Consider the following 288,358-nt stretch of genomic DNA (forward strand, 5'->3'; position numbering starts at 1 on the left):
TTCAACTGTCGGCGGTCTCTAACAGACGAGGTCGGCCTGTACGCTTTTGTGCTGTACGTGTCCCTTCACGTTTCCACTTCACTATCACATCGGAAACAGTGGACCTAGGGATGTTTAGGAGTGCGGAAATCTCGCGTACAGGAGTATGACACAAGTGACACTCAATCACCTGACCACGTTCGAAGTCCGTGAGTTCCGCGGAGCGCCCCATTCTGCTCTCTCACGAAGTACAATGACTAGTGAGGTCGCTGATATGGAGTACCTGGCAGTAGGTAGCAGCACAATGCACCTAATATGAAAAACGTATGTTTTTGGAGTTTTACACATACTTTTGATCACATAATGTATTTTTTTCATGCATCAGTTAAATTTAATATTTCGTGAGTTATCTAAGGAAGAGAAACAGGAAAGAGCTGCTACGTCTGTTCTCTCGTAGAGCAGAAACCTTGTCAGATTGTTTTATTTCCTCTTGCTAATCTCGTACACCATTGACGATATTCACATATCATTATATGACTATGTAGAGGGTGTTTCCAAAAGATTCATCCGATATCACAACACGAATGAAGATGGAAATTTGGTATCAAAAACAGAAGTTGACCTTAGCGCCAGCTGCAGGTGGACAGTTCACGTAGCTAGCAGGTTCGCTCGTTTACACGAGTCACTACCTGCACATGTTGAACCTCTAACCTTTTCCACATTGCGAGAACATGCCGAAAATTTCATTTGTAGGCAGGACAGAGCACCATCGCACTTGAATCTGCATGTGAGAACATTCGTTATAACGGGCTGTCTCAGCGATGGATAAGAAGCATTTCTCCGTTGGTCTCCAAACTCGCCTAAAAGAAAAGCTTCAAAGATAAAGACAGAAGTCAGAGCATTTACTTACAAGCAAAAAAAGGAGTGATACTTGTACTTCAGACTGTTTGAATAACCTTTATCTTCGCCTCCTTTCTTTAACTTCTAACACAAAAGCAAAAGCTTCTAGTGGTCTGCTTCGTCTGAATTGTCAGGAACCTTTCTTGAGTAAACATGGGCATCTGATTTCGCTGTTTTATTGACCGTAAGACTTCCTTCTTCTTGATTTGATCTAAGTGACCTCATGTGACTTGTCACCTAAAAATGTCCTCATCAGATTTAGCAGAAAGTTCGGTGTGTACTGAAAGTACAATAGTGTTCTTAATCATGGTATTAGAAACTTATCCTGAATTGTTAGAGCATCACAACTTCCTGAAGCAAAAAGGAAGAGACAGGATGCAACTGCTCGTCTACAGCAAGTTCATATGACAGGCCACCATCGTTGAAGAAAGAAAAATGTTTTCCAGAAACAGACCAGACAATGGTGCTCAGTGCCATGGAATTACACGGGCTGGAGCAACTGAACTTGACAATGATGCAAATGGAAAAAGGAGCTATGGTAATAAACTTCCTTAAAGCAAAGGCGAACAACGAAAATAAGACTGAAGAGTAGGAACATGAAAATACTTGCAATGTACATACTGTTCTTTGGATCTCGTTACCAATAGCTTGTTGTACACGATAAGCAATTTTGTACGTTTTCATAAGTAAAATAAATCAAAAACCTGCATCAGAGCTGCAATTTGTTTCATATCCTGTCCTAAGAATTTCCCTCTCAGTTACAGGTTCCTGTTTATTATCACCAGCATCATGGAAATCCAGCGCAGTATGTTCAAATTTTCATCCTGTAGACGTTTCGCAACATTATGCAGTACAAAGCAGCAAGCTACACTACTGGCCATTAAAATTTCTGCACCAAGAAGAAATGCAGATGATAAACGGGTATACATTGGACAAATATATTATACTATAACTGACATGTGATTACATTTTCACGCAATTTGGGTGCATAGATCCCGAGAAATCAGTACCCAGAACAACCACCTCTGACTATAATAACGCCCTTGATACCCCTGGGCATTGAGTCAAAAACAGCTTGGATGGCGTGTACAGATACAACTGCCCATGCAGCTTCAACACGATACCACAGTTCATCAAGAGTAGTGACTGGCGTATTGTGACGAGCCAGTTGCTCGGCCACCATTGACAAGACGTTTTCAATTGGTGAGAGATCTGGAGAATGTGCTGGCCAGGGCAGCAGTCGAACATTTTCTGTATCCAGAAAGGCCCGTACAGGACCTGCAACATGCGGTCGTGCATTATCCTGCTGAAATGTGGGGTTTCGCAGGGATCGAATGAAGGGTAGAGCCACGGGTCGTAACACATCTCAAATGTAACGCCCATTGTTCAAAGTCCCGTCAATTCGAACAAGAGGTGACCGAGACGTGTAACCAATGGCACCCCATACCATCACGCCGGGTGGTACGCCAGTATGGCGATGACGAATACACGCTTCCAATGTGCGTTCACCGCGATGTCGCCAAACACGGATGCGACCATCATGATGCTGTAAACAGAACCTGGATTCATCCGAAAAAATTACGTTTTGCCATTCGTGCACCTAGGTTCATCGTTGAGTACACCATCGCAGGTGCTCCTGTCTGTGATGCAGCGTCAAGGGTAACCGCAGCCATGGTCTCCGAGCTGATAGTCCATGCTGCCGCAAAACGTCGTCGAACCGTTCGTGCAGATGGTTGTTGTCTTGCAAACGTCTCATATGTTGACTCAGGGATCGAGACGTGGCTGCACTATCCGTTACAGCCATGCGGATAAGATGCCTGTCATCTCGACTGCTAGTGATACGAGGCCGTTGGGATCCAGCACGGCGTTCCGTATTACCCTCCTGAACCCACCGATTCCATATTCTGCTAACAGTCATTGGATCTCGAGCAACGCGAGCAGCAATGTCGCGATACGATAAACCGCAATCGCGGAAGGCTACAATTCGACCTTTATCAAAGTCGGAAACGTGATGGTACGCATTTCTCCAGCCCTGCAGCCAGGCGTCTAGCGCGAGTTTTGGTGTTCTCGAAAAGATAAGTCATTTTAGATTATAAAACATATAGATTAGTTCTGATTACGTGGTAAATAAGTGTATTAGTGTGCCGTTTAAGTCTACCATTAAAGGCTTCATTTTTCTTTACGTAATATAGCAGAAAACGCGAAAAGACCGTACAGTCGTATTTTCTGTTTACGTTCTGCTGAAGCAAATCTATAGAATTTTGTTTAGTTGTTCCTTGCTCTCTCCAGCAATTTAACTTAGCGTACCTCTTCATTATTTAACTAGCATTTCCGGAAAGTAGCGTAAAGTTTAAGTTGTTGTTTCGGAAACTTTGCACTTTTGTTTTTGTTTACACACAGTTGCGTATAGGCCAAATTTGTGTAACCATATTTTCGTGTTTATCTGTAATTTAACTGACTTATTCTTAATAAACTATTACGTTTATAATGAGTGAAAAGTGCTTGACTTGCCGTAGAATTGTTAGGTCGCGGCTTTGGTGCGATGGGTGCTGTAGTTTTTTCCATGTGGGTGACTGTAGTGGCGTGGGAATAGGGGAAGTAAATGAGACTCATCAGTGGTTTTGTAGGATTTGTAGTAGAGATAGGAAGATACTAGAACAGGAGGGGAAAATTGCCGCCCTTCAGGCTGAGTTAGACAAGGCCAGGGGTGATCTTGACAGGTTAAGGAGGGAGAAGGGTAAAGAGAGGTGGGAAGTGGCAACAGGCAACAGGAGGAACAGGCCTAGAACTTTGTCTGACAGCTTTATGGTAAATGTGGAAAATAGATTTGACCTGTTGCTTCAGTTAGAAGCTGGTGAACCTCAAGCAGTTGCAGGTGTAGACAGGGCACAACAAACTTTCAGCAGCAAATTGAAAAGTAAGAATGTAGGGAAATCAGTAAAGAGAAAGAAAGTGTTGTTGTTAGGTAGTTCCCATGGAAGAGGTGTTGGCCAACTTTTGCAGGATGAACTAGGATCAGAATACCAGGTCACCAATTTTTTTAAACCTAGTGCTGGTCTGGAGCAGGTGACAGAGGATTTAGGATCACTTTGCAAAGATTTCACTAAGGAAGACACCGTGGTTATAGTGGGTGGGGCAGGTAACAGTATTGACAGAGATCCTGGGTACAGTATAGAGTGTGACCTGGCGAAGATTGCGTCAGCATCGAAGCATACTAGTGTTGAGTTTGTATCTGTTCTTGGGCGCCATGACCGACCTCATTTGAACTCTTCTGTCAGGAGAGTTAATTTGGAGCTGGAATGGCTGCTCATGTGGGGTGCGGGGTTACACATTGGTGTGGTTCCTGTTGATTCTCTCAGTAGGTGGGATTATACTAGGCATGGCCTTCACCTCAACAGGAAGGGGAAGGGTAAATTGGCTGGGGAAATAGCAGGAAAGTTAAAGGGGGGAGGCACTGTCATGAGTGGTAAAATACCAGTGGTTATAGGGTTCAGAAAAGACCCATTTTTAGGGTAGGGAGGACAGAAAGAAAGCAAATTTTAAGAAAGGTTAGAACTGAGACAAACCTTCAGTTTGAGAAAGAAATCAAGAAACATAATTCCAGCTTATTACATCAGCATAAACAGCCATTGGTTAAGAATTTTCAACTGTCAGCAGATATTTTAACTCCACCCAATTTTAACTCAGTCCATGAGAAGTGTCAGCTATCTTTATTGCATCAAAATATTCGAGGACTGAGAAATAAAATTAATGAATTAACTATCTGCATAGATGAATTAGAGTCTTCAAACCCAGCTGACGTAATCTGCTTCTCTGAACATCATGTGACCACTGGTATAGAACTTTTAAGTGTTACAGGGTTTAGGTTAGCATCTCACTTTTGTAGATCAGAAATGGAGAAAGGAGGAGTTGCCACATTCATCAGGAACTGTCATAAATTTAAGAACATAGACATTCATAAATTTTGCCTAGAACAGCATATGGAAGCATGTGCAACAGAATTAGAATTTCACAAAAAATCCTGCATAATATTAAGTGTATATCGAGCACCTGCAGGTAACTTTAATCTGTTTGTAAACCACCTCGAAGCTGTACTGGCCCATTTAACAACCAAAAACAAAGAAATAGTGGTTGCTGGTGATTTCAATGTAGATTTCCTTAAAGACTCTCCCAATAAGAACTTATTTGAGTTACTAACACTATCATTCAACTTAATTCCAACTGTAAAGTTCCCCACTAGGATAGCAATTGATAATATCTTTACAGAAAAGTCCAATGAACAAAATTATTTTACAAAATCAATAGTCAATGGCCTCTCAGACCATGACATGCAGTTCCTTCTGTTAAATGTTAATACTGAACAGGATATAAAATCTGTTAAATCTGAGCTCAAGAGGGTAATCAGTAAGCCAAAAATTGATTATTTTAGGACACTCCTCAGAGACATTCACCGGACTGATGTTTACAGTGCTCATGGCATGAATTAAAAATATAACATTTTTGCTAATAAAGTGCTTACCTTATTCGAACACTGCTTTCCCCCAAAACTTACCAAGGTTAGAGCAAAGTCTACAAAGAAGCCATGGATTACTCGAGGAATAGGGGTATCTTGTAAAACAAAAAGAAAACTGTATCTGTCAATCCGAAACATTTCCAATGTTGATGCTACAGCACATTATAAGAAATACTGCAAAATATTAAAGACTGTAATACGGATGTCAAAGCAAATATATTACAAGGAAAAGATAGTCATATCAGATAACAAAATAAAGACAATATGGGATATAGTGAAGGAGGAGACCGGTAGAACCAGACATGAAGAGGAAGAAATAGCATTAAGAGTAAATGATACATTGGTGACAGATGCGTATAGTGTTGCAGAACTTTTTAACAAACATATTATAACTGTCACTGAAAAGATGGGGTTGTCAGGTTCGGTAGATGCGGCTATGGATTACCTTAGACCAGACATTTCAAATAACTTCCATAATATGAATTTGACCCTCACTACCCCAACAGTAATAATGTCCATCATAAAATCTTTAAAATCAAAAACATCTAGTGGGTATGATGAAATATCAACAAAGTTAATTAAAGAATGTGATTCTGAGCTAAGTAACATATTAAGCTATCTGTGTAACCAGTCGTTTATTAGTGGAATATTTCCTGAATGGCTGAAATATGCTGAAGTTATACCACTGTTTAAGAAGGGAGATAAAGAAATAGCATCAAATTTCCGTCCAATTTCACTGTTGCCAGCATTCTCAAAAATTTTCGAAAAAGTAATGTACAGTCGTCTTTATAACCATCTTATCTCCAATAACATACTGTCAAAGTCACAGTTTGGATTTCTAAAAAGTTCTGATATTGAGAAGGCTATCTACACTTACAGTGATAATGTGCTTAATTCATTAGACAAAAAATTGCAGGCAACTGGTATATTTTGTGATCTGTCAAAGGCATTTGACTGTGTAAATCACAATATTCTTTTAAGTAAACTAGAATATTATAGTATAACAGGAAATGCTGCAAAATGGTTCAAATCTTATATCTCTGGCAGGAAACAAAGGGTGTTATTAGGAAAGAGACATGTATCAAGCTATCAGGCATCATCCAACTGGGAACTAATTACATGTGGGGTCCCACAAGGTTCCGTTTTGGGGCCCTTACTTTTTCTTGTGTATATCAATGACCTTTCATCAGTAACATTACCAGATGCCAAGTTTGTTTTGTTTGCCGATGATACAAACATTGCAATAAATAGCAAATCAAGTGTATTCTTAGAAAGATCAGCCAATAAAATATTTGTGGACATTAATCACTGGTTCCTAGCCAATTCTTTGTCACTAAACTTTGAAAAAACACACTACATGCAGTTCAGAACTTGTAAGGGGTGTCCCACGAGTATATGTCTAACATACGATGACAAGAAGATAGAAGAAGTGGACAGTGTTAAATTCTTGGGATTACAGCTTGATAACAAATTCAACTGGGAGGAGCACACCACAGAACTGCTGAAGCGTCTTAACAAATCTCTGTTTGCAATGCGAATTTTGTCAGACAAAGGGAATATAAAAATGAAAAAGCTGGCATACTATGCTTACTTTCATTCCATAATGTCATATGGGATTATTTTTTGGGGTAATTCATCAAGCCAAGCTAAAGTTTTCCGGGCACAAAAACGTGCAGTGAGAGTTATATGTGGTGTGAACTCAAGAACATCCTGCAGAAGCCTGTTTAGGGAACTAGGGATACTAACTACTGCTTCCCAATATATTTATTCCTTAATGAAATTTGTCATTAAAAATATATCACTTTTTCAAACCAACAGCTCAATTCATGGAATCAATACTAGAAATAAGAATAATCTTCACAAGGATTTAAAGTCACTTAGTCTTGTACAAAAAGGTGTGCATTATTCAGGAACACACATTTTCAATACTTGCCAGCAGCCATAAAAAGCTTAACAACCAATGAAATTCAGTTTAAGAGAAGCCTAAAGGATTTATTGGTGGCCAACTCCTTCTACTCCATTGATGAATTTCTTAGTAAAACCAACTGATTTGTATATAGGTACAACATAACTGCTGCACAATTTCAGTGCAGTAATGTGTTCGTTGAAAATTTGTGTGTCTGTGTGTGTGTGTGTGTGTGTGTGTGTGTGTGTGTGTGTGTGTGTTAGTATAATCTAACTTCTGCACCATTTCAGTGCAGTAATGTGTTCATTGTAAATAAGTATTACAGTAGTTGTATTACCTTATAAATAAATAAAAAACTTTTTTATTTTAAATTCAGTGCATTAGTATTTGTAAAATGACTCTTAGTGTTCATTAAAAAATGACGATCATTCCACTTGGGACCTGTGGAATAGTACATTAGCTTATTTGTTTTAGTTGTAAATATTTGTCATGTATTGTTGTTTTTCTGACATGTTCCACATCCTGGAGGACCTCCTCACTACGGATCAATTGGAATGAAAGTAAATCTAATCTAATCTAATCTAATCTTACACGAGGCATCACAACAACGTTTCACCAGGCAACGCCGGTCAATTGCTGTTGGTGTATGAGAAGTCGATTGGAAACTTTCCTCATGTCAGGACGTTGTAGGTGTAGCCACCGGCGCCAACCTTGTGTGAATGCACTGAAACGCGAATTATTTGCATATCACAGCATATTCTTCCTGTCGGTTAAATTTCGCGTCTGTAGCACGTCATCTTCGTGGTGTAGCAATTTTAATGGCCAGTAGTGTATAATTACTGAAACATTTCATAAGGAAACTCTACACATAGACTGTAAAATAGGGAACTGCCTCTACCCCCTGACCAAAACTACTCTCTATCACAACCCTCTTTTTTAAAAAAAAGCCTGTTGAATGATTTGTGACCCTCCTCTGTTGGACTGCGGTAGGGTTCTAGGGCCATAGCCCTCATCATCCAAAAGTACAGTGTTCTTAAATTAAGTCAGCATATCTACACTTGAATTTCTCTGTATTCGATTGTCCAGCTAGGCGCAACAATGGTTAACTGTTGTTTACACTGCACGCTGACTACACATTTATACCAACGTTAACACTTTTCATTCATATATTCGTCGCCATACTGCATAACTTTCGGAATTCACAGTTGCGTGCGGTCAGTTACACCTATTGCACTTGTAAATTTAAATTTCTGTAGCCAAATTATTTTTATTTTTTGCCACAATCACCATTTGGCGAAACGACGACGGAAATCTGATTCGCAAGTTAGCTTTTTCCATTACCTTCCGAGAAACTCTATTCATTCTTTTCTCACTGTACTTTGAAAAATCCCATTTTCTGCTGCAATACCAGACTGGAATCTTAGGTCAGCTGCACACCGAAGGAAAACGGTCCTCAATTAGAATGATTCTGCTCCATCTCTTTTTTCCCCCATGTATGTCAGAAAATTATTCGAATTCACTTAAAATTTATTTCAGGGAAACGATATATCTGCGCTCTGCAAATGTAAGTCTACTACTGACCAGCCTTCACATTTAAGAAACTGTTGCTTCCAGAGTGAGGTCAGAGATTCTCTTTCTTCATGCAGTTTATCTAATGCCGAAGCCGGAAGTCAAGGTGAGGGTATAGCTTTTGTCTGTGTTTTGTTCCCTAAAACAGAAGCTCCAGATTCACATCTTATTCGTAAATTCAGAAGCTTAAGTTTCGAAATTCGAAGGAAAAGCGTTTTTGCTCTTTATTCATATGGCCCCATAACTGGGGGAGATAAATGAATACTTATAAACATAATTTAAATATACCCCAAGGTATGTGAAAGATATATCCTTGTATAATCGGATGGTCATTTTCGAAATGAAAACTTGATAATCCCAAGCAAAGGTTAAAATTCACCCCCAAGATTGTATCTTCACTCACGTAGAAGAAACAGTCTTGTGAAATCAGAGGAACTTTTTTAAGCATCTTGTACGTAACTGTGGAATCACTGACCTAATCAATTTGTACCGTCTGTCCTTTGTCTCAAATTTGTTTCAATTTCGCCACAAAAACTTCTGTTACATGGGCCATCAGTGGATGTGGGATTTGTACCATTCCGAGCTTTTTAAGTAGCGCTGCTCCCTGAAAGCGTAAGATGCATCCTCCTTATTGATTGTGTTGACACCTTGTGGGCCATGTATTTTTCAGTGAAGAACAATGGGACTCTGAATCTTGCAGGCTGTTATGTGCGGCAATTCCGCAGTGCGGGCGCCATGTAACCATGTCTACATTTGCATCTACACAATACTGCGCAAGCTACCGCACGGTGAGAGGCGGAGGGTACTCTGTGCCAATACCAGTAATTTCCTGTCCTGTTCCACTGGCAAATACAGCGAGGGGGAAACGACTGTCTATACGCTTCCGCATAAGCCCTAATTTCTCGTATCTTACGTTCATGGTCCGTTCTCGCAATTATGTTGGAGGCAGTGGAAGCCTTCTGCAGTCAGCTTCAAATGCCGGTCCTCTGGGTTTCGTCAGTAGTGTTCCTCGAAAAGAACGTCTCCTTCCCTATAGTTCCTGAAGCATCTCTTTAACACTTGCAACTATCCGAACCCCCTGGTAACAAATCTAGCAGCCGGCATCTGAATAGCTACTATGTCTTCCTTTAATCCGACCTGGTACGGATCCCAAACAATCGAGTTCTATTCAAGAATAGGTCGCTCTAGGTTCCTGTATGGCACGAATGGCAAAACGTCATTTTTTCGGATGAATCCAGGTTCTGTTTACAGCATCATGATGGTCGCATCCTTGTTTGGCGACATCGCGGTGAACGCACATTGGAAGCGTGTATTCGTCATCGCCATACTGGCACATCACCCAGGGTGATGGTATGCGATACCATTGGTTACACGTCTCGGTCACCTCTTGTTCGCATTGACGGCATCTTGAACAGTGGACGTTACATTTCAGATGTGTTACGACCCGTGGCTCTACCCTTCATTCGATCCCTGCGAAACCCCACATTTCAGCAGGATAATGCACGACCGCATGTTGCAGGTCCTGTACGGGCCTTTCTGGATACAGAAAATGTTCGACTGCTGCCCTGGCCACCACATTCTCCAGATCTCTCACCAATTGAAAACGTCTGGTTAATGGTGGCCGAGCACTGGCTCGTCACAATACGTCAGTCACTACTCTTGATGAACTGTGGTATCGTGTTGGAGCTGCATGGGCAGCTGTACCTGTACACGCCTTCCAAGCTCTGTTTGACTCAATGCTCAGGCGTATCAAGGCCGTTATTACGGCCAGAGGTGGTAGTTGTGGGTACTGATTTCTCAGGATCTACACACCCAAATTGCGTGAAAATGTGATCACATGTCAGTTCTAGTATAATATATTTGTCCAATGAATACCCGTTTATCATCTGCATTTCTTCTTGGTGTAGCAATTTTAATGGCCAGTAGTGTATAATCTATCTGAAACCTGTCAGTATCTCCAGGCCTCTTCCATGTATACAACCTTCTTTTATGACTCTTGAACCAAGTGTTAGCTATGATTAAGTTATGCTCTTTGCAAAATTCCAGCCGGCGGCTTCCTCTTTCATTACTTACCCCCCTTCCATATTCACCTAGTATGTTTCTTTCTCTTCCTTTTCCTACTATCGAGTTCCAGTCACCCATGACTATTAAATCTGAAGAGTTTCTTTTATCTCATCATACATTTCATCAGTTTCTTCGTCATCTGCAGAGCTAGTTGGCATATAAACTTGTACTACTGTAGTAAGCGTGGGGAAAAATTAGGGCTGTAATTTCCCCTTGCTTTCAGCCGTTCGCGGTAGCAGCACAGCAAGGCCGTTTAGGTTAGTGTTACAAGGCCACATCAGTCAATCATCCACACTGTTGCCCCTGCAACTACTGAAAAGGCTGCTGCCCCTCTTCAGGAACCACACGTTTGCCTGGCCTCTCAACAGATACCCCTCCATTGCGGTTGCACCTACGGTATGGCTATCTGTACCGCTGAGGCACGCAAGCTTTCCCTCCAACGGCAAGGTCCATGGTTCATATACTGAAGAGCCAAACAAACTGGTACACATGCCTAATATCGTGGGCCCCCGCGAGAGCACGCACAAGTGCCGTAACACGGCGTCGCGTGGACTCGACTAATGTCTGTAGTAGTGCTGGAGAGAACTGACTCCATTAATCCTGCAGGGCTGTGCATAAATCTGTAAGAGTACGAGAAGGTGGCGGTCTCTTCTGGACAGCTCGTTGCAAGGCATCCCAGATATACTTAATAATGTTCATGCCTGGGGAGTTTGGTGGCGAACGAACGTGTTTACACTGAGAAGAGTGTTCCTGGAGGCACTGTGTAGCAATTCTGGACATGTGTCGCATTGTCCTGCTGTAGTCGCCCAAGTCCGTCGGAATGCACAATGGACATGGATGGGTGCATGTGATCAGACAGGTTGCTTACGTACGTGTCACCTATGAGAGTCGTATCTAGACGTGTCAGGGGTCCCGTATCACTCCAACTGCACACGCCCTACACCATTACAGAGCCTTCACCAGCTATAAGAGTCCCCTGCTGACATGCAGGGTCCATAGATTCGTGAGGTTGTCTCCGTACCCGTACACGTCGATCCACTCGGTACAATTTGTAACGACATTCGTCAGACCGGGCAATATGTTTCCAGTCATCAACAGTCCACTGTCGGTGTTGACGAGCCCAGGCGAGGCTTAAAGCTTTGTGTCGTGCAGTCATCAAGGGCACACGAGTGGGACTTCGCCTCCGAAAGCCCATATCGATGATGCTTCGTTGAATGGTCAGCACACTGACAGTTGTTGATGGCCCAACACTGAAATCTGCAGAAATTTGCGGAAGGGTTGCACTTCTGTCACTTTGAACGATTATCTTCAGTCGGCGTTGGTTCCGTTCTTGCAGGATCTTTTTCAGGCCAAAGCTATGTCGGAGATTTGATGTTTTACCAGATTCCTGATATTCACGGTACACTCGTGAGATGGTTGTACGGGAAAATCCCCACTTGATCGCTGCCTCGGAGGTGCTGTGTCCCGCATTCATGGACTGTGCGGCTGGTCCCGGCGGAGGTTCGAGTCCTCCCTCGGGCATGGGTGTGTGTATTTGTTCCTTAGGATAATTTAGGTTAAGTAGTGTGTAAGCTTAGGGACTGATGACTTTAGCAGTTAAGTCCCATAAGATTTCACACACATTTCAACATTTTTTGCTGTGTCCCATAGCTAGTGCACCTACTATAACGTCACATTCAAACTGGCGTAAATCTTGAAAACCTGCCATTGTAGCAGCAGTAACTAATCTAACAGCAGCACCAGACACGTTTCTTACATAGACGTTGCCGTATTTGAATACGCATGCCTATACCAGGTTCTTTGGCGCTTCAGTGTGTGTGTTGAGTCTCATCTGGATTTCTGCAACTTAAAGACGGCTTCTGAGTAGATACAGTAGTAAATTCTTCCTCCCTCAGATGCTGTTGAATCTAGTTGCAGGTATGTGGGTTATGCATTTTCGGTTAAGATTTTTCGATAACCAATGTGATATGATACAACGTGATGTGTCCATTCGCCTATAAAATGAGAAATCATGAATTGGCCTACTTTTCCTTGAGAAAATTACGTCATACGGTACGCTATGAATCAGCAGGTCACATGAAAATCCCAAAATAAATAATAAAGGCAAACTAAATAATCTAATTACCATACAGGAAAATTTTCGTTTTAACACAGATGTACGAAACTGAACTTTAATATACGTTTATATATAAAGAGCAATGTGAAACTATAGATATGAAATGTTAACTGTGACTGTTATCACAACATTGAGGGAGAGATAAATGAGACTTAGATAAACAGGGTGTCTACGTGGACAAGAAAAAAAATTCCCGGATTTCCCGGTTAAAAACACAATTTCTCCCGGATGAAATTACGTATAAAGCGGGTGAAAATACATCTGTGTTAAGCAACAGTATACTTTCCCTCGGAGCTGTAGAACCTGTCAGTCCTTTGAATCGTAAAGGTCTTATACCGGCGGAGGACGTCCCAGCACTTTGGGAAACGAAATCCCGGAAAAACAATGCGTTTGGAAAGTTGTTTGATGCGAGACAATACACACAGAGTTTATTTTCGTATTGCGAAACTATATGCACAAATTCCACAAATTACAGCACGGTACCTTCCGAAACTCTAAAATAGAGATTGCGTTGAGCGGTGCTCTTATGTTAGCCAGTCACAGCTCATGTCACGTGATCTCGCTAGCGAATGACGGCAGTTATTGAGAGCACGAGGCCTACGAGAAAGACAGGCCGCGGCGCGTACGTTACGAAGGTAGGCCGAGCTCGCTCAACTCAGCAAAGTGCGTTTCTACACCGGTTAACACGTAAGTAGATGAGTATGTACGAACGAGAATTGCATCGTCTATTGGCATCCACTGTTATTAGTCCTACAATGATAGGAAGTCCGTAGGCCTACTAACAGGCTCTAATTTGGCAATTAAAATCGTGCCAAAATGATTATCAGTTACGTAGAAAAGTCGAAGTGTTCTGGCATGAAGAGATTTGTGACATTGCTCAGTAACACATTATGCACATTTTTTTGAAGGACACTTACACTTTTTGTCGTCGATTGCATAATTTTTTATCTATGAAAGAACAACATTAAATATGAAAACTAACTTGAAGCTCGGTCTTTTTTTAGCGTGTGTTACACGTTAAGTCATATCAAATACAAATGTGGCGGTAAAATTTTAAATAGTGGCATAAATGACTTATCTTCTGGGCCCGACATTTTTCAAATGGCTGATCCTCAAAGTGTTACGTTTTGAATGAGGGTTATAACGCCTTGTGATTTAAGAAATTCACTGCACATTCTCACACGTAACATAAATCATCTTGCATGGAAATTTACTTTGAAAGTAACGCATCTCAAGCCACTATTCGTAATATTTTCTGGTGATCTGTTAGAAATGTAAACAATTGTGACGTCACGCACATCGAATGCACGTTAGTTGTCACGGACGTGCTGCATAATCTTCGACCTAAAGCCTTTGACACTTTTCGGTGTCGGCAAACTGGACTGTGCATTGTGTAAATTACCCATTTTCTATGCAACTAAACTTTTATTTTGGTGTTATTCTCTGATTTATGTTTCATTGCTGCAGTATTATTCAGCAGTAGTGGACTAAAGTTCTTTGTCAGCGTATCAGATCTTACACGTCAAACCTACAAAACTTTAACTGAAATCTAAAACAATGAAAAATCCCGGAATTCTAAAAAATTCCCGGGTTTTTCTCGGATTTGTCCCGGATGAAAAAATTCCCGGGTTTTTCCCGGATCTCCCGGATGTCCCGGGCCGTATACACCCTGATAAAGTGAAGTTTGCTGAAAAGAAAAAAATGATACAATTTTACGACGAATAATAGTAAATGATTTTCAGTTAAAATGATAAAGTGAAGTGTAGGCTTCGAAGCAGAATATCGGTACGAGTGCAGTTAAGCGTGCGGTGTATGCCAACGGAACAGCAACCGGCATTGTGAGGCGGACTACATCAATGTAAACAACAGGTAAGTGCGCACACACGAAGCATAAAATGGCCCTGCTTTAGCGGAGCTGTCATTTGTGCTCGGGTGATTCACGTGAAAAGCTTTTCGGCGTGATTATGGCCGCACGACGGCAATTAATAGACGTTCCATTTCGGAAATCGTTAGAGAATTCAATATTCCGAGATTCACAGCGTCAAGAGTGTGCCAAGAATGCACATTTCAGGCATTACCTCACAACACAACGGTCGACAACCTTTGCTTAACGACCGAGAGCAGCAGCGTTTGTTTAGAGTTCTCAGTGCTAACAGACAAGCAGCACTGCGTGAAATAACCGCAGGAATCAATATGGGAGATTAGATTTAGATTAGATTAATTATTCATTCCATAGACCCATAAATGAGGGAATCCTCCTGGGTGTGGAACATGTCAGAAAAATGCATTACAAAAATGTAATTAGAAAAACTTGAGTTTCATTCACTTTAATGATCCTCAGTCAATGAACAGTAAAATTATGAACATGAATTAAATTTAAACTTCTAATATTTACATGTTTAATACTTACAGCTGCTTTCATTAAATCCATCATTCAGACATTTGCTAGTTTCTTGGCTATTACAACCGAGTACGGTCGAAAATTAAATTATTCATTTCAGTGATCCTCAGTTAAGAACAGTCACATTATGTACAAGATTTAAAATTAAACTTCCACTATTTACAGACTTGAGACTTACATCTGCTTTCCATACATCCATCATCCACACAGTAGGTAGTTACTTGGCTGTTGCAACCAAGTATTGTCAAAAATTAAAGTATAATAAATTTTCATTAAAATGATGTACTGCACTTGTTGAGAAACACATGGATGGAACAGAAGGAGTTGGCCACCAAAAATTCTTTTAGATTATGTTTAAATTGTGCCTTGTCTGAAACTAAAACTCTTAATGGTTGGTGGTAACTTATTGAAAATATGCGTTGATGAATACTGGACTCCTTTCTGGGCGAGAGTAAGTGATTTTAAATCTTTATGTATATTGTTCTTATTCTTAGTATTGATACTATGTACTAAGCAGTTAGTTGAAAAAAGAGGTGCATTATTTACAACTAACTTCATTAAGGAATAAATATACTGAGAAGCTGTGGTTAATATGCCCAGTTCTTTGAATAGGTTTCGACATGATGTTCTTGGATTTACACTACTCATTACTCTTATTATACGCTTCTGTACTCTAAAAATGTTTTCTCTGTTTGTGTAGTTACCCCCAAATATGATACCATATGACATAATGGAGTGAAAATAAGCGAAATATGCCAGTTTTTTAAATTTATATGTCCTATGTCTGACATCATTCGTATTGCAAACACAGACTTGTTTAGGCGCTTTAGCAGTTCGTTAGTATGTTGCTCCCAACTGAATGTATTATCAAGTTTTAATCGCAAGTATTTTACACTCTCAACTTCTTCTATTTCCATGTCATCATATTTTATACACACACCAGAAGGAAATCTCTTGGAAGTTCTGAACTGCATATAGTGGGTCTTTTCAAAGTTTAATGACAGTGAAATGGCTATGAACCACTTATTAATGTCAGTAAAAATTTGATTAGCTGCCCTTCCTAAATTTATATTTGATTTACTATTTATTGCAATGTTTGTATCATCTGCAAATAAGACAAACTTGGCATCTGGTAATGTAACAGATGACAGGCCATTAATATACACAAGAAACAGTAGTGGACCTAGTATGGAACGACGAATGTATCTGTTAGAACAGTGTGGCGAAATCTGGCGTTAATGGGCTGTGGCAGCAGGCGGCTTTGCTGACAGCACTATCTTGCCTGCAGCGCGTCTCCTGGGCTCGTGGCCACATCGGTTGGAACCTGGACGGCTGGAAAACTTTGGCTCGGTCATACGACAGCCAGTTTCACTGGGTGATAGCTGACGGAAGGGTTCAAGTCTCGCGCTGACCGCACGAGGCCGTGGATCCATAATGGTGCGGGCCATGTTGACATTAAACGGACTGCGTCCTCCGGATGTTCGGCTACTTGGAAACCATTTGCTGCCATTCGTGGACATCACGTTCCCAAATAACGACGGAATTTTTATGGATTACAATGCTCCATTTCACTGGGCCGCAACTGCTCGCGATTGGTTTGAAAAACATACTGGACAGTTCGAGCGAATGATCTCGCCACCCATATCGCCCTGCTTGAATCCCATCGAACATTAAAGGGACAGAGTCGAGAGGTCAGTTCGTGGACAAAATCCTACACCGCCAACACTTCCTCAATTATGGGCTCAATATTTCTGCAGGGGACATCCAACGACACGTCGAGTTGTTGCACTACGCAGGGAAAAAGGAGGTCCGACACTGTATTAGGAGGTACTCCATGAGTACTTTCACCGCAGTGTATTATGAAGGCATAAGGCAGACCAACGCCGGTGTACGGCAGCGTGCTTGAGCCGCTCACGCGAACTAAAATACCGACAACACTGTGCGTTGCAACAATCCGTCCAAATAATGCTACTCGATAAGGAAAAGATGTTAGTAACAAATTGAGGAAAAAAGGTTCTACGAACGTGTGTCCGGAAATGCATCATTGCCACGGTAGATGACGCTGGCGAATGGAAGCTACCTCCGACCATGTGCCGTACGTTTCTCGTGTGTTATAGGCTGTGTGACTGAGTAAGTGACGCAGCGTACTGTAAGCAACAGAATGGTCCTATATTCGTGTCGGGAACAAGCCGAGATGGTGTTTGAGTACGGCCAAGCAGATGGAGACGGTCGAGGGGCAGCATGATCTGTAGAGCTCGGGCCGCGCGGATTAGCCGAGCGGCCTCAGGCGCTGCAGTCATGGACTGTGCGGCTGGTCCCGGCAGAGGTTCGAGTACTCCCTCGGGCATGGGTGTGTGTGTTTGTCCTTCTGATAATTTAGGTTAAGTAGTGTGGTGTCACCGCCAGACACCACACTTGCTAGGTGGTAGCCTTTAAATCGGCCGCGGTCCGTTAGTATACGTCGGACCCGCGTGTCGCCACTGTCAGTGATTGCAGACCGAGCGCCACCACACGGCAGGTCTAGAGAGACTTCCTAGCACTCGCCCCAGTTGTACAGCAGACTTTGCTAGCGATGCTACCCTGACAACTACGCTCTCATTTGCCGAGACGATAGTTAGCATAGCCTTCAGCTACGTCATTTGCTACGACCTAGCAAGGCGCCATTACCAGTTAATATTGAAATTATAAAACATGTACCATCAAGAGCGATGTTCTCCAATTGTGGATTAAAGTTAAGTATTCCAAGAACTACGTTCTTTTCTTTATAGGATAATTACTTTACCTTGTTCCAGACCTCCGCCAATCTGCGTGAGCTTAACGCGTGCCTTTCGGCTACCTCCGAGTGGCTTGGCTGTCTTGCCACGCCACTACAAGTAGTGTGTAAGCTTTGGGACTGATGACCTTAGCAGTTAAGTCCCGTAAGATTTCACACACATTTGAACATTTGTAGAGTTCGGGCCTCTAAATCTGGTGCACGCACAGTCTGCCGCCTCCCTGCACGTTCGTCTGTCTAAAAGGACTCACAAATAGACAAACGCCCAAAAAGGGCTTCAACTGTTGTACGATGCGGTTGCTGTCTGTGAGGATACTTGTTTTGGTATAGCCGCGATGCCTTTCGACCGTTTCCGTCTGCTTGGCTCTACACGATCACCATCTCGGCTTGTTCCTGATATGAATACCAAACCATTCTGCTGCTTACAGTACGCTGCATCAATGACGAAGGGCTGCAACACTAAAGGAACACACAACACGTTGTCAGAGGAACTTTCATTCTTCAGCGCCATCTTATCGTGGCGACGTTGCAGTTCCGTCCCTTAAGTTTGTTGGTTTTATTAATGTTCACCCTGTTGTAAGAGGCCCATGAATAAGGAATTTATTGCTAGCGCGCTCGAGCAGATGTAACTTCGATGGATTGCTCACGCGCTGCCTGCGATATGTAAGCTACAATAGAATCGCAGACCAGAGAGCCGTGTCGGCAGCAGCAGTGGTAGCAGCTCGCAGTCGCGCGGTTGGGTCAGGTCGCTCTTAGAGAGCAGTTGTCTAGTTGTACAGCTCACAGAGAACACTTGTGTCCTGTATGGAATTACGAAGGCCGGTCGTAGCGAACAATGGCGGTGACAGAGCGATGTAGTATAAGGTAAAAGCGAAATTTATAATTATTTATAGCCGCGCGCATATGTAATTTGTAACAACTGATTTTGTACTATTGTTATATCAAGTCCCATGTAAATGTTTTTAAAAAATCTTTTAATAACGATCTTTCTTATAAAAATAACTTTTGACAGTCATTCATCTGAATTTAAAGATTTTACTAATTTCTCCTATCCATGGTCATCCCGGTTATCGTAAAGAAAAATGAGATGTTCTTTTTATACATAACAAATCTAATGGCCAGCATTGCACTGGACTGTGCCAGAAAAATTTCTTATAGGAGCAGATGTATACGGGTTATCCGGCGACATAATTGAGGTAAGAATTTTCAGTTTATTCAGAATAACTTTTCAGGGCCATGACGCAGCATTGCTGACGCCCAGATTTACCAGTTTAAAAAATGGCTCTGAGCACTATGGGACTCAACTGCTGTGGTCATAAGTCCCCTAGAACTTAGAACTACTTAAACCTAACTAACCTAAGGACATCACACACATCCATGCCCGAGGCAGGATTCGAACCTGCGACCGTAGCAGTCGCACGGTTCCGGACTGCGCGCCTAGAACCGCGAGACCACCGCAGCCGGCTTTACCAGTTTAGATTCACAGTCAGTTAATTAATGATAGGTTATATATGAGTCACATTTTTATTGAGAAGTTAGTCACCTATTTTTATTGGGATGTTACGGAATTTAAACTGTTGCGAGTTTACGCTTGTCGACAGCCGGCCAGGAATTTTTTTTTTTTTTTTTTTTTTTGTGAATTTCTGCGAAGTAGTCTACTATATATCTGTTCTTATTTACCTAATGTTAAATGTAGTTTTCAGTTGAAAGTTCCTCTGACCACGTGTAGTGTGTTCCTTTTGTGTTGCAGCCCATTGTCATTGATGCAGCGTGTTGTAAAAACTTCCATTCTTCAGCGCCTTCTTACCGTGGCAATCATGCAGTTCCGGACACATGTTCATAGGACGTTTTTTTCCTCCGGCCAGGAATTCAAATCCTTAAGTTTTTTGGTTTTATTAATGTTCACCCCGTATATACAAGAGGGCTAGTCAAAAAGTAAGTCACACTCCCAAGTTATGGCCATTTATTAAACCACATAGACATAGGCAACCCGACTATGACAATATATAATGTGAGTTCACTTTTCCACGTAGTGCCCAAGAGACTGTAAACATTTCTCGGAACGGGTAACCAACTTTTCGGTTGCGGATGCGTAAAAATCACCTCCAGCGCTACGTAAACACCTGAAGACAGCTGCTTTCACGTCTTCATCGTTCCGGAATCGACGTCCACCGAGATCCTCTTCGATCTTGCCGCACACACGATAATCGCACGGCGCTAGGTCAGGAGGGTATGGAGCATGTTACCGTACCTCCCCCTCGAATCCCTGCAGCAGTTCCGACGTCTGGCACGCCGAGAGCGATGTTCGGTTATCGCGCAGCAACATCACACCGGCGCTTAATTTTCCCCGGCGCTTTTTTTTTTAATTGCCTTACACAAGCTGTGCAACATTTGATAATACGGAGCAGACTTGACTGTGGCACCTTTCGGCACAAATTTCGCGTGCACCACACCCTCCATGTCGAAGAAAACCGTCGCCATCACCTTTCGTGCTGAAGGATGGACCTTGGCCTTCTTTCGTTGTGGTTATGTGGTGTGCACTTATTCCATCGATGTTCTCTTTGTTTCGGGTACAAAGTGATGTACCCACGTCTCATCACCTGTGATGATTCGCCGCAGAAACTCGTTGCCCTCCACAGAATACCGTTCCAAAAACGCCATGCACAACTGGAAACGATGTCCGTTGTAACCATCGGTGAGCAGCCGCGCGACGCATCTGGCAACGCAGTTGACGGTATCCAAAATGCTGGTGATCAGTGGAGAACACACTGCCATACGGAATGTTCAGCATGCCGGCAACTTCCTGCAGTGCTGTGCGTCGATAACCTCTAATGGTCACATCCACACGGCCAGCATTGGCAACAGTACCCGACGTTGCGGACCTGCCTCCGCGATATTGGTCAGTCGGATCTTCGGGTCCGGAGTGAATTTGCTTACACCACTTAACACCTGGACGGGAGACTGTACGCTCACCATATACAGCAGATATTTCACGATGAATGTCCCTGCAGTTCAGCCGTTTAGCCCATAGAAATCTGATCGCTGCATACACGACCAATTTGCAATGAGCATCGAGTTGCCGCGGCATTCAGCCTCGCTCGCTCTGCACACAAAACACGACGGGGTACCACACCACCCGTCCTATCGGACGTGTCGACAGTTGCTGTCACGTACTATGCATTTACCACCCTCATATACAGAGTGGTCCATTGATCGTGACCGGGCCAAAGATCTCACGAAATAAGCGTCAAACGAAAAAACTACAAAGAACGAAACTTATCTAGCTTGAAGGGGGAAACCAGATGACGCTATGGTTGGCCCGCTAGATGGCTCTGCCATAGGTCAAACGGATATCAACTGCGCTTCTTAAAATAGGAACCCACATTTTTATTACATATTCGTGTACTACGTAAAGAAATATGAATGTTTCAGTTGGACCAATTTTTTCGCTTTGTGATAGATGGCGCTGTATTAGTCACAAACATATAGCTCACAATTTTAGACGAACTGTTGGTAACAGGTAAGTTTTTTAAATTAAAATACATAACGTAGGTACGTTTGAACATTTTATTTTGGTTGTTCAAATGGCTCTGAGCACTATGGGACTTAACATCTTAGGTTGTCAGTCCCCTAGAACTTAGAACTACTTAAACCTAACTAACCTAAGGACATCACACACATCCATGCCCGAGGCAGGATTCGAACCTGCGACCGTAGCGGTCACGCGGCTCCAGACTGTAGCGCCTAGAACCGCTTGGCCACTCCGGCCGGCTATTTCGGTTGTTCCAATGTGATACATGTACCTTTATGAACTTACCATTTTTGAGAACCCAATGTAGTTTCAGCGTGATTACTTGTAAATACCACATTAATGCAATAAATGCTCAAAATGATGTCCGTCAGCCTCAATGTATTTGTCAGTAGGTGGAACGACATTCCTCTCAACAGCGAGTAGTTCGCCTTCCGTAATGTTCGCACATGCATTGACAATGCGCTGACGCATGTTGTCAGGCGTTGTCGGTGGATCACGATGGCAAATATCCTTCAACTTTCTCCGCAGAAAGAAATCCGGTGACGTCAGATCCGGTGAACGTGCGGGCCATGGTATGGTGCTTCGACTACCAATCCACCTGTCACGAAATATGCTATTCAATACCGCTTCAACCGCACGCGAGCTATGTGCCGCACATCCATCATGCTGGAAGTACATCGCCATTCTGTCATGCAGTGAAACATCTTGTAGTAACATCGGTAGAACGTTACGTAGGAAATAATATTGCACCATTTAGATTGCCATCGATAAAATGGGGGCCAATTATCCTTCCTCCCATAATGGCGCACCATACATTAACCCGCCAAGGACGCTGATGTTCCACTTGTCGCAGCTATAGTGGATTTTCCGTTGCCCAATAGTGCATATTATGCCGGTTTACGTTACCGCTGTTGGTGAATGACGCTTCGTCGCTAAATAGAAAGCGTGCAAAAAATCTGTCATCGTCCCGTAATTTCTCTTGTGCCCAGTGGCAGAACTGTACACTACGTTCAATGTCACCGGCAATTCCTAGTGCATAGAAATATGGCACGGGTGCAATCGATGTTGATGTAGCACAACACCGACGTTTTCGAGATTCCCGATTCTAGCGCAGTTTGTCTGCTACTGATTTGTGGATTAGCCGTGACAGCACCTAAAACACCTAATTGGGCATCATCATTTGTTGCAGGTCGTGGTTGAGACTTCACTCGTGGCTGAACACTTCCTGTTTCCTTAAATAACGTAACTATCCGGCGAACGGTTCGGACACTTGGGTGACGTCGTCCAGGACACCGAGCAGCATACATAGCACACGCCCGTTGGGCATTTTGATCAATAGCCATACATTAGCACAATATCGACCTTTTCCGCAATTGGTAAACGGTCCATTTTAACACGGGTAATGTATCACGAAGCAAATACCGTCCGCACTAGCGGAATGTTACGTGATACCACGTACTTATAGTTTTGTGACTATTACAGCGCCATCCATCACAAAGCGAAAAAAGTGGTCCAACTAAAACATTCATATTTCTTTAAGTAGTACACGAATATGTAATAAAAAATGTGGGTTAAAAACGCAGTTCATATCCTATGGCAGCGCCATCTAGCGGGCCAACCGTAGCACCATCTGGTTTCCCCCTTCAAGCTAGACGAGTTTCGTTCTTTGTAGTTTTTTCGTTTGATGCTGATTTCGTGAGATATTTGGTTCGGTCACTATCAATGGACCACCCTGTATATCGTGTCTCCTAGCAAGGATGGACGAAGTGAAACTGGACTTCATTGAACATCTGGTGCAGCGACACAGCCACAAAATTGTATGCTCAAAAAAATGGATAATGCTACTCTGATTACCAGTTACCAATGGCTTTAACTCGTCACACTCTGAAGTAACAGAATAACGGTGCCCTTTGATCCGACTGGCGCCGCCAAATACTGAGATGTTCGTTATCTGACGGCGGACTGCCCGCGTTACCCGCCACAAGTATCAATTCGCGACGGTCGAAGGCCGGCGTTACGTATCGGAAGGCGATAAGCGCCGCGCCGCAAGTCATGGCTCAGCGGCGGCAGTAGGGGGAGGGGGAGGGGGGGATCGCGCGCCTTCATCTGGCGGAGGTCCGCAGCCGGCAGTCCAGTGAGTGAGCCGGTGGCCGCAGGACGCAGCCCAGCCCAGCCCAGCCCAGCCGCCATGGACGCCTCCAAGCGAAAGTCGAACCCGAACCCGCGCGCCAGCGCCAACCCGCTGTCCGTGCTCACCTTCTGGTAAGCCGCCGCTTCCCTTCCGCTGCCTCTGCGCGCCGTGCAACAATCCACCTGCGACTGCTTCCTCCGTGTCTCGATCTGAACGAGGCTATCCGACTGAATCTGGCGCTGCACGGACTCTTCAGAGGGCAGGGAATTCGTCGTGGGAAAGCTGAGACAGCGGGTGACACAGTAGGGCTGGCCTTTTACTCTCCTGAGTGCGCTCTCGAAGCTGCGGCTCCCCCCACCCCTGCGCTGTTCCGAGCGTGTGTGTGAATGAGGCGGCTGTCAGCTGAAGGCTACTCCAGCGGGGAACGCAGGAAAACGTGTTTGCAACGCAGTGCGACAACTTCTGAGAAGCCAACGTTGCGGCGTGCTTCTTTAAGTAGAAATTTATCGGCAGTGTTTATTTGCAACTTTTTATTTTTCTCGCGAAGCAATGACTTTATTACTTAATTAAATAAGTACCATAAACCGGGTACACTTTGACCGATTTTCGGATTCAAATGTGACTATCAGGACTGTTTTTAACTTCTGTGGTATTTATGTCAGTGAAAATAGGCGTCTGTGCGGAATGATTACATACTAATTAACACGAAACATTTTCTAAAATACAGAGGAAGTAATGAAAAAATGTAGGTGGTTAAAGTTAACACGGATTTCGGGATACATTGTCCAGCCTATACTTCCACCACAACTGTCAGCTACCATTCCATTTGTGGTCAATATTTCAAAAACAGAGAGAAACGTTGGCCGCCCAGAAACAAATACATTGATCCAAAGTTTTCTTAAGTGCTTTATTAAGCCTCATAAAAGAAATAACCTAGTACGGTTCATAAATCAGTGTGATCCACCAACAAAATTACAAATATAATGAAAAGTACTAAGATGGGGACCACACAAATAGCTCCAAATATAGCTACAACTTAGACCTAAATCCTCGTTTCAAAACATCCACTGCAGTTAGAATTAAGGTTATCTTTTCTTCATTTATCCAGACAACATCTGCCACTCGTGTTCAAGGCGGGCCGCAGTGGCCGAGCGGTTCTAGGCGCTTCAGTCAGGAACCGCGCGACCGCTACGGTCGCAGCTTCGAATCCTGCCTCGGGCATGGATGTGTGTGATGTCCCTAGGTTACTTAGGTTTAAGTAGTTCTAAGTTCTAGGGGACTGATGACCTCAGCTGTTAAGTCTCATAGTGCTCAGAGCCATTTGAACCATTTTGAACTTGTGCTCAAAGAAATTTCATGCCTTGTTTCTGGAAATATTTGACGTTATATGTTGTACCTGAATCAATGCCTGAACCACAACAGGTTGCAGTTTGCGCACTATTTGACTGACATTTTTATTTCTTAGTTGAAAACACATTAAGTATTACAAATGAGCCTTCGTCTATATCCCTACGGATAATGCACGTTTTCGTTACTCCTATACTGTCATTGGCATTAACTCTGTTTAATAAATTGTGTGTCTCTAATCCTGGGATAACACTGATCATTAATGAAAGTAACCCCTAGCAATCACGCACATAAGCTCAGAAATCGTAATATGGTGAGAGATATACACATCTGAAAAAAAACCTCATGGGTGGTCTGTTTTGAGAAGTAATCGAGTAACATACGTGGTATACTTGACAACACCTTCGCTTTGCAGTTAAATGGTGGATTTCGCACACCCTCATTTTAACACATTTTTTGTATACAATTAGGGTTCGCCAACTGTTGCACAAAAAACTCGGCACTACTTGGCGCCATTTAGCGTATAATGATGGGACTTTTACTACCAAACAGAATATACTAAACATCGAACTGAAAACCAGCAGAGAGCTGTAAAGCTTTTGATGTATGAGGGGTCAAAGTAACCATGGCGTCCAAACTATATCGGGCTTACGGTGTAAGCTATTACGGTCAGCAGAGCTGAAAAAGCATGAAATACACACATTTAACATTAACTGGGATTGTTTACACATTTCGATTTTAAAGCAATGCAATACTAGCTGCTACCCGTAGCTGCACTGTTTTGTGTGATAGTAAGTAAGCTACTGTGCGTGCAATAGCATCTGCTGCTCACGTGTGTCTGCGTGTTCAGGTAAGCATACTGTAGCTCGTGGTGTGCGCCCCACTGTGCTCCCTGCCAAACTGCCCCAACGCACGATGCGTCGGCACGCGCAGTGTCGCCGCAGGGCAGTGCGTACACGGGGGTGCGGCCGGGAGCGACCATGTGTGTGCACTGAGCTAATGAAGCAGCCATATGTGTACATCAACAAATAGTGTGAAGTAAGGATTAAAATCATCGGAGACTGTACAGGCGTTGCATTCATTACTTTGAACCTTATCATGTAAAACATACACTCCTGGAAATGGAAAAAAGAACACATTGACACCGGTGTGTCAGACCCACCATACTTGCTCCGGACACTGCGAGAGGGCTGTACAAGCAATGATCACACGCACGGCACAGCGGACACACCAGGAACCGCGGTGTTGCCCGTCGAATGGCGCTAGCTGCGCAGCATTTGTGCATCGCCGCCGTCAGTGTCAGCCAGTTTGCCGTGGCATACGGAGCTCCATCGCAGTCTTTAACACTGGTAGCATGCCGCGACAGCGTGGACGTGAACCGTATGTGCAGTTGACGGACTTTGAGCGAGGGCGTATAGTGGGCATGCGGGAGGCCGGGTGGACGTACCGCCGAATTGCTCAACACGTGGGGCGTGAGGTCTCCACAGTACATCGATGTTGTCGCCAGTGGTCGGCGGAAGGTGCACGTGCCCGTCGACCTGGGACCGGACCGCAGCGACGCACGGATGCACGCCAAGACCGTAGGATCCTACGCAGTGCCGTAGGGGACCGCACCGCCACTTCCCAGCAAATTAGGGACACTGTTGCTCCTGGGGTATCGGCGAGGACCATTCGCAACCGTCTCCATGAAGCTGGGCTACGGTCCCGCACACCGTTAGGCCGTCTTCCGCTCACGCCCCAACATCGTGCAGCCCGCCTCCAGTGGTGTCGCGACAGGCGTGAATGGAAGGACGAATGGAGACGTGTCGTCTTCAGCGATGAGAGTCGCTTCTGCCTTGGTGCCAATGATGGTCGTATGCGTGTTTGGCGCCGTGCAGGTGAGCGCCACAATCAGGACTGCATACGACCGAGGCACACAGGGCCAACACCCGGCATCATGGTGTGGGGAGCGATCTCCTACACTGGCCGTACACCACTGGTGATCGTCGAGGGGACACTGAATAGTGCACGGTACATCCAAACCGTCATCGAACCCATCGTTCTACCATTCCTAGACCGGCAAGGGAACTTGCTGTTCCAACAGGACAATGCACGTCCGCATGTATCCCGTGCCACCCAACGTGCTCTAGAAGGTGTAAGTCAACTACCCTGGCCAGCAAGATCTCCGGATCCGTCCCCCATTGAGCATGTTTGGGACTGGATGAAGCGTCGTCTCACGCGGTCTGCACGTCTAGCACGAACGCTGGTCCAACTGAGGCGCCAGGTGGAAATGGCATGGCAAGCCGTTCCACAGGACTACATCCAGCATCTCTACGATCGTCTCCATGGGAGAATAGCAGCCTGCATTGCTGCGAAAGGTGGATATACACTGTACTAGTGCCGACATTGTGCATGCTCTGTTGCCTGTGTCTATGTGCCTGTGGTTCTGTCAGTGTGATCATGTGATGTATCTGACCCCAGGAATGTGTCAATAAAGTTTCCCCTTCCTGGGACAATGAATTCACGGTGTTCTTATTTCAATTTCCAGGAGTGTATCAACCAATAAAAGCATTTACCAAACATCATAAAGATGAAAAGTTAAAAAGCAAACAGCTTTTGCAAATAGTAGATATTTGTCCCCAATTCTCGTAATATTCTCGAAATCAGGAAACCTCTTGTGCTACACAATTTCTAAAGCAGCCTATGTTCATCCACAGGTTTCAAGCTATCTCCGCACCAACTTTCATCGAAATCGATTTTGTGGATTTGTTGTGAAAACGTAACAGAGTTACTTTCCGATTTATAATATTAATATGGACAAAATTTGGAATTAAGGTATCTTTTTTCCGTGATACTATTTTTTATGAAATAAAGCCTGTACGGTGCTCGAAGCTATTCCTAAGTTACCGTGGTAACCCCACGAATAATAATCTAGCAGCTTTGGAGATTAGCAATTTCAAACACGAAAACGCACAATACAACGGTTTTCGATAAAAGATAAAACATTGATATCTATTTTTCGTGATGCGACTTTTGTGAAATAAAGGCTGTGCGGTGTCCCGATCTGTGCTGAAGTTACCTGTGAAAACTCCAAGAAAATTCACCCAGTAGTTTGGGAGAATAGCGTGTGCGCTCGGAGTGCTACCGAAGTGCTGTTGTGTGCAGGCAGGCCTGTTGCAGCATACACACCTTGACCGATTACTGGAAACCGGAAGACGTTCTCAGAAGCAACGGGAGGTTGACACGCTGCAACGAGAAGTATTTTTTCTGTATCACAAAAGCTCTCAGTCCGATACAGAGACGCTCAGACGTTGCCTCTACACTTTCCCGCTTCGAGCGACACTACTGGCGATTTCAGGAAACACGTGTTTGTTACGGTCGACTCTCGCTGGGCGTCACGGAACGTACATGCAACGTCAAGAATTCTCGGAAACGATGGTTTGACTGACATTGACGGTGGCAGCTCTTCTAACATCCTCAAGTCAGCGTGATTTTCGTCGCATACACTCACGTTACAATAGACCATTTTGTGTCTCCTTAAGCCCTGTTTTATTCATTGCTTTTTTTCGTGGCAGATTACGGAGGTTGTGTCGCGATTTAATGCTCTGTTAGTGTTCTCCCTCAAAAGGGAGACAACATGAGAAGGTGAAAAATGATTTCGGTTTTACAGTACCTGGACAAAGGAAAAGAAACACATTAGGAATGGGAAAAACCGAACGGTCAAAAGCGGAACCGCTATTTTAGCTCTGAATAACCGGTATTTTTCGGTATTTGTTTGTTCTAGGGTTAAACTAGGTGCTTTTATTTTTTGCTAATAACTACAAAGTGCAAAAATTTTTCGTTTTTAAATGAACCTTTTTTTTTAAGAAGGAGTAATTTTTATTCGTAAAATTTGTATTGTTTTGAAATTTTGCGATATTATAGCAAATGGAAAAAGCGATCATTTCTATTTTAGTAACAATGCCGACAGGAGCGAGCAACAAAGAGGTGGCATAAGAAAGAACTGGTGCAGCATTGCTCAGACAAAAATGTACGTGCATCATGTGTCGTGGCCTAATAGATGGTACGCGTGCATGTGCAGTGTGCAAGTCCCTCCCGATGTGGTCTATATGGTAGTTTCTCTCTGTCGTCGTCAGACATCACAGTTGTATTACGGTCTGGAAGTATTTTACAAAATACGATACCAGTGAAGTACAATGTTCCATTAGCTTTAAAAGATTAAAAACGGAGGAGCCGCCTCAAACTTGCGACATAATATAAGGAAAAACTTAAAGCGTAACAGTTCATTCATAGTTTACAATAAAAACAGAGTGCATCTGACCTGGTGCCTGTGTCTACATAACGTGCATTTATCTGCTTTTAACGCTTTGAAACGGACAAATTAACACACAAATATTCTTCAGCCTCAGTTTTCACCCTTTAGCACTGACCACTCGTACTGTCCAAATAGTGGCACGATCCCCGATTACAAGGTGATTTTTCAGCAAAGTTTCAAAACATTACAATCGGTAGGAGAATATTGGTGGTTTCTGTAGTAGACAATCACTTACCACTTTCTGAGAAAAGCAGAGAACAGTGGACGGATATCTTTTTTATTTGCCTATTTAAGTCAATATTTTGACTCTATTTATCTTGAAACGAAGAGAGTCAAAAATTTTTAGCCCTTGTTCGATTTCTACGTTTATACAGCAAAGTTATAGGAATAAAAAACCGAAAATCGCTTATTTCAGAAACCGGTTATTTTCTGCTGTTTAAACAGCGCGGTTAAACTGGCGTTGGAAAAACCGCAATAACTGAAAACCGGTTGTTCAGCGGTAACCACCATCCTAACAACACAGTGCCTAAATGAAAGTGTAGATAATGAGATTTGCAATGAAAACTTTTTGAACAATGAAGCAGTCTGCTCTGTCGAGAAAGAAAGATTTTTGACTTTCTTTCTTTCTAATTTCGAAATAAAAACACAAAGGATAAAGCAACAGGTGATATGTAAACCGGCGATCGTATGTATATTTTTTTCTTTCAGTTTCCAATAACGGCGTGTGTAGAACTTACCATGACCTTTGTAAAAAAAAAACAGTAGTTACGAACTTGCCTACTGCTATTAATAAACTTTACTTACTTTACTAATGTCTTAAAACTGATAAAATGTATTCCTGATTTTTGTGCAGCGGGCGCTCCCTCACAGCTTCACGTTCACTGTACTGTGATGCGTGACAACACGTCACGTCCACGTTCAAAATGGTTCAAATGGCTCTGAGCACTATGGGACTCAACTGCTGTGGTCATAAGTCCCCTAGAACTTAGAACTACTTAAACCTAACTAACCTAAGGACAGCACACAACACCCAGCCATCACGAGGCAGAGAAAATCCCTGACCCCGCCGGCAATCGAACCCGGGAACCCAGGCGTGGGAAGCGAGAACGCTACCGCACGACCACGAGATGCGGGCGTCACGTCCACGTTCCCTATAGTCTGAATAGACTAGCACCAGCACCAGTTAACGATCCAGTGGCGTCCGGTGAGGATTTTAAGTAGGGCCTATACAGAGAACCTGTGCGCAACAAGAGTGGCGCATTGTCAGAGAGAGAACACGCTACGTGTTTCCTACAGACACGGTTTTGCTACGGTATGGGTAACTAGCGCATCCCAGAGTGCGAGGGAAATGACGCAGCACTGGATACATACTCCAAAGTTCAAGTAGGCACGACAGTACGGTTCTTGCGGGCAAAACGTCTAAATTGCACAGAGATTCGCCGTGAAATCCTGGCGGTGTATTGACCAAATGCAGTTTCGCGTGCAATTGCAGTGAGATGGTGCCAACAGTGTATTGACCAGGGCCGCACAGTCGCGGATGGTTCCGATAAGGAAGTCCAGACCTTGCAACACGCGAGTTCAAGGTCGAGGAACCCGACAACGACCGAGAGAGCGGTGACGATGACATCATTGGTAGAGGATGACACGGCGGTCGTTTGGACCCGATTGGCTCGTCAGGGCCACGACGCCAAGCTTCACCTTTTTACCTGTCGTAATAACACGTAATTTACTTTTTGATGTCCCCTTGTACTTAAGGCGTACCATGAAAGCGAAGAGAGAAACCAGCTACGTGTTCCTAGAAGTGTTCTGTTTCTACACTGCCGATGCGTCATCCTGCACACAATATTGTTCCCGTCCACCCTTGCCCTGCAATTCACTGTCCAAACGGCATCCTTATATCTATTCCGGTTGGGGAGATACAAAGGGTGTTATGACTCGGCTTCCTCACCCTGTATAGTCGCGTGGGACCGTTGAGGTCCGGCGTGGTGCTGAGTATGACTCTCCTGAATCTACCGATTCTACATGCGCGTGACAGTCGTGGAAACCTAAGACCGTAATTATAACAAAGTAAACGTCCTTTACTTGCTGTCCTTTCTGGTGTTTCGATTTTAATGACCAGTAATATAGATTTTCCACGGTTTGTCAAAAATAGTTCGGCCGAATACTGCGACGACTGGTCCGGCAAGGCCCGGCCTAATTTTTCGATGGCACTTCTAACAAGTCTTCCTTCCTATCATAGCTTCCCGTGTCTCAAAACGCCGGTAACAAAGAAATATACGCTACGCACGAGTGTTGTCTGTTGTCGGTTCCACCTTCCCAGTTCAGCGCGCATTGGCCGCAGCAGCGGGACACAACACCACGTGCAGACCCACAGCGACATGTGAATCGGCTCGTTCCCGCCGCGGCTTACAGGTGTCCTCCAAGGTCGCGCAGTGAGGTGTGCAAAGCGGCAGCAGGAAGTGACCACTGCGCGCTACCTACTCATACATACGACGCAGCGGCATTTAGGATCGTACGTGACGCGTGTTTTGTTCAAACCTCGCCCGCCGATTTGGTGTCAATCACCTAACACGATAGGTTAACGATACCGTGAAGCGCGACGAAATTACTGAAGCTTTAGAATGATACAGCTGCATAACTGCAACTAGTGAACTACGCGTTAAAAAGCCAGTCAGCGGTTGGTGACTGGTACTCACAACAGCGCCTTGTTCTTGCCCCACACGTCATCAAGGGTATACACATAATTTTATTCTACATAAGTTTATAAGGCGAATAGCTGTATCACACATGGCCCATTTTGTTACACATTTCAACTTCTGGTCTGAAGATAATCACTTAGACGGAAACCGGTCACCAGAATTAATCCATACGTATTATGAAAATGGATATATTGTATGTATTTGTGTGTATTTTCCACATCTCCTCCTAAGCCACTGGACCGATTTCAACCAAACTTGATACACATTTCCCTTGCCTTCAGGCAACAATCACTTTGAGGGTAAGAACCACATACTTACCACAGTTCAGGAGGTATACCGTCATTAACAACGAGATGCGTGAAAAACTGCCGCATCATGCATGGCGTTTACATTTATTGCTTTTGTGCCACTAACTCTGTTCGCAGTCCATTTCGCAGACAGTATCCACTTATGCCGCTAATGTACCTACAAAATTATATCCTGGTACCACTCACAGTTCAGAAGATATGCCGTCATAAACAATTAGAAGCGTCTAACACTGCCGCATTATAGAGGGAGCTTAAATTTACCACTTATTTGCTACTAATTCTATTCGTTACACATTTTGCAGACAGTATCCACATATACCTCTCAATTTACCTGCAAAATGATATAGTTATATAACACATAAATCAGGAGGTATGACGAAACAAACAGTAAAATGCATGAAAACCTGCCGCATTATGCATGACGTTTAAATTTATTATTTCTTTGCTACTAACGCTATTCGCAGCATATTTCGCATATATTATTGACATATACTGCTCACTGAGCCTACACAAATACATCATTGTACGACACATAATTCAAGAGATATGGCGTCATAAACATCTAATCGCGTGAAAAATTGTCGCATCATGCACAGAGTTTGAACACATGTATCCTTTACTTCTAAGACACTCCTACAGTCGACTCAAGGAATACCTTTGACTCCTGGCAGCGATTTTGGCAGTTTTCAACTGCGAACAGCGAACGGCTGCAGGCAAAAACGAGCTACACAGCTATGCGTAGGCGTTGCCATAGAGACGTGCAAATTCGCGTTGTAGACACGAAGCAGCTGCGACCAGCGTACACAAACTGTCCGTGATATTGTACTTTTACATTTGTGCATTATACATATTTCTTTGTACGACTGTTTCATAATTTCAAAGGTATTTTCACTAATACATGGAAAGAAATTTTTTATAATTTACACTACAAGCACAATTCATTTTTTTGTTTCTGTCTGTAATAGAAAATTGGCTCAATGAAGACGCGGGAAATGCCGGGTTTGTCAGTTAGTAAATGCGTAATTATTGCGCTTGAAACTGTCTTTTTTGTTATACTACTAAATACGATCGGTGTGCTTCTGCTATATCAGAAATTATAATATGTCATTCAAGTTCCTACACATTAATCGTTGTAAAGGTAAGTGCATTTTTAAGCACGCACATAACACGAGCGAGGGTATGAAAGTGTTAATCGCGTGCTCTAACCCGCACAAGTGAGTAAGAGTAAGCTTTCAGTCAGGCAAGAATTCGCACGCAATGCTCATAGCCATAGCGTCCTACAGTTGTTATGTCACCGTTCTTCATGTTTATCACACTTTGTCCATTCGTCATCAAAATCACATCCGCACCCTGGGCAAAACCATTTTGTCTGCGGAATAAGTTTTTACAGGACGAATTTTTTTCCTACGACGTCTCGTTTTATTTTTCTCTCTTCGCTTCGGTTTTAATTCTCATCATTATCCTTCTGTTGCCGGCCGTGGTGGCCGAGCGGTTATAGGCGCTTCAGCCCGGAACCGCGCTGCTGCTACGGTCGCAGGTTCGAATCCGGCCTCGGGCATGGGTGTGTGTGATGTCCTTAGGTTAGTTAGGTTTAAGTAGTTCTAAGTTCTAGGGGACTGATGACCTAAGATGTTAAGTCCCATAGTGCTCAGAGCCATTTGAACCATTTTATCCTTCTGTTTCTGTTCGAGAGCATTTTTCAGCGGTGATAAGATGGCGGTTTCCAATTTTTTGGGTCCTACATTTCCTTCTGTCGCCTTCCGACAGATTCGGCAGCGGTCAGAACTCACAAATAGCCGTATGCGCTTGCACGCTGACGGCACTGAATTAAGGCACTCCCGTAGTTTCCTGACTGGATTCCCTTCATTCGACCACTGTCCCCAGCCGTGTTTTATACTAGATGATCTGAACTGCAGTTCTGTGTCTTGCCGTTACCCGAGAAGGAATAAACTACTCCACCGAGTAAGCATTAGGCACGTATGGGCATATTCCTGTTTCTTCAAATGCTTTTACCATCTCCCATACTGTTGCTGTCCGGTAGTGGGCACTTCTGATGAACTGCTGCAATCGTGAGTACCCTTGCTCGAAAGTTCACTTGATGACAAGTGCATCGTTAGATCCCAACACATGGCAGTCCGTTGCTACTGCGTTGACAAGGGAGGATACTATGTAGATTTAATAGATTTAATAGCTAATGCAATAAATTAAATTGCAGTGACTGCCTGGTTGAAACCGCTTTATGTACGATTGCGTATGTCACCTTAGAGTCCAACAAAAAAGGAGCTATAGTGAATGTCTGCTCTTTATGCCACTGTGCACTGCTACAATGGCTAGCCATTGCCTGCATCCTTCCAAGTGCAGTCAACATAGGAAACTTAGCCATTACGCACATGTAGACGACGCATATTCTTGACCGAACTTCCCTTAATTTTGTGGACTCCGAACCACGTGGCAACATGATATTTTTCACCTGCAACATGATATTTTTCACTTGTATGAATAATTATCAGAGGTGACAGAAGAGATAAGTGGCGGAAGAAAAACCGTGGAGCGATTGAGAATTGATCTCGTACCTTTGCATTCATAGTTTCAAAATTACCAAATTAGTCACCGATTCACACAAAGTAGTGCAGCTGAAATAAGACATTTTTCATCAAGGTACCTGATATGCGACGAGTTGATATTCGGTTTGTTAGGAAGTTAGCTTATCGTGACTGCCAGTTTCTAGGGCGTCCTGTCAGCATAATTGGTTCAAATGGCTCTGAGCACTATGGGACTCAACATCTGAGGTCATCAGTCCTCTAGAACTTAGAACTACTTAAACCTAACTAACCTAAGGACATCACACACATCGATGCCCGAGGCAGGATTCGAACCTGCGACCGCAGCAGTCGCGCGGTTCCGGACTGACGCGCCTAGAACCGCTTGGTCACCGCGGCCGGCTGTCAGCATAATTGCCACGTGTTTCTCACTCTTCGTTTTTAATCGCCTGTACCTGGGAAGATGTGTCGTGCAGCGTCCAGACGTTTGGACGTTCCAAGCAACATACAGCTGTGTAGTGTTTAGTTTGGTGATGGCTCCTAGAACGCCCACAGTTTATCAGTAAGTAGTGTTTGATAGAAACCACTGTTCACAACAGTCGAATTTTTCGATAACGTCAAAGCTTGCTATTTGCTGGGTATGTCGCTAAAAAGTGAAGCATGGCAGCAAGCAAAGCATGGCAGAACCATGGAGTCACTTAATTCGTATGTTAATGAACAACCCACTGCGATAAGATAAGCTGAAAATGGATAAGCTGATAAGCTAAGTGGTCCTTTCAAGACATCAACTTGACAGCAACTACTTTCAACGGAGCAACACGCTAGTAAAAGAAAACCTTGCTAACCTGTCATCTGAGGGGGGGGGCTTCAGAACGCATGGATACTACACCTAAGGCCGTTCTCACACATTTGTGTTTAGCTCGCAAACCACCCAGTTTCTTTGTGACAACGGACGCGCGTAAAATAGCTGCGAGGACTTTGTTAACGGCGGTCGAAGAGGAGCGGAGAAAATCGTGAGGCGGAATCTGAAATTTTCCATGACCTGAACAGTGATTTGCTGGTAGAGAAAGACTACATAGTGCTGCACAAGTATCTGAGATACGTACTGCTAGAAGTTATTCGTTATCTCAACTGAATTTTCCTCCTATTTTCGATTTTAAAGTAATATATTTGAAGTACAGCGTGTAATGTCAGTTTTCACATGTATGCGTATTCAAATGGCTCTGAGCACTATGGGACTATGCAGACGCAAATTCGCAACTTCCCACTCACCTCACCGCGACGAGCCCCATCAGTTATCCCCCTACTCGTATCTTTCTGATTCTCGTAGGAGTTCGTGCATTGGCTTAACATCTGAATTGAAATTTTTTCATCAAACAGTCGTCGCGCCTACAGAATTATAGATACGATTGGTGTCTCTTCTGCCGAACATGCCGTGATTTGCCCGATGCGGTCTTTCCTTCTTCTAGATACGTTCGGCAGAATTCCCTGTTTCATACAGATAAATACCCCCCGAAGATTCCGATCGATAAGGGTGAAAACTTGAACTAACTGATGATTTGAAGTATGGAATGTAATTAGCGTGGTGGAAATGATTTTGAAACAATTAAATATTCACTATCTTCTTGCCGTGTCAAATGAGACTACAAACCGGAACTTCCGATTGTTATCTCCATTTTAGAAGGGAGTAACAAACAATCGTTGATGGCTGCTATAGTAGCCTTTCAGAAGCTATTGACTGAATTTGACTGGGTGTCCTACCTCGTCGTAACGTCATGCTGGCCAAGATTTCAACTAGGACGCTAGTGGAACCGCCGCTCCCATTGGGACGTAAGGAACGCGGCGAATTTCTCTGTAGTGCATCCGTATCAAAAACCGGCTTCTGTGCACCACTCAGAGGTGACGAGGGCACTGCTTGACCAAAGGCACGCCACGGAAGCGGTCACAACAATCACTCGCTCCTGACAAAGACGACGAAGGCGATCGCCAGGAGATCGAAATTGTTATTCTTATTTAATGCGTAAGAAAACCTACAATATTTCATGCAGTGATATAGCTCTAGATACTGGAAATTGGAGACCGGTTCTATTATCATGTTATTGATGACTATCTTAGTCCTTATTGAGTACTTACCAAAAAATGCCATTTTTTATTTTTGATATCTCTATATTGTAATTTAGGCTGATATTGTTTAATCTGTAGTTATTCTTCATTGTTCTGTATAATTACCTGGTCGTTTTCGAAATGCATTGTATTTAGAAATTTGCCTGTCCTAATTCTTATACCTTGAACTATTCTGTCCATCATCCATTCCCTGACCAGGCTGTCGATGTAGATGTTGAACAATGTTGGTGACATACTGCAGCCTCGCCTTACCCCCTGGTTTATCTCCATTTCGGGCATCAGAACATTGCCAGTGTCTATTCTTATGTTGGTGTTTTTTTGTAAACCTTGGAATACTTTTACCAGGTGTCTGGGGAAACTTCCTTTCTCCATTGACCATAGCTTTTCTGTATGGACCCGGTCAAATGCCTTCATAAATGCTAGGTGTGTCCCCAAACTGAATTCTCGTCTTTTCTGTATGATTTGTTTCAGAGTGAAAAAATTGTCGATACAAAATCTTCCTTACTACAGAGCCCGCTTGCCGTTCTAATAAAATTCAGTCAGATATGCTTTGAAGCCTCTCATCAATTATTTTGCTGTAGGTTTTATAAGAAGCGTTCGGAAGACTTGAAAGTTGTTACTTTTAGCTATCAAATTATAGGAGTAATTATTATTAGTCCGGTCAAAGACCTACGGAGATGTGAAAAGCTCCACATCTGACAATATCATCGTTATCTATACTTTTCGTTAAAATTGCATGGAAATCTAGTGAAACATTAATATCGTCATCATAAAATTTGATATGCAGCCGTTTTTCTGGAATCTCCTACTATCGGACATGTCGGTCTTCTGATAGGGAAGAGAAACAGAAATTGATTACTCTTGCTACAAGTCATGAAATATCAGTCCTCTAGTATCTGATTGCGAATTTTAAAATATTCTCCTAACAGTTATACTGCAATGTTCACGTACGCAACAGACAAGATGCCTAGTCTTGCCGCTGCACATGCGTGATCAGCAACATGGTAAAATAATTCAAAAGAAATACCCGCAATCCATGCAGGGTGCAGTGCATGGTTACAACTGCTGATGCAGCTACTCCTATGTTTTTATATAGAAACTGAATGATCAGGAGGGGTTTGGTTAGTAAGCCTTGAAGCGGTGTAAAATAAAAAAAATGAGAGGAACCAACAAAAAATTTTAATTTACTGTATCCTGAAAATGAAGATTCATATATATTAACAAACTTTACTCATCCATTTCTTTCTTTGAACAGTTTGAAAACTTTAATTATTCCACAATGTCTGTAATCAGTAATTAAGTATTGCTCACAACAAAAAATACGAATATTACTCTCAGCGTATACATACACAAATCTGACAGAATGGCTCCAGTGCGCAAGCAAGCAACAACTATGTGCAGAAAAAAAGGCAAATTACCAAAAAATCCTCGATTAATACCAAAATCTCCTCCATTGCTACTAGCACGGTTAGGGCAGGCTGCGATCTCTTCTAGGAATGTCCCACCGTACATTATCAGCTCTAAGTTAATTCCATCTAATTCAGGTCCTTTTATATTTTTTGTTTCCTCGAATGCCTGTTTTCATTCTGTAAGATCTATTAGATCTGTCCCTTGCTCTGCTTTCTCTTCCGTTGGGTCTTCTGTGTCACCGGCCGGAGTGGCCGAGCGGTTCTAGGCGCTTCAGTCTGGAACCGCGCGACCGCTTCGGTCTCAGGTTCGAGTCCTCCCTCAGACATGCATGTGTGTGATGTCCTTGGGTTAGTTACGTTTAAGTAGTTCTAACTTCTAGGGGACTGATGACCTCAGAAGTTAAGTCCCATAGTGCTCAGAGCCATTTGAACCATTCTTCTGTGTCTCTTATTTGCGGTATCTACGATGTGACATAACTTTTGAAGAAGAGACGTCATAAATAAAAAAAATTAACACCTCTTAACACATAGGCTGCGCGATATGAAGAACATTGAAGGGTAGAAGATAAACCCGAATGAAATTTTATGAAGTCATGGCATTACCCACAGTACTACATGGAGCAGAAACTTGGTCATTGAGATCAAAAGACCTGAGATAACCTGGAACATCAGAAATTAATTTCGTTAGATCAGTAAAAGACTGCGCAGGAGAAGACAGAATAAGAAATGAAGAATATACAAGAAGTGGGGGGACAGTAACTGAAAAAGTAACGTAACGAAAGTAGGATTGGAAAGAGCATACGTTGCGTATATCGCTTCAGAGAACAGTTTGACAAGCTACGGAATACAATCCTACTGGAAGAAAGGGTTTGGGAAGGCGCTGACGCTGGAACAGGCCATGAGGCCTAATCCTGGACTGGCAGAAGAAGAATGACATATCCGCCGTTCCCACATGGTATTTTCTTTGAATTAGGACTTGTGTTACTCCCGTGAATATTACGCAGTTATCCTGTTTGTGAGCAGCAGCATCAGAATTTGGAAAAAAGCCAGCATCCGCGCAAACCAGTGTGTAAAACAGCCTGGCAGACTCGCTCGAGTTGACTGGTGAGCTGCTAACCGGTATCCCGTGAGCCACAGAAGCAAATCGCGGCAGTATGTTTTGCTACATCTACGAGATGTGTACGTCAAATGCAGTCCTAATACAGAGCTGAGTCACTTCTGAAGAAACTTTCCAGTTCGATATATTCCGCCTATGAGTCGACAAAATGTTACTGACACGAAAATTGCGCACCAAACACCACCATTATGTAACCGTTGTCGAACGTACTGACGACGATTCTATGACACATACTGACACGTGTCCGGTGAATTTTCATTGCTGGACAAGTTGAATGTCTTGTCTGAAGAAGTGAAAAGCTGAGGATCCAAATCTCCTGATAAATCTTCGTTCAGCAAAACCACCAGTAGAACAGGACACTTGCAAGGATAAGGATACTGTTAGATGCATACCGGCTGTAGGAAAGTTACAGAGATGTTACGAGGAAGGAGTAGTAGCTGTGTATCAGAGCCCTGAAGAAACATATTCGTAGTCGCCGATTTGCTTCGGGCAAAGACGTGCACTGTTGGACATAACATGGAGCCATAAGCAACTGCAAACATTTTCCCACGATGCCACTGACCGTCTTGTCTCACAGAGGGATAAATACGTTACCCGTTATGGCGATCACTTTTGACATAATAAACAGTTTACCTTCTGTTTTCCATCTTTCTCGCTTTCATTTGACTGCCCCTTATTTTTCGTCTCCCGTTTTTTCCTTCTTCGTACCATTCCGCAACTTATTTATTAAACATACGAAGTGTGTGAGGAAAGTAATGAGACTGATTTTTTATCTATCAAGCTTTTTAATTTTTTCAAACAAAACAATCTGCCCTTCAAAGTAGTTTCCTTCGGCAGCTACTTTACCAGTGGAGTTGTTCCCAGTCTTGGTAGCAGCGCTGAAAGGCTTTAACTCTTAATGTCTCTAAAGTCCTTTTAAGACTTTTTCAGTTTTCCGGAAAAGAAAAAAAGTCACAGGTACTCAGATCAGATGAATAGGGTGCTGTGGGACAACAGGAATGCCTTTTGAGGTCAAAAATTCCGAAATGGAAGTGGTCGTGTAACGTGGAGCGTTACCATGACGCAGCGTCCTCTTGTCTGCGATGTCCGTTCTCACTCGATTCAGCATTTTCGTGAGCCTTTCAAAGACATCTTTGTAAAACACTTGGTGGACAGTTTGTGCTGGAGTAACAAGTTGCTTATGCACATATCCATCTTTTGATTTGCAGCTCCTTGTATTGGCCGTGTTTGCAGTTAAACTGTTGGCTGTGAGGTCCTTGTTAAATGATTATGAAATTATGTGCATTTTTAGTTCAAACAACACATGGTTTCTTTTTGTACATACCTTTGTGTGCATGAATTTTCTGGATCACTTTTGTGTTAATTACTACTGGTAGCTTGTCATCTGCAACCAAACGATGTTGATGAGAAAGTTTTTTGCCGGAAGTTAACCTATCTTCTAGAATGAAATTTAGTTTTTCGCGATGTTTTCGCGCCTTTTTTCGTATTTACTTACGTTTTCGTTTGGCAGGCACTTGCATTCTCCGCATCATGCTGATATGTTGTGTGCACACGTAACTATAACAAGTATTTTCCACAAATAACGTAGTAAAACACTTTTCACTACACCAGAACACAGTGTGATTGTGGTTTGTTATGTGTCCCTGCCCAGTCAGTGTTCATTTGTTCACCAGAGAGTTCGGCGCCAAATTTGAATTTTATCTTTGTGTGTGTGTGTGTGTGTGCATCTGTGTGTTTTTTTCTGTGTAAGATAAAGGAGCATCCACCGTATTCACACGATATGAGTCGGTGAGATTACCACCTGTCAGGACATGCACTACAACAGAAGAGGAGACATCATCCAAGCCACAGAGCGGTCCTTGAGAGATTTCGACGGGGATGGACGCGTTGGCGCTGTACGGCGCCTTCTATCTGCGTTGGGGAAACTGACTTGAGATGCGGGGCGATTATATTGAGGGCATATAATACATAAACCATGTATGAATTATAACAGTACTGTCACTACTTTTAATCCAATCCATACACCACGCTTGTTAATTCGTGAATACGTTCACAGATGTCGTTAATAGTTACGCCAATATAAAATCAGTCACCTTTCCTACAGTTCAAATGGCTGTGAGCACTATGGGACTTAACTTCTGAGGTCATCAGTCCTCTAGAACTTAGAACTACTTAAACCTAACTAACCTAAGGAGGTCACACACATCCATGCCTGAGGCAGGATTCGAACCTGCGACCGTAGCAGTCGCGCGGTTCCGGACTGAAGCGCCTAGAACCGCTCGGCCACCGCGACCGGCCCTTTCCTAAGATTCGCATTTATACGTTAGTACATTGATAATGCCCACATGCACCGAAGTGAAAAAAAAAGTCATGGCATAGCGATATGCATACATACAGATTGCAGCAGTATCGCGTACACAAGGCATAAAAGGGCAGTGCATTGGAAGAGGTGTCATTTGTAGTCAGGTGACTCATGTGATAGGGTCTCCGACTTGATGATGGCCACACGATGGCAGTTAACTGTCTTGGGCTAAACGCGTGGGGCATTTGATTTCGGAAAAGAAAAGGGAATTAAATATTCCGAAATCCACAGTGTTAAGAATGTGCTGAGAATACCAATCGCCTCTCAACATGGGCAAAGCAGTGGCCAACAGGCCTCAGTTAATGACCGACAGCAGCAGTGTTTGCGTAGAGTTGTCAGTGCCGACAGACGAGTAACGCTGCCTGAAATAATCGCAGAAATCGACGTGGGACATGCGATAAACGTGTACGATAGAACAGGGCGGCGAATGTTGACGTTAATGGGCTGTGGCAGCAGACGACCGACGCGAGTGCCTTTGCAAACACCGTGACATCGCCTGCAGCGCCTGCCATGGGTTTGTGACCACATCGGTTGCACCCTGGACGACAGAAAAATCGTGGCCCGGCCAGATGAGTCGCGATCTCAGTTGATAGGAGGCTTCGAGTGTGGCGTAGCCGCACACGACCGTCGACCTACGTTGTCACCGAGGCACTGCGCAAGCTGGTGGTTGCTCTGTAATGGTGTGGGCTGTGTTACATGGAATGGACTGGCTCCTCTGGTCCAACTGAAACGATCATTGACTGGAAATGGTTGTGGTCGGCCACTTAGAGACCTTATGCAGATGTTCGTGGACGGAATTTTTATGGATGACAGTGCGCCATGTCACCGGACCATAGTTGTTCGCAACTAGTCTGAAGGACATTTTGGACAATTCGAGCGAATGATAGCGCCACCAAGATCGGCCGACATGTATCCCGAAGAATATTTATGGCACATAATCGACAAGTCAGCTCATGCACAAAATCTTGCACTGGGAACACTTTAGAAGTAGTGGACGTCAATAGAGGCAGCACGGCTCAATGTTTCTGCAGGGGACTTCCAACGAATTGTTGAGTCCAGACCACGTCGAGTTGCTGCAGGAGGAGACCTAGCACGACATTAGGGGGTATCTGACGACTTTTTGTCACCTCGGTGTAAACATTCTGAAAGCTGATGTCGAGGTGCAGCAACTGCCCAGCCTGCGGCAAGATGAAAGTGTAGCCGTGACACGCAGCGACACACGTGGCCAGTTCTCTATTCCGCTAGAGCGACGGCGGCGTGGCATGCGTTCCCTGGAAAGCCGGCGTAGTGGCCAAGGACGTGCGTGCGGCTAAAAATACACGCACGCCTTCTCTGTATCCTGCCTTCTCAAATCCGCGACTGCGTGTGGTTCCAAACATACACACCCTTCCTGTTAAAACTGCGTACTTCATGTTGGCGGCTCACCCATCCACATCGCCGCGCGACATGACGGAGTTGCTACGTCACTGGACGCGCAGTCACGAGGGGATTTCATATTCCCACCCAGCCATCCAGATTTAAATTTTACGTGGTTCTTCTAAATCATAAAAGGCAACCGCCAAGATGATTCCTTTGAAAAGTTTAAACTCCGTCCGCTGTCACCTCAGCGTGAGCTAGTGATCCGTCTTTTATGAACTTTGTAAGAAGGCTGTTTAGGTTTTTTTATGTTGGTAACGCCACGTAGCGCTCTGTATGAAAATCACTGACTGTGTTGTGTGCAGTCTGTGGCTGGTTGGCATTGTTGGAATATTCGCTTGTGTAGTGTTAGGCAGTTTGATGTGAACAGGTTTTAGCGTAATTATTGACCGAGTTTAAAATTTTTAAATGCTTTCATAACCTACTGGTTAAGAAGTGCCGGCTGAGTATTACAGACAAACCATTTGCGCGTCTCACGGGATAGAGGGAGGTTCAAAGTTCTGACACAGCTGGGCTGTTACTTGTTCGTGCCAACATGGTGACTACGCCACAAGATAAAACATTTTGGTGTTGGAATTTTCGCGAAGTCATCCCGTTGTTCAAGTGCAGCGTGCATTCCGCCGTCGCTTCAGCAAGAAGCAGACACAAAATTCTTGGAAGGTGGTTGCGTGTGGTAGGTAAAGAGCACTGGTCGGCCACACAGGGCTGACGAAAATGTCTCGCGTGTCCGAGGTGCTTTCACACGGAGCCCTCGGAAGTCCAAAAGACGGGCAGGCCAGCAATTTCAACCTACTCAAACAACGGTGTGGCGTCTTCTGAAACGACGCCTGCACGAGAAGCCTTCTAAGTTGTAGTTACTGCAACAATTGCGTCCGGGCGACCATGACATAAGGTACAAATTTTGCTATATCTCAAGGACATGGCAGAGGAAGTTTTTGCCGAACGACTCGTCTTTTTGGACGAATCGACGATTCATCTATCGGGTAAAATAAACCTCCGTAATGTAAGAATTTGTGGGTCACAAAATCCTGGCGTCGTCGTCGAACATAAGGAGATGTATCGAAACAGAATGTGCTTCTTCATCACGTTTATGTACCTTTCTTTTTGGCGGAGGAAACCGGGACAGGAATTTCATACCTGGACATGCTGCAAAGTTCCTTGTTTCCTGAACTTCACGAAGAGTCCAACGGTTTCATCCCAAACCTTGGTCTCCCCTTGCAGTTTTCACCACCACCACCACCAAACCGACGATTCCTTCTTACCGTAGGATGTGTCCTGTCAGCCCATCTCTTATTTTAATCAAGTTGTGCCATGAATTTCATTTCTCCCATATTCTATTCAGCACCTCTTTATCAGTAATCTGATGTAATCATCCAGTTTTTAGAATTATCGTGTAATACTACATTTCAAATGCTTTTACTCTCTTTGTGTCTGAACTATGTATCGTTCTGGTGCCACTTCTGTATAAGGCAACTCTTCCTACAAACACCTTCAGAAAAGACGTTCTACCTTCTAAATTTATATTCGACATTAACAAATTAAGATAAATTTGTCAGAAACGCTTTTCTTGCTATTACCAGTCTTAGGTGGCTGTATTTCTTCCCATCAACTACAATTCCATTCCAGATTTTCTCCTTGGTTTTCTTTACTGCTTGCTCAGTGTAAAGATCGAATAACGTCAGCGATAACCTACAGCACTCTCTCATTCCCTTCTCAACTAATGCTTCTCCTTCATATCATTTGGCTCTAGGTACTGCATGTGCTATCTGTACAAGTCAACATTTCGCTCGCTCTGTCGTATCTCTGCTACCTTCAGATTTCAGAGAACGTATTCCAGGCAACGTTGTCAAAAGCTTCCTCTAAATCGACACATGCTGTAAACAGATTTGCCTTCTTCAGTCTGATTTCTAAGATAAGTTGCGTGCATGGAATCCAAACTGATCTTCTCCGAGGTCGGCTGCAACCATTCTTTCCATTCTTCTGTAAATAATTCAAGTCAGTATCTTGCAGCCAAGGTTTATTAAACTGATGATTCGGTAATGTATGTATCAAAAAACTTTGCACAACAATAACACTATTTTACTTGACCACAATATTTTAGTAACTTTATTACAGCTTAGTTTCCTTTGAAAAGGCGTAACCCGAAATGCGTGAAGTGTAATGCAGCCAATAAAATACCATGGTCAAGACAAATGGTGTAATTATTATGCAACTAAATAACCGCTACATCTCATAGAGCATTTATGCAAAATACATCAGAAAAATGTTGAACCCACTCAACTTTCCGTTATGCCTAACAAATTAACTCATGGGGACACCACATTCTATATCTTACGACACGAACTAATCGTCATAAACTCGTTTCAATTATTGCAACAAACTTCCGCTACCCAGAGGCAGATAACGAGAGGGCGACATCCGCGAGAATAATGACAACAATGTCATTGCTCTCTGCAGCATCGGGCGGCGGTGTTATACAGTGATGTGCTCTGAGATATGCGTGTTTCTGTGTTTAATGCACAGTGTTTACTTGCGGGCTGTGAAGACATCATATTCGCTGGATTCCATGGGAACACCTGGGGACGTTTCTCCAGGACTGGACTCAGACTTTTGGTCTACAGCAAAATGAGAGAGAAAGCTAACGAAAATCCTGTAAAGAGCAACATGCTTCCTGATCTCCGACACCAGATTGCAGTCGGGCATTTTCTGTATGATCATAACACACGAATACGTCAAGAAAGCTGGTAACAATTATTTACTGTACTTTAGGAAGAATGGAAATAAATTTCTCCTTTTATGTAGGAGAACACTGTGGAAAGTATTCCCTGGAGGTCAAACACACTGTTCATAGTGAAAGAGTATCAGCACACTATCCTTGTAACAAACTGAAATGGATTTTGAGAGAGTTTCGGCCACACTTTGTATTCCTCATTGCTGCAACCTCTCGGCAAGCATCAACATTTCCGTAAACTGACGCCCCATTACTGCACAAGTAGCCTAAACAGTCACTTATGTGATAAACACAAAACACATTAAGTTATCTACACAGTTATTCATCATAATTCCTGTCGTATAGTTACCAGGAGGCCTCATAACATCATACCAGTATGTCATAAGTCAATTCATGTCGTCACGATCTTACGAAATATTTAATTACCAATGTTTTTATGTTTAAAAGAAAAATTTATCTTGCCAGGTTTGCTGTAGAGAGTCGTGTTGGACCACTGTGATTTGTACGTGCTCGTTGCAAGTGATTGCGAAGTTAAATTGTAAAGTGTGCCTTGTTTCTGTTTGAATAAGGAAGAATATGAAATCTGGGGAATTCACGGGCCGTCATCGAAATTGCCTTTTGCGATCTATTCCTAACATACGGCGGAGATCTCCGGAATAACTGGGGCATTTATTCACAATATTTTGTGATAGTGAACGATACGCCGACAACGCTCTCCTCCTTTGTTATATACAACCAACGACAACGCGTAACACGTGACCTAGGCCACAACGGTGAGTCTGGGATAACAAAGCCGTTATTGAAGCTGACGCTGCCCGTCAGTTTATTTTGTTGGCTTACTCATATCTTATCTGTAGCGCACACATGTCATATTTGAGATTATCGCGTCCCTGTTTATTACACCTATGGGTGTAGCATCGGCGCAAACTTACTGAACATCAACCTAACGCATATGTTACTCGTATGAAACACGTATTTCAATGCGTATCTCAAATGAGACTTACTCGTAATTGTTGTTACTGGCCGCTAAAAAAGAGAAATGAAGACTACAAAAGTAACCCGTGTAAGTAGGCTGTTTAGGTTTTTATGTTGCTGACGCCACGTAGCGCTCTGTATGAAAATCGCTGACTGCGCTGTGTGCAGTCTGTGGCTGGTTGGACTCATTGTTGAAATATTCGCTAGTGTAGCGTTGGGCAGTTGGATGTGAACAGCGAGTAGCGTTACGCAGTTGGAGGTGAGCCGCCAGCAGTGGTGGATATGGGGACAGAGATGGCGGAGTTTTGAGAACGGGCGATCTGGACGAGTGTCCGCAAAAAAAAAGGAAATTTGTAAAGATGGGCCGGCCGAGATGGCCGAGCGGTTCTAGGCGCTACAGTCTGGAACCGCGCGACCGCTTCGGTCGCAGGTTCGAATCCTGCCTCGGGCATGGATGTGTGTGATGTCCTTAGGATAGTTAGGTTTAAGTAGTTCTAAGTTCTAGAGGACTGATGACCTCAGATGTTAAGTCCCATAGTGCTCAGAGTCATTTGAACCTTTTTTTTTTTTTGTGTAAAGATGGATGTCATGACTTGATAGATATACATATGATGTCTTTTGAACAGTATTAAGGTAAATACAGTGTTTGTTCTCTATCAAAATCTTTCATTTGCTAACTATGCCTATCAGTACTTAGTGCCTTCAGTAGTTAGAATCTTTTATTTAGCTGGCAGTATTGGCGCTCGCTGTATTCAGTAGCTCGAGTAACGAAGATTTTTGTGAGGTAAGTGATTCATGAAAGGTATAGGTTATTGTTAGTCAGGGCCATTCTTTCGTGGGGATTATTGAAAGTCAGATTGCGTTGCGCTAAAAATATTGTGAGTCAGTTTAGTGACGATCAGAATAAGTAAAGAGAGAAATGTCTGAGTACGTTCAGTTTTGCTCAGCTGTTTGAAATATAATGTAAGAGGTTTACCAGCACAGTAATACATAAATTTTCTAAGGAGACGTTTCGCCTGTAGTGCTAGTCCCCCGTTCTGTAGTAGGGAAAAAAACGGTTAACTTTGTTTTCCGAGCTTGTCTGATTTGAGATTGCTTTTGATATATGTTTTACACAAATTTGACTCCAGAGCTAGTGATTACTATTTTCAGTACTGTTTAGACTTCACGATGTAGAACCGCTTTTCTGTTTCCTATTTGTAACACAGTGTAGCCTTGTTGTAACCTAATTTGAACGAAAACAAGTACTCAGGATAGGTCTTACAAAGTAAACGTTGTTTAAACTCTGAAATAAAAGAGACATTGAATAGTGTTGTTGCCACAATTATAGAAGTATTGTGTCGTGGGAATTTATACTAAATATATGTGGCTTATCTGCTAATCGATATAACGTAGAGTTCCAACCGTTCGCAGCATTCGTGTAAATGTGTTTATACATTACCTTGTTACTCTGTTCGTGTTTTTAATATTATTAGCCCACTACATTTCTGCGAAAGGCGCATATTATAATTTTAAATACAAAAGCTTAAAAAATATAAACATTTGTTCGAAGCTCCGTGGTAGCATTCATCAGTCCAGTATGGAACTGAGTAAAAGATACATGCTTTTCATTTCAGGAACAACCGAAACCTCAAAATTAAAACAAAGTATTTCATGGCAGTCACAGTTATTATTTTTGGAAAATCAGTCGCTTGTCTTCTCACAGTATGGTTCTTTTGTTTTCAAGAACATCCACAGCTTTGTCATCAGGGCAGTCTGTTGCTATGCAGGATGCTAGAAACGAGTTTCTGTAAATTTTATTGATTTATTTTGTGTATGACATCGCAATGGAGTAACTCCCACGTGTCAACAAAAATAGTTTTCAGTGACGACACTATAAGATACGGTGGATTAGTAACGACACTGGCAATAGCCGGAAGTCATATTTTAGGGGGCGAATCGAATTATTTTACTGTAAATAATTGCTGAGAAAGAAATAATTCGTGTATTTACTCCAGAGTTCGCTCTATGTGAACGGGGCCCCTGTGGTCTAGTGCATAAAGCACTACGCTCCGTCACTGGAGGTCCCGGGTTCAGTCCTCGGTATATAGCGGAAATTTTTGCGGGAGACCGGCGTGCTGACCCCGCACCCCTCCATAGGGTATCCAAATGACGTCATAGGCTGAGGATGACACGGTGATCGGTCGGTGCCGACTGGCCCGTCTGACGGCAGGCAAGCGGTGCTCGTTCTATGTGCGGAAATTGCCCTTCTGGACACCGCCGAAAGATAAATCATTGCCAGATTACAACATAGCAACCTCGATGCCATTGCTTCAAACTTTTTCGACTGCGAGAGACGCTTATCTGGTTCTGCCAACTTTTCACAATTTGTCGGGACAGTCAATGGTAGTCCTCTATTCCCTATCTATGAAGAAGATTTCGGCTTGGAACTGCAGGTGTTCGGTTCAAAGATGTGGGTATCAAAAGAGGGCATCGCACTCTCCTTAGGGAAGCAGCTGGGCATAGAGAGCCAAAGTGATCGAGACAGGCCAGAATGTTCCTTGCAGAACGTTCGAGAAAGCTACAGAATGCCCTATAATGTTTTAGAATCTGCCAGAAGGTTCAAGAAAGTTTTAAAATTTTTCAGGGTGTTATAGAATCTTCCAGAAAGTTCGAGAATGTTCTAGGATTTTCCGTAATGTTCTAGAATATTTCAGGAGGCTCGAGAATGTCTCCTCTTGTAACGCCTCCTCTTTTTGTGGAGGTACGTTCCAGCTCATAGGGGTATACTGTATATAGGAGATGGTGAGATGTCAGCATATTTTTGGAAATAGATTAGAGCGGATCGAGGAAAAATGGAAGTGATAGAAAGTAAAACAAAATTAAATGAAAGTGAAATGCTTAAGGTAGTGGAGGGTGTACTAAGTGTAATTTTAACGTGTTATATAACATTAACATTTCACAGCGTGTCGAAAGTTAAGAAGAGGAGATATTGCTAACTAGTCAAGTTCGTAAAAAACAAAGATGACAAGGGCATGAACAAAAAACATTAGTGTACGAGAAATGCCAAGCAAAAAATTATACATTGCTGCTTGGGAGATGAAGCATTCTATTATGGTCCCACTAAAGAGTACAAAAAACATAAACACATACACATTGGAAAAATAGATTGAGCTTGTCAGTTCTGCAGTGCCAAGAAATTCACTAGAGACACACCAAGAATGTGTTACATTAGTGGAAAAATTCGATTAACACCAGTCTAAGTGCCTCCACTAGAAGTATTTCATTACATGACTCGAGAAACTCCAGAACCAAAACATTTTCTACAAAGTATGAGGGCGTACTTTCATGAGCAGTGAAGAACACCAATTCAATCCCGTATTTTGGATTAAAACTATCTTGGGCATTCGAGAGTATTTTTGATAGTGAAATACTAATACGCTTTACGATTTTTTTGTTTAATACAACACCACATTTCGTAACATCGTGTTGACAGCTTATTATTATCGCTCGCACACTAATCGTCACCTCGAATGTTCTCGAGTGATCTGGACTGTTCTCAGAAAATGAACTAAAATGATGACCGAGCGAAGCGAGTCTTTTTGAGCTAGTTGTAGGAATAATAGAATATGTGGAGCAGATAAAGGGAAGAGTTGTACGTTTCGTCACCGATTCGTTTAGTAAACACGAGAGCGTGAATCAGACTCCAACTGCAGACGCTACAATATCACCTCCTTCCTCATATGTCGCGCGGAAAAACCGCGATGACGAAATCAGACACGTTATTGCTCAAGCGGAAATAACAGAGAGTCGTTCTTAGCGTGCACCATTCGCGACCGTAACGGGAAACAGGCAAATAATAGTGTTACCAAACGTACCCTCTGCTACACACCGTAAGGTGGCTTTCAGAGTATAGACGTAGATGTAGAATATTGTTTTTCATTGAGTTTTGCAGAGCTGCGACTAACAATGTACTTCAAACTATAAGTCTCACTGCAAAATCCGCAGATAGATAACGGGAGAAACACTGGTATATCGACTCGTAACACTGATAACATAGGTGATGATTAGCGTGCGACTGATAACAATAAGCTTTCAACACGATCTTACGCAATGCGATGTTGTATCAGTCAGCAATCGATGTTCCTTCTAGTGACCCTATTTCGTTTTCAGCGCTTATTTTGAAGTTCTACCGTTAAAAAGCTTTCTTAGTAACAATATATTGTAGATATTATTTGTACCATATAAAAACGGACTTGTTGAGAAATTATTTAAAAACCTTTCATTTTATTACCTAACATTTACATGTTAGACAATCTTCGATCACTCTCAGATTTGTGGTGTATCCTAGTAACTGCCTTTGTAGATATAATGAGTGTAGCCTCGTGTTCCAGCAAAACCATAAAGAAGGACGTGCACTTGAAGCACATAGGGTACAGTGAAACATGGAGCACAGGGAAACGAAACACTTTTCCCGCAAAATATTTAAATTTGTCTAGTGGCACTCCTAGTGTGTAAACCTTAACTGCTGTCGATCTAGTTTTAAAAAGTCTGCCACTGAATAGAGCTACGTTAGATCGGAGTCTTTGTTTCTCCTCGTAGAAGGTAAATCCTTGACGCTCCATATTAATCTGTACTGTTTAATTTTACTAGTATTTACAGAATATTGTGTTACATATTTGAGAACAACATTGACTGAAGTACAAATACAGGTGAGTAGCATTAACCATCCCTGGCGATTCTTTCCCGTAATAGCTCCTTCTGCTGTAGTTCCAATGATGTTATAGTGTCTCAAAATTTGTCCAACGAGTTTGTCTCATCGTATTTGGATGTGTCTCTGCAGAGATCTAGTTTCCTGTACTCTTCTAAACACCTCTTTGTTTGTAACTCTGTGTTTGCAGCTGATCTTCAGCATCCTTTGGTAGCACTAAAACTTCGGGACTTCTAGCGTTTCCTCTTGTTTTTCTGTTGTCCAAGTTTCACATTCCTGTTAACTATCATCTATGGTTGATTCCTCGAACGAAAAGCCGTGTCCAGTAGCTGGAAGAAAACCCAGGTCAAATCTGTCTACAAGAGGGATAGCAGAAGTGATCCGCAAAACTACATTCCAATATGAAAAATAGCTCTGAGCACCATGGGACTCAACTGCTGTGGTCATTAGTCCCCTAGAACTTAGAACTACTTAAACCTAACTAACCTAAGGACATCACAAACATCCATGCCCGAGGCAGGATTCGAACCTGCGACCGTAGCAGACGCACGGTTCTGGACAGCGCGCCTAGAACCGCGAGACCACCGCGACCGGCTACATTCCAATATCATTGACATCCATTTGTTGTAGAGTCTTGGAACATACCCTGAGCTCAAACATAATGAGGTACGAGGTGCGACAGTAAAGAGACTGATGTGAAAAAAAATGTTGCTTACCGTTTTAGTCAAGTTTAGTGTAGTCTCCTTCAAAGTAGTTCCCTTCTGATTGCACACACTTTTTCCAACGCTTCTGCCATTCGTGGTAGCATTTCTGGAACTCATTTTCTGTAATATCCTCGAATACCCAAGTACAGCTTTTTGGACATCTTGTGTTGTTTGAAAATGGTGTCCCTTGACCACCGTTTTGACTCTTTGAAATAGAAAAAATTCGCATGGAGCGATATCTGGTGAATAAGGTGGCTGTGGTAGTGCTGAAATTTGTTTTGAGATTAAAAATTGCTGTACTGACAAAGCAGTATGGGATGGCGCATTATTGTGAGGCAGAATCCAATTACACGGACACGAAGAACTCTTTTACGAAGTCTTTCTAAAATTTCTTTGTAGTAATATTGGTTACCTGTTTGTCCAGGAGACACCCACTCTTTATGAACAATTCCCTTGGAATCAAAGATGCACACAAGCATGCATTTCACTTTTCACTTTGACATGTGAGCTTTTTTTGGTCTGGGTGATCCCTTTGAGCAGCATTGCGAACTTTGGCGTTTTGTCTCTGGATCGTACTGAAGAAACCAACTGTCATCACCAGTTATAACACGGCTCAACAATTCTAGATTGATTTCCGTTTGCTCTAACAGATCGGCTGCCACATTTTTACATGTTTCTCGCTGTTGTGGTGTGAGATTTTTGGGGACCATTTTTGCACAAATTTTTATCATACCAAGATCTTCATTTATTATTAGACGAACCGTTTCTCGATTGATGTTCAGTTCTTCTGCAATCATTTTCGCGGATAATCTTCGATCAGATCGTACGAGTTCACGCACCCTGGCCAAGTTGACATCCGTCCGTGAGGTTGATGGTCGTCCACTGAGGTCTTCATCTTCAACATTCGTTCTGCCTTCACTAAACATTTTATGCCAACGAAAAACTTGAGCTCTTAACGTAACCTCCTGTCCAAAAGCTTACTGTAAGTTGTCGTCGGGTTTTCACCCAGTTTTTTACAGTCTTTTACTTTGAAGTTCTAAGGGAAGTTTTGACAATTATCAGATTTGTATTTTCTCTGCCCACTGGAACGTAAGGTTGGCAGATATACCAGTTTTTGCTGTGAGACAGTGGTGGCAGTAACTGCGCTCCATTTTCGAAAACAAGTTCCGTGACAATCCGCCACTGGTGTCCCTCGCAACGAAATATCACTTGAGACTGTAGCCATGCCCCCATCCCCCTCCAACCATCCTAAAAATTACATGTGCAGAGGGGACGATTTGTGTTTACAAAATAAATCCAAGCAACCACAGTTTAAGAGCTCGGGAAATTTTAATAACTGTAGTCTATGCATGAAATATTTTTTGCCTTCTTTCAGTGTTTCGTTTTGTTTCAGGTGGATGAAGGACCTCTTTATTCTCGGCGCTAAAAAGGACCTCGAGGTAGATGACCTGTTTGACACACTTGAAGGAGACCTGTCAGAAGACCTCGGACTGAAACTTGAAGCGTGAGTACCAGAATTTATGATTTCATATCGACCAAACCTGTCAGAAGAAATGAAGCTTTATTTGTGGTGTATGAATACATCTAAAACTTCATCTAAATCTCTGTATGGTCGAAGTCGCTCTCGTAACACTGTTGCTTGTTTTCGAGCGCTGGCTACTTAATTTGTGGAACAATCTATCAGTAGCGTAATTTGCAACTGAATCGTCAATTGAGTAAATTTTTTACCCGTTTCAGGAGAAACAAAGATAAATACTGCCATATGTATTATTGCTACATTACTGGTATTTTTCAGAACTGAAAGTGACTTCGTTCTGCTTTTATTGGGAGAGAAATAGTAAACTTAGAGTACATCATTTCGATATTTAATGATTTCAAAGTTTTTTGACCTTTTGGTTTCAACACTTAACAAACCTTTTTTTTTTTTTTTTTTGCTTTTTTAGGATTTAATTGTGTGAACACTTCATAATACATTAACATGCTCTGACGAAATAGAACAAAATGAAGTATTTTACCAGCAATAATGAGTGTGACATTACTTCCACTTACTTCTGTCAGGCTGCTTATGTTTTCTTTCCTAGCGTCCTCCCTTGGCGGCCAACTCTTACTCTTTCGACCCCAATGGTATTAGGTTTCGAGGCCTGAGGGTGTCTTTCATTTCTCTTTTCTATTCCCCAACAACCAAAGATTGGCAAAGGACCCTGGAGTCTGCTCAGGCTGCCTATACCTGTTTGCATCAACAAAACTCTGGGAAATGTCCATGAAATTTGAGAAATCAATCAGGCCTCAAGGATTTCAATCCAGCTCTGCCAAAAAACCGCTCTCACGTTCTTGAAGGCATGAGTCGGGAGACCCCTAGACAGTGTATGACACACAGTGGATACAGTCTACAAAGGCAATGGGAGAGGATGAAAGGTGAACTTATTTCTGGCGCGTTTAAATAACCGAAACATATCGGCTAAGGGAGAAAACCCCGAAAGAAAATCCTGGTCCTCCTAGAAGGGGATTGAGCAGATGGCTGGTAACCAACTCTCAGAAAACAGACTACTCCCAGTACCCAAATGAGCCTCGGAAACAGGATGGTCTCAAAGGTAAATGACAAGGCTATGAAAAAGGACAAACGAAAATGGATAAATAGACACATCAAAGTAGCAACCTGGAATGTGAGAGGAATTTCCCAAAAGGAGGTAGAACAAGTAAATATACTAAGCGACATGAACATTGATGCTGTAGCACTCACAGAAACTAAAAAGAAATAAATATGTGGGGTATTACATTATGTTCTATACTAGTGATTTCAATTTGGACGATGCAGTTATTATCCTTGCAGGAATAAATGACATTCGTAAGAAAAACAACTTTATTCCAGACTTAGAAAAGTTGACTGCAGCACTTGATCATACAAAGCTATTGTTATGCACCGTTCCCTACTGTTATGACAAGCCAGAAGTCAACGAAACAGTGTACAGATTTAATGAATATATAATGAATTTGTCATCTAATTTTGTTAATGTGAAAGTAATTGATGTCAATTTATTCTTGCAAAGGCCTGATTACACTAATCATGGACTACACCTGAACAAAACAGGAAAGCTCAGACTGTGCAGGAACATTGCTTCATCAGTATCAAACCCATGGAAACGGTGTGATGTAGTAAAAACACTTACAACCAGCTCTGCAAGAAAGGTCAGATTTTGTACCGGTACTGTAGAAACCAATTCATGCCAAGATAGACAGGGAACCAATGTGAATACAAGAAACAGATGTATAGCTGTGTCTCACCCTGTCACTGCCAATGACATATTAATACCATATGATGAAGTTCCACCCAAAGAACCTCAAGGACTGGAAAATAATTCCGATGCAGTATCTCCAAGGATAAAAGGTAATCCCCGATTTTCTAAGAGAGAAAGAAGAATTCCAAAAAGAAACAGTGATTTTTTATGGCCAGCACCCACCCGACCTCGCCAACGACATCTAGTGAACAAATCTCCAGCTGCGACATAGGTCTTAATGTATCCAACACAGTTTTGAGTGCAACGGGGTCTAACGGTGTTAATGGACAAGCAGACCAGCAGAAGGACAGTAGAGGTAGCTATAAGAATCTTATTATTCTTCATCAAAATATCAGAAGTCTCAAAAGTAAATTAGAGTTTTATCTGTAAATTTAGGGGACATGGACACTGTTGACCGTCCTCATGTTTTATGCCTTACTGAGCATCATGTAACAGTTGGAATTGATGGGCTGCAGCTTGATGGGTATGATCTAGCTACTCATTACTGCAGAACAAGTAAGGAGAAAGGTGGTGCTGTAATTTATATAGACAGTAAAATCATTTATAAATCTTTAGATCTAAGTAAGTATTGTGTAGATCAACATTTTGAAGTTTGCGGGACTGAAATTTCTGCAAAGGACATGTTACTTACTGTGCTTGCAATTTACAGAGCTCCAGCAGGGAAGTTTTGCATCTTTATGAATAAGTTAGAATCTCTTTTGACCAAATTGTTCTCTAAAGCTAGAAATTTAATAATTGTAGGTGACTTTAATGTCAACTTCTTAACTGATAACAACCTCAAAACTGACCTGGACCACTTAATGAATTCTTACAACTTGGCTGCGATGGTTACCTGGCCCACTAGAGTTACAGAAAATTGCAAGAGCCTTCTAGATAATATTTTCATTGACAAGAATAGAGTCAACAGTGCTAGTGTGAGCAAAGTAATTTATGGCCTGTCTGACCATGATGGACAACTTCTGAAAGTAAATAACATCAGTTTGTGCAATAAAATCTCCCACACCTATAGGTCCTATAGATGTATAAACACTGAAACTGTGTCTGCCTTTAACGACTATTTGTCACAGATAGATTGGGAGCCAGTGTACAGCACATCAGATGTTAATGATAAATTTAACCTTTTTTTTAAATGAATTTATATCTGTATTTGAAATGGCTTTCCCAAAAAAAACTGTCAGAAAGAACAATGAGGTTTCTTCCAGTAAACCATGGATTACTGGAGGTATAAAAATTTCTTGCAGGACTAAGAGGGAGTTACATGCCTCACTAAGAGTATCAAATGATCCCCTTGAAAGGTCTCATTTTAAGTTATATTGTAAAATTTTAAAAAGGGTGATAAACAAATCCAAGAGCCTGTATATTAAGTCTGAAATTGATAAATCTGAGAACAAAATAAAAGCAGTTTGGAATGTTATAAAGAGAGAGTGTGGCAAGAGTAACAAGAATGTTAATACCACAGAGATAAGCTATAAGGATGAGGTTATTCATAATCCTGTAACAGTTTCCAACATATTCAACAATCACTTCATAACTGCAGCAGAACAAGTAGGTTGTAACGGTTCCTTAAATGCTGCTACGCATTTATTACACAGAGCTAACCCTAACACGTATGACCCAATTTGTATTGCCCCAGTTACTATTACTGAAGTTAAAAATACCATCAAGGCCTTAAAAAATAAAAATTCCACTGGTATTGACAACATTTCACCAAAAATACTGAAGCATTGTAGTGACCACATATGTCAAGTCCTGTGTCACATTTTTAATGAGTCTATCCAGCAAGGTGTTGTCCCAGAGAGACTAAAGCTTGCCGTTGTGAAACCACTTTTCAAGAAGGGTGACAAAACTAATTTATCTAACTACCGTCCAATATCACTACTAAGTAGTTTCTCAAAAGTATTAGAGAAACTAATGTATACAAGAATTGTAGAACATCTTAACAGCCACAACATACTCAACAGAAACCAGTTTGGTTTCCAAAAAGGTAGATCAACTGAGCAGGCTATTTTTTCTCTCACAAATGAAATTTTAGAGTCAATAAATAATAAAATGTCACCTATTGGAATTTTTTGTGACTTGTCTAAGGCCTTTGACTGTGTGGACCACAACATTCTCTTACATAAGGCTAATTTTTATGGCTTGCGAGGTAGCATTGGTAGATGGATAGAATCATATCTGCAAAACAGAAAACAGAAGGTGATAATTAATGGTGCCAATGATAGTCCCATTTCTTCTGATTGGGGCACATTAAAGTGTGGTGTGCCTCAGGGGTCCATCCTAGGACCTTTGCTTTTCCTTATCTTCATCAATGATCTCCCACTTTGCACAGACACCGAGTGTAAATTTACTCTTTTTGCCGATGACACCACTATTCTGCTTGAAAGTCGAACTAACAGTGACCTAGAAAATAAATGTAATGCTGTACTCGTTGACATCCTACACTGGTTTAAGTGCAACGGACTAACTCTAAACATTCAGAAAACTCAGTATATGCAATTTCACACATCTCAACAAGAAAATGAAGTATGCCACTTAAACTGTGGTAACCAAAATATACTACACTGTGAATCATCTAAGTTCTTGGGCATTCTAATTGATGGCAAGCTGAACTGGTCTGAGCATATCTTAGACCTACATAGAAGGCTCAGTGTGGCAACTTATGCTCTGCGTGTAATCACCCCCATTGGTGATGAGGACGCTACTAAAGCTGCCTACTTTGGTTATTTTCATTCTATCATGTCGTATGGCATAATATTTTGGGGCAACAAGCCTTTAGCCAAAAAAATATTTACTGCACAGAAGAGAGCTGTTAGAATCATGAGTGGTGTTCATCCAAGATATTCTTGCAGAAGTCTGAAGTCATGGAATCAATACTAGAAATAAGAATAATCTTCACAAGGATTTAAAGTCACTTAGTCTTGTACAAAAAGGTGTGCATTATTCAGGAACACACATTTTCAATAACTTGCCAGCAGCCATAAAAATCTTAACAACCAATGAAATTCAGTTTAAGAGAAGCCTAAAGGATTTATTGGTGGCCAACTCCTTCTACTCCATTGTTGAATTTCTTAGTAAAACCAACTGATTTGTATATAAGCACAACATAACTTCTGCACAATTTCAGTGCAGTAATGTGTTCATTGAAAATTTGTGTGTGTGTGTGTGTTAGTATAATCTAACTTCTGCACCATTTCAGTGCAGTAATGTGTTCATTGTAAATAAGTATTACAGTAGTTGTATTACCTTATAAATAAATAAAAAACTTTTTTATTTTAAATTCAGTGCATTAGTATTTGTAAAATTACTCTTAGTGTTCATTAAAAAATGACGATCATTCCACTTGGGACCTGTGGAATGGTACATTAGCTTATTTGTTTTAATTGTAAATATTTGTCATGTATTGTTGTTTTTCTGACATGTTCCACATCCTGGAGGACCTCCTCACTACGGATCAATTGGAATGAAAGTAAATCTAATCTAATCTAATCTAATAAGTTACAAATATTAACACTTACCTCTCAATTCATATTTTCTTTGATGATTTTTGTTTCTAACAACCTATCTCTTTTTAAAACTAATAGTGAATGTCATGATCATAATACTAGGTCTAAAAATGATCTACACAGGGATCTGAAACATTTAAGTCTTGTTCAGAAAGGTGTTCATTATTCAGCCACAAAAATTTTCAACTCCCTTCCATCAGGTATTAAAGATCACATTAATGTCTTACCTACTTTTAAATGTAAATTGAGAGAATACCTAATGGTAAATTCCTTCTATTCTCTTGATGAGTATCTACAGATAAAGCAATGATTTTTTATACTGATAAAAATTTGTTTGCTATAGATCACATTAACTGTTTAATTTGGAAAATGTACTATATTTCCTTTTTAGGTATTGTTTTATATTACTTGAGCTATACCTTTGATTTGATTTTAACCTACAAACTTATTCATAATCTTATGGTACATTTTTGTCATTTTATATATGTGTATTATTTGTTTAATTTGGAAAATGTACTATATTTCCTTTTTAGGTATTGTTTTATATTACTTGAGCTATACCTTTGATTTGATTTTAACCTACAAACTTATTCATAATCTTATGGTACATTTTTGTCATTTTATATATGTGTATTATATCTGTTGTATGTAATCATGACTCATTCCACATCCTTGTGATTTATCACAATACGGATTAATGGAATACGAAATAAATAAATAAAAAAAAATAAAAATAGTGGTATTGAACAACATAAAAGAGCAAGCAAAGGTGTAGCACTACTCCTGCATAAAAAATGGGAAAAAGACAGTCAAGATTGTACATACATAAGCGAAAGAATACTTACACTCAGGCTGAAACTGATAAAGGGTAACGCTACCTTTATAAGTGTATAAGCACCTGAAGAAAGGAAAGAAGATGAGTCTGAAAGCTTCTATGAAGAACTACAGAAGACTCTGAGTAAATACAGTGCTACTAATCGGATTATTATGATGGGTGATTTTAATGCCAGAATAGGAGATATCCCAGTAACAAACGTTATAGGTCCGTTTGGAGAACCAATATATAATCAAAATGGAAAATTACTAAGAGATTTTGCCACTTACAACAACTTAAAAATCACAAATTCACTTTTTAAGAAAAAGGATACACACAAGTATACTTGGGCGAGCAGAGGTCTTAAATCGATAATTGAGTACATCTTAGTAAATGATAAGCTAGCGGGCCAAGTAATGGATACAAGAGTTCATAGAGGACAAGATATACGATCAGATCATTTCTTACCAATCTCCAGAATAGATCTTTTTTACAACATGGAAGAAAATAACCAAACAAATAACAAACCAACAAGATCAAACCGTTTGTAAGATATACTTCCTTGAAGAGGACAGTATCAGACACCTGTACCCAAAGGAGATTAAATGAAGAACTAGCAAACTTACAAACTAAAGACTATATAGAAGAAGAATGACAAACTGTGAAGAATACTGCATCCAGAGTAGCTGGAGAAGCTCTCGGTAAAAAGAAAAGAATACGGGAAAGAAAAGGCCTAAAAATTTGGAATGAGGATATAATGAAAGCTGTCAAAGAAAAACAGGATGCATATATAAAATACTTAAGCAACCCCACTGTTGAGAACAAACAGTACTATAAGGAGAAAAGAAATAACGCTAAAGGTGTAGTAAGGGAAGCACATCAGGAACACTGGGATATGTTTATCTCAGATACCGAACATGATATCCACGGAAGACAACAAATGTCACAAACCTTAAACACAACAGAATGGTTCAAATGGCTCTGAGTATTATGAGACTTAACATCTATGGTCATCAGTCCCCTAGAACTTAGAACTACTTAAACCTAACTAACCTAAGGACACCACACAACACCCAGCCATCGCGAGGCAGAGAAAATCCCTGACCCCGCCGGGAATCGAAACACAACAGAAAGAGAGAAGATACCAATAAATAGCATCGAAGAAGAACAGTGGATAAATCATTACAGCAAATTGTGGTATGATCACACAGCACAAGAAACTGAAATCGAACAACTAGACGAGAAAGGATTAGATGAAATACAGTCTGACGAATTAACATCTGCACTAACATCACTTAAGAACAGAAAAGCAACAGGACAAGATGGTATTAATGCTGAATTATTAAAATATGGAGGAATGGTGCTACACCAACGACTGCTACATCTTTTCAATGAATGTTGGAAGAAGAAGAGTATTCCCAAAGACTGGAAAACAGCTAGAGTGATATCAATTTTTTTAGAAAGGAGATAAAAGCCTATGCAGTAATGAACAGAGGAATAAGTTTACTGGACTCAGCATACAAGGTGTATGCTAGGATTTTTAACACAAGACTTAAAAACATAGATGAAGCAGTACTGCATGAGGAACAATGGGTTTAGGAAAGGACGGTGGACAATAGGCGCAGTTTTTATTCTACAGCAAATAATGGAAAAATGGAGAGAGCATAATAAAGAAACACATTGTTTTATTGACTTTAAAAAAGCTTTTGACAATGTCAATAGATAGAAACTATGGGAAATAATGACGAATCGTGGATATCCAAAACATCTAGTAAATGCGATAAAAAGTTTATATCAAGACACAAATATCACTCTAGATCTCAGTGGTAAACAACTAATGAGATACCAACTAACAAAGGGGTACGACAAGGCTACTGAATCTCTCCCACTTTGCTCAACATCTACATTAATGAAATAATACATATATGGAAATCAGAATTTCAGAAAGGTACCCACCTAGACAGGAACATTCTTTTAAATAATTTACTATATGCCGATGATGCAGTGATCCTAGCAGATAAGGAAGATGACCTTCAGAAAGGAATCTACGTGCTAAAAGAAATAAGTGCGAAATTTAACATGGAAATTTCAAAAGAAAAAACTAAAACAGTGGCCTTCATAGGGAAAGAACCAATCAGAACCAAAATAGTGATAGATCAGAAGATTTTAGAGCAAGTAAACCATTTCAGTTACCTCGGATGTGAAATGACATATGGCTATGAAATTAAGATTAGTAAATTCAGTCAGGTATGCGAAACAATTAACAGAAACTTAAAAAAACAAAACAAGGAAAGACACTCAAATTAAATTTTACAAAACTGCTGCAGTTCCCACACTGCTCTATGGAAGTGAGACCTGGGTGATTACCAAGAAGCAAGAAAGCCGGAGTTAGGCACAAGAAATAAAATTCCTTAGAGGTGTTAAAGGTTGCACAAGAGAATACGGGCTAAGAAATCAAGATATTAGAGAATAACTGCAAATCTTTAGCCTCAGTGATAAAATTCGAGATTACAGAAGAAAATGGAACGAACATCTACAAAGAATGGTGAGTGACTTCCCTTAAAGGCAAGAAATTATAAGTGCCATGGGAGAAGAGACTCAGGAAGACCCCAATAGAAATGGGTACTGTAACAGGCAGTTCCTGCCTAATACCTGAAGAGAAGATGAAAATGACGAGTAACTGTGCATTAGCTATAATTTTAGTCAATCACTGGCCAAGAAAGCACTTCATAGAATGATCTCTTTGCAGCAGGCGCATATTCTTCACATCTTCCATCTTCATTCTGGAAATAGGTACTTGGTATGTTGGGTAGGCCATTGGAATGCTGCCCATTAATCCTGGAATGATGGGCTCATGTTATTTTCTTAAGTGAAAAGTATGTCTTACTCATCCATCGATATACGGAAAGCCAACCACCTCTCCTGTCTCAAGATATTGCTCACTACTGGCCATTAAAACTGCTACACCACGAAGATGACGTGCTACGGACGCGAAATTTAACCGACAGGAAGAAGGTGCTATGATATGCAAATGATTAGCTTTTCAGAGCATTAACACAAGGTTGGCACCGGTGGCGACACCAACAACGTGCTGACATGAGGAAAGTTTCCAACCGATTTCTCAAACACAAACAGCAGTTGACCGGCGTTGCCTGGTGAAACGTTGTTGTGATGCCTCGTGTTTGGAGGAGAACTGCCTACCATCACGTTTCCGACTTCGATAAAGGTCCGATTGTAGCCTATCGCGATTGCGGTTTATCGTATCGCGACGTTGCTGCTCGCGTTGGCCAAGATCCAATGACTGTTAGCAGAATATGGAATCGGTGGGTTCAGGAGGATAATACGGAACGCCGTGCTGGATCTCAATGGCCTCGTATCACTAGCAGTCGAGATGACAGGCATCTTATCCGCATGGCTGTAACGGATCGTGCAGCCACGTCTCGATCCCTGAGTCAACAAATGGGACATTTGCAAGACAACGACCATCTGCACGAACGGTTCGACGACGTTTGCGGCAGCATGGTCTATTAGATCTGCATCACAGACAGGAGCGCCTGCGATGGTGTACTTAGCGACGAACCTGGGTGCACGAATGGCAAATCGTCATTCTTTCGGATGAATCCAGGATCTGTTTACAGCATCATAATGGTCACATCCGTATTTGGCGACATCACGGTGAACGCACATTGGAAGCGTGTATTCGTCAACGCCATACTGGCGTATCACCCGGCGTGGTATGGGGTGCCAATGGTTACAAGTCTCGGTCACATCTTGTTCGCATTGACGACACTTTGAACAGTGGACGTAACATTTCAGATGTGTTACTACCCGTGGCTCTACCACTCATTCGATCCCTGCGAAACCCTACATTTCAGCAGGATAATGCACGACCACATGTTGCAGGTCCTGTACGGGCCTTTCTGGATACAGAAAATGATCAACTGGTGCCCTGGCCAGCACATTCTCCAGATCTCTCACCAACTGTAAAGTCTGGTCAATGGTGGCCGAGCAACTGGCTCGTCACAATACACCAGTCACTGGTCTTGATGAACTGTGGTATCGTTTTGAAGCTGCATGGGAAGCTGTACCTGTACACGCCATCCAAGCTCTGTTTGACTCAATGCCCAGGCGTATCAATGCCGTTATTACGGCCAGAGGTGGTTGTTCTGGGTACTGATTTCTCAGGATCTATGCACCCAAATTGCGTGAAAATGTAATCACATGTCAGTTCTAGTATAATATATTTGTCCAATGAATACCCGTTTATCATCTGCATCTCTTCTTGGTGTAGGAATTTTAATGGCCAGCAGTGTATTTCTTTTAAGCTACACGGAGCGAAGGCCATTTTTTTATTGCAGTGTTCTGTCAGTGTCTCGCAGAAAACATCGCTTTTTCTAAAATATTTTGGCCACATTTGTCGAAATCTAGTATTTCCTCTCCATTAAGTAATTTTGCTGTCACATTCCTTTACCTGCTTATTATCAGTTCCGTGTTTCATAAGGGGTGTAAATGAGGTCATGAGTTTTAATTTTCGTCATACATTGTCCAAAAAATCGCGATCACACAGGCGGAATGAGTGGCCTCCCTCTGGAAATTTGTGTATTATGCTCTTGAGTATTCCAGCTTGAACCATGCCCATACATATGAGTATAAATGTGTGGCTTTTGTTCTGGCCGGCACAGCCATCTGGAAACAAAAGAAGATCAGTCACATTTTTACTGATATCGCTTTTATGTAATCAGAAACGGAAGATGCTACTTCGTTTCCACCTTTCTTTCCTAAACCTTCATGGTACATGCCACAGTGGAGCGTTCAGTTTTCAAATCGTGTATGCTGAAACAGTACTCCGACTGTTGGCGCAGATAGAACATCTGTTGGATAGGGATATGTGGAAGCGGAAAGTTGTGCGTGTAACGAAAAACTATGGCTATAGAGTCACAACATTTCATTCTGCAGCTGAAATAAATTAATAATGTAGGCCTAAGATTGGCATTGCTGGTAATATTGATTTTATTTACATCTGTACAGTTTCCTACGGTTGCTTCAAGAAAGACATATTTACCAGCAAGATTCTCTAGCTGCTTTCCGTGGAACATAACCTCCTCTGTTTCGATAAGGCAGTCCTCTGGTACGAGCTGTCTTGACCTTGTTTCTAACACAATCTGCACTACTATTCTTCCTTTTTGGAGCCATAGTAATACAACCAACTGCCGCTCAGTGAACATCAACAGTGACTGTTAGTGCTACAACAACGGAAGTTGATAATTTTATCAACAATGTGTAGTATCTGAGGAAAACAGATTCTGTGCGGGAACGAGCAGCATCTGTTGAAGCGAAATAAGTCAGTAACTTGTTTGGCTTCAACAACAAACAGCGTAAAATGCACATCCTGTTCTACCATTTTCAGGAGCAAGACGCGTTTCATTTCAGCCCCAAACGATAAACTATACTCTTAAATGTACTAGGCAGTGAAAAAACGAAAACTGAAAATTTTGACTTATTTGGTTTCAACAATTTGCGATTCAATTAGAAAAGAGCCTATGTCCAGGTCTTAATTACGGCAGGTTCGACGTCCGGCACTTCCCAGGTAACTTATTTTGGAGTCACTGGAACGCGTTGGTACCGTAGATTTAAGACAGTAAACGTGTACTAAATCGCAACGTAACTGTGACCTGCCGCTGTGCCGGCACTAGTCAACGCGACAGTGGGGAACCAACGTGATGCGATGTGCAGGTTTATGGGGCGAGGAACTGCCATAATTCCGTGTGTGTGTGTTTCGTTTTTCCTAAGTCTTCAAGAAGTCCGAATTGTACGTGACACCGGAGGGTCAGGAGTATCTTCATCGTCATTCATTGCTAAATGTTTGATCATTTAATACTGAACACACGTTCACCAAGCAGCTATAATGCAGCTATTTGAACGTTGCCGCTAGCAGCAGTTGAAAACATGACGTCATAGTCATAGGGAGCGAAGTGACACTGCTACGGAGACAGGCGGTAGCATCTGTTGTTTATATTAAGTCTCGTGATTTTATTGTTTTGACAATAGGAAATTATGTTTTAACTACCTGAGTTTGAGAACAGTACTCGTATTTTTTTAAAATGATTTCTCATTATATTTTTTATCATCAGTTTTCGAAAATCCAAACTGATTCATAAGCAGTACAAATAAACACAAGGTCCCAAAACACCATACAACAAACCAAACTAGCGTTTTATGTGGAAAAAAATGGAGTCGTTTATCCTCCCAATACTGCACTATGGATGCAAGCAAGGGGTAAGCGGAATACGAGCAAGATATTTACAATGCAATACTAATAATGCAATACATACAAGAAGATCGTAATGAGGAACAGAACGCGAAGGAACCGGCTTCTGTGTCATGTAATGTTATATGATTTTTTGGTTCTGACAGGTGCTAAAGCCCAATTATTTCCACTTGATGCAAGCCACGCAGTCGAAAATGCAATATTGAGTTTCACAAGAAAATATTAGTTTTTGATTGAGATTTCTCGAATAGCAGTATACACTGAGGTGACAAAAGTCATGGGATACTTCCTGGTGTCATGTCGGACTTCCTTTTGCAGCATCTCGATGTGATAAGGACTCAACGAGTATTGAAAGTCTGCAGCAGCAGTATTGAGCCACGCTACCTCTATAGCTGTTCGTAACTGCGAAAGTGTTGCCGGTACGGGATATTGTGCACGAACTGAGCTCTCGATCATGTCCCGTAAATGTTTCATGGAATTCGTGTCGGGCAGTCTGGGTGGCCAAATCATTCGCTCCAACTGCCCAGAATGTTCTTCAAACCAATCGTGAACAGTTGTGTCCTGGTGGCGTGGCGCATTGTCATCCGTCAAAAAATTCCATCATTCTTTGGGAACATGAAGTCCACGAATGGCTGCAAATGGTCTCCACGTAGCCGAACATAATCATTTCCAATTTATGATCGGTTCAGTTGGCCCGGAGGACGCCGACTGTTCCACAGAAACACAGCTGACAATATTATGGAGTCACCACCAGCGTGCACAGAGCTCTGTTGACAACATGGGTGCATGCCTTCATCTGGTCTGTACCACACCCAAACCCTACCATCAGTTCTTACCAACCGAAATCGAGACTCGTCTATCCAGTCCACGGTTTTCCATTCGTCAAGGGTCCATCTGATATGGCCATGAGCCCAGGAAAAGCACTGCAGGTGATGTCACGCTATTAGGAAAGGCAATCGTATGAGTCATCTGCTGCCACAGCCCATTAACGGCAAATTTCCCCGCGCTGTCCTAACACATATGTTCATCATACATCCGACATTGATTTCTGTGGTCATTTCAAGCAGTGTTGCTTGTCAGCACTGACAACTCTACATAAACGCAATGCTCTCAGTCGTTAAGAGAAGGCCGTCGGCCACTGGGTTGGCCGTGGTGAGAAGCTGGTATTCTCGGCAAACTCTTGACATTGTGGATCTAGGAATACTGAATTCCTAATGACTTCCGAAACGGAATGTTCCGTGCGTCCGCATTCAAAGTCTGCTAATTCGTGTGGTGCGGCCGTAGTCACCCCAGATACCCCACCTGAGTACAAGTGACAGCCCCCAGTGCACTGCCGTTTTATAGCTTGTGCACACAATATTGCCGCCATCTGCGTATGGGCATATCGCTATCCCGTGACTTTTGTCACCTCAGTAAAGTACTCTGTAAGGCCACAGACACATTTACAAGTAACGCACTATGAGGCCCACCGATAAAGTATAAATGAAAAACATTACATCGAATAGTCGTATTTCTCAGGTCAAGAATATGGATTTTTGCGTCATATTTACGCCGTATTTGAAGTTCCTTACCATGCCACTATGAGCGCTACTGTCATTCTGTGTTCCTGTATCGTAACACGGGCCTTGCACTTCCTATTATTTGGTGTCCTGTGCATATTGTCACACATCGCTGTTAACCAACCAGGCAGCATGAGCTGCAGCTGTGATCCATCAGATTTCCTGGGATTTCCGTGCGATCAGCGATGAGTGACTGATTAGTGCAACTTTCTCACACAAGAACGTGTCCGATCTATGAAGCCGTCAGTAGGCCATGTGATGGATTGCTGCGATCAGTCGCTCATGTGTGGTGCCCTTAAGTGTTACTTTTGTCTTCGAATTGCTCTTTCGCATTTTCTTTGCTCTTGAATCAAAACTGCTCAGCTGTTCAGCGACTATGTCATTTCGTGGTAGACTTTTCACATTTCACCTGTTAAAATTTCACCTCCTTTAAGGAAATAACACTTGCCATTTCAGTGAAGTTGGTGCTGGATCCGTTATTTTCCTTTTATTTCGGAATTCTACTCCCATGAACAATCGAATTAAACATCCCCATGTAATAGTGTGCAGCATCTCATTTCATTTATCAATTATAAATTTTCACCAATCACCAGAAATTTTATCTCCACCAAGTTGTATCTCAGTCCTAGGTAATTGCATTGATGAATTAAAGTCACCCAACCCAGTTGACATAATCTGCCTCTCTGAACACCGTGTGACCACCGGTATAGGAACTAGGCCTAAGCACAATGAGAAACTCAGACAGGAGAGTACTGCAAATGTTAGAATAAGGAAAGGGTCTCATAAAAGTATAATTAAAAATAATGTAAGTATATTTCATCAAAATATTGGGAGTTTAAAGAATAAAGTAGATGAGCTTCTGGTTTGTTTAGAAGATTTAGAAGCTGAGAATGAAATAGATATACTATGCCTGTCTGAGCATCACATTGTTACTGATATTGATAAGGTAAATGTAAGTGGATATAAGCTCTCTGCACATGTAATGAGAGAAAATATGGAGAAAGGAGGAGTTGCCATTTATGTCAAAAGTTATCATTGTGCAAAAAGTATAGAAACAAAAAAGTTTTGTGTAGAGAAACATATAGAAGCATGTGCCTGTGAGCTTAAATTAAATAAAGGCACATTTATAATTGTAACTGTATATAGGTCCCCATCAGGAAATTTTCATCTATTTCTGAAAAATTTGGACTCCTTGTTGTGCTATCTGTCAGACAGGGGGAAGCAAATTATTATTTGTGGGGACTTCAATGTAGATTCTCTGAAAGAGGGTAATAGGAAAAATGACCTTGAAGTATTACTCGGTTCTTTCAATTTGACACCCGTTATTGATTTTCCTACTCGGGTGGTAAAGGATAGCAGCTCACTGATAGATAACTTCTTTATAGACCAAGATAAGTTTAACCAGATAAATGCTCAGCCTGTTGAGAATGGTCTTTCTGATCATGGTGCACAGCTAGTTACAATATATGACATAGCTCCATTCAGCAATACTAAACAGTCCTCCAAAGTAGTACGTTCAGTCAACGATTTAACAATTGCAAATTTCAGGGAAAGCCTACAGCAGTTAGACTGGGATGAGGTGTACCGTGAACCTGATGCCAATTTAAAATATAATTTATTTCATGACATTTTTGTAAATGCATTTGAAAACTGCTTCCCCAAGAAAATAGTTAAATATACTCGTAAGAAACCTTGTAACAAACCATGGCTTACTAAGGGTATAAAAATATCTTGTAACCGGAAAAGGGAAATGTATCTGACAGCAAGAAAGAGTAGTGACCCAGAAACTAACAAAAATTATAAAAACTACTGTGTTATATTAAGAAAAGTTATTAAAAAATCCAGGAGTATGTGTATCATGTCTGAAATCAGCAACTCTGATAATAAAATTAAAACCATTTGGAATATTATTAAAAGAGAAACAGGTCAACCAAGAGCAGAGGAAGACAGTATTACCATCAAATTGAATGAAAACTTTACGAACAAAAAGTCAGAAGTTGAAAATATTTTTAATAATCATTTTCTAAATGTTGTGGATATAGTAGGATCCAGGTGTTCATTAGAAGATGCTAGGCTGTTCATGGAAGAGGCCATACCTATGCAATTTGATACAATTGAAATCTCACCCACTTCTCCCTCTGAAATTAGGAAAATAATAAACTTGCTTAAAAGCAAAAACTCACATGGAATTGATGGCATTTCCAGCAAAATACTAAAAGCTTGTTCTCAACAGATAAGTAAGATTCTCAGCCACCTGTGTAATAGCTCTCTGGAACAGGGCATTTTCCCTGATAAACTGAAATATGCTATTGTTATACCTTTGCATAAAAAGGGGGAGAGATCTGATGTCAACAATTACCGTCCAATCTCCCTTCTAACAGCTTTATCCAAAATTTTTGAGAAAGTAATGTATTCAAGAGTAGCTTCACATATCTGTAAAAATGAAGTACTAACAAAATGTCAGTTTGGTTTCCAGAAAGGTTTTTCAACAGAAAAGGCCATATATGCTTTCACCAGTCAAATTTTGAATGATCTGAATAACCGAACACCACCCATTGGGATTTTTTGTGATCTCTCAAAGGCTTTTGATTGTGTAAATCATGAAATTCTGCTAGACAAGCTCAAGTATTGTGGCATGAGTGGGACAGTGCACAAATGGTTTCAAAAATGGTTCAAATGGCTCTGAGCGCTATGGGACTCAACTGCTGAGGTCATTAGTCCCCTAGAACTTAGAACTAGTTAAACCTAACTAACCTAAGGACATCACACACATCCATGCCCGAGGCAGGATTCGAACCTGCGACCGTAGCGGTCTCGCGGTTCCAGACTGCAGCGCTAGAACCGCGCGGCCACTTCGCCCGGCCACAAATGGTTTACTTCGTACGTAACTGGAAGAGTGCAGAAAGTAGAAATAAGTAGTTCTCGTAACATGCAAAGATCAGCACATTCCTCAAACTGGGGAACTATCAAGAATGGGGTTCCACAAGGGTCAGTCTTGGGTCCTTTGTTGTTCTTATTATATATTAATGACTTGCCATTCTATATTCATGAAGAGGCAAAGTTAGTTCTCTTTGCTGATGATACAAGTATAGTAATCACACCTGACAAACAAGAATTAACTGATGAAATTGTCAATACTGTCTTTCAGAAAATTACCAAGTGGTTCCTTGTAAACGGACTCTCACTGAATTTTGATAAGACACAGTACATACAGTTCCGTACAGTGAATGGTATGACGCCATTAATAAATATAGACCTTAATCAGAAGCATATAGCTAAGGTAGAATATTGCAAATTTTTAGGTGTGTCCATTGATGAGAGATTAAATTGGAAGAAACACATTGATGATCTGCTGAAACGTTTGAGTTCAGCTACTTATGCAATAAGGGTCATTGCAAATTTTGGTGATAAACATCTTAGTAAATTAGCTTACTACGCCTATTTTAACTCATTGCTTTCGTATGGCATCATATTTTGGGGTAATTCATCACTGAGGAATAAAGTATTTATTGCACAAAAGCGTGTAATCAGAATAATAGCTGGAGTCCACCCAAGATCATCCTGCAGACATTTATTTAAGGATCTAGGGATATTCACAGTAGCTTCTCAGTATATATACTCTCCTATGAAATTTGTTATTAACAACCAAACCCAATTCAAAAGTAATAGCAGTGTGCATAACTACAATACTAGGAGAAAGGATGATCTTCACTATTAAAGATTAAATCTAACTTTGGCACAGAAAGGGGTGAATTATACTGGCACTAAAGTCTTTGGTCACTTACCAAATAGTATCAAAAGTCTGACAGATAACCAACAAGTATTTAAGAAGAAATTAAAAGAATTTCTGAATGACAACTCCTTCTACTCCATAGAGGAATTTTTAGATATAAATTAAGAAAAAAATAACAAAAAATATTAAAAAAAATTTTAAAAATAAAAATAAAAAATAAAGAAAAACAAAAAAACACAATAAAATAAAGTTGTTATATTAACTTAAGTATGTTGTTAAATTAACCTAATTATGTCATGTATTGGAAAATTCGACTCGTTCCACATCATTACGAAATATCGTATTCATGATCCATGGAACTAGTATTAATCTAATCTAATCTAATCTAATCATCCTGCTGATAGGGGTGACATGCTATGATATCGAATTTTCAAAATTCCAAAATCGATGTTAAACCACTAGGATTTGTGATCATTGTATTTCACAAAGTTCTGTCTGTTGTGGGATCACAGCATCATATAATTTATTAAATGACTTTGTAGGGACACTAATGTCTACATAAAAAATACGTGGACTATCGGTATGTTGATTACAATTTATTACGCACAGCCACAAAACAGATATGTGTAGACGTTAAAGGACGATATAAGATAAATAAAATGTCGTGTGACTAGGGGCCCCGGTCGGGTAGACCGTTCGCCGGGTGCAAGTGTTTCGATTTGACGCCACTTCGGCGACTTGCGCGTCGATGGGGATGAAATGATGATGATTAGGACAACACAACACCCAGTCCATGAGCGGAGAAAATCTCCGACCAAACCGGGAATCGAAGCCGGACCCGAAGGATTGACCTTCTGTCGCGCTGACCACTCAGCTACCGGAGGCGGTCACGATATAAGATGAACATCAACAAAAGCAAAATGAGGATAATGCAATTTAGTCGACTTAAATCAGGTGATGCTAAGGGAATTAGATTAGGAAATGAGACACGTAAAATAGTAGATGAGTTGTGCTGTTTGGGGAGCAAAACAACAGATGATGGTCGAAGTAGAGAGGTTATAACATGTAGACTGCCAATGGCAAGGAAAGCGTTTCTGAAGAAGAGAAATTTGTTAACATTGAGTATAGATTTAAGTGTTAGAAATTCGTTTCTGAAACTATTTGTATGGAGTGTAGACATGTATGGAAGTGAAACGTGGACGATAAATAGTTTAGACAAGAAGAGAATATAAGCTTTCGAAATGTGGTGCTACAGAAGAATGCTGAAGATTAGATGGGTAGATCACATAACTAATGAGGAGGTAATGAATAGAATTGGGGAGAAGAGAAATTTGTGGCACAACTTGACCAGAAGAAGGAATCGGTTGGTAGGACATGTTCTGACGCATCAAGGGATCACCAATTTAGCATTGGAAGCAGTGTGGAGGGTAAAAATCGTAGAGGGGGACCAAGAAATGAATACACTAAGCAGATTCAGAAGGATGTAGGTTGCAGTAGTTACTTGGAGATGAAGAAGCTTGCACAGGATAGAGCAGCATGGAGAGCTGCATCAAACCAGTCTCAGGACTGAAGACCACCATAACAACAAAACAGACGTTAAAGAAGTACAGAGAACAGGAAACAACAAAGAACATGAGAAGCTGAAGAGACACTGCACTTCATTTGTCACATTGATTTGTTGATTATATCACTCCCATACAGCCCTCCCCCCCCCCCCCCCACCCACCCCATATCAAAGTGCAAAGCACCAGGGACAAAGGGGAATCTGGACTTGACTATGCAGTCAGCTCATGTGTGGGCAGCTGGGTGTGGTGGGCATATAACTGAAGTAGTTGACACAGCTGGTCCCAGGGAGTTGAGGTTGAAAGGAGCATCAGCAGCAGCAGACAACAGGGGAGCTGTGTGAAGTCTCGGTTCCTCTGGTGTATTCACGATGCCATTTGAAGTTGGTCGTTAAGTCCTTGTGGGATTAACCCTCTCAGTGGCGACGTTGGTCTGACGTAGTCATTCCAGTGTAATCCAACAGATACCTGATGAAAACGGTGGAAAGGGGGTGGTGTGAATGTGATGTAGTGTTATGTATGTGGACACACCCCACGGCTTCACGGTCTGCTGGGCTTCTGAGGATGCTGCTGTCTGAGTAAAGATGGTTGCACTGGGCAATGTCTAAGCCACGCTAATGTTTTGCAGGCTGCTCCTATTTCACATTCTGTTACCATCGGAGTATCTTCCAGTACACTATTCTCCTTAGGTACCAGTAACATGGTAGTTTCATCCTGTTGTGTCGCACAGTCATTTTAAATGCTGTGGAGTTCAGATCCAAGTTAAGTGGTAGGGCTCTCACCGGCCCCTATGTCATCCAGCGTAGAAGCACTTAAGTTTTCCAGCCTGTGAGTGGTGTGTGTAGTCAAACAGTCATTTACACGGGAATAGTGCAACCATCAGTGGAAGTGACTCGTTGGTCGAGGCTACTGACCACTAAAGTGAACTGCTCGAGGTCATTATAAATTCGTTGCTGGGCAGAAATGTTCTCCATTATTGCAAACCGTATATCTCATTGATGAGGCGTAAATGGCGGGGCCCTTATTTGCAAACACGACCTGGGAATACTGCTAGAGCTGATGGGCAGAAAGTCTGTTACTCTTTAATGAGGTACTGGCACAGTTGAAGAGTGTAGGATCATGTTCCACCAGTCTGAGCACATGCCTTTTTACTGACGTAGCACATACTGACATTTCTTCCTATTTGTCAATAATATTTCTGTGTGTACTTCATACACTGGTATGTGGCAGAAAACAAAGTTGTTTTTCTCAGTCTCTTTTTTGGTTTATTTCTCAGGAAATTATATATATATATATATATATATATATATATATATATATATAAAGAGGGAAACATTCCACATGGAAAAAATATATCTAAAAAGAAAGATAATGAGACTTACCAAACAAAAGCGCTGGCAGGTCGATAGACACACAAACAAACACAAATATACACACAAAATTCAAGCTTTCGCAACAAACTGTTGCCTCATCAGGAAAGAGGGAAGGAGAGGGAAAGACGAAAGGATGTGGGTTTTAAGGGAGAGGGTAAGGAGTCATTCCAATCCCGGGAGCGGAAAGACTTACCTTAGGGGGAAAAAAGGACAGGTATACACTCGCACACACACACATATCCATCCACACATACAGACACAAGCAGACATATTTGTCTGTCTGCTTGTGTCTGTATGTGTGGATGGATATGTGTGTGTGTGCGAGTGTATACCTGTCCTTTTTTCCCCCTAAGGTAAGTCTTTCCGCTCCCGGGATTGGAATGACTCCTTACCCTCTCCCTTAAAACCCACATCCTTTCGTCTTTCCCTCTCCTTCCCTCTTTCCTGATGAGGCAACAGTTTGTTGCGAAAGCTTGAATTTTGTGTGTATATTTGTGTTTGTTTGTGTGTCTATCGACCTGCCAGCGCTTTTGTTTGGTAAGTCTCATTATCTTTCTTATATATATATATATATATATATATATATATATATATATATATATATATATATATATATAACAGAGGGAAACATTCCACGTGGAAAAAATATATATCTAAAAAGAAAGATGATGAGACTTACCAAACAAAAGCGCTGGCAGGTCGATAGACACACAAACAAACACAAATATAAATATACACACAAAATTCAAGCTTTCGCAACAAACTGTTGCCTCATCAGGAAAGAGGGAAGGAGAGGGAAAGACGAAAGGATGTGGGTTTTAAGGGAGAGGGTAAGGAGTCATTCCAATCCCGGGAGCGGAAAGACTTACCTTAGGGGGAAAAAAGGACAGGTATACACTCGCACACACACACATATCCATCCACACATACAGACACAAGCAGACATATTTGAGTAATGAATTTCTTCTAAATTATTATTAAATTATTAATTTTGTGTGTATATTTGTGTTTGTTTGTGTGTCTATCGACCTGCCAGCGCTTTTGTTTGGTAAGTCTCATCATCTTTCTTTATATATATATATATATATATATATATATATATATATATATATATATATATTAATGAAAACTGTTTATAATGTTGATATGATCTGTTTTTCAGGAACTGGCAGAAAGAACTGGCTGCAGCAAATAGAAAGGAGAAAAGGAAACCAAGTCTTTTGAGAGCAATTTATCACACATTTGCTGGTCAATTATTATACCAAGGAATACTCTCAGGCATAGCTATATTTGTACTTAGGTGAGTGAACTTAGATGTATCATTAAATGCCAATATAAGTAATAAAGGAAATTTGAGTAATGAATTTCTTCTAAAGTCACTGGTTTGTGTTTATTTGATCTGCAATGAAATGCCAGAGTATGAAGCACTCCTGGAAAGTGGTGGAGCTCACATAATGCTAGGTACTGAAAGCTGGTTAAAATCCACCATTGATAGCAGTAAGATTTCTGGGGAAATTTAAGCATATAACAAAAGGATAGGCAAGTGGTAAATGGAGATGGTCTGTTTTTCACATTCAAATTTATCAAGATAGTAACTACAGCTGCATGTGTAATAGTTTGGGCAACACAACTTTATAGAAAACCTAAATTTACCAGTACGTAAGTTCCCCAGTCATCCTGTCATCATTTGTAATTTAAATCACCCAATTATCAACTGGGATAGTGACAGTTTTGTTGTTGGTTGGCATGACTAAAGACATTCCGCGAAATATTTTAAATTACTTCTCTGAAATCCACGTAGAACAGATACTTTGGAACCCCCTCGTGATTGAAATAAGTTAGATCTCTTGGCAGTCCCTGTTTGCTTTGAGGATGTCCGCTGTATCTGATATCAATGACAGGCCCGGATCTAGGGGGGGTAAGGGGGGGGGGGATCGGTGTATCTGCCCCTGGCGGCAATTTCAGGATTTCAGGGGGCGCCAAATTCATATTCTCGAAGAAAAAAGCCTTGTTTCACAAAGCGCCTAGCACCAGCGCACTTTGGTCTATCAATTATTTGTATGATTTTGAAACGCTTCCCTATTGGTTTTTTGCACACATTATAAGTTGATTTCTGAATGAATCATAAGGTGATATTTGAATGTGTGCATAGTGTGCATGATGTCTCCGCCAGGAGAATCCCTTTCGCGTCTAGAAATAAAAAAAAACTTTGCCACGGACAAAAGGGGATCTGGCTGTACTAGCTGAACAGAACAAACCGGAACGGGTAAGCAAATCGCTGTTTGTTTATGTGGTTGATTGGGTGTGCAAATGATCAGCTTTGTTATAATTATTACCGAAATCTGTAGGGTCAGACTGCCATATGTAAATAAAGGACTAACAGGAATAACACTTAAGAAAGATTACATATTATCTTTTCAGTGTATTCAAGAAAATGAGGTCTGACAGAAAATTTTTGCCAGATCACTACAGTACTAAGGGCTAGTAGTAAATACAGTCCCCCGTAGCAGCTGCTTAAGATCTCGGAATAATGCAGAAAACGTGTTGTACAAACATGTAATAATGACTAACCAGAGAATAAACACGGGATAACTAAAATGTTGATTCTGGCAGGCTTAGTGGAGTTAACTGGAGAATAACTTATGACAATGTTAGAAATTGTTACAGAATTAGTGATGATCAGATTGTTTGTTAAAATGAGCTAGGAGAAGAAATGGGGATGTCACACAAATTATATGGAAGATTATGACGATTCCAAATCTATATAGAAATTTCGTGCTTGAGAGAATGTCGAGGCGGTATTCCTGTTATGCCAGGAGTTTCGAAACATGTGTTCGGTCACAGTACCCACAGCAGCTTGTAGCCTAGCTTCAGTTCATTGATGTCAGCGACTGGTGTGACAAAGACTCTGTCCTTGATATAGCCCCAGAAAAAAAAAGTCAAGGGGCGTAATGTCTGGAGAGTGGATTCAAAGGAATGATCCAACACCCTGGCCACCCCACTCTCCAGCAGACAATGCGCCCCTTGACGTTTTTTACCTGGGGCTATATCAAGGACAGAGTCTTTTTCACACAAGTTGCTGATGTCAACGAACTGAAGGCTAGGCTACAAGCTGTTGTTGGTACTGTGACCAAACACATGTTTCAAAACTCCTGGCAGGAACTGTTATACTGCCTCGACATTCCCCGAGCTACCAAGGGCCCACACTTTGAGATTTACTAGACTTTGTGCTCACCCCGTACTTAGATATACAATATGATGATTCTGTGATTTATTACATAATTTCAAAGTATTCATTAGTCACCATTATAACCCATATTACTCTATTGACATATTGTCTCTAGCCCTGTGACAGCTTGCCAGCATATGTATTAACTTACACACCTCTGCTTTATGTGTTACTTAGCTTGCTAACTCTGTGGTGTTGTATGAACCAGCCAGAGTTTCAAATGATATGACATGCAGACAAAATTACTTAGAAAAACATAATAAATAAAGTATTTAAAAAAATGGACTAGGAAACTTATAAAATAATTCAGTCTTTTGTGCTGTAACACCCATTTTATATGTGTGCTTTCACTTTAGTTAGTTTGGGCTCAATAACATTTACAATTAATCTTAAATTACCAATAAAAATATTTAGTTTTGTGAATTACACTAGAAATGCAAGAACATCCTTTCGTTGCACATGTGCATGCCTTTCGCTTCACTATTCCGTCATTCTGGAATTGAGAGTTGGTTCCTACTACCTCTTGTCCTTCAGAAGATGTGCTGGATTTTATGCCTCCAACAATCACGTACTATGTCCACATGCATGCAGATTCTCAGCTCACCATCGGGATGGATAGATTTGTGTTGTCAAAATATGACTATGGTATAGTTCCCCATAATGATTCAACACAGTGAATCCCCATAATTCAGGCACTGGATGCTGTTCCCAGTAGAATCAATGCAAGCATAACATAAATAACAATACAAAAATAACTTAAACCATTGGCAATTAATTTCTTTGGATTAGATATTTGGCTAACATTTCATCCCCATTGGCAATTAATTTCTTTGGGTTAGATATTCTGCTAACATTTCATCCATACTTCTACTAGAAATCATGGCTTTCAAGGTGGCAGAATCCATACAACTCAGCAACCAATACTGATTAATCTTTATTACAGCTGCATAACACTAGCAATTCAAATTAAAATCTCTTCACAACTTAAATCGATTTGCAGCAGCTGATGAGTTATAACACACAAATATGTGCTTAAGTGTATCCCATATTTACTGTTAACTTTAACTTACACAAAAGTGTTCTCTTACAGTCTTAAAACATAATAGATTTAACCTATCAATACACAAATGATTTCCTTGTCACAATGAGTATCTACATACACAACATGTATAACCCATGCAAAATAACACATAATAAACTTATCCTCCTACTCCAATGAAGTAGTCACACAAAATATATTCTTACAGTGAAATGAATGAAACTTTTCTGTCACTAGCAACTGACCTCCTCGCACTAAAAGTGTGCCTCCTTCTCTACCTGCAGGCAACAACACTGTGTACCTTCTTACTACATCCACAAACCAGAGTTGTGCCTTCATATGTACCTTCACACAACAAATATTGTTCCTTCATATTCTTGTAGTAGATCATGGTATGGTTTGCACCCATAAATTACACAAACATCAACATAACACAAATTCCTACACACTACACATCAACTTTGTATAAATGTATATCTACACATTACAGTTCTTGTTGCAGAAAATACAACTGTGCTATCATTGCATTTTATAGCACATTATTTGCCATTGATAATATTTTTTAAACTACAGTTTTCATCTCTTGCTGAAATTCAAGTCATTTTTCTTTGCAACTCAATAGAGCCTTATGCTTATGTACCAAATTCCTAGAGCTCATTGGCATGATATTTTCTGCATTAAGAGATGTACTCACTTTCTCGGGATCAATGGCTTTGCTGTTTGACCCCTCTCCCCCAGATCAACCAACCAACTCACTTTCTCATCTCAAAAATTACTCCCAACAGTACTCTAATAAACTGAAACCATATTTCTTGACTTAAGAAACACATCCACTAGCTCATTAGAAACATCACTCTTGATAACAGGCTGCACATTATTAATTTCTTCCCTTATCTTCAAACATTTCTCCCTTCACATATCATTTACAATATCCCTCCCTTTATTTTCTACACATATATTACTTCAGAGAAACCATTAATATAACAGTCTCCCATAAATAACTCATTAAATTCTTCTTTCACCCCTGTTTTATCTTTTCTTCCTTCAAGTTCACTTGTTGCTTTAAACTTTTCCTGTGCCAACATATGAGGCACTAACATTTTCAGTATTTTGCCATACGATGTCCAATCATTAATAGAATAATCACATTCCTATGCTCTGATTTGTCTCCAGTACACTGAGGTGACAAAAGTAATGGGATAGCGATATGCACTTGTGCATATGGTGGTAGCATCGTGTATAAGGTATAAAAGGACAGTGCGTTGGTGGAGCTGTATTTGCACTTAGTGATTCATGTGAAAAGGTGTCTGACATAATAACAGCTGCACCACTACGGGAATTAGCTGACTTTGAATGGTAGAATAGTTGTAGAAGCTAGACACGTGGGACATTTCATTTCAGAAATCATTAGTGAATTCAGTATTCCAGATCCACAGCGTCAATAGCACGCCAAGAATACCAAAATTCAGTCATTACCTCGCACTGCAGACAACGCAGTTGCTAGGGCCTTCGCTTAATGACCGAGAGCAGCAGCTCTTGTGTTGAGTTGTCAGTGCTAACAGATGAGCAACACTGTGGGAAAAAATGCAGAAATCAATGTGGGATGTACGGTGAATATATCCGTTAGAACAGTGCAGTGAAATATGGCGCTAATGGGCTATGGCAGCAGATGACTGACATGAGTGTGTTTGCTAACAACCTGACATGGGCTGCAGTGCGTCTCCTGGGCTTGTGACCATATTGGTTGGACCCTAGATGATTGGAAAATCATGGCCTAGTCAGATAAGTCCTGATTTTGGGTGGTAAGAGCTGATGGTAGGATTTGAGTGTGGCGCAGACCGCTTGAAGTCGTAGACCGAGAGCACTGTGCAAGCAGGTTGTGTCTCCATAATGGTGTGGACTGTTTCAACACGGAATGGACTGGGACCTCTGGTTCAACTGAACTGATCAGTGATTGGAAATGGTTATGTTCGGCTACACAGAAACCATTTGCAGCCACCCAAGGACTTCCTGTTTCCAAACAACGATGGAATTTTTATGGATGATAATGCACCATGTCATCAGGCCACAGTTGTGCAGAATTGGTGTTAAGAACATTCTGGACAAGTGAGCAAACGATTTGGCCATCCAGATCACTCAACACAAATCTCAGTCAATATCTGAGAGGTAAGTTTATGCACAAATCCTGTGCCAGCAAGACATTCACAATTATGGACAGCTATAGAGGGAAGTTGGCTCAATATTTCTGCAGGGAACTTACAATCACTGGTCGAGTCCATGTCGTGTCAAGCAGCTGCACCACACTGTGCCAAAGCAGGTCCAACTTGATATTAGGAAGCATCCCCTGACTTTTACCCACCAGCTCCTGTCGTCCACCAAGTAGGCATGCTGATGTTGTCCACCCTGCAGTATAAGCAAGATGTCAGTTGTCCCTTGACCGAGAAAATAATGCATCCATTGGCTGTAAGAATGAGGCATATTTTATACAAGTTCACAGTCAACACATTTTTCATAACAAAGTTGGTGCCTGGAAGGGCTTGGTCACTGTTAGGAGCACAAAGTTTCACCCGTAATTGATAGAAAGTCCAGTGTCAAACCCCATTGTTTTTGGTCTGATTATATGGTAGAGTCATTGACTGCTTTCAAGGAAGCTGCATCAGTGCATTACACATTGAGAAAGGCACTAAAAGGCAGTGTGCTGACATCTGACCTGGTGTTGTCTAAAATGTCAGACCTGTAGAATGATCAGAAATGAAAAGTCTTTGAGATGTAGTGCATGTGACTGTTGTCAAGGAAGTTGACTCACATATTGTAGCATTCCCTTACTGTAGCCGCTTACAGTTGCTACAATCTTCATACTTAAACACATTGTGAGAGGCATCTGGATGGGAGCATGGTGCTTTGCACTTCATAGCTTGAAACCCGAAATGCCTATGGAACCAGCAAAATCCTGATCAGTTAGGTTCATGATGTCTGAGATTTTGCGAGTAGTTAGTTTGCTTGACTGAGCCATCTGCCACTGTGTTCTGCAGTTGTAACTTCTGTAGTTGTTTAGTTAGCTGCTTGAAGGCAGAGCAGATAAATTGGAGATCCTCGGTGATGTTTGGTGAGTGTTGGTTGGTCAGGTCAGTGGCGCCATGTTGGCTGGCTCTGGTAATGTACTGTACACTTTGTGAACAACAGTGTCGATCACTTGCAGCATAATGGTTGACTTATGTGCACAGTTAAGGTTAAATACAGCTGTGGAGGTAACTGTTGCTGCCAAATGTGTAACAACAGAGCATCTGAAAGAACACTAGAGTTGACCATAGTGCATAAGTGTCTCCATAAGTCAGAAGGCGACCTTTTGCCTCATGATAAGGAAGCCGTGTTAGGCACTGATCTGTTGCTTTCTTGCATCGAGATATCAATGCCATGTTGAGGTGCTGTAGGCTTTCTATGAAGGGAAGTGTAAAATAATGTGTGAAACTACTGAAAAAACACATTGGTCGAAGTTGCAGATCACAAACAGAAATTGTTTAAATGCATCATACATCTGCTGTTGCATGAAAATGTTCTCCATAGCAGCGAACCACATACACTCTTGGAAATTGAAATAAGAACACCGTGAATTCATTGTCCCATGAAGGGGAAACTTTATTGACACATTCCTGGGGTCAGATACATCACATGATCACACTGACAGATCCACAGGCACATAGACACAGGCAACAGAGCATGCACAATGTCGGCACTAGTACAGTGTATATCCAACTTTCGCAGCAATGCAGGCTGCTATTCTCCCATGGAGACGATCGTAGAGATGCTGGATATAGTCCTGTGGAACGGCTTGCCATGCCATTTCCACCTGGCGCCTCAGTTGGACCAGCGTTTGTGCTGGATGTGCAGACCGCATGAGACGACGCTTCATCCAGTCCCAAACATGCTCAATGGGGGACAGATCCGGAGATCTTGCTGGCCAGGGTAGTTGACTTACACCTTCTAGAGCACGTTGGGTGGCACGGGATACATGCGGACGTGCATTGTCCTGTTGGAACAGCAAGTTCCCTTGCCAGTCTAGGAATGGTAGAACGATGGGTTCGATGACGGTTTGGATGTACCGTGCACTATTCAGCGTCCCCTCGACGATCACCAGTGGTGTACGGCCAGTGTAGGAGATCGCTCCCCACACCATGATGCCGGGTGTTGGCCCTGTGTGCCTCAGTCGTATGCAGTCCTGATTGTGTGGCTCACCTGCACGGCGCCAAACACGCATACGACCATCATTGGCACCAAGGCAGAAGCGACTCTCATCGCTGAAGACGACACGTCTCCATTCGTCCCTCCATTCACGCCTGTTTCGACACCACTGGAGGCGGGCTGCACGATGTTGGGGCGTGAGCGGAAGACGGCCTAACGGTGTGCGGGACCGTAGCCCAGCTTCATGGAGACGGTTGCGAATGGTCCTCGCCGATACCCCAGGAGCAACAGTGTCCCTAATTTGCTGGGAAGTGGCGGTGCGGTCCCCTACGGCACTGCGTAGGATCCTACGGTCTTGGCGTGCATCCGTGCGTCGCTGCGGTCCGGTCCCAGGTCGACGGGCACGTGCACCTTCCGCCGACCACTGGCGACAACATCGATGTACTGTGGAGACCTCACGCCCCACGTGTTGAGCAATTTGGCGGTACGTCCACCCGGCCTCCCGCATGGCCACTATATGCCCTCGCTCAAAGTCCGTCAACTGCACATACGGTTCACGTCCACGCTGTCGCGGCATGCTACCAGTGTTAAAGACTGCGATGGAGCTCCGTATGCCACGGCAAACTGGCTGACACTGACGGCGGCGGTGCACAAATGCTGCGCAGCTAGCGCCATTCGACGGCCAACACCGCGGTTCCTGGTGTGTCCGCTGTGCCGTGCGTGTGATCATTGCTTGTACAGCCCTCTCGCAGTGTCCGGAGAAAGTATGGTGGGTCTGACACACCGGTGTCAATGTGTTCTTTTTTCCATTTCCAGGAGTGTATATAGCTATTCGAGTGTAAACAGTGGAGTCTGAGTTAGTAATTGTGATGTGTGTGGTCCACAAGAGCTGTCGTTTGGAAAGTTTGTAGCCTGTATGAGCCTCATCGTCGCAGGTGATTGAATGGGGAGTATGTTCACACTTGATTTGATATCACACTGTCATGCTGTCTGATTGTGTGAAACAATGTCCTGTGGCAGTGGCACTGAATGTGATGGCACGATCTGCATTGGTGATCCCATTATGTCTCTGTTGATACTGGCTTGAGGTGCAGAATACCATGACAGCAGTAACATAGAAAGGAGCTGTAGTACCTCGATCTAATCCTTGATGTCATGAATTGCTCCATCAGTGGCACATACAATAGTTAATGCACACACAACACACCGATACATGATGAAGTGAGTTAAAGATTAATAATATGTCCACTACCACAACACTTTAGTTCTGGGTTCACCACTTACATAGGAGCACTTGTACTAGATAAATGACATGTTATAGATATTGTACAGCAGGAACAAGTTTATGGGCACAACTTATACAAAAGTACATGTGAGACATTAGCAAATATCAGTGGAAACAAGAGTCAAAGAATGTAGTTTTATGAAGATCCACTACACTCAGTACAATGTCAATTACTGATTCTGTCACTCTCACAAAATTTTCCTGAAAAGCTAACTTACACTGAAGCAAATCCTGTAAATAGTTCATAGTAGATGAAAACGGTTTTCTTTGCTTCAGCTCAGAACATCAGTGAAGTAATCTATTTATTTGTTTAAATGAACAGCAAAATATTTGATGCTATGTTAATGAAACACATAATATGTTAATATTATTCACATTTGTTACTATTAAAATGTTTAATTAATAATTCCTGTCTTATGCAGCACAGCAAAACCAGTGCTTTTGGGTTACCTACTGAAGCACTTTAATCCTGGATCAACAGTCACAAGGGAAGAAGCCTTTTGGTATGCAGGAGGCCTCATAGTTGTTTTGTTTGTGAACATGACAATGATGCACCAAGTTAATCTGTTGGGACAGCGTATTGGAATGAGAGCAAGAATTGCTTGTTGTTCAGTTATCTACAGAAAGGTAAAGTAAATATTAGGCCTACTTTTCCTTTTAGTTTTATAAATAGTAGTTACTCAATAATGTGTAAGTTATTGAACTTTTTAGCTCATAAGACACTCCGGATTCCACAATATTTCGTAACATGTCTCTCAGAGATGCACTTTCACAGCAGTCACTGCATCTTCAGGCTTACAGAGCTTGTGTAAGCTAGCTGTCATTATAGTAAACTTCCACAATGCAAGTTGTAATATCCAGAAAAAAACCAGTAGAAATTAAATAAATGGTGGCTGATTATGTGAACAGTGTATTCCAACACAAAACTGGTTAATTCAACTAAAGGAACATCTTTATCATTGTCAGATGTATTGTGTTGTTTCATACATAAATAAAATATATCAAGTTTGTTTCCATGTGGAAACAGATGTGCCCAGCAACTGCATTTATTTCAAGTTAAAGAGTACAGCAACCTGTCACAAATAATGTTTATTGCAAATCCAGGTTTTGGTCACTATGTCGCTACCCTCAGTGCAGCAAATCTAAGTTAAAATATTACAACCACTTATACATGCACATAGTTCCAACTGGACTATACATGTCAGAGGTTGAGTCCACATTATGTGTATATATAAGTGGTTGTAAGGTTTCAACTTCCATTGTTGCACTGGAGATGACCACACAGTGAATTAAATCTAGATTTGCAGTAAGTATTATTTGTGTGTGCTTTACTCTTTACCACTTCCATGCAATACAGAATGAATTAACTGAGGAATACAAGATAGGTTTGGCAGACAACTAGTATCACAAGAAGCAGGAACTTAGCTAACTTTAGAAAGCTTGTACAACATTATTGGCTGGACCTCCCAAGGAGTAGGTTTAGCTGCTTAATCGGAAAGGTTTTCTTTCTTTGCACATTTTGGCATCCTTCCTGTGTAGTATGTTGGTGTTTTAATGTATGCAACGTGTGCACATAGTCTTGATGAAAAATGGGGAAGATTGTCACATTGCCCATTCCCTTTGAATAACACTGAGGAGGCTTTTGACTTAATGTCCAGATTTGATGGACAGATCAGCAATGTCACTTGTCACTGTCTTCACTCCAGGAGAAATGTTGAAGACACATGGTATTTAATCCAGGCTATAGGTTCAGGTGCTATATGCCACCACCTCATCTCCCCTCAATGAACAGGTACTGGGTTCTTCAAGCAGAAGGCGTGGCAGCTATCTTCGTGTCAAGCACTAAAGTACCACTGCAGTTATTGCAGCAGACAGTCACTCTAAGCAAAATCAACTAGCATTGATATGGAAGGTAAAAGCTGATGAATTGGAGGTTCTAGGGAAAAAGAGACTCATAAATTGTTCTCCCCGACTGTATGTTTTACAAGGTTATGATTCATTCGTGGGAGGCAGAATAACAAAGACATGAAATTAAGAGATTCTCAGTTTAATTTCATGAAGTGAATTAATGTTTATTGACTCAAAAATTAAAATTCCAAATTAAAACTCTATATGTATTCAGGAGTGTAAGCTGCTCATATTTGCCTGTTGCACTGTTGGTGAAATTAGGAGACCAGATTTCTGAAATGTATATGTATAAATCCTTTAAAACCTGAAATAGTTCACAGAAAAACATAATTTACTTCATTCTTCTATCTAGAATTATCTATTACTTAAAATCTATCCAATGAGGCCTGAGATTTTTAGATTTGACATCTAGTTATTCCTTGACTTTTGCTTTAATTTTAATTGTGATAATGCTCATTCTGTTGCACAGAAAATATCAAGTGATTTGGATGACATATTAAATTTCAGGTACTCTCAAAACTGTACTGTTCAAGTGATATGCGAGTTGGAGGAAGATAACGACATGCTATCTCAAATAGAAATATAGTTACTAGATCATTATGTTTTCATTCCTACCTTTGCTGCATTTCATGTCTCATTATGCAAGGTGGGGCAGGAAAGTATCCCTAACTTTGAAGGTTAATCAAATAAATAAATAAATATATTTTTTCATCAGTAAGGTTCAACTGGAAGTTAATTTCACGAGGTTTTAAAGAAGAAGTTCCGCGTAACTTTGTGAAGCATCTGTTGTGGAATGTTGCCCACTTCAACATATATTGCATTCTTCAAGGTTCATAGGGTCCTGGGCCAAGATTTATAAACCTCATTCTTTAAGTAGCCCAATAAAAAGTAGTCACACAGTGTTAAATCCTGAGAGCATAGGGCTGTGGAATGTCAGTGCACCAGGAGATCAAGGACATGTGGAAGATTTCCTTCGAAACAGTAATTAAATTTCTAGCAGGGTGGGCCATGGTACAATCTTACTGAGACCATGAGTAGCAAATTCATTTGTTGAAACTGTGGTTCAAGAAATTATTGGATCATGTTGATGTACTTCTCAGAACTGATGGTAAAAACATACTCATTCTCTTTGGAGGAAAAAAGGTCCAATTATGCCTTCACTGTTGATTGCACACAGAAGTGTCACTTTTTTACCATACTAACCACATGCACAAAAGTTCTCCACCCTTAGTAAATCTTATTTCCAAACAGACGTGAACACAGTCTCTGGCAGCCAAGGCTAGATTTGGCAGCCAGAGACTGTGTTCATGTTGTCGTGTGTGTGTGTGTGTGAGAGAGAGAGAGAGAGAGAGAGAGAGAGAGAGAGAGAGAGAGAGAGTGTGTGTGTGTGTGTGTGTGTGTGTGTGTGTGTGTTGTCGAGTCTGATGAAGGCCTGTTTGGCTGAATGCTTTGTTTGGTAGTCTTCTTGTTGTGCCCATCTGTGACTCAGCATCTCCGCTACACGATGAGCGCAGCATCTATCCTTTTCATAATGGTGTCAACAATAAGTAAAAGATAGATTGCTCCTCCAGGCAGCGCTCTGCTCACCTTCCACCCGTACCTTGGAACCCCTCCCCTTCCCCTTCTCTGCCCCCTCCAGATTACTGTTTCCATTTTATGTGGCAGTTGCGTTCTGGTCCGAGCTGCCAGAGATGGTGGTCATGGCTGACTGAGCGGTGCTTGCTTGTGTGAATGAATGTGTGTGTGTTTTTCCTTTTCTGACAAAGGCTATGGTCAAAAGCTGATGTGTAAGTGTTTTTTCATTGGGCCTGTCTGCAACTCAAGGTGTCATCTTTATGGTAAGTAACTATCTATCTTTTTGTTGAAATCAGTTTCCAGTCAGCAAGGCGAATTTGATAATGAGAGTGTAGGTGCACTGCATGCTGTATTTATGTGGTAGACCAGTTCTGGGAAAAGTATCTTTCGATGGTAAAAGTGTATTGCTCATTCATCCAAGCCATGTTTACTACTGACAGTGGCACTAGAGGAAACTTCCACTGCCACTGTGTCATTAGAGCCCATTCCCACCCTTCAATAGGTCCCCTCCCTTCACAGTATCATCTTGAAATTAAGGATACTTTCCTGCACCACCCTGTATTAGTGAAGTACTGTCATCAAGGTCACCATACGGATTGTTAAAAAAAAGTGTTCCATATTTTGAGAGGTGATAATATGGATCAAAACAAGTCCAAAAATCCAGTAAAGATAGGCCCTAAAATGGACTTTGTATGAGCTATGAGCACTTGTTCATCATCTTTGCTATTAAAAACCGCCTACGGAATGAAGGAAACAATTGAAAAAAACATTATTCTGTTACTCTGAAACAGCAGCACTTCTAATGCAATCTATCTGCTATTACATATGACCTCTTCATGTCAGCCATCACTAAAGGAGGTGCTCAATATGATGTCCATGCATAGTAAGACATGCTTCTGTCCAGTGTTTAAAAACTCTAGGCCTGCCATGGTTATTCCGACAGGCATTGATGATGCATTCCTGTAGTGTATGCACATCATTAATGGTGCTTGCATGCACCAAAGGTTTCAAGTGTCCCCACAACAAAAAATCGAGGAGATTAAGATTCAGAGAATGAGCTGGCTAATGCACTGGACCTCTCGACCTATACATTGCCCATTAAATGTCTGTGTGAGATGTTCTCAGTCATTTTGGAGGAAATGGTCTAGTGCTCCACCACGCATGGCACGCACAGTACCAATATATAAGAAGGGGGATCCATGCGAGGTGTCCAGCTTCAGACCAATCTCAGTGGTACCAGTACTAGCCAAAGTTACTGAGTCTGTGATACACTGCCAGGCGCTGAATTACTTTGAGGAAAATAACTTATTCCAAAACACACAGCACGGATTCCGCAAAGGGAGATCGACAGTGACAGCCACACTGGACTTATTAAAAACAATTCGACAGAGTTTTGAAGAGAGAGAGAGAGAGTGTGTGGCACTGACACTCTGTGACCTCAGCAAAGCCTTTGACTGCATCTCACACACAACACTAACAGCCAAGTTAAGATGCTATGGTGTAGGACGTGTTGTTCTATCAACACTCCAATCTTATTTGGAAAACCGAAAGCAGGTAGTATCAGTGCACGGAGCAACTTCTCTTGAACAAAAACTGGAACATGGAGTGCCCCAAGGATCAGTCTTAGGACCACTCCTATTCCTCATATATGTCAATGATATGAGCTGTAATAGTCAAATGTTGCAGTTTGCAGATGACACTACCCTTATTGCCAAAGGACATACAGCCACAGAAGCTCTTGGTGCATCAAATTTGATGTTTGAAGAAATAAAAGAATGGTACATCATAAACAAAATGAAGATCAATGAAGAAAAAACCCAACATTTGATATGCAGTCTAACCAACATTGAAGACCAAGAAAACATGGAGACTGTCAGACTACTGGGCTTCAAGATTGACAGCAAACTCACCATGAATGATCACACAGCATATGTATGCACCAAACGTTCACGTGTGATTTACCTCCTGAGGAAGCTGAAGAGCATAATAACTGACCAGTTTCTCACAATAGTCTACCATGCACTCTTCCACAGCCACATTAGCTATGGACTGTTGTTGTGGGGACACTCCTCAGGCTGCAAAGATGTGTTGCTGTTACAAAAAAAAGCCATCAGGATCATATCTGCTAGCAAAAGACTGGACCACTGTAGGCCTATTTTCACCAGGCTAGGCATAATGACTGTTTTTAGTCAGTTTGTGTTTTTCTGCCTCATTTATATAAAAGAAAATCAAAGGAATTTTAGCATAAGACAAGAAATACGAGGGTTGTTTTTTAAGTAAGGGCCGTTCGCGCGTATAGTCCCGTAGTTCGCACGGACGCTGCAACAAGCCACCGCGCCACTTGCCGGCATCCTTCCTGTTCACACTGATGCAAGTTGCAGCTCTTTAGCTGACGTGTACGCATCGCTGTGCTACTTTGTAATGTTTACAATTATTGAATCGCCCGCCGCCTGTGAGATACGGTCAGTGATACGTTTTTTGACCGCGAGAAGCCTATCAGCTGCAGAAATTCATCGTCAGTTAACAGAAGTTTATGGCTTGAATGCAAAGAGTGAAGGTAAAGTGCGTTAATGGGTTAGAGAGTTTAAAAATGGCCGTCAAAACGTCCATGACGAAGAACGCTCAGGCCGGCCCTCTGTGATCACTGATGATTTGGTGGCTGCAGTCGAAACAAAGATTCGTGAGGACAGAAGATTCACAATTTCCAATCTTTCTTTGGAATTTCCACAAGTTTCAAGATCAGTTTTGTACAAAATTGTGTCTGAAAACCTAAACTTTAAGAAACTGTGTTCTCGGTGGGTACCCAGACTCCTCACAGAGGACCACAAAGGGAAGAGATTTGCCACTTCATTGGACTTTTTGATTCGTTACGAGGAAGAAGGGGATGACATGTTGAGTCAAATTGTCACTGGAGATGAAACATGGGTATCCCATATCACTCCCGAAAGCAAGCGACAGTTGATGGAATGGCGACACACAACCTCACCCATCAAGGTCAAAGCCAAACAGACGCTGTCAAAGCGCAAGATTATGGCAACTGTGTTCTGGGACCAGTGCGGTGTTTTGCTAGTGGACTTTATGCCATGAGGAACAACAATCAACTCAGATGCCTACTGTGCAACTCTAAAGAAGCTCCGCAGAGCAAGTCAAAACAAAAGGCGTGGCATGCTGACAAAAGGAGTTTTGCTCCTGCACGATAATGCTAGGCCTCACACCTCTCAAAAGACTCAGGATTTGATTGATTCTTTTGGCTGGGAAGTTTTGGACCATGCACCATACAGCCCCGACCTTGCTCCTAGCGATCTTCACCTTTTCCGGTACCTGAAACACCATCTTGGCAGGCAGCGCTTCAAAGACGACGATGAAGTGAAAGCGGCCATGAACTCTTGGCTGTCGGAGCAGGTGGCCGAATTCTTTGAAGAGGGAACTAAAAACTTAGTTGTACTGTATGACAAGTGCTTAAATAAACAAGGCAACTATGTAGAAAAATAGGTAAAAGTGTGTAGAATCAGAAAATAAAAGTTTTTTTACAAAAGTATTTGTATCTTTTTTAAAAAATAAAAATGGCCCTTACTTAAAAAACAACCCTCGTACATAATCATGATGCTCGCTGTAAGAGGAACATTGAAGTGCCAAGGTGTCACGTATCAAGTACACAAGACAGCTTTCCAACAGTTGCCCTAAAAATGTACAATCAACTGCCCCCAGAAGTGAAATCCCTGCCACCTGAATTATTTCGGAAAAAAACTGTCAGGACTTGAAACAACGTCCACTATATTCCTTGGAAGAGTTTTTCAACAGTGGTTCTAGTGAATGGACAAAATAATGAATATTGTTATGTTTTATATATAATTTTGCCTAAATATAATCTTCTTTTTATGTTCTCAGTTAACTGCACATTGAATTTTGTGTTTTACTTAAAGTACATATTTTGCCAAAATGAAACTTTTTGTGTGATCTACATGGTTTTGTAAACATTTTGCTTTATGGTATTTTCATTTGCTGCTATGAAGTTTTACTTTCCTGTTTAGTTATATTTCATTTTCTCTATGTTCTATGTGTTTTTGAGCACTGCATAAATATTTTCTATTATTTTTAATATAAATTTTGTACACTCCTGGAAATGGAAAAAAGAACACATTGACACCGGTGTGTCAGACCCACCATACTTGCTCCGGACACTGCGAGAGGGCTGTACAAGCAATGATCACACGCACGGCACAGCGGACACACCAGGACCCGCGGTGTTGGCCGTCGAATGGCGCTAGCTGCGCAGCATTTGTGCACCGCCGCCGTCAGTGTCAGCCAGTTTGCCGTGGCATACGGAGCTCCATCGCAGTCTTTAACACTGGTAGCATGCCGCGACAGCGTGGACGTGAACCGTATGTGCAGTTGACGGACTTTGAGCGAGGGCGTATAGTGGGCATGCGGGAGGCCGGGTGGACGTACCGCCGAATTGCTCAACACGTGGGGCGTGAGGTCTCCACAGTACATCGATGTTGTCGCCAGTGGTCGGCGGAAGGTGCACGTGCCCGTCGACCTGGGACCGGACCGCAGCGACGCACGGATGCACGCCAAGACCGTAGGATCCTACGCAGTGCCGTAGGGGACCGCACTGCCACTTCCCAGTAAATTAGGGACACTGTTGCTCCTGGGGTATCGGCGAGGACCATTCACAACCGTCTCCATGAAGCTGGGCTACGGTCCCGCACACCGTTAGGCCGTCTTCCGCTCACGCCCCAACATCGTGCAGCCCGCCTCCAGTGGTGTCGCGACAGGCGTGAATGGAGGGACGAATGGAGACGTGTCGTCTTCAGCGATGAGAGTCGCTTCTGCCTTGGTGCCAATGATGGTCGTATGCGTGTTTGGCGCCGTGCAGGTGAGCCACACAATCAGGACTGCATACGACCGAGGCACACAGGGCCAACACCCGGCATCATGGTGTGGGGAGCGATCTCCTACACTGGCCGTACACCACTGGTGATCGTCGAGGGGACACTGAATAGTGCACGGTACATCTAAACCGTCATCGAACCCATCGTTCTACCATTCCTAGACCGGCAAGGGAACTTGCTGTTCCAACAGGACAATGCACGTCCGCATGTATCCCGTGCCACCCAACGTGCTCTAGAAGGTGTAAGTCAACTACCCTGGCCAGCAAGATCTCCGGATCTGTCCCCCATTGAGCATGTTTGGGACTGGATGAAGCGTCGTCTCACGCGGTCTGCACGTCCAGCACGAACGCTGGTCCAACTGAGGCGCCAGGTGGAAATGGCATGGCAAGCCGTTCCACAGGACTACATCCAGCATCTCTACGATCGTCTCCATGGGAGAATAGCAGCCTGCATTGCTGCGAAAGGTGGATATACACTGTACTAGTGCCGACATTGTGCATGCTCTGTTGCCTGTGTCTATGTGCCTGTGGTTGTGTCAGTGTGATCATGTGATGTATCTGACCCCAGGAATGTGTCAATAAAGTTTCCCCTTCCTGGGACAATGAATTCACGGTGTTCTTATTTCAATTTCCAGGAGTGTATATAGTATTGTATAGATGTTAGTTGATAAACATTGTATTTGTGACACTCTGTCCAGCCATGGCTGGTAAACGACGAAGATATAGTAATAAAGTAATAGGACAGGCATATCATTTGATACTGATGATACTTAGCACCAGTCAACCTATTTGGTAGTACATAAGGTCCTCTTAGTTTGTCACTAATAACTCCTATCCAGACATTAATTGAAAATCAGCATTGATGCCTTGCTTCTCTGACTACATGTGGAGTTGCATCAGCCCATATGTGTTGGTTGTGAAAATTGACAATCCCACCTCTACTGTGAAAACTCATCACACCTTTTCAGTGATAATTGGTGAAATTGGATTCTGGCAGATGTATCTTGTGACCAAAGGACTTGGACATGCTATACACATTACGGGTATAACAATTGTTCACACAGGATTGTCCAGACTATAGGATGACTAACCTGATAGATGCTGCTATTCTGCATACGCTAATTCTAGGGTCTTTTTCTAGTTGTTGCAATCCTCTACAACAGGAGTACAGATGGTGTGAGGTCTGCAACCATCCACTGCTGATGGAGCTATAGGCCCACAGTCTGTAATCTGGCTGAATAATTGAATAATTGCTGCATTCTGTATATTTTTCAGCATACAGAACACAGGTTGAGTGGTTGCTTTCATTTGATAGCCCATAATACGAGATCATATCTGCCATTTCCCATGTAGAGTAATAGGCTTCCATTATGTGAGTAAGTGCAAGGATAAAACTACAATCTAAATGTATTTTACAAACGTGTGAAAACACTACCTGTTTCCATGAGAACTAACGTATGTGCTGTACTTACCCAGAACTGTGGATATGGTTAACATTAACAACTCTAACAGATGCTTAGTGCACACTGTATTTCATAGAGAAATGTGTCCTCATTTGTTTACTGCATTCTGTAGGTCATCCAAATTTGCAAAGAGCTTGCAGTAGAAGGGATGTGTTTCACAGTAGCAAAGTTGAACAAGTGCTTGTAACTCATAAGGTTTGCATTTTAGAGCCCTTATTTACTGAACATTTTTGCCTTGTTTTGGACCATATTACCAAAATATAGAATACTTTTTTAAAACTCTGTGTATTAAATCAAAACACTGGCATCTGGATGTTTGACAAATTATTTAGTTCTTTTTCTGTTTGTTTAACATCTTCTGATTGAAATTAAGTTTCATAACCAGTTATGAGTTGTTAATACTAATTAAAGAAGTGGATTAAGTCAAAAAATAATAATTAACAGTATAAAAGTAATCTTTTTGATTTAATATTCACTCTCTGATTAAAAGTATCGAGACAGTCATAGGTGATGCGGAATTGACAGCTAGATCTCACAAGGGATGGACAAAAATAATTTTTTTAATGGAAATTGAATGTTCTTGAAGTCTTATTTATGATGGGTCTCTTTTTCAATAATGACATCATAAAAATAGTAGTATGTCATGACATTTATATCTCTTGCTCAGATAACGATTGTAAGTTGCAAATCAATTTCAAATATGAAGAAACTGTATGTTACATAAAATAAAGCACAAAATACATAGATATTTAGAAAATGGACTTTTATTACAAGATTAAGTTTACAATGATTTTCTATGAAGTAAGTCATTTTACTTCACTTGAGTGTTGACAGATAGCCCAATTGAATTTTCAAATGCATAAAAAAGTATCAGTTATTTACAATAATATTTGAATAATTGTAAAGTTCTGTATGATTCCCCATTAAATATAGGATACAAATATTGTATATAAGATAATGCATTTCAAAAATTATGAAAAATTTCTTCATCTTTCTCATCAATAATTCCCATTTTGATTCACACTGAACAACCTCCCAGTTCTTTATTATGTGCAGCTACGCATTAAAAATGGTAGTCAGTTTTAAAGATTTCCATGAGGTACTAACATTTTCGAGTCAGTCATCTCGTTATACTTGGTACTTGACATAGAACACTTAAGTAATTTTTCTAATGTCACGACTGCATCATCAGAAAGTTCTTATATAAAATTCATATACTTCCAGTGTTGTGTTACGTTTGCATCATAAGCATTATCAGTCGAGACCAACATTGTATGTTACATCAATATGTACTGTGAGATTACCTTAATCTTTTCTCAGAATCATGTGCAGTATATCATCAGAAACAAGAATACAACATTTTACGTGCTATAGAACCTTGAACGTAGCAGAATCTCTATAAACATTATTAAAATACCATCATAGTACTATATATCTCAGTAATATATCCCCAAATACAAAACTACTCTGAAAGTAATTTGTATATTCCATTCATAATAATGATACAAGTGTTCTAAAGTAAGAAATATATTTTTCATTATTTCTAAGTTTTCCAATATTTCATATTCTCCAATGAGTTTTTCTTCTCTTGCAATAACATCACAGTACAAGTTGAACAGACATAGTTTGCAAAAATTCTAACCTTTTCATTTCCTTTAAAGTTTTTCATTTACCGAGATATCAGATGTTTTGTGTATAATCAGTGGAAGGAACCACTCAAGAGTTCCAAAATGCCGCCAACAGAAAGAATAAGGTACGGTGGTCAAACCACTTCTCATAAGTCACACATTTCTGTAAACTGTGCTAAATGATGCTTGAGGTGTTGTAAAGTGCAATGCTACTGGACGTTGGATGACTGGAAACAACTGATTTGGAGTGATGGATCATGCTATACCCTCTATCAATCCAATGGAAGGGTTTGGGTGTGCCAAATGTCTGGAGAACATGACCTGCCATCATGTGTAGTGCGAAAAGTGAAGTACAGAGGAGATGGTTTTCCAGTATGGGGGTGTTTTTTTGTGGTTAGGGCGTATTTCCCTTATTACAGTTAAGAAAACATTAAATGTGGAAGGTTATGAACACATTTTACAGCATTATGTACTGAATACATTAGAGGAACAGTTTGGAGATAATGATTGTATCAGCATGAGAGTGCACTCTGTCATAAAACAGCAATTGTGAGGCAGTGGTTTGAGAACAGTAACATTCCTGAAATGGAATGACCTGCCCATAGTCCTGACCTGAACCCAATGGAATGCCATTGGATTGAGTTAAAAATTTGATTTTTCTGCAGACCCCCACTATCTTCTTTGGATTCAGCTCTTGAGGAAGAATAGATTGCCATTCCTCCAAAGACATTCAGATACCTTACTAGAAAAGCCCCCAGCAGAGTTCAAGCCATCATAAAGGTTCAAGGAGCATACACCCAACATCAGTGTCCACTAATAGGTGTCCAGATACTTTTGATGAGATAGTGAGTATACTGTGACTACATACAGTAGTGCATTGTTCTCAACTTAGTACTCTTCATAGTATGATATTCTGACTGAAATTTTGCATCACAAGAATATATTGTTTTCAGATAATACGTCTGAGTAAAACAGCTCTGGGCCAGACAGCTGCAGGTCAGATGGTAAATCTTCTTTCAAACGATGTGAACCGGTTTGATGTACTACCACAATTCTTACATTATATATGGATGACTCCAATTGAAACAGTGATTGTCACATACTTTCTGTGGCAAGCAGTGAACTGGGCATCAATTATTGGAGTTGTTGGTTTGTTTTTGCAGACTGTTCCTGTACAAAGTAAGTTTGTTTTTGCATACTAAGTCTACAAAAATATGTTACTGGTATATATGTTTTCCAAACTTCATGTTAGTCATGGTAATGCTTTGAGCAATTAATATAACTTCATATTGATGAAGATATTCTATTTCCTCCTTCGGTATATTGTGTTCTGGAGGAAGATGACTTAAATCAGGAGTTCTAAGATTATTGTAATAGTTGCACTGCCAAATTCAAATATAGGGAAATGTTTGCAAAAACTTATATGGATTTCAAAACTCTAAAACATATACATCTTATAATCCCATATAGTTTTTACCTAATGGGATGTCTTCATTTTATTGCATTTTGTATAATTGTATGTTGGTCAATTTGCATAGGCCAGCAGTAGTGACACCTAATAAACTAATAATGCAAACATATTTTTGGGGCAAGTGTACCTCAATTTGTTATGAACAGTAGCACCATTCACATGATGACCCTGCCACAACTGTAGCCTATTTCTCACTATATTTAATTATGTGCAGCAATGCTAAGCAGACTTTGTGTGTATGATGCTGCTGCTGTGGCTTTGTTATATTAGGACATATATTAAAATAAATATGCTTCATCATATCTTAAGCACTTGGGTTCTACATTAATGAAAGCAATACTTTCATTGTGGCGTGGTTTACTACTTTAATATGTAGACCACCAGTTAGTTGTTTTTGGTATTTCTCTTTTTCTACAGATCTGAAGACGGTCACCACTGACCTGATGAAAACAGGTACACTGAGGAGAAAAAACTTTGTGCTCATAGACTGAAATAAAGAAATTTATCCAAACTATTACTGAAGTTAGCACCACAAACAGATGGACAAACCATTACCATAAATCTCCCATGTTTACTCATCTCCCAGCATTGCAGAAAGATTTGTTTTTTCATTCAAAATATTTGAATAAAATCTATCAAAAATGTTGTCCCATCATTCTTCTGTGTACCCAACTCTCATTAAGCACACGGTAATAAAAAATACATAAGAGGAGCAGAGCTGAATGGGGAACCATCCTAGTTACGATGTGAGCCAAAAATGGGAAACACCACAATTTATCGACTTTAACTTAGCGCAGATTGTTATTACCTGGCTAGGAAAGACCATCTTGGAAAAGGTGAAGCTGGTCAGCTCTTCACATGCTACTATCGAGAGTGTCTATGGGAAATCATTGAAAGATGGTCAAACTACAAGTAGATGACAGGACCTGTTCCTCACAAGTGAAGAGGGAGGTCAGAGGTTTGCCTGCTCTGTAATGCAAGAGAGGGATCAGTGTGTGGCAGATTTGATGAGTTCGGGGTGGCAATTCTTCTGGAAAACCTGAAATTCTCAGAGAATTCTGTGTTTTCAACCTAGCACTGAAATTGAATTTTATTGAGTTTTACAAATGATGTATTTTAAAATATTTCATATTTCAAAATGTGTCAATTATATATTATTCCAGATAAATTATTGATGTTTAAAATGTGTGGTTAAACTACTGCTTATGGATGGTATTCCCCCCCACCCTTTAACCATTAATTTATCAGGAGCTTTCTGACACCATCTTCCTCCTCACACCTGGAATTCTCATGGATTTTCCCCCCAAGTTAGAATAGCTGCCCTAGACAGAGTATGGTGCTGATGCAAGCACAAGAGTATCAGAGCACACATTTTTGAACATGAGGATCCACAGCCATGTTTCCATGCTGATCAAGTGACATTGTCGGTTATGATTGTAGGCAACACTGGATCATCAAGATTGGGCCAGGACAGGAATCAAGACAAACATGTCACCTGGTCAGATGAATCATGTTTCTTGCTGAAGCAGATCAGTGATTGTGTCTGGATATGCCATCGTCTTGGTGAATTGCTGCTCAAAACATGCAATGTGCCACAAGTGCAGCCTGGTGGTGGCAGTACTATAGTACTATGGTATGGGGGGGAGGGGGGCATTCAACTCTGCTTCCATGGAACCTGTTGCAACCATCATAATAGCTGTGGACTAACTGAAAACTGGTGCAGACCACCTGACCACCTGATCCCTTTATGCTTGATGTCTTTCCTGATGGTGATGCCATCTTCCAGGAGGACAATGGTTCTCGTCACATGGCCAGAATTACGCTAAAATTGTTTGAGGGATATAGTAGTGACAATGTCTTATTCACAAACCGTGACCTTAACCTGATGGAACACATCTGGGATATTATTTGTGCCAGCTCCACGCCATCAAACCATCAGTGCATTATTTAAGAGAATTGTGTGACCTGTGTGTGCATAAGGGTCGTGGGCCAGATAACTACCAAGAACTTTTTAAATCCATTGGTTGTGAATGGCTGCTGTATCCTGTTACAAAGGTGGATCAACAAGCTATTAACCAGATGGTTATAATGTTTTGGCTCTGTTTTGGCTCATTAGTGTATAACTTCATTAATTTACAGCCACAGGGCTTAGTCACCCTTGTTGTGCATAAATTCATATTTATCCATTGGGTTTTAATTCATTATTACCCTAGAGTGCTTATATTTCACAATACTAAAGGACTTGGTCTGGAAATTACATGTACTTCTTGATATTTGAATACTTTTGCCATTATGTCTCAAATGTTAATGACCATAAGATGCTTTCATCCAGAGCTGATTGGCACATAGCATCACAGTATCTATATTTCATTATTCGAGTTCTTTTAGTTGTTACATCGAAGTTTGCTTAGTATAATTATCTGTCATTTAGTTATTTATAGCGGCCAAACACTTTTGAATCATAAAATTTTCTTTCAGCATACATGACCAAACTGACTACAAGGTTTCGTTTGAAAGTTGCTGTGAGGGCAGATAATAGAATAAGGCTGATGAATGAAATAATCACAGGAATTCAAGTGATAAAAATGTATGCCTGGGAAAAGCCTTTCGAAAAAATGGTCGAATTGGCTCGAAGGTAAGCATTATTGTGAAATATGATACCAGAAAAAACTAAAAAAATATAATTTTGTTGACGTCACTGTATAATTATATGGAATACTCTGTTTTCCATTTATCAAAATAGTGTTAAAAAGAAAAATAAGTCCCAGATATGCTCTGATCCACAACATTGCACTTTTCATTTTAAATGTGCAGGTTCATTCTGAAGACTATCGAGATCAGCTAGTTAGTTAGTTAGTTTTTTGTTCACTCATGATAATTTCATCTTAATTTCAGCTTAATTTCATCTTAATTGAAAAAGGCAACATTTAAAAAAAAAAAAAAATGGCTAATGCATGCATACAGTAATATTACCTTATTAAAAAATACGCCATTCGATTATCACTGATAACTCTCTACACTACACTGCACACACAGTCTGCCCCGACAGCTGAGTGGTCAGCATGAAGGATTGCCGTCCTACGAGCCCGGGTTCGATTCCCGGCTGGGTCGGAGATTTTCTCCACTCAGGGACTGGGTGTTGTGTTGTCTTCATCATCATTTCATCCCCATTCAGCTTGTAGGTCGCCCAATGTGGCATCAAATGTAATAAGACCTGCATCAATGCGGCTGGACCTGCCCCACAAGGGGCCTCCTGGCCAATGACGCCAAACGCTCATTTCTATTTCACTAAACACACACTCACACACACACACACACACACACACACACATACATCACTACATCGCACCGATACATCTGTGCATTCTCTCTCTCTGTCTCTCTCTCTCTCTCTCTCTCCGTCTCTCTCTCTCCATCTCTCTCTCTCTCTCTCTCTCTCTCTCTCTCTCTCTCTCTCTCTCTCTCTCATTTTCTTTTTCTCTCCCTACCTCTCTCCCTTCTCCTTCAATTGACCTCAGGACCCAGTATATGAGCCATTCTATCACATTCATGTTGTTCCCTTGGCCCATATGAAACAACTGAGACAGGTCACAGTGCCACAGTGAATGGGATGTTAACCTCAAGAAAACGGCAGGAGGTTAGAATTTTCCCCTCACAGAATGTGGGTATAGGATTGATTAAGATATGACAGTATAGTGCAGAATGACAGTTGTTTATTATTAAATAACGTTAATTTTTGCTGTTCTCTATTCTGTGTTATCCAAACAATCTCTGACTTTGTAGTACAAATTGTTTAACAATTATGCTAAATTTTAGTTCTCTCTTCAATCTCCTTAAGCAATTTGTAGTCCATGCGTACTCCAGCTTAAGGCAGGTGAAACAAGATGACATTCGGCTCCATGGGGACTTGGAATGTCAAGTATACAATCCAATCCATAGCTCAGGGTCTGTGTGTGGTGACATTTGAAAACCAAAATCGGCCACCAAGGAGACTATGGCATTTAATTACACATTATTTTAAAATATTATCTGTGAAACCTAACAAAAAGAGTTGATTCTGAAGAAATTGCAATTACAATACATTGTGAAATATTTTTAAAAAGTTATTATCTGTAAAATCAAACTATTTATTAAGAACATTATTGCTATATCACTTCTTATGACTACATACTTGTAAAACTCCCAGAATATCTAACTTCTTGCCTCAAGGGGCATTGTGAAGAAATTACATGTTGTGGTTGATGCTGGTAAGTGCTTTGAGTCTCGTAGATGATCACCGATTGCTGTGTTATTATGTTTTCCAGTATGTTCTCTATACCTGGCGAAAAAAGGTTGACCAGTTTGACATATATAGAATCAGTTATTCGATGGCATTATTTTTTAGGGAAACTCGGGAAACGTTACAAGAATTTTAAAGTTGCAAAAAAGAATCATTCGCAACATGTACTTTGCACGTCCGAGGGCATCGTGTTGACCATTATTTAAGACCTAAAAATATTAACTGTTCCCTCTTTATACATCCTTGAGGTGGTTCTTTTCCTATGCAGCAGAGCTGATCTGTTTAAAAAAAAAATAATTTTGAACACTCATGCGACACAAGACATAAAGAAAACTTTATGCTCACCTCCCATCGCTTAAAACTACATGCACAGACTCCTCAGTATATAGCCGTGAAAATTCACAACACAATAAAAGTGTGTGACATAATGAATATGAAGATAAATACTTTAAAAAGCAAATTGAATGATTTTCTAATTAAACGATGCTACTAGTCTGTGGAAGATTTCGTGAAGGATGAACTGATACAAAATTTTAAACAAGCAAATTGTAACCTTGATGTGTCTGCTGTACATCAGACATATGTTCTGAAATTATGTATGTTATGAGATGAATAAAACACATTACACACATCACAAATTTCACCTTTACACTGGTCAAATTCTAGCTTATATGCACTAAGCTCTTTATATTTGTCACTATTTTCTCTGATTGTGTGCCATAATTGAAATCTTAAAATTATTGACAGTTTGAAAAGTTATTGAAATATCAGATTTATAGAATTGCCATTCAATTTTTGTCAAAAACAAAAATCCTCTATGTATTTTTATTTAATTTTATTTTTGGGAGGCTTACTGCTATTGCTGTTGTTCAGTTGCTTTATCAATCTTTTATATAATTTCTCAACTAACTGGCTATCAAATCTATTGTTTAAAACAATCTTCTTCATAAAAATGATTCAGTGACCGTAAAATCTGGTTTTAGTGGTAATTTAAGGATTCTATGAAACACGAAGTTAAAAGATGCATATGAGTATCACAGAAGTCTGTCATTATAATGGAAACTGTACACATTAGTTTGAGGAAAATGCTGAACTTATGTTTGCCATTTACTTTTTTAATAGTGACATCTAGGTAATGTATTTTTTTTTCTTTTTCTGTTTGTGTGGTAACTTGAATATTCTTATGCATCCAATTTAAAGCTGTTAGGCAATCTAGCACTGTCTGTTTGTCACCCTTAAAGAGGGTAACCATGTCATCTACAAATGTTCTACACTATACTGTCCTATCATTACAACTTATGTTATGAACAAAATATTTTCTAAACTATTAAATGATAAGTTTTCTCATTGACTGTAAAATAATTATCGGATAGTGGAAGTTCCAGTAATTCACTCAATTCTGCAACATCAGTCTGGCTCAATTGTTCATGTGTTAATAAATTTTTCTTCATAATTTTTAAGCATTCCTGAAAGAGGGCTGTTACTATATAAGTTCCCAATGTCAAATAATACCAGTGTGGGTTCATTATGAATCTCAGTGTTTTGTAAAACTAATGCAAGTTTCAGGCTGTTTTTAAGATTGAATTTTCAAAAATTTTGTTGAAAGATGTCCAATCTCCACTGTTTCATGTCAGGAATAAGCATTCGAGGCACCCACAATGCACAGTTTTTTGTACTGCAGTTGTGCAATGGTGACCTGTACATGCTCTCATGGTATGCCACACTTACCTGAAAGCTGGTGAATTCATCAGCATGAGTCTCGTCAATTGCCATATGCAGTTGTCTGCTCAGAGCTCTGTTACACACAAGCAACACACTGCTGCACATTGCTGATGTTGATACAATCATCACTTTACACAGTTTTAATTGTTCTATCGATTTCAATTGGAGGCACATTTTCTGTTGTTAGAAACTTAATCACAGCATGCTGTTATTCATTATCTCACATTGTAACATTAAACACAGCCATGTTAAAAGAAACAATTTGGAGGTATGTGGCAGCAGGCAGTTACAATTTACATCAGTGAAGTGGGATAGTCGACTAAGTAATATGCATGATATGTAATGCTTCAACCAATATTGAGAACAGAATAAAAAATTTGGAGATGATACTTTTCAGCATGCCCTCATAGGTGATATGCGCACCCAGCAATATCCACGGTGGGACTCTGTGCACTACGAGGAATGGTATATCTGAACAGCTCTGAGCATGTGGTGCCAACATTCGACTAGTCCATTACTTTGTGGTTGATACAGTACTTCATTACTTTGTGGATGATTTGCTGTATGTCAAAAATTTTGGATACCACACAGTCTGCACAACTGTTCAAACAGATGGGACTTGAACTGTCAGCCCTGATCAGCAGTTATCAAAGAAGCAGTGTTTGATTTGGCTGTCTTGTCCATCAGTGGAACTGGTTCCATCCAGTGTGTCACTCTGTTAATTGCTAATCATTCATAGAGGAACCCATGTGATTCTGGTAATGGCCCCATCAGATCCAAGAGGATGTATTACTATCCCTTTTGGTAGGCCCAATTTTCCGTGTGGTTGAAACGCTCGACCTCTCTGTGCTGGCAGTCAAGGCAAGCGAGGGTTCACTTCCTGAAGTTGGCCTTAACGTTGGGCCTCAAGAAATGCTCCATCACTAACTTTGTGGTGGATGGCAGAGTGTGACAAGTTATGTAAGTTGTCGAAAATAGCTCTGCGGAACTTACCTGGAACCAGTGGACATAATTTGCCTTGTGATACAATGCACAACAGGTGCAAGTCCATGCTATGGATCACAACTTGTTCCACTGTTAATCCAGGGGTGCTGTCTTGTAAGAGCATCATTATCTGTTCACCTGTCTTTGTTCCTTTGCTGTTTCACTGAAATCTATCAAGGCACTATGTGCACTAATGTGTGATAGATCATTGGCGATTACATTGTCCACCCAGTTGACATGGCAGATGTAGGTAGTGAACTGCCCAATGTAATCCAGATGACAGAAGCAATGAGGAGTGCAATTCCTACTGGGCTTAGTAAGTGGCCATCACTCAGCATCCTCTCAGAAACACTTGATGGCTTCATAAAAGGCCAAAATTTCTTGGTTGTAAGTCAATCAGAGTTGCTGTAATTCAGTAAGTTGTCATGAGAACAAACTTAGATATTATTGTTGTCGTCTACAATTTGTTGCAAAGGTGCCCCGATTGCTAATTTAGTGGCAGCCACAATTATGGACAGTTGCACCTAAGTTACTGGGTGTGCAAAAGTGATTGCATTGTGAAGGCACTTTTTGATAGTGTCAAATGCAAACTGCATCTCACAGGTCCACAGTAGCAGCTTTTTATCCCAAATATTTTTACCCACCATCACACATCACCATGTGTCCCAAGAATGTAATCTTTTCATGCATAACTGGTATTTGACCTTGTTTACAACTATTCCAAATTAATCCAGTGAATGGGAGACCAGTTGCAAGTGTTCCTTGTGTTGCTCAGGTAGAGAAGAAAAAAATCAGTGCATCATCTAGATACAGAAAACAGAACAGGAGGTGTCTGAGAGTGCTATCAATAAAACAATGACAAGTTTGGGCAGCATTTTTAGCCCAAAAGGGATGTGCAAGAATTCAAATAATCCAAAATCTATATTGATGTTTGGTCACGAGAATGTCTTCTGTTGCCATTTGAATCTCGAGGTATGCCTTTTCACAGTCAGTAACACTGAATATGGCAGTGACAGTCATTGAGTGAGAAAAGCTCTTTGTATTAGAGATTGGATACCTGTCTAGTACCATTCTGGCATTTAATGCCCTGTATCCCCTGCAAGTCATAAACGTGCCATTGCTCGTCGGCACTAAGTGGAAGGGTGAGGCCCACGCACTATCTGGTGGTTGTACGGTAGCCTTATTTAGTAGTCCACTGGCAGCTGCTTTCATCACATTTAACTTAGCTGCAGTTAGACATTGTGCTTTCTGGGAGGCTGGAGGTCCTTCAGAAGTGTGTATTCTGTCGACAGCTCTGTCCCTAGTGCCATGCTGTTCTGGGGAGTGTAGAAACACCAGACAACATACAAGGAGGGTGAGAAGATTCGCTGATGTCACAGTCACAGACCTGAATATACTCCCTGCCTACTGTATGAACTTCTCTGGTGGGGAGAGTAGGTGTAGACACTGACAGTTCCAGCTGGGTGATACGTTTGTGAATGTTACATACTGCCTCTTTACATAACTGTTTTACATCCTCTTTATCTCCAGTGTTCACAGCATCCAACTCCAACAAAGTTTGTGAAAGGCAGAGACACGGATTTAGTGGGGAAGTGAGCAGACTGGTTGCACAGTTCAAAGTCAAACACTCCTTATTACAAAAGTTTATCAATTTCCAGTAACCCAACAACCTTCTTTATACCTTGACTGAACAGTCATCACTGTGTCCAACCATTTCATTCATTTTGCTAAAGGCAAATGTTAGTCTATTCCTTTATTTAAGATCCAACAATCAGTAGTTAATCAGTTCCATCTATCACCGCAATCCTTCTGTTTTGTTTTCTAACATTCACTTACAAGATTTTATACAAAGACAACACCCTACCCCCCAAAAATTTAAACAACATCATAAAAAAAAAATCTCCATTGAACAAAGTTGCATTTAAAAGAACTCAGACAATACCAGAAGACAGGTTTTTTACTATAATCTATAAATTAACAATTCCAGAGGACACTTGTAATTACTACACTGTGCCAGTACACACAGTCCTCATACAAGAAAAATTCCAGTTTACTATAGATCATACACAGTGAGATGTTACAATAACATAAATAACAGAAAAGACAACTTTTTATCAAAGTACTGTGTACAGACTAACCTCACTTAAAAGTATTTGACATCTACCCACCCCTTGGACCGGTCATGTCTTTGTACTACTCGTACCACATTCTCAAGCCTGACTACCAGAACAACAGGTCCCTCTTGGCCAATACAGCAGGTTGCAGTTCGTGCCATATTTACACCAAACTGAATCAACTTATTCATTACTGGTGCTGTTCATATTTCTCCCCCTCTTAGAAGATCACCTTCACAACACAGTTCTAGACAAGATCACTTCATAAGGTGAAACCCAAACCTGTCCTCTCATTCTCACTGACCAAAAGTTCCAAAAGCAACATACCATCATTCTACGCAAGATGGATACCGTGGCATACCATCTTCTTCCTCTGAATTAGTGAAAGTCTGAGCATGTGGCTTCCTTTACACACACATGCTCCTCTGCTCCCAGCAGCCTCGCCAGATCTGCCCGCTCACTGGCTGTTACACTTGCAAACACTTCTTGCGCCTGGAGAGTCTTGCCCGCACACACCCTGTCTCTCACTGGCCTCTTGGGCTCTATCCACACCACTGAAGACATTCTATGAAGACAAACCAATCAATTGATCTCAGTGGAAATCACAAACCATCTAACTTGCTTCAGTTTGAGTGAGCTTGTCTTCCAGGTATTTATATTCCTTATCTTCCTTGGAGGATCCACTAAAGTTGTTGTTGTTGTGGTCTTCAGTCCAGAGACTGGTTTGATGCAGCTCTCCATGCTACTCTATCCTGTGCATGTCTCAGAATATGTCCTACCAATCAATCCCTTCTTCTAGTCAAGTTGTGCCACAAATTTCTCTTCTTCCCAATTCTATTCAGTACCTCCTCATTTGTTATGTGATCTACCCAGCTAATCTTCAGCATTCTTCTGTAGCACCACATTTCGAAAGCTTCTATTCTCTTCTTGTCCAAACTGGTTATCGTCCATGTTTCACTTCCATACATGGCTACACTCCATACAAATACTTTCAGAAACGACTTCCTGACACTTAAATCTATACTAGATGTTAACAAATTTCTCTTCTTCAGAAACGATTTCCTTGCTATTGCCAGTCTACATTTTATATCCTCTCTACTTCGACCATCATCAGTTATTTTACTCCCTAAATAGCAAAACTCCTTTACTACTTTAAGTGTCTCATTTCCTAATCTAATCCCCTCAGCATCACCCGATTTAATTTGACTACATTCCATTATCCTCGTTTTGCTTTTGTTGATGTTCATCTTATATCCTCCTTTCAAGACACTGTCCATTCCGTTCAACTGCTCTTCCAAGTCCTTTGCTGTCTCTGACAGAATTACAATGTCATCGGCGAACCTCAAAGTTTTTACTTCTTCTCCATGAATTTTAATACCTACTCCGAATTTTTCTTTTGTTTCCTTTACTGTTTGCTCAATATACAGATTAAATAACATCAGGGAGAGGCTACAACCCTGTCTCACTCCTTTCCCAACCACTGCTTCCCTTTCATGCCCCTCGACTCTTATAACTGCCATCTGGTTTCTGTACAAATTGTAAATGGCCTTTGGCTCCCTGTATTTTACACCTGCCACCTTCAGAATTTGAAAGAGAGTATTCCAGTCAACATTGTCAAAAGCTTTCTCTAAGTCTACAAATGCTAGAAACGTAGGTTTGCCTTTCCTTAATCTAGCTTCTAAGATAAGTCGTAGGGTCAGTATTGCCTCCCATGTCCCAACATTTCTACAGAATCCAAACTGATCTTCCCCAAGGTCAGATTCTACCAGTTTTTCCATTCGTCTGTAAAGAATTCGTGTTAGTATTTTGCAGCTGTGGTTTATTAAACTGATAGTTCAGTAATTTTCACATCTATCAACCCCATTTTCTTTGGGATTGGAATTAATATATTTTTCTTGAAGTCTGAGGATATTTCACCTGTCTCGTACATCTTTCTCACCATATGGTAGAGTTTTGTCAGGGCTGGCTCTCCCAAGGCTATCAGTAGTTCTAATGGAATGTTGTCTACTCCCGGGGCCTTGTTTTGACTTAGGTCTTTCAGTGCCTTGTCAAACTCTTCACACAGTATCATATCTCCCATTTCACCTTCATATAAATCTTCTTCCATTTACATAATATTATCCTCAAGAAAATCACACTTGTATAGACCCTCTATATACTCCTTCCACCTTTCTGCTTTCCCCTCTTTGCTTAGAACTGGGTTTCCATCTGAGCTCTTCATATTCATGCAAGTGGTTCTCTTTCCTCCAAAGGTCTCTTCAAGTTTCCTTTAGCAGAATCTATCTTACCCCTAGTGATATAAGCCTCTACATCCTTACATTTGTCCTCTAGCCATCCCTGACTAGCCATTTTGCACTTCCTGTCGATCCCATTTTTGAGACATTTGTATTCCTTTTTGCCTGCTTCATTTACTGCATTTTTGTATTTTCTTCTTTCATCAATTAAATTCAGTTTCTCTTCTATTAGCCATCGTCTTTTTACTTACTTGATCCTCTGCTGCCTTCACTATGGTTCTGTCAGTTTATTCAGGTCCCATCTCCTTAAATTTCCACCTTTTTGCTGTTTCTTTAGTTTTAATCTACAGTTCATAACCAATAGATTGTGGTCAGAGTCCACAGCTGCCCCTAGAAATGTCTTACAATTCAAAACCTGGTTCCTAAATCTCTGTCTTACCATTATATAATCTATCTGAAACCTGTCAGTATTTCCAAGCTTCTTCCATGTATACAACCTTCTTTCATGATTCTTGAAACAAGTGTTAGCTATGATTAAGTTATGCTCTGTGCAAAATTCTACCAGGTGGCTTCCTCTTTCATTCCTTACCCCCATTCCATATTCATACTAAAGTAGTTTGTCATAATCTTTAATTTCTCCAAGGTTTGTTAGATAGTGTAACATTGAGGACTGAGAGACAGAGAATACTTGGTGTCAGAAATTGCATTAATCCTCAACAGTTACAGCCAATGCTTGACTTCGAGTAGTTTACTGCAATTCCCACACAAAGTTTCGTTGACATCAAATTTTCATCCCCTAATTTTGCACATTCCAGTTTCATATCCTTGTACATCAGCTCTGTTGTTACCAGATGTTTAGTTAGTGAATTGTATGAGTCTTGGTGTTCTTTAGCTGAAGATGCAGAGGTATCTGTTAAGATAGGAGTATGAATCAGCGATTTGCTGATAACACCAAGAATGGAATCACCAGTATCTCTGTTATGGAGTATTTGCCCTGTTAATTAGGCAAAATGTTGAACTGACCAACAAATCAGCACCAAACAGTGGTTTGTTAATATCTGCCACCATGTCTGTCGATACAGATTGTGTGCCAAGACCTAAGTTGACAGTGCAGATGGTGGTACCACACATCTTAATAAGTGAATCATCTATCATGCAGAGCTGTAGAAGGGATCCCAAAGTTGGAGGTCTGGCAACTGTTTTCAGGATTGTGCTTATTTCAAAGCCTGAGTTGATGAGATGTTTCTATCAAGAACATACTAACTCCTTCTATGCTTTGACCCATGAGGCAAACTGGTTTGGCTTAAGCACATAATATTTATGTGTACTTTCTTATTCATGTGACTTGTGATGCCTACAGGAGTCACAATCAGTGTATGGGTTCAAACTTGGTGTGATACATTTGTCAGTGACTGCCCTGAAACACAAATGAAATCAACACCAGCTCATACTTTGTTGGCTGTTGCTGGAACTCTTGGTCAAAGTCAGGAGTGGGCAGTTGAATTGTGCACAGCTGATCATGAGGCATCCAGGGAGTTGACTCGCATGGAACTCTGTTGAACATGTTGTGTTTCTCCAGACGTGGTTGGCTCCTACTGGCCTCCAGTCACTGTGTCGTGGTGTAATACGGCAGCTGCTGCTGTCGACCACTAGTAGCTCCTAGGTCTGTTATTAATTATTGTGTGTGTTGCTCTAGTTAGTAATCAAAGTAACTTGCATCTGAGGGGGTAACTTGCTTATCCAATCATCCATTACCCAATCACCCACAAAAAATGGCTCTGAGCACTATGGGACTCAACTGCTGAGGTCATTAGTCCCCTAGAACTTAGAACTACTTAAACCTAACTAACCTAAGGACATCACACACATCCATGCCCGAGGCAGGATTCGAACCTGCGACCGTAGCGGTCTCGCGGTTCCAGACTGCAGCGCCAGAACCGCGCGGCCACTTCGGCCGGCGCAATCACCCACAATGCATTGTCAGGCATAAGATTAATGTCCACTAATTCTATTAGTTCATGCCAGAACTAGGAAACTGTCCTGCCACTCAATTTTTCTGTATAAATCACTTGACAAATTTGATGTCCTGGTTATTTGCACAACCTCTAGTCTAATGCCACCTGTGCTATTTCTAACTTGCAAGTGGTTGGGGGTGACAGAATGAGATCACTGATGGTAGACACATAGTCCGCAATATTATGCAGCAAAGCAGTATCTTTCACTCATCTTTGATGATGCTGTTGGTAGATATTTAAGTTCCTGCAACAAAGTTTGTATCTGTTCAGGTTGAAATCATAGTATTTCAGGTAATGCACATTCTGACTCATGAACATCACTGAAATTGTGGCACCAAGTAATGTAATCTGGGGTGTCATCATATCGAAACCCATTGATTGAGCACATTGCAGTAGATAAACTATAATTCTTCATATGTGACCTGGACAGTTGTGTGTCATAAGGGGGAAGGAATGGGTTTGCAAAGACTGGCATGGAAGCATGATGGTAAGGGAATGAGAGGCGATCAGGATGGTGCACTTTCACACAAAAATCTTATTCAGGAGCAGGAACACATGTTTTTAGTGGTCTATTTTGATCTCCTTTCATAATGAAGTCAATAAGGTCTGAGGTAGATCATTGCAGGTCATCATACTCACAATTTTATATACAAGGAGGGAGAGACACACTCTTTTTCTGTGTGTGTTCAAGTGTTGTGATGATGGAACATTAACCTGATAAACAACAATAGCCTAAAAACATAGGTTATGTACAAACCTGTCATTACTTACCATGCCTGATCTACAAGGTAGCAAAGGCAATGCTGAATCTTCTCATCCATGTGACTGTTGCATGACTGCCAACTTGATCTGTGTGGAATTAACCTCAGGCAGATGTTACTACTTGAACTCAAAACAGTACATCTCCCAAGTAGCTGCACTCTCTATCACATCTTTTCAAAACTTATTGTCATTGGGTGTGCAGCAACTCAGTTAACAGAGCAAAAGGCCACAGACCAAACAAAAGCATTTTGTCTTGGTACAAATTCAGTGGGAATATATTAAGTACATGAAATTCAGTTCTTCTGGATACAAAACTAGTTTCCAGTATTGAGCAGCATGTGCAATAATGTTTATGCAGAACAAAAATCCATAATAACTCATCCAGTGATGCATTAAAAGTAATTTATAGGCACATCTTCAAATTTGTTTGTGGTGCTCTTGACAGAAGCTGTTTTACATAGAAGAGTTTGCAGACAACAGAAATTCTCCTCATTTCATTTAAAATTGATAGTTATCACCTTTACACACTTGTGAGGCATAATGACTTCTTGCCACTATCCTAAGTTCCAAATTTATTTCCTAACCATAATTTTTTATCAACCTTTTGGTAGCTCAGAAGTGTTCAGAGTAACAAAACATGTGATGACCAAAGTAAGGCATGAATAATGAAGAGTTTTCTACCATGGTTCATTGAAAGGTGCACACTGTTTTATGGCATTTATGTAGAATTTCTGATGCATCATGAGATCAATGTTCAGTTGTCCTAGACAGTTGTTGTTGTAGTCTTCAGTGTGAAAATTGGTTTGGTGCAGCTATCCATGCTACTCTATCCTATGTGAGCCTCTTGGTCTATGAATAATTACTACAACCTACCTCTTTTGAATCTGCTCACTGTATTCATCTATTGATCCACTCTATAATTTTTATCCCCCCCCCCCCCCCACACACACACACACATACTACCCTCCAATATTGAATTGGTGATACCATGATGTTTCATAATGTGTCCTTTGAACTGATCCTTTCTTTTGGTCAAAATGTGCCACAGATTTCTTGTCTCCCCAATTCCGTTCAGTACCTCCTCATTAGTTACATGATCTACCGGTCTAATCTCCAACATTCTTCTATAGCGCCACATCTGCACACATTTTTGCCTGAACTGTTTATTGTCCCTGTTTCACTTCTATACATGGCTACAATCCAGCAAATACCTGCAGCAAAGACATTGTAACACTCAAATCTAGTACTCTCTTCTTCAGAAATGCTTTTCTTGCCATTGCCAGTCTATGTTTTATGTCCTCTCTACTTTGGCTATTATAAGTTATTTTGCTGCCCAAATAGCAAAACTCATCTACAATGTTAAGTGCCTCGTTTCCTAATCTATTTCCATTAGCATCACCTGACTTAATCTGAGTGCATTCCATTATCCTTGTTTTGCTTTTGTTGATGTTATCTTATACCCTCCTTTCAAGACACTGTCCATTCCATTCTTTCCTATGCTGTCCCTGACAGTATTACAATGTAATCGGTAGACTGCAAAGTTCTTATTCCCTTGACTACCTCTCTCCATACAAACGGAGTGGCTGTTAATGCATTGGTATGTTGCTAAAGTCAGTCATCATGCTTTCATTCACAAGGTAAAACTGTTGTGTGTCACTTCAGTAGTGAACCAAATCAGATGCACTTTTAACCTGTTCTTGGACACTGAGTGATCATGCATAGGAAGGTTCATAAAACATTGCATATACAGACAGTAAACAGCATCATCATCATCATCATCATCATCATTTAAGACTGATTATTCCTTTCAGCATTCAGTCTGGAGCATAGCCCCCCTTATAAAATTCCTCCATGATCCCCTATTCAGTGCTAACATTGGTGCCTCTTCTGATGTTAAGCCTATTGCTTCAAAATCATTCTTAACCGAGTCTAGGTACCTTCTCCTTCATCTACCCTGACTCCTCCTACCCTCTACTGCTGAACCCATGAGTCTCTTGAGTAACCTTGCTTCTCCCATGCGTGTAACATGACCCCACCATCTAAGCCTGTTCGCCCTGACTGCTACATCTATAGAGTTCATTCACAGTTTTTCTTTGATTTCTTCATTGTGGACACCCTCCTGCCATTGTTCCCATCTACTAGTACCTGCAATCATCCTAGCTACTTTCATATCCGTAACCCCAACCTTATTGATAAGGTAACCTGAATCCACCCAGCTTTCGCTCCCATACAACAAAGTTGGTCGAAAGATTGAACGGTGCACAGATAACTTAGTCTTGGTACTGACTTCCTTCTTGCAGGAGAGAGTAGATCGTAGCTGAGGGCTCACTGCATTAGCTTTGCTACACCTCGCTTCCAGTTCTTTCACTATGTTGCCATCCTGTGAGAATATGCATCCTAAGTACTTGAAACCATCCACGTGTTCTAACTTTGTTACTCCTATTTGGCACTCAATCAGTTTACATCTCTTTCCCACTGACATTACTTTCGTTTTGGAGATGCCAATCTTCATACCATAGTCCTTACATTTCTGATCTAGCTCTGAAATATTACTTTGCAAATTTTCAATCGAATCTGCCATCACAACTAAGTCATCTGCATATGCGAGACTGCTTATTTTGTGTTCACATATCTTAATCTCACCCAGCCAGTCTATTGTTTTCAACATATGATTCATAAATAATATGAACAACAGTGGAGACAGGTTGCAGCCTTGTCTTACTCCTGAAACTACTCTGAACCATGAACTCAATTTACCGTCAACTCTAACTGCTGCCTGACTATCTGTGTAAAGACCTTTAATTGCTTGCAAAAGTTTGCCTCCTATTCCATAATCTCGTAGAACAGACAATAACTTCCTCCTAGGAACCCAGTCATATGCCTTTTCTAGATCTATAAAGTGTGACAAAGCAGTTCCTTTGATAGTTCTTACTTTTGTAGGTGCACCATTCAAACCAGTGAGCACATGTGTAAGAAAGTGTGAGGAAAGTGTAGCTGGTTCAACCTGTACTATAACTCTCTCCACAGCTGTCTGCATGCTGTTAGTGAGAGTTGCTTGCTTGCTCCACTCCCACCATTCTGCAGAGAAGAGTATCAGGGTGTTGCTAACAAATAGTATACCATTCTTTTGAACCAAATCAACTTGATTACAGAACTAAGTTTGTTGTTATTGTCATTCAATTCTTCCTATGAGTAACATATTTGTGATATTTCAGAAATGAAGTCAAGGCTCTGAGAGGATCTTCTTACTTAAGAGGTGTTTACATGGCTTTCATGGTGTTTACAGAAAGAACATCATTGTACATTACTGTGATTGCATACGTTCTGCTGGGGAACACCATTACAGCAGATAGGGTATGTGTCTTCTACATGTCTGAAAATAGGCAGTTCGTTATAGCAATTGTAGTAAGAAATAATGGAAAATAATGTAAATGGAAATTGTTGCAGGTATTTTCATTGGCACAATTTTTCAACTTACTGCAGTTGTGCATGGCCATATGTTATCCACAGGCAGTTCAGAGTTTAGCTGAAACCAGAGTATCCATTTCAAGAATTGAGGTATTGTTGCTTTTGCATTTAAGACTTGCACATAAAATTACATTACCAGTGAAATACAACAATAAAACAATAATTTTTAATACATAATGTGTATGTTTCAGTTAATGAATTTAAATCTGGATGAAGAGTCACTTGAAAATTAATGTAGTCATGTGTTCATAGAAAAATCTATTATTTTTGTAATTATGTTGACAAATTTAATCCTTTCAAGATGGAGCCCAAGTATCACTTAGGCACTGCCCCATAGCCAATGCCAAAATGAGACACAGGCTCCATCTCAAAAACATTAATGTCACAGTAAGAATGAAAACACAAAGTACAGAATGTTCAAACAACTAAATATTCATCAAAATTCCATTACAACTATACTTGCAAATTTTAGTTACTTTTTATCTTTAGCTTCTGAGAGAGTACTTGGTGATGACAAAATTATGTATCTTTAGTGTTTAGCATAAACTATTGTTAGCCCATCATTGTTTTGGGAGTGAGAAATACAGTGTTTTTTTTCTGTGCTAGTGCAGTTTATAGTATTAGTTTTTGTTGTTTTTGTTTTGATCCAAAAGAACTTTTTTTGTATATAACTTTTCAAATGAGTGACAGAGTGATTCATGATATTGTAATATCATCTGGTTAATTTTATTTTTCCGTTCCTTAGCTTTTCTTGTTACAAGAAGAACACATACCAAAAATGCCAGTACCAAGTAATCTCAATGGAAGTGAGAAGGAGAAAGAAAAAGAAAGTAAAATAGGTGTTGTTATGAATAAAGTATGTGCTAAATGGAGCCCTGCTTCTATAACAGAGACTTTAACAGATGTCACTCTGCATATAAAGCCAGGAACGTTATGTGCAATTGTGGGCCCAGTTGGATCAGGAAAGGTATAAAGTCAACTTTCAACATATCTGTTTGTTAGAAATTAAATGGCAGCTCTCAGATGTTTTTGTTCCTTTTCAACCCCATTCAAAATTTTTGTGATTGGCAACTTTAGTTTGGAAGCAGCATTTCAAGACAGAGTACAGTATGTTATCATTGTCATGCTCCCATTGTTGTTTGTATCTTCATAAAACATGCAACACAGCAAACCCATACACTCAAAAAAGTTGTGTCTCAATGATAATTTGTTCCTTAACGGATGAAAGTGTACAGTTTTCTGTGTTTTTAACTTATATGATCTCAGCCATGGCTCACACAGAATTGATGTGACATTTTTTCCCTTGTTGAATTTAATTTTATGTGTCATTTACTGAATTTACTGTGTCTAATAACTTGTGTGCATATTTCACTCACTGAGATGTGTGTGTTCCCTCTAGGATGCACTGTCTCTTAATTGAAAATATATTCATATATTTGTTACTCATTCATCTCATAATTTTCAGAGCTCACTGATTCATGCAATTCTCCAAGAGTTGCCTCTGAGCTCAGGTTCACTGGCACTTGACAGAACCGTCTCGTATGCTTCTCAAGAACCATGGCTTTTTGTTGGTTCTGTACGGCAGAATATTTTGTTTGGACAGCCTTATGAACACAAAAAGTATCAACAAGTTGTCAATGCCTGTGCATTGAAAAGAGACTTTGAACTCTTTCCATTTGGGGACAAGACAATTGTAGGTGAACGAGGAGTTTCTCTCAGTGGTGGACAAAGAGCAAGAATAAACTTAGCAAGGTAACAGTAATTTAATATTCAAAACATCTTATTATTAATATAAATATTTCTTTTTACAAGTCTTATAAATAAATGTATATTGGGTTTTATTACTATTACAGTTAAGTTAAATTATATTTAAGGAACTGGAACTTTCATCTTACTTTAAAATGTAGTACCAATTTCCTTTTTATCAAATACATATTCAAATGTACATATAAGCACCATGGATTTGGAAAATGTTAGTCAAGGAATATTTAACTCAACTTTTTGTATGAGACATCATGAAGTCATGGAGTAGGGCAGTCATGAAGATACAGTATTTCTTGACTTCTGAAAAGCATTTAACTTGGTATCACACCATCACTTATAAGTGGAAGTAGAATCATATCAGTATCAAACAAAATTTGTGACTGGGCTGAGAAATTATTTCCAAGAGGAAAAGGGGTCGAGGGATGGGGTCTTTCAAGATGTAGAGGAGGCTCTGCCAGTGATTGTAATGGGTGCAGTCAATTGCAAATTATGGCTCATGTTGGTACAAATGTTGGCTGTCACCTACGTATAGAGGCCATCCTCGGTTTCTGTGGGCGCTCGGCTTCCACATAGGGTGGAAGCTGACTGGTGTTTTGCAGCATTTGTCTCTGAATCAATCACAGTCCTGTAGTTTGGAGATTCATACAATTTTGTAATGAACTTGGATGTGAAGTTTGAACCTTACCCCAGATTTAAACATAACCAAATCCTTGTTGACAAATGAAAAGTGAGTGAAGACAAACTAAGCATAAGGAGAGCCATGCATGGAGTGTTCTACAAACCTGGAAGTAAAACTCTATCTACTAGTTTGGGGGAAAAAACCCTAAGAAGTTTTGGTCTTACAATAACTCAGTAAATAGAGCAAAGGCATAGATCTAGTAACTCAGTGAGAATAGTGGCACAAAAATGGAGGAGACAAGGCCAAAATATCAAATTCATTATTCCAAAATTGTTTAACTGAGAAAATTGTATTACTGCTCCTCATTTTAATCATCACACTAACACCAGAATAAATGAAGTTAGGTTACTGTGGAAAGAACAACAATGACAATGAATGTGGAGAGAACACCAGTGACATTTGCTCAGTAGATGTAAAGCAATGGGAACTCCTGAGGTAACTAGTCTGTCATAAGCTGCTGGCAGAACAAAGCTTTGCAAATGGACCAGAAAAATGTGCATTCCATTATCAATTTTGAGGATGCACACAGCTATAGGCTTGTATTGTTGACATCATCTTTCATAGAATCTTGTAGATTTTGTGCTCACACGTTACAATCATTCTTGATACCGATAATCTCCTACGAAGGAATCAAAAAGGATCCACAGACAAAATATTGTGAAACTTCACTCGTTCTGCCCATCCATGAGACCTAGAAGACAGTAGATACCAGTGCCAGGAGGAATTTGGCACAGTTCCAGACAGTAGCCCAATGAACAAATTTGAGCTTTTGTACTGTCAGTCCATCTCTTTGATTTAATTGAAGAGTTCCTACCAAACAAAACACAGAATGCCACTCTTAACTGACATAAATCTTCACATGTAAAAGCATTTCAGGTATATTCCAAGGAAGTGTTATAGGACCATTACTATTCACAATATGCATGCATTGTCTACTGGTTAATGTGAGAAGTTCCACAAGGTTGTTCAGTGGTGATGTCTCTGTATAAAGAGAAGTGGCAGTGTAAGAAAATTGTATAAAAATGCAGGAAGGCACACAGAGGATTGATACTTGGTGCAGAGAGTAGCAGTTGACTCTAAAAGTAAACAAATGTATTTCATTCTGCAAAAATAGACAGAAAAAACCATTAATGTTTGATTAAACTACCAGACAATCACTGGTAAAAGTCACATCCAATAAATATATGGACTATGACCAAAGAGTAATTTAAAGAAAACAACTACATAGAACTAATGATAGGAAAGGCAGATGCTAGATCAGGAAGTGGAGTCCACCTTCAGATGGTTATTAAATTGTAGTTTCACCAGTACTAGGGTATTCCTCTGTAGTCTAAGAACCTTACCAGCTAGGACTGAGGAAGGAAAGAGAAGATTTACAGCAGAACAGCATCTTTCATCATGAATTTGGCAAAAGAGTCCTGATCAGTCGCCTATTTGGATCTCTGGGAGGGGACTGCCAATGGGAGAGAGGATTGACTAACGAATGAAACAGTAACACTCTACAAATCAGAACACAGAATCTCAGGAGTCTGAATGTGGTAGGGAAGCTAGAAAAGCTGAAAAGGAAAATCTAAAGATTCAGTCTAGATATATTGTGTGTCAGTGAAATGAAATGGAAAGAAGATAAGTATTTCTGGCCAGATGGATATGGGGTTATATCAATGGTGCAACTAGAGTAGGATTCATCATAGCAAGGTGGAAGAGAGTGAGTTACTGTGAGCAGTTTGTTGGTAGTGTTATAGTCATCACAACCGATAACAAATGAATTTCCAGTCATGACGGTTCAGGTGTAAATTCTGATGTTACAAGCAGTAGATGGAGGATAGAAAAAAGTATATGAGGATACTGAACATGTAATTCAGTGTGTAAAAGGAAATGAAAATCTAATAATCATGGGTGACTGGAATGCTGTAGAGGTGAAGAAATAGAAGACAGAGTTGTGGGAGGAAATGCCATTGGTAGTAGGACTGAGAGAGAAGAAAGGCCAATTTTTGCTAGTAATAGAAGACACACCATTAAAAAATTGCAAGAGGAGGTGGTGTACTCAGAAAAGGCCTGGTGACATGATAAGATTCGGTCTGTATTACAACGTGGTCAGACAGAGCTTCTGAAATCAGAGGTTGGATTGTAAGTGTTACCCAGGAGCAGATATGGGTTTAGAAACAATTTAGAAATGATGTAGAGTGAATGAAGTTTAAGAGAATCATCAGAAGAATCAATGTGGAAAGAAGTTGGATGCCGAAGTACTAAGGAATGAAAAGATATGTTGATAGTTTCCTATGGCAGTAGATACTGCACTAATGAATACCACAATAGTCAGTTCAGTTGAAGACAAATGGACGTGACTAAAAAGGGCAGAAGTTCTCAAAGGCTGTAGATGCTGCAAACATGAATATCATGATAGACAGTTCAATTGGAGAGAAATGGGCATCTGTAAAAGAGACAAGAGTTGGGCAGAGGAGGTACAAAGAAGGTAAGAATGAAGGCACTGTGAGTAACAGAAGAAATACTGTAATAAATTGACAAAAAAAAAGGATGTACAAAAATGTACAGGCAAAGACAGGAACACAGCAATACAGGTCACTTAGGAATTAAATAGGAAGTGCAAGAATGTTGAAGCAAAATGGTTACAGAAAAGATTCAAGGAAATCAATAGGAAAATGGTCATCAGGACTGATTCAGCATACAGAAAAGGCAGAACAGCCTTTGGTGAAGTTAAAAGTAGAGGCATGAACATTAACTCTCCATTATTCAAGCGATAATTACTGACATGATCACTCACGTGGCTGGCAGGTGTCATCCACTACATAAACAATGTATTTGAACGATTTGAATGGTATATATGAATGATTTTGGAAGTGTTTTATTTAAATCTAAACATAATACACAAATACAGTAACAAATATTTTTGGCAACTGTTCATTAATACCGCCAGTATTTTTCTGATAGAAGCCATCTTCTCTCTTTGAACACCTCTATGAAGGATACTTCCAACCTCAAGTGAAACCTGAATTGGTTTTCACTTGTGCATATGTACCATGAATGAAGCCCATTGCTGTTTGAGTTATTCCACAACTTCAAAAAACTCACTCTACAATCTCTCAGAGATCCTAGATTACATACCAGTGAAAGCCATGATTTCTGTAACAGCTGTTTCTTTAGCATTCCTTTTTCTAGAAAAGTTGCCATAACTTCATTGATATAAATATTAGTACATATTGAAATAATGGGTATTCTATTTTCATCCAAAAATGATTTCATGATATGTTTTTCTGTCTTTGTTATACGAGGTTCATTTTGGAGCCCAGGTAAATGCATAATAATACTAGTAATATTATAAGATCTTGTTCTAACATTGGTAAAATATTTACTTTTTCTCCATTTAGCTATTGCATTTTTTCTTAAAAAGAAGTGCTTTCTCTTTAATTACTTTTTCCTGTGATTCATATACATCATTTTCTGACACCTTTTTCTGAAGCATCACCACCTGTCATGTTTGTTCTCTGAGTCAGCTACACCACTGTTAGGATCTTCATCACTCAGCTGATGGAATTATTCCAGCCATACAACAGGATCTCTGTTGAACTCTGCCCTAGGGTATTTTTTTTTTTTGACATTTATTCCACAAAGTAAAAGTATAGAAACTGTTTACTTTTTGTAGGTAATTATTCTATGTAAAAAGCAAATTAACTGTGATTAGTTTCAATGTACCCAAAATTATGCATATGAAAGTCAGATTGAACATAGGTAAGTAGCAGAATGATATACACTCACCTTTAAACTCCCTGGCAGATTAAAACTGTGTGCCAGACTGAGACTCAAACTCGGGACCTTTGCCTTTCACGGGCAAGTGCTCTACCATCTGAGCTACCCAAGCATGACTCATGACCTGGGTAGCTCAGATGGTAGAGCACTTGCCCGTGAAAGGCAAAGGTCCAGAGTTTGAGTCTTGGTCCGGCACACAGTTTTCATCTGCCAGGAAGTTTTATATCAGTGCACACTCTGCTGCAGAGTGAAAATCTCATTCTGGATACACTCACCTTGTTTCAGATTGTAGCAATAGTGCTTGTTCAGATGGCTAGTGTCCTCCAAGCTCTAAAAATGTTTCATAAACAATACACCACTGTGTAACTGGAAAACAGTTATGGCTGAAATTAATGGATGGGGAATTAATGGAAAGGTTTTGAAAATGGCATGAACTCAATTCAGCCCATTCAGACAAAACAGAGAGGGAAAATCATGTGGATAATAAGTGTCATCCGTGCAAGCAATGGAGGGTCAGTCGTACAAGAGGAGTTCCACTGCTAAACTCAGAAGAGAGGGCAGGTAGATGGAACAAGTAGTTTGAAGGCCTCTACAAGGTGGATGAACTGTCTAATGGTTTGATAGAAGAGTAAATGTGGATCAGTATGGAAGACAAAAGGTACGCATTATTAGCCAGAATTTAACAGAGCTTTGGAGGTTTGCACCAAATAAAGCAGATGGCATAGACAACATTCCTTCAGTATTTCTTAAAGAATTGGGGGAGTCCAGAATCTATTAGATTCATGACAATACCATCAGACTTTCAGAAAAACATCATCGACATGATCCCTAAGATAGCAAGGGTGGATAAGTGTGAGGACTACATACAAAAGAATGGAAAATAAAGCTGAGAATCTTTTTGTTGATTATGTTTGGCTTTAGGAAAGGAAAATGTACAAGACAGTCAGTTCTGACATTGAGACTGATAATGGAAGCAAGCATTAAGGAAAATCAAGACACATTCACAGGATTTGTTGACCTAGAAAAAGTGATTGACAATGTAGAATGGTGTAAGATATTCAAAATTTGGAGGAAAATAGGTGTAAGCAGTAGAGAAAGATTGGTAATGTACAATATGTATGAGAACGGAGAGAACGTAACAAGATTGGAAGACCATAAATGAAGTGCTCAGATTAGAAAGGCTATAAGACAGGGACTGGTCTTTAGCCTCTGCTGTTTAGTACGTACATTGATGAAGTGATGACAAAAAAAAAAAGGAAGGTTCAGGACTACAATAAAAATTTGGGGTGAAAGGATATTGACGATAAGATTCACTGATGATATTGCTGTCCTCAATAAAAGTGAGGAACAATCACAGGACCATTTGAAAGGAATGAAGAATTTAATGAGTGCACACCATGGATTGAGAATAAACTGAAGAAATATGAAAGTAAATAGAAGTAGCAGAAATGAGTTTAGCGAGAAATTTAATATAAAGATTTGAGACTACAAAGAATGTGAAGTGAAGGAATTTCGCTATCTTGGAAGCAAAATAACACATGACAAATGAACCAAGGAGGACATAAAAAGCAGATTATCACAGGCAAGAGAGAGCCATCCATTACCAAAAGATATCTCTTAGTACCAAATATCAGCTTTAGTTTAAGGAAAAACTTTTTGACTATGTACGAGGGGCGTTCAGAAAGTAAGCTCCGATCGGTCGCGAAATGGAAACGACTATGAAAATCCGATAAAGCTTTGCACAGATGTGTTGGGTAGTGTCTCTAGTATAACCCCAGTTAGCATCACGTCGCTCTTCTCATTTCTGAGCTCGCAGTGAGTGCGTAAAGATGTCTAGAAAATAGTGTCTGCCGCCAAGTACGAGGGCCTGGTGAGACATTTCGCCTGAAGCTATGCAGCTAACATTACATAACTGTCGTGCTGTTTCTTCTTCAAGACAATTCTCAGCCGCATTCTGCAGGGGCAATGAAGATGCTCCTGCATCGTTTTCAAATGGAAATGTGAGATTACCCACAATACAGTCCGCAATTGTCTCCCCCTGAGTTTCATCTCTGGTCACATGAACCGCTGTCTTTGAAGACAACATTTTGACACAGACAACGAGGTGTAGGCCAGCGTGGAGAATTGGCGGAAAGCACTGGTGGCTGCCTTCTATGATGAGGCTATTGAAAAGTTGGTACAACACTATGACAAAAGTCTAAGTCAGAACGGCGACTACGTAGAGAAGTAGCTGAAAGGTGTAGCTAATTGTTACAAGTAAAACATTTCTGATGTTCACTGTGGTTTCAATTTGGCAATCAATCGGAGCTTACTTTCTGAACAGGCCTCGTATGTTTGGCACATAACATTGCATGGACATGATTCATGGTCACTGGAAAAATGGAAAAGAAGAGAATCAAAGCATTTGAAGTGTGGTGCTGCAGAAGGATGTTCAAAATTTGATAAGATAAAATATGAGGAGGTCCTCTGCAGAATCAATGAGGAAAGGAACATGCGGAAAGCCTGACTAGAGGAAGGGACAGGGTAATAGGACCTCTGTTAAGATATCAGGGAATAACTTCCATGGTACTAGATGGAGATGAAGAGGGTAAACTAGGTGAAGACAGAAATTTTAATATATCCAACAAATAAAGGTGGATGCAAGTGCTACACTGACATGAAGATGTTGGTGCAAGAGAGGAATGTGTGGCAGGCAGCTTGATGAGTTGAAAAAAAAGGGACATTAATATGCAAGTACATATGGAAGACCTGATCAGGCATTCTTCCCACACACCCTTAGCAACTGGAACAGGGAAGAGGGGAAGTGACAGTGGAGCACAAAGTACCCTCCACCATACACCATAAGGTAGCTTATGGAGAATAAGAGTAGGTGTTCTTTATTATTTTGTGCCAGTTCTTCTCACACAGCTTTCAGCGGACTGTACCAGCAGGTTTTTGAGACACGGTTAAGCCATAGCGATTTTTCTAGTGTGGAAATGCAAAAATACTGAGGATCAGATACAAAGGAAGATGAGAGCCTTCAAGCTGGCAAAAGAATACTCATGAAAGAATTGGTGCAACACACGAAACTTCATTTTACTTTTATGTAATACTTCGACAGCCTCATTTCTTCTTCATGAAAAGCTTATAAATGGGTTAATGTAATGCAAGTGAAATCAGAAATTTGATCAAAAATGATACATTTTTATTGAAATAAGATATGCGAAGAAATTCCATAAACTGTTTTCTTTGTTTCTGTCATGCAATCTTATTAACTAGCTCATCACAATCAATAATTTCAGACACATTTCATATTTACAACAAAGTGTAAAGTCAGAGTTTATCATGCCACTCTTGAGCTAGGACTCCAAGTATGTGCCTGGTCCAACCACCATTAAATTTGTATCTATTTTTATGTCACTTTGTAATTAGCAGAGTACTGCTATGAAATTTCCTTTGTTTTTAGTTAATCCTGGTGGATGAAGTTGTTTTTGCTATACCTTAATTAAAATAACTTTGTGATTGATGTTTCAAAAATTCAAGTGATAAAATCCAGCTGCCAGTGAATCATAGTTATTTCTCGAGCTCCACATGCTCACTGTGTCACCTGTTTTGCAGGAACTTACAGAGCATTATCAAACCTAGCTAACCATCTTAAAAATAGCTGTCCCTTACAACTAGAACCAAACTTATGCTCTGAGACTCTATTTTTAAGGCCTACATCTGAAATTGAAATTGAAAAGACACTTCATAGCAAAATCTAAAAAAAATCATCTGCTGGACAAGATCAAATCCCATGCTTCCTCCTTCATAATTGCAGTAACTTTATCAGTAAACCCCTAGCTCACATAATAAACTTCTCATTCCTGAATGGTACATTTCCTGGTATGCTCAAAATTGCAAAAATTATACCTGTCCACAAAAAAGGAAGCAAAGAGGATCCCAGTAATTATCGACCCATTGCACTGCTTTCAACTTTTAGTAAAGTATTTGAATATATAATGGCCACCAGAATCATGTCCTTTCTAGACAAAGAAAATATCCTGTCACCTGCTCAGTTCAGCTTCCAAAGTAAGAAAGCTACAACAGATGCAACACAAGAATTTCTAGATCATGCACTGGAGCTTGTGGACAAAAAACTCCCAGCCATAGGTATCTTCCTAGATCTAACAAAGGCATTCGACATGGTTAATCATAGTATACTTCTGCAAAAGATGCATTGCTATGGAATAAGAGGAAATGCCTATGACTGGTTTAAAAGCTATCTGGAAGATCGACAGCAGTATGTCGAATTAAATGAAACTAAGCTCTCAGGTACAGCTAGCACTGTACATTCCTCCATACATACCATAAAGCAAGGCATTCCCCAAGGCTCCGTCCTGGGCCCTTTGCTGTTCTTACTTTACATAAATGACCTTCCTCACAGCCTACCAAACACAAAAACCATTTTATTTGCTGACGACACCTCTATACTCATATCTGCGCCCGAACAAATTCTCCAATCTAATATAGATAGAACCACAGATGAAATAAGTCGATGGCTTCAAAGTAACAGGCTGCTGATTAATGCAAAAAAGACAATTGGAATAACCTTTCACACTGCCCAAAACAGAAATCCATTACTACCAACTATATCACTGGAAAAAAATAATGTTAAACTTGAAAATGAAATAAAATTTTTGGGGGTCACTATTACTGATACGCTCACATGGAAAAGGCACATTGACGTTACCAGCACAAAACTTAGTAAAGTATGCTTCATGATTAGATCAATAAGGAACGTCACTAACATAAGTACCCTAACCACAATGTACCATGCACTCTTTCACTCTGTACTTAACTATGGAATCATCTTCTGGGGCCAAAATTCTGAATCAATTAAGATAATCAAACTGCAAAAGAAGATATTCAGAACAATTATGTTCAAAAAACAGAGAGACACTAGTAAACCATTATTTAAGAAACTAAATATTTTGCCCCTCCCATGCCAATACATACTAGAATTATTATTCTTTACCAAAAAAAGTATCAACAAAATTAGCAAAAATATGGACTACCACGATTATGACACAAGATCAAAAACCTCTCTAAGAATACTTCCCCACTCAACAAAACTGTACAGTGATGGTGTCAAGTGCATGGGAATAAAATTATATAATCATCTTCCAACTTTTATACAAGAAATCCAAGAAATAAATAAATTCAAACAGACAGTGAAATCTCTTTTAATAAAAGAATGCTTTTATACCACCCAAGAATATTTGGAATCAAAATTGTCTTAGTGCATGATAATGTATCAAAGCTGAATGTTAAGTCAGTTTTGCCACATCATGTAACAATTCTCTGTAAAGCTGTAACTTTAAGTAACATAATTTTGTAGGTAATGTAAAATAAACTTTCTTCTGTATTCTTGTTTACTATTTTAGACTCCTGTAAACTGTATATTTGTATTGACTTATCCCATATCAGTTGTACAAGCCATTGTACTGATTTGATCTACCGGACAAATAATAAATAAATAAATAAAATGTGGCTGGCTTCAAGCTGGGAACAATATCCCTGCCCATGCAGTCTGTCAATTACTAAGTTATTTTAATCAACTTATAATGGTTCTGTGTTGTACGTAGATGTATAGATTCATATTAACCATTGCTACACTCCACCTCTTTCGATGTCAGTGTTGTTTCTGTTACTTATAATACATTTGTTACAGTTACAATGCTAAATATGTGCTTTTTCATGTTTGTGTGCAGTCTGTAGCTATTCTATTCAGTCAACTACACCTACATTATTTGATTTGTGAAAAAAGTGGTTCTGGAACTGTGACCTAAGTGTGTTGTTAAAAAGTAAGGTTCTATGTCAGAGATAGTGATAAAGGGAAGTATTCTCACAAATAAAGCACAGGATGCCTGAATCACTGTTTATTTTACCAGAAATAAAAAAAATTGTTATAAATTCTTTTGAAATAGTTTTAAGTATTTTGTTAGAACACACTGCTGTAAACCAATATCTTAATATTTACAGAGCTGTGTACAGAGATGCTGACATATATTTACTGGATGATCCACTGTCAGCAGTTGACACACATGTTGGGAAGCAACTGTTTCAGGACTGTGTCAATGGTTACTTGGCTACAAAGACACGTATTCTGGCCACTCACCAGCTGCAGTATCTAAAGGATGCTGAGCAGATAGTCATACTCAGAAATGTAAGATGTTTCACCTCTAATGATTGTTAATCAATGCAACTGTTTATTGATCTTTACCTTACACCATACAGTCTGTTCATACAGGATATTGATAGAAAATTAATGTTAGAATATTTATTTGTTTGCATGCACACACACACTGCAGACAGAAATTATATAATTACAAATAGACTAATACTGTATAATTGTTGTAAAACCAAATATTATAGAACAGTGTTGTGCAGTCCACTGTCAGTGATTTGTTGGTCTTAGATGTGGATTCCCATGTCAACAGTGAATCTGTACTTTTCCTTAAAAAGTCTGTGATCCTGAGCTGTTAACAAAGCCACCATACAGGTTGGAACTGGATGAGAAAGCCTCACAAGTTGTTGTAAATGGATTGTTGTGTATTCATGTTGCCTGGGACACCCAAAGAAAAGGTGATATGCATCCACTTCTCCTCCACAAGAGTGGGAAGCCTTTGAAAATGGTTACATAAACATGCATGGTTGAATTGAGTCTGGACATTTGAGAAGCAAGATGTCTAGGCATTAAATTTGTTTGAAATTTCGTAGACTAGGGGACCGAAGGGTAGATTGTTGCACATTCCTTCCTTTTGTGTCTTGTTGTTTCCTCCCATTCCCCCTGCAAGTCTTGTATCATGCCTCTGTGTAGGACATATCAGTAATCTGTAGTTAGGATTGCAGTCCAGATGGTGTATTCCAACACTTGGCCAACCTGTATACCATGTGGTTTTCAGTAAAACAGGTGCTGAAATTTTGAAGTATTGTTAGAGCAGTTAATAGTCACTGATTAGGGAATATAGAGGTGCTGTCATCTGTGAGGAGAAATGAAGTGTTTCTCAAATCACAATAAGTTTCGTGGTCATGATACATACTTCGTTGGTAGTCAGTACAAATATATGTTGCCTCGGCTACTATCTTAAAAACTGCACCAAAGTTCCGTTGTTACCATGAGTCCCATTGTTCAAGTCAAGATCAGTTATTACATTCACCTTAGACAATTTCAGTGGGAATGGAATGATAATAATACTGTGTCTAGGTGCTCTTATGATCTTCTTGAAGTCTCCTCAGCATCTAAATATGCTTAGGCTAGGGGAGGAAGAGTTCTAGTGATCCAGAAGTGTCCAGTTAAGCAACCTATGGTTAGTTTTGAGATGATTGATTTCAGATTCATATTGTTAGTTTTATATTGATTCCTTTTAAGAATAAATTTGGTGCAGAGGTACTGCTGGCATAGATGGACAGTAGGGCATGCGGTCAACCAAGTGTGTGTTGGTATAGGCAGAGCATATTGCTCCCAAACAAGGTCTTAGCACTCTATATTGGCATTTATTAATTCTCTTGTGGTAAGTATCAGGTGCAGATCCATAACAGACACTCCCATAGTCAACGAATGGACGTACTGTCGTGCGTTAAAATGTTTGTGCTGTGCCGATGTTCAAAACCCTCCAAGGTTCTGTCATAGCTCTGAATATACTAACAGCCATCTGACATTTCATAGCCACATGTTTTGTGTCCACCTTCCTTGATTTAACAGTGGATATATCCTGTCTATTTCTTCACAGCTACTGTTGGAGCACAAAGCACAAGCAGTGTGGTTGTAATTTGTAATTTACATTCTTTGACGGATGTACTTTCCATGTAAATACAGGTGTCATCTGCATGTTGCTGAACTTTCACCTTCTCTAAGAATATTCTATGTCAGTCAATGTGTAGATATTAAACAGAAGAGGTGTCAAAACAGATCCTTGCAGCAATCACAGACTTGTAGTTTGTGGTCTTCCTATACTCCCTTTATGTACGATTAGTAGCAACAAATCATAGAGAAAAGGTATTATGTGTAGGATATGCATTGTTCCTGTAGCTTTTGATCACCAACTTTCACCTCTGAATGAGGAAATATTTTGTTGTTGCTGAACTACATAGGGAGAAACAATCCTCATAATAAAATAAGGGAAGTCGGAACTTATATGGAAAGGTATGTTGTTGTTGTTGTGGTCTTCAGTCCTGAGACTGGTTTGATGCAGCTCTCCATGCTAATCTATCATGTGCAAGCTTCTTCATCTCCCAGTACCTACTGCAACCTACATCCTTCTGAATCTGCTTAGTGTATTCATCTCTTGGTCTCCCTCTATGATTTTTACCCTCCACGCTGCCCTCCAATACTAAATTTGTGATCCCTTGATGCCTCAACACATGTCCTACCAACCGATCCCTTCTTCTAGTCAAGTTGTGCCACAAACTTCTCTTCTCCCCAATCCTATTCAATACTTCCTCATTACTTATGTGATCTACCCATCTAATCTTCAGCATTCTTCTGTAGCACCACATTTCAAAAGCTTCTATTCTCTTCTTGTCCAAACTATTTATCGTCCATGTTTCACTTCCATACATGGCTACACTCCATACAAATACTTTCAGAAATGACTTCCTGTCACTTAAATCTATACTCGATGTTAACAAATTTCTCTTCTTCAGAAACGCTTTCCTTGCCATTGCCAGTCTACATTTTATATCCTCTCTACTTCAACCATCATCAGTTATTTTGCTCCCCAAATAGCAAAACTTCTTTAGTACTTTAAGTGTCTCATTTCCTAATCTAATTCCCTCAGCATCACCCGACTTAATTTGACTACATTCTCCATTATCCTCGTTTTGCTTTTGTTGATGTTCATCTTATACCCTCCTTTCAAGACACTATCCATTCCATTCAACTGCTCTTCCAAGTCCTTTGCTGTCTCTTACATAAATACAATGTCATCAGCGAACCTCAAAGTTTTTATTTCTTCTCCATGGATTTTAATACCTACTCCGAATTTTTCTTTTGTTTCCTTCACTGCTTGCTCAATATACAGATTGAATAATATCGGGGATAGGCTACAACCCTGTCTCACTCCCTTCCCAACCAGTACATCCCTTTTGTGTCCCTTGACTCTTATAACTGCCATCTGGTTCCTGTACAAATTGTAAATAGCCTTTCGCTCCTTGTATTTTACCCCTGCCGCCTTCAGAATTTGAAAGAGAGTATTTCAGACAACATTGTCAAAAACTTTCTCTAAGTCTACATATGCTAGAAACGTAGGTTTGCCTTTCCTTAATCTTTCTTCTAAGATAAGTCGTAGGGTCAGTATTGTCTCACGTGTTCCAATATTTCTACAGAATCCAAACTGATCTTCCCCGAGGTCAGATTCTACCAGTTTTTCCATTCATCTGTAAAGAATTCACGTTAGTATTTTGCAGCTGTGACTTATTAAGCTGATAGTTCGGTAATTTTCACATCTGTCAACACCTGCTTTCTGTGGGATTGGAATTATTATATTATTTGTGAAGTCTGAGGGTATTTCGCCTGTTTCATACATCTTGCTCACAAGATGGTAGAGTTTTGTTAGGACTGGCTCTCCCAAGGCCATCAGTAGTTCTAATGGAATGTTGTCTACTCACAGGGCCTTGTTTCAACTCAGGTCTTTCAGTGTTCTGTCAAACTCTTCACGCAGTATTATATCTCCCATTTCATCTTCATCTACATCCTCTTCCATTTCCATAATATTGTCCTGAAGTACATTGCCCTTGTATAGGCCCTCTATATACTCCTTCCACCTTTCTGCTTTCCCTTCTTTGCTTAGAGCTGGGTTTCCATCTGAGCTTTTGATATTCCTACAAGTGGTTCTCTTTTCTCTGAAGGTCTCTTTAATTTTCCTGTAGCAGTATCTATCTTACCCCTAGTGAGATAAGCCTCTACATCCTTACATTTGTCCTCTATCCATGCCTGCTTAGCCATTTTGCACTTCCTGACGATCTCATTTTTGAGACGTTTGTATTCCTTTTTGCCTGCTTCATTCACTGCATTTTTATATTTTCTCCTTTCACCAATTAAATTCAGTATTTCTTTTGTCACCCAAGGATTTCTACTAGCCCTCGTCTTTCTACCTACGGAAAGGTATAAGTGTTTGTTTTTTCTGTGCACTGTATGGGAGTGAAGCAACAAAGAATTATTGTGAAGGTAGTTTGATGAACCTTCTGCTGGGCACTTAAGTGTGATTTGCAGAGTAGCATGTAGATGTAGAGAACTACAAGAAGGGCAGACATCCAGGAAGTTCCATGGCACATGAGTGTCACCTTCAGTGAATGATACCATTGCTCAGTCACTCAACTGCTGGTAGGATGATAGCTAGTGGTCTTGAGGTGTACATAATCATAGAACTTTTCCTGGTGGGCATAAAAATCTGATTCAAATTGTTGGACACAGTCGGTAGCTATGTGCAGCGGACAGCTGGACTTAGCTAACTATGCCAGTGCAAACGCAGACGGGGATATTCCTTCAAAGATATTGTCCACTGGCGACTCACCTCGGAAGATGTTGCCCGCAGAAGGCAACGAAACATCAGGAAGGAGAAGCAGTTTTATATATGGACCACGGCAATTCAGCCCGGAAGTTTTAATTAATGAGTTTTGACTATATTCTGGTAGCTTCTATACTGTATCATTTGTTACCTCTTTGCTATGACCCCACAATGTCCAGGCTTGTTTTTTCATTCATTATCTACAATTATACAATTAATTCTGTATCTCCTCAATATGTACATTTACTTTCTTTACTTTCCAATTGTTCTCCTATCATATTCACTGCTAACCAACTCTTTTCACTCCTGTCTTTAATCTTGTATCTTATAAGTTGCAGTCTGTAATTTTAATATCGTTTATTTCTTAGTGTCTTGCAAAGAACTCATACAAAAATTGTAGAGTTTATGAAATAGCTTCCAGAATAATCCTAGTTAGACTGCTAATCGCTTATTCATTCATGCACTATTTTCTGCAAATCCTATCATGAAGAAGTGCCTTCAGGGATGTGGAACAAGACAAATTATAGATTGACACACAGAAGTAACTGCTGAAGTCCAGTTCAGTAAAGTATGCTAACAACAATTGATGAATAGTCATAAACCACTCACTTTTATAATTGTTGTGAAATAAGCAGTCATGTGCGATTAGCTTCCAAATACATCACATCTGAGTTTCAATGCAACCGATGAAAAAAATCAGTTAGCTTACATGTCAGATGCATTGATGGTAGCGTGATTGATGTACTTGTCATAGTAGTTATGGACAGTAAGAATGTAGCTGAAAACATCTTCATATTTTCACAAATCCTTCCTGATCCATGCATGTAATCTCAACATATAAATAATATGAATATAATAGAAAGAAACATTCCACATGGGAAGTCAGCCTTGGTCAAAGAAATAAAATAAAGAGTATTTTGCTGTAAGTATCAAACATATGATCCAATACCAGAGTTTTTATTAAATATCCCTACGACTTATCTTAGAAGCTAGATTAAGGAAAAGCAAACCTACGTTTCTAGCATTTGTAGACTTAGAGAAAGCTTTTGACAATGTTGACTGGAATACTCTCTTTCAAATTCTGAAGGTGGCAGGGGTAAAATACAAGGAGCGAAAGGCATTTTCAATTTGTACAGGAACCATATGGCAGTTATAAGAGTCGAGGGACACGAAAGGGAAGCACTGGTTGGGAAGGGAGTGAGACAGGGTTGTAGCCTCTCCCCAATGTTATTCAATCTGTATATTGAGCAAGTAGTGAAGGAAACAAAAGAAAAATTTGGAGTAGGTATTAAAATCCATGGAGAAGAAATAAAAACTTTGAGGTTCGCCGATGATATTGTAATTCTGACAGAGACAGCAAATGACTTGGGAGAGCAGTTGAACGGAATCAATAGTGTCTTGAAAGAAGGATATAAGATAAACATCAACAAAAGCAAAACGAGGATAATGGAGAATGTAGTTGAATTAAGTCGGGTGATGCTGAGGGAATTAGATTAGGAAATGAGACACTTAAAGTAGTAAAGGAGTTTTGCTATTTGGGGAGCAAAGTAACTGAAGATGGTCGAAGTAGAGGAGATATAAAATGTAGACTGGCAATGGCAAGGAAAGCATTTCTGAAGAAGAGAAATTTGTTAACATCAAGTATAGATTTAAGTGTCAGGAATTCATTTCTGAAAGTATTTGTATGGAGTGTAGCCATGTATGGAAGTGAAACATGGACGATAAATAGTTTGGACAAGAAGAGAATAGAAGCTTTTGAAATGCGGTGCTACAGAAGAATGCTGAAGATTAGATGGGTAGATTACATAATTAATGAGGAGGTATTGAAGAGGATTAGGGAGAAGAGAAGTTTGTGGCACAACGTGACAAGAAGGAGGGATCGGTTGGTAGGACATGTTCTGAGGCATCAAGGGATCACCAATTTAGTATTGGAGGGCAGCGTGGAGGGTAAAAATCGTAGAGGGAAACCAAGAGATGTACACACTAAGCATATTCAGAAGGATGTAGGTTGCAGTCATTACTGGGAGATGAAGAAGCTTGCACAGGATAGAGTAGCATGGAGAGCTGCATCAAACCAGTCTCAGGACTGAAGACCACAACAACAACATCCAACTGTTAATAATTCCAATTTATATATATTGTCAGCAGGGTGGCATCTTAAGGAGTCAGTATCATTGAGGAGCTTTTTTTGCTCTCTGAACATTTACCTGCAAAAATACCATCATCATCAAGCATGCAAAACTTAATTCTTTATCATTGAGGGAACACTGCCAAATTCGTACATAACCCTTTTTCCATTTTAGTTTAAAAAAAAAACTATAATTTCAGCATTCCATGAATCATGAGTAAGTCATGATTACAGTATTAATACAGAATTTGATTACTTTAACACATTGCTTATTCTCAACACAATATTTTGTTGTGCTGATAAATGCCTAAACTTAAAACAACAACTTTAATTGACATAGAACTATGGTTTTCTTTCAGGGCAGAATAGAAGATCAGGGTACATTCGATGAGCTTCTGACAAATAAATCTGACTTTTCAAATTTGCTTGTCAGCAGCCAAGAAGAGACTGAGAAGTTGAAGGAAGCAGTAACAGCCAAACTTTTGAAAAACCAAATGTCAGTTGTATCGACTTATGTAAGTAACTGCCAGTTTCTGTTTCATTCTCATAAACATATAACCCACAAAATCCAAGATTATTAGAGTGATCATCAAAAGGTAAACAGTAGCAATGCTCCTGGTTGGTTATTGAGCTGGATAATTAGATGAAGGGGACTCAGCTCACAAATGTGAACGCAGTCTGCTTTGCACTGTGAACAGCGTCATACTTTATCATACTTGTGCAAGAAATTTGACATTTGTTGCATATAAAATACTCAGGTATTATGTTTCTGATATTAATATTATATTTCTCCTTCTCAACTATGCCATAATTATAATGTGGAAAACCATTAACAACACCAAATATAGTCATCTCAAGATATGAATGTTTCGGTACTTTAACATTCAAATCACTGTATATATACTCAGCAATGGTATTTGTACATTGATGAGTAAATGAATAAGAGACAGTTTTCAGCTTGGAGGGATTAACCTAATGGACTAGTGCAATCTGAAAAGTGAGCTTAATGTCACATGGTTTAGTATTGGTAGTCTGAATAACATTCACTAGGAGGACAAGCAAAATACAAGATCTCACTGCATTTGAATATCATCATATCATCAGAATTGGACAACAGAAACACTCTTGCAAAATCATGCATAGAATAGTTGTTTATGGTCTGTAAGAGCATGAGGCTACAATAAATACTTATGTTTGAGTAATACTATCATCACTAGGATCAACTTCAAATATCAACAACAATGAGATGACTGTGTCACTCTCAGCTGTTTCAGATTATAGCTGCAGATAAATAGGGCACAGTGCACTATCTTTTTCTCATTTCAGTGGTAAACAAAAACAACCTATTATCAGACATATTAACTTACATGATTTTGCTGCAGTGCAAGAAAACTATTATGCCAAATATATCATCTTCTAACAAAATAACATGTATGTGCTGGTGCAAGAGAAGCATTGTCACATGTTTGAAGTATGTATAAGTTGCAATTAAATGCTGGTTATTTCACATGATTATCAAAGAGCAAGTTAGGCACTGAATCTCTCTTATGAGCACAGTATCTTCCAATTTGGTGAGGCTGTCATTATGTGATGTAGTGCCTTTCTGTTCAAGACCATTAAACTGAAACCAGTGTTCTGCATTCTACCACACATGGCCAACAGATATGTGACTATTGCTGACTTATGTCTCAGTGTTTATGATACTCTTTTGTCTTTGGTAAAATATGATGGTATGGGTTTTAAAAAGAAATTATGTATCTGGAAAGTAACACTGCATTAAGAACGGATTAAATAAAGCAGTTCTGGGAAGAACATTCTGCATATTCAAATTCTATTTATTGTTCTTGAACTAATTGTGATGACTACATTTATTAATTTCTGTCATTTTTGTGTAACTGCTTTACACATTTTTTTACTTTATCTTTCAGTTACACATGTAACAAAAATCATATTTGTAGTTTTTTTAATTGCTTTATTCTTCTTCTTAAGAGTTCTGTACCTGATGAAGATGAAGAGGGTGATGAACCAGAAGAAACTGCTGAGATGATAGAAAGAGGCAAATTGAACAAGACCCTCTATAGAGATTATTTCAGGGCTGGCTCAAGCTACTTGCTACTTGCTTGGCTTGTATTTGTTCTTGCAGTTGGGCAGTTTGCATCCAATAGTGCTGATTACTGGGTTACGTACTGGTTAGTATCTTCATAAACTATTTGGTAATGAAGAAGTATTTTTGCATTAGTTGACAGAAGTGGGATGGGCAGCATCAATCACTTAAATGAAATGCAGTTGACAACTTACTACTAGAATGCTGTGTGGGAATGCATGAATGCTGTGTGGGAATGCATTAGCAGCACATATGTAAGGGGCATTCAATGAAAGTGAGTTGGAAAACCATATATAAACCATTTTTTTTTATTTTAAATGTGGGAAACGTTTTCAGTTCCCTGCAGAACCATGACTGGACCCAGGTGTGCCCCTCTTTGTCTGAAGCAAATTGGTGTCCACAAATTTCTTTTTTCAAGACTCAAAAATATGGAGAGAGGTTGGAATTACATGGAGGATGCATAAGGGCTTTCCCGCAGAATAACTTTGGCAACACGTGAGTAGGCATTATTCTGCAACAGAATGATGTCCTCTGTTAAAATTCCTGTGTGTTTGGACTTGAAGGTGCACATCAGTTTTTGCAAAGTGTTCACGTAACACTGTGCATCAATTGTGCCACTGTGTTCCTGTAAGTCAAAGATCATCAGGCACTTGCAGTCAAAGAAATAGATCATCATGACTGTCCTAAAGCTGATGTGTTTTTTTTATTATTATTATTAAACTGCGGAGGTTTCACTGGGAAACCTTACACATCCTCCATACAGTCCCAGTCTCGCCCAATGCAGTGTCCGAATTTTTGGAGACCTACAGGATGACATGCAAAGCCGTCAATTTGTTTCAGCTGAAGAGGTGGATGCCAAGGTATAATCATGGCTCCAAGAGAACTGCAAACATTTTTCCATGAAAGCATTGATCATCTAGTATCCATAGCTGGGTGATGTAATCAAAAAGTCAACTTTGCTAATCATTAATCCATTACTAAAAGAGTTAACTTTTAAATGTTAAAATGTTACTTTATAGGAGATTTATCAGAAGTTAAAGTTAATTGTTAGTCATTAACTCATAACAGAAAACCTTATGTTGTGGCTGTAGTGAAATTAGTAAGTGAAATCAGCATATTACCTAAACTTGAATAAAATGTTTTGGTTGGGGAAGTGTAGGTAGCACATCAAAGACAGATAAAAAAACAGTTCTATCATTTAATTTTATAATTATTTGGTTAACAATGTTAAATCATAGAAGAATAAAAATACAGGAAAATCAAATAGTATCTAACAGAAGGTTCATATTTCACTTCATTAACATCAACATGTTAAATTTTTCATTCAAGAGCAAAGCTCGTTTAAGAGACCAAATGTCTTTGCCCAGACATAAAAGTCATTTGACTGCAGCTATCAGGGGTATAGAGGTATTATGGTTAATAAATAAATGTACTAAAACCTGTCCCCCCAAGAAATACCACATCAGTGAATGAGTCTTTTGATATCATATCTAGACACATTTTGACTAGATTTTGGGCTACACCTTTTATGGATGTATTACCACTAGGCACCCTTTAGGTTGTTGTGAGAGCTAGAATCCAATTCCATGATTTATTTTCCACAGTCAGTCCACAAACAAAAAGTAGTACTTGATGCAAAACTTAGTAAAAAAAAAACAACAATAGAGACCCAGCACCCAGTTATTGCCATTCGCACTCAATTATTTACATCAGTTGCATACACCCCAACACAGCCATACACCTACATGATCCAAACTTGTTAGAACATGATTTCTGCAGCATCATTTTGTCATAAATAGTAGGTACCTCATTAATGATTAATGAACTCGGAGAAAGTTAACAGAAGTTAAAGCATCAATTAACATTCAATATAGTTAACTTAATAGTTAACATATTACTTTAAAAGTTAGCTTTGTTAATTAACAATTAATGTATTAATCTCTAAAGTCAAATTCAGAGGAGCAACCTCAGACGCGTTCGAAATTAAAACAGGATTAAGACAGGGGGACGGGCTGTCCCCAATTCTGTTTAACTGTGCACTGGAATATCTGATGAGAGAATGGAGGAAGATTAATCCAGAACTAATAAAAGTAGGAACAAAAATCAAAGTAAACTGTTTAGGTTTTGCGGACGACTTAGCGCTATTAGCAAACAACATAAAAGAGGCAAGAACGCAAATTGAGACACTAGAAGAGATAGCTGGGAAAATTGGACTAAAAATCTCGTTCCAAAAGACCAAAATCATGGTCAGGGATCCTCTCTGCGTTGATCACATATCAATTTTCAACACTAAAGTAGAACTGGTGAAAAAATTCAAGTATCTAGGGGAAACAATAACACACAACAATAACGAGAAAATAAACTGGAAAGAAAGAACTGACAAACTGAAGAAGTCTCTATTCACAACTCAGAACATATACAATAAGAGATGCCTATCAACAAAAACCAAAATCAGACATTACCAGACGGTGATTCTCCCGGAAATACAATACGCATGCGAGACAATCTCCGGACCGTATAAAATAGGAGAGATAGAAGCAATAGAAAAAATAGAAAGAAGGATAGTAAGAAAGTGTATAAACAAGAAGAACCTAGTGGAAGGCCAATGGAGAATAATCCCAAACGAAACCGTCTACAAAACAATCACTCCACTAACAGAATTCTTCAGAAGGAAAAGGATATCATTCCTGGGACACATACTGAGAACGGAAGACACTAGACTAGCTAAACGACTGATCGACTTTTATTGGAATAAAAAAATCAAGTCAAACTGGGTGAGAGAAGTGCAGAAGGACATGGAAGAACTAGGAATCTCGAAGGAGGATCTTGTAACAAAATCACAGAAATACAGCGAATGGGTAAAAACAAACACAATAACACTCACGCACAAACCAAGGCAGAGACGAAATGTGGTGTATTCAGAGGAGGAAAGAAAACGAAGATCGGAACGGCTCAAAAAAATATGGGCTAAAAAGAAAGAAGAAACAGCCAAACAAATGAAACGGCTAAGGACGACTACAAGATTTGAACTAAAGTGATCCAATAGGGTCGTAAAAGCAATAAATAAATAAATAAATGGCCGTGTGCCCAACTGTGCATGTCTCGCAGTGGGATAAATAATGAATTGTTATGGTGGTTACTTTTGAAGTAATAAACAGTTTACCTACTTTTTGCGTCTATCACTTTTTCATTTGACTGCCCCTTATAGAAAGACAAAATACGAGTTAAGTATGTTAAGCTATTAGAGCTACTCACAGACCAAGTTCTTTTATGGCAGGGAAAACACAACAGTGTTATTGTACGTTCTTTCAGAACGTAAAAGAAACCTTCAACTGGCATCAATTTTAGCATCAAGAAGGAGTTATTTCTACATTTAAAAATAATGTAACACAAACAATTCACTTAGTGATTTAGATTGGTGCAGCAGTGCATAGAACTCAAGGAGAGTACTTCAAACAAGACTGAATGATGATAATTAAGATAATAATTTCAAATCTGTCAGTGTGCTCCTCATATCACATGTTCTTATCCGTCCAAAAATTATTAGTATATCAGTAATTTATAAGCTTTCCAAGTCTTAATTTATAAGACCAATATTTGTGATCTGCATTTCTTTTCAGGACAAACCAAGAGCAGCTAAAAATGGACATTATGAATAAGAGAATGTCATTTGAACTGGCACAAGTTATTAATACCACAAATGAAAATCTGCCTGCTAAATTTCTTTCGGGGCTGTCAACACCACCTGACTATCAAAACTTTACTAATCCTACAGAAGCAAATGAGCCTGGTTACTTGGCTGAAACAGTGAACCAGACAGCTTCAGTATATACTGAAGGAGGTGACAGTGTTACAGAGGTCATCTCTCAAATCTACGATGAAACTGATGGCAAAAAGCCAGAGGCATTTGAAAATTTAAAAGTTTCTGAATTGAATATGAATGAAACAGATGACAAAAATTATGTGACTCCTGCATTCTTCACTAGAGATGAATACATCATTATATACACTATTTGTATTGCAGGCAGTGTATTTATTACAACATATAGATCTTTTGTCTTCTTTAAAGTCACCATGAATTCATCACAGGGGCTACATAACAGGATGTTTAATGCCATACTGAAGGGTTCAATGAGATTTTTTGACACAAATCCGTCAGGTAATGAAATTATTTTTTTAAAATTACTAATCTATCACTGCTGATGCAATATTTAATTTGATGTGTCCATCACATATTTTATTTCTTTTAAAATACTGAGATATGGTGACACTGAGTACAAAATTTCATATCAGGCAAAGAAAGCAAATTGCAAGGTGTGTCTGCATATCTGAAATATAGCCAGAAGGTAAACACTCAGCAATATTCCCAAATAAATGTGACTGACAAAAGATAAATACATTCACAATTATGTACATTGAGCTCCCCTTTATGTTCCTTTATGTTTACTAGCTTTACATTAATTTTTACTTATCAACAGTCCATCAAAATAATGCACTCTAAGACTGTGAGGGAAATTGGTGGAATGGGTAGTTGAAAAACAAGAAAGGAAATTAATAATCATAATAGAATAATAATATGGAACACATAACAGAGGAGCAGAACAGAGATATATAAATGTATTATAATGATTAGAAAGAGGTACTTACAAAGGAAATTATTTACAGATGGTGAAATTAAAAGAATGATTGTGTATGAGAAGTCCAGTCACACAAACAAGTGACAACAATATACACTAGTAAATTCAAAAAGTACAGGAATATTCTGTTGCATTTCAAAGCTGTAATAGCTGTCTCACTCATTATAATTACCTGTGAATGGTTTAAGACATTTATTTACATACCATGCAGATGCCCATGCAGTCCAGAATAAAGGCTAAGAATATACAAAAAATTTTGAATGTAAGTGTATTTGGTTGGTATTGAATATTTGTCAAAATCATAAAGCAAGAAATGAAGCAAGAGGTAGGAAAAATACTAAACCAATATGTTTAAGTTTCAAAACAGGTGTTTCATGAGAAATATTTTGGATTAAATCAGATTTACATCCCTCACTTCTTTCCACCCTACAGAGTCCTCCCCATGGGTTGAGTTCATGTTTTGGTGATGTCCTTGCAGTTGACCAATTTACTATCTCTTCATTCCCTGCCTTCCCGCTTTTCCCGCCTCTCTCTGTACCCCACATACCTAACTCTACAGAAGCTCTCCCATATGCCTTGCATAATTAACATCCATGATAGGAATGCTATGAAAGAATGACATAACCATAGAATGTTTCAAAAACAGAAAGTTACTGCACTGGTCTGAACCTGCTTGGAAAATTAAAGGTAAATACAATGCTACAGAAAGGCTACAGGCTTTAGCCTCACCAAGAGGGCTGCTCAGAAAAGTTAATTCATGAAGAAAATGCCATGATAAGCAAAGATCTGATTTCAGATAATGATTTGGCTCACAATTTTATCACAAAAATTCATTTTATTATACACTGCTGCATAGTAAAAGTTTTATTTAATTGGATAAATAAAAAATCTAGTCACCAAGCAGTAGCAGAACACACACATAAAAGACTGTTTTATGTGTGTGTTCTGCTGCCACTTGGTGAGTAGATTTTTTATCAGTCGAATTAAATAATTTCATCAATAATTGATTGTTTTTTAGAGTAAAAGTTTTGGAACTGAGTGAAGAATTAAGTGAAGAAAAAGAAGAGTACTGGAAGACAGTATTGAAACGAGAAATAGGAATGAAAATTTTCTGTGCCCTAAGCATTTCAAATTTCCATGAACAAAAGAAGACATGTTTTGAAAGTCTTCGTACCTTTTGTATTATTTAGCATGCTTTTATTTATAATAATATTTCTAAAGCAGTAACAAATGTTTTGAATGTTGTCTAAAGTACTTGTACTCTCTCTGTAGGTCGAGTACTGAATCGTTTTTCCAAAGACATGGGAGCCATTGATGAATTGCTGCCAAGAGCTATGCTTGATGCCACACAGGTAACACTGTAAACATACTGTGCATGCATTATTACTGTATTGTGTGTTTGGAGAAGCTTGTTAAAATTCCAGGAGTCTCCAAAGCACTTTTACTGGACCTGTGGGATTTTTTGGTCCTTATCATTATAAATAACAACCCGTTGATACACTTGTTAAAACAATGAGCACATTTTTATTGTCACACTTCAGATATACGTCACTACACATCGAAAGTATCACATAGATAGAACATAATGGCCGCCTTGGCCCAAAGAGTTTTTGCGTGCCAGAGATGTTATGGCACGTCATTGTTGCCACAGACCCAAATTGCTTGTCTAAAACTGTAATGCATAAATTAAATAGTGCATTGCGGGTAGTTAAAAACTATACTGGGATCATAAACACTACCTAAAAGCCACCATCAGCATGCTTTTCAGCAGTCATATAACACACCAATATTCAATTTATATACCTTTGTGTTGCAGTTCATTCAGGTGATGTACTTTATGTTCATATTTACGAATTGTAGTCATTTATATCACAGCTGAACTGAAGCTGATTAGCAACAAATACAACTAAGGTTTGGTGATACTTGGATATGCTTCTCATTTGTCATATTGAAGTCTTTCATGTTAAACATTTTTGATTTTGTTGTGGGACATTTTTCTGGGTTAATGATTAAAACGATGTACCATCCTTTCACACAACTGAAGCAATGAATCAGACGGTAAGGTTAGAATGTTACAGAGGGCAAGCCTCAAATATATAATGAAACTTAAAGATTAGACTAACATATCACATTGTGGTCAACAATAATATAAAAAGTTGAGATAGTCTAACTTTGAAAATTGCTGGTTTCTTCTTCATTCGTCTTATTTGTAAATGAAGTAAGACACCTTGCAAACATGATGAAGAGAAGTGAAAGTTTATCTGGATCCCATATGTGTAGTCAACATTTTACAAATTGTCTTGAAATTACACTCCTTTTGGAACCATACATTTGAATTATTCACATTTCCCTCATCCTTGTTTCCTGCAGTTCCCTTGTCCACAGTTTAGAGTGGAGAACTGTATTCTCGTGCAAAACATTTTTCCCAGCTACTATCAGACAAAATCAAGAAATTAAGAATGACTGTTAATTTCAGATGAAAATTAGTAAAAATACATTATTAGCTACTCCATCACCAAACTATTTGATTATGTAGATTCAAGTACTGAAGAACCAAATTAATCACATGTTAAGTAGTAATACTCATTGTAAGGAGGTCTCTGTTCTTATGACACATAGATAACTTATATTGTTATATGATAAATAGTGTTTTGGTTATTTAGATACTAAGTTAACAATTGGAGATGAACAGCAGTCATTATATATATATATATATATATATATATATATATATATATATATATATATATATATATATATATATATATATATATATATATATATTAGCGGAGATTGAGGCCTGGCGGATATCCGCCAGGCCTCAATCTCCGCTAATTTCAATTTCTAATTTCAAGTTGCCGCCACTCATACCTCACCTGTCTCTCAACAACTTCTTTGCCTCTACTCTTCCACCTCGACTGACATCTCTGCCCAAACTCTTTGTCTTTAAATATGTCTGCTTGTGTCTGTATGTGTGGATGGATATGTGTGTGTGTGCGAGTGTATACCTGTCCTTTTTTCCCCCTAAGGTAAGTCTTTCCGCTCCCTGGATTGGAATGACTCCTTACCCTCTCCCTTAAAACCCACATCCTTTCGTCTTTCCCTCTCCTTCCCTCTTTCCTGATGAGGCAACAGTTTGTTGCGAAAGCTTGAATTTTGTGTGTATATTTGTGTTTGTTTGTGTGTCTATCGACCTGCCAGCGCTTTTGTTTGGTAAGTCTCATCATCTTTCTTTTTAGATATATTTTTTCCACGTGGAATGTTTCCCTCTGTTATATATATATATATATATATATATATATATATATATATATATATATATATATATATATATAAAACACCAGTTGTTCCTAAATTAGTGGATCTACAATTAATTTTAATATTTTAAATTTAGTTTAATTACAAGTACATTATGTTCAAAATATTCATAAAATATTTTAGTCTGAAAGCTTAATTTAATTTGTTTCCTTGTATTACTGTGTGCATTTTTATATCGTGTAATTTGGTAAGTAAAAATTTTCAATCCTAATGCAGTTTTACACTGCAGTATTCACATAATTATAAATCCTGTATTCAGGTAAAATAGCTTCCTGATCATTAATTTCTTTTCTTTTTTTTCCTTTGCAGATCTTCTTAGTTATGACTGGAATTCTTGTTATGGTTGTGATTGTGAATTACTATTTCCTAGTAATTATTTTAATTATTGGTCCACTGTTTTACAAAATGCGTGAAATTTTTCTACGAACAGCACAAGACATCAAAAGACTTGAAGGAACCAGTAAGTAAAATAACAAAACAGTGCATACGCTTCTTCATCTGCTGTAAATATCAATCATTAAAATAAAACTACTTTGGACAGTTTTCAAACATATTACTTTCACTCTTTTTTTAATCATTTTCCTATAGTTAGGCCTTTAACAAGAGCAAATAAAGTCTCACCTATTGAACCCTATGTAATAATGAAACATATCAACAAGTAACATGATACAGATTTCAAATCAGCTACAATATGGCATAAATAGCAAGCCATAGCCATCCTTGAACATTTATCGGACAAGATGGGATTCGCTTTCATTTAAGTTAAAAACACAGTAAAAATGAATACAGATTCAAAATTGGAACTGAAATGAGGAAACAGATTTTGAAGGCTATAAAACAGAAATTTGCTTTTCATCGATAATGAAAAATATATAATAAGTGTATTGATTAGTGCTGTTGAAGTTCCTTAAAGATGTAATGTTATTATAAGAAGTTCACTCTGCTTTTATATTCAGTCCTGAAGAATTTTTCGCTAACAGACCCAGAGAAACATTTCTTGTCTCTTTGCACTGTAGCTCAGTATTTTGAGTCTTGACTTCTGTGTTGTGCCACAGTCATGTTACTGTATCTTTACTGATTTTTTTTTCTAAAGATATTTTGTGTCATTGTTGTTAGCTTAAAACATAGTTAACAGCAGCGTTATTAGTAACACTTCTATTAATCATTTTCACAGCTCGGAGTCCTGTTTTTTCGTATATATCAGCTTCTTTAAATGGCCTTACCACTATTAGGTCTTCAAAAGCTGAGAAAATGGTTGTGAAGGAATTTGACACCCTTCAGGTAAGGCTTTTATATAATATAGGTGTGGACCTAATAAACTGCAATTTTAATGCAGGGTTCCCACCTTGTTGGTATTTTAATTTGTTCATTAGCTTCAGTAACTAAATTTGATCCATTAACACAGCTTATTTTTATTATTATTTCCTCAGACTGAATATTTGAAAAGTTTATCATTTTAACACTGCTTTGAAAGACCATTGTTCTGCAAAGTTTTGATTAGTCTGACAATATTCCAAAAACAATGTGCATTTTTGTTGCTGTGTGCTCTATCAGTAGTTAGGCATATTATCAACTTTAGGTGCTCCAATGCAATAACAGTGCTTTCTTTCAGTAGGGCCAAGTCTTGTGCATCTGTTTTTTTTTACAGTGTGTTTGTCCCAATTTTATACTTTTATGTTACTATTGTTACCTTTTTATCATTCTTACTTTTTTCCCCGACTGCAACATCCCATTTTCTTCTGTTCCAACTGTAAAGCACCATTTTCTTAGGCATTGTTCATGCTATTATGAAGGAAATGCCACATGTGCCATTAGTTAGCAGAGGAAGGTGTAAAGAAGTGGCTGGAGATAGGAAAAGACTAACCAAACATTGCCAATTAACTAATAAATTCACAGCAATAACAATTCAGTGATGAAGCTGCAGAAGTCACTTTTTTGAAACCTCAGATCAAAAGTTACTGTTTGCTATTTACAGATAATTTTTTTTCTGTAAAATGGAAAAAGAATACGGTTAGTTTCATATTACATCTGAAGTTTGTGTGGCAACCAGTATCTGTTTACTGTAACCCACAAGACACATTATGGTATGTGATGGAGGATACTTCTTTTACTGCTATCTTTTTACCCTCCATAATTCTTCCTGAATGGCATGTACAAAGAATGGTTGTCAGTAAAGCACTATATGAGCTATAATTCTTTGATTTCCTAATCAAGATCATGTTGTGATACTTATATGGGAAGAAGTGATATGTTGCTCTACTGCTCTTGGAATGTATGCTCTTGGAATTTCAACAGTAAAATTCTCCATAATACATAATGCCTCTTTTGTAATGTGTCACATTGAGTACACGATTCTGTGAGAATATCTACTGCTCTTTGTTACATCTTTTCTATTAATTCTACTTGTGAGGGGTCTGAGATTGATGAAGTGTACTTGGGAATCAATCAAACAAGTGTTCCATAAGCCAATTCTTTTGTGGAGAATTACATTTTATTAAGAGTCTTCCAGTCAATTTCATCCTGTAATCTGCTTTTCATACGGTTTGTTTTATGTGGTCATTCCACTTTAGATCACTCTGGATGGTTGCTCAAAGGTATTTTATAGTAGTAAGTGTTTCCAGTGATTTGTTGCTGATAGTATAAACAATCAGTAGTGGATCTTTTCATCTACTTATGCATAATATCTTACATTTATTTACATTCAGGGTCAGCTGCCGGTCCGTGTATTACTCATCAGTCCTCTGTAGGGCATCCCGAATTTCATGACAGTCTTTTGGGACTGCAGCCTTCCTTATAGGCAACAGCATTGACAATTGAAGCTCCACAGAGTTTATTTTGTTTCCTCTAGATCACTAATATAAATTTTAAATATTAACTGCTCCATAATTCCCTTGAGGTACTCCCATAATTAACTTTACGCCTGTTGACTTTGTCCCATTAGGAGCAACATAATAGAGTCCTGTCTGCTAGAAGGTCCTGAATCATATCAGAAATATGGTCTGATAATTGAGAATCTTGTATTTTGTTCTACAAATCACAGTGAAAAACTGTATCAAATGTTTTCTGGAAGTTGAGGAACATGGCATCAATCTTCAGAGTCCACACTTCAGAAACCATTAAATAAAAGTGTGAGGGTGCTCAACTGGTATAAATAAATCACTTCAGAGAAAGTTTAGGAAATGTAAACTGGGAAGATGTATATAATGAGCCAAATGCTAATAATAAATGCAGCATATTTCTTGATAAATTTATATCACTTTTTGATCATTGTTTTCCAAAGAAAATTACTAAATATAACACCATAAACTTTTCAAAGAAACCTTGGATTAATACAGGTATTAAAGTGTCTTCAGAAACAAAAAGAAAACTGTATGAGACAGCAAGAACTAGTAAAGATCCAGAAGTAGTTTTAGACTATAAAAATTATTGTAACATACTGAGAAAAGTTGTAAGGAAATCAAGAAATATGTATGTTAGAGAAGAAATTAACAACTCCAGCAATAAAATCAAATCAATATGGAATGTTGTTAGAAGGGACATAGGAAAAGTAATGACTGGGGTAGGTAGTATTACTGTAAAAGAGAATGAGACCATCTTAACCAACAGTACACAGGTAGCCAATGCATTTAACAATCACTTCTTAAGTGTAGGAGAAAAAATAGATGAGATTACTTCAAAAGAAAAAGCCAGGCTGTACATGGAAGTGTGAGTTTTGAAAAATTTTAGTCATATTAAGTTTCATCTAACAACCTCTTGTGGAATAATGAAAATTATTAAATCTTTGAAAAATAAATGTTCTGTTGGAATAGATGACATCTCTAACAAGTTATTTAAACAATGTGGAGCAATTACAGCTGATGTTTTGAGTCACATATGTAATGCATCACTGACTCAAGGTATTTTTCCAGACAGGTTAAAATATGCTATTGTCAGGCCTCTCTACAAAAAGGGGAAAACCACAAATGTCAATAATTACCAGCCAGTATCCTTGCTTACAGCATTTTCAAAAATCTTTGAGAAAGTAATGTACTCAAGAGTGGTTAGCCATCTCAACAGTAATGGGATACTTAGTAAATCACAGTTCGGATTTCAGAAATGCTGTTCCACTGAGACAGCAATATACAATTTCACTGTCCACATAACAGAGTCTTTAAATAGAAAAATGTCTCCAGTAGGAATATTCTGTGACTTATCCAAAGCTTTTGATTGTGTGAACCATGACATTATGTTAGAGAAATTACAATTCTATGGTATAAATGGAACAGCATATGAGTGGTTTAAGTCACATCTACAGAACAGGAAGCAAAAAGTCTCTTTATATGCTTCAAGTGATTCAAAGGAGTTTGCCACTTCATCTAACTGGGGTGAAATTACATTAGGTGTTCCACAAGGTTCGATCATGGATCCCCTTCTGTTCTTGATATATGCGAATGACCTCCCTTCTTATCTGAAACAAGATGCTGAACTGACAATGTTTGCTGATGGCGCAAGCATAATTATTAATCCAGTAAAAGAAAGTCTGATAGAAAATGATACAAATAAGGTCTTTGGAAAAGTTAATTGGTTTTCTGCGAATGGGCTTGCTCTGAACTTTGAAAAAACACAGTACATCCAAATTTCTGCTTCAAAAAGTATAATTCCTTCAATAAACATAACACATCAAAAGAAGTCAGTAGCCAGGGTAGAGCATACTAAGTTTTTGGGTGTACATATAGATGAGAATCTTAATTGGAAAATTCATATTTTGGATCCCCTAAAGTGACTAGGTTCAGCAACTTTTGCAATCAGAATAATTGCCAATTTTGAGGATGTAGAAATTAGTAAGCTAACATACTTTGCATACGTCCACTCTCTGTGTTATACAGAATAATATTCTGGGGCAACTGCACACTTAGGCACAAGGTATTCACTGCAAAAAAAAAAGTAGTTAGAATAATGTGTGGGATTCATAGTGGTCCATCTTGTAGGCATTTGTTTAAAAGGTTAGGAATTCTTACAACTGCTTCACAGTACATTTACTCAATAATGAAATTTTTTCTCAACAACATGGACGAGTCTAAAATCAACAGCAACATTCATGATTACAATACCAGAAAAAAGAAATACCTACACTATCCTTTACTTAACCTATCTTTGGCACAGAAAGGGGTAAAATATGCTGCTATAAAACTTTTTGATAAATTACCAGATGAAATAAAATGTCTGACAGACAGCAGTAATAGTTTCAAAAACAAATTGAGATAATACCTCCTTGACAACTCCTTCTATACCATAGATGAATTCTTGAATATGAGTAAATAAATCTGGAGATATAATATATGCATTTTGTGCCATTTAAGGGAATGGGATAGATAATAGAAATATTTAGGTAGACTTATAATTATGTGCATCTTTCAGGAATCTTCTTGTAAACAGGAATTGCTAGGTACCCGTTGTTGCTCCAGTGACCTGTGAAAAAGTACTTCTAGAAGGGAAGAAAGTTCTTTCACATGGTATCTACAGGGATGTCATCAGGTCAAGTTCCCTTTCCACTATTGTGTAATTTTAGATGATTTTATGTTTTGTGATGGCTTATCTCAACATCTGCGATTTTGTCATTCATGCAGGGGTTGAATGGAGGAACCATATTGCAATCTGCAGTTTAACAATTTTAGGAGAGAGAATTCAGCATTTTGGTCCTCTCTTTATTATGTTCTGTTTTGTTGCCAGTAGGATCACCGAGCGACTGAATAGACAATTTCAATCCATTTACTGACCTTATGTAAGACAATAAGTCATAGGATTTTTAGTCAGAGCATTTGGCAAATTTTACTTTCAAATTCATTAAATGCTTCTCACAATGCTCTCTTTGTGCTCCTGTTGGCATCATACAGTGTTCATATATCTATAATATATGTAATTTTATTGCCTTGAATTTAAATTTTATAGTCCCATTGACAGTTGGACTGTGAAATTTCACAGCATTTATCAGTAACAGAAGGAATGGGAAATAGCAACAACTAATGGTAAACTTTGTTTTATAGGATTTGCACACATCATCATGGTACATGACTATTACTGCTAACACAGCTTTTGGTTTCTGCCTTGACGTGATAAGTGCAATATTTGTTTCACTTGTGATACTCAGCTTCTTGACAATAGACACAGGTAAACATTATTTTCCTTGAAGATATACTTATGAATTGATTATTGGCCTTATTATTATTTCTTATATTGTTTATAACTATATGTTTTCATGGCTGTAGTCTTATTCAGCAAAATTCTTCCAGATGAGTTACCATTTAATGATGTATAATTAAAACCATTTGTTGTGATTGTACCTCATGATGCAGTTGCTCACATGAAGATTTCTGTATCATGTGTATGAAATACAGCTTCATCAGTAGAAGATGTAGCAGTAAACTGTGTGCCAAAATTAAAAGTTGCTGCAAGTTTTCGGTTATGAGATTTGGAAATAAATGTGATGTCCATGCCAAAGTAATTTGGCAGATATGTTACAGGCAGTATCAATAAAAAATCTGAGTGAGACCAAAATAACGCACTTACAAATTACTACGTTTTGAGAACCATAGATATAAATGTTAAAACACATGTCTTTAGTTGTGAAACAACTAAAGAAATGTATGATACACTTATTAAGATACATTAGAAGAACATGGAGAGTAGAAGACACAATCACTTGGAGCATTCTACAACTTTGAATAGAACAGAAATATAGATATGATGTTCAATATTGCTAAAGTGCAAATCCTAGCATTCAGACTGGTCCACCTGGGGCAGAATATTAACAAAATAGGATCAGTCAAAAGGATATCAATTAAGTTGCCTGAAGACTATAAACATTTTGGAAGTGCAATGTTGGAAAACCTGAAATCAATTAGAAGCAGATAAAGTGAAGGAAAATGAAAAAGAAGTGCGTATTGTGTTCAAAGATGCTGCCTACAACAAGGCAGATTAGAGTAAAAAACTGAGAAATCAGTGAAGTGCTTTGGATGTGGAGCTTCAGCTCACTGTGTAAGTGAGTGCAAAAACAAACATAGTGATAATAAGAACAAAGCACAGTGTTCTACATGTGGTGAATATCACTACAAAGAGAAACATCAGAATATGAAGAAATTACCAAAGACAGTTTTTCTTTCAGATGTACTAGAAAAGCAAGAAAAGAAAATTTATAAAGTAGATACCAAGTGTGATATAGATAGTGGAAGTAATGACCACATGACACATGTAAGGGAAATTATGTCAAATGTGAAGAGCTGTGAAGGTACAAAAATTAAGACTGCAAATGAAAACTTTATATAGAACACATCTTGTTGTGAATGACTCATAAAAGGTGTCATTGACAGATGTGTCACATGTCCCTGGATTGTCAAGAAATTTACTGTCAGTAAATAACCTTACCGAAAGAGAGAGAGTGACGAAAAAGGTGAAGATTTTGAAAGATAGAGACATTATTTTGAAAGGCAACAATTCTGAAAATGGACTGTATTTTATTAACGTCAAAAGTGACTATAAAAAAGTGGCACTAATGGCATGAAAGAAGAAAATCATTCAGTGGCAAGAAAGACTAGGAAATTTGAATTTTACTAATTTTTAAAAAATACGAGAACTGTGTGATGGCGCAGACAAAATTGTTGCAGAAGAGGGTGTGCCTAGTGGTGAAACATCTATCATGGCAAAATAGTAAGAAAACCATTCAATATTGTTTGGCTTAGAGTAATAAGACCTCCTGAGAGTATTCACAATGATTTATGCAGTAAGGTATGCAAGGAAACTGATCTCAGTGAAGAAAAGTTTTTAACCTGTCTTGATGGTTACACACATTTATTAAAAGTGTATCTTTTGTGAACAAAAAAAAAAAAAAAAAAAATGAAACAGAAGACCACAACAAGGAACATGTAAGTGAAAGGAAGCTCATTCTGAAGACAGAAAAAAGTAAGATGTGGCACAGAAGGAGAATACAGAAGTACTGACTTTAATGAATGGTACAAAACAAACTATTGTAAGTGACTACTCAATTAAAGAATCTCCTCAGACAGAATGCTAAGACAGAAAGAATAAATCTTGCTCTCATGAACAAAGCAAGAACCATGATGTTTGATTCATAGGTTTGAAGCAAAATGTGGTGCTAGACGGACTTGACTGCAGCCTGTATACAGACAATGGCTATGTCCATGCAGAATCCTAAGACTGAACAATTTTCTGAAGCAAGATATGTTGAGTTTACACATCAGTAAGAAGATGAAAAAGAGGAAATCCAAGAAGAATGAGTAAATCTTAACTGTGAAAAAAAAATTTTTTTTAAGACAAAGAAAAAAGAGAAGACTTTGAAGAAGAAGAAGAGAGAAAAGGATTTGAAGAACAAGAAATTAATGAAGAATCCAATGGAGAAAGAAGGTAAAAGCCAGAAAAAGATTAATTTAATTGTAAGGCTAGGGCCCCCATTCGGGCAGACCATTTGTCGGGTACTGGTCTTTCAATTTGATGCCACTTTGGTGACCTGCAGTCAATGAGGATGATAGGAAGAGGATGAGGACAGCACAATACCCAGTCCCTGGATGGAGAAAATTCCCCGATCCAGCCGGGAATCAAACCTGGGCCCAGAGGACTGACAATCCGTCACGCTGACCATTCAGCTACCAGGTGCGGACCAGAAGAAGATAAAAAAGTATCATAAACAAAGAAGGCAAATAATTTCATCAAAGATAAATGAAGATTACATCATACTTACTTACAAGGAATGCACTGAAGATGAAAGCAAGGAAAACTGGATAAAGGTTATAAATGAAGAAAAACCATCATTGAAGAAAAATAAAACATGGACTCTAGTGAATAAGAAACTGCCTACAGAAAAGAAATATTTACAGGAGAATTGATATTCAAGGAAAAGAAAAGCACAAAGCTAGGCTAGCTGCAAAAACATTTTTTAGTTACATTCTACAAACTAATTTCCTGAGATTCCTATTTGCACTTGCTGCTCAAGAAGGTTTGATAATTATGTTATTTGATGTCAAAACAGCCTTTCGTAATGGTGATCTGAAAGAACAAGTTTTCAGAGGTATACAGAGAACCTGGAAAAATTTCCCTGCTCAAAAAGATGTTACATAGATTGAAGTTCATTTGCAATGGAATAAAAACTGAACGAGTTTCTTAGAAATAAAAAAGTCATTCAACTGAAATCTGATCATTGTGTTTACAAATCATATACTGAGAAGAAAATGCTTCTTGCTGCAGATGTTTAAGATGGGATTCTGTTTCGAAAAGACACCTGTCAAATTAAAAATTTCACAGGTGACAAGAAATATAAAACAAGTGCTTCAGGATATATATTTCTGTTCAGTAATGCTCTAAACACTCGGTGCTACAAGAAAAAAATGTGTTGTTGCATTATCTACTACTGTAGCAGAATACATATCTGTAACTGAATGCTGTCAAGAGATGAAAATTTGGAAGACTTTCAAAGAATAGTTGCTGAATAAAAATATGGAAGTGACACTTTGTGTGGATAAGCAATGTGGAATAGCAGTGATAAAATCCTGAAGAAGCAAACACATTGATGTGTAGTATCATTTCAGCAGTGATAAATTGAAATATGGCTGGTTCATCATACAATACTGTTGAACTCGAGAACAATTGGTTGACATTCTAACTAAACCCCTTCAAAGTATTGCTTTTAAAAGGTTGTAAGAAAACTTGATGTTTAATTGAAATTAAAATCTTTTGTTTGTTTAATATATACATTTGCAGAGACGTGGTATGCATCATTAGCAATAAGAGTTGGTTGTTATTTTAAAAATAAATGAAGTCGGCTGTTCCTTGTGGCTTTGTGCCTTAATGTGCTGTTTTAAATAAAAGACAACTACTGGATTTTATGAGTTATCTTGATATTGTACTGTAGCAATAAGGGTGTAAGAGATGTTATCTCAGGGATGTCATGTCACAGTCTCTTTATAGGGATGGAATAGTAGCTTATTTAGTAGCTGTGGCCAAGCATACATCACACAGCTGATTCTGCAGTACAAAATTCGACTACTTGCTTTCCAGTGATCATACTTAACACCCCCCCCCCCCCCACACACACACACACAAAAACCAAGATCAGTGAGAGCAACACACACACACACACACACACACACACACACACACACAACCAAGATCAGTGAGAGCAATCATTTTACAAATTCTCAAATAAGGAAGACTGTTTTGTATAAATCTGGATCACTTTAGATGCTTCTTCAGTAATAAAGAAACTGACTAGTTTTCAGTGGTATACCCTGTGCTCACCAAAGATTTCAATATTCACATTTGATAACCAGTTTTTCTGATTTCACTACATCCCTGTAGTGTTGTAATGGAGTTTAGATTTTCGTTCAGGAAAAAACACTCCTGCTCATAATCATCAAACACATCTCAGTGTAGATAAAATGAATTCAGTATTTTCCAAAATAATAAATCCAGAAACACTCCTATCTTCTTTTTCAAAGCCACAGCCCATTTTGTAACACTAATACAGACTACTGCCACTTAACTAGTTTTATATACATGTGTTAGCAAGTGTGGCAGTCAGAGAACTGAACTTACAACATTTCATACAATAAGCCAGTCATTCTATTTTCAGCAACAAAATGGGTTACTGGGGGGAAAGAAACTTTTCAGTTACTTACAAAAGTGAAACTTTATTAAGTGGCTTAAAAACATGTTTTATCAGTTTGTCATGTTTAATTATATATTGAGAGGCTATACAGAAGACAAACACAAACCATTAATAGTGAAAAACTGGCACCAGTGTAAATATATTTGATAATAGAAGGAAAATTATTCCAGTAAGAAAGAGTCGGCAGACAACTTGTCTGCAAGATAATTGTGACTATGTGGTTACAAGCTGCCATTAACTTCAGCATGAAATATTGTTTTAGTTACTGCAAATGTATTTCAAATGGAAACTTGATGATTAAGTCTCTTATCCAAGAGGTCTCAAATTTCACTCATGGTTTATCTCAACATCAAATTAGATATTGCTTCAGCACTTTTCTTCCATTCATCATGTTCCCTAGATTACATCAAGGAGGAGAAACTTCAGGGATGTGGAACAAAGTATATGTCATAGAAACTTAATCTGTATACTTTATTAACAGTGAACTATCACTGTTCTACTTAATGTTATCCATGTTTATGTCATCCAAATTGAATTAAGTAAGTTGTGAAGAAAGCTGCTATTTCCAAAACAGTTACTAACTCCTCAGTTTCACAATATAGTGCTGTTTATTTCTTATTACTAGTTTAATATTCACGTGATTACAATGGTATCTTTCAAAGACAATATTTTTTTTACATATGTAAATAGAGAGTCAGATATACAGTACAGTACTACTTGTCATATAACCTTATAGCAGCCTTAAGTATAAAAGACTGCATGCTTGTAAACAAAAAACCCATAAGAAATTTTATAAATGATCAGCTTGTTGTCAAATTTTCCACTCTGAAGATTTACTATAATCGTAAAACTGGCTAATTCCATATCATTAACAAGAGGTCAAAATTATGTTACCCAGAACTGGCAACCAAACGACTAAGGTTTCATGCAGGTTCAGTTGAGATATTTGCTCTTAGAGACACTATACATGCTCTTTGGTGTAAATGAAGACTATTTTCCACTTACTTAAGTATTGGTAACACTTTACTGTGGTTTGCAGAGAACTGATGTAGAATAATACTCACCTCCAATGAAAATAATAACTCTTCTTCACTGCTAGTAGTAGAAACTAAGCTTTCATGTAAATGTAATTTTTTATGGCTTCTAATACAAAACCTTTCTTACTGTTCAGTGAATCCTTCAAGGTATAGTTTTAATTTTGTGCTATTTACAGCATTTTAGAGCTTATCCAATGACATTCCAGTTGCAACATGTAATTTTTGGGGAAGTCTGAAATATAAATGTACTTCACTTCTTGCATTTTACCTTATTTGTCATTACAGTCGACTTACTCAAATAAAACAAGTTATTTATTAAAACTTTTTATTTTCCAGGTGCTATGAGTGGTTTTGTAGGACTTGCTATTGCTCAGTCACTAATTCTCACTGGAATGCTGCAGTACGGTATTCGGCAGCTGACTGAAGTTGTTAGTCAGATGACTTCTGTGGAAAGAGTTCTGCAGTATAACAATATTGAAAGGGAAGGCCCATTTGATTCTGAACCAGGTAATGGCTGAAGTAACATTGTAAGGTAGTGATGTTGATACTGGTATTGCATTCCCATGACTAATATGTTTTTAAGCATCTTTCCACGACTGGATGAGACAGTGAATTTGTTAAATATCTGAGTACATTAAGCTGTCACTAATCAGGCTTACAGTGATCCAGAATTTCAGTAATCTGGACCACATCGGAAATGGCACAGAACAATGAATTTTTGTACACAACAGTATTATTAGCAAATTACAATGGTAAACAATGCTATACATATTTGAAATTGTGATGTTCTTTACTGTTCAGTGTCATGTCTTCTAAAAGGAAAGATATTACACTAGACCTCAAGCAGAAAATTAAAATTTCAGATAAGTTGAATCAAGGTTCTTCACAGAAAGCCATTGCTGCTGAGTACAATATTGGACAAGTAATTATTTATGACATCACAAAGATAGTATGCAAGTATGCAGTTTAAATGGGTAGTGGCTTGTGAAAACAGAAGGTTATACAAAAGAGTGAGAATGAAGAACTGGATATAGCTGTTTTACATGGTTCTTACAACAATGTAGCAAAGCAATTCCAGTCAGTGGCCTGATAGTAAAGGAAAAGTTGCTGTGTTTAATACACATCTTGGCAGTAGGTGTTGTTTGCAGCAAGTGAGAATTGACCAACAACTGGAAAAAAAGATATGGCATTTGGCAGCTGACAATCACCTGGAAAAGTCACTCAGCTAATGGAAAATGTGCAGATGAGTTTGTGAACAAGATATGGAAGATAATAGAGGAAGATGATTTAACTGCTGACGTCTTGTACAATGCTGATGAAACCAGAATCTTTTACAAGATGCATCCTTCTATAATGTTGTCTACCAAGAACAAGAACTAAGCTCATGGGTACAAGCAACAGAAACAACACTTAACATTAATGGCAGGTTGTAACACAAATGGGAATCATTGTCAACCAGTCATGGTAATTGGGATATCCCAGCATTCATATTGTTTTTGACACACTGACATAAACACATTGCCACTGCAGCAGTATTGCACTCAGAAGAAAGTATATATGGACAGAGAAACATTCTCTCGGTGGTTCCACAAAACAATCGTACCAGTAGTGAGGAAAAAGTTGAAGAAGAAAAAAAATCTTCCACTGAAAGCTATCCTTATTTTTGACAATGCTCTCAGTAGTGCTTCTGATGTGACTCTAAAGACTGATGGTACACAAATACTATTTCTTACATACAGTGTGAAAGCCCTGATTCAGCCCATCAATCAGGGAATTTTGAAACAAATTAAACATCATTATCAATTCAATTCAATTCAATTTATTAGCGTCCTTGTAATACATCATCGAAATGACATAGGACTTGTCAATAAACATTACAATTTAAAATACATATACATGAAAATTTGTCACTTAGACATTACAATTTTAATAGAACTTTTAGAACATTAACATAAAAATATACAAGTAGGATAACAATGTACAAAAAAAAAAAAAAAGTTAGTGATTCTCACATCAAAGATTATTTACATTCTTACATTAACACTGTTTCACACTTTCATAGAAACAGCAAGTATTTAAATGTGAGCAATTACACATATTTATTATGTTAGGGAAATATTAACTGCGCTTTTATTGTCAACAATTCATAAACTCTTCAATACTGTAAAAACTATTGCTCAATAACATGTTTTTTAATTCTCTTTTAAATATGTAGAGTTTTGGTATTATTTTTAGTTCTTTGGGGAGAGCACTGTAGAGGATTTTGGGTTGGTATATTACACTTTTGTGATACATAGCTGTTTTATGAATTTCTCTGTGGAAATCATTCCTATTCCTTGTTTCGTAGTTGTGAAATTCTCTGTTTAATGTAGAAAATTCCTCGTGTTCTTTTAAGAAACATATGCTTTCATATATGTATAAAGATGGTAGTGTCATGATTTTTAATTCTTTGAAAGCTTGCCTACAAGAGTCTCTATATCCTATACCTTTTATTATTCTGACTTCCTTCTTTTGTAGTCTAAATGAGTGTTTTGTTAGACTGATGTTCCCCCAAAACTGTATGCCGTATCTTAATAAACTGTGCATGAATGAGAAATAAACACATAACACTGTTTTAATATTACATGAGCTTTTAAGCATTCTAAGTATATAACATGTTTGACTTAATTTTTTGTTCAATGATATTACATGCTTTTCCCATCTTAAGTGTTCATCAAACCATACTCCCAAGAATTTAGTGTATGATGCTTGTTCAATCTTACACTTACCCAGTTCTACTGTAAGGTTAGTTTTTATTTTATTTGTAATATGTCTGAAGTTGATCCATGTTGTTTTTTTGGCATTCACAATGAGTCTGTTTTCATTAAACCATGTGTCTGCTTCGTCTGTTGCTAATGTGACTTTTTCCTGCAAGTCAGCTTCACTATTTGCTTTAACAAACAAACTTGTATCATCAGCAAACAGTACTGCCTCTGCTTCAGATAGTTGACTTGGTAGGTCATTGATAAATATTAAAAACAGTAATGGCCCTAATACAGATCCCTGGGGTACTCCATACAAAACTCTCTCGAATCTTGATGAATATGTCCTATCTGCCTGGCTTATCTCCACCTTCTGATACCTGTCTGACAGATATGATTCAAACCATTTGTGGGCAACTCCACGTATCCCATAGGCATATAACTTCCTAAGCAGTAACTTATGGTCAATGACATCAAAGGCCTTTGATAAGTCTAAAAACAATCCACAATTTAATTCCTTTCTGTTTATGGAATTTAGAACAAGTTGCAAAAAATTGAAGATAGCTGTTTCAGTTGATTTATTTTTACGGAAACCATTTTGCGCATTAACCAATATTCTATTCTTAATAAGAAATTTGTATAGTCTCTGATACATTATCCTTTCTATTATTTTTGAGAAACCTGACAACATTGATAAAGGCCTAAAGTTACTAACATCATATTTATCACCATTCTTGTAAAGTGGCTTTATAGTAGACATTTTAAGTTTTGATGGAAACACCCCTGTCTTAAAAGATTCATTTATAATTTCAGTGAGATGCGAGGCTATGTTTCCTGCACTTTGCTTAATGACTTTGTCAGGAATCCCATCACACCCACATGACATTTTATTTTTTAACTTATTTATAGCATTTAGTACCTCTGAATCAGTTACTGGATAAAGGAACATTGTCATGTCATTCATGGGGATTTTTACCTTGCTATTGGAATTGCATTTAGTTTTAATTAAATTTATGGCTATATTTGTGAAATGTTCATTAAATATGTTGGCAATCTGAAGTGGGTCCTTAACTGTTTTACCCCCACTTTTAATGACAAAGCTGTTATCTTTTCTTTTGTGTCTACCTATATTTTTATTTATTACCTCCCAAGTTGACTTCATTTTGTTGTCTCTTCAGTGAACAAGTGTGAAGACGACTCTAGTAAGACTATGCTGAAGATGTGGAAAGCAATCAAGTGAAGTGATGATGTTTTCCAAGCAGCTGAAGCATGGGATAAAGTAGAGAGTGTACCATAGTGAAATGAATGAACATTTGGCGTCATTGGCCAGGAGGCCCCTTGTGGGGCAGGTCCAGCCGCCTTGGTGCAGGTCTTATTACATTCGACGCCACATTGGGTGACCTGCATGCCAGATGGGGATGAAATGATGATGAAGACAGCAGAACACCCAGTCCGTGAGCGGAGGAAATCCCCGACCCAGCAGGGAATCAAACCCAGGTCCACAGGACGGCAATCCGTCACACTGATTACTCAGCTATTGGGGCAGACAATACCGTAGTGAAGAGCTGGAAAAAGTGTGGCCATCCATTGATGCAAAGTTGGATCCAGTACTGAGCGACAGTGATGAGCCATTCAATTTGGAGTCATCAGTTGCATTCTTTACATATTGATGTGTTCCACAAGCTTCCATGAGGAGGAGAAATTGATGATGATGACATTTATAAGTGGCTGAATGAACAAAACTGTGAGACACATGAAGAAATAATCAGAAGTGTGCAGAAGAGTATTGGTGAAAGTGGTGAAGAAGAGGGCATAGGAGGAGAGAGCGTGAAGAGTTTTCACACTGCTGATGCTGAAGCTGCAGCAGTTGTGTGACAAAGCATCGTGTGTCATCACTGTGACAATTAAAAATTTGGGACATGTATAATTATATACGCACTCAAGGAAAAAGTTTTCTTCAAAAATGAATGTATCTTTGGATTTAATAAAGTATATTCCGTGTGTTTTTGAAATAGTATCATTGGGTTTAATGAAGTATATCACCTATGGTTTTACAATTATATCTTTAGAGTATAAAGCATATCCCCTATATTTTTAAAATAAATTTCAGACCTTTCTGTTACTAAACTCTCTCCCCTTTCCCTCACTCTCCCTACCTCCCCTCACTCTCCCCCTCCCCTCCTTCTCTCTCTCTCTCTCTCTCTCTCTCTCTCTCTCTCTACACTTTCTCACTGGGTTGAACCGAAGAAGTTCTCAGACTTCTCTTAATGAGTCTGACCCATGACGGCTGATGTCTCTTATTACCTCAGTCAACTAGAAAGACAAAAATTTTATACTGATTCCTTGCTTGCATCAATTAATTGTGGATCCCTGGTGGCTAATTCATGTCAATTACATTCCTTTCTTTGTGCTTTATCTAGTTACCTTGTTTCTTTATCTTTATTATGCCATTTTATTTTTGTGTATTAATCTTGTTGTCATTGTGTGTGTTACTATCAGTGACTGCTAAGACTGACATCACTTGGTTGTTTCAATTAATATATACTCACCATTACCCTATGAAATGTGTGTTGAATTACTATCTCACTGGAAAAATACACTGCTGGAAAAAAAAAAAACGCTGCACCCTCAAGGACTGTGTTGAGTTGTAGCACAGTAAAATATGGCCAGGCTGAGGGGTTGGAGGGTTCGTGAATCATTTGCCACGGTCACTGGGCGGCAGATGGTGCTCAGGAGGCCTCTCTGTTTTGACTCTGCAGACATTAATTGTGCTGAGTTTAGAGGTGGACAGTGTTTTCAAATAAGTGTGTACTCCTGTCAAACAGCTTCAGCCGCTTGAATGGGTTCACATTGTGCATTTAAACAAACTGGATGGACATTGCTGCACATGTTGAGCTCAATGTCTTGGTGGGATGTTGCTGCTTTCAAAAGTGGTATGTGAAACATTCTCACAACTGTAGACCGGGTTCTGGATATCCACGTAGTACAGGCGTATTCGAGATCAATGAATAGTGTGAGCAGCTGTGGCTGACCGAACATCACCTAAAGTATAGGCACATGTTGCACCCGCTAAGTTATCAGGGACCAGTAGAAAACATTCGCTTGCAGCAGGGTTAAGATTATGTGTTCCTTTGGCCAGGTTACCATTGACATTACACCACCACCAATCATGGGAACTCATGTTGTGAAAGAGTTGACTTCAGTGACTAGAGTAGGTTACGTCTATATGCAATTGATGGACATACAAATGTATGGCACAGACCAAGTCAGTTGCGTACTCCAGATTGTATTTTCTCATGACACACAGGTCCCATCTGAGGCCTTCTAGCATCAGGGGCCTTCAGTTGCAACTCACATTCACATTTGGTGTTTCTGCAGGGTGAAGTGCAGTTCCCATCGCATTGCACAGACTGTTAGCCCTGTGCTACTACCATTTCTTCGACAGGAAGTTGACATGCGTTTTCAGCATGACAGTTCACATCCACAATTGGCTGCTGAAGTGCAATGTGGTCTTCATGGTGTGCAACAACTGCCCTGGCCAGCAAAATAGGAAAATCTCATGCCAGTTGAACAAGTGTGGAACATGAAGAAGTGGGAATGCACTCATTCTCCATGGCCTGCAAGGACCACTGCTCAATTACAAAATATGGCACAAGATTCGTGGGACAATCTATCGCATGGTGCCATTTGGCATCTTTATGGTCATTTGCTTGTGAGAATAAATGCCTGCATCGCTGTCACAGGAACGGGGTGGGGGTGGGACATTGCATATTGATGCAACTGTTGGGGCACCCTTGACAGTGATGTGTGTTTCATTTGATCTGAATTTATTATCATTCACTCCCACAATGATGAACTTCCTCTTACCTCACTTTTCAACAAAATGATCTTATCCTTGAGGGTGTATAGCACGTTTTGTTTTCCAACATTGTAGATTGGTGCAGAATGAATGTAACATGTGGAATATGTTTTTTCAAGAGCAGCAAAATTTATTATTATTTTCATTTGCAGATGAAACTAATATATTTACTGCTGTATTCCATAAATAATTTTATATGTTATTCTAGGAAAGAAACCATCAGTCCACTGGCCTGCAAAGGGTGAAGTTCGCTTTGAAAATCTAAGTCTCTTGTATGTTCCGACAGAACCGCCAGTCTTAAGAGATCTCGATTTCACTATACAAGCTGGGCACAAGGTAAAATCTGAGTCTGTCATTTTGATTATCATTCTCACTTTCTGAAACTAGAGGAGACAAAGAGTAACTGGTATGATATTGTTCAACTGTGCACCAATGTCAGTATATATTTTTACAGGTGGGCATTGTTGGCAGAACAGGAGCTGGAAAATCTTCACTCATTGCAGCATTGTTTCGTTTAGCAAAACTGGAAGGAGCCATTTACATTGATGACATAAATACTAAATCTGTCGGTTTGCATGATCTTAGGAAACGCATTTCGATTATTCCTCAGGAACCAGTGTTATTCTCAGAAACAATTCGATACAATCTGGATCCATTTCAGGAATTTCCAGATCACCAGATATGGAATGCTTTGGAAGAGGTAGGTTTAGCCCTGCAGTCTGTTTTTGTATTCTTCTTCCCTGTTTTCAGTAGTTTTACATTCCACATATGATAGGTCTTGTTAAAGTGTTAGTCAACAATGTGGAAGGGATAGATTGCTACTCATCACATAGAGGAGGCACTGCATCACAGACAGACACAATGCAATTGAATACTAAATGTTCTCGCTAAAGGACTCATTGTGCCTGTCTTCGACTCAACACCTCCTCTACATGGCGAGTAGCAATCTATCATTTTGAATTTGTTATTCCATCCTGGACTTTCTGTTGTCTTAGTCAGTGTTAGGGAAGCATAATATTCTATCAGTGTATGTAATATTATACTTAAGGTGCATCAAATGAAAACAAAGCCAGTATTAATGTATCACACATGTAAAAGTTACAATAATCTACTACCAATGTAATTCCATTAAGTGGTAAAACACGATATGTAATTACACTGGTGTACAAACCCATAAGGATAGAAGTAACTTTCTCATGATGTTTCACTGGCAAGTAAAATAGTTTTTATAAAACGTGGACCACTCCGTGCAGTGCACTCCCATGCTGGCCGCAAGGATGGTGTGAGGGTCTTGTGGTAGGGCATTCCACTCGTCCAGCAATGAGGTTGACGAAACCTGGACGGTCATTGGTGCATGTGGATAGGCTGCAATACGTCTCCTCAATGCAAACGACATGTGCTCGATGAGCTGTAAGCCAGGGGAGCGTGCGGGCCAGGCCATTTGCCAAATATCCTTTTGTACCGAGGGCTCCTTCACGTGCACTATTTGAAGTCATTCATTGACATCTATAAAAATGAAGTCAGGGCTCAGTGTCCACTGAAAAGATGCACGCGAGGAAGGAGTACTGTGTCACAATAAAGTTGAATGGTGAGTGTACTGTGTTGAAAGATCTGGAGGTCAGTACACACATGCAGTAGCATGCGTCCCCAAACTTTAACACCTGGACCACCCCAGTGATAATTTTCAAGAATGTTCCTGGGTTCATTTGCACCCACGTATGCTGAGAGTTTGGAACATGTAATGCACCCAGGAACACTGTCAAACATAATCGTTTTGGTGGTGCAGGCCTTATGATGTGGGGAGGCATAATGTTGCAAAGTCTTAGTGTCATCCAAATCTGTGAATAATGTACACTCATCAGTCAACATTGTTGTGACACTGTACTGCTTCCCTGTGTACACCTTTCCAGGGCTGCATTCATCCCTAACTTCATTTTTATGGATGGCAATGCACAAATACATGAAGCACTGCAGGTGGAGAAGCTTATGGAACAAAAGGATATTTGGTGATTGCCCTGACCTGCCCATTCCACTAACTTAAACCCAATCAAGCACATGTGGGAGGCACTGGGGAGATGTACTGCAACATGTCCACATGCACCAATGACCAGCCAGCAGTTGTCAACCACAATGTAGAAGGAATGGGATGCCCTTCCACAAGAACTTCTTACCAACCTTTCAGCTAGCATGGGAGCTGCCACTTGTGGTTATCACACACATTATTAATAATCGTGTCTACCTTTTGTAATGTCCTGGGGACCATCATAAATCACAGTGACTTCAGTGTAATCATTGTCTTTGAATGATATGTCACTTCTGCTCATCTCATTGCGTATATGTTCAGTTACCTTCTCTACTATACTGTAGCAGTTCTTCCTATGTGGTCCAAGTTCCATTGAGCTAAGTTACTTGACAGTGACACATCATACAAACATCACTTTTCTACTTAAGTTTTGCACATCAGTGTGTATCTCTATTGGAATAATACATTTTCGGTTTTATTTGAGATATAAGCTTATTGTTGTTTATCAATTCTAACGTGATTATATGTTTTAGGTGGAACTGAAAGATGCTGTGGATACACTGGAGTTCCACGTAAATGAAGGGGGAAGCAACTTTAGTGCTGGACAGAGACAACTGATATGCCTTGCTAGAGCAATTCTTAGAAATAATAAAGTACTAGTGCTTGACGAAGCTACAGCAAATGTTGATCCACAGTACGTATACTACAAGATTAGTACAGAATGTATTGACTTTTTATTTTCATTTACAAGACCAGTCCATCCTAAAGTGGCTGTGTTTTCAAGTATTTCTATGCTGTTGCCATATGATTACAGGCAAAGAAGCCATAGAATAATTCATAAAACCTTATTTTTCGTCATGCAGCGTACAATTTACCATGGAAATGAAGCATTCAGTATTGGAGGGGCCATCAGTGGTGATATCGTATATCCTGAAGTTATAGTAAATGTAAATATGATGGTACTCAGAGAAAAAAAATGTGTGTAGCAAATTCAAAGACACTCTTCCATAGTAAAGTGTAGCACCCCGTTTCACCTTGACGATGATGATATGTTATGGCATGGACTCCACTAAACATCAAATGCTGTGGGGAGTCATCCTGACCCAAACTACACAACTGATGCCTTAAAAATCATTGGTTGGTAATACGTCCTCATCTCTTTTGACAGGACTCAGTTGGACTGAAGTCAGGTGACGTGAGGCCACACAAATATCACGGAGTCCGGGGAGTTTTCTCAAACCATTCAAAAAAATCTGGGAGAAATGGGTTTGGTGCATTGTCTTCGTGAGAAAACAAGTCCTCTGTGGTGTGCTGTAGGCAAACAAGTAGATAAATATAAATAATACGAGTAATGATCACCAAATACACTGAGATGACAAAAGATGGAAACCTCCTAATCTCGTGTCGGACTTTCTTTTGCCTGGCATAGTGCAGCAACTCATCGTGGCATGGACTCATCAAGTTGCTGAAAGTTCGATGCAGGATTTCTGCACGAACTGATCTCTTGATTATGTTCCATAGATGTACAGTGGGATTCACATCGGGCATTCTGGGTGGCCGAACTATTTGGTATTCTCAGCACATTCTTAATACTGTGGATCTCATAATATTGAATTCCCTTATATTTTCTGAAATGGAATGTCCCATGCAGTTAGCTCAAACTATCTATCCGTGTTCAAAGACAGTTAATTCCCATTGTGCAGCTATAATCATATTGGAAACTGTCCAGAATTTTCTTCAAATCAGTCATGAACAATTGTGGCATGGCACATTGTCATCCATAAAAATTCCATCATTGAAACATGCTGGCAGATTAGAACTGTGTGCCAGACCGAGACTCAAACTCGGGACCTTTGCCCTTCACGGGCAGGTGCTCTACCAGCTGAGCTACCCGAGCACGTCTCACACCCCGTCCTCACAGCTTTACTTCTGCCAGTACATCATCTCCTGCCTTCCAAACTTTACAGAAGCTCTCTTGTGAACCTCAGTCGGTAGAGCACTTGCCCGCGAAAGGAAAAGGTCCCGAGTTCGAGTCTCGGTCCGGCACACAGTTTTAATCTGCCAGGAAGTTTCATATCGGCACACACTCCGCTGCAGAGTGAAAATCTCGTTTTGTCAGTTCCATCATTGTTTGGGAACACGATGTCCATGAACGGCCACAAATGTTCTCCAAGTAGCCGAACTCCAGAGGGCCCATTCCATTCCGTGTAGTCCACACCATTATGGAGTCACCACCAGCTTGCACAGTCCCTTGTTGACAAATTGTGTTCAGGATTTTGTGGGGTTTGCACTGTACTCTATCCCTATCATCAGCTCTTACCAACTGAAATCAGGACTCATCTGACCAGGCCACAGTTTTCCTGTCATCTGGTGTCCAACCGATACAGTCACGAGCCCACGAGAGACACCGCAGGCGATGTTGTACTTTTTGCAAAGCCACTCGTGCCAGTCATCTGCTGCCATAATCCATTAGCACCAGATTTTGCCACACTGTCCTAACAGATACATTTGTAGTACATCCCACATTGATTTCTGTGGCTATTTCACAGAGTGCTGCTCGTCTGTTAGTACTGACAACTCTGCGCAGACGCTGCTGCTGTCAGTCATTAAGTGAGGGCTGTTGGCCATTCCATTGCCCGTGGTGAGAGGTGATTTCTGTATTTGGTATTCTCAGCACATTCTTAATACTGTGGATCTCATAATATTGAATTCCCTTATATTTTCTGAAATGGAATGTCCCATGCGGTTAGCTCAAACTATCTATCCGTGTTCAAAGACAGTTAATTCCCATTGTGCAGCTATAATCATATTGGAAACCTTTTCACATGAATCACCTGAGTGCAAATGACAGCTCTGCTGATGCACTGCCCTTTTATACCTTGTGCACGTGGTACTACTGCCATCTGTATAGGTGCTTATCGCTATCCTATAACTTTTGTCACCTCGGTGTAATTCAAGTTAAGTGATGTAGGGATTGTACACTCTTGCATAACTTTTGTAGTGCCATTTTAAATATATCACATTGTGTAGAAATCCTTGAAGATGACTTTCTCAATTTGCTGCATATAAGTTCATGAAACTTATAGACTTCCAAACAGATAGAAAACTAAAGCCATCCTTGTACTGAACAACAGTTTGTTCACTATGAATAATGAGTATGTCTTGAACTGAGAAAAGTATGAATTTGAAATGAAACAAGGACCTGCTTTACTAGTGACAACTGCAGCTGCTGCAGGGTTGCCATACATAAAAACAGAAAATGATATCACAACCTCTCATACAGAGTTTTGCACACAATTTTTTTTTCTAAAAACTACTTTTACTTCTTTGATTTTTATTGTGGTTCCTTGTAACTTGCCAGTTGTTAGTTAGACAATCTTCATCTCTTCCATGTACGGTCTATGTTTTATTACTGATTTTACGCTTTGAAGTTGGGTATAGGAAAGGAGTTAAAGTTTTAATCATCACCTTAAATAGTTACATAATTAATTTTTGTTTATTTGCAAATTCTTGTCTGGTTAACATTGAAATCCCTATGACAAAGTCCCATAGCATGGTGCTAGAGGAGTGAGAAAAAATGGTGCAGCCCATTGATAAAGTGGAGTATTGTGTGATAATTCATTTCTTGTATTTAAAGGGAAACTTTGTGGAATAGTCCAAGTTGTGTTGGTGGAAATATACAACAACAATGTTCCATCATATGACGGAGTGATTAGGTGGTGCAGAGAGATTCCGTTTTGGTCAAATAAGTCTGATTAAGGACGAATGGCAGATCGTGTCTCTGAGAGATGTGGAGACCCTGCTGCTCAAAGACCTGTTGTTGTTGTTGTTGTTGTTGTTGTTGTTTATTCATCCAGAGACAATTTACATTGCATGGATTTCGTCAAAAAAATACATAGTATATATATACACGAGACAATTTACATTGCATGGATTTCGTCAAAAAATACATAGTGTATATATATACACACACATATAGGGTGAACAATACTATACAAAATACAGATGTGCATAGTGGACTACATAACATCAGACCACATTGAAATAGCATGTACAACTTTGATTATTTACATTGATGTATGAGAAAGACTTTTTACATGGAATACACAGTTGACATTTAGATATAACACATACAATTCTAGCACTTTTGTACATATTATTTATTTAGATCATAGTAACAGTCAGATAAAAATTACTATTGGCACAGAGTACATAAATATAATTGTTTAGTATGAAGCTATTCCAGGTATTCTTTTACACTATAATAGCAGTTGGTCATTAAAAACTTGAATACTGCTTCTTTAAATGAAGACAATTTTTTTATTTCTTTTATCTTTAACGGTAGTTTGTTATACAATCTGCTTCCTTGTATGTTTGTTTGTTTCTGCGCCAAAGCCTTGTTAACTCTTTTTATATGAATGTCATTGCACTTTCTTGTGTTGTAAGTATGTAGATCCGAGTTGGATTGGAAATTGTTAATATTTCGTTTTACATTAATTACGCTTTTCTGTATATAGAGGCACGGTAGGGGTAGAATATTCAGCTGTTTAAATAATTGCTTTGAAGGAGTTAGCCTTGAACTGTTGGTAATTATTCTAACAGCTCGTTTTTGTAGAGTGAAGATGGTTTTGAGATTTTTCTTACTATGACCCCAGAAGATGAGGCCATAGGTAATAGCAGAATGTATATAAGCAAAGTAAACAGCTCTGCTACATTCCCTACTACATACAAAACTAATAACGCGTAAAGCAAAGCAAGCAGAGCTTAACTTATGCGAGAGATACAGGATATGGGATTTCCAGTCTAAATTTTCATCTATATGTACACCTAAGAATTTTGTGGTAGCAACTCTCACAATTTCTTTATTTTGTATTCTGAGATCTAGATCAGAATGTGACTTTGCTTTCCTGTAATGGATATAATTAGTTTTAGAGATATTTATGGTTAATTTGTTCACTTCAAACCAATTTTGCAAATATTCTATAACTCTGGTTGCAGATGTTGGCAATACCCGGTTTATGTCAGTTACTACAATGTTTGTGTCATCCGCAAACAGGGTTATATGAGTACCATTTACTGGAATCTTGATATCATTTATGTAAAGAAGAAATAGGAGAGGTCCTAGAACACTCCCCTGCGGTACCCCTATTGGCACAGTCTGAATATCCGATCTGTAAACAATACTTTGGTTTTTACTGTTTGTTGTTGCAATTTCTACTACCTGTTTCCTATTATGGAGATATGACTGAAACCACTTTTTAGCTACTCCTCGTATACCGACATATTCTAATTTGTCTAGCAGGATATTATGTTGGACAGTATCGAATGCCTTTGAGAGGTCCAAATTTATTCCTATTGTACTGTTGTTCTTATCTACCCCTGTTACAATATTTTCAATGAATTGGGTGATGGCTGACTCTGTACTCATTCCTCTGCGAAAGCCGTGTTGGTTTACAGACAATAGATTGAATTTCTCGAGGTAATTTGTAATTCTGTTTTTCATGACTGTCTCTATTACTTTTGAAAATACCGATAATAAAGCTATTGGTCTATAGTTTCCCACTTCATGTATATTGCCCTTTTTATACAATGGTTTTACTTTTGCAATTTTTAATCGTTGTGGAAAGACACCTTCTGAAAATGATATGTTTATGATGTGTGAGAGTGGGTCTGATATGACACTAGCACATCTCATCATGACTGAGCAAGATATCTCGTCAATCCCTGAGGACATTTTATTCTTCATTGTTTTTATTATTCGATTAACTTCCAATTTGCTTGTGGGAGGTAGCAATAATGAATTAACACTTTGTTCTTCTGGGATTGATGTTCTACTAATCTTAGAACAATTTTTATGTAGATTGATTGGACTATTTATGAAGTAGTCATTAATGTAATTTGCTAAAGTACGATTTCTGACTAGCACACCTTGATCATCTTTTAAAACAAAGTCCTCTGGATTTCTAATATTTTTGCTTGTGCCTATTTCTTTTTTTACTACATTCCATATAGCTTTTGATTTGTTTGCTGACCCAGCAATTACACTGTCATTGTGCATTGTCTTGGCTTTTTTGATCACCTTCCTGTAAATTTTCTTGTATGTCTTAACATAATCTGTGAAGTGTTCATCTTTGTTATCTTTTTTGAGTTGACTGATATGTTTTAGTGTTTGACTAGATACTCTAATAGCAGGTGTTATCCACTGGCTTGAGTTCCTAGGCATGACATTGATCTTTGTGAGCTTTTTTGGGAAACACATCTCAAATAGGGACATGAATGTACTATAAAAAGCATTGAAAGATTCCTCAGTTGTTGTTTGTGCAAAGACACCTTCCCAGGTTTCATTAGCTAACAACTGGATGAAAGTATTTACTTTTTCTGTATAGAAGTGCCTTTTGTATCCCCACTTATAATTTACTGCCTTGGGGATAGAGTAATTTATGTATGTTAATAGTGTATTGTGATCCGAAAGACCTAAGTTTACGTTCAGTGGCTCAGTGATACCATTCTCCATATTTGAGAAAATATTGTCTAAAAGAGACGATGACAGTCTGTTATTCTGGTGGCATCTGTAAAGAGTGGTTTCATGTGGAAGCTGCTGAGTATACTCAAAAGCTGTCTTTTTTCATCACTTTCAATTAACAGGTTAATATTAAAATCTCCACATAAAAATAATTTCACTTCATTACTATAAAAAGTGTTTAATGCTGCTTCTATTTTTTTGAAGAATATGTTTTTGTCACCCAGTGGAGATCTATATACTGTAATGACAACTAGTTTTTCACTCTTCTCCTCAGTTTTTAACTCTATGGCACATGATTCAAAATGTTTTTCTATATTTAGATGGTCCAATTCTGTTTTCACTTTGAACTGCAGTCCTACTCTAGAGTAAATGCATACCCCACCATTTTTAAAAACACTTCGGCAATAATGTGTTGCTAAGTTAAACTTGCTTATATTTATGAGACTTAATTCACTAGCCTTGCACCAGTGTTCAGATAAACAAATACAAGAGACATCAGCAAGATTATTTAAAGCTACTTCTAGATCTAGTACTTTGTTTCTGAGGCATTGAATATTCTGACTCATTATCCTGACTGTTTTGCAAGTATTTTTTCTTTTGTCATTACCTGGTAACGTGCTGCTTTTTCCATAGTATTTGTGACTTATCTGCAAGTTTTCTTGCTGATTTGTCACAATCTTTTCCATTTCTTTGTCTGAAGCCATAAAAAATCCTTATTTAATGATGTAGATTTACCTTGTCTTTGACTCCTCCTTAGGCAATGTTGTGTTGCTGCAACTGTTGTTGATGGTTTTGTTGCTGCTGCTACTGTTGTTGTTGGTTCTGTTGCTGCTGGTGCTTCTGTGGCCGGAGGTGGTGGTGGTGGTGGTAGTGGTAGTGGATGTGGTGGTGGTGCTGACAGGATTCTTCGTGCTGTTGCTGCCTTTGATTCTTTTATTGGCACTGTTTCTGTTGGTGGTGGATCTGTTGTTGTAGTATCTGTTGGTTTTGCCCTGTAATTGCTGATGCCTGTGGTTTCCTTCCTCTTTTCTGCCAGTGACTGTAGTGGAACTGCTACAGTTGTTGACACCATTTCTGCTTCTGTTGTTTGTGCTGCTGCTGTTATCGGTCTTGTTGCTTGAGCTGGTTCAGATGTTGCTGGTTTTGCTGGTGCTGCAGTTGTTACTGAATTTGATCGTGCTGCTGTAGCAATTTGTGGTTCTGCAGCTGCTTTAGTTGTTGTCTCCAAGACAGATTCACTTCCTCCATGGTTGCTTCCAGTAATGTATTGGTAGTTCATTACAATGGCTGGTACTGACTCATAGATACTTTGTTTTTTATATGGTTCTAACGTTTCGTAAATTGCTTTGCACAGAGATGACTTGCCTCTTCTATTCAGGTGCATGCCATGTTTTGTAAAGCTGCATCTATCCAGGAAATCGATTGATAGAAATCTTATGTTTGGGTACACTTTACACGCTGTTTGTATCTGTTTATTTGCTTCCTTAATTTCGGCGTTCACACATGAAGCAGATATGAGGTCATGCCTATGTGGTATACCAATAACAGTTACTTTCTGGTTTTTTATCGAACTGAGGGCACTTTTGAGACTGATAATAGCGCTAGCTAACTCATTACAATACACGTCATTTGCTCCTCAAATTAATACAACATGACGATTTTTGTTGTCTTGTTTGTCCAGTAAAACGTCCCTAATAATTTCCCGCATTGGTGCTCCTGGTTTCACAAGACTGCATACTTTCAGATCGTAATGGTTTCGTAGTACTTCCGCCAGTCCGCGTCCGTGGCTATCTGAGTAGATATTTAACTCAGTGAGATTTCGTGAAGATTCATTATTTATTCTTGGAGACAAATATTTCATTTGGGCACAGATTTTCGCTTCGCTGGTATGCATTTTCTGTTGAAATTCATCGATCTCTACGTGTTTTCTATGTGAGGCCTGTCTTTGTAGTTCATTAGTTAATGAACGTATTATTATTTTTGCTTCTTGCAGTTCGCTTTTATATTTTAATATATCAGGCTGTAGGTCTTCTTGTGTTAAGGCTTCATATTTACGTTTTAAAATGCCGATCTCAGTTAGCAACGTTGCAATCACTTCACTTTCGCATTCTGCACTGATCAATTTTTTTTCAATGTCGTCTACATAACATTCCCGACAAGCCCAGAATTTTTGTTTCGGATTAGCACTTGCACAACTGTAATGGTGTAAGGTTTTGCATTTAACACACATAATACCTTTCGCCGCTCGCTTGTTGCAGTAGCATTTGTCTGAGTATACACGATAATGTTCACCACGAGGTTGACCGGAAGACGATGTGGACGCTATACTCGCGATTGCGTTAACGAAATTTGTCGATTTTCCCATCCTTTCTTCTGATATTTTTACAATCATATGGCATGTAACACATTTCTCTTCACTGTAAATGTTTTGTTTTTTACATTTTGCACACTTTTTACCACTGTTTTTGTTCACATTTGCGGAGCTAACACACACTATATCTTCACTTTCCGCCATCTGTCTATCACAATGGAGGCAGTTTTCAATGCCTTGCATTTTGAACATGACAAAATTCACTGTCTGCTGGATTCTGTGACTGCATGCATCCATACAGTATGCTCATCAAAGCAAGGCAGCAGCAAAAATGTTTTAGTTGTGTCAGGCCAATTCAGATGACTTCTTTAGCCACCTAATCACTAAGGCTGTGTGCTGGGTATATCACTGTGACCATGAGAGAAACAAACAAAACAAACGGTGGGAACTTATAGATTAACTATTTCAGAAAAAGGCAAAGACACAGGCATAATTGGGCAAGATGATGGCTGAGTGTTTTTTTGGACAGCCATGGTGTAGCTTTAAAAGCTAATGCTTATAGCAAACAGTCACAAGAGCGTAGTACCAAAATGTCCTGATCAAGTTTGAGAGAAGCTGTCAAGACTAAGCATCATAGGAAGCTGTCTGAGGGGTTGGTTATGCTTCATGATAACACCCCAGGTCATTCAGTACAGGACATAGTCCCACTTACTGCTTCTCTCGGCTATAAAATTTTGCCTCACCTCTGTATTCTCCTGACATCATGTCCAATGTTTTCTTCCTCTTCCTTCAGATGAAGAAATTACTGCCTGACAGGTGTTTACAGGATGAAAAGAAGCAATTTGTGAGATGGAACGATTTCTCAACAGCCAGAATGCAAACTTCTAAAATGGAGGTCTATTCTAAGTCATCCATCATTCCAAAAAAAAACCTTATATGTAGAGAAGGACTAACACCTTCACCAGGTTTCATAATCATAGCTTGAGGTTTTGAGGTGTCAATTAAAACTTCATGACCACCCCTTATACATGAGAAATGAGTAAGAGCCCATGTCAAAAAAAATGGCAAAAGCTACTTTTCCAATATTTGTCTCTGCTTTTCCTGTGCCACTATTTATGTCTTCTTTTGCTGTGCCATTGTGTAGAGTACCATGAATAATAATGTGTGAAATATTTTTTTTAGGACTGACAGCTTTATACAAAAGACCATCAGAACAAAGTTCAGGGACTGCACTGTGCTTACCATTGCGCACAGGCTCAATACTATTATGGACTCAGATAAAGTTCTAGTGATGGATTCTGGGAGAATGGTGGTGAGTAATCTTACAGAAATTTGTCATACTGGACATTTTTTGTCTTTTTCAGCAAGCTTTAGATTACCGATTATCGAAATGAAAAACTTCGGGCTGGTGTGGAGAAGCTTTATGTTTTTAACCCTTTAACTACTCTGGGTGGTCTCTCAGATGGCTGCAGTTTCTTCTCTTGCAGTATTTCACACACCCCTGTGACAAACCATAGTGTATGCATGTTGTATTTTTGCTGAACGTTACCCTTCCTCCATGGTGAGGAAAGCTAGACCTTTTATGCAGTGTTTTCTGTGCAAGAGGGATGTGAGGCTTCATTACGTCAATGAATTCTCAGATGAAGGCTTTGATCATAGTGATACTGATCCTGATTTTGAGTATTTAGTGATCACAATACTAATTCGGAGAAGGAAAATGAAAGTGATGAAGATGTGACAGATGATGACGATGGAGAAGTGTGCATCTTCAGTAAGAACAGACAAATGTTTCCGATAGAGAAAACAGAAGCCGCTAACTGACGTAAGAACAAGGTGACTCAACATTGTCTTTCAGCTGCCTGGACTGCAACAGATACTGAAAAGCTTCAGAGAAAAGTTGCTGTTTTGGAGATATTAGTCTCAAATACAGAAATAATATTTTGATAAATGAAAAACATCAGCCTTTTGTTGTCCTTGTTTTAAGTCGAAAACAAAGTATCCACATCAACAGTGTGGTGTTGGTGGACAATTGTAGGAGGGTCTGTGTGAAAGGCATGCAGCTGAAAGTGATTGAAATTTGATTCAGGGCCTCAGAAGAATACATACTTTCTTCTTGATTTTTAAGCTAAAAATTTGGCAAAATTTCTCCCTTGATAGAATTATGGGGTGGAATACTCGGTCTAAGGCTGAAATAATGAGTAGTGAACTCAAAGCTGATTCCAAATACAATTTGTCACAACTGAAATGTGTCTTTTTATACAGTCATGTTATGAATCTGTAATACTATCTCCCTGATGATAATCCGCAAGTTAGCTAGAGAGGTAACTGTGTGCTGTTATTTTAGTAACATATAAAATGAAAATAAACTGCAAATCTTGCTGTCGTTTAATTTTCAAAGTGTTTTAAGTTCTGTATTGTTTCAAAAATGCAAATTTCCATAAAGTCAGTTTCCAAGAAGTGTAACAAACAACAGAAAGTCAAGAAAATATATACTCACCAAACTGAGACTTTATGCATAAAAAATAAAACGGTGCCCTGAGAGACCCCTCGTAGCAATTGTGTTCCTGTCAACATTCATAGTATTTAAGGGTTAACTTACTGATATATTCAGCTCCTTCAGTGCTCTAACATGGACAGTCACAATATTTTCAATTAATCATTTTTTTTTTTACCAGTGGATAAACACGGAGTGACCTGTTATGAGCTAGTTAAATTGTTGTTTTGTTCTCAGTTGTGATATACAGAACCTTTCTTTCAGTATCTTCATATATATGCTACCCAATGTCAAATAAAATCAACATAAAAATTATTACAAACAACTATTAGGGTATGGGGTAGCTATGCATGGATATGAGGAAAGAGAACTGCTCTTCAAATCATAGCAATTGCATAAGTTGTTGTTGTCTATAAGTCAAGTATCAAAGTCAAGCACATCATATATCCATTCTCTCTGAGAATGCTGCATTTCAGCTGTACGGGATGGGTATAGTGAATGGGAAGAGACAATGGGTAAGGAAGAACAGCAGGTGAGAAGGAATAGAAATATGAGAAGAGGGATAGTTCCCAGGCGTGCAAGCTAGAGTAGCAGCAGCAGGTGACACACAGGAGAGAAGGGGAGCAGCATGGAGTAGGACAGGGAAGACACTTAGTGTGATACTGTCACTAGAATTAAATATCATTGAAATAAGGGATGAGGAGAAATATGAAACCAATTATGCCGAGCTGTAATGGGGTAGAAACAGATATAGATGTAGGGGACTGGGACCCTAATAAAGTCAACTGAAAATCAGGGACTGGTAGAGATTGAGACCAGACAAGTTGTGGAATCTGAGAACATACTGAAAATTACAGATGCCACATTCATTTAAAAAGAAGCTAGTACACGATTTGTGACCAAGCCCACACAGTATACAGAGCAGTGATTTTTACTGAGTTGGTACCTGATACGGCAGTTTTCTTAAGTGATCCAGCTTCTAATAGAATAAATATTTTTTTGTTATTGGGCACAAATAAAAAGTTATTTCTGTGTTTTCTGATTTAGATGACAATTAAATCAGGACTTTTAAAAATTTCACTACTGTTTGTACTGTAGCCTTTCTGGCAGTCAAAGAGGTTTTTTTATTTTTTGGAGATAATATGCTAATAACAAGCCTTTGCAAGAACCCACAGTTCAATCATAAACTTAAGCATATAGATGTTAAAATTTTATTTGCTAGGATGAATGTTTCTGCTGAGAAAGTTGTGTTAAAGCACATTAGTACAGATAAGCTACTAGCTGATGTTCTGGTGAGGCCACTACATAAAATAAAATTTTTAAAAATTTATAGTGTTGCTGGGACTTATTTAAATGTTCTAACTTAGTTTTTGTAACACTGATAGTTAACACTGAGGGTGGGTGTTAGTGTCACATTATGTTAATGTTGTTTTAAGTTGGCAACTACTGCTTCCTTTGGTTTATATTAACTTTTGGGATTTGTTTTAGCTTGTGTGTGTCCACCATTGAGCTATAAGCTATTATATATTTAAATAAAAACTGTGCAAACATGCTTACTATTGAGATTCATTTACTGCCCCTGATTACCACATCAGTTCTGATAGCCAGTATGACAATATAATTAAGAGTTCCACATAAAGTGATACTCAATTAATTTCATCAACAAACAGAATGGATCAAGGAAAATCATATTGTGTTGTTGAATGGAGCAGTCTCATATACATTAAATGCTGCAGTTTAAGAGTACTTATTGAAGCTTCAGAGTGTAGGAATTGTTCCCAAGCTACATCAAACACTTTCTGTGCTAACAAAGATTGTTTTTAGAATATTGTGGAATTATTTTAGCCACTGTATGCTACTCTTATCTGGATTATGAGCTCATGTTTCTTATATATTGATATGATTTCTTCTTATCTTCTTGATGTAAAACTATATCTATAAATATATTAAAAACAGAGATTCCATGAATTACCAAACGGGAAAGTGCTGGTAGATAGGCACAATAAAAAACACACACACAAAATTTCGAGCTTTCGCAACCCCCGGTTGCTTCGTCAGGAAAGAGGGAAGGAGAGGGAAAGATGAAAGGATGTGGGTTTTAAGGGAGAGGGTAAGGAGTCATTCCAATCCCGGGAGCGGAAAGACTTACCTTAGGGGGAAAAAAGGACAGGTATACACTCGCACACACACACATATCCGTCCACACATATACAGACACAAGCAGACATATTTAAATTTTATATTTGGTCTTTATTATTTTTTATTTATATTTATATTTTTATTTTTATTTATTATTTATATTTGGTCTTTAAATATGTCTGCTTGTGTCTGTATATGTGTGGATGGATATGTGTGTGTGTGCGAGTGTATACCTGTCCTTTTTTCCCCCTAAGGTAAGTCTTTCCGCTCCCGGGATTGGAATGACTCCTTACCCTCTCCCTTAAAACCCACATCATTTCCTCTTTCCCTCTCCTTCCCTCTTTCCTGACGAAGCAACCGGGTGTTGCGAAAGCTCGAAATTTTGCGTGTGTGTTTGTGTGTTTTTTATTGTGCCTATCTACCAGCGCTTTCCCGTTTGGTAAGTCATGGAATCTCTGTTTTTAATATATTTTTCCCATGTGGAATGTTTCTTTCTATTTTATTTATATCTATAAATAATAATATCCCACTTTCATCAGCAGCCAAGAGTAGAAATGATAAGATGTTGATTGGAGATTTTGTCATCATACCATCTTTTTCAATGTCCATTTGACAGTTGCGGCTGGATAAAACTCCTCTAGACTTTTTGATGCACCCTTCTTCACTACATTTTCATTACAAATGTAATTGTCTCTACTGTTCAGTCTGTTGTGTTGTATACTGGTTGGTTTCTCTGTTTCTACTATGAATTCTGAACATGAATCTGTCCATTGCTCCCACAGTAACTGTCAGTAATAGAATGGTTTTCACATTAACTCCTACTAGTCAGGACTGGCAATATACAAGGACTGTAAAGCTTTGTTTTCAAATAGCTTAGATTTGAAAACCTTATTTATTTTTCTGAAGGCGCCGCAGGTTGTTTTTTACTCTTCTGCTTATTTCCTTGAACATCTAGTCTCTAAGTACAAAACCTCATTAGCAGGAGCCATGGCTTCATTGTCAAATTGAACTACTTTCTTGTCAATATGTTGGTCATACATTATTTGACATTTGTCGTACTGTAAGTAATTTTCAGACGTTCTTTCAATATTTACATCAATTGTTGAAGTTTGGCTGCACTAGAGACAGCACCATACATAAATTAACATGTTCAGGCATGATCCACTGACACATATTCTTTCCCACTTTTGCAGTTTAAAAACCTGAAAACTTCCTCCAGTACTGCTGAGAACGGTTTTGCTGATATAGAACTACCTTGTGTGACTCCTGTTTCAGTTATGAATTTTTAGTATCCTGCTGAATTTTAATGGTAGCAGTAATATTTATCTGTATATTCTTCAGTACTATAATCTAATCTAAGTTGAATCAGTGAATTACTTCACAAGGCCTGTGAGTACAGATTTCTCCGTAGCTGGGTCAAAAGCTTCACCAGAATTTATGATACCACACCAAGTGGTAAATCATACTCATTATTGTACTTTGTTCTATAATTTTATTCATGAGTTGCTAATAGTACCTTTCACTTTAGTCATTTATAATATAAGCATTTTCTTGTATTTGATTAAAATCTAATGTCATCCCCCCGTCCCATGCACTAGATGAAAATTTAGTGAATGGCTCATGCTTTATGCAGAGGAGACTGATTTTTTAATATCTTGTTTGTCACCTTTCTACTAAAATAGGCAATTGCAGATTTGTTCTTGTTTTTGAAATTGTATTCCACTACAGACATTCTGTAAAACATTGTTAGTTTGTTTTGCAATATTTTGTTTCTAGCTTTAACAACGTCTATTGAAACACCACCAGTTGAAGGCCTATGGTGTATATATCAAACAGATTAGAAGCTTTGGGTAACTCAGAGACCTAGATAAATGTATGTCCTTCTCGTTATTATAGATCAGATCATGAAGAAATAAACATATAACATTAAAATCTAATGGTAATGATATGGACAACAGACATCTGTGTGATGAAAGCAGGTCTGGAGCTTGTAGTAATGAGAAGAATAAATTTGTGCTATCACCATTTTTTAAAAAAATTGGGATCATTTCATTAGCATTACTGAAATCATAATTCAGTTGTTAAAAGACATACTACTAATCACAACTGTTAATTCTTAAAGGAATATGCACATCCACATGTGCTTCTCCAAATACCAGATGGACACTTCACTAAAATGGTTGAACAGACAGGAAAGTCAATGGAAGCACAGTTAAGACAAGTGGCAAAAGAGGTAAGAACTGATACAACTTCATTTTAAGATTCTTCTTCAAAAATTAACACCCAGTTTTGTTTAAAAATTCCATCATATTTAACTATTAGCCAAGTTAACAACCATCATTTTAGCTGTTTATTATTCACAAATCAAAATTGGATGAGAAAGGTTAACAGCATAGAACAGAGATGGCATTTACATCAACAGCCTCTTTTTATTATTATTATAATGGTGGAACATGCTGTCCAATAATGGCAGTCAGTGCAAACTTTACCTGTGGAATAGTTTAATTTTTAATTTCTGAAGTTGCTGTTTCACATTTATGTGTCTCAGATGAATAAGCCGGAATATTGTGCCATCACAAAATTCTTTTATTTTTGGTCAGTTTACAATTAACATAAATTCGTGTATAGTTAGAGAAGATTTATATGGAGCCTGGTCATCATTTTCCTGAGTTACGACATTAGCAGGAAAATTCAATATGGCTGTACTTCTCTTCAAGATGATGCACATGAAGGATGTCCCAAAAGCTGCTATATGGAACTGGGTGACTGGAAATTGAATGTACATGAAATAGATGATGCATTAGGCATGTCATAAAAAATTTTAATGCAGATTTTGTATTGAGATTTATTTGAAAGAAAACTTTGTGCAAGAAAGGTGTTGTGTTTGATGTGTGCTAACAAAGAAGAGATACTTCAGATGCAGAAGAAATACTTCAGCTGATTGATGAAAGAAGGAAGTACAAAAATGTTTAGGGAAATTCAGGAATACAGAAATACAACTCGCTGGGGAATGAAATAAACAGGAAGCGCAGGGAAGCTAAGGTGAAATGGCTGCATGAAAAATGTGAAGAAGTTGAAAAAGAAATAATTGTCGGAAGAACTGACTCAGCAAATAGGAAAGTCAAAAGAACCTTCAGTGAAATTAGAAGCAAGGGTGGTAACATGAAGAGTACACATTCCACTATTAAATGCAAAGGAGAGAGCAGATAGGTGAAAAGACCTCTATGAGGGGGAAGATTTGTCTGATGTAATAGAAGAAGAAACAGGACTCGATTTAGAAGAGATAGGGGATCCTGTATTAGAATCAGAATTTAGGAGAGCTATGGAGGACTCAAGATCAAATAAGACAGAAGGGATAGATAACATTCCATCAGAATTTTTAAAATCATTGGGGGCAGTGGCAACAAAGCAACTATTCATGTTGGTGTGTAGACTCTGAGTCTGATGTGCGTCTGGTGACATACCATCTGTCATTTGCAAAAATATCATCCAAACAATTCTAAAGACTGCAAGAGCTGAGAAGTGTGAGAATTATCCCACACTCAGCATAACAGCTCATGCATCCAAGTTGCTGACAAGTATAATACATAGAAGAATGGAAAAGAAAATTGAGGATATGTAGATGATGATCAGTTTGGCTTTAGGTAAGGTAAAGGCACCAGAGAGGCAATTCTGATGTTGAGGCTGACTAAATAAAAATCAAGATATGTTTGTAGGATTTGTTGATCTGAAAAAAGTGTTCAACAATGTAAAATCGTTTGAAATTCTGGGAAAAATAGGGGCAAGCTATAGGGAGAGAGAGGTAATATACAATATGTACGAGAGCCAAGGGGGGATAATAAGAATGGATGACCAAGAACGAAGTACTCGAATAAAAATTTATTTAAGACACTGTTCTAGTCTTTTGCCCCAACTGTCCAATCTGTACATCAAAGAAGATGGAAATAAAAGAAAGATTCAGGAGTGGAACTGAAATTCAGGGTGAAAGGATATAAATGATACGATTTGTTGATGACATTACTATCCTGAGTGAAAGTGAAGAATTACATGATCTGCTGAACAGAATGAACAGTCTTATGAGTACAGAATATGCATTGAGAGTAAATAGAAGAAAGAAAAAAGTAATGAGAAGTAGCAGAAATGATAACAATGAGAAACTTAACATCAGATTGATAGACACAAATTAGACGAAGTTAAGGAATTTTACTACATAGGCAGCAAAATAACCAATGACAGATGGAGCAAGGAGGACATCAAAAGCAGACTGTCTCTGGCAAAAAGGGCATTCTGGCCAAGAGAAGTATACTAGTATCAAACACAGGCCTCAATCTGAGAAAGAAATTTCATTTGGGAAAACCAGTAAAGAAAAGACTTGAAGCATTTGAATTGTGGTGCTACAGATGAATGTTGAAAAGTAGGTGGATTGATAAGGTAATGAATGAGGAGATTCTGCACAGAATTGGAGAGGAAAGGAATATGTGGAAAACACTGACAAGAAGAAGGGATAGGATGATAGGAAATCTGTAGAGACATCAGGGAATGACTTCAATGGTACTAGAGGGAGCTGCAGAGGGCAAAAACTGTGGAGGAAGACAGACATTAGAATACATCCAGCAGATAATTAAGGACATGGGTTGCAAGTGACAGTCAGTACTATAATGAGCTTTATTCCCTCTATTGTGTTATTCTCACAGCTAACACAATGACGTTCATTCATTTTGCCTGAATGTTGTTACATGTAGATGCATAGTTTGACACCATACAGGGTGCATTCAGTGGAATGTCCACAGCCATATGATTGTATTTCACAATTTTAACCAGACATGTTCTTTGTGGCAGTCCTATAAGAATGACATTTCCTTGAGTATTATCTCTGCTTTATATCCAAATACCCTGCGATGTATCTCATTTCGTGTGCCCTATTTTTCAAGTGATATACCAGCATTAAGAGTTTTTAGAGTTTTCCAATTATGCAAAATCTTGAAGCAGGTCATTGGAACAACTGCAAACCAGCAATAAAATTCATAGAACATGAAGATTAAAGAGATACTGTGCTCAACCATGGGCAGAGACATATAGGTTTTTAATGGAAATCATGCAATGCTATATACAGAATAGGGCTAATGATGTACTCTTGAAGTGATAACTCAGATTTAAAAAGGGTATGGTTTTATCCCGATTATTATATTCATATGGATATGTGTGTGTGTGCGAGTGTATACCCGTCCTTTTTTCCCCCTAAGGTAAGTCTTTCCGCTCCCGGGATTGAAATGACTCCTTACCCTCTCCCTTAAAACCCACATCCTTTCGTCTTTCCCTCTCCTTCCCTCTTTCCTGATGAGGCAACAGTTTGTTGCGAAAGCTGAATTTTGTGTGTATGTTTGTGTTTGTTTGTGTGTCTGTCGACCTGCCAGCACTTTCATTTGGTAAGTCACATCACAAACACACACACAAAATTCAAGCTTTCGCAACAAACTGTTGCCTCATCAGGAAAGAGGGAAGGAGAGGGAAAGACGAAAGGATGTGGTTTTTAAGGGAGAGGGTAAGGAGTCATTCCAATCCCGGGAGCGGAAAGACTTACCTTAGGGGGAAAAAAGGACGGGTATACATTCGCACACACACACATATCCATCCACACATATACAGACACAAGCAGACATATTTAAAGACAAAGAGTTTGGGCAGAGATGTCAGTCGAGGTGGAAGTGAAGAGGCAAAGATGATGTTGATTGACAGGTGAGGTATGAGTGGCGGCAACTTGAAATTAGCAGAGATTGAGGCCTGGTGGGTAACGGGAAGAGAGGATATATTGAAGAGCAAGTTCCCATCTCCGGAGTTCGGATAGGTTGGTGTTGGTGGGAAGTATCCAGATAACCCGGACGGTGTAACACTGTGCCAAGATGTGCTGGCCGTGCACCAAGGCATGTTTAGCCACAGGGTGATCCTCATTACCAACAAACACTGTCTGCCTGTGTCCATTCATGCGAATGGACAGTTTGTTGCTGGTCATTCCCACATAGAAAGCTTCACAGTGTAGGCAGGTCAGTTGGTAAATCACGTGGGTGCTTTCACACGTGGCTCTGCCTTTGATCGTGTCCACCTTCCGGGTTACAGGACTGGAGTAGGTTTGTGGTGGGAGGGTGCATGGGACAGGCTGTACACCGGGGGCGGTTACAAGGGTAGGAGCCAGAGGGTAGGGAAGGTGGTTTGGGGATTTCATAGGGATGAACTAACAGGTTACGAAGGTTAGGTGGACGGCGGAAAGACACTCTTGGTGGAGTGGGGAGGCTGATCCAGTCCCGGAAAGTATCCTGTCACAAGTTGGACACTTTTGGGGTTCTTCTGTGGGAGGTTCTGGGTTTGAGGAGATGAGGAAGTGGCTCTGGTTATTTGCTTCTGTACCAGGTCGGGAGGGTAGTTGCGGGATGCGAAAGCTATTTTCAGGTTGTTGGTGTAATGGCTCAGGGATTCCAGACTGGAGCAGATTCGTTTGCCACGAAGACCTAGGCTGTAGGGAAGGGACCGTTTGGTGTGGAATGGGTGGCAGCTGTCATAATGGAGGTTCTGTTGCTTGTTGGTGGGTTTGATGTGGAAGGACGTGTGAAGCTGGCCATTGGACAGGTGGAGGTCAACGTCAAGGAAAGTGGCATGGCATTTGGAGTAGGACCAGGTGAATCCGTTGGTACCAAAGGAGTTGAGGTTGGAGACGATATTCTGGAGTTCTTCTTCACTTTGAGTCCAGATCATGAAGATGTCATCAATAAGTCTGTACCAAACTTTGGGTTGGCAGGCCTGGGTAACCAAGAAGGCTTCCTCTAAGCGATCCATGAATTGGTTGGTGCACGAGGGGGCCATCCTGGTACCCATGGCTGTTCCCTTTAATTGTTGGTATGTCTGGCCTTCGAAAGTGAAGAAGTTGTGGGTCAGGATGAAGCTGGCTAAGGTAATGAGGATAGAGGTTTTAGGTAGGGTGGCAGGTGATCAGCGTGAAAGTAAGTGCTCCATCGCAGCGAGGCCCTGGACTTGCGGAATATTTGTGTATAAGGAAGTGGCATCAATGGTTACAAGGATGGTTTCCGTGGGTAACAGACTAGGTAAGGATTCCAGGCATTCGAGAAAGTGGTTGGTGTCTTTGATGAAGGATGGGAGACTGTATGTAATGGGTTGAAGGTGTTGATCTACGTAGGCAGAGATACGTTCTGTGGGGGCTTGGTAACCAGCTACAATGGGGTGGCCGGGTTGTTTGGGTTTGTGAATTTTAGGAAGAAGGTAGAAGGTAGGGGTGCGGGGTGTTGGTGGGGTCAGGAGGTTGATGGAGTCAGGTGAAAGGTTTTGTAGGGGGCCTCAGGTTCTGAGGATTCCTTGAAGCTCCGCCTGGACATCAGGAATGGGATTACCTTGGAAAACTTTGTATGTAGTGTTCTCTGAAAGCTGACACAGTCCCTCAGCCACATACTCCCGACGATCAAGTACCACAGTCGTGGAACCCTTGTCCGCCGGAAGAATGACGATGGATCGGTCAGCCTTCAGATCACAGATAGCCTGGGCTTCAGCAGTGGTGATGTTGGGAGTAGGATTAAGGTTTTTTAAGGAGGATTGAGAGGCAAGGCTGGAAGTCAGAAATTCCTGGAAGGTTTGGAGAGGGTGATTTTGAGGAAGAGGAGGTGGGTCCCGCTGTGGCGGAGGACGGAACTGTTCCAGGCAGGGTTCAATTTGGATAGTGTCTTGGGGAGTTGGATCATTAGGAGTAGGATTAGGATCATTTTTCTTCGTGGAAAAGTGATATGTCCAGCAGAGAGTACGGGTGTAGGACAGTAAATCTGTGACAAGGGCTGTTTGGTTGAATCTGGGAGTGGGGCTGACGGTGAGGCCTTTGGATAGGACAGAGGTTTCGGATTGGGAGAGAGGTTTGGAAGAAAGGTTAACGACTGAATTAGGGTGTTGTGGTTCCAGATTGTGTTGATTGGAATTTTGAGGTTTTGGGGGGAGTGGAGCTGGAAGTGGGAGATTGAGTAGATGGGAGAGACTGGGTCTGTGTGCAATGAGAGGAGGTTGAGGTTTGCTGGAAAGGTTGTGAAGGGTGAGTGAGTTGCCTTTCTGGAGGTGGGAAACCAGGAGATTGGATAGTTTTTTGAGGTGGAGGGTGGCATGCTGTTCTAATTTGCGGTTGGCCTGTAGGAGGATGCTCTGAACAGCCGGTGTAGATGTGGGAGAGGAAAGATTGAGGACTTTTATGAAGGATAGGAGTTGACGGGTGTGTTCATTGGCTGAGTTGATGTGTAGGTGAAGGATTAGGTGGGTGAGGGCTATGGATTGTTCAGTTTGGAACTGGTATAGGGACTGATGGCAAGAAGGGTTACAGCCAGAGATGGGAACTTTAAGTGTGAGGCCTTTGGGGGTAATGCCAAATGTCAGGCAAGCCTGAGAAAATAAAATATGGGAGTGTAATCTGGCTAGGGCGAAGGCATGTTTGCGGAGGGAATGTAAATAAAACTTAATGGGGTCGTTGTGGGGATGTTGTGCGGGTGACATGGTATTTGAACGTGGAAAGTGTAACATGAGGCTGAAATGAAAATGAAAATGAAAATATATGGGGGAGAGATAAAGGTGAACTAGAAAGCAACTGGAGATCTGGTGTGAAAAAAGGCGAAAAAGTGTTGGTTATAGCTGGGCTATGTTGATACTGTGGTGAACTTGGGTTGGTAGACAACGATGTGCACAAAGGTAAGGTGGTTGTGTTGCCGCCAAAACACGTTAAAGGGTGGAGCAATACGGGAAAATTTCGAAAAAACTGCGTGTAAATGTATTAAAAGGATTGGTTTTGTGGTGGCAGATTGTCAAAATGAGGCTAACAATTTTCTGACGAAGAAATAATGACGTTAAAACCTGTGGGAAGCGGCTAAAAAAGATCAGTGATGTGGGAAAAACGGAAATGGAAAAAAAGCGAAAGTTATTAGAACTAGCCGAAATGGCTGTTTAATAGCTGAAAGGAACTGTTTGTGAACTGGAAACGGTGGATTTTATAGCAGCGGTAGTGTTGAAAGCGGAAAAAAAATTTTTTGGTTGTGGTTTGGAAGTGGGTTACGTATTATTGAATATATATAGGCGGGATAAAATTGTATGGTAGATTCAGTAAAAAGGAGAAGGTGAATACAAAGTGAATCTACTTGCAAAAACAGAAAGAGAAAATAAGATGACAGGAAAGATTTCGAAATGCAACAGTGACAATAACAAACGTAATTGTTGGGTTCAAATTAATGATATGAGTATAATGGAGGGAAACATTCCACGTGGGAAAAATATGCCCGCATCTCGTGGTCGTGCAGTAGCGTTCTCGCTTCCCATGCCCGGGTTCCCGGGTTCGATTCCCGGCGGGGTCAGAGATTTTCTCTGCCTCGTGATGGCTGGGTGTTGTGTGCTGTCCTTAGGTTAGTTAGGTTTAAGTAGTTCTAAGTTCTAGGGGACTGATGACCATAGATGTTAAGTCCCATAGTGCTCAGAGCCATTTGAACCATTTTTTTTGGGAAAAATATATCTAAAAACAAAGATGATGTGACTTACCAAACGAGGTTTCTATGTGGGAATGACCAGCAACAAACTGTCCATTCACATGAATGGACACAGGCAGACAGTGTTTGTTGGTAATGAGGATCACCCTGTGGCTAAACATGCCTTGGCGCACAGCCAGCACATCGTGGCACAGTGTTACACCGTCCGGGTTATCTGGATACTTCCCACTAACACCAACCTGTCAGAACTCCGGAGATGGGAACTTGCCCTTCAGTATATCCTCTCTTCTCGTTATCCGCCAGGCCTCAATCTCCACTAATTTCAATTTGCCGCCGCTCATACCTCACCTGTCTTTCATCAACATCTTTGCCTCTGTACTTCCACCTCAACTGACATCTCTGCCCAAACTCTTTGCCTTTACAAATGTCTGCTTGTGTCTGTGTATGTGCGGATGGATATGTGTGTGTGTGTGTGTGTGTGTGTGTGTGTGAGTGTATACCTGTCCTTTTTTCCCCCTAATGCAAGTCTTTCCGCTCCCGGAATTGGAATGACTCCATACCCTCTCCCTTAAAACCCACATCCTTTCGTCTTTCCCTCTCCTTCCCTCTTTCCTGATGAAGCAACCATTTGTTGCGAAAGCTTGAATTTTGTGTGTATGTTTGTGTTTGTTTGTGTGTCTATCGACCTGCCAGCACCGTTTAGTAAGTCACATCATCTTGATATATATATAATAGAGGGAAACATTCCACATGGGAAAAATATATCTAAAAACAAAGATGATGAGACTTACCAAACAAAAGTGCTGGCAGGTCGATAGACACACAAACAAACACAAACATACACACAAAATTCAAGCTTTAGCAACCAATGGTTGCTTCATCAGGAAAGAGGGAAGGAGAGGGAAAGGCGAAAGGATGTGGGTTTTAAGGGAGAGGGTAAGGAGTCATTCCAATCCCGGTAGCGGAAAGACTTACCTTAGAGGGAAAAAAGGACAGGTATACACTTGCATACACACACATATCCATCCGCACATACACAGACACAAGCAGACATTTGTAAATGAGAGAGAGAGAGAGAGAGAGAGAGAGAGAGAGAAGTGATGAAATAAGCAAAACTGAAAACAAGAAATTGGACTGATGAAAAGTTCTCAAATGTCTAGCCAGGAGACAATGTGGGGGCATTTCAGTGAATGTTAAACTCTGTGTCTGTTCCCAAAGATAATGAGTATGACATTCATCAAAATATTATGGTATCTTAACCTTGACACCCATTTGGGTGAGACTGTATGGAGATAGAGAAAACAAAATAAATAGACAAGAGCATAAAGAGAAAACAGAATGTTAAAAATCAGGAGGTGTAGAAGTAAAATAAGAGCTACACAGTGCAAAACTTGAAACTGCTGAAAGAAATGGGGGAATAAAACCTACCCTTACTCACCAAATTTACAGATTTCTCTTCTGATGATCTAAAATTAAGTTATTTACCTTCTAAACGTTATCTGCTTAGCCTTACTTGACATTCCTTTCATTTCAATGCGTATAATAATGGATGGACTGTTCTACATCTCAGTACCACCTTCAGGTTGTTAATTCCAGTATTTTTAGTTACTATTTTATTGAAAATTAAAATAATATTATTGTATCATTCAATAATAAAAATAAGCCTTGTCTTGATTTTCATTCAATATACAGCCAGAAATGCTTCTGTGTGTGTTTAATATGTAAGATAAAGGAAAGCTAACCCACTTAGAGCAAAAGCTCCAAAGCTAGCATGAATACTGTTTCCTGCTGCGTTTCTATGCACCTCACATCTGTCCACTATGTGTCAGTGGTTGCCTTTTCAATATTTTATGAGTTATTCCACTCATGAATTTCATTTTTGTTTGTAACACTTCATGACAGTTCTCATATACTGCTAAGGAACTAAATTTGCAAGGCCTATAATGCTGAAATTATACTGTCCTGTTTCTGTCCATTATGCATATTTATTGATGAGACGTAGCCTGTTGTAAAATTTGTAAGTACATACCAATATTTTCATTTGCAATGATTTCAGTGAAACTTATTAATTTTTTTCTTCTAATAGGCATATGATCAACAACAGACTGAAAGTGTGACATGAAATAATGGCACATTTTGTGGGAGGAATTTGTGTTACCAGTATTAAGTAATTTATTTATTTGAAGAAAAAATTTGAAGGCATTTATAATGCTTTCATCATGGAAAGTTCCTACTGGACTCACAGCCACAAAGGGCTCGTATACTTGTAATTACTAGTTACAGTATTTCTTTGTGGTCAGATGTTTATTTTGTACTCTAACTGAGTGAGGAAACAACTACAAAGTGCCTGAAGACGTAGAAGACAACTGTGGTTATGCTGTGTGTTGGAAGAAAATGAAGAGGAAGCTCAGGAAATATTGGCGGCTATTTTTCCTTACTGTTATTACTGTGTCAAGAGACAATCCCTGAAATATTTTTCTAAGTACATACTGTTTTCTTATTTTCCTGTAAATTTTCTTTTATATTTTGGTAACTGTAAATGTGATTTTATAAGATCATTGTAGACTGTGAAGCTATTGTGATGTTAATAGTTCTTGTTTACTGTGTCATAAACTTTGATGTACAACTGAGTTTGTGGAAAAGGATAATCAAAAACAGTTTCATCAAATGATAATCAAAAACAGTTTCATCATTCAGCATTTTAGGAACAAGGTCTTCCAATAATAAATTCCATATTCAAAAAGAAACTGCTCCCATAAAAATGCCAGATCTCTGTCAAAATTTACTTCCATAAATATAACCTATATTTACATGTAAAAGAAAAAGGGAAATATCAACTATTTGTTTAAAAATTAGAAAAGATCATCCTTTTCCCAAAACAGCTGATTTTCGGCAGTTGTCATCCTTTATTACTGTGTGTTGTTTACATCATGAAACTGTATTCTGTATTATTCTACTACAGTTTTACTTGTAAGCAGTTTTGCATCTTGTAAGTGTGCCATGTACTTTCTGTTATGGGTCAACAGAGATTGGTCTAGATATGTGGTTCTGACTTATTTTCACAATTTCATTGCAGTTCTGAATTTGTGGAAATATTGTGAATATTGAAACTTGCTGGCAGATTAAAACTGTGTGCCAGACCAAGACTCAAACTCGAGACCTTATTAATTTGTGAATATTGTAAGAAAGTGATTGGAATATATGATGTTTGCTACTTAAAATTTTCTTTACATTTTATATGAAATACAGAATAAATATTTTGTACAAGATGATGTTCCTTTTTATATATCTTGTAACTTTAGTTAAAAATTCTCCAAAACTATGACAGAATGAAGTAATAATAATAATAATAGCTTTATTCAGCATCAAATGATATACTGCACATGTCAAAGAAATAGTAATGATTACAGTTTTTTGTACAATACACAAGACACATTCTTCTGAATACTTCATTAATTGACAACAAAGTTACAATAAGATGATTACTGATTTCTATTTACATAATTTCACAAAGCATTTGTTGTTCTTCATATAAGTATGGTACTCTTCTAATGTGTAGAAAGGGTGATCTACTAAAAATTTCTTAAGCTGATGTTTCAGTTTAATAGTAGGAAGAGCCATGACTGCATTAGGCAGTGCATTAGCTAATTTTATACCTGCATACTGAGGCCCCTTTTCGTAAAGTGCTGTTCTGTGGCTGCAGATGTAAAATCTTTCTTTATTTCTAGTATTGTACTGGTGGAAATCCGAATAAGTGTTTGGGTGCAGTCTTTTCACAAGAAATATGGCTTTAAGACTGTATGTATTTACAAGAGTTAACACCCCTTTTTTTGGAAACAAGTTGCGAGAAGATTCCCTGTATTGTGCTCCACAGATTATTCTCACACCCCTTTTTTGAAGAATGAGTAGCTTATCTAGATTAACTTTGGTTGTTGCCTCCCCCCTCCCCCCCTCCCCCCCTCCCAAATTTCAATACCGTAGTTCAAGTGAGAGGAGAAAAGAGCATGGTATGCAGTCTTTGGGACTACAGTATCTTTACAGAACTTTCTAATAGTACTGGTCGCAAATATATTTTTTGACAACTTAGTTGCTAGGTAGTCATTATGTGTGTACCATTTCAGGTTGCTTTGGATTGTTAGGCCAAGGAATTTTGCACTAGACTCTTTCTTTACCAGTTCATTGCCAATGCATAATTTAATTTCATTATTCAAACTACTTTTGTTAAACACCATCAAACATATTTTACTGGTGCTTACATTTAAGTGGCTTTCATTAAAAATCTGAACAATTTCTTTTGTCACATTATTACACTCGGCCTCTAGTTCATTACATGATTCCTTTTTATACACAATGGACGTGTCATTGGCATACAGAACAATTTATACTTTATATATATACTTAATTAAACAAGTTATCAGTGTTTCAATCCTTTTGATACTGTTGTACAGTACTTCCTGTATTGAACTAATTACAAGGGGCAGTCAAATAAAAACAAGACTGACAGAAAAAAAGTAAGTTAACTGGTTACAATGTTAGAAGAAAAGTTGCTGCTCACCATATAGCTGAGATGCTGAGACGTGATAGGCACAACAAAAAGATTCACACAATTATAGCATTCGGCCATTATGGCCTTTGTTAACAATAGATATACATACACACAGACACACTCACTCAAACACAATTTGCACACACATCTGAAGTCTCAGACAACTGAAACCACACTGCGAGCAGCAGCACCAGTGCATGATGGGAGTGGCGACTGGGTGGGGGTAAGGAGGAGGCTGGATGGGGAGGGGGAGAAGGGAGAAATAGTATGGTGGGGAGTGAAGTGCTGCAGTTTAGATGGTGGGTAGGAGAGAAGGTGGGGGGGAGGGATGGGGGGGGAGAAAAATAAAAGAAATTAAAAGACTGGGTGTGGTGGTTAAATGACAGCTGTGTAGTGCTGGAATGGGAACAGGAAGGGGGCTGGATGGGTGAGGACAGCGACTAACGAGGGTTGAGGCCAGGTGGGTTACGGGAATGTAGGATGTACTGCAGGGAAAGTTCCCACCTGTGAAATTCAGAAAAGCTTGTGTTGGTGGGGAGGATCGATATGGCACAGGCTGTGAAGCCGTCATTGAGATGAGTGGTATCACGTTTGGCAGCATGTTCAGCAACAGGGTGGTCCACTTGCTTTTGGCCACAGTTTGTCACTGGCCATTCATGTTGACAGACAGCTTGTTGGTTGTCATGCCTACGTAGAATGCAGCACAGTGGTTGCAGCTTAGCTTGTAAATCAGATGACTGGTTTCACAGGTAGCCCTGCCTGTGATGAGATAGGTGATGTTAGTGAGCGGACTGGAGTAGGTGGTGGTAGGAGGATGTGTGGGACAGGTCTTGCATCTAGGTCTATTACAGCAGTATGAGCCATGAGGTAAGGGATTAGGAGCAGGGGTTGTGTAAGGATGGATGAGTCTATTGTGTAGTTTCGGTGGATGGTGGAATACCACGGTAGGAGGGGTGGGAAGGATAGTGGGCAGGACATTTCTCATTTCAGAGCACGACGAGAGGTAATCGAAACCCTGGTGGAGAACGTAATTTAGTTGCTCCAGTCCCGGATGGTACTGAGTTACGAGGGGAATGCTGCTCTGTGGCCGGACTGTGGGACTTTGGGAGGTGGTAGGAGACTAGAAAGATAAGGCATGGGAGATTTGTTTTTGTACAAGGATGAGAGGATAATTACGGTCAGTGAAGGCTTCAGTGAGACCCTCGGTATATTTTGAGAGGGACTGCTCGTCACTGCAGATGTGACGACCACAGGTGGCCAGGCTGTACGGAAGGGGCTTCTTGGTATGGAATGGATGTCAACTGTCAAAGTGGAGGTATTGCTGGAGGGTAGTAGGTTTGATATGGACAGAGGTACTGATGTAGCCATCTCTGAGGTGAAGGTCAACATCTAGGAAGGTGGCTTGTTGGGTTGAGTAGGACCAGGTGAAGCAAACGGGGGAGAAGTTGTTGAGGTTCTGGAAGAATGTGGATAGGGTGTCCTCACCTTTGATCCAGATAGCAAAGATGTCATCAATTAATCTGAACCAGGCGAGGGGTTTAGGATTCTGGGTTTTTAGGAAGGATTCCTCTACATGACCTATGAATAGGTTGCCATAGGATGGTGCCATGCAGGTGCCCATAGCCATGGCCCGGATTTGTTTGTAGGTAATGCCTTCAAAGGAGAAGTAATTGTGGGTGAGGCTATAGATGGTCATGGAGGTTGTTGGTTTGGAATCCATAAGGCATCTGGAAAGGTAGTGTTCAATAGCAGTAACGCCATAGGCATTAGGAATGTTAGTGTACAGGGAAGTGGCATTAATAGTGACGAGCAGGGCACCATGTGGTAAAGGGACAGGAACTGTGGAGAGTCGGTCGAGGAAATGGTTGGTATCTTTTATATAGGAGGATAGGTTCCGGGTAATAGGTTGAAGGTGTTGGTCTATGAGAGCAGAGATTCTCTCAGTGGGGGCACAGTAACTGGCCAGAATGGGTTGTCCTGGTTGGTTGGGTTTATGGACTTTAGGAAGTATTTAGAAGGTGGGAGTGTGGGGAGTGGTAGGGGTAAGTACAGAGATGGACTCTGGGGAGAGGTTCTGGGATGGGCCTAAGGATTTGAGTAGTGACTGGAGGTCCTGCTGGATTACTGGAATGGGATCACTTTGGCAAGGTTTGTTGGTGGAAGTATCTGACAGCTGATGGAGTCCTTCCGCCAGGTAATCCTTGCGGTTCAAAACAGCGGTGGTGGAGCCTTTGTCTGCAGGTAGGATTATAAGGCTAGGATCAGATGGTGGACTGCATACTTCTGTCTCGGGTTCTTTAGCTGACATGCGTGTGATGATTTTTCTGACGTTTCACCAGCATGAGTGGATGGCATTGTTCAAGCTTCATCTTTCATTGCTGGTGGTGAACTGGAGCCAAGCTCATGGCCACAGACCATATGTACCAGGTGCACCAACATCCAAGGGCTTTTTAGTGGTCATTTCTGGTGTGGTTCTCCTCTTGCTACCTGTGACATCCATTGACTGCAGCATGGTAAGCCAGGATCCATTTACCTTGAGGCTTTCTTCTTTCTTGTTGGAGCTTTCCTTTCTTTTTGTATTTCTGTAGCTTCTCTGAACAAGCAGGTGTGATAGTTCTTCTCTACAGTCAGAAATTCCGTGTCGGTGAATTTTAATAAGTGGTCACTCTCACACTGTGCGTGCTCTGCCAAGGCCGATTTCTCTACCTGTCCCAACCTGCAATGTTGCTTATGTTCATTGATCCTGGTGTTAATTGATCATCCACTCATTCAGACATAAAGTTTTCCACATGTGCATGGTATGCAGTATATTTCCAATATTGCAATTGGGTCCCTCTTTTTGTTTTGCTGATCGAAGACACACTTTGATCTTCTTTGTCTGTTTGAAAATAGTCTTTATGTTGTGTTTGCACATTATACAGCTGATTCTGTCCGTCACTGTAGGAATGTATGGCAGAAAGGTTGTACCCAACATTTCTTTTCCTGATTTGCCACTTCGCTGAGTTTTTGACTCTGTTACACTTCTAATATAACTTGTGGAGTACCTATTGCTCCTCAGAACACTTTCCAGGTGAGCCACAGTGCCTCAGACATGAAATGCAACTACAAATTTTATTAGAAAAGCAACATTCAAAACCAGGATACAAACATTTGAAATCATTAATGTTGATAGTATTGTAGAACTACAAATATTTATGTTATAAAATTAAAAACAAAAAAAAATCTTTTGATACCTGAAAGATCAATCAAAGTCAGTATTATATTATATTGTAAATACAGAAGACAAAAAACAAGAATTTAGTTTTACAACATTATTAATGTCACCTTATTTACACTCATTAGAATATTCCACAGTAAACACAGATGACATGATTGTCACTTCGATTAGCGGAGTGAAAATTTCATTCTGGAAACTCCCCCCAAGCTGTGGCTAAGCCATGGCTCCACAATATCCTTTCTCCCAGGAGTGCTAGTTCTGCAAGGTTCTCAGAAGAGCTTCTGTGAAGTTTGAAGGTAGAAGATGAGGTACTGGCAGAATTGAAGCTGTGAGGATGGGTCGTGAGTCATCCTTGGGTAGCTCATTGGTACAGCACTTGCCCACAAAAGGCAAAGGTTCCGAGTTCGAGTCTCAGTCCGGCACAGTTTTAATCTGCCAGGAAGTTTCATATCAGCGCGCACTCCGCCGCAGAGTGGCCAAAGATCATAGTACAGCGGGGTAATCAATAGTCATGGGAAAGAGCTGGTGTGTGAGAAAAGGCGCACCACGGCTCAAGGATTGCACCCACTCTTGGGCTTCCTCATCCAATTGAAACTGACGTCCACACATTTTTTTCTTTAGGTTTCCAAGGATGTGAAAATCCAATGGTGAAATATCTAAGCTGTACAAGGGATGTTGCAATGTTTCCCAACCAGATCGCTGAAGTGAAACCTTCATCCCATTGACCCCAGCATGGTGGCGGGCATTACTGTGTAATAGGAGGGTTCCATCTGATAGCACGCCTGGGCATTTTGACTTTATTGCATTTCACAGTTTCTGCACTGTGCACTGACTGGCCAGGCTTGACGGGCAGAGGGCCCCTACAGTCAAAGAGGAAGTTTCGTGTGCACAGTTTTGGATTTTTTTGGGGCAGGAGATGTGGGATGTTTTCGCTCTTGGCTTTACATTTGTCCTCAGGCTGTCAGTATGCTGTCAGATGGTATCATCTTGTACAATAATACACGCCACACAATGCCTCTTGGATGAAGTCTATGCTTCAGAGAGTTGGTTGGGAAAGACTGCAACTTGCTTTGTACAGCTTGGATTTTTCACTGTGGGATTTTCAGAGTTTAGGTGATCGGATGAAAGACGTACATAGATGTTGGTTCCAGTCAGCTGAGGAAGTGCAAGAGTAGGTGCAGCTTGTAATCTTACCCTCCCACACATCACCAGTAGTTTTTCAGTCTCTTCAAAAAGATTAATTACTTTCTTTCAAACACATCGAGAGGAGTGAGGGGTACAAATAATTTTGTTACTGATCCCAATTTTTTTCATTGTCAGCTGCAGTTCATCATGTTTAGGGGTAGAATTTTCAGCCTTAAATTTCTTAACTTTGTGGGTTCCAGTTGACATGATAACTAATGAAGTTATTTCTGTTTCTATGACTTCTTAGCTTACACATCTATGAATGTGTATGCTTTCTGAAAACTCGCCAGGAATTTTCAACATCAAATAATCAGGTTCATAACCATGAAACAAGGAACAGGGATGATTTTCACAGGGACACCCACAAATGAGCACTCTACCAAAAAAGTGTAAACTACCAGCCCAAAATACTTTTTAGTGCATTGCCTTCTACAATAAAGAAAATTATAGAATTTCATAAATTCAAGGTAGATCTTAAACAATGTTTACTAACACATAGTTTTTATAACATTGAAGAATATCTGAATATGGAAAAGAAATTATTTATATATACTGATATAAACTATTTGTATTTATTATCCAAGTTTTTGAAACAAATCAAAGATAAGAAACTATATTCTAATTGACTACATCCATACAATGTATATTGTTAATGGATGAATAAAGAGATTGATTGATTGATATGACACACTATCTTTACAATCTCCACTTTAAAATACAAAAATACCAAAATTAAAAACACGTCCGATTCCATCAGAGGCATACCCATTACTACTACACATTCTGCAGTACTAACAACATTCGAAAGAGTTTACAAAATTTCTTGACAAAAGATGAATCTTCACCATGTTATATCATTATTTTATAAGTGAATCCAGAAATAAATTTAATAATTAGCATCAGATTGCATAAGTAATAATATGAATTTTAAGTGTACCAGATATTTTGTAATTAATAAATTAATTTCTTTTTATACATTTTAGCTTGAATATAATGCATTGTACACAAAATCATATGAAATTTTTTTAGTGAAACAGCTGAGATAATTTTAACCTATACAAGATTCGAAAATATTCCTGGTATCGACTATTTTTGTAAAGAAAGGTAATGTTAGAGGAGGGTGTCCTATTACAAGCTGTGGATCTGTCAGCGGCCGACCACATTTATAGAAACAGGAACTGATCAGCTCGTCTCCAAGTGGAATAAATATCTTTATGCTTGTGGTTATCACTTTTGAAAGGAACCATTTCCTGGACCCGCTGTGGCGGATGTTGTGTTTTTATTTGACTGCTCCTCATACATTCCTTACTACGTTATGTGTCCGCATCAGGGCCAGGCAGCATACACTCTCACAATGGGCAGTGGTCTCAATATTGGGTGAACTAAACTCCGCGCACTTGGACACCACAGTGGAATTTGATGCATTATGCTTAAGTGAGCAGTGGTGTAAAGGAAATGAAATATCTTTTCATGTACTAGATGATTTCCACTTAGCAAATAGCTTTGTCAGAGAGCAGGGTGTATCAATTTACATTAAGAAACACTCAAAACGTATATCATACATTTATAATGCAGAGATGAGAAACCACCATGGGAGCTGCGTACGCAGATGTCAGAAAGCAGTCAAAACAACACTCTCAAGCTAATCTGTGCACCAGACTAAATGATCGAAAATCCCATGAGAGTAAGTAAAGGGTTTGTTTATAACGTAACTTTCCTCTACTGCCAGTCGAGCTTCTATTTTTAAATACGATGTGCATTTCGACACTAGACGCACGCCATATTAATATCCAAGGCGTCCAGATACTTTAGATCAGTGCGCAAAGGAGATCACACGAACCACTACGAGCAACAAGGAGACACCAACTTCGTGCAAGCACACTGCTCAAGTGGCAGGAGGTGTACGCTACGTGTGGCTGAAAAGCTACACTATGTGATCAAAAGTATCCGGACACCCCCAAAAACATACGTTTCTCATATTAGGTGCATGGTGGTACCACCTACTGCCAGGTGCTCCGTATCAGCGACCTCAGTAGTCATTAGACATCGTGAGAGAGCGGAATGGGGCGCTCCACGAACTCACGGACTTCGAATGGGGTCAGGTGATTGCGTGTCGCTTGTGTCATACGGCTGTAGACGAGATTTCCTCACTCCTAAACATCCTTAGGTCCACTGTTTCCGATGTGATAGTGAAGTCGAAACGTGAAGGGACAGGTGCAACACAAAAGCGTACAGGTCGACCTCGTCTGTTTAGACAGAGGCTGCCCAAGTTAAAAAAATGGTTCAAATGGCTCTGAGCACTACGGGACTCAACATCTGAGGTCATCAGCCCCCTAGCACTTAGAACTACTCAAACCTAACTAACCTAAGGACATCACACACATCCTTGCCCGAGGCAGGATTCGAACCTGCGACCGTAGCGGTCGCGCTATTCCAGACTGAAGTGCATAGAACCGCACGGCCACATCGGCCGGCGCCGTCAGTTGAAGAGGGTCGTAATGTGTAATAGGCAGACATCTATCCAGACCATCACACAGGAATTCCAAACTGCATCAGGATCCACTGCAAGTACTGTGACAGTTAGGTGAGAGGGGAGAAAACTTGGATTTCATGGTCGAGAGGCTGCTCATAAGCCACACATCACGCCGGTAAACCCCAAAATATGCCTCGCTCGGTATAAGAAACGCAAACATTGGACGATTGAACAGTGGAAAAACGTTGCGTGGAGTGACGAATCACGGTACACAATGTGGGGATCCGATGGCAGGACGTGGGTATGGCGAATGCCCGGTAAACATCATCTGCCAGCGTGTGTGGTGCCAACAGTAAAATTCGGAGGTGGTGCTGTTGTGGCCGCGTTTTTCATGGAGGGGGCTTGCACCCCTTGCTGTTTTGCGTGGCACTATCACAGCACAGGCCTACACTGATGTTTTAAGGACCTTCCTGCTTCCCACTGATGAAGAGCAATTCGGGGATGGCGATTGCATCATTCAACACGATAGAGCACCTGTTCATAATGCACGGCCTGTGGCGGAGTGGTTACACGACAATAACATCCCTGTAATGGACTAGCCTGCACAGAGTCCTGGCCTGAGTCCTATAGAACACCTTTGGGATGTTTTGGAACGCCGACTTCGTGCCTGGCCTCACACCGACCGACATCGATACATCTCCTCAGTACAGCACTCCGTGAAGAAAGGGCTGCCATTCCCCAAGAAACCTACCAGCACATGATTGAACGTATGCCTGCGAGAGTGGAAGCTGTCATCAAGTCTAAGGATGGGCCAACACCATACTGAATTCCAGCATTACCGATGGAGGGCGCCACAAACTTGTAAGTCATTTTCAGGTAGGTGTCAGGATACTTTTGATCACATAATGTATATCAAATCAGGCATATCTATCATTCCACTCACGAATGTCACATGGTAAAAAATAAACAATGAGTGTTTTAAACACTCTTAAAGTAGCTTTGCGCTGGGTGCCGCCATCTCGCAGGAAGATGCTGTTGTATGAAGCAATGGTGGCCTGGGGATGCGATACGGAGCAATGTATAATTATTACTAACTTATGCAATGTAATACTGACAACACAACTCACTCTTAATGGAACAGAAGAAATCAGTGTTTTCCATATTATTGTTTTTGCTACCTCATCACTGGTTTTGGCAATAAAAACTACAATATTATTACAGCTAAGAAAGCTGTCTGGATCTGTGCATAAGAAGCAATGCGAGATTGGTGCCACACGACAATTAGTTGTAATATCTAAGCTTGTTCGATAGCTGCTGTAGACAGTATTGTGTTTAAACAAAGTATAGCCATGGCAGCCATTCTCTTTATATTCACCCACACTCTAACAAGACATGAGACTTGTAGACCAGTGCAGCGCGATTATTGGGAACCACTCTCTCCATATAGTAGTCAAGCCAGGCGCTGCTTCAGGCTGGTAGCGCGATGGCTCGAAGACGCTCACCTGTTCCGGTCTGGGATGGTTGGTGGGGTGCTTCATTTGTTCATTCAGACTGCACTTGGCAGCAGCCGGCCGCGGTGGCCGAGTGGTTCTAGGCGCTACAGTCTGGAACCGCGCGACCGCTACGGTCACAGGTTCGAATCCTACCTCGGGCATGGATGTGTGTGATGTCCTTAGGTTAGTTAGGTTTAAGTAGTTCTACGTTGTAGGGGACTGATGACCTCAGATGTTAAGTCCCATAGTGCTCAGAGCCATCTGAACCAACTAGGCAGCATCCCGCTGCTGTTGGGACGCATGGACAGCGTCTGAACCGCCCACTCTTGGCCGCATAATATGCATCTGCTCTAGCGTCTCTAGCACTGTCAGAGATAATTAAATAACTGTTACACATGTCCTGAGGGTGGGGAGTGGGGGTGGCGACAATTATTAGACCTAGAAACAGGGAGCTATCAGTGTAGGGAACTTCACAGCAAACATAAACATAGCCAAAGCCTTGCAGACAAACAAAAATTACACGAAGCTAAATCTAGTGTGGGGAGGGTTATGCGAGAGGCATTCAATGAATTGTAAAGTAAAGTTCTATGTACTGACTTGGCAGAAAATCCTAAGAAATTTTGGTCTTATGTCAAAGCGGTAGGTGATCAAAACAAAATGTCCAGACACTCTATGACCCAAATGGTACTGAAACAGAGGATGACAGACTAAAGGCCGAAATACTAAATGTCTTTCTCCAAAGCTGTTTCACAGAGGAAGGCTGCACTGTAGTTCGCTCTCTAGATGTCGCACAGATGACAAAATGGTAGTTATCAAAATAGGCGACAGAGGGATAGAGAAACAATTAAAAGCGCTAAAAATAGGAAAGGCCGTTGGACCTGTTGGGATACCAGTTCGATTTTACACAGAGTACGCGAAGGAACTTGCCCTCCTTCTTGCAGCGGGATTCCGTAGGTCTCTAGAAGAGCGTAGCGTTCCAAAGGATTGGAAAAGGGCACAGGTCATCCCCGTTTTCAAGAAGGGACGTCCAACAGATGTGCAGAACTATAGACCTATATCTCTAACGTCGATCAGTTGTAGTATTTTGGAACACGTATTATGTTCGAGTATAATGACTTTTCTGGAGACTAGAAATCTACTCTGTAGGAATCAGCATGGGTTTCGGAAAAGACGATCGTGTGAAACCCAGCTCGAGCTATTCGTCCACGAGACTCAGAGGGCCATTGACACGGGTTCACAGGTAGATGCCGTGTTTCTTGACTTCCGCAAGGCGTTCGATACAGTTCCCCACAGTCGTTTAATGAACAAAGTAAGAGCATATGGACTATCAGATCAGTTGTGTGATTGGATTGAAGAGTTCCCAGGTAACAGAACGTAGCATGTCATTCTGAATGGAGAGAAGTTTTTCGAAGTAAGAGTGATTTCAGGTGCGCCACAGGGGAGTGTCGTAGGACCGTTGCTATTCACAATATACATAAATGACCTTGTGGATAACATCGTAAGTTGACTGAGGCTTTTTGCGGATGATGCTGTAGTATATCGAGAGGTTGTAACAATGGAAAATTGTACTGAAATGCAGGAGGATCTGCAACGAATTGACGCATGGTGCAGGGAATGGCAATTGCATCTCAATGTGGACAAGTGTAATGTGCTGCGAATACACAGAAAGAAAGATCCTTTACCATTTATCTACAATATTGCAGGTCAGCAACTGGAAGCAGTTAATTCCATAAATTATCTGGGAGTAGGCAGTAGGAGTGATTTAAAATGGAATGACCATATACAATTAATCGTCGGTAAAGCAGATGACAGACTGAGATTCATTGGAAGAATGCTAAGGAAATGCAGTCCGAAAACAAAGGAAGTAGGTTACAATACACTTGTTCGCCCACTGCTTGAATACTGCTCACCAGTGTGGGATCCGTACCAGATAGGGTTGATAGAAGAGATAGAGAAGATCCAACGGAGAGCTGCGCGCTTCGTTACAGAATCATTTAGTAATCGTGAAAGCGTTACGGAGTTGATAGATAAACTCCAGTGGAAGACTCTGCAGGAGAGACGCTCAGTAGCTCGGTACGGGCTTTTGTTGAAGTTTCGAGAACATACCTTCACCGAGGAGTCAAGCAGTATATTGCTCGCTCCTAAGTACATCTCGCGAAGAGACCATGAGGATACAATCAGAGAGATTAGAGCCCACACAGAGGCATACCGACATCTTTCTTTTCACGAACAATACAAGACTGGAATAGAAGGGAGAACCGATAGAGGTACTCAAGGTACCCTCCGCCACACTCCGTCAGGTGGCTTTGCTGCTACACATTTTGAGGAGACAAAAGTCACAGGATACTGTCTAATACTGTGTCAGACTTCGTTTCGCCCTGTGTAATGCAACATTTCGACGTGGCATGGTCTCAAGTCTCAAGTCGTTGTAAGTCCCCTACAGGAATAATGAGCCATGCGAAGTTGTTGCCAGTGCAGGATTTTGTACACGAACTGACCTCTCGAATATGTCCCACAGGCAATCTGGGTGGCAAACTCATTCGCTCGAATTGTCCAAACGTCTTCAAACCAGTCGCGAACAAATGTGGCCCAGTAACAAGGCGCAATCTCATCCATAAAAATTCTATTCTTGTTTGGGAACATGAAGTACATATTGCCGAAAATGGTCTCCAAGTAGCCGAACATAGCCATTTTCGGTCGATGACCGTTTCAGGACCCAGTCATTCCGTGTAAACACTGCCCACACCATCATGGAGCCACCACCAGCTTGCGCAGTGCCCTGTTGACATCTTGGGTCCGTGGCTTCGTGGGGTCTGCGACACACTCGAACCCTACCGTCAGCTCTCACCAGCTGATACCTGGATTCGTCTGACCAGACCACGGTTTTCCAGTCGTCTGGGATCCGACCGATACGGCTACGAGACCAGGATGCTCGCTGCAGCTGATGTCTGTGCCTTTAGCGGCGGCACTCGCGCTGATCGTCTGCTGCCACAGCCCACTGACGCCATTATCCGGCTGCACACTGTCCTACAAGACACGTTCTTAGTACGTCCTGTATTGATTTCTGCGATTATTTCACGCAACGCTGCTTGTCTGCTGGCACTGACAGGTCAACTCAAACGTCGCTGCTCCTGGTCGTTTGCTGGAGGCCGTCAGTCACTGCGTTGTCTGTGGTGAGAGGTAATGCCTGAAATTTGGTATCCTCGGCACACTCTTGTCTCTGTACCTTTCGAATCATTGAACTCCCTTCGGATTTCTGAAACGGAATGTCCCGTGCATGTAGCTCCAACTACCATTCCGCGCTAATTGCCGTCATGCGGCCACAACCACTTCGGAAACCTTTCCACATGACTTATTGGAGTACAAATGGCTGCTCCGAGAATGCACTACCCTTTTATGCCTTGTGCACGCGCTACTACTGCCATCTGCATGTACGCACATCGCTATCCCCTCACATTTGCCACCTGAGTGTACACCTCTGAAGGGACTCAGAGCAACGTTCGTAACGTGTTTTAGCTAAACAGACCGTGCAGTATGTATCTATCTATTGACCTATTTACTTGCGTTTTTTAAATTTACCACTGTTTTTACAGTCCTGGCTTGTTTTAATGTAATGCTGCTATGTAAATGTCTGAAGGGACCCAGAAGCGTTTGTATATAAATAGACTGCGCAGTACGGAAGCTACGCCAGAAGGATTTTTTAAATTTCTCTCCATTTCGTTTTTACAGAGTTATTTCAACTGTGACGTGATTGTGTCGGACTTATCTTGGGCGACAATGTTTGATTGTGGCAGACATACTGGGTTATAAATTAAAACAATAGAGATCGTAAATAATATCCACAGGCTACCATAATTTGGTAATAAACTGTAGTGATACGGATAATTAATTGGGTAATAAAGCAGATCGTAAATAAACACCAACATCTACCCCGCAATCAGTAGCATAACACCATAGGGTAATAAATTAGATCCTAAGCAAACACAGCACAAGTGTGGGAGAGTAGACGGGGTGGGCGAGGTGAGAGGGGAATGCGGCAACCTTGAAGATGACAGGTGAGGGAGAGAAGTCGTAAATCAATAAGCCAGGACTGGTACAACCACCATACTGTCATTCTCATATAGTTTCATCAATTATTCAGTGAGCTACTGCATTAAATAATTGCGTCATACGACTGTAGCACACCAGTGTATTGTCTCACATTATTAACTCACCGATGAACTTGTGCTTGATAACTGTTTTCTTGTCATATTTTCCAAAGTAATGGTTTAAATGCTTCTGAGCACTATGGGACTTAACCTCTGAGGTCATCAGTCCCCTAGAACTTAGAACTACTTAAACCTAACTAACCTCAAACATCCATGCCCGAGACAGGATTCGAACCTTCAACGTCAGCGGTCGCGCGGTTCCAGACTGTAGCGCCTAGAACCGCTCGGCCACTCCGGCCGGCCCATATTTTGCACCTTTAATTTATTTAATGATAGGTTTGCGCATTTAAGCTTATAATGTGTACCTTCATGACTAAAATTTACTCATTCAGAATACATACACTAAGTATTTGTTACCGAAAGGTAATGGAACTGCTCAAATCTCAGGGGGAAAGAGCAACAGAAAAAATTATCTTATAAAAACGATAGAGGCATGGTTAAAACAATAAAAATCCAGATAAATGCGTGTAGGACTCGTGGATTGGGGGTTCCATACGAATTTAATTACATTTACAGTTATTTCATTCATCGTGGACAAGAGAATCTCGATGGTTTTTGCCCGTTATCGTTACTGTTACAGGCAAGGTACACGTCTACCTATTCCTGAGAAAAAGGGGTCTCAACACAAGGAGAGATAAACAGCCTGATAACAAATTCATGTGATGTCATTGCGAAGTAAAAATTTTCGGATTTCTTCGTTTGCTTGTACTGTGAACCTTGTTTCTCACCAAATATCACGATTGCAGAACAACGGGAAGCAGCCTATAGGATTTGATGACTGACTTTGCGAATATCAAAATATGCAGCATAAATGTACGTATCTTTTGACTGTATTGACTTAGAAGCTTCAACTTTTTACTCCGCCATGGGACCATAGATTTTAATATCTGACATAAATTTCAACTACGTCTGCCTGTCGCTGAGAAAAACGAGTTTTAACAGTCAGACAGACAGCAAAGTAATCCTACAAGGGTTCCATTTTCACCGATTTTGGTGCAGAACCCTAAAACACACACATTTGAGGCATATGGTGAGTTTCATTTTTGTTGAGATTGACACTGAGTTGACGAATTTGTAACATTTTTTACGTCTGGTGGGAAATTTGCACCAGTACATATGAGGTTTTCAATAGTCACCAGTGATATGTGAAAATGCCAACTTGCAGCTTCTTTCAGAGTCCATGTTCATTTGTAGCTCCCCCTGCAGCTCGCTGGTTAAGTACTTTCAAAGGTCATGGACACATCACTTCCGTCTTTTTCATTAACTCTAAATATCAAGCATTCTGGTATTGAAATCAAATATCAGGTTTACTTTAAGCTTACTATATTCCAAACTATAATAATGACAGGTGTTTCAAATGTGATGAAATAAATTCGTATTTTCGCTACGCATCATAGCGGACTGGTGGCAATGCAGCTGTTTATAATAATGAAAATTATTAAAATAGCCTCAGGCTGCAAGACTGGTTTTATAACTTCTTTATAAAATGATTGTCTGTTATCCACCAGAGAGGTTGTTAAACAGTGTACGTGGTATTGTGGAAGTAGGGCGCACACACCTGCAATTCGTTTGACAGCCTGCTGTGATCTGGCAAATTATTACTTAACACCGACTACAAGTGTACAGAGATACATCTGAAAATGAGATGTAACGTCTCGAAATCGATCATGGAATAAAAGAGTTGTAAAAGCATCCTTGCAGCCTGAGGCTATTATATTAATTGTTATACAGTCGTGAGTATCTTTATTCACCTACTTACTATCTTTAACGTTAAGTGAATTCTCTGTCATACTAGACAGAACAAGACAATAATATTAAAAATGAAATACTTTCCTGATGTGCAACTGTTATTAATGTTATCGTGACCCGCATTTCAGCTTCTTGAGCCATCATTAGGTGATAACAGAATTTCGCAACCACCAATGAAACGACATGTGACTTACGCAGTTATTAGTCTTACATATACAGAAGATACGTAAAATGACAAGATACAAAGTGTTTACATAGGCACATATTACATTGTACGTCAATTGGAAATCGTTACATTTAACAAAAACTGGAAAATAAAGCGGGGAGAAGAGTCGAGAAAACTGAACCTGTAGCGGTTGTGGATACTGTGGAATATCAGAAGAACAAGCAACACGTTAGTCCTAATGTAGACATTGTTAACAAAGAACGTAATTTTATTAAGGCATGAGCGACGAGAATCTGATGGGTATAAATTTTCGAAGCAACAATCTCTTACGTAAATCCGCGATGGAAGATTTCATCAAGTAATATGGGCGAATCAGTTCCGTATTGCGCGTTCGTCAAACTGGATAGGAGATAGAAAGATGGATTTTATCGAGAATCATCCAAATAAGTACACAAAGCATCAAACAATGTCGATGGCTCAAAACTGCCATCCTGATGAAGTTTGTAGAAAGATTCTGCTCACGAAGTGGTTGTTTAAGGAAATGGCTGTTGTTTTCAGTGCATGTAATATCCATATGGTGGAAAATACAAAGCAAAGAGGGAATTTGTTTAATTATTATTATCAAAAGAATTTATTTTTGTCACAACCATTGCAACTCAAATATTTAAATCTTATACTGATTCCAGATTTGCAACGGCACATTCAGACGACTGAAGCATTGCAGAAGTGCCAACATTACAGCGATAGTAGGGTACACTTTCAGGCAGTCATGAGCAGCCACAAAGGAATTTCCAACAATGGAATCAAAATAATATGGATGAAACAAATAGATGGAACAGGTTTGATGGCAAGTGGGTGAGGAATTGAACAAGTTTTAGAGAAGACAATCGTTATCCCAACAGCTCTCAACAGTGGAAAAAAGAGATTCTCAAAATAGTAGTGTTGAAATACAATCTACCGCTCCACCTGCAGGTGAATTGCAATGACGGCATTTAGGGAGTAGATCCAAGTACGTGATCAGGAAACTGATTAATAGAGTGACTTGGTACCTGACTGGTAGCGGAAATGCTGATGCAGATAAGGGCTTACAGAGCAACCAACATAAGAAGATAGAGGACCAACTGCAAAACAGTGCTGCAGTTAATTCAAGTAGACTTACGAGCGGATGAATAATGAAAACACAACTTTTAAAGACGATAGACTTTTGAAAGTACTGCACTAAAGGAAAACAGTTTACAGAGCATTCATGGAGTATCAAACAGTGTAACGAAGAGAGAACATTTTTTATAAATACAATAGATATGGAAAGCGTTGGAGAAGATTTGTTGGAATGGAATTAACCTTTGAAAAAATCTCTGTAAGACAATTTTTATACAGCATGGTTGAGGAACTTCGGCTATTCGGTATCAAACAAATGAATAACACCATCAGCCATATTTATTTCAAATTTCTTTTGCTTATGCGACCAGTTTCGGCTTTTCACTACGCCATCTTCAAGCTCCCTGACCGACGTGTAGGAAGAATCGGACCTCATGTGCAATCGAAAATGCGGCCAGCATTCTGTAAACGGTGTCAGTTGCAGACTCAAATTATGGGTGCAGTAGCCCAATGATTAGGTCTCCAATTTATGAAAAAAGTAGTCTACGGACAACAGTTACTGAATGCTGTCCCCTGTTTCGATTGCACCTGAGATCGGATTCTTGCAACACGTTGGTCAGTGGGGCTGAAGGTGGCATAGTGAAACGCCAAAACTGGTCGCGTAAGTGAAATAAAATTTGAAGTATAGATGGCTGAAGCTGTTTTTGATTCGACCTTTTTTTAAAAATCTGTTGTCTGTTATGAGATCGTGGACACTGCAAGTGAAGCTACGGTAATTTCAAAGGATACTTTGAAGAAATGTGAAGCTCTTAAGTTAAGTACGACAGTGCCATTACCAAAGTGAAGTTGCAAGTTCATTAGCAGGGAAACTTGTTGCAGTAACCGAGCAGGCCACATAACTATGGAGTTTCAAGGGACAGAATTGGGGTTAAGGTTATTAATAGTGGACCGTTTGAATGTTGTGGCGGGTTGGGCATTGATTATTTAAAGAAGAATAGATGTGAGCAACGGAAGTGTGGAGTTAGGGACTGACGATCAGAAAATAGTATTAAGGTTTGAAGGAAACCGAAAAAGGAAACTGGAGTCAACGTGTTCACGAGTGACTAAAGTAGGCCCTGACGTTTTACCAGAAAATATGGGCAGCTCACTGGTTCATGCTGAAAGATTGTTGCGAGACCGAGAAGCGAGTTTGGAAACGACCTGGAGGGTTGAAGAAGGATTGTTAGTAACATGTAATGGTGAGGGTGTGGAAGTAGAAAACGTAGAGGAAGCGGAAATAGAGTAATGTGGCTCCAGTGACCCACAAGAAGTCTTAAAACTCCAGGATGGGTGTAATATTTTGACTTCTGACTTATGATGCATGCTGAAGAAGTACTTGGCGATGAAATCGAAACACCTGTTTAAAGAAAATGAATGTTGAAATCCAAAATTTTTGCTATGCACCGCGAATTGTCTACAACTAAGATAACGGTAGAGGAGTGGAAGAAGAGAAACTTTCATACCAGAAACACGGTTAAACAAAGTTAGAAGATGAATTCAGAGAATGGTAGCGGCATTGTTGACAGTCTGCACCAGCACGATTAAACGAAGAAGAAGAAGAACTCAATATTTTGAAACTAAGGGAGCACCCTGTATAAAGCGGCATTTCATTGTCTGATGGACACCAATGTAAATTAGGCATTTGTCCCATCATAACTACGAATACGAGTATAAAAAACATTTTCATCAAAGCAGCGACAGACACGGCAAGTACAGTCTGAGTCTTTTCAGACAAACCCTACAATAATCATGAAGCTGTGAGTTGCTGTTCAGTAATTGGTCTTAGGCACACCAAAATAAAGGTGCAATGTTGAACAGAATTGTCAGATTGAAGAAGCAAGCATTTATGATGTTAAACTGTAAAGGTCACATTACAGAGCTACGTTTTTTTGTTTAATATCAAATGCAAATGCAGACTTGATTACTGGGATGAATTATTTGAAGGAGAAGGATGCAGTAATCGATCTCATTAACGACGTTATTGAGCTGTAAATAAGTAATAACTTTGCTGAATTAAAATTTGACCCAAGAGCAAAGATATAAGAACCAGTTATGTGTTTACATACGATAGAACCAGGAGCTATGAACCAAAATTGAGAATCTTACAAGTGCCTTCTGTGCAAAAGCTCAGAAGATGGAAATGATTGATGATGAAGAAAAAAATGATTCTTCATATGTGGTGCAAAATATTACCATGTATTTTTGGGTGATCCAAGTACAATAAAAGGTTTATTTCATGAATTTACTAGTAGAGACCACCAATCATTTTTGTCAGGTCTTACCCTGTACCACTGGTCCACAAAGTTACAAGAGTTTGAAGAATTTCAGTAGATGCTTGGTTGTGGTATCAAAGGACAGTCCACTAGTTGTTACAATAGTCCAAGTTTTGTAGTGTCCACGGAAGATGGGAGGATGAGAGTAGTTCCAGATGTGAGACAGATTAATACAGTTCTCTAATTATCTTACCTGAGGTTGATAAACCAGAAAGTCTGGCTCAGCTACTTCAAAGGTCCTTTGGAAAAGAATTGATGTCTAGTTTGAATCAGACTGCAGGCTGCTGTTAAGTGGAGTTGTCTTAAGTCTGTAGGAAATTTGGATGGAATTCTAAATTTTGTAGTCCGCCTTTTGGCCTTAATGTATTGGCGGCAGCATTTACTTGTGGCCTGGATTTTGTCTTTGGTGAAGATCTCTGGAATATACGAACTCTTTAATCTTTACAAGGATGATGTACTTGTCGATCGACTTAATTGACTGGGCATAATGTGTTGACTGAAGAAGGAAATAACTGTTACTTTGCCAAGAAAATAAGATATTTTTCGGTCATGTGGTCCCTGATGATTGAATTAAACCTGATCCAAACAAGTTAAAAACAAAACCGCATGCAACAACTCTGAAAGCTATAAAATACTTGCAGAATATTTTAACAATTAAACAACTGCGACCCACCGCAGGAAAATTTCGATAATGGCAATACAACACCTAGAGAACCAGACTCAAAGCCAACAACACAAGAAGAAATGAAAGAACTTGATGACAAATTAGAAATAACGAAGCATATGGGGAATAAAGTATAGTAGCAGAATTGTGGAAGCATTCCAGTGACAATATGATAGAATGTCTAACAAAAATAATTCAAGAAATCTGGGAAAGAAACACGCTGCCAGCTTTATGGACATCTGAATTAACACATCCCCTACATAAAATGGGAAATAAGACAGACGCTAATAATTTGTGGAGATATCTCCCTCTTGCCATACGATTCTATTGAAAGAAATATATTATTATCAGCATTTTAATGCACTTTGCATTAGATAACGAAAGAACAGAAGTAATTAACACAGCATGAACCAGCTCAACAACAAAAGTAAAATTTACGGCAGAGCTGTCTGGAAGTAAGAGATGCAAATAGCTTGTCACCCATAATCTTTAACTATACATTAGAGAAAATGGTTAGAAAATGGAGGAAGACCATAAATGGTGAAGATATACAGCATGGGAAACAGTCAAACAAGATCACTGCAGAGTGTCCAACATAACGTGGAACTTATTTCAGACTCACTTGAAAGAGCACAGGAACATACAGTAGAACCATAACATCAAGCAGCAAATGTAGGACTACAAATATAATTTGAAGAAACACAGATCATGACAAATACCAGTACTGCAATTCTAAAGCTTAAAATAAATAACAACACATTATCTAAAGTAGACTCTTTTAAATATGTAGGAGAAAGGATTTCAAACAAACGAAGGAAAAGACAATAACAGAGATCAGACTACATAAAGTGGGGAAGGCCTTTCAAATATCAAGAAACATACAGTATATACCAAAAGCTCTTTATCCTGGCGCACAAAACTGAAACACTATGGAGCAGTGGTTAGACCAGATATACTCAGTGGAAACTCTTAAACTGACTGTGAAAGGAGAGGTCGAGAAATTAGAAAAAACTGAAAGAATCCTAAGAAAAGTACTAGGACCCAAAAGCAGCAGCGAATCATAATACTGATCAACATCTAACACAAGACTACAGGACAAAGCAGAACTCCGCCACCGATTCGGGTGGTGCAGCGGTTAGCACACTGCACCCACATTCAGAAGGATGATAGTTCAAACGCGCGTCCGGCCGTCCAGATTCAGGTTTTTTCGTGATTTCCCTAAATCACTTCGGGCGATTGCCGGGAAGGTTCCTTTGAAAGGGCACGGCCTGACTTTCTTCGCCGTCCTCTCTTAATCCGATGTGACCAATGATCTCGTTGTTAGGTCCCTCGCCCAAATCAGCCACCCAACCAGAACATCAACAAACTTTCAGAGGTTGTTCAGGGATATCTTCTGAGTATTTTGGTCTAAGGGGCCCAAGTTCTCCAGCAATTCGTTACAAAGTAATAATTTAATTATGATTTCTCTGGTTATTACCACAATCACCACTGTTTCTGTGAAAATATCTTCACAACAGCGAAAAAGCCGTAATATGCAATAACCAAAACGTACAACATAAAACATAGAGCAATGCTATGCTGCAATCCTCAGTTGCAGAAGTACAGTGTGTGTGTGTGTGTGTGTGTGTGTGTCCTGTGTGGCTGCCGTAGGTGCGTTTCCTAATCTAATTCCCTCAGCATCAGCTGATTTAATTACACTGGATTCAATTATCCTTGTTTTGCTTTTGTTGACGTTGACCTTATATCTGCCTTTCAAGACACTGTTCGTTCCGTTCAACTGCTCTTCTAACTCCTTTGCTGCCTCTGACAGAATTAACAATGTCATCAGCAAACGTCGAAGCTTTTTTTTTCCTCTTCTCCTTAGACTTTAACTTCCTTCTCCAAATTTTTCTTTGTTTCCTTTACTGCTAGCTCAATATACAGATTGAATAACATCAGGATAGACTGCAACCCTGTCTCGCTCCCTTCTCAACCAGTGCTTCCCTTTCGTTCCCCTCGACTCTTATAACTGCCATTTGGTCTCTGTACAAATTGTAAATAGACTTTCACGCCCTGTATTTTAGCCCTGACACCTTCAGAAATTGAAAGAGAGTATTCCAGTGAAAATTGTCAAAAACTTTTTTGTAAGTCTACAAATGCTAGAAATGTAGGTTTGTCTTCCTTAACCTACCTTCTAAGATAAGTCGTGGGGTCAGTGTCGCCTCAAGTGTTCTCACATTCCTCCGGAATCGAAACTGATCTTCCTCAAGGTCGGCTTCTACCAGTTTTTCCATTCTTCCTTAAAGAACTCGTGTTGGTATTTTGCACCCTAGACGTATTAAACTGATAGTTCGATATTACCTGCGACTCTCAGCACCTCCTATTTTTATAATTGGAATTATTATATTCTTCTAGAAGTCTGAAGGTAATTTAGTTACTTACTTGCATATCTAATTCCTTCATCTCAGTGTGACGGTATTTGCGTTGCAATATAGCTGCCCACACTTTCCGAGATTTTTATTTGTTTAAATTAATGTATACTGAGCATAGTACTCGCTCGTCTAGCATTTCGATGCGGTAACTGAGATAGGCGGACAGCATCCACAACTGCCGAACTGCAGCACGATTTCGACACGTTGTTTCTTTGAGATGCTAACAGTTTAGCACCGCAAAAGGGTTCAATTTCAAGGTTCAGAAGCAATTAGCAGACTTCAGTTTATTCGTAAAATATTAGAGAAATGCAATAGGTCCACAAAGGAGATTGCTTACAAATCAATCGTGCGACCCATCCGAAACAGGATTAGCGGGGGATACTGAACGTACACAGAGAAGGGCAGCACGAATGGTTACAGGTTTCTCGAAAATGGTTCAAATGGCTCTGAGCACTATGCGACTTAACTTCTGAGGTCATCAGTCCCCTAGAACTTAGAACTACTGAAACCTAACTAACCTAAGGACACCACACACGTCCATGCCCGAGGCAGGATTCGAACCTGCGACCGTAGCGGTCGCGCGGTTCCAAAGTGTAGCGCCTAGAACCGCTCGGCCACCCCGGCCGGCCAGGTTTCTCGGAGGCGCGGGAGAGCGTCACAGAGGTGTTGAAAGAACTGAACGGACAGGCTCTTGAAGGTAGATGTATAGTATACTGAGAAAGGATGCTTACAAAGTTTCAAGAACAGGCTTTAAATGATGACTCTAGGAATATACTACAACGCCCTATATGCCGCCCCCACACAAATCTTAAGGACAATGTTAGATTAATTACAGAGGTATTTAAACAATAACTGAATAGTACAGTGGGACGTACCCTCTGCCACGCACTTCACAGTAGTTCGCAGAGTATAGATGTATGACAATACAAGGAAAATCGGGAAAGAAACCAAACTAAATGCAATAACTATAACGAGCCGGCAGAGACCAAGGTGTTCCATGATAGCAACATACTCAGACGGTATCCTGAACAAGTCTGAAACTTTGTAGGTGAAGCTGTGGTTCACCCTGCTAATACGATAGTTGAAAATTAAACAAATGTAATGAGAAAAATAAGATTAAAATTCTATGGAGACATATACAGGACGAATAATGACAGAATAACAAATCTTTTAAATACCAAACAATTACAAACCCAAAACTGCTGTGGCTGAGAGAAATAGACAGAGATATAAAAAATGTGAGAGTCCACGTTAACACAATAAGAAACAGAACACTTTTTGAAAGAGGCAATAAAAAAGACAAGATTTCAGGACCGGAAAAAATCGAGAATGGGAAGAAAGTAGACACAAGAAGAGAAGCAACACCATTCTTGGAGAATGAAAGAAGTGTGGTCTAAAGCAAACTGCAGTTGAAAACAAAGAAGCAGAAACACTCTTGCTTTATTGTACCCTCTATAAGGGTTATTGGAAAGTAATAGAATATTATTATTGGCATAGCTTGTCAGCCAGTTTCATTTATTGTATTTTTTATTTTTAAAATTATAAAGATATTATTTGTGTATTTGTTTAGATAGGTCAGCTAGATTCCCTGGAGTTATTACTAGTTACAATGAGTCACGGACGTGTGTAGTAGTTACGTTTGGTGGAATTTTCTTTCAAGTTTGATGTTACTTACATTTCATGTTATTTATCGTGTTATGTGAAGTTGAGAGATTGAAAGAGTAAGAACGTTTCCTTTTATTTAAAGAGTGTGGGTGGTTAAGGTAACCATATCGCCCAAAACCTCTGCTGTAACCTCACATTTTCATTAATTGATGAACGATTAAAATTTTTTAATTCTCACTGGACTCAGTCAGAATTTTATGTAGAAGTATGATGATAAAAAGCACCGTTAACATTACTCAGAAATGTATTGCATCATTGGGCAGACTGCATGAGTGGTGCATGTATTTTTAGGATTCCATGCCTCATTCAGTTTAGATTAGATTAATACTAGTTCCATGGATCATGAACACGATATTTCGTAATGATGTGGAACGACTCAAATTTTCCAGTACATGAGATAATTAAGTTAATTTAACAACATAATTAAGTTAATATAACAACTTTTTTATTATATATATTATTAATAAGGGAACCCTTATATGAGTGCCCTGTTCATCTGTCTGTCTGTCTGGCTGTTAAGAATCCTTTTCCTTGTGGGTAAATAGACGTATCATGTTCAAATTTATGTCACACATTACCGTCTAAGGTCCCTTGGTGGCATAAAAATTATAAGTCGATGTAAGTAGTGGGACAATCTATGTACCAGTGCGTGTTGGTAGTACAGGTTGCCTACATCAGGGGCAGGTATGCACTCAGGGGCAAACCTTTTGTTCTCCTTTGATGGACAGGTCAGTAATCTATTTTCTGCTAAGAGAATTCTTCTTTTTGATTGATAGGTCATTAATCTATTCTTCTGCTAAAAGGGTCGTTCCTTTTTTTTTGACAGGTCCTTAACCTATTGTTCTCCCCCCCTCCACCTCCTCTTCCCCAGCTCCAACTCAGGAAACCACCAACCCACTCCCTCCCACTTACCGCTTCAGGCACACTTTCATGTCTGAGTTATTGGAATAGCCCTTCTCATTCTTATCAGTTAGATTGACTATGTAATTAAATTGATCAATTAATTACCCCTCCCTTTCAGGTAAAAACCCCTCCACCCCTTCCTAGAAATTGGCAGGAAAAAGAACCATTGTTTATTTATAAAAAAATTCAGTTTGTGGGGGTTGATATCATTTGCTCATCATTCTCATTAGATGGGGCAAATGTGTTGCAGAACCGAATGTTTGGCACTGCACTCTGGGTGTATTAACGTAATGTTCGGCCCTTTGTCAGCGCTTAACCTATTGTTCTGTTAAGTGGCTTTCCATGTCACCTCCATCCCCTTAAACTATTGTACTGCTTATAATAACAAATTAAGTTACTAATTAAATCCTCCCACCATTTTCTGGAACACTTTTCGAATTTCACACCCTTTTGAACGCCATGTCTGGTGCACTCTTCTTTGTCTCCAACCCCCACTGTATCATACTACTGCACTGCGTTTTACATAAAAATCATGCAAATTAACACAGTGTTCTGCAGATAATCTGCTGCTCTGCTCCATGTCACCCACCTACCCACACCCTCCCCTTAACTACTGTACTGCCAACACCAAGTTGGTATAAGTGATGAACGCTGGGGTGCTAGCCACCTCTCTCACGTAACTGCCGCCAGCAGCCAGTGGGTGAAAGTTGTGTCTATTTTCAGGTATACAGTTAGAATTCTTTCAGTGCTGTACTGACATCACTGGTCTATGTAAGTAAGAGCTAAGTCTGGACCCAATACAGAAATCTTTTGCAACGCTTCCCAGAACAGCACAGGATGCATTGTTCCTAGCGATGATAACAGGACATGAGAGATGCGTCTAGCCCTGCACATGTTTACCCAGCCACCACGCATACCTGCCGGTCCAGCGCAGGCCTAATTGCCGAGCGACAGTCCTCACAGCACTATACATTTCCCGCGAGGCCAGGCGGTCATCCGCCGCAGCCGACGGTCACAAGTCATCCACTACCGACGCATGACAAGAGCGCCCTCAGCAGACCAAAGTCACTCTCTGAACTCTTCTACAAGGTTGGGCTTGTTTCCCCTCGGCACAAAGGCATTACTTTCTCTGGCGCTGACCTGCTTGCTTGCTTGCTTTCTACACCCATCTCCAAACTCTGAGATTGGAAGAACATATGTTATTTCACACGGTTTACCAGAATATTATACAATTTACGCGATGCTTCCCACTATCAAGCACACAGCAATAGCATTTGCATAGCAGTATCGCTTGCACAGTATAATTCTGAAGATATAGTCTAGAAATTATTTCTCTATAAACTCCAAACTTTTGTGAGGTGGAGCTTGCTGTAAACCACTGAGTAACTATAAACTTATCCCATCTGCAAAGACATTTACGTGAAAACGAGAAAAAAGAGAGGAAACTGATATTTCCATTCGCGAATACCGATGTCGGTGATGTAACAGATTCCAAATAATCCCTATAATTTACAAAGTCTACTAAGGTGTTTCTCATATCTAGAGAATCAGCAAATGTGTCTTCCGCTTACCTTTCACATGCTAGATGCACACACCACAATCGATGTTCTCTGAACTTAATAAAGGCGCGAAATGCTCAGAAGCAGTCAACTGGACAATTTCCATGGGAGGGAATAATGGTTCAGCGCAAACACACGTACATATTGTGTCTTCCTCAAATTTGCACGCGAACACGAAAGCTGTCCACCACATACTGAGTATTAGTTCGCTATTCGCCCGTCTGGAGGACGACGCGGTTTACTCAGCTACATTCCTGCATCCCTACAGGCTTCTCCATTCGAGCAGCTACTGCCGTAAGAAGGAAACATAAAACTTTCCCGCCCCAGGGCACCACCCGCACCCCTAGACAGTATCGTCGTAGGAAACTGGCCACATACATATGAAGGGCTTATTTCAGTAGTGGTGCGAGTCCATTACCTCCACTTTTCCGTCTATAATGCTTCTGAAATTAACGAGCTAAACAAACAAAAAGGTTCATCTCTAAGAAGAAGCCATATGCTTGAATATTTCTGGTATCTCAACTGCAGATTTTTCAGCGCTCATTTAACTTTAGGACTCTGTATCTCAATATGAACAGAAATGGACTTATACCACTATTGAAATAAGCCCTTCATATTTGATCGCTGTACTTACAATTAAATATTATGATCTTAGTCTCAATTGGACAACATTCGACAATGAGTGAAGTATCGAAAATACACCCTGCTGATGGCATTGGCAGTGGACATAGAAATATCTGTACTATTCTTATGCTTTAACATACTTTTCCCTTTTCTATCACAGTGTTCCACATCAAATCCATACCTTCCTTACGACTGATTGGACATAGTCATTTCCTCTACAGATGTCAGAACACATACACATGCTTTATAAGCCTGATTCTCAAGGCGAAACTATCATGCATTCCCTACCACTAAGGATAATACTTCACCAATAACTGATTGCTGAGGATACAAAATAATACTGACCATAAATCAGCGATGGGTGGACATGTCTCATAAGTTTTTCCTGCGAGTGTTGATTGCCACATGATGATTGACTGACCACTTGTTTGAGATGGAGGAAGAGTCTTGGTGGAGAGGTCAACACCTTCTGGGGGGCGGCTAGAACCGAAACAGTGATCATGTACATGACCACAGTATGAGTAATCAATCGAAACGGAACACACACAGTCATCAGCTATCCCCCGTCATTGTGTGACAGATGAGTTTAAATGTAGAGGTTGTCAATCACCCCTACGGAGAACAGTTTTTTGGAAATGCTGCACAACACCGCAAAACTCTTCCAGTTTCCTTATGTTTTAACTGTCTTTTATTTAAAATCATCCAGTGTGTGTGTGTGTGTTACGGTAGCAGCAGCAGCAACATGATTTACACTGTGCGATGTCTAGTTTTCTGTGGGAGGCAATGGATCAGAATGTGCAGAATGTGTTAATGTCGGTTTACAACCTGACACAGACCTGTAAGTCGTGTTGGAAAAAACAAAACGTGTGGCAGTGTGCAACGCGTGTCACAGCAGTCTCTTTGACTGATAGTGTTGTCTGTGGGACACGGCCATCCTACTGCAGTACAGGCCATCAAACTTTAGACTGGTCTGTGCAGTGGATCAATACCTGTATATTTAATAGGATCGCCACATGTGGTCGATGCCGGCACACAGACGGTATTTGTTTTCGATATATGGGAAGAGAGAGAGACGTGATAAAAATCTTATCGAGTTCTCTATTGGATGAAGTTAATGGAGCTTTCGTAGTTCGTAATTTTTGTCTGTCGGCTGATGCAGAATAATGGTGATGGAATGCTGGGGTGATAGATGTGAATGGGCTCTGCTGTGATCCAATGCAGGTATTTGCTTTAATGCAGGGACTTGATTCCAAATCCCAGACAGCATTTCTAGCGGATAGCGTAGCACTAGAGATCTGAAAAGATTGTGTACATTTCTTACGACCTCAATCAGCACACCATCTACTGTATGCGATCATTCTCAATCAACCTTTGCCTATAACCCAGTGGATATATCACCGAACCTCTGACATGGCATCGAGAGAGAATGCATTACAAATACTGGAGAAATATCTAGCGGCGGCATGAGGGAGGCACAAACACCAGTTTCAAACCACATTCCTTAGCCGAATCACTTTCTAAATACGGTGATTTTATCACGGTGTTGCATCGTCGGCGACGTGTAACCGCACTGTTGGTCTAATAATATACACTCTGCCGATCACAGTCTATATTCAGTGTCGCGGTATTTGTCTGGAAAAACCACTTCATTCGGAGGTAATACCATACCTCGATTTGTAAAGCCAGTATAGCTTTTAACGTGGATACTTGTGTGCACCTGTAGAACCAAGACCGATTGTGATAGTAATACAGACGTTACGATCGTGTTTTTTCAACATCTGGTGCTTTGTAAGACGATTACGCCTCTCTTTCTAAGACATAGTGGTACCACTCACAGGAAAAGCATATGAAACATGTCCGCCCGTCGCTGATTTTCGGTCAGTATTATTATGTATCAGTAATTGGCGAAGCAGTATGCTTAGTAGTAGGGGATGTGTGGTAGGTTCACCTTGAGCATCAGGCTTATAAAGTGTGTGTGTGTGTGTTCCAGCACGTGCAAAGGAAATGACTATGTCCAGTCGTAAGGAAGGTAGGGATTTGATGTGGAATACTGTGATAGAAAAGGGAAAAATATATCAAGTCATAAGAATGATACAGATATTTCTATTTCCAGGGTAACAGCCGTCAGCAGGGTGTATATCCGATATTTCACTCACTGTCGAATGTCGTCCAATTGAGACCATGATCGTAATATTTAACTGTAAGTATGGCGATCAAATATGTATGTGGCCAGTTTACTATGACGATTCTGTGTAGGGGTGCGTCGCGAGCGCCGGCGGCGGCGGGGATGGTTCACGTTTCCCAGTAACAGCAGAAGCCATCCAAATGAAAGGCCTGTTGGGACGCAGGAATGTACCTGACCTAACCTATAGACGGCCGAATAACGAACTAATACTCAGTATGTGTTGGACAGCTTTCGTGATCGCGTGGAAATCTGAGAAGATTCAATATGGATGTGTGTTTGCGCTGAAGCATTATTCCCTCCCATGTACATTGCCTGGTTGAGTGCCTCTGCACATTTCGCGCCTTCAATTAGTTGGCAGAACATCGATTGTGGTGTGTGCATCTAGCAGGTGAAAGACGAGTGGAAGACACATTTGCTGGTTCTATAGGCATGAGATACAATTAGTTCACTTTGTAAATTATAAGGATTATTTGGAATCTGCTACATCACCGCCATCGGTATTGGCGAGTGGGAAATATCAGTTTCCTCTACTTTTTTTCTCGTTTCCACGTGATTTACAGCAAGCTCCACCTCGCTAAAGTTTCGAGTTTCTAGAGAAATATTTTCCAGTCTATATCTTCAGAATTATACTGTGCAAGTCGTACTGCTATGCAAGCAATATTGCTGTGTGCTTGATATCGAGAAGTATTGCATAAATGGTGTGATATTCTGGCAAACCATGCGATATTACATATGTTCTTGTAATCCCAGAGTCTGGAGATTGGTGTAGAAATCAAGCAAGCAAGCAGGTTGGGGGCCAAAAACAGTAACGCCTTTGTGCCGAGGGGAAACGAGGCCGACATCACACAACAGTTGGAGAGTGACTTCGGTCTGCTGAGGGCGCTCTCGTCACACGCCAGGAGCAGATGGCTTGTGACCATCGGCTGCAGTGGATGACCACCTGGCCTCGCAGGAAATATCTGGTGCTGCGAGGAGTATATACGGTGCGTGTGCTAATGTTGTCTGTCTTCGCAGTATCTGTACGAGTGTCAGATGGTCGATAACTACGAGGGCTATTCCGAAAGTAAGGTCCGATCGGTCACGAAATGGAAACGACTATGAAAATCCGATAAAGCTTTGCACAGATGTGTTGGGTAGTGTCTCTAGTATAACCCCAGTTAGCATCACGTCGCTCTTCTCATTTCTGAGCTCGCAGTGAGTGCGTAAAGATGTCTAGAAAATAGTGTCTGCCGCCAAGTACGGGGGCCTGGTGAGAAATTTCCCCTGAAGCTATGCAGCTAACATTACATAACTGTCGTGCTGTTTCGTCTTCAAGACAATTCTCAGCCGCATTCTGCAGGGGCAATGAAGATGCTCCTGCATCGTTTTCAAATGGAAATGTGAGATTACCCACAATACAGCCCGTAATTGTCTCCCTCTGAGTTTCAGCTCAGGTCACATGAACCGCTGGTTATGAAGACAACATTTCGGCACAAGACAACGAGCCGTAGGCCAGCGTAGAGAATTGGCGGAGAGCACTGGCGGCTGCCTTCTATAGCGAGGGTATGGGAAAGTTGGTACAACGCTACGATACACGTCTAATTCGGGTCGGCGACTATGGAGATAAGTAGCTGCAAGGTGTATCTAACTGTTGCAAATAAAACATTTTTGATTTTTACCGTGGTTTCCATTTCGCGACCTATCGGACCTTACTTTCGGAATAGCCCTCGTATATGCACGATGCAAAAGGGGCGATTTTGTGTGGTGCAGGATACGAGTTGTTTGTCCACTACATCGATATGGTACGTGGAGATCAGTTTCATGCTGAAATATTCAAGCTTCTGTTGCCAGTCGCAGAGCAGTGTAACTGAGGAAGAGTGTTTCTGTATTTGACAATCTGTAAGCCACTTTTGCAGGGTTTAACTGTCAGTGCAAAATAGCGATCTGTAAAAAATAGTTATGCTGCTGAAAGTCTTGTCTCCAGACAAAAAATGGTGGACAGTGCTTCTGCAAAAGCAGCAGCAAAAGTTTGGCGGGTAAACTCAGTAAGAGCCAATCAGAATGCTCCATTCATTCACAAGACGTCCTTTGTGCTGGGATGTAGGAGCCTCTACACAGTGGTGGGAATGTTTACCGTTTCGAGACATATGTTGAAAGCAGGACTTGGCGATTTCCAGGAAGCGGAACACGTGATGGATGGGATGCCACATTAGGACCATCACGAGGAATGCATTCGGCGTTAATCTGGGCTATTTTCGTGAACAGCTCCAGTTAGGGCAAGAATTTCCACGCACAAAAGTTGAGACATCACAAAAGCTCCTACAAAAGCTATTTCTGTGTCACTTTACTATTTCTGAGAGGTAGCTGATGATGATGATGATGATGTTTGGTTTGTGGGGCGCTCAACTGCGCAGTTATCAGCGTCCGTACAAATTCCCAACATTTGCTCATCCAGACTCGCCACTTTCACGAATGATGATGAAATGATGAGGACAACACAGACACCAAATCATCTCGAGGCAGGTGAAAATCCCTGACCCCGGCAGGAATCAAACCCGGAACCCTGTGCTCGGGAAGTGAGAACGCGACCACAAGACCATGAGGTGAAAGGTACACTTGGCTCTTATTTACATGGCCATTGGATATCAGTAAAACATTGAGAACCTTCTAGCTCTGCCTGCGATGGCGAGTAGCGAGTCAGACATCTCTCGCTCGGCAATTAGCCCTGCACTCGACCGGCAGGTACACACGGTGGCTGGGTAAACACATACGCCGCTAGACGCATCTCTCATGTCCCGTTAGGATCGCTAGGAAGAATGCATCCTGTGCTATTCTGGGAAGCACTGCAAAAGATTTCTATAGCGGGTCCAAACGTGGCCCTTATTTACATAGACCCGTGATGTCAGTATAACACTCAAAGAATTCTAACTGTATACCTGAAAATACACTACTGGCCATTAAAATTGCTACACCGAGAAGAAATGTAGATGATAAACTGGTATTCATTGGACAAATACATTATACTAGAACAGACATTTGATTACATTTTCACGCAATTTGGGTGAAAAAATCCGGGGAAATCAGTATCCAGAACAACCACCTCTGGCCATAATAATGGCCTTGATACGCCTGGGCATTGAATCAAACAGACCTTGGATGGCGTGTACAGGTACAGCTGCCCATGCAGCTTCAACACGATGCCACAGTTCATAAAGAGTAGTGTCTGGTGTATTGTGACGAGCCAGTTGCTCAGCCACCATTGACCAGACTTTTCGATTGCTGAGAGATATGGAGAATGTGCTGGCCACGGCAGCAGTCGAACATTTTCTGTATCCAGAAAGGCCCATACAGGACCTGCAACATGCAGTCGTGCTTTATCCTGCTGAAATGTAGGGTTTTGCAGGGATCGAATGAAGGGTAGAGCCACGGATCGTAACACATCTGAAATGTAACGTCCACTGTTCAAAGTGCCGTCAATGCGAACAAGAGGTGACTGAGACGTGTATCCAAGTGCATCCCATACCATCACGGCGGGTGATACGCCAATATGGCGATGACGAATACACGCTTCCAATGTGCGTTCACCGCGATGTCGCCAAACATGCGTGTGACCATCATGATGCTGTAAACAGAACCTGGATTCATCCAAAACATGACGTTTTGCCATTCGTGCACACAGGTTCGTCGTTGAGTACACCATCGCAGGCACTCCTGTCTGTGATGCAGCGTGAAGGGTAACCGCAGCCATGGTCTCCGAGCTGATAGTCCATGCTGCTGCAAACGTCGTCGAACTGTTTGTGCAGATGGTTGTTGTCTTGGAAACGTCCCCATCTGTTGACTCAGGGATCAAGACGTGGCTGCACGATCCGTTGCAGCCATGCGGATAAGATGCCTGTCATCTCGACTGCTAGCGATACGAGGCTGTTGGGATCCAGCACGGCGTTCCGTATTACCCTCCTGAACCCACCGATTCCATATTCTGTTAACAGTCATTGGATCTCGACCAACGTGAACAGCAATGTCGCGATATGATAAACCGCAATCGCGATAGGCTACAATCCGACGTTTATCAAAGTCGGAAACGTGATGGTACGCATTTCTCCTCCTTACACGAGGCATCACGACAACGTCTCACCAGGCAACGCCAGTCAACTACTGTTTGTGTTTGAGGAATCGGTTGGAAACTTTCCTCATGACGGCACGTTGTAGGTGTCGCCACCAGCGCCAACCTTGTGTGAATGCTCTGAAAAGCTAATCATTTGCACATCACAGCATCTTCTTCCTGTCGGTTAAATTTCGCATCTGTAGCACGTCATCTTCGTGTTGTAGCAATTCTAATGGCCAGTAGTGTAGGTGTGCCTTCACCTGCTGGAGCCGGCCGCTGGAGCCGAGCGGTTCAAGGCGCTTCAGTCCGTATCCGCGCTGCTACTACGGTCGCAGGTTCGAATCCTGCCTCGGGCATGGATGTGTGTGATGTCCTTAGGTTAGTTAGCTTTAATTAGTTTTACGTTCTGGGGGACTGATGACATCAGATGTTAAGTCCCATAGTGCTCAGAGCCATTTGAATCATTTTTCACCTGCCGGTTGTTGGTGGCAGTCCCATGAGAGTGGATGGTCGCGGCCCAGCGTTGGTCAGTTCCCGGGGGCCGCCGTTGCTTCCCAACTCCTTGCAGCATGTGCGGAGTTGGTGGTGTCAACGTCGGGTGTCGGGTGGTGGGATGTGTCTTTTATTGGCGATCTTTCGTTCAAACTATATTCCATCGATTTCCCCTACCACTTAAAAAAACAACCCATACATATGAAGGATATCGACTTAATTAATTTGCATAAATTTTTTATATCAATGTGCTGTTAGCAGTACAGTAGTTAAGGGGAGGGTGTGGGTAAGTGGGTGATATTGACAGGGCAGCTGGTTAAGTGCAGAACACGAGTTTAATTTGCATAATTAATTTGTGTAATTTTTATGTAAAATGCAGGTCAATAGTTTAAGAGGGTGGGGGCAGGTGACAAAGAAGAGTTCACCAGACATGGCGTTCAAAAGCGTGTGAAATTCGAAAAGTGTACCAGAAAATGCTGGTAGGACATAACTAATAAGTTAATTTGGTATCAAATGCAGTACAATAGTTTAATGGGATGGAAGTGACATGTAAACCCACGTAACAGAACAATAGGTTAAGTGCTGACAAAGGGCCGAACATTACGTTAAGATACCCACAGCACAGTGCTGAACATCAGGTTATGCAACATGTTTGCCCCATGTAATTACTTCTTACAGGACCTACATCTTTCCAAACAGCTGAGAATGATGAGCAAGAGATTTCCAACCCCTGCAAACTAATTTTTTAAAATAAATAAACCCTTGAATTTCCTGTTACAAGATCCTTCCTCTCCACCTCAGAGCCACCAGTTTCATATATTCCATACACTGCCTTGAATCCCATAAATTGTTTAAATTAAACAGTATTCCACACATTGTCTTAATTGTTTAAACACTATTCCATAGACTGCAATCGATTTCCTGAGAAATTCTATAACTAAATAAATAAACTATATTCCATACACTTTCATAAATAATTAATCAATATTACATACCTTGTCTAAATTGTTTAAACAATATTCCATATACTGCAACTGAACTCGCTGCAAATGACTGACCAACTGACACTTTTTGCTGCCAACCTCCAGGAAGGGGAAGAGGGGTTTTACCAGAGAGGGAGGGGTTAATTAATTGATCAATTTAATTAAGTAGTCAATCTAATTGATAAGAGTGAGAGAGGCTATTCCAATAACTCAAACCTGAAAGTGTGCCTGTAGCAGCGAGGGCGAGAGAATGGGTTGGTGGTTTTATGAGAGGGGTGGGGAGGAGGGACAGACAACAATATTTTAAGGACCTGTCAATCAAAAGTAAGGACCCTTTTAGTAGAACAATAGGTTAATGACCTGTTAATCAAAAGGAAAAATCCTCTTAGCAGAACAATAGGTTAATGACATGTCAATCAAAGGAAAACAGTAGGTAAAAGGCTTTAAATTAAAGGAGAACAATAGATTTGCCCCTGAGTGTATACCTGCTCCTGATGTAGGTACACTAACAAAACGCTCTGGTAGATAGGTTGTCCCACTACTAATGTCAACGAAAGATACGTTCATTTATGTCACATATTTTGGTACTTGAGAACTTACTTATCAAAACCTATAGTCCCATTGACGGAATCTTGAAATTTGGCAGGAATCGAGGTTTTACAGTACAAGTACAGGGAAAAAATACAAAAATTATTCATTTGTTATTATATAACACGAAAAAATAATTTTTATCATTTTTTACCCATGCGTCTGTTTGCCTGTCCTTCTGTTAAGACCCTTTTCCTCTGGAACAGATTGTCGTATCAAAAGTTAAAATTTATGTCACATACTTAGGTCTATAGTCCCTCGGTGGTGCAAAAATTGTAAGCTTCTATGTTAACGTAATCAAAAGAAACAGCCATTTATGTCACGTACCTTGATACTCCTAAACTCGCTCATAAAAAACTATTCGGTGCTTTCCATTGAACTAGAATCATGAAATTTTGGAAGAAACAAGGTTATATGCATTTTTGTTATATATATATATATATATATATATATATATATATATATATATATATATATATATATATAACAAAAATGCATATAACACGAAAAAATAATTTTTATCATTTTTTACCCATGCGTCTGTTTGCCTGTCCTTCTGTTAAGACCCTTTTCCTCTGGAACAGACTGGCTAATATATATATATATATATATATATATATATATATATATATATATATAATTTTTTATCTATCTGTTTGTCTGTTCATCTGTTAAGAGTTAAGACACTTTTTCTCTGGAAGAGGCTGGTGTATGAGGTTGAAATTTGTGTCACGTACTAAGGTACTTGGCGATGAAAAAAATTTAAGCTTCTGAGTCAATACGATGAAAAGATTCGGCCATTTGTGTCACATATTTTGAGACTCGTGAACTCATTCATTAAAACCCATAGCATACTTCTCATGGATCCAGAATCACGAAATTTGGCAAGAAGCTGTATTTCATACTACAATTAACGGAAAAATCAGGAAGTTGTTAATTTGTATTTGTGTCACACGAAAAAAAAAAAAAACATTTTTTATCCATCTCCCTGTACGTTCGTCCTTTAATCCCTCTTTTTCTCTGGAGCTGTTTGGCGCCTCAAGATCCAATTTATGGCACATAAAAATTTGAGCTTGTAAGTCCATGCTATGAGATGATTCGGCAGTTTATGTCACATACCTTGAAATCCGCAAACTATAGGATACTTCCCTTTGACGTAGAATCATGAAATTCGGTAAGATGCATGATCTCACGGTACAAGTAAAGTAAAAGATCTGAAACTTGTTAAATTGTAATTATATCACATGAAAAAAGTCTTTTGCGATTTGAACATACATTACACTCATCATCCGTCGAAAGTGTAATAGAGGAACATTGCTGTAAGGAAACAGAAAATGTAAATAGTAGTCATGTTTTATCAAGTAAATAAGAAATATTTCATTAAATCTTCTCTCTCTAAATATATAAACTGTAGTCCTCTGCTCGCTTCTTTTTATACGGTCGGGCTAGTCTAAGGAGCTACTGCATCGATTTTGAAGCATGCTTGGAATTCTCGGGACCAACATCTTGCCAGTATCCACATCGATAACAGATAAAAATCGTTGTAATTCTCCATCGCCGGGAGGTATGAAGTAAGTTTGTACGCAACCCTCAGTTCGCGTGTCGCTCTCGCACTTGGCCAACGTTTTGTGGGTGTCCACCCCCGGGGAGATTTACGTAAGCGTGCGATACAGCTACGTTAACCCGCTGGACGGAGGCTAGCGTGACGTCACAACACAGTGGAGAAACACCTAGTATTCCGCGAGGGTCGGGTGGCAGCGTCAATAACAATATATGACATGCGAGAGCATGTAAAAGTTATGAGGAAATTACCAGTTCGGGGACGGAATTCTGGGAGTGTAAGATAGGAGTGACTATTGACATGAAAAACTAACCAAAAAGTTTTTTCAGCGAAGTGCTGAAGTTCGTGAAACAACGTGGTGCAATCGATGTTAATCTTGTATGTCGACAGCTGGTGCTATCAAACAAAGGGGAAATAATAAGCTACGATGCAAAACAGAGTAATTGTGGGTCTCTTCTTTCATTTAATCATTTTCCTACGAATCAGCGTTAAGGAACACTGACGCACCCGACCAGAGCACAATATTATCTTATAGATAACGAAGAGAATATTATACGCTCGTGTAAGCGCAATACTGCTTCAGACATAACTGTTACATCGGAACATTCAAGACAAACACTATGGAATTCACTGCTCAAGATGGAATATTGCATGACACAGATTTTTATCACAAACATTTCACTGCAGTCAGATTACATCATATGAACAGATATAAATTCCGTTTCACAAATAAACAGTAAAATTGACATTTAACAGACACAAAAAATTTAAATAGTTGACATTTTCTGTCTGATTAAAACTGTGTGCCCGACTGGGACTCGATGCTGAGAGCTTGCCTGAAGTACTGGCCAAAGTCAAGCTGCGGGGGACGGCTCGTGTGCCCTGCTTGAACAGCTAAAACGAACTATGTGATGTACTTACAGTAGTGCCACCTTTCTGCTTTTCTTAAGCGTACGTAAAACCTCACAGTCTACATTGAATGTGCGGCTTTCAATCAAAAGATGTCACACGATGGTTACATCTGTCTTTACTACTCTCCAATTTCTCACAGGTGCAAATAATATAATCGCCACAGCTCTACCTTATTGACCAACATATACTATTCCACAGTGCTTCAATTGATTGCATTCACACTAGTGTGTGCCAAAGATTTCTTTCTGTGTTTAGTCCTGAACAGTAATTTAGCTATGTTTTAACGTAAAGCGCAGAACTGTAGCTGCGAGACTATAAATTTTCTGTTAGGGTATCTGAAAATTTGCGAACATATCGGCAAGTTTTGCTGCAACTTGTTGTTTCCTGTTGGCCAGCGTAGAGAAGCCGGTAATTTTTCCCATTTCCTTTTTAGTGGAATGTGTAGCTACAGCCGTTTCTGAAATCGGTGAGTTTTATTGTGGCTCGGTCGGAAAGACAGCTTGGGTCATGGGACTGATACGGGACGCTGCGACTTTTTTGAGTGCTGGGAGCTTGCGGGAATTACATTCTCACCAGCTGTTGTGTTTCCGTAAAAGCTAAACAAGTGTTTCTTTGTGTTGATGTGTACATTAAGGTCCAAGAAATTTACAGATGAACTTCTGAGCTCTATTCTGAACTGAATTTTATTATCTTGGGAGTTTAAATGTTCTTGGAATAGATTTAGCTAGCTAGTTGTATCATTCCATAAACTCAGAACATCAGCATCGTTACACTTTCCTCATCTACATCTACATCTACACGATTACTCTGCAATTCACATTTAAGTGCTTGGCAGGGGGTTCATCGAACCACAATCATACTATCTCCCTACCATTCCACTCCCGAACAGCGCGCGGGAAAAACGAAAACCTAAACCTTTCTGTTCGAGCTCTGATTTCTTTTATTTTATTTTGATGATCATTCCTACCTATGTAGGGTGGGCTCAACAAAATATTTCCGCATTCGGAAGAGAAAGTTGGTGATTGAAATTTCGTAAATAGATCTCGCCGCGACGAAAAACGTCTTTGCTTTAATGACTTCCATCCCACCTCGCGTATCGTATCTGCCACACTCTCTCCCCTATTACGTGATAATACAAAACGAGCTGCCCTTTTTTGCACCCTTTCGATGTCCTCCGTCAATCCCACCCGGTAAGGATCCCACACCGCGCGACAATATTCTAACAGAGGACGAACGAGTGTAGTGTAAGCTGTCTCTTTAGTCGACTTGTTGCATCTTCTAAGTGATCCCTGAGTGATGCAACGTTGTGCCACACTGCACTGGGTGTAATGAAACACCGATATTGCACTAGAGAGCAGGTCCGTCCAGCTCGTTATACCGAGGACGAGAACAATTAATACCATCAGTAGGCCGCGTGCTATTTGGCAGGACGCAGGCAAATACTGACGCGAGTTTCGGTTTGCATAACACGGCGACCTCCGCAGGAAGCGCCCGACGCACCGTCGCCCACGTGTCGATCGCCGACCGCCGGCAAGGTCGCGTTTACGATTCGGCAGCAGATAAAAACTCTTCGCAGCACGCGAACCGTGACGCGTACTTGCGAGAGATCCTGGTGGTGGGGGGACGCTGTCCTCAGGCGACGTTGCCCAGCTTCGCGCCTCAGTCCTCCAGTGACCGTGGTCAGGCACCGACGCCATGGACGCCTCCAAGCGCAAATCAAACCCGAACCCGCGCGCCACGGCCAATCCGCTCTCCGCTCTCACCTTCTGGTAAGTCCAGGCACTGCACACCGCCACGCGCCCGGCGCCGACCAATTACCACTGACTCTGCGAGCGTCAGTGAATGTAGACGAGCTCGAAGCCGCAAACAAAAGGCGTTGTGGTCACTGGGCAATCTACATATCCCATTGTTCCTGCACATATATTCGTTCAGCCAAACGTAACATATATAAGATGGTTACATGCAACTCAGAACAACGTACAACATGTTACTTTTGTCTTTGTCAGAGAGCTTACAACTCTCTCTCTCCACCTTTGTCTCTCAACACATTTAGGAAAAATGGACATTCTGCCAATGACAGAAATTACCACGTGCTACACACGTGTTCTGCAGACACAACCGCTTTCGGCCTTACTTTGGATATCTTTCTAATCTATCAGTTTCAGCTAGCAAATATAAATGTAAGATTGTACAGCAAATACAATAGAAACGCTTTTTTCTCATCGGCCTAACGACATATTCAACACATATATCGTGAAACAGAATAACTGTTTCATATACAGACACTCCACTTTCTGTATCTTTGGCTACCATTGCAAAACTGCATTGCTTAACAACTTCAGGGAGTGAAAAATCATTGTATGCCTTGTCTTACAAATTACATACAGTCAATTTTCTTCATTCAGTATGCTGGATTAATTATTCTAAAAAGATCGACAATAATTTGAAATTACTGCTTATGTTGGCATGTTTTCTTCACGAATGTCTACAAGCACAGTGGGACATTAACATGAACGTAATTTCATGTAACTGTACTTGATTTCGTTACTGTTTTACTAAATCACAGGAAACCTTCTTCCGTTCACAGTACTTAATTTTAAAATCTAACTTATGACGAAAGGTTCGATTGATTAAAGCAACATTAAACCAATGAGGGGTCTTTCTTCATTGTTACAAGAAGTCATTTTCTCGCCTTATATTCACAGATTTTTGGCAAACACCTTTCCTCCAGCGTATACTACTACATCTCACAGTTCTTTTTGGAACTTGCATTTATGCTTCAGACCTAGGCTGGGAATATCACAATAACTTCTCTTGATACAAATGTGAACAGCCGAGTGACGTGAATGTAAGTGCTTGTCCTCTCGAGCAAACATCAAGCTGCACTACAATCTAAGATTTACTTATATTTTAGAGCTAAATAACTTCTGAAATTGTAACTACATTACACCACATGTCTATGGAAAAAATATAGCAGTTATAATATTTATTAAGTGCTCTAATTTTGTCCATTTAATCACAGATAGGTATTACGTAGTCAATGTCAGGCATCAAACCGATTCCAGCATCTTAAGGAGTGCCTGCAAAGTACAAAGTCCTCTTACAACACATTTCTATCCCATAAACATTGCCAGTTCTCGTTAAAATTTCTTCTGCCGATTCTTCAACAAGTTAAGAAAGAGCGGAAGTACGCCAAGTTACAACTGCCTCTCAACAGACTGAGACAAAAATATAAACTTTTTGAATGTAAGGGTTGATCAATGTGTTCTTCCCACAGTAAATGATTCTCTCTTCGAATGCCTAGGATGATTATTCCAGGAGATCGAATGCTTTTTCTGAAGTTCAGTGTCATTTTGAAATGTTTATAGGTCGTGAAAAGACAAGTGTAGAAACAACATGTGGTTTGAATTTCAAGATACAGCTTCGTTGCCACTTGCATGCTGAAAACTTTTTCGTTCGTGTTACTTACCCAAAAACAAAAATTAATATGATGAAATAAAATATTATTTCATTCATTTACATGACGTTAACTCTATTCTTCACTGTCTCACAGCCTGGTATGTCCAGATTCTTACCTGCTAAGACAACACATCGTCATTTTGATAAATGTCATCAACCTTTTGACAACTGTGAAATGCCAAGACAGAAAAGAAACTTTTGGAAGGTGTTCTAGAGTTCCAGGCCAGATGCATAATGCTATGACAAAAGGTGTTTGACGTGTTTCTGTTTCATTGCCTAACACGAAATTACATTGCATGAACTCAGTGAACGTCAGAAATCGCCGTATTTCGAAACACCGTAGTAACATATAGCAAGCCGATGTAAGTATTCATTGCACGTGATAACTCCGGCGTTCTCAGAATAAAAATATTAGGCGCGTTATACTACAAAAACAAATCACCTACGAAAATAAAAGCTGCTACCATGTAGACAAAATTTTCTTATAATACTACAATTACATAACTTTGCAATCACCTTCGAACAAACATTTACTACCACGTCGGCCAAATTTGCTTATAATACTGTAATTACATAATTTTAACTATGTACATAAATTACAACTGAGAGCTACGGTAAAACATATAGCCATATGCGATCCGTTTGTAATATTAAACTTTCAGCACATAGGAGTAATTCAACTGTTCTCAGCCAGTGCCTCTGTCGAAAGTATTTTTGCCTCGTGAAATGCCTTGGAACGCAAACAAATCTGATCACGCGCCATATCAGGTTTTATTAAGCATTCTTACTGAGACTGTGTTTCAGTAATCTTAGTTAAGAGATATTCTGGTTGATGCTTTTTGCAATTATTAACCTTAACCTTCAGAAAACCTAATTATTCATCACGAAAGTTCATGAACAAGCCACTGTCGTCGCTCTAATGGTCTCGCGATATCGCAGTGATGAGGCAGTTTTTTACATCACTTTCATTAGTACAAAACTGCTTTAAGGTAGCAGTAGTTAAGACACTAGCAGAATGACAGCTGTGGCCCTTTCCGTCGAAAGTCAATGCAATAACTGCCGGTAACGTCACAGCCGTTTCGCCTATTTACTCACCTGCTGATTACGACTACAACTAAGAAACGTATTCATAAACAAGGACGTAGGACGTACGGCAGCGAAGAGATTCAGTTTACCCAGCGAACAATGTAGTCGTGTGAAATGGAAAAATGCGAACAACCCTGGACACGATCAACGTTCATTCAAATCGGACGCATTCACGAAACCATTTAAGACACAAAGTTAGTGCATCAAACGTCACTACGGTGGACCTGAAAGACATTGAATACTCGTGTAGATCGGAATGACTGCACGCGCACAGGAGAAAACGAGTGAATTCTGTTAGCCTGTAACGCCAGAGAAAGACTGCCAGGACAGAAATAGAATAGACGGGCTGGCATTGGCTACCACACTCGAGGCAGTCGTCTAATACACATCTGTGCCTTGTTGTGGCTCTTCAGTCTCCCCCAGCGTATCTGATGACAAAATACCGTATTTCACTGACCATAAGACGCTGCGGACTATAAGATGCACCTTAATTTTAAGCAGTTCTTTTAAAAAATAACATTTTTACCATTTTTATTATTAGAATGCAAAGGCAGACTAAAAAAATTCTTAATTCATAAGACGGAACTGACCTTTAAAATCCCTGAAAACCGTAATCTAAACTTTCTCCTTCTTTTCCTTCTTCTTCTTCCTCTTTGTCGTCATCGTTGTCCTCTACATATATAAGATGGTCTCCACTGCCATCGAAAGCGTTACGTATGCCGCACTTCTTGAAAGATTGAACAATAATGTCTTCTCTCACTCCAGACCACGACTGTTACACCCACTGTGTATTCATGTTGGGGTTCATGCATTATCCATTTGCTCCATTCCTCTTTGATATACACTTCAAATGGTTTATTTATCAAGACATTGCAGATTGCTGTTGTGAAGTAGGTCCTCCCGGAATAACTGCAAGCTTGTCTCAGTTTCTTTTTCTAAGAATTTTTCAAATAACTCCTAAACTGATCCAGCACAAGAAGAGAGCTCTTCTTCAATAAAGCACCTCTCCTTCTCTCCTACAGTCTGTTAATCCGTAATTTCATACCAGCCTCGTCCACCCAACCCTTGTCATGTACGTGGACAGCACCAACACATGGCGGTATTTCAGAAGGTTTGGCACCGTTTTGCTCTTGAAAATGATCATTGGATTAAGTTTAGTACCGTCAGCACAACATGGAAGGACAACAGTGTATCGAATTTTTTTATGTCTACTTGTTTTTATACTTAACAGTTTCAGCACTTTTCATGGCAACAGTTCTGCTTCTTGGCACATCAAATGTAAGAGCATTCAATATGGTTTCAAATGGCTCAGAGCACTATGGGACTTAACTGCTGAGGTCATCAGTCGCCTAGAACTTAGAACTACTTAAACCTAACTAACCTAAGGACAGCACACACATCCATGCCCGAGACAGGATTCGAACCTGCGACCGTAGTGGTCGCGCGGTTCCAGACTGAAGCGCCTAGAACCGCTCGACCACGCAGGCCGGCATGTAAGAGGAGTTTCGTACAAATTCACTATTTCATTTAGTACCATACTTGTTTTCTTCGATGTTGAGTAATAAAGCGAGGGAACGATAAGATTTCCTCTTCACACGCTTGCGGTATTTTCTGAGATATTTTGGTTTTGGTTCGCATGCTAAGTCCAAGACGCTTCATAAACCTACAGCACCAAACAACTCCACCCTTAAAATCTGTTAAGTTCCACTACGGCACTAGCTTACGAGCGTGTACTTGAATCATTTTTGTATTAATTCCAGTGCCATTTTGAAGGTGTCTTTCAATCAATTTCAATTCGTCATCTTCTAGTTTTGGCCATTTTGCATTGAGTCGTCTATTTGCACATTTAGTCGTCCATTTTTTTTCAGTTCTTCTTCACTAGTCCGTCAATCGCGAATGGTGGTTTTCTGTTGTTGGAGGGCCGAAATGCCGCTTACCTGGTCTGTTTTCGCGTTCCTCTGCATATGCTATTACTTTTAATTTATAGCTTGCACCATATGAATGCCTTTTATTTTTTTTCCATTTACGAAAATAGCCACTGACAAGAATTCTGCAGTGTTGGCGATAACACAAATCACTTTCCATTCGAGTTCACTGGCCACGAAGACCGCAGTGACGCATCACGAGCTCGACAGTGTTCTGGGTTTGCGGTGGCGGGGCGGGAGGGAGACGACGTCAGCGAGCTCGTGAGTCCCCGTAGCTTGTAGGCCTGTTCGTCGCATCGGTGCTGTGCAGCTGCCAGTAGAAGCCAGCGTCGCCAGACACAGTAGGTTTCCCGCGGCATCCAATATATGGCCATTTTTAAGACTGGTGGGTATTTTAAACAAAACACTGGAATTTTTATATTAATTTCGAGCATAAGAGGCACCAGAATTTTGGAGGGAATTTTCCGAAGAAAAAAGTGCATCGTATACTCCGTGAAATACAGCAGTTCGCAGTTATATTAAGTACTTGTGGCCTTCAACCGGCACAATACTTCGGCGGTACGTGACCCTCGTGTGTTCTCACTCCTTACCATCTTGTCAACTCTTTGCTGTCTCTTCGTAATATCTTACTGGATCGGATTAACACCTGCTCTTTGCTACTCGTCTGACTGACATCATCCCACTGCAACCTTCCTCACGTCTCTTCAACTGACACCAAAATGGACTGACAAGTAAAACTTTTCTGATACTTTGACTACCTCGCACCTCTCCGCTCACAACATGCAAACAGTGGGACCGTGGGATGGCACGCACACATCTAGCCCGTCTTCCACTCGTGCACGGTTCGACTGGTGCTGTCAGAGGATCGCTTGGAAGATGGAGCGGCGCGCCGTGGTCTTCAGTGATGAAAGAAGGTTCCGCCGGCACGCAAGTGATGGTCGTTTACACGTACGACATACACCTGGCACTGTCTCATAGGGCGCACCATTCGTCCAAGACACACTGACTCCAACTCACGTCTTACGGTCTGGAGTGCGATAAACTAGAACTCTCGTACATTTCATGCTTGTCTCCATTGCAGCACACGTAGGAAGTGACTCGTGCCACTCTCCGACCTGCACTGTTGCAACAATAAATCTTGAGTGAATTGGAAATCTGTAAACAGGTGTACCATCTTTTCCCCGCAGACTGCATACACAGAACCCGTATGTCAAATAACTGCGAGACAAATCACTGTTGTTCCGTGCACGATGTCATTTATGCTGAATACAGATAAATTTATTTTCTACAGTTTTCGCAATACGAGCTTAATTTAACTTTTGTTATTTAATTTCTGCTGTAACAATCGTTTCTGATATTTTATGAATTCACTGATCTGCACAGACATATTTGAGTTTGCGCCCTATTATGTTGAGGCAAATATTATTTTGAATCTGAAGGCTACAAAGATGTACACTCTTTGACATAAAACTTGACCGGCGGCCGGCCGCTTCAGAGGCTAAGTCCGCGCCGATCGCGACATGGGACAAAAAAACTGGCCAACTCGCTAATTCTCTAAGTCCTGTTATCTGCACAATCTGGCAACACTGTAGACTGCGGCACTTCCTGGAGGAAAACTTGTCCCATGATAGAGAAACTCTAGCCTGATTGCGCCTGTGGTCTAGCGGTAGCGTGCGTTGTTTCTGTTCATAATGTCAGTGGATCGAGAGCAGCTGGCATAAAATATTTTTATAGCCTCTTCTGTCTGAATGCTGAAGACGTGAATGTAATGGTAGCGCAGATTCAATCTATTTCGCTTTGTGACACACCGATATCAAAATTTTATCCAGTAACGATTTTGCGGCAGATTTCCTGCAGACTGTCCTCCTCTGGACGCCGTATGCGGCAAAGCTCCGGGATCCATTTGCTGGCTACTGGCAGCGGCCGTGGCGACAGCAGCGGCGCTGCACTCCCCCGTTCTTTATCGAAAGCGCTTGCTACCGCTCATCGCTTTTGATGATTTAAAACGCTTTATTATTAAATGTTGCTCCACAGAAAATTTCTACAATTTCCATTCACGCTCAAAAGCAACGGAGACAGACGCCCTGATTAGTAGGCGGGTATTATATTACATTAATCGGCAAGAGCTGAGTAAGGCCCGAAATTAATTTTATAGACTGGGACGAAATTAAACCACCTCACTACATTCGATGAATTTATAAATGCTTCATACCTCGTTTCTTTTCCTTTCAAACTCAATTATTTGTGCAACTTTTGGTCAATGTTTGGATGTTTTCGTGAAGCCAGAGTGAGCGTCTGTGGTGTAAAGTGTATTACAGTTCTTGTTTCATTCCTTATGGTAAGTCTATGCGATAGTGTGAATACCTTGCAATGCATGCTCTGTAGCAGTGCAGGAACACTGCACATTTGGAGTTCCATGTATGGGTTCATGAAGTATTTATTGTTGATCGGAAGTGATAGTTAAGGTCATCAGATTTAAACCAGAAAAATTTGTCGTTTTGAAGGTTTCAGAGAACGGAAAGGAATTGCTAACGCCGGTGTTAGAAAACGTCTACAGTTAAATGCTATTGCAAAAATTTAGAAGAAGGGAACTACATTAATGAACATGTGCACTTCATAAACAACCTTCTGACATGTTAGACCTATATGACGAACAAAGCTCAAATTTATATCGTTGACAGTCGGTTTGAATCTTTTCAGGGTCTATTTTACAGTGAAGCACCTTGGAATTTGCAAAGCAGAAATCCATGATATTAACTTAATTTACTAAGTCGAAATCGGACGAAGATTGATGTTTAAAGGCATTCTTCAGATTTCGCATAAGAAATTTTTACTAGCAGTTTGCAACTCCATTAATTAAAATGGAAAATAAAAGGTTGTAGTCAGCGGCTTCTACCGTGATTCGAACTGCTATGTCTTATAGTACAAGCACTGCAACGCACAAGGGAACCTCTTTTTTTTATTATTTTTTTTATTTTTCATTTTTACTACTCTTCAGCACGGTCAAAATGGCAGGGCTCGTCCGGGATTTGAACCCGGGACCTCCTGCACCCAAAGCAGGAATCATACCCCTAGACCAACCTTTTTTTTTCTTTGTTAACTTTTTTAATATACAACAAGGTTTTGTTTTTTAAATTGGTTGTTTCCACTATTCTTTGCGTGAGACCACTCGGCTCGTTGACGGCACTCAACGCTCGTCTTCTCGAGGGTTGCCTATTATGGTATACCCGAAGCATATAGCTTGGTCTCATTTCTTTCTCCCCGTTTGTATGTGATCTCCTATGTCGGCAGTTGTCTTCTCTTAGCACTGAGTGCCCAATGGCCGGGCGCCACACACTGGTTGGGAAAAAAAGAAAAAACACTGCCATCAACGTTATTAACAGTCGGATGCAGTGCATTCATCTTACATCGACTTCGTTGTTCCTTGTTCGTTTTTGTTCATCGTCGTCGTCGTTCATAGTGTCGTTATTCTCAATGCTGGTATATAGTTCGCGAACTTTTGTCTGTATTTGTCATCCTTCATCAGCAGTTGCGCTTGTGTGGCTAGATATACTCTGTAGCCCTGGTAAGATGGCGCATCTTCGGCTTGAATTAGGTAATGCAGAGTATGTCCTGTCGGCCATGTCCATATATTTTTCTTCGTGATGGGGTAGTAAGTGCCATCAGGTTGCAACACCGATGTGATGGAGATTGTCTGTCTAGCTGTCATGCAGATAGAGGCAAGGTTCATTCTGCACCATTCCCAGACCAATTTATTTTCTCCGCAGACACATCTGTGTAGCAAGTTGTCTATGAGGGCACACTCTCCACATCTGTCAGTTGCCGACAATCGTATTCTGTGTAATTTTTCTTTCGTAGGTATGGTCTCATTAACTACTTTATACCACGTTGATCTGATATTTGTTCCGAGCACTTTGTTGTGGATGTTCTTCCAGATTTGAGCCCAATCCCGTTGAGCTAACGACACACTGGCGGCCAGAGGCGGAATATAGTCACTGCGATGTTGCCTGAGCCTCAAAACGCAACCTTGAACACACGAACAGAGGAGGTGGAGATTACTGTTTTAACGTCCCGTCGACAACGATGTCATTAGAGACGGAGCACAAGCTGGGATTAGGGAAGGATGGGGAAGGAAATCGGCCGTGCCCTTCCTAAGGAACCATCCCGGCATTTGCCTGAAGCGATTTAGGGAAATCATTGAAAACCTAAATCAGGATGTCCGGGCGCGGGATTGCACCGTCGTCCTCCCGAATGCACACACAAACAGGTGTTACTTATGTGAAGAACGCCGTTCTTGGAGTCCAGAAATTAAATATACTTTCTAATTGTGTCATCTTGCAGTGGATTATATCGTACGAGTCTTCGATGTGGAAAACGAATGTCAAGTGAATTTAGCGAGGTAACGCCGACCTACACCCGGAAGTAAATGCACTATCAGAGTGTTGACAAATACTTGCTACGACGCTGCCATTTCTAGGCTCTCTGACGAGGCAGCTCTTCAGCGAAATGCTTGCCGTGATTCTCCGATACGGTTCTTCAGAGTGGAGACGCGCGCGCACGTTTGGTTTTTATGCGGCGTTCTCCCCTGATGGTTTCTGACGTCGCCTTGTGGGCTATGTATACATATGAGACATTCAATTATCATTAATCCAGAATGATACAAGTTTCAGCTTCCGGCGTGGAAGAAGGCTGTTGACGCCGACATTTTATCATTTCAACGTAGGGAAAGCAAAACGGATCATTCAATGTTTCTCATTCAACATAAAGCATGTGAGATAATTTTCCGTAACGTTCATAATCATCTAAAAATACAAACGAAGTAAAAATACACCGGAAGCTTATTCGAATTGAATATAACGCTTTGCACCTCGATGTCGAATTTGTCCACTTGCAATCTTTTGCAGCATACACATAGAATGTCATGATTACCACGAGAATGAAGAAATATGTTGGTAAGGATGGAAGCAAGAAGAGACGCAGTCAACAAATATTCTATTCCTCATGGCATTCATTTCATTTGACACGTAAGAAGAGGTAAAGCGGGAATTTACTTTCGTTAACACGAAAGATATGCCGCACATATTGATAACGAGGAAGTCTGCGTCTTCATACGTTTCCTCCTTGAAATCTGTATGCTCTACTATATACTAAGTAGCCCGACCATTGTTTCAGTAATGTTACCCTCTTGTTTGACCCCGTAACGATGAACAGATTCCAAATGCATGTCTCCCTTCCTGGGTTGTTTTTTGTGTTTTATTGCTTGGAATTCCTGAAGCAGACCACTGTGCCTTCCCCCCTCGTGGGTTAGGTCTCAAAACTAAACCGCTTTGTATCCAATGGCATAATTTATTCAGACAGCATCAGCATAAGACTATCAAACAAAGCCTTCCATTTACAGTTGCAGCACTCTAACCAGCACTGACCAAAGTGTAATCCACGGTCATGGCCCTAAATTACCAGCTGTCTGCTACTGTGGCAAAGTCCGTACTACACTGTCGATTCCGCAGCACCCTTTTTTATCTGGTAACACTGTGTAGTTGCACAGTTGTGCTACCAGGTCTGTCCTCACACTGTCAACTTTATGTATCTCACTTCTCCTGTAGCGTAGATCACGAGGAGCCGAAGTAAATGAGTGTATTCTGCATGACGTAACATTCAGTATTCCCTTCTTTCATAGCCACTCTTCATGTGCATCGATACCAAATAGGAATGCGAAAACTCTTGCGAGTGAGAGAATGACAATAACAATCGTAACAAGAACAAGCAAATAATGAATGATGTTTATTCCAACGCAGAACGAGAATGGCTTTAAATATAAAAATCTGTATCTATATCTATATCCATATCTATTGATCTTTGAATTGGCACAATGCAAATATATTCTTAGCATTTAGTTACTGAATTTAGTTCTGGATGTTTGCAGAGAAAAGGAAAAGTCGGTACTTCTCGCTAGTGTAATATAATGTGAACCAGCAACTACCCTTTCCTTAGAACACGACTCAAGCAGGTCCTCAAGTAGGTAGCAAGGCACTGCTGCATTCTGTTCCCTGACATTGCTCTGATGACGGTTAATGCAGATAGTTCCGATTATGAAATACAAAACGTATTGCAGGTTAGTTCCTAGGATAGTAACATTAAATTTGCGTTGTAGACGGCACATGAACGTGACGACTATCCATATTACTCATCAATATAAAAAGACAATATTTTGGTAATTTAGCAGGATTACTCAAAATGAATTCTGAAATTGGGTGACTGACTGCACAGGTGCTAAACGTCGTCAAGAGTATACGATGTCCTAATCGCATTAGGAATATGAAGAACGTCTTCGACAGCTCGCAACTTTCACATTGCTATCTCCACCCTACTCCAGACAGCCCTCTGTGGAGTTGCACTACGTTGCCGATGTTATGGAAGGCCTTCAAACCGACAACAGACCACATATTGAAAAATACAAGCGAATTCTCTTGCAGCGTAAGCTTATTGTAACTAATCTAAAAATTATTGGAGAGGAACATTGTCCTATTCAAAAAAAGTAAAATGTTACACACTGTTGACGTCAAACGGACATTATCTATGTCCTGTCTTGTGTCCTACTCATCTATAATATCAAGTGTACTATGAAAATGATTATATATAATGGATGATAGGGTAATGCATTGATACCAGATGGTGGGGGCCGGCCGGTGTGGCCGTGCGGTTCTAGGCGCTTCAGTCTGGAACCGCGTGACCGCTACGGTCGCAGGTTCGAATCCTGCCTCGGGCATGGATGTGAGTGATGTCCTTAGGTTAGTTAGGTTTAAGTAGTTCTAAGTTCTAGGGGACTGATGACCTTAGAAGTTAAGTCCCATAGTGCTCAGAGCCATTTGAACCATTTGAACTATTTAACACAAAATGACATTAAAAATTAAAGTTATTCACGAGCAGCTAGTTGAGAATATGTATGAACATTAAATGACACGACGAACTGAAATAATATGACGAAGAGTTCAGCGCTCACTGGGAATAGAGCCCCACACATATCGTTGTTGACTACACACAAAGAGACGTCAGCTACCGAATTTTTCTCCACCAGCTGCTCAGAATAGCATCTTGAACTTACAGTCATCTCGCAAATAGTTCTGTGTCTCACTGGGAGTTAAAAACGTCAGATATCGTTAGTGTTGACAACGAATGAAAATACATTAAAAATCAAAATTATTATCCACCAGCAGATAGGTGTTCTCATGATAGAGCTTGATAATACATAATTAAATCTTTAGTGCCGGGCCAGGATTCGATCCCATTCACGCGTAATATGTGAAGGTGTTGAGGAATCTGCAGTTTTGAACAAACAACAAATTGTAGCCGAGCTGTATTGCCACGAAGGGATCAAATTCCGCGTTAAGGGCGGTCTGAGTTGCATTCCCAGTTTAGAACCAATTTTATCGACATACAGAAGCTCAAATAAAAGATGGAATAAGTGTCCTGTGACCATACATTACGTTTGTGTCGTCACTTGAAATAAATAACTAGTATAAGAAAGGTTACTGGTGATAGAGTTTCTACATGTCGCCACTCCAGACTTTATTGTGGTTCAACCTACCGTCTACTTGGTAAAGAAGGAATATCATCTTTAATGTGAATTGGTTCAAATGGCTCTGAGCACTATGGGACTCAACTGCTGAGGTCATTAGTCCCCTAGAACTTAGAACTAGTTAAACCTAACTAACCTAAGGACATCACAAACATCCATGCCCGAGGCAGGATTCGAAACTGCGACCGTAGCGGTCTTGCGGTTCCAGACTGCAGCGCCTTTAACCGCACGGCCACTTCGGCCGGCTAATGTGAATTTTCAGACCACGCAGCCATTATATCTCCTTCACTTGGTGTAGCCAGGAGAGAATGGAATCTGTCTCTCCCTATCTAAAATCATTGACGGAAGTGGTAATCGAACCCAGACCATAGGTATAACAACCTACCATCCGTCCAACAGACCACGAAATCCTCTTCTCTGCGAGTCATTTTTCTATCGTAACGCAGTTGCGCCACACTGGATGAGAATTCTGACACACAGGCTCCCTGTAGTAATTTGCAGCATGTTCAGTAAATTCATTTACTTGGTTGACCGAATCACCATGAACTAGCTGCCTCGGCTACCCAGTGCATACATTCGACTATTTTGTAATCACAGAAATAAAATCACGTAACTGCCACCTACACACAACTGCCAACAGTGTAGGATGCAGAAGTTTAAATAGGAAGTGTTCCTTTCCACTTGAGCTATTCTATTGCGCTATCTGTTACTAGAAAACGTCGTTCAGTCCAAAAGAAAAGCTGTAACTGTTTGTCTCTCAGAAGTCAAGACCTGGCCATATGCATAATCTCACAGTGCTGTGGAATCCAAAAGTTCTGGAGGAATAGTTGCCGAGCTCTGGAGCTGCTGTAGCTACGTGTCAGCTTGTAGCATAGATAAGATGTCGCGAGTTCGAATACATTCAGTGCTACATTTTTTAAAACGCAATTCTGCTCTCTGCTGAAGGTATCAATCTAATGGAACTTTGAACATAATTCCCTTCAATTCTCAACCCAAAGTAGTCGCATGTGGAAAAAGGGCTAACTACTGTGACATTTTGTTCTATTCAGGTTTAATAGACAGCAGGCAGCAGATGCATCTCGAAGATGTGCAGGGAGAGCGCATCGTGCCATAATATGTCAGAAAAGTATTTTCTACATTAGCCGTCGTGTGGTAGTGATATTTTATTCTTCTTCAAACTTTGTTTGACAGCTTTAACTCAGAACAAGTTTTCTACATGCATGTAATCAATAAACTGCATGTGCATTGTCAGACTGTCTTAGGTAACATCTGAGAATTCGCATATATCGTAGATGATTAATTTCTCTCTCATGTTTACTATTGTTTTAACAACACTAAAGGAAACCTTACGAAAATTGTGCACTGTATTATAAGAAATGAAATAAAACTAACCATGATAACCTTACGACGAAAGTATCTGTACACAAGCATGCCTCTATCGACACGAATTAGTAAAATACTACTCAGATTTTGATTGGGTCTGTGTTTAATTGGTATGCTGTGTCATACTCAAGAGGTATGCAAATGTGGCATTTCATAAATATAGTTACGTATTCCTAGAAACCCAAAATTCGCTTGTCAGCAGCGGAAAGAGGCCTTACCTGTTGTGCAGCATTGTAAGTTTTTCAACATTGCACTATGAGCTGAAAGCATTTTCTTGCGATTTCCTTATTGATGTTTGATCTGACTGCTTGTAGCTCTTTCACAGAAGGGATAAAAACGTTACAGTCAGTGAGACTGGAACTGCGAACCATAACAGACACTTTTTCACAGGTCAGCACGTTACCACAGAGCTGGCGAGGAGGTATGGGTCTTAGCTTCCTATTACGAGTGCAATAGTAACTAGAACTCGTAAACCGCTATTTGAAGGTCGAGATTAGTTGCGGTTTCCACCTGCAACGACTTTCCTGGGCTGAAAACCGTAAATTTTCAATCCTTTGTTACCCTTCAAGCGATAATAACTCAGATTATTCAATGGAAATGACAGGTAAAATCAAGTGAACTTTGAGGCTTAATTCCGTGCACACCAGGAAGTAACTCGTCGATCACAGAGTTGCCAAACATACGTTGCCTTGTTGCCAAATCTCAGTTACAGTACCAGCAGGAAGAAGACGAACCGATGTGATCCTACAGCGGTCTGGGAAGTGACCATAGCTGGTGTCTCCAAGTCACGGCTGCTACGGCCTGGAATACGTAATGCGTCTGATTCGCTTTCTGTAACTAGGTTTAGGGACTGGAGCGTAGTTACTAATAATACTCAGAACTGACAGCAAACTGAGCATCATAAATCAGTAACTCTCATTGTTGTTTTTATATTTCTTTCGTAAGTGTACTCAAAACTAAGAAAGTCATTCACAGGCGTTTTCGTCCTCGCCTATAGTCGAGCACAACATACAAATAAAAATAAAAAAGAATGTGTGTGTGTGTGTGTGTGTGTGTGTGTGTGAGTGTGAGAGAGAGAGAGAGAGAGAGAGATAAATAAAAAGCAATGAGAGAGAGTGTAAAAAATTGTTGTAAAGAAATTGAATCATGGTATTTAAAGAAATCTTTCATTAAAATGACACGTTCCACATCATTACGAAATGTCGTATTCATGATCTATGGAACAAGAGTTAATCTAATGTAATCTAATCTAATCTAATCACATCATATTGATGATTAGCCATGAAGAGTCATGAATTACCGAAATTTTGGCCAATACCAGTAACCAAATCTAAACTTGAAAATAAAAGACGACAATTTTTGTAATAAACCGTGACTCCTATCAAGACCCTTTCGTCCCTGTTATCTAACCACGAAAGATGTCTGATATACCTCCATTCTGAAGTAACAAAGTGTGCATGCATTTAAAGATGAAGTGCATGATGTGAAGTTCTGTGACGGAGATACGAACCCAACACGTAATCCGATTGTTAACTAAGAAAAATCAAATGTTACGTATCGGTTTTTCTTACGAGACGCTAGGTGTCTGAATCTAAAATAAGGATACAAACTTTTGTGCCTAAGCGACAATCGAACTGCACACCTACCGTGCATCCACGAATATAGCTTAAGTATCAGTTGCTTACTCATGAACAGTAAGATGTGTGCGTGTTTGACCAGAAATAACGACACCTGTTGCGATTGTTGGAAACACATGAACAGACATTGAAATTGCGCGTTAATTTTCACTAGCAGGTGGGTGTGCACTTGATAAAGCTAGAAATGAAATTATGAATATTTTTGTACTGGATCAGGTTTCAGACCCACATACTTACCTTTGGAGGAGACCTAGAGAAGACTGCAGTCTTGGGAAAAGGAACGAAATGACTGAACTATACTGTTCCGAGAGATTCAGATCCTCGAAAGAGGAGATACGAATTCGAATCACAGTCCAGCACCAAATTTTTAAACGTCTCTAGTTCAATCAAGTACAAGTAAAATAAGAGCCCTGTCCCTTTAAATGGCTATCGGTTCATCAAATAAAATAAAATTTTCTAATGTAAGTAAGCTTACTGGCGACTGTATTTCTGTTTACCATGACTTCCGCTGTGTCATTTCCCAACGTAAACCGGCTCTGCCCAGTTGGTAATGAAGGAACGTGATGTTTAATGCGGATTCTGGATTATAACGTCTTTCTCTTGAGGTTACCAGAGGTAAAATAAATCTGTTTGTGCCTCTTAAAAGTAAATGCCTGAACCCACGCATTGCACCTGTGATAGCTTGTTCCACCATACCATTGTGGCCACATTACCCAGCCCCAAGAGTGTGCTGTAACGGATAATGTGCTTAGCTTACAAAATTAGTCACGGTGGAAAAAATGCGAGTCTATTAAATGGTCAAGTAGAAGCAAGCTTCTGACGCAGAGATTATGCTATTCTCATGTCAGCAGGATGTAAAGACTCTTCTAGGCATCATAGGCTGGATGTGAAGCCACCGAGAGGAAAGGGGCGATAAATATTTTGTCGATATGTGCTTTCGGTCGCCAGACGTCATATTAGCTGGTCCCGCGTTTTACCTGAAGACTACGGTCGTGTTCCAGCAGCGGTATGAATAAAATGATAGTAATAATAACAGTAATAATCGAATTATCCGGCAACTTCACACTTCACAGTGGATTTTCTCGAACTAAGAAATTTGCTGAATTTGTGAAAAATCAAAATGGCTTCACATCCAGCCTATGATGCCTAGAAGAGTCTTTACATCCTGCTGACATGAGAATAGCATAATCTCTGCGTCAGAAGCTTGCTTCTACTTGACCATTTAATAGACTCGCATTTTTTCCACCGTGACTAATTTTGTAAGCTAAGCACATCATCCGTTACAGTACACTCTTGGGGCTGGGTAATGTGGCCACAATGGTATGGTGGAACGAGCTATCACAGGTGCAATGCGTGGGTTCAGGCATTTACTTTTAAGAGGCACAAACAGATTTATTTTACCTCTGGTAACCTCAAGAGAAAGACGTTATAATCCAGAATCCGCATTAAACATCACGTTCCTTCATTACCAACTGGGCAGAGCCGGTTTACGTTGGGAAATGACACAGCGGAAGTCATGGTAAACAGAAATACAGTCGCCAGTAAGCTTACTTACATTAGAAAATTTTATTTTATTTGATGAACCGATAGCCATTTAAAGGGACAAGGCTCTTATTTTACTTGTACTTGATTGAACTAGAGACGTTTAAAAATTTGGTGCTGGACTGTGATTCGAATTCGTATCTCCTCTTTCGAGGATCTGAATCTCTCGGAACAGTATAGTTCAGTCATTTCGTTCCTTTTCCCAAGACTGCAGTCTTCTCTAGGTCTCCTCCAAAGGTAAGTATGTGGGTCTGAAACCTGATCCAGTACAAAAATATTCATAATTTCATTTCTAGCTTTATCAAGTGCACACCCACCTGCTAGTGAAAATTAACGCGCAATTTCAATGTCTGTTCATGTGTTTCCAACAATCGCAACAGGTGTCGTTATTTCTGGTCAAACACGCACACATCTTACTGTTCATGAGTAAGCAACTGATACTTAAGCTATATTCGTGGATGCACGGTAGGTGTGCAGTTCGATTGTCGCTTAGGCACAAAAGTTTGTATCCTTATTTTAGATTCAGACACCTAGCGTCTCGTAAGAAAAACCGATACGTAACATTTGATTTTTCTTAGTTAACAATCGGATTACGTGTTGGGTTCGTATCTCCGTCACAGAACTTCACATCATGCACTTCATCTTTAAATGCATGCACACTTTGTTACTTCAGAATGGAGGTATATCAGACATCTTTCGTGGTTAGATAACAGGGACGAAAGGGTCTTGATAGGAGTCACGGTTTATTACAAAAATTGTCGTCTTTTATTTTCAAGTTTAGATTTGGTTACTGGTATTGGCCAAAATTTCGGTAATTCATGACTCTTCATGGCTAATCATCAATATGATGTGATTAGATTAGATTAGATTACATTAGATTAACTCTTGTTCCATAGATCATGAATACGACATTTCGTAATGATGTGGAACGTGTCATTTTAATGAAAGATTTCTTTAAATACCATGATTCAATTTCTTTACAACAATTTTTTACACTCTCTCTCATTGCTTTTTATTTATCTCTCTCTCTCTCTCACACACACACACACACACACACACACACACACACACACACACACACACACACACACACATTCTTTTTTATTTTTATTTGTATGTTGTGCTCGACTATAGGCGAGGCACGAAAACGCCTGTGAATGACTTTCTTAGTTTTGAGTACACTTACGAAAGAAATATAAAAACAACAATGGGAGTTACTGATTTATGATGCTCAGTTTGCTGTCAGTTCTGAGTATTATTAGTAACTACGCTCCAGTCCCTAAACCTAGTTACAGAAAGCGAATCAGACGCATTACGTATTCCAGGCCGTAGCAGCCGTGACTTGGAGACACCAGCTATGGTCACTTCCCAGACCGCTGTAGGATCACATCGGTTCGTCTTCTTCCTGCTGGTACTGTAACTGAGATTTGGCAACAAGGCAACGTATGTTTGGCAACTCTGTGATCGACGAGTTACTTCCTGGTGTGCACGGAATTAAGCCTCAAAGTTCACTTGATTTTACCTGTCATTTCCATTGAATAATCTGAGTTATTATCGCTTGAAGGGTAACAAAGGATTGAAAATTTACGGTTTTCAGCCCAGGAAAGTCGTTGCAGGTGGAAACCGCAACTAATCTCGATCTTCAAATAGCGGTTTACGAGTTCTAGTTACTATTGCACTCGTAATAGGAAGCTAAGACCCATACCTCCTCGCCAGCTCTGTGGTAACGTGCTGACCTGTGAAAAAGCGTCTGTTACGGTTCGCAGTTCCAGTCTCACTGACTGTAACGTTTTTATCCCTTCTGTGAAAGAGCTACAAGCAGTCAGATCAAACATCAATAAGGAAATCGCAAGAAAATGCTTTCAGCTCATAGTGCAATGTTGAAAAACTTACAATGCTGCACAACAGGTAAGGCCTCTTTCCGCTGCTGACAAGCGAATTTTGGGTTTCTAGGAATACGTAACTATATTTATGAAATGCCACATTTGCATACCTCTTGAGTATGACACAGCATACCAATTAAACACAGACCCAATCAAAATCTGAGTAGTATTTTACTAATTCGTGTCGATAGAGGCATGCTTGTGTACAGATACTTTCGTCGTAAGGTTATCATGGTTAGTTTTATTTCATTTCTTATAATACAGTGCACAATTTTCGTAAGGTTTCCTTTAGTGTTGTTAAAACAATAGTAAACATGAGAGAGAAATTAATCATCTACGATATATGCGAATTCTCAGATGTTACCTAAGACAGTCTGACAATGCACATGCAGTTTATTGATTACATGCATGTAGAAAACTTGTTCTGAGTTAAAGCTGTCAAACAAAGTTTGAAGAAGAATAAAATATCACTACCACACGACGGCTAATGTAGAAAATACTTTTCTGACATATTATGGCACGATGCGCTCTCCCTGCACATCTTCGAGATGCATCTGCTGCCTGCTGTCTATTAAACCTGAATAGAACAAAATGTCACAGTAGTTAGCCCTTTTTCCACATGCGACTACTTTGGGTTGAGAATTGAAGGGAATTATGTTCAAAGTTCCATTAGATTGATACCTTCAGCAGAGAGCAGAATTGCGTTTTAAAAAATGTAGCACTGAATGTATTCGAACTCGCGACATCTTATCTATGCTACAAGCTGACACGTAGCTACAGCAGCTCCAGAGCTCGGCAACTATTCCTCCAGAACTTTTGGATTCCACAGCACTGTGAGATTATGCATATGGCCAGGTCTTGACTTCTGAGAGACAAACAGTTACAGCTTTTCTTTTGGACTGAACGACGTTTTCTAGTAACAGATAGCGCAATAGAATAGCTCAAGTGGAAAGGAACACTTCCTATTTAAACTTCTGCATCCTACACTGTTGGCAGTTGTGTGTAGGTGGCAGTTACGTGATTTTATTTCTGTGATTACAAAATAGTCGAATGTATGCACTGGGTAGCCGAGGCAGCTAGTTCATGGTGATTCGGTCAACCAAGTAAATGAATTTACTGAACATGCTGCAAATTACTACAGGGAGCATGTGTGTCAGAATTCTCATCCAGTGTGGCGCAACTGCGTTACGATAGAAAAATGACTCGCAGAGAAGAGGATTTCGTGATCTGTTGGACGGATGGTAGGTTGTTATACCTATGGTCTGGGTTCGATTACCACTTCCGTCAATGATTTTAGATAGGGAGAGACCGATTCCATTCTCTCCTGGCTACACCAAGTGAAGGAGATATAATGGCTGCGTGGTCTGAAAATTCACATTAAAGATGATATTCCTTCTTTACCAAGTAGACGGTAGGTTGAACCACAATAAAGTCTGGAGTGGCGACATGTAGAAACTCTATCACCAGTAACCTTTCTTATACTAGTTATTTATTTCAAGTGACGACACAAACGTAATGTATGGTCACAGGACACTTATTCCATCTTTTATTTGAGCTTCTGTATGTCGATAAAATTGGTTCTAAACTGGGAATGCAACTCAGACCGCCCTTAACGCGGAATTTGATCCCTTCGTGGCAATACAGCTCGGCTACAATTTGTTGTTTGTTCAAAACTGCAGATTCCTCAACACCTTCACATATTACGCGTGAATGGGATCGAATCCTGGCCCGGCACTAAAGATTTAATTATGTATTATCAAGCTCTATCATGAGAACACCTATCTGCTGGTGGATAATAATTTTGATTTTTAATGTATTTTCATTCGTTGTCAACACTAACGATATCTGACGTTTTTAACTCCCAGTGAGACACAGAACTATTTGCGAGATGACTGTAAGTTCAAGATGCTATTCTGAGCAGCTGGTGGAGAAAAATTCGGTAGCTGACGTCTCTTTGTGTGTAGTCAACAACGATATGTGTGGGGCTCTATTCCCAGTGAGCGCTGAACTCTTCGTCATATTATTTCAGTTCGTCGTGTCATTTAATGTTCATACATATTCTCAACTAGCTGCTCGTGAATAACTTTAATTTTTAATGTCACTTTGTGTTAAATAGTTCAAATGGTTCAAATGGCTCTGAGCACTATGGGACTTAACTTCTAAGGTCATCAGTCCCCTAGAACTTAGAACTACTTAAACCTAACTAACCTAAGGACATCACTCACATCCATGCCCGAGGCAGGATTCGAACCTGCGACCGTAGCGGTCACGCGGTTCCAGACTGAAGCGCCTAGAACCGCACGGCCACACCGGCCGGCCCCCACCATCTGGTATCAATGCATTACCCTATCATCCATTATATATAATCATTTTCATAGTACACTTGATATTATAGATGAGTAGGACACAAGACAGGACATAGATAATGTCCGTTTGACGTCAACAGTGTGTAACATTTTACTTTTTTTGAATAGGACAATGTTCCTCTCCAATAATTTTTAGATTAGTTACAATAAGCTTACGCTGCAAGAGAATTCGCTTGTATTTTTCAATATGTGGTCTGTTGTCGGTTTGAAGGCCTTCCATAACATCGGCAACGTAGTGCAACTCCACAGAGGGCTGTCTGGAGTAGGGTGGAGATAGCAATGTGAAAGTTGCGAGCTGTCGAAGACGTTCTTCATATTCCTAATGCGATTAGGACATCGTATACTCTTGACGACGTTTAGCACCCGTGCAGTCTGTCACCCAATTTCAGAATTCATTTTGAGTAATCCTGCTAAATTACCAAAATATTGTCTTTTTATATTGATGAGTAATATGGATAGTCGTCACGTTCATGTGCCGTCTACAACGCAAATTTAATGTTACTATCCTAGGAACTAACCTGCAATACGTTTTGTATTTCATAATCGGAACTATCTGCATTAACCGTCATCAGAGCAATGTCAGGGAACAGAATGCAGCAGTGCCTTGCTACCTACTTGAGGACCTGCTTGAGTCGTGTTCTAAGGAAAGGGTAGTTGCTGGTTCACATTATATTACACTAGCGAGAAGTACCGACTTTTCCTTTTCTCTGCAAACATCCAGAACTAAATTCAGTAACTAAATGCTAAGAATATATTTGCATTGTGCCAATTCAAAGATCAATAGATATGGATATAGATATAGATACAGATTTTTATATTTAAAGCCATTCTCGTTCTGCGTTGGAATAAACATCATTCATTATTTGCTTGTTCTTGTTACGATTGTTATTGTCATTCTCTCACTCGCAAGAGTTTTCGCATTCCTATTTGGTATCGATGCACATGAAGAGTGGCTATGAAAGAAGGGAATACTGAATGTTACGTCATGCAGAATACACTCATTTACTTCGGCTCCTCGTGATCTACGCTACAGGAGAAGTGAGATACATAAAGTTGACAGTGTGAGGACAGACCTGGTAGCACAACTGTGCAACTACACAGTGTTACCAGATAAAAAAGGGTGCTGCGGAATCGACAGTGTAGTACGGACTTTGCCACAGTAGCAGACAGCTGGTAATTTAGGGCCATGACCGTGGATTACACTTTGGTCAGTGCTGGTTAGAGTGCTGCAACTGTAAATGGAAGGCTTTGTTTGATAGTCTTATGCTGATGCTGTCTGAATAAATTATGCCATTGGATACAAAGCGGTTTAGTTTTGAGACCTAACCCACGAGGGGGGAAGGCACAGTGGTCTGCTTCAGGAATTCCAAGCAATAAAACACAAAAAACAACCCAGGAAGGGAGACATGCATTTGGAATCTGTTCATCGTTACGGGGTCAAACAAGAGGGTAACATTACTGAAACAATGGTCGGGCTACTTAGTATATAGTAGAGCATACAGATTTCAAGAAGGAAACGTATGAAGACGCAGACTTCCTCGTTATCAATATGTGCGGCATATCTTTCGTGTTAACGAAAGTAAATTCCCGCTTTACCTCTTCTTACGTGTCAAATGAAATGAATGCCATGAGGAATAGAATATTTGTTGACTGCGTCTCTTCTTGCTTCCATCCTTACCAACATATTTCTTCATTCTCGTGGTAATCATGACATTCTATGTGTATGCTGCAAAAGATTGCAAGTGGACAAATTCGACATCGAGGTGCAAAGCGTTATATTCAATTCGAATAAGCTTCCGGTGTATTTTTACTTCGTTTGTATTTTTAGATGATTATGAACGTTACGGAAAATTATCTCACATGCTTTATGTTGAATGAGAAACATTGAATGATCCGTTTTGCTTTCCCTACGTTGAAATGATAAAATGTCGGCGTCAACAGCCTTCTTCCACGCCGGAAGCTGAAACTTGTATCATTCTGGATTAATGATAATTGAATGTCTCATATGTATACATAGCCCACAAGGCGACGTCAGAAACCATCAGGGGAGAACGCCGCATAAAAACCAAACGTGCGCGCGCGTCTCCACTCTGAAGAACCGTATCGGAGAATCACGGCAAGCATTTCGCTGAAGAGCTGCCTCGTCAGAGAGCCTAGAAATGGCAGCGTCGTAGCAAGTATTTGTCAACACTCTGATAGTGCATTTACTTCCGGGTGTAGGTCGGCGTTACCTCGCTAAATTCACTTGACATTCGTTTTCCACATCGAAGACTCGTACGATATAATCCACTGCAAGATGACACAATTAGAAAGTATATTTAATTTCTGGACTCCAAGAACGGCGTTCTTCACATAAGTAACACCTGTTTGTGTGTGCATTCGGGAGGACGACGGTGCAATCCCGCGCCCGGACATCCTGATTTAGGTTTTCAATGATTTCCCTAAATCGCTTCAGGCAAATGCCGGGATGGTTCCTTAGGAAGGGCACGGCCGATTTCCTTCCCCATCCTTCCCTAATCCCAGCTTGTGCTCCGTCTCTAATGACATCGTTGTCGACGGGACGTTAAAACAGTAATCTCCACCTCCTCTGTTCGTGTGTTCAAGGTTGCGTTTTGAGGCTCAGGCAACATCGCAGTGACTATATTCCGCCTCTGGCCGCCAGTGTGTCGTTAGCTCAACGGGATTGGGCTCAAATCTGGAAGAACATCCACAACAAAGTGCTCGGAACAAATATCAGATCAACGTGGTATAAAGTAGTTAATGAGACCATACCTACGAAAGAAAAATTACACAGAATACGATTGTCGGCAACTGACAGATGTGGAGAGTGTGCCCTCATAGACAACTTGCTACACAGATGTGTCTGCGGAGAAAATAAATTGGTCTGGGAATGGTGCAGAATGAACCTTGCCTCTATCTGCATGACAGCTAGACAGACAATCTCCATCACATCGGTGTTGCAACCTGATGGCACTTACTACCCCATCACGAAGAAAAATATATGGACATGGCCGACAGGACATACTCTGCATTACCTAATTCAAGCCGAAGATGCGCCATCTTACCAGGGCTACAGAGTATATCTAGCCACACAAGCGCAACTGCTGATGAAGGATGACAAATACAGACAAAAGTTCGCGAACTATATACCAGCATTGAGAATAACGACACTATGAACGACGACGACGATGAACAAAAACGAACAAGGAACAACGAAGTCGATGTAAGATGAATGCACTGCATCCGACTGTTAATAACGTTGATGGCAGTGTTTTTTTTTTTTCCCAACCAGTGTGTGGCGCCCGGCCATTGGGCACTCAGTGCTAAGAGAAGACAACTGCCGACATAGGAGATCACATACAAACGGGGAGAAAGAAATGAGACCAAGCTATATGCTTCGGGTATACCATAATAGGCAACCCTCGAGAAGACGAGCGTTGAGTGCCGTCAACGAGCCGAGTGGTCTCACGCAAAGAATAGTGGAAACAACCAATTTAAAAAACAAAACCTTGTTGTATATTAAAAAAGTTAACAAAGAAAAAAAAAGGTTGGTCTAGGGGTATGATTCCTGCTTTGGGTGCAGGAGGTCCCGGGTTCAAATCCCGGACGAGCCCTGCCATTTTGACCGTGCTGAAGAGTAGTAAAAATGAAAAATAAAAAAAAAATAATAAAGAAAAGAGGTTCCCTTGTGCGTTGCAGTGCTTGTACTATAAGACATAGCAGTTCGAATCACGGTAGAAGCCGCTGACTACAACCTTTTATTTTCCATTTTAATTAATGGAGTTGCAAACTGCTAGTAAAAATTTCTTATGCGAAATCTGAAGAATGCCTTTAAACATCAATCTTCGTCCGATTTCGACTTAGTAAATTAAGTTAATATCATGGATTTCTGCTTTGCGCCCGCATCTCGTGGTCGTGCGGTAGCGTTCTCGCTTCCCACGCCCGGGTTCCCGGGTTCGATTCCCGGCGGGGTCAGGGATTTTCTCTGCCTCGTGATGGCTGGGTGTTGTGTGCTGTCCTTAGGTTAGTTAGGTTTAAGTAGTTCTAAGTTCTAGGGGACTTATGACCACAGCAGTTGAGTCCCATAGTGCTCAGAGCCATTTGCTTTGCAAATTCCAAGGTGCTTCACTGTAAAATAGACCCTGAAAAGATTCAAACCGACTGTCAATGATATAAATTTGAGCTTTGTTCGTCATATAGGTCTAACATGTCAGAAGGTTGTTTATGAAGTGCACATGTTCATTAATGTAGTTCCCTTCTTCTAAATTTTTGCAATAGCATTTAACTGTAGACGTTTTCTAACACCGGCGTTAGCAATTCCTTTCCGTTCTCTGAAACCTTCAAAACGACAAATTTTTCTGGTTTAAATCTGATGACCTTAACTATCACTTCCGATCAACAATAAATACTTCATGAACCCATACATGGAACTCCAAATGTGCAGTGTTCCTGCACTGCTACAGAGCATGCATTGCAAGGTATTCACACTATCGCATAGACTTACCATAAGGAATGAAACAAGAACTGTAATACACTTTACACCACAGACGCTCACTCTGGCTTCACGAAAACATCCAAACATTGACCAAAAGTTGCACAAATAATTGAGTTTGAAAGGAAAAGAAACGAGGTATGAAGCATTTATAAATTCATCGAATGTAGTGAGGTGGTTTAATTTCGTCCCAGTCTATAAAATTAATTTCGGGCCTTACTCAGCTCTTGCCGATTAATGTAATATAATACCCGCCTACTAATCAGGGCGTCTGTCTCCGTTGCTTTTGTGCGTGAATGGAAATTGTAGAAATTTTCTGTGGAGCAACATTTAATAATAAAGCGTTTTAAATCATCAAAAGCGATGAGCGGTAGCAAGCGCTTTCGATAAAGAACGGGGGAGTGCAGCGCCGCTGCTGTCGCCACGGCCGCTGCCAGTAGCCAGCAAATGGATCCCGGAGCTTTGCCGCATACGGCGTCCAGAGGAGGACAGTCTGCAGGAAATCTGCCGCAAAATCGTTACTGGATAAAATTTTGATATCGGTGTGTCACAAAGCGAAATAGATTGAATCTGCGCTACCATTACATTCACGTCTTCAGCATTCAGACAGAAGAGGCTATAAAAATATTTTATGCCAGCTGCTCTCGATCCACTGACATTATGAACAGAAACAACGCACGCTACCGCTAGACCACAGGCGCAATCAGGCTAGAGTTTCTCTATCATGGGACAAGTTTTCCTCCAGGAAGTGCCGCAGTCTACAGTGTTGCCAGATTGTGCAGATAACCGGACTTAGAGAATTAGCGAGTTGGCCAGTTTTTTTGTCCCATGTCGCGATCGGCGCGGACTTAGCCTCTGAAGCGGCCGGCTGCCGGTCAAGTTTTATGTCAAAGAGTGTACGTCGGCGACTGATGATCTGGGCTATGAAATCTGTGGACCGCCTCGCTGCTGTGATCTAAGATGGTGGCAAGATGGTAACCGCTCTGCTCCGTATGTAATAAATTCACTGAAATTCTTCTTCTTCTACACACAACTGCAGAAAGCAATGACAATAAATGTTATAACCTTACAGGGAAAACTTCTAGATGGGACTTACAATTAATATTTATTCAAAACACAATCTGTTTATGGCAGCAATGCACATCCACACGATTACGTATGTTTAACTGGTGTGATGCAAGTTTATTTCAAATGGTTCAAATGGCTCTGAGCACTACGGGACTTAACATCTATGGTCATCAGTCCCCTAGAACTTAGAACTACTTAAACCTAACTAACCTAAGGACATCACACAACACCCAGTCATCACGAGGCAGAGAAAATCCCTGACCCCGCCGGGAATCGAACCCGGGAACCCGGGCGCGGGAAGCGAGAACGCTACCGCACGACCACGAGCTGCGGACCAAGTTTATTTAAAATATCCACACGCATGTATTCAAATTGTTAAAACTTCCGAATAATGTATTCCAAAGAAAAGTCGTTATGGCATTTGCATATTCTGAAAACCCAGTAGCTTTTATGCCACTGTCTGTCTGCACTAACAGACCAAACACGTCTTCCACCTCGCTGGACAATGTAGTTCTCATAACTCAGGGCTCCGTAAAACATAATTCATTCACCTTCTTCCAAGCACTGTTACTTGAAAGCCCAGTTAGTTATTAAATTCTTCAACCTAACACATCTGCCATCCATATAAAACGATTCTTGTTTCTTCATCTCTTCTCATCTTGTCTTGAAATATTCACCCAAAATTAATTTCGCTTTTTCATCCATCAATGGATCCGTTATCTCTTTTCTTGATTTGCCTTCACTGTCTCTGAATACTTCACGTGATGGATGTTGAGTTACAAGCTCGCCAAAATGTTCCACCAAGACAGCATTTTTCGTTGCGTCTCCAGTTTCTGTGAACACCACTTCACTTTAACTTCTTGTTATTACAGTACCTGTTTCTCCTCCTTTCCATACGACGATTGAAAACACTTTTTCTATTCTCAGTATATAAACTGTTCTCCCCTTAACACACTTCCACGTCTCTCTCCATCTTTCCTTTCTCAATTGCCTCCTAGTTCTTTTGATGATACACATATTACTCTTGTCCTAACGAGAATAGTACTTCATTTACACAAACCATACAATGTTATATTAACATTAGACAGTAGTACAACGCAAAGTACATTGACAAACACAAGTTCATACATTCAAGCACTCCTATTTTCTTTTAGCATTTGTACACCAAAAAAATAATAAAAAAAGATCTGAATGGGACAGAAACTGGAAGATATGATGAACATGTACAGATCAACAAACTATTACAGTTCCAGAAAAATTGGGTGTTTTATTCAAGACAAAGAGCTTCACAAACTGAGCAAGTCAATAACGCATTAGTTCACCTCTGGCCCTTATGAATGTTGTCATTCGACTTGGGATGGAATGACAGAGTTGTCGGACGTTTTCCTGTAGTATATAGTGCCGAATTCTGTCCACTTGGTGTGTTAGACCCACAAAATCTCAAGATGGTTGAACGGTCCTGCCTATAATGCTCCGACATTCTCAGTTGGGGAGAGATCTGGCAATTTTGCCGTCCGAGATAAGATTTGGCAAACACAAAAACAAGCAGTAGAATGTCTCGCTGTGGTCAAGTGGACATTATCTTCCTGAAATGTAAGCCTAGGATGGCTTGCCACGAAGGGCAATGAAATGGAGCACAGAATAACTTATCATCGACATACAGCTGTGCTGTAGGGGTGCTGCAGATGACAACCAAAGGGGTCCTGCTAACAAAAGAAATGACGCCCCAGATCATCACTAATGGTTGGTGGGCGACAGGCTTGTATCCCACCACTATCCAGGGTCCAGGGTGTCTCCAGACAAGTCTTTGCCGGTCATCGGGGCTCAATTTGCGGACAGACTCATCACTGAAGACAGTTCTCCGCCATTCAATGAGATTCCAGGCCTAAGACGTGTCTGGAGACGCTCCGGACAGAGGTGGGATACCAGCCCGGCTGTTGCCCGCCCGTCTTACAGCTCGACAGTAGTGGGACAGAGTTCGTTTCAGTCCATTTTGTTGGTGTGGGTTGCCTACATCAGGGGCAGGTATGCACTCAGGGGCAAACCTGTCCCAGATGTAGGCAACCCACACCAACAAAATGGACTGAAACGAACTCTGTCCCACTACTAACAACCAAGACTGATGGTCTCGGGTGCCATTACATTTCACAGCAGGACCCTGTCGGTTGTCACCTGTGGCACCCTTACAGCACATAGCTACTGTACGCAACAATATTATATGACCCGTTTTCTTGCCCTTCATAGCGAGCCATCCACAGCTTACATTTCAGGAAGACAATGTCCGAGAGTTCCCACTGCTTATCTTCGAGCTTGCCGAACCCTACCTTTGCCAGAGAGGTCGCCAGATTTCTTCCGAACTGAGAACGTTTGCAGCATTAGGACAGGACCCTGCAGCCTTCTCGGGATTTTGACGGTGTGATGCACCAATTAGGCGGAATTTGAGACGATATCCCTCAGAAGGTTATCCAACAGCTCTATCAATCAATGCCAAGGCGAATAATTGCTTGCGTACAGGCCAAAGACAACCAAGGCATTATTGAGTTGCTCAATTTGTAAAGCTCTTTCTCTTGAATAAATCATCCAATCTTTCTGAAACTGTAATCATTTCTTTGTCTGTACAAGTACATCACATCTACCGAGTTACGTCGCACGCGAATAATTCCTTCATGGTGCCTCATTTTTTTGTCTTAAAGTGTATTTAAAAAATAAGTAAATGAATGAGTTAGACACTGAAAATGTAGATAATTAACAAAGTCGATTGTCCTGTCAGAGTGACAAATATTGATTACGTGCTGCATAAATTACCGTCGCAGTCTGGTCAGTTCATCAGCGCCGCAGATGCTGTCGACACAACAGATCGCCGAAATGTTTGCGCCCTGTGACATCATGAGCTGGCAATACATACGTTGACTATTTTGTTCAATGTCCTATTAACTGTTAGGAGCTGCAGCTGCAGAGCTGTAGGAGTGGATGAGGAAAGCACATCGAGACAGCCTCTCAAGCAGCCGAGTGGTAGTTAACATACTAAACTCTCATTTCTAATCAAAAATGTACATGATCTTTACATCTAAATTTACATTCTGCAAACTAGCTTATGGTGTGTTGCGGAGGATACTTCCTGTACCAATCCTCCTCTTCAAGGCGCAATTGGTTCACAGGAAGAACGACTGTTGGTGAACCAGCGTGTGAGCTAAAATTTCTCTAATTTTACCTTTGTGATTTTTTCATGAGAGATATGGAGGAGAAAGCAGTAGATGGTTGCCTCTCCCAGAAACGTACGCTCTCAGACTTTTTGTATTATTTTATTTATTTATTTATTTTGCCATAAATTGCAGCACGATGGAGAGTTCTCCTTTGCAGTGTCTACCATTGTAGTTGGATTACTATCTTTGTGGTGCCTTCACGCTTACTTAACGAACGTGTGAAGACACACGCTGCAGTTTTTTGGGTCTTCTCAATCTCGTCTGTCTGCGTAACAGCGCCAGAAAGTCGAGCAATACTTAATACTGGTCGAACGAGTGTTTTGTAAGCTACCTCCTTTGTCGGTGGACTGCATTTCCTGAGGATTCTTGCAACGAATCTTACTTTGGCACTTGCCTTTTCTACAATTAGTTCTATGTCTTCATTTCAGTTCAAATCTCTTCGTACACATCACTCCAGATATGTTGTGGCTGTGACTGCTTCCAGTGTATGTTAGGTACTCGTGTAGTCATAAACGAGTGCATGCCCGTTTGCACAGTGCTGTACGTTTGTTTGTGTTCAGAGTGAATTGCCAATCACTGTACCAAGCATCGGTCCTCTGCAGGTCTTCCTGAACTTCGCTACAATTTTCTAGCGTTGCGAGTTTTCTGTACTCACTGGGGTTACAAAGTCATGGGATAGTGATATGCACATATACAGAAGGCGGCAGTATCGCGGACACAAGGCATAAAACGGCAGTGCACTGGCGGAGATGTCACCTGTGTTTCATTTGTGATTCATCTGAAAAGATTGCCGACGTGATAATGGCCGCACAGACTTTTAACGCGGAATGATAGTTGGATCTATACGTATGGAACATCCCATTTTGGAAATCGTTTGTGAACGCAGTATTCAGAGATCCACAGTGTCGAGATGGTGCCGAGAATACAAATTTCAGGCGTTATCTCTCACCGCAGACAACGCAGTGGCCAACGGCCAACGACCGAGGGCAGCATCTTTTGCAGACAGTTGTCACGGCTAACAGACTGGCAACACTGCATCAAATAACAGCGGAGATTAATGCGGAACGTACTACGAACGTATCCGATAGGACAGTGCGGCGAAATTTGGCGTTAATGGGCCGTGGCAGCAGACGACCGACGCTGGTGCCTCTGCTAACAACTCGACGTAGGCAGCAGCGGCTCTGGACCCTGGACGACTGGAAAACCGGGACCTGGTCAGATGAGTGCCGATTTCAGCTGGTAAGAGCTGACGGTAGGGTTCGAGTGTGATGCAGACCACACGGAGCCACAGACCCAAGTTGTCAACGAGACAATGTGTGAGCAGGCGGTGGCTCGGTAATGGTGTGGTGTTCTACATGGAATCGACTGGCTCCTCTGGTCCAACTGAACCGGACACTGGCAGGAAATGATTACTCCTATGTTCGGCTACTTGGAGGCTTCAAGTTCCCAAACAACGATGGAAATTTTATGGATGATCATGTCACTGGGCCACAGTTGTTCACGATTGGTCTTGAAAACATTCTGGACAGTTCGAGCGAATGATTTGGCCACCCAGATCGCCCGATATGGATCCCACCGAGAGTTTTCGTGACGTAAACGAGAGGTCAGTTCGTGTACAAAACCATGCACTGGCAACACTTTTGCAATTATGGACGGCTGTAGAGTCAGGGGACCTGCAACGACTTGTTGAGTCCATGCCACGCCGAGTTGCTACACTACACCGGGCAAAAGGAGATGCGGCACTACATTACGAGGTCTCTCATCACTTTTGTCACCTCAGTGTATACGCATTGTGAATTTTAATACTCGTACAACATTTCCTTCAGGTACATCTGAAGCTACTTTGGCGTGTGAATTAGGGTTTTTTTTTTATACTGAAAGAACTTCTAACGTGTCTAACCACTGAAATACGTCCTACAATAGGTATTGATGACGTTGAATTTCCGAGAAGGATTACTGCAACAGCAGAATTGCACTCCACCAAACACACGGTTCAGCAGTTTTGATACACTACACAAAGAAGCGTAGCAAAAGGTTGCAGTATTGGTAGCACTGAAGTGAAAGAAACATAAATGAATATGTAAGAGAAAGAGATATAAATGAATCTGTAAGAGCGCAACTGGGAGCCGGTGACTTTTCTTTGTTATTTTGCATGTTTGGCTCTCTGTTTCCCACATAATCAGTACTACATGTCATTCAATGTTAGTCCATTGTGTATGTCATATCCCTGCACAATATAAATTACATTTTATAAATAATAAAAATTAGCTGTTGCGTAACTTCAGCACGTTTATGTATTCAGATCAATTACTTTTCATGCAAGTACTGTTTGATGTATTTTTGTTTTGCTTTTTTTTTTATTTTACCTTTTTGTTGACGAAGTTGCGCTTTCTAGGGCTACATGATAAATCTGTATTGTTTCCTTCATTTTTACAACATCTCTCTCTTTCACGTTACAGATCAACAATTTTCGAATATATCTGAATTAAATATTGGCAATTTAAATTTTACTATAAATACTGTTTACTTTTAATTAACAGACAAGACAATAGCTATGTAGAACAAAAATATTCCGTAGGTTACCTGGCCCTTTGCATATCCTAATTGAGGCTTCAGACGATTCACCACCGCTGGTTTTTAGGGGATTAAAGATACTGATCACATACTCAAAGCAAGCGATCGTTACCAGGTAACGCCTGATAGGTATACATCACACCCGACGTACAGATAACAGAGGTACAACCTTAACTGACTGACGTTGCTAGAACTACCGTAGTCTACACTTATTTACGACTGTCTACAGTAACGTACAGTAGTTTTACAACTCTGAGGAAGAGATAACTACTGGAAAGCCAAAAAATTACGATCATCTGTATAATAGTTTGTTGGTTCACATCTAGAACATTAGTTCGCAAGACAGATGCGATTCTGCATGACAGGAATTCTAAAAGTCGTTGTTAGATTTCCGAAGGTATGTAGCATCAGATGTCTATGCATAGGTCACATGATTCCGTTAAATTACGGATCCGTGGTGTGTTGTCACAAAGCTGGCTCACGATAGTCTCTCATATGTATTCTAATAGGTTCATATCAGGCGAAACTGAGGGCCACGACATCAGAGTGTGTTCCCTGTCACGTTCATCAAAACACTTTAGCACCATTCCGGCCTTGCGACCCGGACAGTTATCTTGCTGGAAAATGGCATTGCTGTCAGATAATATGTCAAGCATGGAGGGATTGATGTGAACTACGACAATGTTCACGTAGTCCACAGCTGTCATCGTTCCTTCGATTAGTGTGACAGGTCTGTTGGAAGCTCAGGTGAGTATACCCCACAGCATAACACCAGTCCTCCAGGCCTGCGTCCGTGACTTGGTGTGTGTTTCGAGCAGCCATTTCCCTGGATGCCTGGGTATTCGGAAACAACCGCCATCTTAGTGTAAACACGAAACGCGATTCATCCGACCATACGACACGTTTCCAATTACCCACGGCCCAATTTGGTGATCCCATGCCCACTGCATTGTAACTGACAATATCGTTGGGTCAACATGCGAACACAAAGAGGTCGTCTGCTCTGAAACCCGATGTTAAACAGTGTGTACTGAACAGACTTCTCTGAAATGCTTGTGCCCGTATCAGCATTTTATTCAGATCTGCCACAGATCGCAGCCAGTCCTGCTTTACAGAGCAGGAAAGCCGCCGACCTCCAGGTTCCGTGGTGAGGCGTGCACGCCCAACGCCTCGCTGCCTGCTCGTGATTCGCCGTCCTTCAGACACTTCCCACAGATTCTCACGACAGTACTACGCGAACAGCTGACCAGCTCCGTCGGGATTGTTGGCATAAGACATAGCACAAATGTGAACGAGATTTTTACGTTTTAATAATGCACGTAGGGACAGCTAACGGATCAATAAAATGATATTGGGCACGTTTTACGCGCTTGCTTCCGAGTCAGTGCAGTGTGATATTATATGCCTCCTGCTGTCACGACACCGTATGATCGCGAAATAATGGAGAGAGAGTATTATGGACATGATGCCCCACTTGGGACGACAATCTTTTTTCCACATAGACATGGATATCAGCATCGGATCGTTCAGTGAGCAGATATACGAGCTTCGAAACTTCGGCACGTGGACGAAATCGGCAGGTTGCCCAGGTATTATGGTGTGGGGAGGCATAATGTTACCCTGACTTACTTATCCCCAAATCTCTGAACATGGCACAGTCACCAGCCAACGTTATAGTGACGCTGTGTCTTTTCAGGGGCCCTGGCTTCATTTTCGTGGGTGACAATGCGCTTCCGCATGGAACGGTGCAGTTAGAGCTTTTCGAACGAGAGGATATTCGGCGAATGGACTGGCACGTTCGCCCGACTTAGATCCCATCGAGCACGTGTGCGGTGCGTTGGAGATACGTTATGCAGCAGATATACATTCAGCAGTTGCCAGCCGCGCTGGTGGGGGAACAGAAGGCTCTGCCACCACAGGAACTCCCCAGCAACTCAGCGCCCAGCGAGGGAGCACACACTCGTCTGTGGTGATGTCATAGCCTGTTGACAACTGCGTCCCGCCTTTTATAATGTCAAGGGGCCATCACGAATTGCGGTGGCTTCAGTGTAATTATTGTCTTTTAATGAAAGTGTCATTTCTTTTCGTCTCTCTAAGTCTTAGACACCAGTGTGTATTATAAAATGCAGGATAGTAAGGGTACAACCTTGTCGAAATCCACGTCGTAATATCGGCAGATCTTTGGTGCTTTGCTTTCATGTCGTTCCTGGCATTTTCGAACGGATTGCTTATGAATCTGTACAAAGCGTGGTTATCTCCACATTTCTCTCCAGAGTTCCAGAGATCAGCTCTTAGAATTCTGTCAAATGCTTCTTCAGGCAAATACACAGCATGAGAGGAATTTTATCTAGAAATTTCTACCTGTCCATCCTGAGAGTGCAGATGAGATGTTGGGTTCCTCTGTTTGGGCGAGAGCCTTATTGTCCTTCTTCCAAACAGTAGTCCACCTTCTTCCTCACATTAGTTTCTAAGATACTTGAGAAGATCTCGCCAGTCGGCCAGGGCAGTGAAATTCTTTCATAGCTGCTACACTATTGAAGTAAAACGTGGGTTATGGTTTAACAGCGTGCCAACAATGAGCACATTACAGACAGTACAGAAATTCACCTAGACGAGTTCGAACTTGTTCTTCAGCGGTTTGGAGGATTTGCGCCGACCACACGTTCTTGGAGTACATTCACAAGTCACAAGGTGAAAGAATTGATAGGCGAGGAGCGAACGAGTCTCTGCCGGAGCTGTACGACACTTTGCTATTCATCTGATGCCTGCGGCATCTATTGCATTCATTGCATTAGACTCTTTCGATGGGAAAATTTTTTAATCTAGGTTCTGGATATTGATTGCAACAGTGTAGCGAATTTACCAGAAAAGATCGCAACTAACATGTGATTTACAGGAATTTGTACTCGTAAGTAGAACTGCAGTTTCAGCTATTTTTGCCACGAGGATAACGGTTTGACTGAGGGTAGAGGACGTGGAGGTTAGACACGTGTTTAGCTGTTTATCGCATCTTTACTGCAGCTCAAAGAAGAGGTATCAAGTTCAATCTCGCTAATCTCTCTTTACCCCGCAGCAGTCCTGGGTACTAATAGTGACGTGTTAAGACTGTTGTGAAGCACACACGTGGTTAGATGTTTACTTGGGACAGTGTCAACGACTTCTGCTCTGAAAAATTCCGCTCACTTCATATCTGCACTGAAGCTCTCCAATTACAGTTGATAATAATACGACAGTGCATTTGATTTACTGCTTTCAGTATCAGAGTGGAGAACATTATCGGGCACCTCTTCTAGGGAGTTATTCTGAAAGACTATTATGGAATCATTAACTAACTTTAAGTAACATCCCTGGTTTACATACGCCGGACGACCAAGTAGGTTTGGCGCTGTACTGTTCTCTTCCTGCCGTCAAACACGGAGGGGGTTCTGTTACGGTAAGGGGCACAGTTTCAACGTCACTGGTCGGACACTAGCAGCAGTCCAACTACGGAGTGCGTTGGCTACCATTAACACCGTAACACAAACGGCTGCATTATGAGTAGTGTTGTGACGAGGATGCATGGGCCGCTGATTAAACGGCGTCGCACTGTGTTCAGCAATGAATCGCGGTTCAGCAGTAACTGGACGACCGTCATTGGCCAGTGAGGCGACGTCTTGGCGAAAGCTCTCGTTCTTCCATTGTTTCGGAGAGGGTGGCGGTGTCACTCGAGGTGCCGAGGTGTGGCCAGCCGCCAGGGGCGAACCCAGGTCACGGCTGGTGCAGCCTGGCAGGGGCTCTGACGGCACAGCGGCAGGTCCCAGGAGTCCTGCTGCCTCGCGTGTGACCAGGGTGCCATCTTGCAAAAGCACAATGTTCGTCCGTACATGGCACGTCTCTCTCTGAACCTCCTGAGTGGCCAGCAAGGCCCTCAGATCTGCCCCGTGTGTCGGGCCAGCTCGCAAGCCAACTGCGTCCCATTGCCAGTGTCCAGCACTGCACTACTGGCCATAAAAATTGCTACACCGAGAAGAAATGCAGATCATAAACGGGTATTCATTGGACAAATATATTGTACTAGAACTGACATGTGATTACATTTTCACGCAATTTGAGTGCATACATCCTGAGAAATCAGTACCCACAACAACCACCTCTGGCCGTAATAACGGCCTTGATACGCCTGGGCATTGACTCAAACAGAGCTTGGATGGCGTGTACAGGTACAGTTGCCCATTCAGCTTCAACACGATACCACAGTTCATCAAGAGTAGTGACTGGCGTATTGTGACGAGCCAGTTGAACGTCCACCATTGATCAGACGTTTTCAATTGGTGAGAGGTCTGGAGAATGTGGTGGCCAGGGCAACAGTCGAACATTTTCTGTCTCCAGAAAGGCCCCTACAGGACCTGCAACATGGGGTCGTGCATTATCCTGTTGAAATGTAGGCTTTCGCAGGGACCGAATGAAGGGTAGAGCCAAGGGTCGTAACACATCTCAAATGTAACGTCCACTGTTCAAAGTGCCGTCAATGCGAACAAAAGGTGATTGAGACGTGTAACCAATGGCACCCCATACCATCACGCCGGGTGATACGCCAGTATGGCGATGACGAATACACGCTTCCAATGTGCGTTCACCGCGATGTCGCCAAACACGGATGCGACCATCACGATGCTGTAAACAGAACCTGGATTCATCCGAAAAAATGACGTTTTGCCATTCGTGCACCCAGGTTCGTCGTTGAGTATACCATTGCAGGCGCTACTGTCTGTGATGCAGCGTCAAGGGTAACCGCAGCCACTGTCTCCGAGCTGATAGTCCATGCCGCTGCAAACGTCGTCGAACTGTTGGTGCAGATGGTGGTTGTCTTGCAAACGTCCCCATCTGTTGACTCAAAATGGTTCAAATGGCTCTGAACACTATGCGACTCAACTTCTGAGGTCATCAGTCCCCTAGAACTTAGAACTACTTAAACCTAACTAACCTAAGGACATCACACACATCCATGCCCGAGGCAGAATTCGAACCTGCGACCGTAGCGGTCGCTCGGCTCCAGACTGTAGCACCTAGAACCGCACGGCCACTCCGGCCGGCTCTGTTGACTCTGGGATCGAGACGTGGCTGCACGATCCGTTACAGCCATGCGGATAAAATGCCTCTCATGTCGACTGCTAGTGATACGAGGCCGTTGGGATCCAGCACGGCGTTCCGTTATTACCCTCCTGAACCCACCTATTCCATATTCTGCTAACAGTCATTGGATCTCGACCAACGCGGGCAGCAATGTCGCGATACGATAAACCGCAATCGCGATATGCTACAATCCGACCTTTATCAAAGCCGGAAATGTGATGGTACGCATTTCTCCTCCTTACGCGAGGCATCACAACAACGTTTCACCAGGCAACGCCGGTCGACTGCTGTTTGTGTATGAGAAATCGGTTGGAAACTTTCCTCATGCCAGCACGTTGTAGGTGTCGCCACCGGCGCCAACCTTGTGTGGATGCTCTGAAAAGCTAATAATTTGCATATCGCAGCATCTTCTGCCTGCTGGTTAAATTTCACGTCTGTAGCACGTCATCTTCGCGGTGTAGCAATTTTAATGGCCAGTAGCGTAGTTGTGCGCCATGTACGCTCATACTGCCAAATTCTTTGTAAATGTGACTCGATTTTGTTATCACTGAAATACTTTATGGTGTAACTTCGCGAACCTCTTGTCGACCCCTGTTGATTAGTCTGGCTATTCTGACATTGGCCTCTCAATATATATATTATTTACTGTCGTCTCTTGTAAACAACATCAGCTTATTCCCAAGAATTAGCAGCTTTCACTCGGTTAATAGTAGGCAAAATCCAGTCTGCATTTGGATCGCACTTCCTTGGCTCTTGCGCAGTAAGTTGTGCAGTATACTGCTACCACAACAATTCAAAAATATTAGCAGTAATCCACGCGCATTCAAAACGAAACTGAAGAGTTTCCTCATGGGTCACTCCTTCTACTCTGTCGAGGAGTTCCTTGAAAAATTAAGCTGATTGCTACCTAATATTGTTGATTGCACTTACTTAGGCTTATGGCTTGTCTTTTTTGGGTTGGTTGGTTGGTTGGTTTGGGGGAAGAGACCAAACAGCGAGGTCATCGGTCTCATCGGATTAGGGAAGGATGGAGAAGGAAGTCGGCCGTGCCCTTTCAAAGGAACCATCCCGGCATTTGCCTGGAGTGATTTAGGGAAATCACGGAAAACCTAAATCAGGATGGCCGGACGCGGGATTGAACCGTCGTCCTCCCGAATGCGAGTCCAGTGTGCTAACCACTGCGCCACCTCGCTCGGAGTGTCTTTTTTTTTGGGTTCAGAAACATTTTATTTCATCTGTTATTAATTTTATGTTGTAATTTCGTGTACGGACACCTTCCATGACTTTGGAGATTTGCTCCTCAATTTGGTTCTACCGAACTAGACCGGTAAAATAAAATTAAAAAAAAAAAAGAACATAACCATTTCGTTTCGAACTCCTCTTCTGGATGCTTCTTTTTTTTTCGGGAGGTGTAGATGAAAGCTGAGATATACAAGCGGACTTACTAGTAAGCTTTGCAATTCTGTACGGCCCTCATCGCCTGGTGAGAAAGTGAAGGTAACATTAGTCCACCTCAAGGTGATCGTAAATACCGCTGTTTTACTAAGCGTGATGGAATGATTCATCCGACAACTGCTTCGGCTTTCGCAGGCAGGGAGTCTACTGTGAAGTCTTAACCATGGTGCAACGTAATATTTTTCACGTACAATAATAGATTCAACTCCCAAGTCATAATCCCTGAACGAGGTCTACTTGTTGATTAGTGTGAATCACGCGAAGAATAAAGAAATTGAGCAATAGAGACTTGACAATGAAGAAGTGGAAAAAACTCGATTATTGGTCTGTTGGTTTCGAAGGAAGGTCAACCTGACAAAAAGGGAAAAGAAAACAAGAAAACGACAAATACAGGGCAAAAGTATTGGAAAGCAACGAAGATTAGGATTTAATGTCCTGTTCACATAGAGGTCATTAGAGACAGAGCACAAGCTCCGAATATTTCAAGGATGGGGAAAAAATCGTCCTTGCCCTTTCAGAGGAACAACTTACGAGAATCCCGGAAAACCTAAATCTCGAAGGCCGGACACACATCTGAACCGTCGTCCTCCCAGATGCTGACCACTAGAGCAGTGCCACGACCCGCAATCGTGAACTGCTGACGAATGGCGTCGCATCGGTTGAGCAATGAATGGCGTTTCTGCGCCACTGTGGGAGTCCGTCACTGGCGAGTACAGCGGCGACACGGCGAAGGCCCACACGTCACTGCGGGCTTCGTGGTGTAGCGAGCCATCAGGTGTGGCTTCACACCAAGTCCCATGTTCTCGGCCTGGGTCTTCTTCTTCTTCCAGAAGTCCTCACTTTTAATATTGGCTAGGTGTAAAAGCTCATAGGTGCAAAAGCTCATAGCGTTTTTCCGTAAGTTTATACACGCAACAGATACACATAACACAGACTTTAGTCATCAATAACATATTCTCCTTCACTATTTACAACTGCCTGCCAACGCTGGAATAACTTTTCCATTCCACGACTGTACAAATAGCGTGGTTTTGAGACGAAGAATTTGTCAAGCCATGTTCGGAGGGCATTTGCATCCGGAAAGGAAGTTCCTTGAAGCTTGTTCGATAGAGAGCGGAAAAGGTGGAAATCTGAGGGTGCAAGGTCAGGTAACTAATGTGTGTGCGGGATGACTTGGCAATCCAACTCCTGTATAGTGTTTTCTGTCTGTCCAGAAGAATGCAGGCAGCCGTTACCGTGGAGTAGCACCACTAGCTCCGTTTCACGCAGTCTTCCTGGTCGTTGTTCCTGGACTGCGTCTCCGAGCCGTCTCATCTGTTGACTATAAACGTCAACACTGACGGTTACACCTCGGGGAAGCAATTTGTAGTACACCATAACGTCGCTGTTCCAGCACATGCATAACATTATCTTTTGTGGATGCATTTAGATCTTGGTATGGGGAGTTGCTGGTTTTTTGGGGCTCAACCGTCCGCTTGCCTCCCATGCAGGAGGCACGGGTTCGATGCCCGGCCCGGTTGGAGACTTTCTCCGCTCGTGGACTGTGTGTTGTGTTGCCCTCATCATCATTTCATCCTCACCACCGGCACGCAATTCGCCCAGTTTACACTACTTCTCATCACCAGTGACGATACAGGAGGACAGGTCTTGTTCCCGAGCAATTCGATGACAAACGAGCAGAGATCCACATATGTCCACCCGCTAAATTTGTGATTCTGAATTAGAACGTGCGGTACCTGTACACCCGATTTCTGAACATTCCCCATTGCATGCAAAAGTCGCACGATGGTGAACGTCACAGTTCATCACGTTCGCCATTTCTCAAGTACACTGACGTGGATCAAATGGTTCAAATGGCTCTGAGCACTATGGGACTTAACATCCATGGTCATCAGTCCCCTAGAACTTAGAACTACTGAAACCCAGCTAACCTAAGGACATCACACAACACCCAGTCATCACGAGGCAGATAAAATCCCTGACCCCGCCGGGAATCGAACCCAAGAACCCGGGCGTGGGACACTGACGTGGATCATTGTGCATTAAAGCTTTTAAACGATCTACATCAAACCCCGAAGGTCTTCCCGAACGTGGAAATCCACTGATGTCAAAATAATTCCCCTAAAAATAAGAAAACATTTTCTTGCCGTGCTCTGTCCAACGGCGTTATACATAGCGCGTTGTTTCTGGCAACCTCTGCTGCTATCACCCCTCCATTGAACTCAAAACAGAAGAAGATGTCGAAAATGTTCCGATTTCTCCACTTGGCACTCAATTTTCTAGAGTCCTCTGCTCCACTCACTATCTTCAAATGACAAAATGACAAGACGTAAACACAAATAGTACCAGTGAACCACAAACAGTAAACGACATTTGATAAATAAACCCACAGCAACCGGAATACCAACATGCAAAACAAAAACGCTACCAACTTACACACCAGGCTAATACCACAGTCTAACGTAACAGTCGTGACAATCCGACTCATTTTTGTTATCCACAACGATAGCAGCGCCCCACACGGCCAGCAAGCAACACTTCTGAGCCCGATATCGGATGAGTGCAAATACTACCGCATTAATCGGTAACAGTTTTTACAATAGGTAGTGCATGCAGTGCCATTAAAATCGACAATAACTTAAAAAATATACACTACATTAGTGATAGTTTAGATTCCTAACGATCCTGGGAGATACGAAACGGTTCATTGCAGGACAGGTTATTTATGGTTCTCTTCTAAGATGTAGACATTTACTTAATAATGTTGCTTTCCTTTAATACCTGAAGACCTGACCTTTTACATAAAGACGCCTTGTATCTACTCAACAAAACAGAGTTTTGTTCGCTAAACTTTCAGCCAAATCAGTGACTGTGGGACGTAGAAATCCTACAGCAACGTAATACCTACGTTATTTTATGTACCAGATAAGCCACCACAACTGAAGCTTAAGCGAAAACCACATAGACATATTAAATCGTCAAAAGCTGCAAACGAAAGGCCAATCCCACAATTGTTTTTCAATCTGAGCCACAAATGGTAAGAACCTTCAACACAGTCGCTTTTGAAGCAAAAGTAATTCTATTTACAAAAATATTCGTGTGTTAGAAAGTCGAGTGAAGTGTAAGAAAGGGCGATTCAATGAATTCTATGAAAAAAATTTTAAGTGCCGGGGGAACTGACTTATGATAATAGCAACAGACAATAACAACAACATATACATGAAATGCGTTTATATTCTCTTACTTTCATCAGAATGAGATGGAGATATACACATATTCGCAAGTATTTCTTCGTGAATGATACTTGAATCACTGTGATACGACTGTTTTTATACATATTTCACAATAATTCATGTCTCTTAATAAGGTACTAGCGGATGGAACTCAAAAATTTAACAAATATGCCCTTAATTAAGTGGAAAATAATCAAAAACAAATATTTTGTTCAAGAAGCGTGCGACTGCCTGCTTTCTCAACGCTTGGACCGTCACACGGTAACGACTTCGCACGAGAGAGTGTCGTGACTGTGTATTAGACTACTTTTCAGTCTTCAGTTCTTCTCAGATTCCCGTATCAAGTATGTTCCTTTTCTTTGTATTCTCATACACGCTGGATACAACAGTGTAACAAACATATGGGAGAAGCTTTATTGAGATGTTATATAAAAAAGAAATCAAAAAAATTCTCAGATACGCGTTCTGGCGTGCTGACATCGCATCGAAGGGTCTTATATATTAAAAGAAGCCTTGGAGATGAGGCAGTATCTTCCAAATGTAATTTGGCATAGTAAAAACGCCATTGAAAAGAGACTAGCCGGATTTTATTATTAAATTTTCCATTTATTTTGATGCCTCGGTTTAGTTAAGAACAGCCACCGTGGATACCATGACATTTTTGGGGCAGCTTCAATTAAACCCATTGCAAACAAAACTCTTATCTTATCTACACTCACAGTGTCAGTTGTGTATACGAGATTACAGCACCTGGATTAATTAGCATAGAGGAGCGAAGTGAAACGAGACACGTGTAACGCAGTCATTCAATCACAGGTGATGAAAGAGGAATTGGTCTTCTTGTGCATTTTTTTATTCTTTTGATATTTTTGCTCACTAATTTTCTTATATTTAATAAGTTTTGTCTCTTTTGTTCATTTTTCTGTCACTGAGACTATTGCCACGCTTTTCTACTTATTGTTAGTTCAAAGTGTCTGTCGCATTCTTCGGCCCAAAAAAAAAAAAGCTTCAAATGGGTCTAAGCACTTAACATCTGAGGTCATCAGTCCCCTAGACTTAGAACTACTTAAACCTAACTAACCTAAGGGCATCACACACATCCATGCCCGAAGCAGGATTCTAACCTGCGAGCATAGCAACAGCGCGGTTACGGACTGAAGCGCCTAGAATCGCTCGGTCACAGCTGGCTTTGGTTATGGGAGCTAAGTGTTCGGCTTTACTTATTAGGTTTTCTTTTAATTGAGCCAAGTTTTGTTTTTGCATGTCTTCAGTTGCTACAGGAAACTTCGTGGAGTTTATTATCTTCTCTAGATTGTATTTTCTTCTTTTGGGGTTGTTGGTTCCGTTTTTCCTTTCGGAGATGATATTGAGTTTGATCAGAATTTAGGTTAGCTCCTTTGAAGTGTCTGGCATTATGCAGTTCTTTATGAGAACTTCAGTTTGACTGCCACGCGATGGAAGAGGAATTCACCCAGTTGTGGGTTTGGTGACACTCATACTTTCTGTTTTCGAGGTAGCTTTTTAAAGGCTATGGATTTCAGGTTCATGTTTGTGCTTCGCATAATTCTATCATCTGATGTCATTTTGGTTAGTTATGTTATGTGTTGGGTAGTTTCCAACCTTTTTTTTCATTTCTTTTCCTTCCCTACCTGGTCACTTACGTCCCCTGTAAGTAGGATATTTTATTTTTCTGGAATTTTGTGAACAACATCATCGAGTTGGTCCAAAAAACGTTACACCTTTTCTTAGTTCTTCCTGTTGTTTTTACTTATGGGAGCATGCACATTCACGATGGTGTATACTTTGTTAGCAGATTTGGAAGTAAGTGTGGGGTGTATTTTAGCCTGTGATTCAAAGTTTATAACGGAGTCCAACCTATTATTTTTGTCTGTTATGAAACCAGTTCCAAGGTGCTGTGTGTTTTCATAATTATTTTTTTTGTCTGCCTTTCCCTTATATACGCTGAAGCCACCATAATCAAAATTTTTTTCGTCCATGAATCTGGTTTCTTGTAAGACCGTTATGAGAATTTTGTGGTTCTTGAGGATGTCTGTAAGATTTATTATTATTATTATTATATCTTCCTACAAATAAAAAATATTCACTAGAACTGTACATATTTTACATCATGCCATAGAAATCACACAGAATAATCTCGACAAACAGTTTGTACAATCTATGAAGATTAACAATAGTTCGCCTTCGCGGTATTAATAGCACATCGAGTTCGTTACGATGAGCAGCTTGATGTGCAGTCAGATGATCTCAAAATTCACACTATCACCTGTGTTCCCTTCTAGACCAAAACCTACAACGAAAATTCATTTCTCCACTGGGACTCGATCCCTGGATTGTACGTCACCTAGGCTATGGAGGTATGAACAATTGTTTGAAGGATACTAACGAGGTAAATAGACAAAGACGGCTCGTTTTCCAAAGAGTAAAAAAAAATTGTTTCTGTACATTAGTGCTGCACCATAACTTGTACGTTGTTGCGACAATTAACTAAAAAAATAGCGTACTTAATAAGACTTAATATGTAACAACAATTTTACAGTTGTTGTTGTTGTTGTTGTCTTCAGTTCTGAGACTGGTTTGATGCAGTTCTCCATGCTACTCTATCCTGTGCAAGCTTCTTCATCTCCCAGTACCTACTGCAACCTACATCCTTCTGAATCTGCTTAGTGTATTCATCTCTTGGTCTCCCTCTACGATTTTTATCCTCCATGCTGTCCTCCAATGCTAAATTTGTGATCCCTTGATGCCTCAAAACATGTCCTACCAACCGATCCCTTCTTCTGGTCAAGTTGTGCCACAAACTTCTCTTCTCACCAATCCTATTCAATACTTCCTCATTAGTTATGTGATCTACCCATCTAATCTTCAGCATTCTTCTGTAGCACCGCATTTCGAAAGCTTCTATTCTCTTCTTGTCCAAACTGGTTATCGTCCATGTTTCACTTCCATACATGGCTACACTCCATACAAATACTTTCAGAAACGACTTCCTGACACTTAAATCTATACTCGATGTTAACAAATTTCTCTTCTTCAGAAACGATTTCCTTGCCATTGCCAGTCTACATTTTATATCCTCTCTACTTCGACCATCATCAGTTATTTTGCTCCCCAAATAGCAAAACTCCTTTACTACTTTAAGTGTCTCATTTCCTAATCTAATCCCCTCAGCATCACCCGATTTAATTTGACAACATTCCATTATCCTCGTTTTGCTTTTGTTGATGTTCATCTTATATCCTTCTTTCAACACACTGTCCATTCCGTTCAACTGCTCTTCCAAGTCCTTTGCTGTCTCTGACAGAATTACAATGTCATCGGCGAACCTCAAAGTTTTTACTTCTTCTCCATGAATTTTAATACCTACTCCGAATTTCTCTTTTGTTTCCTTTACTGCTTGCTCAATATACAGATTGAATAACATCGGGGAGAGGCTACAACCCTGTCTCACTCCTTTCCCAAGCACTGCTTCCCTTTCATGCCCCTCGACTCTTATAACTGCCATCTGGTTTCGGCCACCTTCAGAATCTGAAACAGAGTATTCCAGTTAACGTTGTCAAAAGCTTTCTCTAAGTCTACAAATGCTAGAAACGTAGGTTTGCCTTTTCTTAATCTTCCTTCTAAGGTAAGTCGTAAGGTTAGTATTGCCTCACGTGTTCCAACATTTCTACGGAATCCAAACTGATCTTCCCCGAGGTCCGCTTCTACCAGTTTTTCCATTCGTCTGTAAAGAATTCGTGTTAGTATTTTGCAGCTGTGACTTATTAAACTGATAGTTCGGTAATTTTCACATCTGTCAACACCTGCTTTCTTTGGGATTGAAATTATTATATTCTTCTTGAAGTCTGTCGGTATTTCGCCTGTCTCATACATCTTGCTCACCAGATGGTAGAGTTTTGTCATGACTGGCTCTCCCAAGGCCATCAGTAGTTCTAATGGAATGTTGTCTACTCCCGGGGCCTTGTTTCGACTCAGGTCTTTCAGTGCTCTGTCAAACTCTTCACCCAGTATCGTATCTCCCATTTCATCTTCATCTACATCCTCTTCCATTTCCATAATATTGTCCACAAGTACATCGCCCTTGTATAGACCCTCTATATACTCCTTCCACCTCTCTGCTTCCCCTTCTTTGCTTAGAACTGGGTTTCCATCTGAGCTCTTGATGTTCATACAAGTGGTTCTCTTATCTCCAAAGGTCTCTTTAATTTTCCTGTAGGCAGTATCTATCTTACCCCCAGTGAGACAAGCCTCTACATCCTTACATTTGTCCTCTAGCCATCCCTGCTTAGCCATTTTGCACTTCCTGTCGATCTCATTTTTGAGACGTTTGTATTCCTTTTTGCCTGCTTCATTTACTGCATTTTTATATTTTCTCCTTTCATCAATTAAATTCAATATTTCTTCTGTTACCCAAGGATTTCTATTAGCCCTCGTCTTTTTACCTACTTGATCCTCTGCTGCCTTCACTACTTCATCCCTCACAGCTACCCATTCTTCTGCTACTGTATTTCTTTCCCCCATTCCTGTCAATTGTTCCCTTATGCTCTCCCTGAAACTCTCTACAACCTCTGGTTCTTTCAGTTTATCCAGGTCCCATCTCCTTAAATTCCCACCTTTTTGCAGTTTCTTCAGTTTCAATCTGCAGTTCATAACCAATAGATTGTGGTCAGAGTCCACATCTGCCCCTGGAAATGTCTTACAATTTAAAACCTGGTTCCTAAATCTCTGTCTTACCATTATATAATCTATCTGATACCTTTTAGTATCTCCAGGATTCTTCCAGGTACACAACCTTCTTTTATGATTCTTGAACCAAGTGTTAGCTATGATTAAGTCATGCTCTGTGCAAAATTCTACCAGGCGGCTTCCTCTTTCATTTCTTCCCCCTAATCCATATTCACCTACTATGTTTCCTTCTCTCCCTTTTCCTACTGACGAATTCCAGTCACCCATGACTATTAAATTTTCGTCTCCCTTCACTACCTGAATAATTTCTTTTATCTCGTCATACATTTCATCAAGTTCTTCATCATCTGCAGAGCTAGTTGGCATATAAACTTGTACTACTGTAGTAGGCATGGGCTTTGTGTCTATCTTGGCCACAATAATGCGTTCACTATGCTGTTTGTAGTAGCTAACCCGCACTCCTATTTCTTTATTCATTATTAAACCTACTCCTGCATTACCCCTATTTGATTTTGTATTTATAACCCTGTATTCACCTGACCAAAAGTCTTGTTCCTCCTGCCACCGAACTTCACTAATTCCCACCATATCTAACTTTAACTTATCCATTTCCCTTTTTAAATTTTCTAACCTACCTGCCCGATTAAGGGATCTGACATTCCACGCTCCGATCCGTAGAATGTCAGTTTTCTTTCTCCTGATAACGACGTCCTCTTGAGTAGTCCCCGCCTGGAGATCCGAATGGGGGACTATTTTACCTCCGGAATATTTTACCCAAGAGGACACCATCATCATTTAATCGTACAGTAAAGCTGCATGTCCTCGGGAAAAATTACGGCTGTAGTTTCCCCTTGCTTTCAGCCGTTCGCAGTAGCAGCACAGCAGGGCCGTTTTGGTTAATGTTACAAGGCCAGATCAGTCAATCATCCAGACTGTTGGCCCTGCAACTACTGAAAAGGCTGCTGCCCCTCTTCAGGAACCACATGTTTGTCTGGCCTCTCAACAGATACCCCTCCGTTGTGGTTGCACCTACGGTACGGCCATCTGTATCGCTGAGGCACGCAAGCCTCCCCACCAACGGCAAGGTCCATGGTTCATGTAACAACAATTTTACAGTAAGAAAATAAAAAATAACCCATTGAAGATGGCACAAAAAGTACTGAAACATATGTCTGGATGAAACAAAAGAAAAGGTGTCTTGCATAAGGCGGAATTCCTCGTCCTATTTTCATAGCAAGCACAGACATAAGAAGAACTGCAACATCACAAGATGATTATATCAGTTAGAAAGTTCCCAGATGTCATGCCATCTGTCTGTCGCGAAAATATACGGGAATTCTGTAGCCGATTTTATTATTTCACGATGCACTGATTAATTTTCTTTGTAACTGCACATTCTACTGCAGGTGGCTAAATACTTAACGATCCTAACAATGTACCCACTACGACAAATTCATTACACGTACACAGGAACAAATGGCACGAGATTTAAAAACAACAGTTCTCAGAACAGTCGCAAACTCAACACAGTTCTAAATATTTGAAATCCTAGAGATTCATAGGAAGCATAAGAGCAAAAAAATGCCTAATACTTCCACGAAAACATTGCGATACATTTCAAGAGAGCTAGAGCTTTGTGGAGTAGGCCAATCTTCATCATCTGTTTCAGCGCATGCTTGGTGTCTTTGCCTCAAACCACTTTTCACTTACATTTCAGCGCACGTATTTGTGAAGCATGAAGCGACGACAATCGACGACAATACAATCTTTTTAAAATTTATAGGAAGTTCCCCCCCCCCCCCCCCCCATGAACTATGGACCTTGCCGTTGGCGGGGAGGCTTGCTTGCCTCAGCGATACAGATGGCCGTACCGTAGGTGCAACCACAATGGAGGGGTATCTGTTGAGAGGCCAGACAAACGTGTGGTTCCTGAAGAGAGGCAGCAGCCTTTTCAGTAGTTGCAAGGGCAACAGTCTGGATGATTGACTGATCTGGCCTTGTAACAATAACCAAAACGGCCTTGCTGTGCTGGTACTGCGAACAGCTGAAAGCAAGGGGAAACTACGGCCGTAATTTTTCCCGAGGGCATGCAGCTTTACTGTATGATTAAATGATGATGGCGTACTCTTGGGTAAAATATTCCGGAGGTAAAATAGTCCCCCATTCGGATCTCCGGGCGGGGACTACTCAAGAGGACGTCGTTATCAGGAGAAAGAAAACTGGCGTTCTACGGATCGGAGCGTGGAATGTCAGATCCCTTAATAGAGCAGGTAGGTTAGAAAATTTAAAAAGGGAAATGGATAGGTTAAAGTTAGATATAGTGGGAATTAGTGAAGTTCGGTGGCAGGAGGAACAAGATTTCTGGTCAGGTGACTACAGGGTTATAAACACAAAATCAAATAGGGGTAATGCAGGAGTAGGTTTAATAATGAATAGGAAAATAGGAATGCGGGTAAGCTACTACAAACAGCATAGTGAACGCATTATTGTGGCCAAGATTACAGTATTACAAATTTATATGCCAACTAGCTCTGCAGATGACGAAGAAATTGAAGAAATGTATGATGAAATAAAAGAAATTATTCAGATTGTGAAGGGAGACGAAAATTTAATAGTCATGGGTGACTGGAATTCGAGTGTAGGGAAAGGGAGAGAAGGAAACATAGTAGGTGAATATGGATTGGGGGGAAGAAATGAAAGAGGAAGCCGCCTGGTAGAATTTTGCACAGAGCACAACATAATCATAGCTAACACTTGGTTTAAGAATCATGAAAGAAGGTTGTATACATGGAAGAACCCTGGAGATACTAAAAGGTATCAGATAGATTATATAATGGTAAGACAGAGATTTAGGAACCAGGTTTTAAATTGTAAGACATTTCCAGGGGCAGATGTGGACTCTGACCACAATCTATTGGTTATGAACTGCAGATTGAAACTGAAGAAACTGCAAAAAGGTGGGAATTTAAGGAGATGGGACCTGGATAAACTGAAAGAACCAGAGGTTGTAGAGAGTTTCAGGGAGAGCATAAGGGAACAATTGACAGGAATGGGGGAAAGAACTACAGTAGAAGAAGAATGGGTAGCTTTGAGGGATGAAGTAGCGAAGGCAGCAGAGGATCAAGTAGGTAAAAAGACGAGGGCTAGTAGAAATCCTTGGGTAACAGAAGAAATATTGAATTTAATTGATGAAAGGAGAAAATATAAAAATGCAGTAAATGAAGCAGGCGAAAAGGAATACAAACGTCTCAAAAATGAGATCGACAGGAAGTGCAAAATGGCTAAGCAGGGATGGCTAGAGGACAAATGTAAGGATGTAGAGGCCTATCTCACTAGGGGTAAGATAGATACTGCCTACAGGAAAATTAAAGAGACCTTTGGAGATAAGAGAACCACTTGTATGAACATCAAGAGCTCAGATGGAAACCCAGTTCTAAGCAAAGAAGGGAAAGCAGAGAGGTGGAAGGAGTATATAGAGGGTCTATACAAGGGCGATGTACTTGAGGACAATATTATGGAAATGGAAGAGGATGTAGATGAAGATGAAATGGGAGATACGATACTGCGTGAAGAGTTTGACAGAGCACTGAAAGACCTGAGTCGAAACAAGGCCCCCGGAGTAGACAACATTCCATTGGAACTACTGATGGCCTTTGGAGAGCCAGTCCTGACAAAACTCTACCATCTGGTGAGCAAGATGTATGAAACAGGCGAAATACCCTCAGACTTGAAGAAGAATATAATAATTTCAATCCCAAAGAAAGCAGGTGTTGACAGATGTGAAAATTACCGAACTATCAGTTTAATAAGTCACAGCTGCAAAATACTAACACGAATTCTTTACAGACGAATGGAAAAACTAGTAGAAGCGGACCTCGGGGAAGATCAGTTTGGATTCCGTAGAAATGTTGGAACACGTGAGGCAATACTGACCTTACGACTTATGTTAGAAGAAAGATTAAGGAAAGGAAAACCTACGTTTCTAGCATTTGTAGACTTAGAGAAAGCTTTTGACAATGTTGACTGGAATACTCTCTTTCAAATTCTGAAGGTGGCAGGGGTAAAATACAGGGAGCGAAAGGCTATTTACCATTTGTACAGAAACCAGATGGCAGTTATAAGAGTCGAGGGACATGAAAGGGAAGCAGTGGTTGGGAAGGGAGTAGGACAGGGTTGTAGCCTCTCCCCGATGTTGTTCAATCTGTATATTGAGCAAGCAGTAAAGGAAACAAAAGAAAAATTCGGAGTAGGTATTAAAATTCATGGAGAAGAAGTAAAAACTTTGAGGTTCGCCGATGACATTGTAATTCTGTCAGAGACAGCAAAGGACTTGGAAGAGCAGTTGAATGGAATGGACAGTGTCTTGAAAGGAGGATTAAGATGAACATCAACAAAAGCAAAACAAGGATAATGGAATGTAGTCGACTTAAGTCGGGTGATGCTGAGGGTATTAGACTAGGAAATGAGACACTTAAAGTAGTAAAGGAGTTTTGCTATTTGGGGAGCAAAATAACTGATGATGGTCGAAGTAGAGAGGATATAAAATGTAGACTGGCAATGGCAAGGAAATCGTTTCTGAAGAAGAGAAATTTGTTAACATCGAGTATAGATTTTTAAGTGTCAGGAAGTCGTTTCTGAAAGTATTTGTATGGAGTGTAGCCATGTATGGAAGTGAAACATGGACGATAAATAGTTTGGACAAGAAGAGAATAGAAGCTTTCGAAATGTGGTGCTACAGAAGAATGCTGAAGATTAGATGGGTAGATCACATAACTAATGAGGAAGTATTGAATAGGATTGGTGAGAAGAGAAGTTTGTGGCACAACTTGACCAGAAGAAGGGATCGGTTGGTAGGACATGTTCTGAGACATCAAGGGATCACCAATTTAGTATTGGAGGGCAGCGTGGAGGGTAAAAATCGTAGAGGGAGACCAAGAGATGAATACACTAAGCAGACTCAGAAGGATGTAGGTTGCAGTAGGTACTGGGAGATGAAAAAGCTTGCACAGGATAGAGTAGCATGGAGAGCTGCATCAAACCAGTCTCAGGACTGAAGACCACAACAACAGGAAGTTTTCAAAGGTATCGACATACTTTCACCAGCAATGTTTTCAGAGAACCGTTGAAGTTTAATCTCGTAGAACGCTTTAAGGTGTAACTGCTTCCGTTGTACTTAAACGATGTAGAAACAGAGTGTTATCGCACCTGTCGTCCCACGACTGGCATTTTTCACTTTATTATCTCCTGTTTTGTCAGTTTAACTGCTGAAAACGTTTCATGGATATACTTCAAGTAAGGTCTTTGACTACCCTAGTCCATATCTCTAAAAGTATCATGGAATTACTTTTGCATTTAGCGCATTCATGTTGATTATATGTGACTGCTGATGACAAATGGAAATGAAAGAGGCAAAGAAATCGTACACCGTCGGCCACTGTTGTTTGCCTTTCGGACTGATCAAAGAGAGTTCTGAATCCCACATTCTATACCAGAGTGACAGACAATTTATTTCTGAGATTTGCCTACTAAACGCTTAGTTACAACAGACTCTGGTGAAGTTTTAACGAGTGTGGAATGTTACTGCGCAGTTACACATGATTATTCCGCAAACTTTCTGCTGTACAGAGTGTATCATAATTAATGCTGTGTACACATAAAGTTGAAGTACACGATACTAGAAGCGAAAAAGTCTCAGTAAACACAGGTTCGAAAATGCATACCTTAAGAGGTACGAGCAATTTTTTATCTTCGATACTGTGAAGCAAAGCTCTTTTACTGCAACCTCTTTGCTTTCCATATTTTGGAAAATGGTAATGTGGACCAAAACAAGAAAAAACCTCCAGTAAACATGTGCTCTAAAATGCATTCCTTAAGAGCTATGAGCACGTGCTCATCTTCGCTACTTGGAAACACAACTCTCCTAATGAACAATTGCTCACAACTTTTAAGGTATGCATTTTAGAGCACATGTTTACTGGACTTTTTCTTGTTTTGGTCTATACTCCTACTTCCCAAAATGCGAAAACAAAGAGCTTGCAGTAGAAGAGATTTGCTTCACAATATCGAACATGAGAAGTTGCTCGTACCTCTTAAGGTATGCATTTTCGACCCTATGTTTACGGAGACTTTTTTGCGTCTAGTATCATGTACTTTCAACGGTATGAGTTTACGCCATTAATTATGATACACCCTGTGCACACAGATAGAATGGGTACTTAAAACTGTACATGTAAGGGCCATATAAGAATAATGTTAGAACTACTTGTGCAGCAGTTTGATTAGATCAACTGTCAGAAATGGGAATTTTAGGCAGTGAATGAGCAACGCGTGTGAGGTACGTTTTTGTAAACTGCTTACGTTTCATAAAAAGCAACTGCCTGCACATCAACGTAAGTGGCGCCACCTTGACTACATAATAGCCTCTGCTGTGCCCAGACTGAAGCTCACTGCTGCTTACAACTCACGATTGTGCAAGATTTAGTACAGGATGTACAGAAAGTCCGCGGGCACTTCCAATTATTTATTGCACAAGAACTAAACATTGTACAGATGTCACACATATAGCATTTTGAAGAGAAACTCTAAAAGTCTTCGATACGCCAACCATGAGTGGCCCGGCAGGCGTCAGTAAGGTAACTGAATTCTTGCCATACCCGTCCCAGCATGGCATCGTCGACTGTGGCAGTCGCTTCCCGTATTCTCCCCCGGAGCTCTGCTACATCACGTGGTAGAGGCGGTACATACACCAGATCTTCAACGTGTCCCCACAGAAAAAAGTCTCACGGAGTGAGATCTGGTGACCGGGGAGGTCATTTTATGAAACATCTGTCCCCTTCTGGAGCACGGCACCTACACCCGCCATGTTTGCGACTAGCGCTGACTATCGGCAATGTGGCGGTATACATGAAAAAAAAAAAAACTTTCAGGGTTTCTCTTCAAAATGACATATGTATGATATCTGCACAATGTTTGGTTCCTGTGCAATAAATAATTGAAAGTATTTCCAGACTTTATGTACACCCTGTATTTATAATTATAAGAATACACAAACATGCGTTTATCGTGTGGAAGAGCACAATATACTATCCAGAAAGCCAATCGAAAAGTTTCACAACTGATAGTAGTATAGCTAAGCTGGTTCTGGTGCAGTCCAAATTGTTCCCAGACCCCCCCTACCCTTCCCCCCCACCCCCACCCAGGCGTCATGTCCAAACCTTCACACCCCCTCCCCCAATAGTGGGAAACTGAAAAATAGATAGTCTTTTTTCCCCCACTGCAATGACATCACTGTGTAAATGGGGCTGTTGTTGTAAGTGTGAAACGGTGGGAAATTCAAAACATTCAAGATGATGCATTGTCCTGTTGGTGTGAGGTTTAATAAATTCAAGATGGTCGACCTATGATACTGGCTCAGCCATGTGACATCAGAATGTAAGACGGTGATCCAGGATGAAGGGCCTAGGGATACTGGTGCAGCCCTATGGTGTCACAATTCAGGATGGCAGACCTGAAAGTACTGACATAGCCTGCAGAGTGCTGGCTCACTTGCGCTAAGTACAGAAACTGATTCTAAGTTTAAAATGATGGGAACTTAAAAAATCATCAGTCTTGGCTGACGCTTGTTTTAAGTTTACAAACAGTACACTCTGAGTGTGTAAACAATTCCTCCATCCCACCACACTCCACCCCCACCGCATCCAAGCACTCACTGACGAGGACACAATGTGCTGATTTCATCTCTCTGTTCAATCATGATGATGCGAGAATGTAGCACCTCAGTTCTGCTGATGAAGACTCTAAAAATATGTCTGTAGTGTGGATAGAATCTCACCACTTGCTACCACTGACTCAGAATTGCTACAGCTGTAAAACAGAATGACTCGGACTGTATTTACATTGCTTATGATTGTACCATATGTAACAGGAAAGATGCTCTTAGGAGGCTGATGCTGTCTTTTACAGTAGCACATTCCCAGTAATACATCTATGCATAACTGGAACACCCTACAGCCAGCAGGCAGTTAACGTAGCGGGTAGCAGGAGTTCCGTGACTGTAGGATACACCCTCAAGCCAATGTAGCGTGATTCAACTGTCGTACCACAGACATTTGTCCTGCTGGAAGACAGAACACAGATTCTTGTACTAGACTGTGAATGTCCAAAATCTAAGTACACATATACGAAAGACATAGACATCCGACATTTCCATATGATTTCTAAATCATTTCTAACAAACGCTGGTGTTAGTTGCATTGGTCTGCTGGGTACATATCTATCCTTATGCTCATGTCACACATCGTTCCACAATGAAAGCTCGCTTGTGATTGGTTATTACATCTGCACACAGTGAAAACTCTTTGTGACTGGTTATTTCACATCCTCACCTCATCAAGCCACTGTAGCATGATCTCAGCTTTATGCCACAGTTATAATTACATTATGTCTGGTACATATAGTTCCAGTTACGCACGACTGTGATTCATCTTGTCACAGGGTGTAGGGCATACGTAGTGTGAGTATATATAGCACCAACCAGCCACCATATGAGGTGTTACCATCTTCAGTTTCGGAGAATATATAAGAGGCCTTAAATCATGAAGACATATTTTGCTTTCTCAAATAAGAAAAAGGAGGAAGCGCGGTTTTGAGAGGAAAAATGTGATTCTGTTCACAAAATAACTGAATGGAGTTTTCTTTATTATGCTGTACGTACTTGTCTATGGGAACAGGCAGTCTGTGATGACAGTTACCTCCGTAGATGTATCGAAGACCTGTGCAGAATTTTGGCACCTGTACTGGATGAATGCCATATGAGTCAGATCAGGACGATACTTCGCGCAAACGTACACTCTAAGACTAAAAAAAGGCGCACACCGAAGGAATTAATTGTACTGGATGGAAATCTGTGGATGTGATGCACAGTTTCAGTAAAATTGAATAATTTATTTAAGAGAAACAGTTTCACAAATTGAGCACGTCAGTAACACACTGGTCCGCCCCTGGCCCTCGTGCAGGCAGTCATTCGGCTTGGCGCTGACTGACAAGAGTTGTCGGATGTCGTCCTGCTGGATGTCGTGCCAGACTCTGTCAAGATGGCGCGTTAGATCGTCAAAATCCTGAGCTGGCTGGAGGACGCTGGCCATAACGCCGCACACGTTCTCAATTGGGAAGAGATCCGGCGAACTTGCTGGCAAAGGTCGGGTTTGGCAAGCGCGAAGACAGGCAGTAGAACCTCTCGCCACGCGTGCATGGCTTTACTCTTGCTGAAACGCAATCCGCGGATGGCTTAGCATGAAAGGCAATAAAATGGCGCATAGAATATCGTCGCTGTACTACTGGACTGCCAGTGTGCGGCTTCACCACAGGGATTCAACTACAAAATGAAATGGCATCCCAGAGCGTTACTCAGGGCTGTCGCGTCGTATGGCAGGAGACAATCGGGCTTGTGTTCCACTGCTGTGAGACACGTCTTCACTGCTCACTGGCGCTCAGTTTGAAGTGGCACTAATCACTCAAGACAATTCTACTCCAGTCAATGAGATTCCAGGCCGAAGGTGTGTCTGGAGACGCCCCAAACAGCTGTGGGACACCAACCGGACTGTTGCTCGCCATATGACCCTACAACCAGGAGTGGTGTTCTGGGGTGCAGCCGGCCAGTGTGGCCGAGCGGTTCTAGGCGCTTCAGTCTGGAACCGCGCGACTGCTATGGTCGCAGGTTCGAATCCTGTCTCAGGCATGGACGTGTGTGATGTCCTTAGATTAGTTAGGTTTACGTAGTTCTAAGCTGTAGGGGTCTGATGACCTCAGATGTTAAGTCCCATAGTGCTCAGAGCCATTTGAACCATTTTTTTGGTTCTGGGGTGCCATCTCTTTTCGTAGCATGACTCCTTTGGTTGCCATCTGCGGCACCCTTACAGCACAGCGGTACTTCGACGACATTCTACGCCCACTTGTCTTGCCCATCATGGCAAGCCATCCTGGGCTTACGTTTCAGCAAGATAATGCCCGCCTGCACACGGTGAAAGGCTAAAACATTTCTCTTAAAGCTTGCCAAACCCTACCTTGGTCAGCAAGGTAGTCGGATATCTCCGCAATTGAGAGCGTTTAAGCACTATAGGTAGCGTCCTCCAACAGCTTGGTATGTTGACGATCTAACGTGCCAGTAGGATGGAATTTGGCACGATACGCCTCATGAGGACAGCAAAAACTCTATCAATCAATGCCGAGCCGAATAAATGCTTGCATAAGCGCCAGATGTGGACCAACACATCATTGACTTGCTCAATTTGTGAAGCTGTTTTGCTTGAATAAATCATTCATTTTTTCTGAAACTGTTATCATTGGTTTATCTGTATATGCACATCACATCTACTGATTTCCATCCATTCAATAATACCTTTGTCGTGCAGCTCTTTCTTTTGTCTTAGAGTGAATTTTACAGATACTATATGTCAACAACAAAATCATATTAATTACAGCAAGGGATACAGTTAATATCAAAATTCAGGAAGCTGTAATGGTTATTATTCTTAAAGTATCAGGTAATCAAGTGTGATGTATGGGGGTCTGCTAAAAAATAAAGTCCCCGAATTTTTTTATTCTGTTCTCAGTATCGGTTGATGTATTACACTCATGTACAAGGTGCGTTCCATAAGTAATGCGACCAAATTCATAAAAAAATCATTTATTGAATATTTTCGTACAAATAATCAAAAATTTTCAAAATAGGACCCTCTTGCGTCGATACACTTCTGGAGGCGGTGTTTCCATGCCTGGAAGGCATCCTGGAATGCCTTTTCTGGAATGTGCTTTAGAGCTGATGTAACATGCGCCTGGATGCTTTCAGTCGTGTCCCAATGTTTTCCTTTCATGACTCCTTTTAACCCACGAAACAAAAAAAAGTCAGCGGGAGCCAGATCAGGACTGTAGGGAGTTCGTCCTGGCCAGGAAGTCGTCGACAATGAAGGTGCTGTGACTCGGCGCGTTGTCGTGGTGAACTTTTCACTTGTCCTCGATGTCGCTTCGGCAGCACGAGACCTTCCTTTTCAGTCTTTTGAGGACTTCCAAGTAGAGAGCTGAGTTCACTGTAGTCCCGGTAGGTACGAATTCGTGGTGGACAATGCCTCTGACGTCAGAGAAGACACTGAGCATGGTTTTCATCCTGGACTTGCTCATGCGTGCCTTCTTGGGATGGGGCGACGATGGTGTCTGCCACTCTGAACTCTACCTTTTTGTCTCAGGGTCGTACTCAAAAATCCACGACTCATCACCAGTGATAACTGAGTTTAAAAAACGAGGATCACTTCACACATTTCGAACATTTCTCGGCACCAAAGCACTCGCATGTGCTTGTGTTCGTCGGTCAACACTTTTGGGACGAGTTTGGCACACACCTTTCTCACGTTCAAATC

At 40.4% G+C, this 288,358-nt stretch overlaps 2 protein-coding genes across 2 annotated transcripts in view; both read left to right on the plus strand.

Moving 5' to 3' along the window:
• Positions 1-23,897: 23,897 nt before the first annotated feature.
• LOC126235664 (ATP-binding cassette sub-family C member 4-like) lies at positions 23,898-190,443 on the plus strand. Its single transcript, XM_049944384.1, has 25 exons — positions 23,898-24,015; positions 53,994-54,104; positions 75,871-76,008; positions 84,863-85,067; positions 96,862-97,087; positions 99,858-100,014; positions 114,705-114,843; positions 114,937-115,047; positions 115,703-115,924; positions 116,423-116,709; positions 127,169-127,352; positions 134,182-134,337; positions 135,812-136,011; positions 139,547-140,085; positions 141,836-141,915; positions 144,191-144,341; positions 145,056-145,162; positions 149,905-150,028; positions 155,909-156,079; positions 162,381-162,508; positions 162,627-162,872; positions 164,729-164,889; positions 174,212-174,341; positions 179,785-179,895; positions 189,258-190,443. The coding sequence occupies exons 1-25, from the start codon at positions 23,942-23,944 to the stop codon at positions 189,291-189,293; spliced, it is 4,194 nt and encodes a 1,397-aa protein (XP_049800341.1). The 5' UTR covers positions 23,898-23,941; the 3' UTR covers positions 189,294-190,443.
• A 39,482-nt stretch (positions 190,444-229,925) lies between these two features.
• Positions 229,926-288,358, plus strand: part of LOC126235665 (ATP-binding cassette sub-family C member 4-like) — a 359,166-nt gene continuing 300,733 nt past the window's right edge. The window contains exon 1 of the mRNA XM_049944386.1: positions 229,926-230,018. Coding sequence (XP_049800343.1) covers positions 229,945-230,018 — 74 coding nt within the window. The 5' untranslated portion in view covers positions 229,926-229,944. The remainder of the gene's footprint in view (positions 230,019-288,358) is intronic.

The sequence above is a fragment of the Schistocerca nitens genome, chromosome 2 (genome assembly GCF_023898315.1).
Source record: "Schistocerca nitens isolate TAMUIC-IGC-003100 chromosome 2, iqSchNite1.1, whole genome shotgun sequence".
Classification (NCBI taxonomy): Eukaryota; Metazoa; Arthropoda; class Insecta; order Orthoptera; family Acrididae; genus Schistocerca; species Schistocerca nitens.

Excerpts from the sequence above, each read along its gene's own strand:
- LOC126235664 (XM_049944384.1), top strand. The coding sequence starts at position 23,942 with ATGGACGCCTCCAAGCGAAAGTCGAACCCGAACCCGCGCGCCAGCGCC. Across the intron at positions 54,105-75,870 it reads CTCGGACTGAAACTTGAAGC|GAACTGGCAGAAAGAACTGG; the intron begins GTGAGTACCAGA and ends TCTGTTTTTCAG. Across the intron at positions 141,916-144,190 it reads CTATGCTTGATGCCACACAG|ATCTTCTTAGTTATGACTGG; the intron begins GTAACACTGTAA and ends TTTCCTTTGCAG.